This window comes from Cavia porcellus, unplaced genomic scaffold, assembly GCF_034190915.1.
Source record: "Cavia porcellus strain 051 isolate PalLab524CR breed Dunkin Hartley unplaced genomic scaffold, mCavPor4.1 scaffold_11, whole genome shotgun sequence".
NCBI classification, from domain to species: Eukaryota; Metazoa; Chordata; class Mammalia; order Rodentia; family Caviidae; genus Cavia; species Cavia porcellus.
Window position 1 is genome coordinate 81381837 of NW_026947494.1, and position 235052 is coordinate 81616888.

At 40.9% G+C, this 235052-nt stretch overlaps 3 protein-coding genes across 10 annotated transcripts; 2 read left to right on the forward strand and 1 right to left on the reverse strand.

Moving 5' to 3' along the window:
- Positions 1 to 33173: 33173 nt before the first annotated feature.
- Mcm4 (minichromosome maintenance complex component 4) lies at positions 33174 to 49971 on the reverse strand. Of its 3 annotated transcripts, none has more exons than XM_063258535.1 (17): positions 49846 to 49971; positions 49600 to 49681; positions 49068 to 49232; positions 48618 to 48781; positions 48427 to 48531; positions 48113 to 48208; positions 47928 to 48023; positions 46681 to 46819; positions 43927 to 44147; positions 42751 to 42871; positions 39959 to 40218; positions 39037 to 39402; positions 38472 to 38599; positions 37156 to 37363; positions 35466 to 35694; positions 34406 to 34539; positions 33174 to 33840 (listed from the first exon to the last, which is right to left on the reverse strand). In XM_063258535.1, the coding sequence occupies exons 2-17, from the start codon at positions 49667 to 49669 to the stop codon at positions 33748 to 33750; spliced, it is 2595 nt and encodes an 864-aa protein (XP_063114605.1). In that variant the 5' UTR covers positions 49670 to 49681; positions 49846 to 49971; the 3' UTR covers positions 33174 to 33747. The 3 variants fall into 3 exon arrangements, with proteins under 3 accessions (XP_063114605.1, XP_063114606.1, XP_013003943.2); XM_063258536.1 differs by having other exon boundaries at positions 49829 to 49918; XM_013148489.2 differs by lacking the exons at positions 49600 to 49681; positions 49846 to 49971 and adding an exon at positions 49389 to 49524.
- A 121-nt stretch (positions 49972 to 50092) lies between these two features.
- On the forward strand, positions 50093 to 219900 carry Prkdc (protein kinase, DNA-activated, catalytic subunit). Of its 6 annotated transcripts, none has more exons than XM_063258531.1 (87): positions 50678 to 50847; positions 51241 to 51314; positions 52785 to 52861; positions 52960 to 53052; positions 55135 to 55209; positions 55903 to 56011; positions 56694 to 56806; positions 56890 to 56989; positions 57999 to 58054; positions 58135 to 58165; positions 58644 to 58801; positions 63394 to 63540; positions 64953 to 65117; positions 65520 to 65688; positions 66148 to 66197; positions 66900 to 67025; positions 68937 to 69086; positions 70635 to 70744; positions 71112 to 71271; positions 72187 to 72273; positions 73072 to 73191; positions 73745 to 73904; positions 77426 to 77532; positions 79675 to 79765; positions 82053 to 82216; positions 82878 to 83030; positions 84678 to 84785; positions 89482 to 89708; positions 99757 to 99851; positions 101294 to 101393; positions 102772 to 102905; positions 105945 to 106199; positions 108040 to 108263; positions 109368 to 109576; positions 109989 to 110121; positions 110533 to 110691; positions 111692 to 111895; positions 114388 to 114573; positions 114964 to 115068; positions 116398 to 116565; positions 132977 to 133104; positions 141602 to 141809; positions 142603 to 142781; positions 144721 to 144889; positions 145312 to 145377; positions 146120 to 146192; positions 147416 to 147564; positions 148071 to 148208; positions 149443 to 149562; positions 151544 to 151687; positions 153037 to 153188; positions 154322 to 154453; positions 156052 to 156163; positions 157181 to 157305; positions 157402 to 157551; positions 157736 to 157909; positions 158574 to 158672; positions 159753 to 159960; positions 161689 to 161878; positions 162759 to 162980; positions 167884 to 167996; positions 169851 to 169982; positions 172715 to 172894; positions 180786 to 180991; positions 182954 to 183092; positions 183877 to 184065; positions 184586 to 184810; positions 186356 to 186464; positions 187858 to 187969; positions 191812 to 192001; positions 198876 to 199050; positions 200573 to 200769; positions 201380 to 201581; positions 202341 to 202504; positions 204572 to 204783; positions 205877 to 205964; positions 206189 to 206332; positions 209059 to 209263; positions 211635 to 211702; positions 212249 to 212469; positions 212728 to 212820; positions 215013 to 215105; positions 215292 to 215363; positions 215731 to 215932; positions 216668 to 216856; positions 217377 to 217516; positions 219460 to 219900. In XM_063258531.1, exons 4-87 carry the CDS (start codon positions 53029 to 53031, stop codon positions 219662 to 219664), a joined length of 12135 nt encoding a protein of 4044 aa, XP_063114601.1. In that variant the 5' UTR covers positions 50678 to 50847; positions 51241 to 51314; positions 52785 to 52861; positions 52960 to 53028; the 3' UTR covers positions 219665 to 219900. The 6 variants fall into 6 exon arrangements, with proteins under 6 accessions (XP_013003920.2, XP_063114600.1, XP_063114603.1 ...); XM_063258532.1 differs by having other exon boundaries at positions 51241 to 51310; XM_013148466.2 differs by lacking the exon at positions 51241 to 51314 and having other exon boundaries at positions 50093 to 50847.
- A 13701-nt stretch (positions 219901 to 233601) lies between these two features.
- On the forward strand, positions 233602 to 234843 carry Cebpd (CCAAT enhancer binding protein delta). The gene has a single exon (XM_063258545.1). The coding sequence runs from the start codon at positions 233661 to 233663 to the stop codon at positions 234471 to 234473; it is 813 nt and encodes a 270-aa protein (XP_063114615.1). The 5' UTR covers positions 233602 to 233660; the 3' UTR covers positions 234474 to 234843.
- The last annotated feature ends 209 nt before the right edge of the window (positions 234844 to 235052 follow it).

Consider the following 235052-nt stretch of genomic DNA (forward strand, 5'->3'; position numbering starts at 1 on the left):
ATATTCACAGGAATGGTAAATTAGGCTGAATCTAACAAGTGCTCTACAACTGAATTACACTCCAAATATAAATCCCTAGATTTATATTTGACAAATGGTGCTGATGACTGAAGAAAAATAAATGCTAAAGCTAGAGCACAAAGGCCTATTGATCCCTTATATTTGCTTCTATTCTGAGGGTGAAAGCCTGAGAATGGCAATATCTGTACATGTCAATAATAGTTACTAGCGAAGATCAGGGGGGAATAAATAAAAATAAAAAATAATAATAATAATAGTTACTAGCTCTGCATTTAATGCTTCTTGTATCAGACATTCTACCCAATTATTTGCATGGATTTTGCTTAATCCTCACTACAACCCTAGGAAATAATCATAATTATTATTTTTCTATATACAAAACTCTGAAAAGTTAAATAATTACCTGAAATTACATAATTAAGTGGTAAAACAGAGAATAAATGTAGTTGTTAAATTATAATTAGTGGCTCAAACTAAGTGGAATAGGAATCAAAAGATGTAGAATTAATATTCCCTTTATTCCTTCTCTGCATCAATTTTTCAGCAAGATCAAAGAGATCATAACCAACAACTTCTTCAACCTCTGCATTAGATTGCATGAAAAGACACTGAAGTTTCAACTGCCATTTTTGATTTACTTTTCCTCCCTTGGTTTGATTAAAAGGGAAAGATGGGTGGACAGGAAAGAGAGATGAGAAGCACGAGTCTGCGATACTGCTTTGGAATCCACAGTATCAGAATGAACTCATGGATGCTGATGCATCCAGCATGGCTTTCAAATTTCCTGTGATGAGAACTGTGAAGGGTGGTGAGAAGATGAAGAAATAAAAACAAAATACGGAAGGCAGCGCTCAGGTGAAGCTCTCTCTACTTTTGGTGAAGAGAACTCTTCAACAATTTCAGCACATTTATTTACACATGTGGCAGTTTGATGTCCGGTGAAACCACACTGCCTAACAATCAGCTCACCTCCCCCACCCCATGTTCTGTGCCCTCAGGGCATTCCTCTAAAGCAAGGTGCTTTTGGTTCTGCACGTGTGAATGACCAACAGCTCAGCTACATCTGACACCTCCCCCTTTTCTGTTTTGTAGTTGCAATTGATGAGGGTTCAGTTTACCTTTGGAGGACTCTGCAGATGATTTTCTTTCTTGTGGTTATACTTTTCTGCTGGATATTCAAGACAAGGTTAAAGTGAGCCCTGTATTAATTAAAATTAATTTTTGTTAGCTATCAAGGTCAATTAGTCTCTTCGGGATTTACCTTGAAACCATGCATAGAGCCACTGAGTTCTTCTGTTAATGTCGGCCCTCTGGATGAGTCACAGCCATTGCTTGACAAAGTTGCGTTCTGTCAAAGTGTGGGAGACTTTTCTCTCCTTGGCACACTGTACACCATTGATCTCTTTCCTCTATGGCCCCACAGTCACCTCGGGCAGGAGTTTGTATAACTCATCAGAGTTGTAGGATGTCACTGAAAAGTTGCCTTGTATCTTGGGTCTTCATTGATCTTGGAGGGTTGAGACCCAAATATTGGCTGTCTTCCTAGCCCATCTATTTTTCTAAGTTTTGGTCTCCAAACCTCAGTTATTGGCTGTCAAGAAAAGAAGGTTAACAATATTACATTGCAATGGGGGCAACCAGCTTACTATAATAATTTTATCTGAATACCAAGATACAAAGTAGAATTGTTCTTTCCACTTAACTATGGATATCCAGTAGTTGAAGCCCTATAGAATGTTAACAGATAACAGTTACATAATTTTACAATTAGAAAATCTGCTATCAAAACCCATACATAATATTGTGGCATGACAATCATGATATTTAGTAACACCTTAAATTTCCATGTTGACATAAAATAGCCCTTTCATTCAATCATAACTATCTAATATATATAGGAAGTTTCTACCTAACTTTTTGACTTTTAATGAGATATACATAAGTTTTTGTTATTATTACTGACTTGTGATCTCTTGTTGGCTTGCCATGAACCTCCTATCAAAATAGTTGGAGTACAAAAGAAAGGCAGATATCTGAATCTGACAGAAAAAGTCTATTACCATAAACAATCACTATTTTACATTTACATTTAATACTCCATGAGATTAGTAACAATTGATTGTCATAGCCATTTGAAAACTTTTGCTTCATAATTTAGTTTTTCACCAGAGCATCTTTAAATCAAAAGACATTATTGTTCAGAAAATTTAATCTTTGACAATGACCAAATAAACATATCACAATAATATGCTTTTTAAGCGACATTTTTTGGACTATCTCCCATAAGGCTGTGGAGATTATTGGGGCTTCCTATTAATGAAGCAAAGGCTGGGATAATTTTTCCCAGGAAGCTCCTCCTTTATTCAAGCTCCTCCTTATTCAAGCAGGTGGAGTCCTCTCCAATAATTTCTCCCCACCCTAAGGAATTTTTGTTTAGTTACCTTGATAATTTTTGATGACATATGAAAACCAATTATGATATCATCTTGACCAGTTGTCAATCCAGGTAGAAGCATGCTTTTTATTTTTATTTTTTTATTTATCTTTTTGAGACAGGGTCTCTCTGTGCAGTTCAGGCTAGCCTTAGTCTCATTTTGTAGCCCAAGCTGGTCTCAAACTTGCAATGATCAATTTGCCTCAGCCTCCCAAGTGCTGGAATTACAGGAATGTGTAATTACAGGAACCACATCTGGCAGAAGCATGTTTTTTAAGTCTGTAAACCAAGTTAAATTATAAACCAGTGATCCAAAATTGCAAAAGAAAAAAGGAAAGGGGGCTGGGGATTTAGTTCAGCAGCATAAGCACCTGCCTTGCAGGCAGGCGGTCGTGAGTTCGATCCTTGGTACCAATAAAAATGAAAAAGACAAAAAAAAAAAAAAAAAAAAAGAAAGAAAAGAAAAAAGGAAAGAGAAAAAATTGTTGAGCTCAAATCAAAAAAAAAAAAAAGCAATTCACAGATAGGACAAATGGACAAACATACAAATAGATACATGAACCATCTGATAAGCAAACAAACAAGCACAAATGATCTGTACAGATTGGACAAACAGAAAACCCAGGTACTACACCACAGCATGCTCAAATATATTTTTGGACAAATTGAATTATATTAACCTTTTACCATTTTATAAGTCTGTAATTGTAAATAATTAGCTTAAATATCTTATAAGAAGAATTTGGAAGGGACAAAATCTTTTATGTATAATTTGTATATATTTTTGTATTTCATTTTGTATTAAGAATGCTGGCAATTTTTGTGTCCTTTCTTTCCTGTAGCCTTCATCTCAGTTATCTCCATATACACTCTCACCTACTCAGACCTTTGATTCCCATTTTGGGTCAGTTTCTTTCATTGGCCCCAGTCAGGCGTAGCCCCATCCTTATCTACTTGCTGCGGCACCATTTCTGAGACATCACAGTCATAGGACTCAGCATCAGCTATTTAACAGGTGGAACCAACTTCTCCAGACCTGAGGCCATGATGCAGCCAAAAGGCATGCTCTGCCACCCACATAGGCCAGTCAGCATTTTCTGGAAAGACACAAGGGCTGGATCCCTTCCATCGTCTAGTACCAAGATCTTTCCAAAGGACCCTCCTAGTTTCTTTTATTTTACCTGATTGATTTGTCTTTCTGCTGTGATAGTTTCATCCCTAGTAGGATTTTAAAAATTAATTTTATATGTCACATGAAGTCTATTAGAAGGTATGAATTTTGTAGGGAAGGATTCCTCCATTTGTTTTTGAGGTTGAATTTTGAGCATACAGTGAGCATGGTGAGTATGCTCAATTCCTTGATCTTAAGGGTTATAAGGAATTTCCGTTGTAAGGGAAATGCAAAAAATTTTACAAAATATTTGGAAGGCAGAACTTGTACAATCTGGGCCATTGTCAGTCTTATGTACCTGCAGCCAAGGACCACTGGAAGTGTGTGCTATGGGCCTTAACTCCACCAGTGCCCAATAATTGGTGGACTACAGAGTCTTACAGGCGCCGAAGGTAGCTGCAGTGTCAAAGCTGGGTGAGGGCCTCACTCTCCCACGAGTGACCACCCTCCTGCCTGTCTGACCCTTCAACCACTGGCTCAAGATCCTCCAGCTGCCAAGTATGTCATGAGTGCCACGTGTGGGTGGGCCAGCAGTTCAAAAGCTCAGCGGGGGCCCAGTGGAGCTGATGCTGCAATATATGGAAGTGGGGCACGCTGAGCTTTGGTGCCTCTGCCTGCCCATTGTGACCTGTAGCGGTGTGCAAACACCAACTCATGGTACAGGTTAGGATTCACCCTTATTTGCTCAATGATACCCTCATCCACACTTCGTACAGATGCTGGAAGGTTTTGTTGAAAGGACAGATAATGGCTGTGTTGCCCTTACAAGTGCAGTAGAGCAGTCTCAGGCAAAATGTCTCTTGCTTCCACAGCTGAAACAAATAACCTTGGTTTTTTTTTTTTGTTTTTTTGTTTGTTTGTTTGTTTGTTTGTTTGCTTTTCTCTAGGCTGTGGATAAATAACCTGAGTGATAGTTGCTGCCAAGGTAGCTCCTTGTACATGAGGGGCCAGCGTCTGTATAAATGTGAATAATCACAGACAGCATAGCCCACTGTATGTAGGCTCCTACAGCCTCTTCATAACTTTTGTTTGCACTTTTTGTTTGTTTGTTTTGGTACCAGGGACCGAACCTAGAGCCTTGTGCTTGCCAGGCAGGTGCTTATGCCACAGAGCCAAATCCTTGGCCCTTTTGTTTGCATTTTTAAAGGCTGATTATTGAACAATTATTTAAAAGATAAATATTTTATTAAGAGTAGAAATTTTAGCCTGTGACACAGCAAAATTTCTCTGAACTGAAAAGGCTGATTTTGCTGCTTATGGTCAGTTATCCATTTTACCTTGGGTAGCTGTGAAGCTGAAGCCACAGCAAAACACTCCTCTAGTGGGGAAAGGTATTCTTTCTCCCTTGTAGTTCCTTCTTTATCTGATTGAGCAAGGCTAAGGAGTTTAAAATCTACTGGGGATTTGTTGTTGCTGCCTTTTCTTTTTTACCATGTGTGACTTGATTTTAAACTAGGGCTTCAAGCCAAATTGTCTGTGGGTGCTCCACAAGCATGACTGTTAAAATACTCCCTAACCCAGGTCCACAAAAAAAGGTAAATACAGAAATCAATAATACAAGCATTTCTATGTACAGCTATATATATTATATATTATTGCTATATACTGTATATATATCTATATGTATATATATATTATTGCTATATACTGTATATATATCTATATGTGTGTATATATATATATTATTGTTATATACTGTATGCTCAAAATTCAACCTCAAAAACAAATGGGGGAATCCTTCCCTGCAAAAATTCATACCTCCAAATAGACTTTATTTGACATTATATAAAATTAATTTTAAAAATCCTACTAGGGATTAGAACATCTATATATATTATTGCTATATACATGTGATTTGAAAACTTTGCCTCATTTTTACACTTGATATGGGCTCAGTATTGAGGATATTAATAGGCTCAATATTGAGGATATCAATACACTTCTGGGCTCAATACTGATAATATCAATACCTCTCTCTCCCTCTCTTTTTCTCCCTCTCTCATGCACACACTAGAGGTGTCCTTCTAGTTGGCAAAATGATGAATTTCCTCAGGCCCTGGGTTCCTGTTCAGGTGTGAAACTGCCACATCCAGCATGGCTTTCAAACTTTCCAGGATGAGGACTCTGAAGAAGGCGAAGAAATGATAAGATACGGAAGGCTGGGATCAAGTGGAGCTCTCTCTCCTGTTGGCACAAAGAACTGCCCAACAACTGCAGTGCATTTATTTATACACTCAGCAGCTTGACATCGGGTGAAACCATTCTGCCAAATAACAAGCTCACCTCTCACCTCCATGTGCTCAGGGATGCGGCACCTGTCCACCTGGGGTGATCCACGCCCTTGGGGCATTCCTCGGCACTCCATGCTCTCAGTTCTGCACTTGTGAACAATCTCCAACTCAGCTGCCCAAGACAGGACATATAGATGTGAGCTTACATGGATTAGTAGACTACATATGTGCCCTATACTGGTATACTAACGTGACTTAGAAGCAATCCCATTGCAGTAACAGGAAACAAGAGCCCAGATGGCAGTTTCTAGTGTCATTCTCCCATAATAGAAATTGGTGCTAAAAGATGAATTAGACACATGAACATTTTTAAGATTTTATTTGAGCAGACAGCAATTTGTAAATCAGGCATCACTATACCACAAGCAGCTCAAGGCTTCTCTCAGCAAGACACAGAAAGAGAAGAAAGCTGTTATAAAGTATTCACAGAAACAAGGCAAAGAAAACTTGTTTGACTAGTTTAAGTGGAAAGTTTCTAGTTAGAAATCAGTGTATGGCCTCTGATGGGCTGTTTGTTTCATTTTAGTGTTTACATTGTTTTTCAGTTTGTTTATGCAAGGTCTAAAGAAGGAAGTGAGGCTGTCTTAGCCCAATAGCCTCTTACTTACTCTTTTAAAAGTAATTCTCCCCTTTTGGTCAGTCTCTCACTTTTGTTTTTCACCAAAACCTGGGTGTGACATTCTGTCACCCTCATGGTTTGCTTTTGCCTCAGGGTTGGAATTCATTGCTCAGGAGATCAGGCTCATTGAAAAAGTATTCCTTTCTTTCATATGGTTTTGGTCACATTAAACATACTCACATGGCGTACACCAGATGACTGCAAACACATATTTAAGACCTTTGAAAAATTAATTGGTTATAGAGGTTCAAGCCTGTAATCCCAGCCACTAGAGAGGCTGAAGCAAGAGGACCTCAAGTTTAAGACCAGCATAGGCAATTTAGTAAGACCCTGTCTCAAAATTTAAAAAACTAAGTAAAAAGGGCTGGGTTTGTAGCTCAGAGGTAAAACCTTTCCTAACATGTGAGGGACCCTTGGCTTAATAGTACAAAAGGAAGAAAAGAAGGGGAAGGGAAGGAAAAGGAAAGGAATAGAAAAGGAGAGAAGGGGAAGGGAGAGAATAGAAAAGAGAAAAGCAGAGAAGGGGAGGGGAGGGGAGGGGAGGGGAGGGGAGGGAACAGGCTTGAGAGACACCCCAGGGAGGTTATAATGAGGATTATCAGGACAAAAATAAGAGGCTGAAGCACATCACTTAGAAAAGTCCCCAAGAAATAAAGCAACTAATATTTCTGTACAAACAAAAGAAAAGCAAAAGTTAATGGTTATATCAACCTATAAATTCAGTCTCTAAGTTCAGCAAGAAGTTAGCTGAAAAACACTGATGCAAATATTCTTGTTGTGCAATTTGAGTATCTCTGATCATGACATTGGACGTCTCAGTGACCCACAGAGAAGCAAGTGTGAGAGTTTCCTCTGGAATGGATGTCAAGTTGCCCAGCTCCAGCTCCAGCTCGCAGAACTTCAGAAACAGAGGTGCTTATAAGTAGATCCCAAAATTTGGAGGATGATAGACGGGGCTAGAATCTAATAAACAGATACATTATGATTTCCCACTAAGACATAGTTTTTCTCTGTGTGACTTCAGTTTTACCAAAGACAATTGTATTTAGATGAATTTGTTTGCAAAATAAATCAAGTCTTGTTAAACATGGCCTGGTTGTTTACATAAGTACAGTAAAAATAGTGATTAATCACACAAGGGCTTTTAAAATCTGTTTTTCCAGAATTTTTATAAGTTGCTTTAGACCCGCAGGTCCAACATTTCACTGACGTGGAGACTCAGAAGCAATACTTTAGTAGCTAGTGCACCAAATGACTGAACTCTGTTGAGAGAAGTGTATGCAGAAGCTTGCACTGTCAGGCTGAGGCTTGTTTTGCGAACTGCACTGTGTTGTTGATATAATTCATCTTGAACCAATGGAATAATCTCAGAAATCTCAGCCTTTACCTCTTTGGAAAAGGAAGGCAGTTCGAGAAATGAAGATCTATTGATAGGAGATTATAGAAATGATTCTAAGGGAATTGGCTCCCACCTTTTATCACTGTTGAGTCTTCTTATCTAAGAATAAACAAAGGCTAATTTGTCATGTAAGTTGCAAAAGTTGTACATCCGTTTGGTTGTTCTTAATGCTAACCTCATGAAAATAATTGACCAATGAATGGGTAACTATTTTATTCATATTACTGTATGTAGACCTTGCTTTTCTCAAGGTCTTCTTAATTGCTTCCTATAATTTAAATTCCTATAGTTTAAAAAAAACCGGGAATCAAACTCAGACCTTGCACTTACAAGCAGGCACTATGTCACTGAGCTATACTCCAATCCCTGCTTCCTATAATTTTGATAGTGGAATTTCTTTCTATAATTTGATAGTAGAGTCACATAGGCAAAATTCACTTGTGTGAGTTTCTTTTAGATTTTCAAGGAGGTATTTGTGTCAGAAAGGGCAACAATGGAAGAACAACAATTTAGCACTTAACTGTTGGTATCTTAGACAGTGATTGACTTTCAGTCCTCAAAAAACATCTATAGAATATTCATGAGGTGCATTTCAGCCTTTCTGGCAATCTCATTCCCCTGTACCATGATTTACTCATATGTCTATGTTAAAGTATGATCTCAAGTTAGTCCAGGCAACCCAGAAACTTAGAGGATTTAGTTCTAAAGCAAACTAGCCAATGAACATAATCCTCATTACTAGACAGCCCCAGGAAGTTAATTTACGATATGCATCAGGATACGAGAAAGTCCAAAATGTACCTAGAGAAGTTGTGAAGACTTAGGCCAGACAAAAACTAACAGCAGTTTTAGGCAGACATACATTCCTGGTGTTAATCATCAGATTTCTTCAACTTCATTCTTTTGATCATTGAAATTAAAAAAATTCTACAAGATTAAAAAAAAGTATAATATTGCCAGGTATGGTGATGTGCACTTGTAATCCTAGCACTCAGGAGGCTGAGGCAGGAGGATTGCTGTGAGTTTGAGAACAGCTGGGGTTACATAGTGACTTCAAGGCCAGCCTGAGCTAGGTAGTGAGACCCTGTCTCAAAAAAATAAAGGTATAATTTACCAAATGATATAAGTGATAAAGAACTTTAAAAAGAAGAAAGTGTCCTTAAATCTAGAAACTACAGTATTAAGGAATTAGCAATGTTTAAAAGCAAAAGGCCATTTGAAGACCATAATAGCACATTTTTCTTCACCCATTCATCTGTTGAGGGACATATAAACCACTTCCAAGACTTAGTTATTATGAGTTGTGCTGCTACAAACATGGGTATGCACATTGCACTATAATATGATGTCTTTAACTCTTGTAAGAAGATACCTACAAGGGGAATAGCTAGGTCAAATGGAATTTCTAATTTTAGATTTTGAGGAATTTCCATACTAATTTTCATAGTGGTTATACTAATTTATATTCCAACCAACAATGCACAGATTTCTTCTCTCTCTACAGCCTCTCCATTATTTGTTATTATTCAATTTATTGATGACAGCCATTCTTTCTCTTGCAGTGTGAAATCTCAGTGTTGCTTTAATTTGCATTTCTCTAATAGCCAGAGACGTTGAACATTTTTTATGTGCTTATTGGCCATTTTTACTTCTATTCACTTCAGTTGCCAAGTTTTTGACTGGGGTTTTATTTTGGGAAGCCTAACTTTTTTGAGGCCTTTATATATATTCTAGATCCTAGTCCTCCATCTGAGTGTAGTTGGCAAAAGTTTTTCCCATTCAGTGTGAGTTCTATTCACTCTGTTGTTTCCTTTGTTGTACAGAAAGAAACGAAGCTTGTGCCAAAGCCTTTTAATTTGATATGATCTCATTTGTTAATTCTTGATGTTATTTCTTGTGCTGTTGGGGTTCAGCTGAGAAAGCTCTCATTTACATTGATGTCTTCAAGAGCTTTACCTGTTTTATCTTCCAGCAGATTAAACATTTCCGTTTTAATATTTAGGTCTTTGACCTATGCCAAAAATGGGCATCTGAGATGAATTCTCAGATGAAGATATACAAATGACAAATAAATAAGTGAAAAAAGGTTCAGCATCATTGGTGATTAGAGAAATGCAAGTGAAAGCCACACAGAGGTCCCATCTCACTCCAGAAAGAATGGCCAGGATCAAGAAAACCTCCAACAACAGATGCTTGAGAGGTTGCGGGGGGAGGGGGGGAGGAACTCTTCTGCACTGTTGGTGGGAGTGCAGACTGGTGCAACCACTGTGGAGGTCAGTCTGGAGATTCTTCAAAAAGCTGGGATTGGAGGTCCCATTTGACGCAGCTATTCCACTTCTGGGCATATTCCCAGAAGACCTGAAAACATACCACAGTGATATATGTGTACCCATGTTTATAGCAGCACAATTTGTAACAGCCAGATCTTGGAAACAACCTAAGTGTCCATCAACTGAGGAATGGATAAAAAAGATGTGATTTTTTACACAATGGATTACTACTCAGCTATAAAGAATATTGAATGGTCATATTGAGATATTTATAAGTAAATGGATGCAACTCAAGACCATATTCATAAGTGAAATAAATCAAACTCACATGTGTAAATACCATATAGTCTCCCTAGTGTCAGAAATGATAAATACCATATAGTCTCCCTAGTGTCAGAAATGATAAGAGTACATAATATACAAAACCTCAATAAATACAGAGAGAGAATAAGAATCTGCTTAAAGGGAAAAAAATAATATCTCAGGGAAAATGAGGAAAAAGAAAAAGGAAGGGAAAAGAAAAAATATCTAAAATTATATAAACATACTTAAGATAGCTAAGATTATTGTGTTACAAATTCTATAAGTTCTTGAAACCAAAAGTTAACATTCATAGGACTGGCACAATTGTGTATATTATTGTATGGTGATCTGAGGAACTCTTGAAGATCATTATGTAAAATAACAACCCTAGTTATGCTCCTAACACCTTGTTTTGAAAGCCTTAAGTAACAGTGTTTGGGGTTCTTTGCTCTTGTTATTTATTTGTCTTTTTTGTTTCATGTTTTTTCTGGGAATTTTTTTGTTTTGTTTTGTTTTTCTCTCTAATACAGAAAGGATAGGTGTACATGTAGAGACTCAGACATTTGTAGAACTTCTCCTATGCACTTTATGAGAATTGATTATATAATGCATGATGAAGTGAACAGCTGCTTTGCAGAAGAGACATTAGGGTGCCCAGTGCTGATTCCATAGTGTCATGCTGTGAAATCCAGCAATACTATTGTTCTGTGTCCAGAGTGGTTTTAGTCTCTTTTCTATTGTTTAATTTCAACATATATGAAGATATGGACAGCTATTTTGAAGAAAACAAGAGACATTATGGCAGCCATTGTTGTCTTCCCTATTGTCTGGCCTTGAAGACCTAAAATGCCTTCATCATCCTGTTCTGATCAGTTAAATGCTATTTTGCTTTGTATGAATTCATTGGGTGTGAAGATATGGACAACCACTTAGAAGAAAACAAGTGACAAGTGATAGACAGTGAAGATCCCCGGTTGTCTTGCTTTGAAATCTGTGTCTCTTACATTGTTCCCTTTGGATCTGTTTTGTTATGTTAAGTTTTACCATCTTTAAAATAAAATTTTTTTAAACATCTAAAAAAATATTTAGGTCTTTGATCTTAGTTTAGAACATGATGGGGATACAGGTCTAGATTCGGTCCTTTACATGGCCGCATTTCCCAACATCATTTGTGAAAGTGGTTATTCTTCCTCCAGCACGTTTTTGACCTGTGGCTTTGCGGTATAACTTGTGGTTAGGTACTGTGATAGATTCCCCCTCTGTTCTTGGACCCCAGCCTGTGGCAACCATATAAACTGAGCTATAGCCTTGCTCATTTTGGTTGACGGGGAAAGCAAAAAGACCACTGAGTTCCGTGCTGGATGCAGGCAGTGAAGCGGAGCTTCAGGCAGATTGATAGTTTGGTGCTAGCACCTTCAGACCCAGCCCCCTCTGAAAGCCACATACAACCAGCCTGGATTCTCATCTCAGATGGTGGCACTCCTGCCTCCTTCCTGGCCTGAGCCTAAATTTCTCAGGGGGCTCTATCTTTACCCTGCACCATTTCACTACTGTCTCTGATGGGTGTCTTCTACCCAGTCACTGTGGTAGGGTGATACTAGAAACTTTGAAGTATAGTGGTTCCATAGCTGTGTTAAACAATTAACCCCTTCCCAAAATAGCTCCTGATTAAACCTCTCAAATACGGCAAGTGCCGCATACAGGATTTTGCCTCCAAATCTGGTTTGCAATAGGGAAGTGTTATAACTTGGGCCCCGGTATAAAATCCGAGGAGGCAAGAGACCGAAAATTTAGGTGGCAAAGGCTTTATTTCCAGGCCTGGTGACCAGTCTCCGGGAGCCAATTTGGAGACTGTGTCCCAGAGACTGAAGGGAGGACTTTAAAAAGAGGCTGGAGGAAAAGGGGGGGGGGGGACAAAGAAACCTGCAGAGCCATCAAACTTGTTGACCCAAGTCTGGAAACTGTATTGCTGTCCACTTAGCTCTGACAATCTCAGGAGTTCCTGGTGTTTCTCAAATTACTCCCATCCTACAGACTGACATTATCTCTGAGTGGCACATCTGCAGCAATATTTGGAGAAGAAAGTGGGGAAGTTAATTATCCCAGGACAGCTCATTTTCGCTAGTGGGTGTGAAGGGGTCAAGAGTTACAAGAAGCTGAAACTTAAGTTTTACAAAGATCTGATATCTAACTCATTTGATGCATACAGAACAAAAGGAAAGCACCGATTGGGGTTTGGGCCATAGTATTTCCCGATAATTTCTTTGAAGCTAAACAGTTCTTAAAATTGGGGCAGGCTCATCTTATGACAGATCATCACCGGGTCGGGAAGAGGTCACCAGAAACCCAAATTCTTTATGGCCTAGATAGATAGGTGAGGGGAGAGGGAGGCAATAAGGCACCACACAGAACAGAAAACAGCAGTTATGTGTCAAGGTCAGGTACTTTAAACAAGTGTAAATTAATGGGCCATTCTAGTTTTCTTTAGCTCTTTAGCAGAGAATAGAGGCGCCTAACAGTGATTAACAACCCTTGTTAGCTTGTTTTAGCACAACTTCTGTAGTTTGTAGAGGGCAACAATGGTTAACATATCAATTAGGTGAGATTCTTGCAATTCTTTACAGAGGAGAGTATTGCTCAACATATCAATTAGGTCACTTAACATGTTAGTTAGGGAAAAAGGATTAAAAAAAACACATTTAGTAAGCCACATTGCAGGTTTGCTATAATACACATATAACGAAGCTATTTTCTTAGAGTACAACAGGAAGGAGTCACTGTCATAGTGAAAACCCACACTATTTTTGCGATTTTCAACAGTCATGGGCTTTTCTTGGTGCTGGTCTGCCAATCCAGTGCACTGTGTGTCCCTGGAGCTGCCAGCTCTCCGGGTTACTTGTATGGTGGAGAGCGGTCTCCTTCCCCGGACCTGGCGCTGGCCTTCCCACCTCCTTCCTTCTTTTCTCTGTGCCGTGATCCGTTTCTTCAGCTTCTCTGTAGTTTCTAATTTTCCCGCTGGCCCCTCCTGATTCTCAGAGATCTACTTCTTTCCTTCTCTTCACCAGTTGGGTGTTTTCCAGTGTCTCAATGCCAGGTCTCCTGAAGGCTATGGGTTTCTGCTTCACCATTTTCAGTTAAAAGCTGATTACAGTTCATTATAATGAAGTTAACGAGGAAATTTCATTATTTTTATGACATAATATTTTAAGATAATGAAAACCAAGACTGACATCATTACCTTAACTGTGAGAATTTATGACTATCAGATTTCCAGGAATCATATGATGTTGAGATACTGTTAATAAGTATATCCAAGTAAATCATCCAAAGAAGGTAAAACTTCATTTTTGACAATATTTCCTGCATATATTTAATATATCAAATAACTGTAATTAGTTTAATATCTCTCTTTTTATAATGAGGGAAAATAAATTCATTTGAGACAACCTAGGGTCACTCTGGGGTTTACCAAAGTCAGTTGAAAGTCAAAACATCTTCATTTAGAATTTTATTTGGGAAACTGAATGTAGTGGTACATATCTATAATCCCAGAAATCTGGGAGTCTGAGGCAAGAGGATTGCAAGTTTGAGCTCAGCCTAGACAGTCTAGTGACTTTGAGAGTTTCTGTCTCAAAATAAAAAAAGGTTGTGATTATAGCTCATTGCAAAGCCCTAGCATTCAGTCCCTACCATTGAGGGGGAAAAAAGTATAAAACATTTGCTTAAATTAGATAGCACATTAGTGTGAAATACTTATCCTAAGAGAAAATTAAAATTATTTATTTTTGACATAGCACCTTACTGTGAAGTACAGTATAGTCCAGGTGAGCCTTCAACTTGCATGTATCCCAAAGTAGTCTCAAACTTGAAATCCTCCTGCCTCAACCTCCAGAATGCTGGATTATAGAGCCACCATACCCAACTGAATCAAAACACTTTAAAATCAAAGTTGCAACATAGTCTTGCCATAGTCAGCCACTACTATAGGGACAGAGGACAAACAAACTCCTAAATCCTTAATCTTTCGCTCATTAAAAGCAGAATTTATGTTTTCTCCTAACATAGGAACTTAAAAGTTGCTTTCCTGAAAAATGCCCAGTAGGTAACTAAAAGTAGAACATACTTGTCCTATCTTACGTAAAACTTGTTAGTGAAGTCCTTCTCATTTCTGCATTTGGCAAGTTACTTATTTAGGGAGCATCTAGAAACCAGTAAAACAAGTTTTACTCACCCTAAATTTATTTATTTTACCATCCTTTAAGACTGAGAATACTTACCCTCAGAAGTTCCCACTGTCCTGAACCTATGGTCACCTTGGATCCCAGAAGAGACTGAGTCATGCGAATTTCTCTCATGGAATCGAACTGCCCCTCCAGTCTCGAGAATTCAGCCTGGGCCAGGAAACCAGGACTGAGCCCTGACCCACCTCAGCCGGCCCTGCCAAGCTGCCACCTGCCTTCGTGGCTGAGCACCCTGACTGTCCCATCTGACTGTGTCTCCCTAGCTGCTCAAGCTGGAGTCTATTTTACATTTCTATTTTTTTGTTTTGTTTTGTTTTCCCTTTTGTTAGGGACTGAATTAATCACGGCTCCTCAAGATAAAGTCCTTTAACATTTTTCTTTTTTTCTTACTCTTCAGCTAATGATTTTTTTTTGCTGGCAAATTCATTCTTTAGTTTTAATTTCTGTTATCACTAAAAGCAAGAATTTGTGGTAGTTGGTGACAGTTGTATGAGAAAGGCTATCTCTCTCAACAAAGAAGACTCGGTTTCCTTTCTTCCTTCTTTGCCAGTATTGGAGATTGAACCCAGGGCCTACACACTGGGTTACACCCCCAGACATTTTTTATTTTTTTATTTTGAGACCGGGTCTTATCAGTTCGTTAAATCACCAGGCTGGGTCTGAACTTGTGATCCTTTTGCCTTAGCCACTTGTAATGCTATGATTACAGTTGGGTGCCACCATGTCTGGCTTTTGTTTTCCTAAAGATGTGATCCAAAACAGTATCAAGCTGAGAAAGTTATTTTGATGAAATGCAAAATATTTGTTTCTTAGGCAGGTTATAAGAAAGATAAGGAAAAATCTTCCACAATTTTTTATTAAGAGCAGACCAATATTCCAATAAAACCCTTTGCTTGAACAAAAGGACTAAATTCTAGTTATACAGTACTGTATTTTTATGTTAATACTTTTAAATTGTAATTAATTAATTAATTTTGGTTTTTTGAGATTGGGTCTTACTACGTAGTCCAGGCTGGCCTTGATCTCACTATGTAAGCAAGGCTGGTCTTGAAATCACAGCAATTCTGCCTCAGGCTCCTGATTATTGGGATTATGGTGTGTGTCACCATGCCTGGCATTTAATATTTAATTTTTTAAAACATAAATAATTCCCTTCAAACCTAACCTGCTTGATCACCCATAAAATGCTTTTTCCCGAGATTCCTAATCCTTCAAGGGCACATTCCCAATGACTCAGAACCTCTTTCAGGACCCATCTCTTAAAACCCCAATAACACCATGAGCTAAGGACAAAGCTTTGAAAACAAGGACCTTTGGCAAACATTAAAAAACTATATCAGGGAGAGAAAATAATTTTTTTTAGTCCTCATGAATTCTTGGTTAGGACAGTCCTCTGGAAGAAAAGATACATAGAAACAGAAAAAAACAAGTTTATTAATGCATATAGTACACATCATAGAGAAACCTCAATGAAAAATAATTCAATAAAATGACTTATAAGTCTAACTCACATGGCATCTTTAGTGTATGTGGTGACAAAGCTGGCACATACGGTATGTTTAACAAAGAGCAGTAAAGTTGTGAGGAATGACGGAGCAAAAGAAAGTTTCAGATCTCCCAGCGAGGGAGGTAAAGACAGTACATGAGCAGCAACAAATGGAGAAAGCTTCCTTTGCAGATCATTCAGTGCTGGGCTCTGTGCTGAGAAGAGTCTGGAGATGTCTCCAGCCAACGAAAATTGCACTGTGGCCCTCAGTCAGAAAAGGTGTGGTGCACAGAGCACTTTTCCTGCATTTGAAGCCTCGTAGTGGCCTTCAACTAAAAATATATCAAAGAGACCTATTTTAGGGTGATATTCCAGTTTCCTTTTTAGGAAACCTAAAGTCATGGAAACTACTTTTCTCTTGCATAATTGGTCTCAGACTGAATTTGTAGTTTTAGAATTTGTTTCCCAATTCTGAGGATGGAACCCAGGGATGCTCTTCTGATGACCTGTATCCCTGAGCCTTAAATTTTTTTTCTTTGGGGCTAGGGATTTAGCTCAGCGGCATAAACGCCTGCCTTGCAAGCAGGCAGTCGTGAGTTTGATCCCTGGTACCGGTAAAAAGGAAAAAGACAAAAAAAAAATTTTTTTTTACTTTGAGACAGTCTCACTAAGTTGTCCAGGCTGGCCTCAAACTTGCAATCCTTCTGTCTCAGCTTCCTAAGTAGCTGGGATTATAGGGAAGTGCTACCATGCCAGGCTTTATAATCTCAAGCATGTACTTATTTTACTAATAAACCCAGGTGGAATAAAGTTGTTTGTCTTCATTATATTTAATTATGAGAACTCTGAAGGTATGCTTGTTCTATTAAAAATGTAAAGTAGTACAAAAACTGTAAGTGGTTTTTATTTATAGAGAGCCGAAACCATGGGAACTTGAGACTCACAAGTGTCAACTGATCTGACAGTGACTTAGACTATGACTCAAAATTAAAATAAAAAAGGCTGAAGATGTAGTTCGGTAAGAAAACCCTGGGCTCAATTCTCAGTATCAGAAGAAAAAAATTAAGGTAAACATATGTTTCCTCAAACATCATTTCTTTGTGATAAAAACATTCAAAATTCTCTCTTCTAGCTCTTTTGAAAAGTACCGAGCATTATTATTATCTGTGGTTACTCCATGGTACTAGGGAACACAAGAATTTGTTTTCCTTGTCTAGGACATTCAAGTTTATTGACTTTATTTAAACAGATATGACATACATATCGTGACACAGAAATGACATACTTTGAATTTAGAATGTGGGATCACAGGGTTGGCTCTGGACTAGAGAAAGCTGAAGAAAATTGGTTAAGGTAGTCATTTGACTAACAATAGGATCTCAATATTAGTGTCTTGCTTTTGATAATTGTTTAACAGTTAAAATCAAGGTAGAAGAAACTGGAATGGGGATATAGCTCAGGGTAGAAGAGATTCTGGTCAGAGCTTAGGAAACCAGAAGGCCGACAGAAAGCCAGATGGTAAAGACCAGGCTTGGGAGGTTTCTGCTGGGATGAAGGACTGCACTGGTTGTTGGACTCCAGATGATGTGTGTTATGGCTTGGCAGAAAGTTTGTCTGCATTTTGCTCCTGCCCAGAGACTTTGCCTGAGACTGAGACAAAGGGCAATGGACTGATTAATCTTGAAAAAGAAATTAAAAAGCAATCGAACATTGAGGCTGTGGCATGGCTATTGTTGGGGGCTTTCAGCCAGCTTTATGTTTCAAATCAGGAGCAAAGAGCCCAGCAGGATAATGTACAATGCTGTGAGTTTGGCCTGAAGGAAAATTCCAGAAAGGGTGTGGATTGTAAAGACAGAGTTGAGATTTTGATTCCTGAGGAGAAACAGAGAGATAAGAAAGATGGCCCTGGGGCATCCCAGGAAGGGGGTCCCCACCCTGTGCAGCCTCACAGCAAAGGAGGAAAAATTTGCTCAGAGGGAAAAGCTGCAGAGCGCCATGTTCCAGAATGGCGACAGCAGCCACATGAGGTTCCAGAATGGCGGCAACATAGAGAAGCTTTTTCTCACCATCAGGCAAACAGAGCCCTGCAATCCAGGCAACTGACCCCTACAGACAAGAGAGAAGAAAGCCTGGCTACTGCTTCAGCTAGCAGCAAACCTTGGCAGCATCCACAAGGTGTTGATTTTAGGTGCAAGGAAAATGCATGAATTCTGGGGTAAGATGGCTTCCACCTTGATTGCAAAGGGCCTGGCAGGCCAAGCAGTGTGCCCCTGAGAGGGCAATTTGTGAAGATGTAAGGGTAAAGCCAGAGGTGCAGTGGAGACCCCAGAAGTTTGGAAAAGCCAGGAATGTGGATGATCCAAGGAAAGCTGCAAAAAGTGAGCAGAGAGGATTTAAGAGAAAAGCTGCAGGAGTTGAAATTGCCCTAAGTACCCTTGGGGTGGAATCACTCAAGCCTTTTGAACCTTGCAACCAGATTGCTTCAGATTGCTTCAGATGAGTGTGGAACTCTAGGACTTAATGTTTGCCCTGCTGGAGGTTGGACTTGCTTTGTTTCCAATGCTTTGTATTTCCTTGTTTGTAACTTTTAGAATGGTAAAGTTTATTTTGTGCCTTTGCATTTGAGAAATGTTTAACCTTGTTTCATTTATACAGGGACTTAAAGTTAACAGTTTGCGGTAGATTGTGGAAGACACTTGGGACTTGGACAGACTGTTCAGCAATGCTGAAACTTAGGACTTTGGCAACTCTTGGAGGTGGACTAAATGTCTTTTGTATAAAGGATGCACATGAGTTCTGGGAGCCAGGGGTGGAATGTCATGGTTTATGTTTGTGTCCCACAGGCCTCATGAGTTTGAATTGTGCATTTGTTATTTGTTCCTTGTCTAGTGCTTGGATTGATGGTGTCAGTGCTTCACCCACAAAGGGGTGGAGCCAGGATGTGATGTAATGGCAGGAAGAAGGTGTGTCTTGCTCTTTGCCAATTCCTTTTTGCTGTTTGCAGCCACCATGAAAGGCAGCCCGGCCATGCCTGCCTGTCTTAGAGCCAACTGAGTGTGGACTGAAACCTCCAAAAAACTGTAAGAAATAAACCTTTCCTTTCCCAACTTTGGGCTTCAGGTATTTTGTCTCAGCGATGAGTAAAAAGTAACTAAGACACAGACTGAATGAATATTCACCTCACTTCACTCTGCACATCATGAGATGATAACACTCTTGTTTAAATTAATTTGCACAGTCATGAATTCGTTTTCAGGGTGTAAATGATTTACTGTTGCTATAGAAATCATAACCTAAGATGCCAGAAAAAGTTCTATGTATTTTCTTCTTTCATTTGCTATAAAACATTCCCGGCTAATTTTATTATACAAGTAATGTTTTGTGACACAGACAGTGCCTGACTTGCAATGGCATGGCTGAAGATTTTGACTTTAGACTGGTGAGAAAGTGTTACATATGTAGTAGAAACTGGCATGAGAGTGACATGCATTTCATAGAAACTGTACTTTTGGTTTTTAATTTTAGTGTTTCCTGAGGCTAGTAATATGCCTCATCATGGAGGCAGTGTCATTGGACAGAGGTCCCAGTCAGTCCCATGACTGCACAGGGAAACAACTCAGCCTCTGTACTGTACCGTGTTGGCAGCACGTTTTGGACAGGCATTAGAAAAAGTTACATGAGATATTCAACACTTCATTATAAAACTGTGTTTGAGCCATATGGTTTTGCAGAAGTGTAGGCTAATGTAAATGTTCTGGACACATTTGGGGTAAACTAAACTATTTGGCAGGATGGGTATATTAAATGAATTTTTTTTTGGTCTTTTTGAGACAGGGTCCCACTATGCAATTCAGGCTGGCCTTGAGCTCACTTTGTAGCCCAGGCTGCCCTCAGACTTCCAGTGATCCACCTGCCTTTGCCTCCCAAGTGCTGGGATTACAGCATGCACCACCAGCCTGGCTAAATGAATTTTCAACTTATTATGTACTCAATTTGTGTGGACTCAAACTCAGGACCTTGTGCTTGTGCTGTGCCACTGGGCTATATCCCTGGCCCCATATCTTCTAAACTAAAGAGAGACATGAATAATGCTCTTTAGTTAGGGAAGCGAGTTTACCTCATAAGGTTTCAAGATACCTCTGCTGTGGCTGTGATTCATTTCTCAGGCTATACTGCAGAATGTGAGCACACTGTTCTTTTAAGGTACTACTCAGTAAGAGGAAAAAGTCACAATCCAGTCACCCTGCTAGTCTTTTCTTTTCCTTTTCCAGTCAAGCTTCAACTTCTATTTATCACTCTCCACGCCTTCATTCAACCTGCTGACCCAGTGGTGCTCTCCTGCATCACACCAGAACTACTTCTGATAAAATCACCAGGAGGCCCCACTTTGTCCAGACCATTTCACAACTTTTTAAACTGTTCATCAGACTTCTGGGAAGATGGCAGGGTGGTGAGCATTAGTGAAACAGCCTCTCAAACATTTGGTATTCAGACACGGGAATATAGCAATGTGAGGAAGAGAAAAAGAAAGGAAGCCAGTTGCCCGGCCCAAGAAGGATCTGAAGCGAGAACTGAAGGGGACAGCAAAGAGGGAGACTTCAGTGACGGTGAAGGAGGTGGCAGGCAGCGCTTTCTCCCTGAATCCCAACTCACTATGTGGGAGAGGCGGCTCACCTCTACAGACCCAGGGTGACTACTGTCCACCCCAGAGGCCTCCGACAGTTGACCCAGTGGACTATGGTGGTTGGTGAATTGTTCAGGTTCAGACATCCCCCAGGAGAGAAGATGCCAGTAGCCATCTTGGAGAGGAGCCAACTGAGCACAGAACTCAGAACAGCTGCAGCCGGCTCCATCTAGTGGCTCCCCTGTCGGCTCCATCTAGTGGCTCCCAGTGACAGGGACGGGGAGTTCAAATTGGCAGGAGGTCAGGGAGCCAAATTCAGAACAGCAGGAGGCACACAGACTGCTGCACACTAAACCAGTCTGCTTCCAACCTCACAGCCAGAAAGTGGCCTGAATTTCAGTGAAACTAAAAGTGCAGGCTACCTGAGATTATCTACTACCTTGCTACAGTACTGGTTGGCTTGCTGGGATTAATGGATCTAGACTCTGTCTGCCCATGTTATTTATCAGTGACAGCAGAAACATGCCTTAAAGTATATATACTTTTTAAATTATTTTCTTTTCTTTTTGTTTTATCTCGATTGTTTTTATGAGTGTTTTGTTTTTATGTCTTCCTTCTTTTTGCTCTCGTATCCTCTTCACCGGTTTCCCAAAGCTTGTGTGATCTCCCTTTGTCCTCCAATCTTCTTTCTAATCTCTTTCTCTTATTTCTCTATTTTATCCCCTAAATGACTTTAAAATTTTCTCCCCTGAGGATAAAAATCACCGTATTGAGGGCTCATGTACTACGTAACATTTTTTGGTCTGTTTTAGATTTTGTGATGTAATCACAAATCTAGTTCATACAATTAAAGGTGGAAAGTTAACAATTATCTCCGTTGGTCATTTTCCAGGCTGTTTGATTTTATTGTGACATAAATCAGTTGTTTTTCCTGATATACTAAACTTGAGATTGTCTAAGGGTAATAAAAATTACACAGGCCAGAGCCAAGGAACCAGGGGCTGGACCAAGAAAGCAGCAACTTCTCATCCCCCAATTGAAGAGGTAGGATCTTGCAACAGACTCAAAAGCTGGTTATACCTGAAATACACCCTCTAAGAAACTGTTGTTCCATAAGGGTTCTAAATGTCACCAATTATTCATCATAAGTAATTTATAAGCATCAACCCAGGAATTAAACTTAAAAAAATGAAAAGAAAATGAGAAGCTATTTAGATAAGATGTAACCCCAGACACCCAGCTCACCAAAGCCAAACCCAGGGGACAATGAGATGGAAGTCCAAAAGCCACACATCTGTACTCCCTGAAGAGGTAACAGCAGAAGTAACAAAGCAGATGAATGAGGCTCCAGAAAAAAATCAAGTTGGAAATAATTTTTAGGTAACTACAGAGATGCTGAATAAAATGAAAGATATGTTTGGGCCGGGAATGTAACTCAGTGGCACGGTGTCTGCCTGGCAAGCATGAGGTCGTGAGTTCAATTCTTGGTACCTACCCTCCCAAAAAAAGAAAGACATGCTTAATGACTCTAGAGCATATATATATATATATATATATATAGATATAGATATAGATATAGATATAGATATAGATATATACATATATAATGTATATACATACATACACATTATTCTACCACTGCCTCTATACTGTTCCAGGAAAAACACCCTATGTCCAACCCTATATTGACTAATAAAATGCTAGGTAGCTGGAGATTCAGGCCTTTTGTTCCTAGAGAGCAAATGGTGGCCCCAAATTCCTGATATGCACCCCTCTTTCTCTCTTGCTCATTCTTCCCTTTCCTGCAGTGTGCAATAATCTGGGAAGGAGACTGGGGCCCACTGCAAGGGTCTCCAATAACTGGCACTGTAGGAAGGGTTGCTAATACAGCAAGGTATATAATAATTAAGGTTCTAACAAAAGAAAGGAAAAGAAACTGCTCTAAAGGATATAACTGCATATATATTTAAGTGTATAAGATAGATAACCATATTACTGAGTTTTGTTGGATCATTGAACAAAATTGTTTGCAGTCTCACTGTTTGAAAGTTCCCTCTATATGCTTTAATTTTGTAACTATTTCTAAGATGACAATATGTAATTAGTGATTTCCTACTGTTTATTTTTTCTGAAATTCTGTATAACTTGTACCCTTTTTCTGTTTTTTTTTTTTTTCTTTTTTCTCCTTTAAATAAAATTTTAAAAAAAGAAAAGAAAAGAATTAAGGTTCTGGAAATAACACAAAAGCAGAATATTAAAAGCTTTTAGAAAAAAGAAATAGATCATCTATAAAGGAAAGACTATCAGAAGACTTAACACAACCCCTTAAGTCAAGGAGAGCTTAGAGTGAAGTAATCCAAGCTTTAAAGGAAAACAAATTTCAACCCAGATTGATATAACCCACAAAACTATCTTTGAGAAAATTCATGAACATCAAACAAGCATAACAAAATGTTCTGAAGGCCAAAAAAAAAAAAAAAAAAAAAAATGTTCTAAAGGCCGGGGATTTAGCTCAGCAGCATAAGTGCCTGCCTTGCAAACATGTGGTTGTGAGTTCGATCCCTGGTACCCCCCTCCAAAAAAAAAAAGTGCTGAAGGATGTTCTAGAAAGAGATAACAAAGATTACAATCCATGAACCCCAACAGAATAAATCTATCAGGCAAGGCAAACAGACTGGGGAAAAACTGGAATAACATTAGGAAAATAACATTGTTAGAGTTTTTTGGCACAGTAAAGGAACAGAATATAAGAAAAAGTAAGAGTGGCCTTTATTCCAAGAACATGGAGAGGAGCCCATAACCAGCAGTGGTCTGGGTTTTCCTCTGCCTGGATATGGGGGTGTGGGGGTATATAATGTCCTGTAATTTATTCTAGGGCAAAACTCTTTCAAGCATAACAAGAATAAGTCAGCATATGTCAGTTATAACCATCAATGTTAATGGTTTCAGTTTGCCAATCAAAAGAAACAGACTGGCCGAAGATTCAGGACCTTTTGTTCCTGGATCGATAAGCAAGATCCAACAATATGTGGCATCCCAAGACACATTTTAATACAAACAGAAATTCATAGACTGAAAGTCAAAGGTGGAAAACAATACTCTATGCTATAGGAAGCCAGAAAAAAGCAGAGGTAGTTGTTCTATCTGCAGACAAAGTAGATTTCAAGTCAAGATTGATTAAGAAAAACAAAGAAGGTAACTACATTCTTGTAAAGGGAACAATACAAAAGGAAGACAAATATATATACACCAAATACCAATGCTCCCAACTATATAAAACAAATATTAACTTGAAAAATCAATTAAGCACTGATACAATTGTAATGGGGGATCTCAATACACTACTGTCACAAATAGATCAATTAGACAAAAAATTAACAATGAAATATTAGAAATGAACCAAACCTTTAAACAAATGAACTTAGTAGATGTCTACAAAGTGCTCCACCCCACAATATTAGAATATACATTTTTCTCAACTACACACAGGATGTTCTCCAAAATGGACCATATACTAACTCAAAGAACATGCTTAAGTAAATGTTAAGGAATTAAAGTTATTCGATGCATATTATAAGACCATTGTGCAATTAAATTGGAAATCAATGGCAAAAGAAACCACAAGAACTTCATAAACACAGAGAAATTAAATAATACCTTTGTGAACAACGAAAGGGTTACAGAGGAAATTAAAGAAGAAATTAGTTTCTATAATTAAATGATAATGCCAGTACAACATATCAGAAATTATGGGACACAATGAAAGCAGTTCTATAGATTTATAGTGGTGAATGTCCATACCAAGAAAAGAGATCAAATAAATAATTTAATGTTCAACCTCAAACTTCTAGAAAAAGGAGAGCAAGCCAAGCTCAAAGCTCATATAAAGGAGGAAATTATAAAGATCAGAGCAAAAATTAATGCAATAGAGACTAACAATATAAAGAATTGACAAATCAAAGAGTTGGCTCTTTGAAAGATTTAATAAAATTGACAAGCTCTCCACAAACCTTATTTTAAAAAAAGGAAAGAAAATATTCAAATTCACACAATTAGGAATGAGCAGGGTAAAATCACAACAGATTCTGCAGAAATCCAGAAGATCATCAGTATCTATTTTGAGAACCCATATTCTAATAAGATGGAAAACATAGAAGAAATGGGCACATTCCTAGATACATATGAATTACTAAAGCAGAATCAAGAAGATATACAAATTATAAGTAAACCAGTATCAGTCAGTGAAATCAAATATGTAATTAAAAACCCTACCAACAAAGAAAACCCAAGTCCTAATGCATTCACTGCTGAATTCTACAAGATATTTAGAAAAGACCCAATATTGCTACTTTTCAAATCTTTAATGGAATTGAAAGGGAAGCAGTAGTTCCAAAGTCATAATTCAGAGCAAGCATTACCCTAATAGCAAAAGCAGAGAGGGATCCAGCCAAAAAAGAGAGGCCAAACTTCCTAATGAACATGGATGCAAAAATCTCAAGAAGATACCAGCAAAGAGAATACAAGAAATCACCATGAAGATTATACATCATGACCAATTTGGATTCATCCCAGGGATGTAGGGATGGTCCAACATACACAAATCAATAAATGTAATACACCTTTTTAACAGAACCAAGGACAAAACCCACATGGTCATCTCAATAGATGCAGCAAAAACATCTGATAAAGTCCAACACCCATTCATGAAAAAAAAAAATCCTCCAGAAAATTGAAATATATTGCCTTTATCTCAATCTGATGAAATCTATCTCTGCCAAACCCATGGCCAACATCACACTAAATGGACAAAAACTGAAAGCTTTCACTCTTAAAATCAGGAAAAGACACGGAGGTCTAGTCACCACTCTTATTCTATCTAGTTTTGGAAACATTAGCCGTGTGACTAAATAAGAGAAATAAATAAAAGGAACAACAATAGGAAAGGAGGGAGCTAAATTATTATTATGTGAATAATAATATTATTATAATATATATTAATTATAATATATATGTAATATATATAATAATATTATTCACATAATACTCTACATAGAAGACTCCTAAAACTCTACCAAACGACTTCTAGGTTTGACACCCAAATTCAGTAGCAGAGTCAACACAAAGTCAACACTCAAAAGTCAACAGCATTCCGGTACACAAATAACAAACTCACAGAAAGAGAAATTAGGGAAACAACACCTTTTGCAACAGCATCCAAAAAAAAAAAAGAAAAAGAAAGAAAAAGAAAAAGAAAAGAAATACTTAGGAATCAATGTAACAAAGAAAGTAAAAGCTCTCTACATTGAAAACCCCAGTACTCTAAAAAAGGAGATTGCAGATGTTATCAAAAAATGGAAAAATATCCCTTATTCTTGGGTAGGAAGAACCAATATAGTGAAAATGACCATACTGCCAAAACTGTTATATAGACGTAAGGCAATCCTGATAAAAATTCAAACAGCATATCTCACAGAATTAGAAAAAATCCTAAAATTCATTTGGAACCAGAAGAGACCTAGAACCACAAAAGCAATTCTGGACAACAAAGGCATGGCTGGGAGTATTGCAATCCCTGACTTGAAAATGTACTACAAAGCTACTGAGATAAAAATGGCATGGTACTGGCAAAAACCAGACCTGAAGATCAACGGAACAGATTAAAGTATGCAGAAACAACTCCAGACACATTCAACCACTTTATTTATTTATTTTTTATTCTTTTTTTTGTCTTTTTTGGTACCAGGGATCAAACTCACGACTGCCTGCTTGCAAGGCAGGCGCTTATGCTGCTGAGCTGAATCCCCAACCCCTGAACCACTTTATTTTTGACAAAGGAGCCAAACACTTCGCTGGAAGAAAAATAGTGTCTTTAATAAATGGTACTGGAAAAATTGGCTTCCCATACACTAAAGATTAAAACTACACCCATACCTTTCACCATGCATTAAACTAAAATTGAAATGGATCGAAGCCAAGCAAGCACGTCCCCTCCCTGGTAATCGGTGGCAGTGTGGCAGATTGTGGCCCTTCCAGGGGAAGAACCAGCAGCAGCTCCTGAGATCTGCGCATGTTGGAACTTAGGGCGCTGGGAAGCCAAGCAAGCACCTTCCCTCCCTGGTAATCGGTAGCAGTGTGGCGGACACCGGCCCTTCCAAGGGGAGAACCAGCAGCAGCTCCTGAGATCCGCACCATGTTGGAACTTAGGACCCTGGGAAGCCAAGCAAGCACATCCCCTCCCTGGTAAGTGGTGGTGGTCTGGCAGACTACAGCCCCTCCCCGGGGAGAACCAGCAGCAGCTCCTGAGATCTACACCATGTTGGAACTTAGGACGCTGTGAAACCAAACAACCAGCCTGCCTCCCTGCTAAGCAATAGTGAACCTACTGATGCACAGCCTAGAGTCAAATATCCCACTTCCCCTACCCTTCTTTTCTCCTCCCCCTCCACCGCCCATTAGCAAATGGGAATCAGAAATCTGAGCGTCTCCTAGGAGGTTGACCATAGCAAATAAGGGGGACTTCTTTCTACCATCTCTTTAAAGGCAAATATTTTTATTACTGTTTTGTTCTTTTCTGATTAATGGTACTGCTCTATTCAATATTCTGTTGATAAGTTCTATATTTCATCTCAATTTGATATACGTGATGGAGAGAACAACTATTATAAAGATAACAAAATATACTGTGATACCTATTACTGTATCCCGATAACCTGCTGTGAAGTTCTGTACTAATTTCACTGTACCATCTTTGTTGGCTTTATTCTGTCTTGTTCTGTTGTATACTTTCAAAATAAAATTTAAAAAATTGAAATGGATCAAAGATCTAAATATTATAACAGTAACACAAAATCTGCTGGGAGACAGAATAGGCGGAATGCTCGACATTGGTACAGGCACAGACTTTATGAATAGAACCTCAATCACATAGGAACTACCACAAAGAATGAACAACTGGGAACTCAGTAAAAAAACAAAACAAAACTTTTGCACAGCAAGAGCAGCCAATAAAATGAAGAGACAATCCACAGTATTGGAAAAAATTTTTTGCCAACTGTTTCTCAAAGGACTTTTTTTTTTTTGTCTTTTAGAGACAGGGTTTCACTATGCTGTTCAGGCTAGCTTTGAACTGTCAGCAATCCTCCCCCCTTTCAAGAGCTAGGATTACAGGTGGGTGCACCACACCCAGCTCAGAGGACAAATATCTAGACTATATAAAGAACTCAACTGGGCACCTAAAATGAAGTCATTTCTCAGATGAAGATGTAGAAACAGCAAATAAATATATAAAAAAATGTTCAGTATCACTGGTCATTTGAGATACAAATTAAAACAATGTCGAGATTCCATCTCATTCCAGAAAGAACAACTGGTATCAAAAATCAACCAATAACAAAAGCTAGTGGGGCTGTGGGGAGAAAGAAACCCTTCTCTGCTGTTGGTGGGAGTGTAGACTGGAGCAACCACTATGGAAATAAATGTGGAGATTCATCCAAGCCAACACTACAGTGAGCTTCCAGGCATTAACCTGTGACTGGACTCTGGCTTTCCAGTGTGCAGACAGATTCTTCTGCTGCTTTTGATTGTGTAAGCCTACCAAGTCCTCTGGCATAATTCTACATACATTTTCTATTGATTCTGTTCCTCAAGAGAACCCTAACTAATATAATTAGGTACTACATTAAATGTTATATATAATCTCATCAACTAATACTATCATATCATACAATCATTCATAATTGTATTACATGGACACATTAATTTTCATATTTTTAGACTATTTCTCTCACAAACCTTTCCATTAAAAGTTTTGCATGTTTTAGGTAGGCATGGCAGTATAGGCCTGTAATCCCAGCACTTGAGAGGCTGAGGCAGGGGGACTGTCACAAGTTTTAAGTCAAACTTGTTGGGTTTTCTCATCAGCCACTCTGAGTGTACTTTCCTTAAATAAATATATTCCTTTCTTACAAAAAAATAAATAAATAAAAAGGAAGAAAAGGGTAAGGAAGAAGAAACTAGACATTATAATAAATGAAGATAAATGAATTGAAAAACATCATACATATTAAAATAGTTCAGGGGGTTGGGGATTTAGCTCAGCGGCATAAACACCTGCCTTCCAGGCGTGCAGTTGAGTTCGATCCCCGGAACCACCAAAAAAAAAAAAAAAATAGTTCATTATATTTAATATGTATGACGTGACAAATATTTAATTTCCCTAGTATAAGGGTCTCCTGCAAACTGATAAAAAATTATAATATCCTAACTGGAAAGAAGACAAAGGATGTTGATAGTTTACAGGATAGGAAGACAAATAGAAAAGATGCTGTACTCACTTATAACAAACCTAAGTTGTAACTAACCTATAAATAACAATTTCCCAAGATCTAAAAGTTTAATTACTCACTGCTGGAGATTTAGTGAGGAAATATTTTCATATGATGTTGATGAATGTGGATTATTCACAATTCCTAAAGGAAAAGATGGGGCAATGTCCACAGAAAACACAAAGGCAAATGACCCTTATTAGTTCAGCAGTTTTATGGCCAGGAAGTTATAGTAGAGATACAGTCACGTGTGGAGATGTGTGGGAGAAATTACTCGGGGAAACATTGTACTAGAAAAAGATAAACTATAAGTCTTTTGACAGGTGACTGATTAAATTATAGTACATTCTTAAAATGGAGAATACACATCTTAAAAAAGAATCACCTCCTTACTAATATTGACAGATATCAAAGATATATTAAAATAAAAAGGCACTGAAAAGCAAAGACAATAAAATAAGAAATACATATGCTGGATTACATCACCACTTCTGTGTATGAATGGAAAGGTGGCCCATGGAATAGGAGAGAGCATAGTAATCACAAGTCATAGCTAAAAAGGCTGACATCTAGAATAGTTAAAGAATTCTTGCAACTGAACAATTAAATTCAGACCAAGCAACTCAATTAAAAATGAACTAAGAAGTTGGGGATAAGTGGCCTATGTCTGTAAGCCCAGCACTTGGAAGGCTAAGGCAGTGATCACTGTAAGAGGCCAGCCTGGACCACATAGAGTTCAAGGCCAATCTCAACAGGAGTGTGACCCTGCCTCAAAACCCAACCCAACCCAAAAAAACCTGGCCGTGGTGCTGCATTCCTATAATCCTATTCAGGAGGCTGAGGTAGAGTGACCCCCAGTTTGGGACAATTTGGCAAGATGCTGTCTCAAAAAAACCCAAAAACCAAAAAAATGAAGTAAAATGAAAATAATTTTAAAAACTGCATAAGCTGCAGTGTAGTACTCCTGTAAATCTTCCCAGCACTCTGGGAGGATGAAGCATGAAGATAACCAGTTCCATTCTAATCTAGGCAATTTAGTGAGACACTGCTTCAAAAGACCAATCCTAGTATTTAGGGGAGGAGGGCATATATGTGGGGAAAAACTGTAATTTATATTGCAGAAAACTAGCAAGCACTGCTATTGATTGAATATGGTTTGTCCCCACCAAAATTTACACTCAGGCTTAGTCCCCAATGGGCAGTTTGGAGGCAGGGCCTAGTAACAGGTTTTGGGTCATGAGGGGCATGCCCTCATTAGTAGGTGTATGGTGTCTTGCAGGAGTGAGTTTTTACTCTGGCAGAACTGGATCTGTTACTGCAAGAACAGGTATCATAAAGTGAGCTCAGCCTCCATGGCCTGTCCTCGCTTCTCTCCTAGCACGCATCATCAGCTCCACTGTCATCCACACCTCTGCAACATGATGCCATTCTGCCATACCTTAGGAGGCCCTACCACATGTGGCAATGCAATCTTTAACTCCTCTGCTTTCAGAACTCAGCCCAAATCAACCTCTTTTCCATATTAATTACCCATTCTCAGACATTCTATTACAGCAACAGGAAATGGGTTGATACAGGAATTTACCCAAGGGACCTCAAGGTTAAACCCTCCAGCAAAGGGATAAGTCACTAAGGACACAGCATCTCTTCTATTGGATTCTATATCAAAAATGCTATAAACTAGGCATGGTGGCAAACACCTGTAATTCCAGCAATCAGGGGAAGCTGAGGCAGGTGGATTGCCACAAGTAGATGCAAACCTGGGCTACATAGTGAGTTCAGGGGTAGCCTGAACCATACAGCAAGACCCTGTCTGTCACAGAGATGTTAGACAGCCTGAAGTGAAGGGCTATTTTAAGTAAGAATTGGCTTGTATTAGAAAATGTCAAGGTAGCAAGGTTGCTAGTGCATGTCTGTAACTTTGGAAATTGAGGAAGGATGGTAATTCTGTCTCTGGAAAAAAAAAGGCGAAGGTCATAAACAGACTCAGGAATGTTCGAATTTGAAGGGATTTCAAGAAACAGGAAAACTAAATGTAACTTGCAACTCTGAAATGTTTTCACTTTTGTTATAAAGTACATTACTAAGGTAGCCAGTGAAAATTGTATCTCTAAATTAGATAATAGTGTTAAGTTTTTGTTATGAAATTGTTGTGGTCACATAAAATAGTATCATTTGTTTCTACAAAGTACTGAGATGTAAAAAAAAAAAAAATCACATAACTTCAACTTACCCTCAAATTATTACAAAATTATAGAGAATGATAAAAGCAAATTTGATAACATTAACTAGACATATAGAAATTATACTGTTTGTATAAGCAGGGTCAACATCAGAGGGCAAAATACAAATGGAATGATATTATAGTTTAAAGAAATACTCATGGGAATTAAAATACCATCGTACTGATTAAGTACGAATTGTTTAAGAAAAACACGGCAACAGAGCTACTGCTGAGTGCACAGGGCACGCGACTCACTACCCAAGGCACTGCCCACTCCACTTGCTGCCAGTGCAGTCTGAGCTGACCTGGGCAGTTTAATTCCTGCGCTCTTAATCTTTATACCACCGATTGCATTATACAGATGAGAGCTACTCGTTAGCCCAATCCTTTTTGCCTTGACACAGGAGGGGTACAGTGTGCTCGAAGATGAGGCACACCCTCTAAGGGAGCACTATTAAAACTGAAGGGACACAGCAGAAAGTCCAGGGCCTCCTTTTGTTCCTCCACTGCACAGCCTGGGAGATTACAAATTCCAAGAAATATTTCACTCTTACTTCATGGAACAGTTTTTCTCTACAAGTATGTCACAAGCACCCAGCCGCAGGTACTGCTCTGAGTACCCAGCTTTTGAAAGACCTTCAGATAAATGGACAGATTATAGAGGTTAACAGAAATTTACTGAATAAGCTGAGACTCACAGTGAAACCTGCCAGCCGCGGGACACACTTTCATTCAACAAAATTCCATGAAAACAAAATGATGTGGATGACCTGTATACATGCTGTACATACCTTGACCTTGGCATTAAATTATTATTATTACCAATTATTACTATAATTTTTTTGGAGACAGTCTCACTAAGTAGTTCAGGCTGGCAATCTCTCTGCCTCTGCCTCACAAGTGCTGGGATTATAGGCATGTACCACAATACCTAGGTTAAAATGAGAACTTTATGTAATTACAAAAATAGGATCTTTTCTTGGTGACCTTAAATGGTGAACAGTTTGGCTGAAAAGTTTAGAGCTACTTCTTACAGTGACTGTGGTGTTTTCCTATCACCTTCAGATGCTTTTGTCCACAAAGGCTCATATGATGGTGTTGTATGTTATTTAGTTTGTCAGTGTCAAGTGAAAAGGTGGTCTAAAGATAAGGCTATTAGGCATGGTGGTGCATGTCTATAATCCCAGTATTTGGGAGACTGAGGCAAAAATATCACTTTCAAGTTCAAGGTCTGCTTGGGCTGTATAGGGAGCTCAAGGTCAAGGTCAGCCTGAATTGCACAGCAAAACCCTGTCTCAAAAAACCAAGACAAAACAAAAAACAAAGTTGGGGATGCAAAAAGGTCCTGGGTTCAATCCCAAGCACTGCAAAACAGAAACATACAAAACCAACCCCCCAATCATTCAAATGCAAACTTCAATACTGATTAGATCTGCCATTTTCTATGGATACTTTAAGGAGTATTGATTTTAAGTTATTAAAAAAAGGTCTATATTTAGTGAATAAAATTCATTCATTCATTATATTTTTGGTTTTCTTTTGATCTGAAGCACTTATCACTGTGAACTCCCATGAATGCAGTGTTTATCTTTTGTTTTGAGACAGGGTCTTCGTATGCATTCTAGGCTGGCCTCAACCATGTAGCCCAGGCTGCTGCCTCATCCCCCAGTGCTGGGATTACAGGCTTGTGCCACCACACCTGACCATGAATGTCATATTCAGCAAGAGCTTTTTTTCTTAGTGAAATACAACAAGATATCCAAGTATTATTTATTATTCTATCATTTATTTAGGAAAAGGCTTACATATAAAGGTAAAGCAGAAGTTAATCTGCAATCTAATCATTTCCAATACAGTCATGACCTAATAGTAGCCATAAGAAAAAAATCTAAAAAGAAGACACTCAAGGGCAGAGAAACAGGCTCTAGCCCTTTACCATGTCAAACTAGATGGTACAGCCCAGCCACAGCCTGTTATCTCCTATCCCAAATCCCCAAGCACTCACTGATGGCTCTTCATCCGCAAGGCCAGTATAAGCCAGACTGCCCTGTCCAAAGACGACTGACATGCTGTTGCTCTCTGCATACACATACAAATAAAAAGCCCTGCTGCTAGAAACATCCACTTAAATAATCTCTACTGTATATGCTCATAAACTGGCACAGCAGTTTTATGTAAAATGTGAAAAAATGAAAACATACACTAATGAAATTGAACCCAGGTAAAAACTTATTATGGAGCCGGATAACGCCTTACACTGTCCATCCGCAGCAGTGGCCACTGACTGGCCTGTAGGCTGCACACGTACACAAGAGGCACCAGGGGCAGCACAGCTCAGCCTCAGAGCAAGCGGACAGTTTTCCCAGTCACTGTTAAGAAATCGTCATCAGCCAAGGCACGCAGGGCTTCTTCAAACATATCTTTGGTAATTGCCTTTGGGGAAGAGAAGGAAAATAAATACTTCACATGTCACGTTCTCCCTTAACTACTACACACTAATTTGAATGTTAAAGCACCACCCAAAATCTCTCTCTTGTGATTGTACACATTTCTTACACTTTCAATCAGAGGTGGCAAATATTCTCTGAAAGGACCAAGTGATAAATATTGCAATTTGGCACCCATAGGGTCTGTGTCAGCGCTGTCCTCATGGCACCAGTGCAGTCAGGGACAATAAGTGACAAGATGGAAAACAAAAACAGGCAGAGTGCAATTAACCTATGCAGGTCCACTCATGGGAAAATTCAACCATACTTATTTACAAAAGGGAAGCCAAATATTTGATCCCTAAAAAAATGTACACATGTAGAAAAACTGAAAGAATATCACAAAATTCAAGTTTATGTCTGTAATCCCAGCACTCTGGCAGGGCAATATAGCAGGAACTCAAATTCAAACCCAGCCTAGGTAACTCAGTGAGACCTTGTATCAAAATAAAAAAACCTGAAAGCAATATTAAGGGACAGGAGAAAAACTCTATAAACATATAAACACTTACTATGTCAGACTGTCCCCGAATATCTTCAAAAAGTTGCTGGTATTTCAGAGCTGGTGTTTTGCCCTTAGATAAAATAAGTTTCTTCAATGCTCCAGCTAATTCTTCTTTCCGCTTCCGAGAGGTGGCACTCATTCCTGATTTTAAAAGAAATCAGTGAAGATATTTCTGCTGTTAGAAATCAGTAAAAACATTCTGCTGTTAGGAAGTGAACAGTATTCAGCAGTATTGCCAAGACAGGTAAGGGGACAGTTGCTGAATATCAGAGTATACTCCAAAAGCATAATGAGACTTTAGTTCTCTGCTGTTTCAAATCCTCTCTACACCAGTGGCTGCTACTTTCTTTTTTTTTTTTTTTGGTCTTTTTCCTTTTTATCGGTACCGGGGATCGAACTCATGACTACGTGCTTGCAAGGCAGGCGCTTATGCCGCTGAGCTAAATCCCCAGCCCCATACACCAGTGGCTGCTACTTTCAACTGAACGACAGTACATAATCCATGTAACAAGGGCAGTCATTTCTTCTTAAGAAATGAACTGCTAGGTGCGTGTGGTGGTACACTCCTATAATCCCAGCACTTGAGAGGTTGAGGCAGGAGGGACACGGCAAGTTTGAGGCCAACCTGAGATACACAGTGAGTGCAAGGACCAGGTGAACTACTTAGCAAGGCCCTATTTGAAACTCATCAAAAACAAAAAACTTTTTTTAAAGACTAGGTGTTGCAGAGTTACCCAAGTTGGTCTTGAACTCCTAGACTCAGGTGATTCTACCTCAACTCATGTAAAGGGAACTACAGCTGTACCCCACTGTGTCCATCCATCTCTGCTTTCCTGCAGTGGGTTATCAGGTGCCAAGACAGCAAAACTGGAGTCCCTAGCATATTGTACCTGTGTTCTATTGTACATTTTGATTAGAAAATGGGGGGACAATTTCATGAGATTATCATAGGGGCCCTGACCTAAAATGGTAAAGAACCACGATGCAATTGTTGGCTTACAGCTGGAGTATCAACTACTTGGATATTTAAATAATTTCCAAAAGGTTTTTTGTTGAAAGTAACAAACCTGTAGTAAGAATGGAGATGTCCACAATGCCGGTACGGGGGTCAGTTGCAGACTGCTTCAGAGCCTCCCTGTGGAGGCGTTTTGCCTCTTCCACATCAATTGCTTCAACTTTGTTTGAAAATCGTACTTTAGCATGGGCTTCTGCTAAGCGAATTAATGACTCTAGCTGTCGAGGGTACGCAGAAACCATTCCTCGGCTACTGCCAATCTTCCTCATGTCCACATAAGCCTGGTGTGGGTAAAGAAAACAAAATCCTTGCTGACAAAAACCTTGATTGTGCGGCTGAACCTGGACAGTTAGGGTTCTGTTAAATAACCAAGTCCTGCCTGGCTCCCTCATAAAAGAATTGGGGGCAATCACAGGTCAGAGCCAGGCCTTGGTCTTGGAGTGCATCAAGTGGTGGAGAGTGACACACTTGGAGTGTGTGCACACACAGAATATGGGAATCCTAAAGGATTCCACTGTAACAGTTCAGCTATAGTTGGAAATATGCTGACTGGGAGGTATTTATGAGACTTCTTGGAGGTGATGTCTGACATAGCTTTGAATAATATGTGGCAAAGGAAGGGGACATGGCTCGTGGAATAAAGAGAAGGTAGGAATAGAGTGGAAGATGAATTAGGGGTTCATCTGAAAAAGGCACTTGGCACCGAGACTGATGCATACCCTGGCTAGGGATCTGTTTAATGAAACATGTAAAGGATTATGAGGACACTTACAAGGTTAAGCTGCATTACTTTCATATTTAATGACTTAGTTTATTTCCGCATTAACAAGTTTAAAAATGTGATACAAACACAAAATTGTATCAGCTGTATTCATCTGAGCATTTTTGATAACTCAGGATGCAAAGCCCACCAAACACTAGGAACTTTCTTAATATCACAACACCGAAATAACCTAAATGGTGCCACTAATGTACTACCATCCACATACAAGAACACTGAAAAAGGGAGCCTACACTACCTTCCATTCATTGTAATTTTTATGAATAAGCAAATGAAGCTTAGAGAAATCAGATGGCTTGTTCAGTTTTGAAGTTCTCAAGTGAAATCATCTGTATTTGAGCTCCCATCTTCTAATCTTAAATTCATGATACATACATACATATGTATGTATGTTTTTTTTTTGTCTCACCATGCAGTTGAGGCTGGCCCTGAGTTCATTTTGTAGCCCAGGCTGGTCTTGAACTTGCAGCGATCCTCCTGCCTCAGCATCCCAAATGCTGAAATTACAGGTGTGTGCCACCACACCTGGCTTCATGATACTTATATTTAAATAAGTATTTAAATATAGAAATCATGTATACTATCAATGTAATTCTTTCCCCTTTTATAACCCTTGGACAAGTTAATATTGTAACATGGAAGAAAATAGTAGTTGATGGAAAATATGTTATTCTTATCTTTCTGAGACAGAATCTCATTATGTTCAAGCTTGAACTCACTATGTAGTCCAGACTAGCCTTGAACTCATGATATTTCTGTCTCAGCCTCCTGAGTGTTGGGATTACAGGTGTGCATCACCATATTCAGCTGTTTTGTTTTTGTTTTGGTACTGGGGATCGAAATCAAGATGTCACACTTACCAAGTATTTTTAATAAAACACAGTTTAAAGGGGATGAGCAGCTAGGTTCATTAATGCTTTTAGAGACAGGCTCAGCACAACCACTTGTCAGGCCTGGTTACCTCAATGAGGGCCTGGCTGGCCTCCTCGCTGAGCCGGGGCATGATGGTGCTGTGAGCATATGCAATGTAGTCCTTCAGGACGGCCATGTCCAAGAACTCCTCCTCCACCTGCTCCTCACTCTGGTAGTACAGTGAGACCAGATGATGCGCCAGACGCCTGTCATACGCCTCATCCTGAGGGTCTAGCATGAGGAAGATCAGGTCAAACCTGAGAAAACGGAGGAGAAACATGTCTTCATAACTGGGACATCAACATACTTATAGACAAAACCTAAAGGTTGCATGGTCAAGGGCCAGGGGTTTAGTTCAGTGGCGTAAGTGCCTGCTTGGCAATGCAAGTCACGAGTTCAATCCCCTGTACCAAAAAACAAAACAAAACAAAACAAAGGTTGCATGGTCTCTGTAGACCATGGTGAATGTGTTCCTCATGACGGCCATTGAGGGAGAATAGTTTTCAGTCCCTCAAAAGCTTGAAATCAAACTCATCACATGCTGTGCCTGCTCTTATGCCTGCTCAGGCAACAGCTGAGTCAAAGTCAAAGAAGTAAAACTTCCTTCAGAGAAATGTTACTATAATACTGAAGACTGGAAGATCTTAATGTAAATACCATTAACTGTTTTGTGTGTGTGTGTGGGGGGGGGGATCTATTTGATTTATTTATTTATTTATTTATTTATTTATTCTTTTTTTTTTTTTTTTTTTGTCTTTTTCGTTTTTATCGGTACCAGGGATCGAACTCACGACTGCCTGCTTGCAAGGCAGGTGCTTATACCGCTGAGCTATATCCCCAGCCCCTCTATTTGATTTAAAAAGGTCAAATATGATCTTAAATCCCATTTATAAAATACATGTAACTTTTGGATTAGCAGTCTGAGAAAGTATGGATCATCTGATACAGGCTTTAACAGATCCCCTTCTTTACAGCCTTTTCTTTTCTTTTGCTTTTGTTTTGATATAATACTAAGTAATAGCCATCTGAAAAAGATGCCTAAATGGAATGACCCAAAAGCTTCAGAAAGAAAGGAATGCTAAAATGTGACCCAGCAACACAGAATCACTGCCATTAACAACCCTGACAAATCCAATCTGAAACACAATGTTAGAGTGAAGGAATTCTGTTAGCAGCTGCCGAATCTTTTTTTTTTCATTTTTATTGGTACCGGGGATCGAACTCACAACCGCCTGCTTGCAAGGCAGGTGCTTATGCAGCTGAGCTAAATCCCCAGCCCTGCAGCTGCCGAATCTTAAGCTAAATGCTGAATATTCTACACATTAAGCAATTGGAAACATTTGTCTTATAAAAATGTTTTAATACCTTGACAACAATGTGTGAGGTAGCTGGATGTTTTCAATGGTCGTTTTTTTGGGATTCCACTGAGACTCAATAGGATTTGCTGCCGCCAGCACAGAGGTGCGTGCATTAAGCTGACAGATGATCCCAGCCTATAAGAGAAAATTGCAGTCAGAGGCCTCACCATGACACTGCACAGGGAAAACAGTCATCTTTGCCTGATTTACTAAGTTCATTTGCTATCCAAGAGCTTCATGGCTTTTACTGATTTCCATGTGGATATGCTATCTTTTGACTCATGCTAAGAGTGTAGATGAATGTATGCTATAGTCATGTTTTAGAAAGCAAACCACTTGTATGACATAGCACCAAGTTCTATGAATATCAAACTTGTTATAACAGAGCAAAAAAGGTACAAGAGTTTAGCTTGTAGAAGATACTTTGAAAGTGAAATGAAATCTGATGTGTAAAAGTTCTTATCAGTTTCCAGAATTAAAACTGGAACAGTCCACGGGGCTCCTCAAAGGCTTCACCACAAGGACCCACACAGCTAAGTATGTCTGCATTCACAGTGGAGACTGCAACTCACCTTTGCAATGGACAGAGTCTGCTGCTCCATGACTTCGTGGAGCACTGACCTTGTGCTTTCATTCATTTTGTCAAACTCGTCGATACAGCAGATGCCATTGTCACTCAGGACGAGGGCACCTGTCTGTAGGACTAGCTGTCTGGTCTCTGGGTCTTTCATCACATAAGCAGTGAGACCCACCGCACTGGAGCCCTTCCCGGAGGTATACTGGCCTCTGGGGACCAAGTTATACACATACTGCAGCAGCTGAGATTTGCTGGTGCCAGGGTCACCACACAGCAGGATGTTGATCTCAGCACGAAATTTACCCCTTCCTGTGTGACTGAAATCTTTCCTCGTTCCACCAAAGAGCTGAAGCAAGATTCCCTAAAAACAAACACACAAATGCATCTAAGTATTCATTTACTACTGCAGGAACAGATTTAGCTTAAACTTTAGAGGTACCTCTCTAGCTCTAGGAGCTGAAAGTATATTAAAAAACAAAAACATGCATAAGTGATTTATTACTTTCAATTATCACTAGCTGATTAAAATGTACACATCATGCCAGAGTACTGCCCATATAAATCCCTATTCTGATTCTATGTGGCCTTTTACGTTCAGAAACATGAGTTCAGTACAGCGATGAGAAAAAGGACAGTAACACTGTGACTGTTTGCTTTGTTTTTTCGAGACAGGATCTCACCATGTAGTCCAGGCCAGCCTTGGACTTACAGTGATCCTCCCTGCATCAGCCTCCTGAATGCTGAGATTATAGGTGTGTGCCACCATGTACAACACTGTTACTCTTACCCAATGACCAGGATGGGGTGTTTGCTCTTATCTTTTGGGGAATCGCAGCAGCACTGGGGAATAGATGTTTATACTACTTGATCATAAGGAATTACAAATCAAAATCCCAAGTTAAAAAACCTATTGTTACCTTCTTTATATCTTCGTGTTCGTAAATACTGGGAGCCAAAGCTGAAGCAAGTCTCTCATAAATGTCTGGTTTTCTAGAAAGTTCCTTAAGCAACTCCACACGTTTCTCTGAAAAAAGTTTCTGTTCTGCTTCTTCATCAAGGCCATGCAGTCGTTTAGCATCCGTTTTCCGATAATGAATGACATCAATGTGGGTTTTGTAGACAGACTTCACGTTACTCACTATTGGGCTGACTCGAATAGGCAATGCTCGGTAGATGCCTGAGGACACAATCATGAGTTACACTTTGACCTTTGCACTTCTTCCTCCAAGGGGCTCGGTAGTCAGTGCAGACAGCAGGCAGCACCGAGGTGAGATGCTCCACACTGAGCTCCCAGGGGCCTGCAGGCTGAGGCTTGCAGGCTGAGGAGTCAGGCCGTCAGGAAAAGGCCAAGCTGAGAAAGGTCAGAGAACAGCAAAGCCACAGCCATGTCTGCCTATAAATACCTGTTAGCTAGGACCTAGGGCATCTATTTGAGCATAAAGGCATGGTGTCCAACTGTTGTGGGGTGAATGAAAGTGCTGTGCTTCCAGCATAAGACCCAGCTCATGGTCATGTTGAATAAGTATGTTCACTTCTCTAGGCTGAGTTCACAGAATCGGAGTACAATAAAATGGTAAAACTTCCAAAAACTTGGATAGAACTGAAAAACTCTCAAATCTTTTAAAGATTGTGTAGTAAGACATCCTACTGAGTCAAAAGTAAGGAAAAATAATGATAGAAGGTATTTCTAGGTGTTTTCCCAAGAATTTAATTCAGTGAGTGGTGGTGGTATGGCTCAGTGGTACAGTAGTTGCCTAGCATGTACAGGGCCCTTGGTTTAATCCTCAGCACCATAACAGATTCCCCAAATCACAAAAATAGCAGACTATCAAATAATTCAGAAAAAATTTAGGAATAAAAAGATAACAGCACTTTAACCACATCAACTCATATATTCTTCAAAAAGGTTTCCCTTGTGTAGAGTTTCAAACCAGGAGTCTCAAGTTTTAGGTTGATTCTGTTTACTGCTATTCTTTTGAGGATAAAGTCTCATCGTGATGGCATGACCATGATTTTTTGTTTATATAGGGATCAATGTAATTCTCATTTAAAACATAAAAACTAGCTTATGTGTAACATTCTTAGAAAAGGGATGAGTGAATATGTTCATTATGTGGCCCAGTTACCTTCTTAGGGGTTCCGCACATCCCCTAGCCCCAAATACTTACATATGTCGTTCACATACTAACTCCATGTGGCAGGTGGGGAAATCAACATATTGGATTAAATAAATGTTACCAAAGGTTACATACTCATAAGTGAAATAAGTAAACTCACATGTGTAAATACATATTGTCTCCCTGGTGTAAGAAATGGTAAGAGAACGTAAGATACAAAAAACTCAATAAATACAGTAAAAGGATAAGAATCTGCTCAAAGGGGAAAATATAATATCTCAGAGAAAAGAAGGAAAAATATTTTAAAAATTGAATAAAACAATTAGGATAACTAAGATGATTGTGTTACAAATTCTGCAAGTTCTTGAAATAAAACAGTTAACATTCATAGGATTGGAACAATTTTGCATGTTAGTGTCTGGTGATCTGAGGAATTCTTGAAGAGCAGCATTAAGTAAAATAAAAATCCTAGTTATGTTCCTACCACCTTGTTTTGAAGGTCCATATCGTCATTGTTTTGGGCTCTTTGCTATTGTTATTTATTTGTCTTTTTTGTTTTTGTGTTTTTCTAGTAATCTGTTTTATTGTTTTGTCTTGATTTCCCCTCTAAAACAGAAAGGAAAGATATAATGTGGAGGCTTATACATGCCTAGAAGTTCTAAACAGTTTACGAGAATTGATTACATTATGTGATGAAATGAACAGCTAGTTTAAAGAAAAAGGAGACATTATGGTATCCATTGCTGATTCCATATCATCATGCTGTGAAATCCAGTAATGGTTTTATTTTAATATTATTCAGAGTGGTTTTAGTCTGTTTTGTATTGTTTAATTTCAACATACATGAAAGTACGGACAGCTATTTTGAAGAGAACAAAGGACATTATGGCAGCCATTGCTGATTTTCCTATTGTCTGGTTTTGAAGCCCTGTACTGTCTTTATTACTCTGTTCTGATCAGTTTAATACTATTTTGTTTTGTATGAATTCATTGTGTATGAAGATATGGACAACTTTTTAGAACAAGAAACATTATGGTAGCCACTGTAGATCTCCTGTTGTCTTGCTTTGAAATCTGTGTCACATTGTTTTCTTCTGATCTGGTTTGTTCTGCTTAGTTTTACCCTCTTTTTTTTTTTTTTTTTGGTCTTTTTTGTTTTTACCGGTACCAGGGATCGAACTCACGACTGCCTGCTTGCAAGGCAGGCGCTTATGCTGCTAAGCTAAATCCCCAGCCCCAGTTTTACTCTCTTTTAAAAAAAATACTACCAACACCAGCTGTATCTAAAGCTATGCTCTCACAGCACCAGCACTATCAATACAAGACACCTATATCTCTGGGAGATCAACACCAGAAGGCCCAAGTGACCACAAGGATCAAGAGTTCAAAAATCCAAGTCTGGGAAGCACTGAAGGAGTTCACAGTGCTGTGCCATAGTCTTATGTTAAAAAGACAGTGAGTATGGCAGGCACAGTTTCTGAGGCCCTGAAATCCTGTTTCTGCAGGCAGAACCAGCCCCATTCTGGTGAACTCATGAGTGGCACTGCAAGCAGAACATGTTCCGTCTTGTTGGTACCAACCTCCATGCTTACCTGTGACATTCACCCTGTCCCCAGGCTGCACCTTGTCCACTAGATCATTGTGTGCAAAAAGGATGACAGTGTGTGGCGTCTGCCCAGCAGGCATGTCTTCAGGAGACTCTTGAAGCTTGATCTGAAGAAAAAGCAGTAGAGAAAACCTGAGAAACAAATTATTTTTGCATAAATGTTGGCCTACATTTCTAATTTCCTTTTTAGAAGTTTCTCTTACTAGATACCTTGGGTAAAAAGGTCTGTAGAATAGGTATCTGCTGAGCGCCTACCCTATGCAAGATCTGTTTTATGTGTTGGGGACTCAAAAGTGAGCAAAATTCCCTCCCTCAAGCACTGGAGGTGAACAAGACAAATGAGCGTGCAGCAGATGTGACAGTCACAAATGCAGGGGACAGGAAACAGGGCAGAATTGCAGGGACTAGGGGTAGCAGTATCAGAAGAGATGGAAATATCCTAAGCCAGTTTGAGAGTCTGACAGATTTGAGAAGGGCCTCTGCCTTTGCATCTCCAGCTCTGGTCCACACTGGGACAGAAACTGTATAATCAGAGAAAGATTAATCACTCTTTATCCTTGATTATGGTTAGTAAGTGATTTCCTGACTTTCTTCTATTTTTTTCTGTGTATAATTTAAAATTCTTCATGATTGATGAGATAAAAGAGCACATTTCTTAAGACAATAAACATCTGTAACCAAAAACTGGAGAAAAATTCCTTCATATTTTACCAGTATAATACTTGCAAAGTGATGGAATTAATAATAGCTAACCTAAAAATAATTAATAGTTCCGATGTGTGCATCTTTGGTTAAATGTGACTTAATACGAAAACCAAAAAATAGACTAATTTGATCCATTGACTTATAAATAACTGAAGCTCGTAAGGATGTATCGTATTTAGTAATGAACTAGTGCTCACTGGGTCCCACTGTGGAAGCCTTTACATTTTCTGATTCTGGCCCACAACCCACTAGCAAAACTTTATACTGTCCACAGAAGGAATGGAAGCACCTGAAAGCCATTTAAGAAGAAAGGCTGGGAGCCACAGAGCAGATTGAACTTGGGGTCCCGAGGATCCAGCCAGAGGCCTGACAAAGGTGGAAGCCTGTGCCTACGAACACCGCCTCCCATGGAGTGGTTGGTCAAGAATGGACTGGTAAAGAACAAGTGACTACGCACCATCTGCTTGTCTGAGAAGAGGGAGCGGTTGTGGATCAGGGCCATGCTGTGGGTGGTGTGGCAGCGCCCACAGGCACAGGGCTCGGCGATACGGCCGCGGTCTATCTCCACCTGGGTCGTGTGGGCACATACTTGGCACTGGAAGAAGGCCTCCTGCATCTCGGGTATCAGCTGGGATGTCCTGATGACCATGCCGTTGATGGTGATGAGCTGGTCAATGTCTGTGAGGGCACAGAGGTTGGCTTGTCTGCCATCACTCTTTATACAATGTGTAGAGGTGCTGGGGACAGCCGAGGTCAGTGGTAATCATGCCACACTGTGGGAGGGCATAAAGAACTAGCAAGGGACCCTCTGAAGCGGTCTAGGGTCCCCTTCATTTCCAGTCTGCCATCCTCTCACTCAGAGTCACTGGTAAGCACTGCAGTCTTAGGTGAAAGCACAGGTTTAGAGCCAGACTGAGAAAATGCAACTTTGGAGACACTCTTAGCCTCTGTGTGCCTCATCTATAGAAGTGGAGAAGAGTAAAGGAGCTACCTAACTGCTGAGAACTGAATAGTTAATATACACCAGGTCTACTAAGATGGTGCCCAGCAGAGAAAAAGTGCTCTAAGCTTTCGCATTCATTTATCTACTCAGTGGAGCCCCTTCTACGTTCTTGTTTTCATTCTTGCTCCTCTACCTGGACTTTTCCCCCCTGGACACACAACCTGAGTAATTAACACTTCTGTTCCAAGTGAGTTACACTACTCTGGGTAGCCAGCAAACATGGCTGTGGTTAGGATTCACTGCTCTTGAAGATCATCCCATTCTATTAGGAGTTACTGCTGATTTACAGGTCTTTAGGATTTATTTGATCCTATCTTTCTTCCATTTATACTTCCTTGCTTTGGCCAAGCTGACCTTGAACTCACTATGTAGCACAGGCTGGCCTCAGATTCACAGCAATCCTCTTGCCTTAGCTTCCTGAGTGCTGGAATTACAAGCATGTGCTACCATGCCTGGCAGTTGGGCAAAATTTGATTTTTGTTTTTGGTCTTTTTGAGGCAGGGTCTCACTATATGTTCAGGCCTTTGTATCCCAAGATGGTCTTGAACTCACAACAATCCTCATGCCTCAGCCTCCTGAGTACTGAGATTACAGGCATATGCCACCAGCTGCAATTCCTTGATCACTTCTGCTCTTATCTTGGAGTTCTTCATTAATGATGCCCAATGTAAACACATCCCATTTTAGCCCCTTCAACAGCCCCACCATAGTCTCCCTCATGAAGACAATGTCAGGAGCCAATTTCATAAGAGGAGAAAACATTATACTTCTTTACTAAAATAGTGAAGTTAAAATAAAAAAAACCTGCCCATGTTTATTGGCTGTATTATTCTCTTACTGCAGATTTTTGCATCCTTAGCACATTTATCTTTAGAGTTGCTTATTTAAAATGGTACTGTGGATTGAACTCAGGGCCCTTACACTGAGCTATAACCCCAGCTCTCTTTTGGTTTCATACAAGACAAACATATATATATATACCCTATACTTCCCTCCAACGGCCACTGTTGTCAGGACCCATTAATTAAGCTAGTGTGAACCCCTACTGTTTTCCAATATACTTTGCATACAAGAACTTCTGTTAACTCAAAATCTCAGAAAGTATCAATGGCTTCTTAATGACTCTCGAATACAAATCTGTATTTTTAAAATTGATCTTCAAAGCGTTTGAGGACCTTCAGGCCCACTCAAACAGTTTCACAAACTCCTCAGCTTGGCCGCCCATGTCAGTGTCCACACAAAACTCTCGTCTGTTTCCATGTTTCTGCCTGCATCTTCTTTCCATTGTCTAGAACAAGATCGGGTGCTGAAGCTCAGTGGTATAGTGCTTGTCTAACACATGCAAGGTGCTGGGTTTAAGGCTCAGTATTCACTGTCTACTGTCTAGAACAAATTCTCCTGTGTTTGCTCTCTGAATCCTAACTCAAATTCATGTATCTCTTGCATCACATCCATTTCCTCAGAGGCCAGCCCTGTGTTATCTTCAAACTATCGCATGCACTGCTCTTTCTTTATTATGCCTCATCTTTTATTTACTTTCACACTAGATTTCTTTCTTGAACAAAGGTAGGGATCATATTATGTATGTATTTTCCAGTGACTAAGAAACTGTCTGCCTATCGTAATAAAATAAAGGTAGATTTATCAAGTTGGGTAAATTCACTTTCAGGTAGGGGGTTGTAAATTATCACTATTACAGGCCAGGGATATAGCTCAATAGCACAAGTGCCTGCACCTGGCAAGCCCAAGGTCCTGAGTTCAAGTCCCAGTATCCTCTGCCAAGTGATTATTTTGGTTAATAAACTTTTTAATCAGTATGTTTATTTAAACCATGATAAGTATTTTCATTGTGGGGAATTAGTACATATACACATTACATCTTAATCTTTTTTATTTTCCTTTCTTTCCTAACTCCTCAATTAGCAGATTCCTTTCCCGTTTTCATAAACTTTGCCAACACCTTTTATTTCATTCTTTATTTATACTTTTGAGTTTCTCATGTAAGAGACCAAGCAATTTTTGTATCAGAAATTTTACCTAGATCAACGCTTGGTGAATTATTAAGTATGTAAAGTTACTGAATCTGTAATTTTTTTGTTAACTTATAATTTATCACTACCATCTCCACCACAAAGTCTTTTAAAGTTCCATGATGAAATAAGGTTTGTTCGTTTTATGGGTGGCATCTTCCTGCTCTTAAGTACATACCTTCTGGATTTAGGTTTCTCATATTCTTTGTCTTTAATGCATTGAATGGTCTTACTTGGATCTGATGTTCTAAGATGGAGTCAGGGTAACGCTCAAAAAATATCTCATTAACAGCCATGTCAAAGGTTGGGATAACCTCCTGTAAAAACAATAATATAACAGTATCTAGCTATGTGTATATTCTCATCTAGAAGTTAAACATAAGAAGTAAAAGATCTCACATTAATAAAGTACAAAAACAAAAACCATGGCATACCTCCAAAGCATTACCCTATACACATACCATTTTCAAGCCTCAGGTACACTGAACTCTCTCACCTGCACATTCTCGTTTGGAATTTTGGTAATACATGTGAAAGTGCCGTCTCACCATACTAGCATATTTTATGCTTTTGATTGGCAATGGAAAGGATTCTGAACTCTTATTTTCTTCCATGATGAAATGGTATTAAGACAGATTAAATCACATTTCATCCAAGTTTAATACATTGTTCTTTTTGTACAGATGAAGTAATCAGATTTTGGAAAGTTAAGGAACTTTATAGATTTGAATCTAAAAAGTAACAAAGCCTAGATTCAAATACCAAGCCTACGTATCTCCAAAGTCAATACCTAAATCAATACACTTGATGTACTATCAATAAAACCTGGTTTTTAAGCTAAAATAAAGACTACAGTATAGCTAAAATACTCTGGTAAAGACAGAGGATATATGCAACGCATTTATAACATATTTCTACTTAAAACTAAGTGAGGTACACATGCCTATAATTCCAGGAACAAGAGGCTGAGGAAAGAGGATCACAAATCAGAGCCCAGCTTAGGCAACTCAGCAAGACACGGTCTCAAAATGAAAAACAAATCCAGGGTTGGGGATACAGCTCAATGCAAAGACCTTGGATTAAATCCCCAGCAACCCCTTTCCCCAATTCCACTTAGTTCATGAAATCCAAGATACTCTTATTAAAAGATTGTCTTAAGAAACACTACTAACTAAAGTATGATATTGTGCTCACTTTGGCAGCACATATATACTAAAGTATGACATGTCAGTGATAGTAAAACACAGTATATGCCAATTTGAGAAATAACTGTGAAAAAAATATTGATTTCAAAGGAAGCAAAACATGGTTAACTTTAAAGTGCTGGTGCTTTGGAGACCCTTCCTTTTACCAAAAATTCTGCTATCTACAAATGCTTTTTTTCTAGACACTGTTAATTCATCAAGGTAAAAGCTAGATTTTTACCTGTGGGTAGGAGACAAGCTGCCTATACAAATTCTTATCAAATGATCTTATATGGTCACAGTTTACATTTAAAAATGGCTCTCCAATGACATTGATCTGTAAGATAAAAAGAGCAAGTTATACTTTACTGATCTTATTGTTTTAGGCCATGTAACTTTAATTTATATGTAAGGGTACTGTGTTACCTCCCCAAGTCGTTGCATGTACAAAGGTTCAGTAATATCTATGCCAACATTTTCTTCTTCTTTAGCCAAAGGGTCAATGAAATGCTTAAGAAATCTCTTGATGTGAAGAAAAAAACATTAAGTTTAACAAAGTTAGGAATAAGTATTAATATACAGAAAGTTATGAGTGATTGACTATAAGCAGATATGTATACACACACACACACATCTTGAAAAATGTCAACAATTTTGCTCCTACTTACATATAGGCCATGCTTGCTTTCTGTCAACAATCTCAGAGCCCTAGAGCATAAATTTTAACACATATGGCTCACCTGAAAATTTTCTTTGCATGTCGATACATTTACATCTGTTCCCCAGATAACAAGTTTTTGGCCTAGGGACTGTTCGCTTGCTGCCACTGCATCTTCTGCTGCTGCCTGCAGAGAACAATGACAACCATGTCCATGGAATTACCCATTTAGGCTCTAAAAATGATGCTATCAAGAGGCTGCAGGGTACTCACCCCATCAGACTGCAGATCCACCTGCAGACCTTTTCGAGCAGAGCCCAGGTCAGGCCTCTGCCTCACAGGTGTTCCCCTAACCCCACTCCTTGGGGTTCCCTCCACCCGAGAGCTGGGAGTGCCATATGTCAGTGGTGAACTAATATCAAAGTCCAGAGGAACAGCTACAAAAATAAAATGCAAAGTTTACGGTGCAATTCTGATAGTATGTCTGTTCTCTAAATGCAAAAGCAAACGATTCTGAAGATTGTTTTATGTAAAAGGTACAAGAAACGCTTTCTCTATTCTGTATGCCCTCACTTGAACCATCTCTGCTTTAATCTACAGCTCTTTTCATGAAGAAACCTATGCAGGAAGAATGCTTAGGCATAATATCAACTACGTTATCAAAGGAGCCAACATGATCAGCTGTGTAATCAAGCACATGTGATTTAGTCTTCAGAAACCCACCTGACGGACGTATCTGCGGAGGGCTGGAAAACAAGGCATCCTGAGCCGCAGGGCTTCGCAGGTCCACTCCGGGTGAGGTGGGCATCGGCTGCAGCTCTCCAGTGCTAGTGGAATCCTCGGCTCTACGTCTCTGAGAGGGAGATGACCTGGCATCCTCGCTTCGGGCTTGCGTCACACAAAACAAACATTGATGCTCTGATTTAGTCTTTCAGAAGTTATCTCTTAGAATGGCTTAATTCATTACATAACAAATACAAGCTGCATACAATCGAGAGAAATGAGCACCAGCATGGTTAAACTCACTGAAACGAGAAACCATACCGGGCTAGGAGAAGAGCAGCGCCTAACTTTAGCTGCGTGTCAGGACACAGAACTGGCGGTGGACCCCCTGGGCCGGCCACCGGCACTTTGGCAGCACGGGGGCGCTGGGGTTAGAGGCGGAAAAGGCGGAAGGGGCGGAGACAAGACCCGAGGGGAGTTTGTGGCGCCAGCGGCGCCGGGACGCAGCGGCTGAGGGGCAGAGGAGACTCACGCGTCTGGGCGGGGGTGGTCCCTCCGCGCCGGCTGCTGCGGCGGGTCGGAGTCGACACCGGTGACGACATGAGGCTGGGATCCTGAGTGACAAGGACAAGCTCGCGCCACGCTCGTCTGTTCCGCACCCTTCCCGCCCCGCCAGGCTATGCGTCCCCCACCGAGCTCTGCGCTGTGCCCTCCCAGACCGTGCGCGGTCACCCGCAGAAGGCAACCACCTAGGAACTTACGCGGACTCCCGACAGACCTGGAAAGTCTGGCTTCGGAACACCACAAGCAGAGCGAAGGGTTCCCGCCGGCTGCACTGTCGTCACCGCCTCAGGTGGCGTCCGCCAATCGTAGAGGCGCTCTCCGGAGGCTCCGCCTTCGGAAGGTGCCACTGCGCGCTGACAGGGGGAACTGAACGACTTCTTGTGGAAAGCAGACAAAGCCGTCGCTAGGCCCTACCTTCCTGTCAGATGGTCTGGCTTCCGACCTGGGCGCGTTTTCGCGGGAAACCTGGGAAGTACCACAAGACCAATTGTTCGGGGGTAACGCTTTCTGTTGCATAGTCTAAGAAGCTTATACTTTGTCCCTTAGGCATTATGTTTTTTACTTGACAAGACACCCTAGAGACATTTTGCACTCTTTATCGAGGACTAATGTTACCACTCTTGACCAAACCCCTTGTTCGTATCTACCCCCGTTTTTAGTCGAACCCAATATTTAAATATTGTACCCATCTATTTCCGCACGTCAAACCATTGGTTTCCTATTTCTCCTTAAATTTAAGTGCGTACATGCTACGTGGATGTGCTATGCACGCAATTCATACAACTGTATATTAACATCTTGTAAGTATACAATTTAGTGGCATTGAGTAGTTTCATGTTGTGTAACTATCACCATCTATATCCAAAACTTTTTCATCTTCACGAGAAAGGTCTAACAATGCCGTTTCCATCCGAAGGAAACGTCAGCCACAGCTTACAAGGAAGTTTCCCGCGGCCAGGCCGGACTGGGCGCCCACGCCCCGCCCTCGCCCCGCCCACGCCCCGCCGCATTGCTCCTCCCGGGCCAGTGTGCGCTTGCGCGTGGAGCCTGGGGTGTAGCATCATGGCGGACTCCAGAACTGGTGTGCAGGGCTACCTGCTGCAGCTGCAGGAATACCTGTCCACCGCGGACCACTACAGCGCTGCCACGGCCAGTTATCAGCTGATCCGCGGCCTGGGGCAGGAGTGCGTGCTGAGCACCAACCCGGCTGTGCTGGGTGGGTACGGTTCCCGATTGTGTGGGTCCCGTCACTTAGCGGGTTCTATTGGAGTCAATCAGCCCAGCGTTTTTCCCTTGTGGGGTGTACTTAAGAGTAGTTTGAAGTTTCCCGAATTTTCGTGCAAATACATAAAAAGCGATTTGCCACACTGCTTTCCCCCCAGCCTCAGAAGAAAGTACTTTAAAATCGCTTTTAGAAAAGACAGCAGAGTTTGCAATCATTGCTCTCCAAAGTGGGGAAAGAGGACTCGAAGTATTTTCTTGTACTTAATTTCGCCTAAACATCCCCCCATCCTTGCATTTGCTGTTCCTGATTTTGAAAAGAATCACATTAGTACAGCTATAAAGTCGTGACTTTTTGTTATTTGGGTTTTTTTTTTTTTTGACACAGGGTCTCGCGGGGAAGTGCAGGCTGGCCTTGAACTTGCAGTGAGCCTCTTAGCTCAGTCCCTTCCTCCGCGGTCTGTATGAGGACTTTTTTTTTCTATTGTAGTTCTGGAGTGTTTCAAATTTAATTGTGCCATCCATAAAAATTCCTATATTCCCTTTTTAAAAAACAACTGTGTAAACTTCTTTACTACTTTGTAAACTCTTGTCTACATGTAAGGCTAGTTGAGACCTAACAGGCCAATACTAAATACAGCGTAGAAATGTAAACGCTTTAAGATATAGTAACCATATATTTGTCAAGGACCTACTAATAATAGGGAAATGCAAATTTTTTAAAAACCTACATTATATAATTGCTTTCTGTCCTCAGTGTTTTTAGGTTAGAATTCATTTTTGTTACTTGTTTCAAGTTCCAAGTTTATTGGCACTATACAATACTTCAGAGATTATAAGGGTTAGTTTTCTATGGCTGGTGTAGCAATTACGGAAGACTTACTGGTTTAAAACTCACAATTCCTAGCCTTAAAGTTATAATCCAGTCAGAAGCTGGACCTAGGTCTTACCAAGCTAGAACCAAGGTATCAAACAGGCTGGTTTCCTTTGTGAAGCTCCACAAGAGAATCCATTTTCTTACTCATTAATATTGTAGGACTGAGGCTCCTGACTTTTTGCTGGTGTTTCTTGTGTCTAAAATACGCTCACTGTCCTTGGATTGCAGCCACTTTGCCCATTCGCAGAGCCATCAACAGCATGCCAAGTGCCTCAAAGGAGAGATTTGAATCTCTCCTGCTTTCCCATCTTCCCATCTGTTTGACCTAGTCGTCTTCCCTTTTTTCTTTTTTTAAATTTAGTATTCTTTTTACTAGAGCCTGTTAATATCACAAAACAATGAGAATTGTTTTGAGAATTTGAAAGGTGCATTTAAAATATCTTGATAATCTTCCACTTCATATTACCCTCTGGCTCCCTTTTCTCCCTCCTGCTGACCCCTTCCACATCGTTAGAAGGCTACATCCTAGTCCTCTGTCATATGTCAGAAGACTTATTGATTGATTGATGTATTTTTTGGGTTTCTCAACTAAGAGAACATGATATGTTGAAATCTGAGTTTAGCGAATTTCACTTAAAATGATGGTTTCTAGTTCCATCCATTTTCCTGCAAGTGAGTAACCTGTCTTTTAAAGACCCTGTGACTACATTGGGTCTTCTGGATAATCCACATAATCGTGCCATTTTAAAGTGGGCTGGTTAGCAGCCTTAGTTCCATCTGCAACCTTGATTTCCTTTGCCATTTGAAATTAATATCCAGAGTTGTAACATTAGAAATTAGGAGATGAGCTTCTTTGGGGTGGAATGGTTATTTTGCCAGTGTATCCCTGTCAATTATCATCCAAAATTTTTGGCTTTGCTTGTCTCAGTTTTGCAACTTTAGAGCTACTGTTTTATCACTTACAAGTTGAAAAACATGCAGTCTTCGTACAGGTGGTTTGTGAAATGCTTCTTGACAACTCCTTTAACTTCCTCTTTTTTTTTTTTTTGGTCCAGCCTTACAGACTTCCTTAGTTTTTTCCAAAGATTTTGGTTTGCTTGTATTTATTCGGAAATCACTTAGCATTGATGAAGTAAGTGTAAACCTTTCATTTTGTTAGTATATATTCCTTTATGTTGGAGCGGGTCTTACTCTTACTCATACTTACTGTGTTTATTTCTTTTATTATAGTTTCGTGATTGTAGAGAAGAAGCCCTAAAATTTTTATATGTTTTCTTAGAAAAAATTGGCCAGAAGATAATGCCTTATTCGGTTGATATTAAGGTAAGACAGAAAGAAACATAACCTCATTATATTTTAGCTTATGATGTAAGGGACTTAGGTTTTTATTTTATTTATGACTTTCTTGTTGGGAAGTTTACTTATTTCTACATAGTTGTATTAGAAATGAAATGCACATTTCATATTTGTTTTAAATTTAATAAGATCCTTATTAGAGAAACTGATAATTTTTTACAACTATATTGCTAACTTTTTGTACATTAGATAAAATCTTTTATAAACAGTCATAACAAATAGGATTGTTTGAGTTGTGGGAAAATTCCTGGACACTTTAGAAGATAATTTAATTTTATTCTATTTTGGTACCAGGGATCAAACTCACAACTGTGTGCTTGCAAGGCAGGCACTTACGCGACTCAGCTAAATCCCCAGAAGATAATTTTAAAGAACCTTCCCTGACTGTCAGTCTTGTCTTTGATAACAGCCTGAAAGATTGCCTCCATTTTCCAATCTACCCTCACTAGGTTTCCTTCTGGAACTAGCAGTCATAAAATTAGGTTGTTCTTTCTTCACCTGTATTAAGCCCTAGTAAGGGCCACATATCAGGGTAAATTGTATTGGTCCTAAATTTCATCTAGTTCTTATTTGCTAAGAATTAAAGAAGTATGTGTACAGTGTGAGGTCATTTGAAAGAAGACACAGGAGCCCTCCATATTGTAGGTCCATGTTCAAGGATTCAACCACCTGCAGGTTAAAAATATTAAAAGCAGATTACATCTGTCCTAAACACATAAGACTTACTTGTTATTCTGCAAATAATACAGAATGGCTACTATTTATATAGATTTGCATTGTATTAGAGATTACAAGTAATCCGGAGGAGATGAATTGAACTATGTTGTGTAGGTTAGATGCAAATACACTGTTTCATATCAGGGACTTAACTCTTTGCAGATTCTGGTGCCTTACACTAATCCCCCACAGCTGCTGAGAGACAACTATATTAAAATTATAATTAGCTAAAATTACAAAATATTATCTTTAATGATTATCAATCTTTTGAAAAGACGGCTTTTACTTCCTTTGTATTTCTGGTCTGTCTTGCTTATAACATTAATTTTGTTTTGTTTTGCTTTGTTTTTGTTTTTTCTTTTGAGACATGGTCTTGCTGTGTAGTTCAGGCTGGCCTTACACACACTGTAGCCCATGCTAGTCCTTCTGCCTTGGCCTTACGGGCATGTACCACCATGCCCGGGTCTCTTTAATGTTTTAAAAATATTGTTCAATAGGGGCTGGGGATTTAGCTCAGTGGCATAAGTGCCTGCCTTGCAAGCACGTGGTCATGAGTTTGATCCCTGGTACCGATTAAAAAAAAAATGTTCAATAGTAGAAGCAGCTAATATTTGTATAGTGTATCATACTTTACAAATTCTTTACTATACAGTTTGTTTTACTACTTTTTTTTTTTTTTTTTTTTGTCTTTTTCCTTTTTATCGGTACCGGGGATCAAACTCACGACTGCCTGCTTGCAAGGCAGACGCTTATGCCGCTGAGCTAAATCCCCAGCCTCTGTTTTACTACTTTTTATCAATGCTGTGGATTGATCCCAGGGCCTGCTGAAGTTTTTTTATTTTATTTATTTTTTATTCTTAAAAGTTTCTGTTTTTATTACAAAGATAGCATATAGCATCAATATTTTATTTTATTTTTAATTATTTTTAATAATTTTAATTTTATTTTTGTTGTTATTGTTGTTGTTTTATTTTTGGTAATACTGGAAATTGAATTCAAGAGCTCTGGCATGTTAGGCAAGCGTTCTTTTCCTGAACTGCAAGTCTAGTCTTTTTTGTTCCCAGTGAGTTGCTCAAGCTAGCCTCCAATGAGCAGTCCTTCTGCCTCAGCCTCCCAAGTAGCTGGGTTTGCAGGTGTGTGCCCTCATATCTAATTTCTGTAAGTTTTAATCTGTATGCTCATGTGCTGTAATGCTATACTTGTAAGTGCTAAACATGAAACTTTAATATGCTGTAGTTTGATATTGCTCTTCAGTGATATAGTTTTAGCTATTAAGTCTTAGTCCTTGTATTTTTTTTTAATGATTTTGCTATGTCTCCTTTTAAAACCTAGACTACTTGTACCAGTGTTTATACAAAAGACAGAGCTGCTAAATGTAGAATTCCAGCCCTAGATCTTCTCATAAAGGTAATTTTATATTTTTAAGTATTTTATGTTAAATTTATAACTTAAAAAAAAAAAGCAAGTTAGAATTTGTTTTGAGTGAGTTTTCGAAGAAGATAGGGTTGAACCCTGTTACCGGGTTTCCAACCATCACCAAACAATATCCTGATAATGCTGGGTTAGTAAAGGAAGAATTTGGGTCGTGAGGGGAAAGAAGGAGCAAAATACAGAATTTACTCCTCTTCCATTTACCACTCTTACTCCTTGGTGAAAGCTAATGCTGTTAGGAATTACCAAACAATCATCTTGATGTGTCTGGCAGAACTTTTCTCCTGAAGCCTGGCAGTGGTAATGGGTATGTCGTATGTCAGTGGTCCCTGGGACTCACTTATCTGTGTGTCTGTTTCTGTTTTGCATTGCTATTTCAGAATTTCTTTGATCCTCATTGGTCTTTGATCTTGAATTCCTCTGAGGGAATGTTTCTAGTAATGCTATCGGTTTCTGGGGAAAGTAAAGTTAAGCCTAGACCATCCTTCTCTTGTGTTTTCTCACCGCCCACATCAAGCCCTACCCCTCAGTCATCCCAGCAGATGTGAATCCTGAGTGTAAATCCCCTAGTGATGCAGGGTTCTGAGATTTTGCTGTGTATAGATGCACAGAAGTAGAGGAACCCTTTTCTGTGTTGTCCTTACAAAATGCTAACTTGTGCTCTTTCAGTTACTACAAACTCTGAGAAGTTGTAGAGTCATAGATGAATTTAAAGTTGGAGAATTATTTAATAAATTCTATGGAGAACTTGCATTGAAAACCAAAGTACCAGATACAGGTGAGACTGATTCCAGTGTTATTTAAAAATATTCTATTTATTTATTTTGGGTTTTTTGAAAGAAGATCTCGCTGTGTAGTTTAGGCTGGCCTCGAACTCGTGGCAGTCTTTATGCCTCAGCCTTGTGAGTGCTGGAATTACAGATGTGTGCCACCATGCTCAACTTTTAGATATTTTAATAGGTTAACAGATCACAAACTTGATGTTTCCTTTACCAAGGTTTTAAATGTTTTGCAGATGAATCCTTTTTTTTTTGTTGCTGAAAATGAACCAGAAAGGAACAAAAAACATGTGAAGACTTCTGCCTGTAAAAATGTCGATCTTGGGCTGGGGATTTAGCTCAGCGGCATAAGCGCCTGCCCTGCAAGCAGGCAGCCGTGAGTTTAATCCCTGGTTCCAATAAAAACGAAAAAGACAAAAAAAAAAAAGAAGTCGATCTTTACAAAATGATTTCTTTATGCACAAAACATATGATAACTGTGATTTAGTTTATACTAATAGACTAGCATAAAACTTGGGAAAAATTCTAGCAACAAATGTACGTATTTGATATGTTTTACTGGAAAATTGCTTTTGAACGAACTGGCCTTTTCTTATTCTTACATTTTTATTATGTTAATGTTAACCTTCTACAGCCTTTAAATTTTGTTTTGGACTTCATTGTTTAAATTTTATTTTGCAGTTTTAGAAAAAGTATATGAGCTCCTAGGAGTACTAGGTGAAGTTCATCCTAGTGAAATGATAAATTATTCAGAAAATCTGTTCCGTGCATTTCTTGGTGAACTTAAGACACAGGTATGATGAACTTGATATTTTGCTTCCATGGACTCAGTTGCTCTTTTCTCACTGAGTAGTGTCTTCCTAAAACTGTTTTTCAGATGACATCAGCAGTAAGGGAACCTAAGCTCCCTGTGGTGGCTGGATGTCTGAAGGGACTGGCCTCACTTCTCTGCAACTTCACAAAGTCCATGGAAGAAGGTATTGCCGGCCTTCACTTGGTTCTCTTTGTCTATTCAAAAAGTGTGTAAGTCTTAACAAAAGTTGCCTATTTGGGAAGCACAGAGCAGAGAAAAACGTGGGAAGAAGGGGCAAGGAGCCAAATATGGTCCTCAAGGGCATGTCCCCATGACCCAGTGGCACCACCTCCTACCAGAGCATTCACCTGAACCCGTCAGGAGGCGAACACGCTGGTGACAGATTAGTGCTCTCATAAACCAAGAAGTTGTCAAGGAGTTTGCTATTTAATCCAGTAAAGTTGGCAATCAAGGTAAAAGGGCACAGCAATCTCATGTTATAGTTGTGTACCTGTTCTGTCTTCCCTTCAGTCATAAAGTCACTAAGGCCAAAAGTCATATTTTACTCAGGTGCAGAAGTCTTGGATTATCATAATTTGCCATGTTCTATAAATACCTAAAAATATTGGAAGAAAAATAACATGGTTGGCCTTGAGTGAATTATTTCATTCATTCCTCCAAACAGCTCTCAAAGAAGAGATAAACTATCTCTTTTACAGATAAGAAAGCTGAAGCTCTGAGAGAATTAAGCTTAGAAATGAGGCAGTGGAATTTAAACTCCTATTTTTGTTTTTCAGACTGTTTCTACCTGCAGTAATAACCTGCAGTTGTTCACCTGGATCAAATTGTGGAGGAGATTACATACTCCTAAATGCATAGGAAGCTATTAGAGTTAATCAGATGTGAGACTCTAAAATAAACCTTTTGCCTATTGTGATGGCTCATTCCTGTAGTCCCAGCTATTAGGGTGATTGAGGAAGGTGAATTGCAAGTTTGAGGCCAGCCTGATCCTTTCCTCAAAATAAATGAAAAGGGCTGGGGATGTAGCCCCAAAATGAGGCGGCCCTGGGTTCAATCACTTGTGTCACAAGACAATAAAAAAAAAAAAGCCATTATTTGTAAAATCATTGGTCAAGTATGTCAGACAATATTGTTAGAATTTGTAACAAAAGCTTTTTTTGTTATTTCCGTAGATCCCCAGATGTCAAGGGAGATTTTTGGTTTTGCGCTAAAAGCAATTTGCCCTCAGGTAGGATTAATACTGCAATTCATTTACTGTTGAAATTGTGATTTTCAAACACTAATAGTGATTATTTTTTTCTGAAACAGATTGATCTAAAGAGATATGCTGTGCCTTTGGGTAAGACTCTGTCTTTAATAATTTAGATTACTAAATTAAAATCTTAAGTAAGTTTTTGGTTAAGCTACCAATGGAAGCAAATATGGTAACATTTGTGATATTTATATTTTTTATAGGGAGGCTTTTGGGAATTGAGCATTAAGCATACACTTTGGATGAAATGATCATGGTCAGGTCACATAATTTAAAATACATTTTTTAGAGCATCTTTTAGGGGATCTAGACAGATTCTGGCTTTATCCAAATAAATCCTGACCCTCTTTCTGACTCTTAATTGAGGTTCATTGGCCAGGTCATGGGCCTTCTTTGACAGTAGAGTATTCTGTGGGATCTCTGAGTTACCATACTTTAATGTACTAAATCTTCATGAACGTAGTTTTAATTTTGACACATACCTGCGGCTTTGTTAATTCTCTCTTCAGGTTTATTGTATTGTATTGTTGTCTTGTAGTAAGTGTGATGGTCTTTGCTCTTACAGCTGGCCTACGCTTATTTACCCTGCATGCGTCTCAATTTAGCACCTGTCTTCTAGACAACTATGTGTCATTATTTGAAATACTGTCAAAATGGTGCAGCCACACAAACATAGAACTGAAAAAAGGTGCATATTCAGCCCTGGAATCCTTTTTGAAACAGGTATTAAAAATTTAACTTTTACTTAAAATGTTTTACAAAAGAATTTAATTCTAATCTTGGGCCAGCATATTTGAAAAACAAATACCAATTGATCCATTAGCTCTTGTAGAATTTAGAGCGGAATGCTTTGCCTGGGTGGCAGGTAGCCTGAGAGCTAGGAACGTACCAGATTAGATCAGGACACAGAGCCAAGCCAGAGATAAGAATGATAGAATGAGGACAGAAGGTAGAAGTGATTGTGCTCCTGAGCACTGGTCTAGGGGAGGTCCTGAGAATCCAGAGGTGTCTAGAAATCCCTGTAGTCAAGCTAGGCACTAAGGAGCCACGCTCCTAGGTTGGCTCTGATAAAAATACTTACAATAAAAATTGTGTTTAGAGCACTGTTAGAAATGCGTAAGTGGTAATTACAAAATATGATTGAAAAATGTGGTCAATACTTGAATTAAAAAAAGAATTGGCTGGGTGTGGTTACACATCCCTGTAATTCCAGCACTCAGGAGGCTTAGGCTGGAGGATTGCCACAAATTTGAAGCTAGCCTGGGTTATATAAGTGAGTTCAAAGACTGCCTGAACTACATGGTGAGACATTGTCTCAACTGAAAAAGAAAATGTACTAAAAGACACATCATCATCAATTATTAATTAATCATCCTTTGCCACTTTCTAAAACAGTTCTGGAAGTTTTCTTTCATAAGTGTCCTTTGTTGCACTGTTGTGGCTTCTTTGATGTCCCAAATAGATTCAAAATATTTACCTTTCATGGTCATTTTGACTTTGGGGAAGAGCTAAAATTTGCACAGTACCAAATCCGGTAAATAAGGTGGATGAAGACACACTCTAATGTTTTTATGAACCTGGCCTTTCATTCGGTGGCACTAGGCAGTACTCACAGTATTGATGATCATACCTGATAGAGACACTCTGAAAAGAGTATAGGAGCCAGCCTATCAGTTTGTACCTGACTGTGGGGGTGAAAGGGAATTAGGTTAAAATGTGGGGTCCAGATGTTCTTGTCTCCCTTCAAGCAATTAGTGCTACACAGTCTTCTGCCTGCCACCACCCATGGTGCACATCCAGTTGAACAGCTGGATTTTAGCTGTGCTGACTTTTCCCTCGCGCCTGCAAAGTGTCAGTGTCAGCACACTTGCACGCTGCCTTTCTTCTTCATGCTTACAAAAGAGGCCCGTTCTTCCCATATGGTCACCCGCAAAACAGGACTTCCAAAGCTGCCTTAGAAGGTGACCAGAAAAATGGGATAAGAGTATTCAAAGTGAGGGGGAATGATCTGAGGGGAACTAATGGCAATGTATCTTTTACTGTAATACATTTTTCAAAAATTTAAGTACTCACTGTGTGTTTTGATCACCCCTTATAAAGTCCCTGACTAGTCCATCAGAACTAAATCAGCCTGTGATACAGACAGATTAAGTCTGGCCTGAGATTTAGTTTGATGTGTCAAAGGGAGAGAGAGAGTACTTCTGCTGTTTGTCTAGCTGTAGCTTGGCTCCCACAGCACTAGCATAGGTATAATCTGTCTCTGGTCCCCTCACATTTACCTTTGTCTGTTTTCTTCACATTGCCCTCTTCTTAATCTTACCCATCTTGCTTATTTCTCTCATTGACATTAAGGTTGCTGCTTTTCTTCCTGGACCTCCTCATAAAACCTGCTTAATTGACTAGTCTTACTTGCTAAGGAAAATAGAAATTTGTGGAATGTATTTTTAACATTCATACAAATATATTTGGATTTTAGTAAACATTGCTTTCAAGAAATGGAATTTTAAGCTGGACACAGTGGTGCACACCTGTAATCCCAGCCCTCTGGGAGGCTGAGGCAGAAGGATCATGAAGTTGAAGCCCAGCCTGGGCAACTTAGCCAATTAGTGAGTCCCTATCTCAAAATTTAAAAAACAAAAGCCACAGACACAGCTCAATATAAAGGCACCAATACCAGAAGAAAGTACATAGATAAATAAATAAAAATAAAAATGAATGGAATTTTAGTCTCTTAGGTAAGAATGTCCAGAATTTGTGGAGGAAAATAGGGGTTTATATAGTAGAATCTATGTGGTGCCATCCTCGCTCCCAATGAGGCCACCTGTCACAGCAGAGCATGGGTGGGCCAGAGACCTGCAGGGATGACTGCCAGCTTCCTCTGCTCTGCTGATGTCTGTAACGAGCCACACAGAACATTGCTGTTGTAGATCTTTGCCAGAGAATTTTATTCAGACTCCTACTATAAATACTCGAGTTTTGTCATTTATTTTCCCTACTCCTCTGTAATCTGTGAGAAGATAGTTGAGACAACTGAGAAGTTGGGGGAACAGTTCCCTGGTGTTGCCCTTTTGGCTGATTCCCTTTGCAAGTTTAAATGTTTCTAATGCCACCCTCAAATATGGTAATTTGCTAGAAAGACTCAGAAGTCAGAAGACATCCACTAAGACCAGCTGGCCTCAGGGGAAGTTAGTGATTGTATTATTGGGTTGGTAATGGGAGGCAGACATTTTTTTCCCTGTGTTAATAGTTATCTTAGTTTCCCATTTTCATCTTGGACCATTGTTATGCTGAAATTGAGAGTGTTCTTTGGTTCATCTGGGTCCTTGCACTACTTAGGTTGGTAGTGATCTATGCACTCTTCAAAGTTCTTTTCTCTTGCCTCAACTTATCTTTATAGTTTGTAGCTTATTTTTTTAAAAATTGAGATGCCTTGTCTTTGTTACTGGAAGTCCTAATCTCCAGTTGTTGGTGACTTCTGAATTCACTGGCCACTAGGTCTGATAACTGTTACCCTCTGTGTGACATGAGCTTCTAGGACTACTTTTTGCTTCATCAATGTGTCAGTCACCTTTAATGTGATGGGACAGAGTACTCAAGGAGAAGGCTAGGTTGGTAATGGGAGGTGGAAAGTTATTTTGGCTCACAGTTTCAGTTGCTGGGTGGCTCCATTGCTGTTGGCCTGAGGTGAGGCCGAGCATCAATTCCCAAGGGCATGCCTCACTGTTTTCAACTAGGTCCCATCTCCCAAATATGCCATTAAATTGTGAATCCATCAGTGGTTAATCCATTGATGAGGTCAGAGAGTTGATAACCTAAGTTACCTTCTGAAAGCCCAGCTTTAAACAGTGCTGCATTGTGAGTACAAGCCTCGCACATGAGTCTGAGGGACATTCCAGATGCCAACCATAACCATCAGGAAGTCTTAATTTGAAACTCTTTTAAAAAATTTTATTTATTTATTTATTGTCTTTACTGTCTTGCTATGTGGTTCAGGCTGGCCTTGATCTCCCTTTGTAGCCCAGGCTGGTCTTGAACTTGCAACGATCCTACCTCAGCCTCCTAAGTGCTGGGATTACAGGAGTATGCCACGATGCCCAGCTGTAATTTTTATTTTATAGAGAATAAAACCAAGCAAAATAAAACAGAATAAAGCTAATCAAAACAAAACAGCATGACCCAGAATTTCAAAATAAAATAATAGGGAATCATTATACCATAATCATACCATCAACCATAATGCCTCTTGTTGTCTTCAAAATTTCTGCCTGTACCTTCAGAATAGTAAAATCAAGCAAAATAGAAAGGAATAGAACCCATAAAACAACAAAACAATAATGCAATACAGGACTTCAAAACAAGATAATAGTAAATCCAAAGTGTCTACCGTAATATATGTTGTTATCTTTGAAATAGCTGCCCATACACTGGATGTAATAAAATCAAACAGGACAAAACAGTATGAAACCTAACCAAACAATGAAAACATACAGGACTTCAAAACAGGATAATAGGGAATTAACAGTGGCCACCACCTTCAGAAGGAGATCACCCATACATGCTACATTGTGTATTATTATCCTCTGAATAGATGATCAGGCTTTAGGCCTGCAAAGTCAGTGAAATGCTAAATGCTATAAGCACTGAGTTGTATTTTACCTTAATATTATCTCATTAAGCATTAAGTTGTATTTTACCTTAATAGCTATCATCACAGCTGGGGTTTCTCCCAATCTCGCTTATGAGAGTGGGGAGAGTTGGCTTTTCCTAGAGGCTGGCTTCAGATTCTTCTCCCAGCAGCCTGCACATGGTGCCAACTCACAGAAAGGACATGGCTTCAATCTGGCTTTTTTTTCTCCTTCCCCACAGTCTACAAATGGCACCAACTCATAGGAAAGGGCTAGCATCTGATTCTGCTCCCAGCAGCTTGTGCATGCACCAGCTCACAAGAGGACTTGGCTTTTTTGTTTTGTTTTGGTACCAGGGATTGAACTCACAACCTTAAGCTATATCCCTGGCCTGAAACCTATTTTTTCCCCTTTTTTTCTATTATCTTAATTCTTTTCTTTAGAAACTGCATCATGTACTATTACCTTTAGTGCAGCGACTATAGTTCAACCAGTACCACCAAAAACCAAAAAAAGATCTTTTCTGAATCTGATGGAGACTACTTGGAAGGTTTTTATAAGTAACAGTGTTGAGTGTAATTGTGACAATATGTTAATGATATCTAAACAATGGTAACTTTTGCATATTTGCATAGATTCCTTTGTTTTCCTATTAAATTCTGCTAAAGATTAAATATCATGCCATTGCAGGTTTCTTACATGGTGGCAAAAGATGCTGAAGCACACAAGAGTAAGCTGCAGTACTTTATGGAACAATTCTATGGAATCATCAGGAATGTGGATTCAAACAACAAGGAATTATCCATTGCGATTCGTGGATATGGACTGTTTGCAGGAGTATGGCTCATTCTTCTTTATCTTTTTGTCTTCACTTAAATATTTAAAAGAATAATTTATTGCATTTTGAATAGCATCTCACACTTGCGATAATTATTTGTGATAATTTATTGTTACTCGTTTTATTAACAATTAAGAATATCCAATGTCTATGTGTTAGAGTTCTTTATCATAAATGTTATCTCCAACCCTCATAACTCTCCTGCAAACTGAGTAGTACTCTGTAATCCAAGCATCTAGGAGACTGAGGCAGGAGAATTGCAAACTTGAGTTCAGCCTGGGTGACTTGGTGACTTAGTGAGACCCTGTCTCAAAGAGTAAAAGGGCTGGGGATACAGCTTGGTGCAGAAGCCTTGGGTTCAAGTTCCAGGGTCAAATAAAAAAGATTTTTAAAATTCCTTGAAATAAATAATAAGTCCAAGTCTGATGGCTTAGAAGCACTGTGTTTTCCCACTGTGTTATGTTGTGGCTTATCTATAAAGTAAAATTACAGTTTGTTTCACTCAGTTTTAGATAAGGAGGTTCTTGTGACAGAAATTCTTTAAGGATATTGAGAAGAATGCTAATGACTTCTCTTTTAGTGACTCTGTGACTCCTGTGTTAGAGAGAAAGTGAGTTTCTACTTCTCTCCCTGGAGCTGCTTAATGTCTGCTCTTTTATCTCCATTTGTCCCTGTCAGCTGTGTATATTCTTGGGGGAGACAAGAAGCATATAAGAAAGCTCAGGAGTCATAACATGGAGTTCTTACCTAGCAGGATGGGATAATCAACTTCAACTTGCTTGCTGTGGCTGTAGATATTTACAGGGCAGAGAGTGCATGATAGACAAGAGCAAAGGGAGATGACTGAAAGATAAGTTAGTCAGATCCCAAAGGGTAGCTAGCATTTCTCTCTCTCTCTCTCTCTCTCTCTCTCTCTCTCTCTCTCTCTCTCTCTCTCTCTGTGTGTCTCTGTCTCTGTATGTCTCTCTCTCTCTGTTTTTTGAAACAGGACCTTGTTGTATAGTGTAGGCTGGCCTTGAACTCACTACATAGTCCAAAGACCAGACTCCCAGGGATCCTCCTGCTTCAGCCTTCCAAGTGCCAGGATTACAGGTGTGCGCCATCCACCCAACACTAGGATGGCATATTTCAGTTGTGTGTTTGACTTTCTCTCTGGGGTGGCTGACTTCATACGGTCAGTGACAGCATGATACCTGCCTTCTAAACAGTGCTTAGAATGTAGTTATCAAAAACTGTTCTGTGTGTGAGTAAACCCTTAGAGTGTATAAAAATCTTAGTAAGATTTTACTATATTTTACATATACTAAAATGAGAAAGCAGCTAATTTTTAACTATATGGCTTACCACAACATTTTAAGTATCTTTGCTTTGACATCGATAAGTTTGGTGTTCTCTGTTACTTGCCCTAAAGCCCTGCAAAGTTATAAATGCAAAAGACGTTGACTTCATGTATGTGGAGCTCATTCAGCGCTGCAAGCAGGTTTTCCTCACCCAGACGGACACTTTTGATGACCACGTTTATCAGATGCCGAGTTTCCTCCAGTCTATTGCCAGTGTCTTGCTCTACCTTGACACGGTAAGTGAAATAGTTAAACTGAGTTTTGCGTACTTAATTTTTTTCTTCAAATGATTTGATAAGTCACGCGATGGATTTATTGCAGGCCCCATTGTGAGCAACATATTTTAAACGAGTAAACACTCATGTGTCACTTATGTGTCAATAGAAGTATCATCATGAAATTTGAGTTCTTAAAAAATTGAGTATCAACACTTGGAAAGCATTTTACCTTAGGTATCATTTAGATAAGTTTTATTCTGATTTTTGTTTTAAGGCAGTATCAATTGTAGTTAACCTTAGTATGCTAGATTACAAGCCAGGTTTTTCATTTATTGAGCATATGACTAATGCAGTTGTAATTACTTTGGATATTTATTTTATATCTTTCTCTTACTTTGGTTTGTCTCTTGTTTCTGGAAGGTTCCTGAGGTGTACACTCCAGTTCTAGAGCATCTCATGGTGGTGCAGATGGACAGTTTCCCACAGTATAGTCCAAAAATGCAGTCGATGTGTTGTAAAGCCATAGTGAAAGTTTTCTTAGCCTTAGCAGAAAAAGGACCAGTTCTCTGGAATTGCATTAGTACTGTGGGTAAGTTTGCCGGTCCTTTTTTTTGTTTGTTTTTTTAATGATGATTACTGTTATTTGATATAAAAAAAGAAAATTGGTTGCCATATTCTTTTGTGTCTTTAATGCCTTTTAAAGAACTACATTTTGGTCAACCTGAAATCCTTTTCTTAATTTTTAGCTTCTGAATCTTAATAATTCATTTTTTTTGTTTTGTTTTGTTTTTGTCTTTTTGAGACAAGGTCTCGCTATGCAGTTCAGGCTAGCCTTGAGCTCATGTTGTAGCCCAGGCTGGTCTTGAATTTGCAATGATCCTCCTGCCTCAGCCTCCCGAGTGGTGGGATTATAGGCGTGTACCACCATGCCGGGCTAGCCATTCATGTTTTTAAACCAAAAATACTAACAAATTTAGAAAAGAAATTGAGAAGTAAAGTTCTAATGATTATTGTTTTATTGATTAGTTTTACTGTTTCATTTTTTCAGTGCATCAGGGTTTAATCAGAATATGTTCCAAACCAGTGATTCTTCAAAAGGTAAATTCTGAATTTAATTTTAAAAAATTAGTCTTTTATCACAGGAAGTTAGAAATATCATTGAGGTTTTAGTGTGTAAATGTATAAAAGGACCTTTCTTAGTTATTAGCCATGCATTACATCTTGAAGACACGTGTTTTGTTAGGTGTCCACACTTCTCCTAACATATAAAAATATCATAAAGCACAATTTAACTCTTACATATATTTTTATAAAAAAGACAACCGGATGTGGTGATGTACATATTGTGATTCCCACTCTGAAAAAGACAGAAGAAAGAAAGAAAGAAAGAGAAAGACGAGAGAGAGATTGTAAGATTTTCTCTTTTGAGATTCAAGGGTAAAATACCAAGAAAAACTATGGGAAGCATATCTCAGTTACTAAAAGTTATAAAAATAGGATGAGATGAGAAATTGAAACATAAGAAAGAGAATGATTTGTAGCACACCTGGTTCATACTGTGTTGAAATACTTGATTTTATTCACAGAGGAATCATCTCTTTTTTCTGTTTTCATTTTATTATGCTTTATAATATATTGCTATATATGCTTCATAATATAATGTCTTCCTCAGTCGGACTTGTATGGTATCCTGCTAGCTGCTGTTTTAGCTTAGGAAATTCTGAAAGTCGGCAACTTCTGGCAGCATGGCTGATTTTTTGAGTCCATCAGTTAATACTGGCACATTGTCTTCCTGGCCAGGGTGCTGAGTCTGAATCTGAAAACCAGCGAGCTATCGGGGAAGTCAGAGCTGGCAAATGGAAAGTGCCCACGTACAAAGACTACGTGGATCTTTTTAAACAACTCCTGAGCTGTGACCAGATGATGGTAACTTTTATACTTTGAAATCCATAAAAGTACCCACTTACTGTCTTTATTAAGTCTCCATAGTTACAGACCTAAGACTTATTCCGAAGTTATATTTTGCTAACATTCAAAAATCTTTTTAAAAACCACTTCACTAATAAAAAATTAAGTGTGTAAGATAAGAATTAAAGTGAAACTTAAAAAAATACAACAGAAGAACTCTTTTAAAATTAATTACTGTAGCTGAGTCCTCAGTTTAGCTTTATGTAACAAGTTATTATAGCTGATGCTAAGTCAGCTCAGACAGCAATAAGAATAATCACAGTGGATCTTCCCCCAGCCTGCTCAGTACCCCCAGTGCTGAGGACTGAGCTCAGGCCCTGATGTATGCTAAGGAGCCCTCCTTTATTTGTTGAAAATTAAGATACATCCATTTGATTTAAAAGGAATGAAACTGGGCTTTGTAGTCCATGCCTGTAATCCCACTGCTCTAGAGGCTGAGGCAGGAGGGTCCTTATGAGTTTGAGACCAACCTGGGTTACAAAGTGAGTTCAAGACCAGCCTAAGCTGCATAGCAAGATCTTGTCTTAAAAAGACTAAATAAATAAATAAATGGAATGAAAGGGATCAGTAAACAGCAATTATTTGCTTTATATTAGAATAAAATTTATAGTAGAATATTATTAAAATTAGAGTAATGCTTACTGTGTTTTTAGAAGGCATTTCTTTAGTTTTTACTTTAAGCCTAGTAATGATCTATATTTTAATATATATGTTAGTGAAACATTAATTTTTGTTACTAGGCTGATTACTATTTTGTCAAAAATCTAAGATGATTTTAGTTTTAAATAATGTAGCAGAGAGTAAGGTTTGGTTCAGTGGTAGAGTATTTGTCTCCTGTGTGTGTTCCTCAGTTAAAATCTAAGACCACAATTAATTAACAGTAGTTATTAGTAATTTGGGGTTGAAATCCCAGCATTATAATAAATCCATAAATTAATAATTAATAGCAATTGTTAGTAATGTTACCGAAGTATTTCTTTTACATGTGATGTTAAGTATCCCTTATTTTGAGATTAAGTCTAATGGAATTTTTGATTGAGTATAAGCAGAAAAATTGGCCTGTAATTTTGTGATTGTAGAGTAGCTTTACTTTTATCTTTCCTTATCTTTGTGGTGCTATGCATTGGACCTGTGACTTCACAGAAGCTAGGCAAGCACTGTGCATTGACTCACACTCACAGCCCACAGCTTCACTTTTCAAGAAATGCTGGGTTAGATTTTAAATCCATAGGCAGGTGTGGTGGCTCATGCCTGTAATCCCAGCACTTGGGAGGCTGAGGCAGGAGAATCATTGAGAGTTGGAGACCAGCCTGGGCTACAAAATGAGCTCAAGGCCAGCCTGAACTGCATAGCGAGACCCTGTCTCAAAAAGACAAAAAAACAAAAAGATTTTAAATCCATTCTGAAGCTGGACATATATTTACTCATTTGTATGTGCTTGTGTGTGCAAAATATATGCACATATATATGCATGTGTGTACATCTGTGCTTTTATACTTATAAAACAGCATATAGGTATATTATACATTTGTGTATTTATGCATCACGCACAGAAATTGGGATCAGTGCATTTACAGTGCTTGATTAAATCTTTTCAGTCAGTACTATATAAAAAGTGTTTGTTACATGACTAGATAAGTCATCAGACTGAAAAGATACTGCCGTGATAATTTTGGTTGGGGGAATTGTTTTCAGTTTTGAAACTTGAAAGCTTCTAGATAAATCTGCAGTTTACTGTTGGAATGGAAATATTTTTTCTGTAATACATCAGCACAAAAGTACATGTATATGTATGCGTGTATGTTTATAAAATACACTACTTTTTGTGTGCAAGATCTTGATTTTTTTTTTATTGTTCTTTATTTAAAGGATTTTCTTTTAGCAGATGAAACATTTCTCTTTGTGAATTCTTCCCTTCAAAGTCTGAATCGTTTATTGTATGATGAATTTATAAAATCTGTCTTGAAGATTGTGGAGAAATTGGATCTTACTCTACAAAAGCAGGCGGGAGAACAAGAGGTTAGTTTTGTCATTAGTAATTTTGCATCATCTTAATGCTAAATCTTTATGTGTCAATATTCAGGGGACAGTAGCACAACTTTAGGGGAAAGAAAATTAATTTGGGGGATTACTACATGCTACTGCTTTTCTGTTGGATGTAACCTAGTGTGTAGACAATGTTATTAATTGATCATTCAAAATAATGTATATGATTGATGTCTTAAAATAATTTTAAAAAATAATTTATGGATTTGTTTCTCATTCTATAACAATGGTAAATGTTCAAATCTCATTTTATATACAAGTTTACCTTTTACTGTAGGGTTGGGAAGCCTAAGACTACTTGTTTATTGTTAGGGAAACACTGAAGTGTTAAATGTGTTCTTCAGATAGTAGAATACAAATAATAAATATTTTTCTGTATCTAATTTTCTTAGTTGGATGAGAGATATAAGTCATGATTTATAACTGTCAGTTCAGAGCATCCCTGTTTTTGAGGAGGAGAAAAACACTACAGGAATGAGGCTAAGGGAAAAGGCTGGAAGGTTCAGTAGAAAGCATGTAGTTTGTGCTTGAGCACAGAGTTTCGTTTTTGTGTTAGAATGCATGTGTATATGCTTCCACTGGGTCATGAGGTTAGGTAAGAGACGATGGGGAGGCTATGCAAAGGAAGTACAGGAAACGGTATAAGGCTTTGCCACATTGACTTTACTGTACTCGTAATATGCTATTTTTTATGTGAGGTGGTAGGAACACCAGTGTGTGTGCTTTGTGTCTAAAATAATTTCATTTAGGTCGGGAATTTAGCTCAGAGATGTAAGTGCCTGCTTGGCAAGTGCAAGGTTGTGAATTTGGTCCCTGGTACCAAAAAACAAACAAACAAAACAAAAAAATAATAATTTCATTTAAAAGGAAAAAACTCCCTAAAGGAACTTTCTAGAACTCTGTTGACCAACGCACCTGCGCCTTTAGAACATACATTCATGATTGCTGGGCCTCTCTTTCTCTGCTTTTGCTTGCCCTTCTTGCCTCATGCCAGCAGGTCCTCTGCCATCTCTGTTATCCCTGGTCTCCGGACCTCTGTGAGTTCTGTCTCTGTTTTCAACATTAGAATTTACACAAACAGAGCTTTGTAATACAACTTAATGTGTCTAAAACTGAGTGTCATATACTTTCCCCAAAATCATTGTTTTCCATTTGTCTTTCTTGTTATTTTTCATTATATACATTTATTTGTTTTGTAGTTGGAAATCCCCAAGTCATAATCAGTGCTTTACTTTTTGAAATTTTACCTCTTCCAAGGCCTTCCTAGCTTTTTAAAGATAAAATACTGTGTCCCTTTTTATTTTTGTCACCTGCTTTTGTCATCCCTGAGTCCTTTGATTTACTCTCAGTCTCCTCATTCTTCTCGAAGTGTAAGTTCTTAAGGACTTGCCTCTGCTTTTCTCACTTTTGCATTCTTTCCTCCTACCATTATGCATAGTTCTCTAAGTCAAGCGGGAGGTTATTGTTGAGGATTATGTAATTGAATGGTCCAATGTTTGTTTGGTACAATTAATTTTTAAGGATGAAAATGAGGCTGTTTGGGTGATCCCGACTTCAGATCCAGCTGCTAACTTGCATCCTGCTAAACCTAAAGATTTTTCAGCTTTCATTAACCTGGTGGAATTTTGCAGGTATTTTATAAAAGTTTTATTATTTAAGATTGGAAATTATCAGCTATTAGCTATCACAGGACATAAATTGATATGAATGTATGAAATGAAAAAGCAAGACTTTAAAATCACTTTTGTAGACCTTTAAAATATATTTGAATATGCTAGCTTAGAGTTTGCCTTTTCTTGTCTTTTTTTTTTTTTCAAACAAGAGTTAAGTGATCCTCAGATAGGGTAAAAAGAAATTTAGATATACCTAAAATTGTTAGAATACCTAATAATGTTATATAATGGAATTGTAGTTTATAATTTTCTAAATAATCTTAAAGTTGGATAAAAATTAATAGTAGAGAAATTTGTACCTGAAGTATTTAATTTGTTTTTATAGAGAGATTCTTCCTGAGAAACAAGTCAAATTTTTTGAACCATGGGTGTACACATTTGCATATGAGTTAATTTTACAGTCTACACGGTTGCCACTCATCAGTGGTTTCTATAAGTTGCTTTCTATTAGCGTGAGAAATGCCAAAAAAATGAAATATTTCGAGGTAAGTCTTTTTTGGACTTGTTAAGGATACAGAATATTTGTGTGCTTTTTAGGTTATGTGAGTTTATAAAATAAGTTATAAAATATGTGATTATGGCATATTCAGTTATAAGTTACTAATTTTATCATATATTTTTAAAATATGTAAACCTTTGCATGGTTAATTAATTTTTAAGGATGCATTTGTAATCCAAGCTGCTCAGGACGTTGAGGTAGGAGGATCACGAGTTTGAGGGCAGCCTGGACAATTTAGCAAGACTTTGTCTCACAATCAAAGGGCTGGGGATGCAGGTCAGTGGGAGAATGTTCTGGGTTCAGTCCCCAGTATAACACACATACCGCTTAATGTGTATCAGTTGAATCACTAAAAATACAGCCACATTTTCTGCTCAGATTTTTAAGCACCTGGTTAATTACATAAGATTAGCTGGACCTCTCAGAGAGAGGTCCTGAGACCAACAGCATCAGCTTTACCTAGGAAGTTAGACACTCTGGATTTACCTAATCAAAAGCTTTGGGAGCAGGGCTTGGTGATGTGTACTACAAGTCATCCAGGTGATCCTGGTTCGTAGGGAGTTTTAAGGATGACTGGAATAGCGTTCCTGAAGCTTCATTGAGTTCCAGGAGGAGACTACCTGGACAATCACAGGGTGATAGGTCTCCCGGAGTGTAACCATAACTCACAGGAAGATAGAGGAGGAGGGATGGAGTTAGCCTTGCCCAATGGCAGCCTTTGACCAGTCTGTGACCTCCTCTCTTCCTTGCTTGTGCCTGGACCCTAATCTCCCCTTCCAGTCTTCACTAGATTTTGGTAAAGAGAAATGAATTCACCTTTTGGGGAAAATGTTGAGAACTGCCAGATTAGGATATTTGGCTGACTCTTGTTCAGTGTACTAATTTTGCTGTTTTTTGACAGGGAGTTAGTCCAAAGAGTTTGAAACACTCTCCTGAGGACCCAGAAAAGTATTCTTGCTTTGCTTTATTTGCAAAGTTTGGCAAAGAGGTAAATTTCAAGTGATTTATCATAGTATTCATGGACTATTTTTAAATGAATGTATAATGAAAAATACCTAGTGATTTTAAGTGATCTAATTATTTAAAAATTGCTAAATTGAGATTGGAAGTAAGATACTGAAAAACTAATACAGGACATATTGTGCTTCAAAGTCCTTTGAGGGCTGGGGATTTAGCTTGACGGTTCAAACATTTGTGTGGTAAGTGTGAGGTTGAGAGTTCGATCCCCAGTACCAAAAAAAAGAAAGAAAGAAAAAAAAAAAAAAGAAGTCCTTTGAATGTTCTTTAAAATAATTGAGTGGTGACAACTGGAACACATTCTTCTAGGTGTGGTGGCATATGTCTGTAATCTTAGCACTCAGGAGACTGAGGCCAAAGATTGCCATGGTTTCGATGATGGCCTGCACTATACAGTGAATTCAGAGTGAGCGTGAACTGCATAGATTGCATAGCAAGACCTTGGCTTGGAAATTAAAAAAAAAAAAAGGACACGTAAGAAGAATAAAATAATTCTACAAATTAACTTTTTCTGGAAATGAGTGCTAGTTTGTAAGTCAGTGTGGTCATGTCAAAGCTTACATGTTTTTTCATATTTGAAAATAGCATAAACACATTGCAATTGATTTTCTTTTTTTTTTTTTTTGGTGGTACTGGGGATCAAACTCATGACCTCGTGCTTGCCAGGCAGGCGTTTATGCTGCTGAGCTAAATCCCCAGCCCTGCAGTTGATTTTCAAATTGTAGGCTTTATTGAGCTACATGGAACTAACTCCTTCTTTCTTGTTAAGGTATCAGTTAAAATGAAGCAGTACAAAGATGAACTTTTAGCCTCCTGTTTGACCTTTGTCCTATCCCTGCCACATGTCATCATTGAACTTGATATGAAAGCTTACGTCCCTGCTTTGCAGGTAGGTTCATGTTCTTGAGCAGACTCATTTGTCCTCAAAATTATGCTTCCTAAAGAACATTCAAGCCAGGTGGGTGCTGCATGCCTGTAATTGCAACACTGAGGAGGCTAGGTTGGGAGACCGACTCTGAGTTTGAACCATCCTGGGCTCCGTAGTGAGTTCAAGGCCTGTTTAACTACATAGCAAGACCCTGTTTCAGAAATCAGAAAAAAAGCACTCAAGTATCCAGGTCTTGTGCTGGCCGTCAGACCGTACCTGGAGACATCCCTGGCTTAGTCTGTGCTTCTTCCGCTTCCCAGCCCTGGGGCATGGGGTTCCTGGCATGGCCTCTCTGAGTACCCTTTGCAGGTTGATACACAAAGCATTGCATGGGTTGAGAGTTGGCAGTAAACCACAGCCTCATGGACATGCACTGTATCCACTTAATTTCAGCGGTATTTGGGGTCCAGAAATTAAAGGGCATGTGAACTAGAGACCAAGTTAAGTGCTGTTTTTTGGTTAAGTCTTAAATTCCCCATGTTTCAGTTTACTGTCTTTGTATTGGCACATGTAGATGGCTTTCAAGTTGGGCCTGAGCTACACCCCACTGGCAGAAGTAGGTATGAATGCCCTCCAAGAATGGTCCCTTCACATCCGCAAGAGCATAATTCAGCCTTATTACAAAGACATTCTCCCCTGCCTTGATGGATACCTGAAGACTTCTACCTTATCAGGTGAAGCTTAGAAGAATTGGAATTTGTGTTGTGATTAAAATAGCAGTGTGATAATTAAGACTGTGTACAACTTCTCAAAATTTGAAACTGATTTTGAAATATGCTTGGTACTTTTATAATCTCTCCCAGTTCATCTAGATATAGTTGAAGAATTGAAAGAAAGTCATTGTAGAGCACATAGGTTTAGAAAAAAACTATTTGGACAAAATGCTAATTAAGAAAAGTAGTACTCATAGTCAGTGGTAACAAATGTACATAAACCAGAGTGAAAAGAGGTGTCATTACCAGATGCCAGCAAAAGGATTCAGATGGAAGAAAGACTGACGTATTGGCCAGAGTTGTGCTACCCTCATAGTAGAAATAAATTTGTGAAGTTTAACCCATGTGAACCATTATTGAATTATTGAGTATTGGATTAGAAACATTAAGTGAAAGTTGTATGACAGATTTCATTTACTGTATTGTGTGTGTGTGTGTTTGTGTGTGTGTGTGTGACATCCTCAGTGTACATGCAGAACTTATGAAGAAAGAGGTTTTGGGGAGATTTTACATAAACAGTAGCAGTTATAGAGGAAAAAAAATACTAGTTTATCTTGATAATTTACTTAGGCATTTACAATTTGTTTAACTTGTTGCTATTTGAATATATCATGTAAAATTTATAGACTGAGTTTAAAAATGAATATTTGTGGTAACAAAAGTATAGCGCTTTTATTTGCTGGTTTGAATTTTACTCAGTTAATTATCTCGCTAAAAGATTTGTGTTGTAGATTAGTAAGGAAAGTTACTGTAATTCTTTGCAGCAAAGGATCTGTTTGTTAGTAGATGTGTGCTGCAGACACATATCAATGGTAAAATGGAATAAGCAAAATTAAATAACAAAGAAAAACATATCATGTTGTTATTTTTAGTAGCTTTTTATTTGATATGGTATAAAACTTCCAGAACATTTAACAGGAAAAAGGGCTTATGTATACTCTACTCAGTTTCTCTAGTGATTGCAATGTTTTGTATCATTTGCATTATCAATGCACTTTCTTTGTCTTTGTGTAATGTGTGACATGTGTTTGTATTTATACATCAACCACTTCTTGGGATTCTCGCTGAGATCAAGCATATGTTTATACATGACATTTTTTGTAAATCCTTTGCCAGCTATTTATAGTTTCCTTTGTGTGTATATGTGTATGTGTGTACCCTTTATTAAGCTTTACACCTCAGTAATTCATTGTGTATTTCTTTTCTTTTCTTTTTCTTTTTTGTCTTTTTGGATAAGGTCTCACTATGCAGTTCAGGCTGGCCTTGAGCTCACTTTGTAGCCCAGGCTGGTCTCAAACTTGCAACGATCCTTCTGCCTCAGCCTCCCAAGTGCTGGGATTACAGGCGTGAGCCACCATGCCCAGCTATTGTGTATTTCTTAAGAGCAAACACTTCCTTTTATTTGGTACCGGGGATTGAACTCATGTCCTTATGCTTGCCAGGCAGGCACTTATGCTGCTGAGCTAAATCCCCGGCCCCTACACCTTCTTTTATATAATCACTATGCCATTTATCAAACCAGGAAACATACTATAGATGTGTACTCTTCTCATCTGTGCTCTCTGTGCAGATCTTTCAGTTGTCTCGTTAGTGTATTTGTATGCTATGTTTTTCCTGGTCCAGAATCCAGTCTAGGATCATGCATTATATTTACTTATTGTACTCCATTTCTTCAAGTTTTCTTAGCTCTCACTTTGACATTTTGAAGGTTATTGGCAGTTATTTGTGGAATGCTGTTCCTGTGGGTTTGTCTGAGGAGATTCAGGCTGTGACTCTTTGGCAGAGACACTCAAGAGTTGATTCTGTGTCTTCCCCAGGGCACAGGACAGTAGTTGACATGTTGCTGCTCTTGTCCATTCTGACCACTTCAGCAGCATGCGTATGCTCCATGCTTTTGTAGTAGTAAAGTTTCTGTTTTTTGTCCAGTGAATCAGTAATCGGAGATCCCCTCGTCTCATCTTAAGCTTCAGGCCTGGGGCCTTCAGGAGTGGTGCAGAGGAAGGTAGCGTGGCAGAGGATGCTGTGGTCCTCTGGAAGAATGTGAAGAGGGATCACTTAAGGGGCAGCTGGCATTGGGTCACAGCCCCAGCAGGACAGGGTACCCACATTCTCATATAGCTGAGTAGGCTGTGAGATTCAGTCATGGAGAGGAGGAGAACGGGGATGGTTGCTTGATCACAGACAGGGAGTTGAACAAATAAATTTATCGAGGATCGTGGAAGCTAGATTTCCCACTGTTGAAGAAGGGAAGCTGCAAATACAGAAAGACACAAAGCCGGAAGGAAGCCTGTGATGTTGGGTGGCCGTGGGTGAATCTGCGTGAACTCTTCCGCCTTCTCCTGTGCCCGTGCTCTTGCTGTTGCCCTCTTTCTCTCTGTGCCCATTCTGCACAATTATATTTGAGTACATATAAGATATGTGTAAGTAAATATGGAAAGAAATGCAGATATGTGTGTGTGGAGCCCATGCTTCTCTGCATATATTCTACTTCTGCTTACTGGGAGTGGAGACAGCTGAATAGAAATGAGCCAAGGCCAGGCATGGTGGCACACAGGAGGCTGAGGCAGGAGGGTCACCATGAGTTCAAGGTTGCCCTGCACTACATAGTACATTGTACAGGCTAGTCTGGAATACGTTGTAAGACTATCTTTAAAAAAAAAATAGTAGTGGGCCAATCTGGCATCTGGGATCATGGTTTGTCAATGTATTTTTTCATTAAAAGGAACCAGTGTTGCTTGGTTCCACTACTGCTTGGGTCTGGAAAAGTAGCAACATGAGCCTAGAAATTTTTTTCTGGAAAACATCTAGAAAACAAGGAAGTATTCAGAGAGTTAAGGAGGAAATGCCACAGCAAAGTTGTAATTTTGTTGTTGTTGTTTGTTTTTTTGAGACAGTCTTGCTTTGTAGCCCAGGCTAGCCTCGAGCTCACAGTGAAAAGAGAAGTGGACGGGGTGGGGGAGAAGGAGAGGGAGGAGAAAAGGTTGGTCGGTCATTTATTGGAAAGGTACTTTAATACCATAAATATCCTTGTTTTTCATTGAGTTTTCACCCCTCCTTTGACAGTTCTTCCTGCTTTGCTATTACTGTGATAGTGCTGTGATTTCCCACTTTTCTAGTGTTGCCGTCCTGCTTCCTCTTTCCCATCTGTCTGTATCAGGAGGGAGGTGCAGATTTGTACTTCTCAGCAGGTTGACTTTGATGCTGGGCTGTCACAGCTTTGGCAGAGGGTAAGGTATGCGGGCTGGCTCCTGGCACCACAGGATACATCCAGGCTCTTTCCAGGGCAGGTCTGCCCAAGCCAGGAGCTTCCTTCCAGGGGACAGTGGCATTCAAAAACAAGACAGCAGCCACTTTATGGTCTAGAAACTTTAGTTTTTATATAATTCAGATTAATGTTTCTGTTTGGTAATGTATGTTACTCCAAGTTTTAGTCAGGTGAGAATGAATGATGTTGAAAACTGGTTTTTGTTTCCTGCTAACAGGTGAGACCAAAAACATCTGGGAGGTGTCAGCACTTTCTCAGGCTGCACAGAAAGGCTTCAGTAATGCTGTGCTGAAGCATCTGAAAAAGACCAAGAATCTGCCATCAGTAAGAAACCTTACATTTCCTTTACCTTAAATGATGCAGATATTAAATACTAACACTTGTACAAAGTAAAAATCCTCATTGTTCGGTTTCATGTACAAATTAGGGTACAATATAGAAATAATTTTGCTATGTTTTTGGCAATCAAAATATAAACTATGTTGGTGTTTGGTTTATTGTGTTGATCTTGATTGCCTGCTTATTCCTACCATCAGTTGTATTTAGTGAGCTGGACCCGCCTCTGATCCCAGCATTCTGGGAGGCTGAGGCAGGAGGACCACAAGTTTAAACCCATCTTGAGCCTCCTAGTGGTTTAGTGAGACCCCATCTCATGATGGAAAATGAAAAGGGCTTCAGAGACAGCTGAATGTGGTTTAGTTCCCCAGTAGTGACCAAAAAAAAAGAAAGAAAAAAATAAAAGGAAAAAAATATGTATTTAGTGGCTAACGAAAGACAATATGGTTCAAATTCAGTGAGTTGCAAAGTTATCAAGAGTGTATAAGATTGATTCATTCTTTTTTTTTATTCTCCCAAGACAGGGTTTTGCTATATAGTTTAGGCTGGCCTCAAATTCACTACATAGTCCAGTCTGGTACTGAACTCATGGGGATCCTCCTGCCTCAGCCTCCCAAGTGGTGGGGTTGTAGGTTTGTGCCACCACACCTGACCTGATTCATTCTTAAATGCATCTGTTTGTTGAGTTCAGTGTGTGCCGGATGTGTGTGTACATCTTTGACACGCATGAGTGCATGTGTGCATGCATATGCTTCTGGTGATTTCTTGACTGACTTTTTTGAGATGAGGTATATGTTGTTATATGAAAAATGATACAAATAAAGAAAATTAACTTATTTTGGGAGAACTATTTTTGGTATGAAGTAAAAACTAAAATTTGAAATTTAAAATTCTCAATTTTAAACTTCTCAATTTAAAATTGATGCTAAAAATAGAAAGACTTACATAAAACTAGAAATGGCTGTGTAAATTTTGTAGTAATTTTATTATATATAAGCAAAGTGGAACAAATGACTTGAGCATATCTCAGGTCTTGTAAATAAAGTTCCTTTTCAGGTACCTGATGCCTGTTCCTTCAGGACATCATTTTTACTTGAAAGGGCAGTTAACAGACACTGGTGATTCAGGGGCGCATATTTGACAGACACTTTCTCTAAATGAGTGAAGTGAACCTGTCACCTCAAGGAAAACATAAGACACATCTTTGAAATGATCAAAGTCAAGCCTTTAATTTTAAGTAAAAATTAAAATTATGGGAAATGTGTGACTGTCACAGCAAGTTTGATAGCTTCTGAGTTTCCCTTTGAGATCAACAATGATACTAAAAAATACGATTTTTTGCACAAACAGTGAAATATGTCTACATTTGGGTGGTCTACCTGAGCCAGAGAACTGGCAGGTGCAGATGAGCAAGATGTTCATGTTTTGATGTTACCAAATCATGCAAAGGCTAAAAATTGCAAGATAAAACTGATGGATTTTACCATAATAGTTACGTAAAGTTAGGTAACAAAATCGTATGTGAAGTTAAGTGATAAGGATTCACATTCCACATTGTAAATAATGTTTCAGAGAGCAGTAGTTCACCGCTTTGGTGTAGTGTCAGAGAACAAATAGTTATTTTAAAAGACTATTAAAATGCTCTTCCCTCTCCCTGTTGCATCCTCTACCCCATAGCTCACGGGGAGCCAGACTGAAGGGCTCTGCACTGATGTAAAGCAGAGCCACCTCTCTGAGAGTTTTTTAGAATAATTTAATTTTCATAAAAGTATATCATTTGTTAACATGTAATTTGTTGAGTTTAACAATTATGAATAATTTTAAAATTGTAATTTCTAATCCAGTAAATAATGATGAGCACAACTAATACAAACAAAAGCTCTTTAAAGAGTATTTGATAATTAATGAGTGTAAAGGATCTTCTCAAGAGGTTTGGAACCATGACTCTAGGAAATAGATATCCAACTGGGAAAGTTGAAGAGATAATTTCTTTCATAAATTTGCAGTAAAATGAACAGTACTGCTGTGAAGGCAGACATTAACAACAGGGAGGATGGGAAAGTAGTTTTTTATTCCTCTTTTTAATTTTTAACTGAGTTATCACATATATACAATTATACACATTTGCAGAATGAAGCAGTGTCCTTGGAAGAGATAAGAATTAGAGTAGTACAAATGCTCGGATCTCTAGGAGGACATATAAACAAAAACCTTGTAACAGGTAAACCTTTTCTCTTAAACTAATCTCTGTAGCTATAGTTGTATTTTAATTTGAACGTATAAAGATCACAGTATTTTCTGATCCTCATTATTATGGGTAAGTTGCATATTTTCATATGTTATAGAGAGTAAGACATTTTACTTAAAAAATTGCTTGGACTGTAGTTGTGCAGTTGGAATAATTAGTACACTAAGAGAGCAAATGCTTAACCTTGATTCTTGTTAAGCGTGTTTTCCATTTTGAAACACAGCTAATTTGACATTCTTTTCTGTATTAAACTTTGTACCAGGGAATTTAGCTTTCTTACCGATATAAAGGAAAAAGACAAAAAAAAAAAAAAAGCTCAGTATTTTTAGTATGAGAATATTTTGTATTGTTTTTATGATAGTTAACTTTTTTTTTGGTACCAGGGATTGAACTAGACCTCGTGCTTGCCAGGCAGGTGCTTTTGCCGCTGAGCTAAATCCCTGGTGACAATTAACATTTTTTTTTTTTTAATCGGTACCGGGGATCGAACTAACGACTGCCTGCTTGCAAGGCAGGCACTTATGCCACTGAGCTAAATCCCCAGCCCCGACAATTAACATTTTTGATTAGTAAAAACTGATCTGTCTTTGCTTTTGATGTTAAATATACAGTGACTCTTGATTATCTAGGGGAGTAGAAAATAAGAAAACATTTTTAAAAGGAGTGTTTTATTATAAATGTTGTTCTTTTATCACTTTTGCAAAAAAATTGCTTAAATAATTCCCACGGAATTTAAGTATTCCAGAATTAGATTTGATTGAAAAATGTTACATAAGTTAAATTCAGAAATAGTACATCAGTATTAATATTATATGTGTAGCATGTTTAAAAAAGAAATGATCAAGGTGATTTTTTTTGATTAGGTTTATTGATATAATTTAGGTGTATAGTGATCACATTTATCATGGGGAATTTGTATCTGTATATGATATATCTTAGTTCTTTTTTTCTCATTTCCCTCTTCTCTTTTCAACTGCATTCCCCTTTCCCTGTTTACAAAGCTTTGTTTCCACTTTATCTTTTTTTTTCTGATTTAAGAAGATCCATTTTATAAAAGTTGATATTAAAATCTATAAGGGACATTCTAATGTGACTCTTTCTAGCATTATTATCTAAATAAAGTCAAGTAAGGAGTACCAGTGAATTTAGTAACTAATTTAAATGTAACATGTACAAGAATTGAATAAGAACAAAAATGCCCCATGAAAGAAATGTCATAACCTAAAATCCTTCCCATGTTTTAACTTAGATTTATCATTATATTAACCAAACTCTAAGAGACAAGGCAATGATAAACAATGGGCAAAGACAAATCACAAGCAGTTATCACAAGTAATTATAAGTAGTAGACAAAAACAAAGCAAAATGTTGAAGCATAAAAATTTGCTACCTAAACAAATCCCAGTCCAGGGTTTATGAACAAAAACAAACTCTTATCTCCATCCAGTGATCTCAGTGGGACCTCCACATGATACAGAGGATAGAACTCCCAACCTACTGGATGTCCAGTACGAGTTCATGTTCTCTAAAATTAAAGAATGAATTTTAGAAACAACCAGGGTTAAGTACAGAATATATTTATTGAGAGAAAGAAAGCTTCTGTCTGAGAAAGAGATAGAAGGGGTCCCCAGTAGGTTGTCTTTTTGTTTTTTTTCCTCCCCCAAATTCCCCTTTCCCCTCGAACAGTTAGTTCTTATTTCACAATATCTATTATACATTTTGGTTCTTATGTACACTTTCAGTGTCTTACACTACAGATGTAATGCAATATTTACACACATATTCAATTTATTTCACTTAAAGGTATTGTCTCAAAGTCCATTCATTTAACTATGTCTCAAGTTTATCCATCTTTATGGCTGAATAGTACTCCATTGCATTAAAAAAATACGTTTTACCAATTCCTTTATTGATGGGCACTTGGATTCTTTCCAAAATTTAGCTATTACAAATTTTGCTGCTGTAAACATAGGTGCACATATATCACTGCTGTGTGATGATTTTAATTCTTTTGTAAAGATACCAAGAAGAGGAATAGCTGTGTCCATTGAAATCTCTAGTCATAGTTTTTTGAGGCATCTCCACAGTGGTTTTTCAAAGTCGTCGCACCTTGTCTACATTCCCACCAACAGCTGGGATGTGTCCCAAATAAGATACTTTAAAGAGTTTAAAAGCACAGATTTAAGTAATGAGAGGTACAACAGTTGGTACTGGGAAGGTTTTGATGGTGAAATCTCTTTTTCTAACTCTTCTTTGCCAGCTGCATCCTCAGATGAAAAGATGAAGAAGTGTGTGGCATGGGACAGAGAAAAAAGGCTCAGTTTTGCGGTGCCTTTCAGAGAGATGAAGCCAGTCATCTACCTGGATGTGTTCTTGCCTCGAGTCACTGAATTGGCTCTTTCAACTAGTGATAGACAAACTAAAGTACTTTGTTTTTCATTCATTATTTATGTCAATTGTTTTTAAAATAGATAGTATTGGTTAAGACATAGACAATATATGCTAGCCATCCCAATATCAGTAATTTTATATTTTCTGTAACTAGAAAGAAGTAGACACCATTGATAAGGGCAAGTTAAACATAAATTTCCTTAATAAATACTAACCTGGCAAAGTGTTAATGTGCCAGACATGTTTCATAATGAAAAATGAAGTAAAAAGATATTTAAATGTGATAATTGGTTGTTTATTTTCCTTTTAGGCTGAGTGCTTAGAAACAGATAAAATCTCATTTTAATGTGTAAATATTGGAAGGGCTTTAAAAATACATTTAGTAAAACTGTTGCGATCGTGCTTACAAGTGAAGCAGGATTGTACAGTTCTGTAATGTGGTAGCATTGAAATATATTTCTTATGAATAGTCTCAGTATCTAAAGCTTTTACATTTCAATTCTTAACTCCTAGATAGAGATGAAAGTGAACAGAAACCTTAATGTTATTCAAGAAGTTCTTCCAGACAATTTTATATTTGGATTACCTATGGCTATCCTTATAAGTTTTTCTTAAAGGTCTAAATTGAATACCATTTCCAACTCTCTTGTGAACATGATAATTTAAACTCTGTTGAACCCCTGGCCTGTTTTAGGTGGCAGCTTGTGAACTGTTACACAGCCTGGTCATGTTTATGTTGGGAAAAGCCACTCAGATACCTGAAAGTGGGCAGGGTTTGCCGCCTCTGTACCAGCTCTACAAGCACACTTTTCCCGTGCTCCTTCGCCTTGCGTGTGATGTGGATCAGGTAAGTGCCTGATTTTGGATCTGAAACAGTTTCAAAACTTAAAGTGTGGTCTCCTTCAAGGCCAGCAGAGCTTGCTGCATATCGCTGTCATCGAGAGATCTTTAAAAACTAATATTGTTCTTATTTATGCTTTTGGTTTCTCATACAGGAGGAGCAGTGAGATATTTAAATGTATTTGTCAGATTTATTTCACTTCAAAGTATGGTCTCAAGGTGCAGCCATTCCCTATGATGAATGTGACCAATATGTATGATAAATGCATAGTATTAAAAATAAAGTTTAAAAAGATCATTGCCTGGCTGCTATCCTAGATACTCTGATTAACTCAGTTGGGATGCGACGTGGGGATATGAAGTGGAACCACTGTCCTACTTATGGCTACCAAGAGTCTAGGTACCCGTTGGAGGCCTACCTATCACCCTCCTCAGGGGTGGACTCAGTATTTCAGGGAATGGGAAAGACCTCTCCTCTGCTGGGAGGCATGGAAGAAATGGCCATTTCCTGATGATTTCATAGACAAATCCATTACTGCCATGATTCCGTAGACAAATCCTCCATTATTGCCTTGAAGCAGAAAAATAGAGAAATCTTGTCAGTTTATCTTATCAATCAGGGCATGAACATAAAAAAGGAGCACAAAGCTTAATAAATACAGATGGAAAATTCTGCAGAACGTATGTATGAATGAACGCAGTCCAGTTGTGTGTTAAGATGCACCATGTTTAAGTCGGGTTTATAGTTAAAGCTGGACATTTACCGTAAAATGGATTTTTAAAGCATCAGGCCTTTCCAAAGCTTAAAAAGCCTTTGATTGGTGCTGGTAAATAGGAATGATTTCATAGTACCTTGTTTTGTTTTGTTTTGTTTTTTCCTACTGAGGACTGAACTCAGGCCTTCCCGCTGAACTACAGCCTCAGCCTTTTTTAAAATTAGAGATAGTTCTTACTGAGTTACTGAATTACCCATGGAGGGCTTGAATTTGGGATCCTCTCACCTCAGCTTCCCAGAATGCTGGAATTAGGGGGCTGTGCCATCACGTCCAGCTTTAACAGGATGATATATATCCACCTGAACCATGCTCTGTGTGAAGCATTAATGCATTCTGGTACTTTGGATCCCAACACCCGGTAGGTCTATGGCTAGGAGTGGTTCCTTGGTAGTTAAAGCTGCCAACTCCTTTGTGTAAACAGATTAAATCTCTTATTCTGTGTTTCTGCCTGTGCCACAGGCTTTGAGGTCTGTATGTATAGTTTATTGATCTGGCTTTTCTTTTGTCTTGGTGGCTATCCTGGTAAACCATAGAACATTATTTGCTTTGCAAAATGAGTAATTTCTCTTTAATCCAGGATACTTTGTGTGCACACTCAAGATCAAATTAATAAAGATGAATGTTTAAAACAAAACATATCTACCCAAAATTGTTCTTCTAATTAGAGGAATAGTGAGCTTTGGTATACATGTTTTTCTTTGCTGAACTCTTAGAAAGTGGAGACACAGATAGAAGGATTCATCATAAAATAGAACTGGAAAAAAGTAGTAGTGGTAATTTTGTTTCATTTTGTCCCACTGCAAGTGCCATGTAAGTATTTAATTTCCAGTGTTCATTTACCATGAAGGAAATAAAATCCAGTGATACTATTTCTTCAGGTGACCAGGCAATTATATGAGCCACTTGTTATGCAGCTGATTCACTGGTTCACTAACAATAAGAAATTTGAAAGTCAAGATACCGTCGCCCTACTAGAAACCATATTGGTGAGTAATAGATTCTTTTTCTGTGATTCTCATTGGCTTAATGTGTATTTAGATCTTCAGGAAAAGTTACCTGTTAAAATACCAAAATGTAACCTCTAGTAAGATCATTTTGTCTTATTTTTTTATGTTATATTTGTTTTATTATTCCATTTTAATGAATATGATGTCATATTTATTTTGATACTTGAGATATCTGCAACCAAATACTAGTTCTTATGTGTTTTTGTCCCTGCTTGGGGGATGGTACTTACACATTGACAAATGTCAGCATTGAGGATGCGTGCAGGGAGGTGCTGAGACTGTGAGGAGTAAGGATGCTCTACTGAGTTACAGTGATTCACTTTTTAATACTCGTAATAATACTAAAAGGAATTTTTGACTCTATCCAGTGTTCTCCTGCATCAGCACCTAATGGGCCCACCCTAGATGTAGCAGCTTAGCTTTTACATAGGACCCTAATGAGACGACAGAGGCAGAGTCCTTAGGATTTGGTCATTGTTGACTTAGGACAGAGGCAGTGTGGTCAGCTAACCTCTAGTGGGGCATAACACCAACTTTGTGTCAAAGGCACATTATTGTGAGTGTACAGTATCCACATTTATTCTTTAGAACATTTCTATTGATGAATTATTAATTTTAACTTAATGAGTTTTACTACATGAAATAGTACTTAACAGGAAAAAAATCACAAAATAAAGTATTGAATTTTTAATATTTATGGCTTTTTACAAAAACATCAAAGCCTGACACAGTGGTACACTCCTGTAATCCCAGCACTCAGGAAGCTGAGGCAGTAGGATTGCAGTGAGTTCAAGGCCCGCCTCTGCTATGTAGTGAGTTCAAGTCCAGTCTAAACTACATAGCGAGAGCCTGTCCCCCCAAAAAACACACAAAAAAACCTACCAGATTTTCAAAATCAACTGTTTTTTGCTATACAAAGTCTAAAAAACAACAAGCATATGAAAATACCAGTACAATCATACAACAAAATCTTTGTCATACCCAACACAGTCTTCACACATGATAACTACATGTTCCATGCAAACCTCTCACACTGACAGCACGTGCTTAGCTTCCCTTTCCTACATGGCAAACCAATCTTGTCATCTCTCATCTTCCTCTTTGGTTGGGAGCTTTCCACTATAGTTACAACATACACTTAGCAGAAGAATAAGATATCAATAAAATAAAACATCAAATATGTAATAAGTGCTTAGAGTAGACGCCAGCATTTTCATATCAGTCTTTTATTTATAAAACCTAAATGATAACATCAAAAATAAAAACCTACATGAACTACAACGTAAATATAAATAAAGGTCAACCACAGAAATAATCTTTGCCAACACTCACATGTGAAGACTTTCACATGACAGCTGCATGCTCTATGTACAAGTATTGCTTAGACTGATAGCACGTTTCCTTGTGTTTTCCTGTCCTTGTCGTAGGGCACAGTTGACAATCTTTTTGGTTTTCCTGTCTTCGTAATAGGTCTTTGTGATGTTGCACCTGTTTGTTCACCTGTCTGCTCACCGGTGTGCACCATAGTTTTTTTGCCTAGGTTCCTGGGTAAAAACATCTTGTTCGTCCTCTGCTGTAAATAATCTCCTATTAATTCCAGTCCCAATCCTCTAAGAAAATTTCTCCATAATATTTTTCACTTTTGTTATTTTCTTTGTAAACTATCAGATTATTTATGCCATGTGTGTTTAGGATCAAGTAAAACATAACCATTGGCCAATGCTTCGTGTTTTGAGTGATATCTTAGTTGCTGCATAACTCAAGTACATCTGTTCTGCCTTTGGTTTTGTTGTAAAAAGCTACCATCTCAGGCTTCAGTTTTGTTGAGGTTTTAGTATCATTAGAAACAAAGGAGCTGAGTCATTCCCTTTTCTTCCTCTTCCCTACTTTAAACTATAAAAGCCACACTACCCTAATATACTGCCTAATGCTATAGCAACCACCTATATTCAGATGGTGTGTAAATTGCTTGATCTTTTGAAATAAAACTGTCAAACAGTAAGTGGCTAGTAACCAAATTGTCAGTTGTTTTTCTTTCTTGGTTGGTGACTTTGTCAACACACCTCAGGCAATTTTGAAGGACACTGTATCTCCTCAGTGTCGCTGTTACTCTACAGACCTCAAGCCCAGAGCCGTAAGTCTTTTACATTCTTTCCATGAGCAAGCCCTCCTGAGTAAAGCAGACCTATGAATGCTTTCATAGTGAAGTGGCCATAATAAACACATTTTGGAGTATGGCTATTGGTGCATACAGAACAATTTACTTGTATTTCATCATTTGTGTATTTCACATCATCTTGTGGCATTTTGTCTGTGAACAAAATTGAATGATTTTCATACTGGCATTCCATCCAATAGGTTTCACCCCTGCCAAGATCCTCAACTATGTTTCCAGACTAGTTATAAGATTGGACCTTTCTATTTGTTTGTGTGACTATTTTGTACCATTTCAACTAGTCAGATCTGTACTAGCATTGTTGATTTCTTTGTCATCTGAGTCAGGGAGGTCTTCATTCTCTGTGTCTGTGTTGGTCAGTTCTTGCTCCATTTCACTATCATAGGAACTTTGGCTTATATGGCCAAGGTTGTCTGTGTATAAGTAACCTGATGCTTCATTTTTAGCTTCTCCAAAACTTGCAGATCTGGTTTTTCATGTGCCATTGTACTGAATTGGGCTGTTTGTAACAGAAAAATCAAAAGAAAACTTTTAAAAAACAAATCCTAAATGCATACTTGTAGTTACTTTGGAGCTCCTGTGCACATCTTTCCTTTGTCTACCAAGTAGGTGAATGACAAATGGGTTCCTGCTGTCCTCACTCCTAGCTACTGTGGGCCAGCCCACTTTCCATTATGGTAAAGTACATATTTACGTAACAGAATTGGTTGGATGTATTTTACTTCCCTTGATACTCAGACAAACATGCAAAAACTGTTAGATGCAACAGATCAAAACCACTACAATATGTGAATGAAAATCCCAGGTTGGTGCTTTTGCACAGGTGCACACATCTTACCGTTAGACATAACAAGAGTTAACACAAAGATTGCTTCCTGTATCTCCCAGCTGCAGCCACTAAGCCATAAAGCTGGCTATTACTATGTTTGAGTACAAATTTATAGTAGAAAATTATGTGATATGCTTTTTAAACTTAATATCGTATCCTTCAGTGTCTTTTTTTTTTAAAGGGGATAAAACAAAACATAACAAAGCAGATTAGAAGAAAATAATGCAAGTGACAGGATTTCAAAGCCAGACAACAGGAGATTAACATTGGCTATTATAATGTCTCGTTTTCTTTGAAATAATTGTCTGTGTCTTCACACACAATGAATTCAAGCAAAACAAAATAGTTTAAAACCGATCAAAACAGGAGAATGAAAGCATTGTAGGCCTTCAAAACCAGACAGTAGGGAAATCAACAATGACTACCATAAGGTCTCTTGTTGTCTTCAAAAAAGCTGACTATACCTTCATATATATTGAAATGAAATAATACTACACAGACTAAAACCACTCTAAACAAAGAATAATAAGCATTACTGGACTTCACAGCATGACGATAGGGAATTGGCCATGGCTACCATAATCTCTCTTATTTTATTTTGAACTTGTGCAGATAACTTCACATTTGATTTCTTTAAGTATTACCTTATTTGACTTTATCTGTATTTAAACCTGTCATTTTCTTATATGTTCACCTTACAATCAAAAACTTCAGTTAAACACAGTTTATTCAAACATCTAATTCCATGCTTCCAAAGTGCTTTGAGTTTGCATTTGTATTCCATTTTCTATTAAGTTTGAGATGAGCTGCAGACAATGGGAGTTGACCAAAGTATCAGGGAGAATAAATGAAGTTTTCTGGTGTGTAGCCATGGACTTGGTCCTGTTTGAATTTTAATTGTTTGAAGTGAAACTGGTAGAGCATTGGATAGGAAGATAGCCAGGCATGGCAGCACCTGCCTTCGTCTCAGCACTCAGATGCTGAGGCAGGAGGATCGCTGTGAGTTTGAGGTCAGCCTAGATTACAGAGTGAGTCCAAGGCCAGCCTGAACTACACAGTGAGACCATCTCAAAAAAAAAAAAAAAAAAAAAAAAAGAAAAAAAGAAAGAAAGAAAAGGAGATGGAGAATAGGAGGAATAGAGGAAGGGTATTCACTTGCCATTTTATGGTTATAAAAGTAAGATAGATTACAAAGGTAAATGACATTGCCATAAAGAAGGTTAAAACTTTGAGACATTTCTAGCTAAATGGATGCACACTGAGATCATACTTTTAAGTGAAATGAATCAGACACATGTGTAAGTATCACATTGCTTCCATGGTGTGAGAAACTGAAAGTGAAAGGATCAAAATATAGATATTGGGAAACAGGAAGAAGGTGTTCAAATGGAAAGGGGAACTAGGGCGGAGGAGGGAGGAGAGCGAAAGGAAGGAAGGGACAAAAAAACCGAAGGAAAAATAAACAAAGCTTCTGTGAATAAGGAAGGGAAGAGGTTTGAAGGTGGGGTAGGGGAACTGAGGAAAAAGAATCAAGATATATATCATGTGCAAGTACAGATTTTCTAAGATGAAGGTGATTGTTACGTATACCTAAAGTGTATACCAATAATTATTTACCAATAATCTTAATTTTTAAAAAGTTAAATAATATTGTCTTTGTTTTGTTTCAGGATGGAATTGTGGATCCTATAGACAGTACTTTAAGAGACTTTTGTGGTCAGTGTATTCGAGAATTCCTTAAATGGTCTATTAAGCAGACAACACCACAACAGCAGGAAAAAAGTCCAGTAAACACCAAATCTCTTTTCAAGCGACTGTACAGCCTTGCGCTTCACCCCAATGCCTTCAAGAGGCTGGGAGCCTCACTTGCCTTTAATAACATCTACAGAGAATTCAGGTGTGTAAGCCAAGTGCTAGACACAAGTGTGAAAGACACATTTGAAACTTTGAGGGGAGTGTCAGGCATGGTGGGGCATGCTTGTAATCCCAGCACCTTGGGAGGTTGAGACATGAGATTTGCCATAAGTTTAAGGCCAGCCTGGGCTCCAGAGTGAGTTCAGGTCCAGCCTGAACTATGTAGTCAGTCCCTGTCTTGAAAAAAAAAAGAAAGAAAGAAACTTTCAGTGGTGATTTTAAAAAGTAACTTATGTATTTAATTCTATTTATGTATTTCTGTATCAAGCAGTAAGTAATTACATGTTGAATTCTGAGCATAGGATTACACATGATTGAAAATTGAATTTGCCCTCAAGAAGCTGAAAATTAACCAAGGATTTAGCTCAGTGGCATAAGCGCCAACCTGTCAAGTACAAGGTCATGAGTTCAATCCCTGGTACCCCCAAAAAACAAAAAACAAAAAAACAACCAAGAAGCTGAAAATTGCTGAGAACATGGAGGCCTAATATCCCAGAATTTTTGAAAATGTAACAAAAGACACATGTATGGGGTCTTTTTGGAGCATAAAGGAAGAATATTTAGTCTGAAGAAAGACATGGCCCCTCACACAGAGGCATGAAGGATGAGTGAGACTCAGCCGAGGCATTTCAGCCCACAGAGGTGGAGCAGGGTGGCTCCTGAGGTGATGGAAGACGTTTGGTGCTCGCAGACTAAGGGTGTCTGGCTGTGGCTGCTGTGGCCCAGTGAGAGTCACCTCTGGGACAGTGAACATAGAGCTGCACAGTTCGATTTCTTCCTAGCTGCCTACTGGGAGCTATAGGGAGAATAGACCCCAGTGGGACAGGACTGAAGAGTGGGCACCAGAGAAGAGGCTGACTCGGGTCCAGACAGAGACGGTGAGCCAGGACGGTCCTGGTGGCCATTTGCTCGTTCTTCGTTCACTCCGCTTCCCTTGTTTTTATTTTTTATTTTTTATTTTATTTAAAAGGAAAAAGATAAAAACAAAACAAAACAGTGTAAGGGTATAAGAAATACAGAACTACAAAAAAAACAAGTAAGAAATCACCAGTTAATAGATTACACATTATCATCTTAGACATAGTTGCTCAAGTCACATGATCAAAGCATACAAAGTGAACATTTAAACAGTGAGACTACAAACAGTTGTGTTCAATGATCCAATCAAAAACATTAGTATGGTCGTCTGTTTAACACACCTAAACACACTTGCAGTTATATCCTTTAGAGCACTTTTTTTCCTCTCTCTCTTTTTTTTTTTGTCTTTTTCGTTTTTATCGGTACCAAGTATCGAACTCACGACCACACATTTGCAAGGAAGGCGCTTATGCCGCTGAGCTAAATCCCCAGCCCCTCCTCTCTTTTTTACAATAAAATGTACACATTTTGGGTTTTATTATGCCCATAGTTCTTATTACTTTTTTTTCTGGAGGAGAAGAAAATCAAATATGACAAAACAAAGCTGTCAGTCAAAACCATGGATAGACATAGCACATGATGTAAAAACAGAGTATAAGATTATCAACAATGGTTATCAACGTTGTCTCTTGTTTCCTTAAAAAGAATTGTCTATCTCATTAGATATTATAAAGTTGAACAAAACAGTAGAGAACAAGACCAATAAAACCTAAACATTGTAAACATTACAGGACTTGAAAAGAAGATAATAGTCAAACCAGAATGGACATCATAGTGAATCCTATTGCCTTCAAAGTAGTTGCCTATACCCTCAAACTTGATACTATCATACAGAACAGAACAGAGTCTAATCAATTAAAACAAGATAGTGGGAGTATTACAGGACTTCAAATCAAGTTAATAGGAAATCAAAAAATTTACTATAATATATCCTGCTAATTTTTTTGATTTTTTTCCCCTTAATTAAAAAAATAATAAAAAAAACTAAATAATTTTTTAATGAATAAGGGAGAGATTGAGATAAAAGAGGACATAACATAGCAATTCAGGTCAAAGCATGACAGTTTCAGCAACCTAGTGCTTCACCACCAAATAACCCTACTTAATAGTAGTTACCATAGTGTGTTTTTCCTTGAAATATTTGAATATAACTTCGTATACTATAGCATCAAACATATCAAGACAGTGTAAAACCATTCAAGTGGATGAAAGCATTGTAGGGTATTTAGAACGAGCTAACAGAAAACGAACAATGGTTTCTATATCATCTCTTTGACTATAACAATTTTTGTTTATACTATCACATATAATAAAATCCAGCAAGGTACAACATGATAAAACCAATGGAGACAGAAGAGCCATAGTTTGGTGGGGCTTCAAAACAAGATGACATTGAATCAGCACTAGCTATTATGATGACTTGTTTTCTTCAAAATAGCTGTTCATTTCATCACAGGCAATAATATCAAGCAGCCCAGAATAAAGCCATTCCAATTAATAAGTGAAAATTTTATAAGACTTCAAGGCCACATAATGGGGAATCATGATTACCACATACTTTTATATATTTGAATCATTTCTTACACTAGGGAAACTTCGGTATTCACCCATGCGAGTTTGATTTATTTCACTTATGAGTATGGTTTCAAGCTGTGTCCATTTATTGATAAATATCTCAATGTGTTCCTTCTTTATAGCTGAGTAGTACTCCACTGTGTAGAAATACCACAACTTTTTTATCCATTCCTCAGTTGATGGACACTTGGGTTGTTTGCAAGATCTGGCGATTACAAATTGTGCTGCTATAAACATAGGTGCGCATATATCACTGTGGTATGATTCTTTCAGTTCTTCTGGGAGTATGCCTAGAAGTGGAATAGCTGGAACAAATGGGACTTCCAATCTCAGCTTTTTGAGAAGTCTCCAGACTGACCTCCACAAAGGTTGTACCAGTCTACACTCCCACCAACAGTGCAGGAGAGTTCCTTTTTCCCCACAGCCTCTCTAGCATTTGTTGTTGGTTTTCTTGATCCTGGCCATTCTTTCAGGAGTGAGATGGAGTCTCAGTGTGGTTTTAATTTTCATTTCTGTAATGATCAGTGATGATGAACATTTTTTCATGTATTTATTTGCCATTTGTATTTCTTCATCTGAGAAGTGTGTATTCATCTCAGATGCCCATTTTTGGATTGGATCTTTGAATTTTGGGGGTCTGAGTTTAATTCTTTATATGTTTTAATCAAAAGTCCCTTGTCTGAGGGGGAGTTCACTAAGATCTTTTCCCAGTTTGTGGGTTTTCTTTTCACTATGCTGGAGATTTTTTTTGACATGCAGAAACGTTTTAGTAAGAGGTGGTCCCAGTTATTGATTCTGGGAAGTATTTCCCGTGCGGTTTGAGTCCTGTTCATGAATTTTCTGCCTACCCCTATGTCTTCAAGGTTTCTACCCAATTTGTCTTCCAATAGATTTAGTGTTTCTGTTTTAATATTCAGATCTTTGATCCATTTAGATTTTAATTTAGTATATGGTGATAGGCATGGGTCTAGTTTTAGTTTTCGGCAAATAGCCAGTTTTCCCAACACCATTTATTAAAGAAACTGTCATTCTTCCAGTGAACCTGCTTGGCTCTTTTATCAAAGATAAGGTGGTTGAGTGTGTTTGTAGTTGTGGTTGTATCTTCTAATCTATTCCATTGATCTTCGGCTCTGTTTTGATTCTAGTACCACGTTGATTTTACTACTGTTGCTTTGTAGTATAACTTCAAGTCAGGGATTGTGATGCCTCCTGCCTTGCATTTGCTGCTTAGAACTGCCTTTGCTATTTTAGATCTCTTCTGGTTCCAGATGAATTTTAGGAGTGATTTCTCTAGATCTATAAGATACGTTGATGGTATTTTTATTGGGATTGCATTGAACCTGTATAACAGTTTTGGGAGAATGGCCATTTTCACAATGTTTGTTCTTCCTATCCATAAGCAAGGGATGTCTTTCCATTTTCTGAGATCATCTTCAATTTCTTTTTTCAGTGTATTATAATTTTCCCTGTATAGGTCTTTCACTTCTTTCGTAAGAGTAATTCCTAAATATTTCATTTTTTTGCTTGCTAGTGTGAAGAGTGTGGCTTCTCCTATTTCTCTCTCTGTGATTTTGTTGTTAGTGTATAGGAATGCTATTGATTTCTGAGTATTGATTTTGTATCCAGCTACATTACTGAATTTATTTATTATATCTAAGAGTCTTTCAATGTAGTTTAGAGGGTCTTCTATGTAGAGTATCATGTCATCTGCAAACAATGATAATTTAACTTCTTCTTTTCCTATCTTTACCCCTTTTATTTTTCTCTCTTGTCTAATCGCTCTGGCTAGTACTTCCAGTACTATATTAAATAGGAGTGGTGATAAAGGACATCTTTGTCTTGTGCCTGATTTTAAAGTAAAGGCTTTCAGTTTTTGGCCAGTTAGTATGGTACTGGCTGTTGGCTTATTGTAGATGGCCTTTATGATATTGAGGTAAAGACCATCTATTCCAGTTTACTGTAAAGTTCTTGTCATGAATGAATGTTGGACCTTATCGAAGGCTTTTTCTGCATCTATAGAAATGATCATGTGATTCTTACTTTTGGCTTTATTGATAGGTTGGGTTACATTTATTGATTTATGTATGTTGAACCATCCCTGCATGCCTGGAATGAATCCCACTTGGTCATGGTGTATAATTTTCTTGATGATTTGCTGCATCCTATTTGCCAATATTTTATTGAGGATTTTTGCATCTGTGTTCATTAGGGAGATCGGTCTATAGTGCTCTTTTTTAGTTGGGTCTCAGGTTTTGGTACTAGAGTAATATTTGCTTCCAGGAATGACTTAGGAAGGATTACTTCCCTTTTGATTTTATTGAATAGTTTGAGGATTGTCAGCATTAGGTCTTCTTTGTATTTCTTGTAGAATTTTGCAGTGAATCCATCTGGGCCTGGGCTCTTCTTTGTAGGTAAGGACTTAATTACATTTTCAATTTCATTAATAGAGATTGGGTTATTCAGCAGTTTTACATCCTCTTGATCTAACTTTGGTACTTCCTATGTTTCTAAGAATCTGTCTATTTCTTCTGTGTCATCAAACCTTTGAGGTTTTTGAAATAGGTGTTGATGATCTTCTGTATTTCTATAGAGTCTGTAGTGATTTTTACCTTTTTCATTTCTTATTGCATGAATTTGAGCTTTTTCTTCCCTTTTTTAAATAAGGTTGGCTAGGGGCTTATTGATTTTATTTATTCTTTCAAAGAACCAACTCTTTGGTTCGTTGATTCTTTGGATTGTTTTCTTAGTCTCTATTGCGTTGATTTCTGCTCTGATTTTTTTAATTTCTTCTCTTCATTTGGCTTTGGGCTTGACTTGCTCTTCTTTTTCTAGCTGTTTGAGGTGTAGCATCAGGTTATTTATTTGTATTCGTTCTGTTTTCCTGATGTGGGAACTCAGTGCAATAAATTTTCCTCTGAGGATGGCTTTCATTGCATCCCACAGATTCCGGTAAGTTGTATCTGTATTTTTATTTTCTTTTTTTTTTTTGTATTTTTATTTTCTTGTAGGTATTTTTTAATTTCTTCTTTAATTTCCTCTGTGACCCACTGATTACTCAAGAGTATGTTACTCAGTTTCCATGTGTTTGTGGGATTTTTGCTATATCTTTTATTATTAATTTCTAATTTCAAAGTGCTGTGATCTGGTAACATGCAAGGGGTGATTTCAACTCCTTTGCATTTGTTTAAACATGTTCTGGAGCTAATATATGGTGTATTTTAGAGAATGACCCATGTGCTGCTGAGAAGAATGTGTATTCTGATGTTGTTGGGTGGAACATTCTATATATGTCTATCAAGTCCATTTCTTCACAGGTGTGATTCAGTTCTGTTATTTCTTTGTTCATTTTCTGTCTGGTTGATCTGTCCCTTGGTGTCAATGGTGTGTTAAGGTCTCCTGTTACAATTGTGTTACTGATAATGTGATTTTTCATTTCTGTTAATAGTTGTTTTATATAACTGGGTGCTCTGGAATTTGGTGCATATATATTTAATATAGTTATCTCTTCCTCTTGGAATTTTCCCCTAACAAGTATGTAGTGACCTTTTTTGTCCTTTCTGATCATTGTTGGTTTAAAGTTCATGTTGTCTGCAAACAAAATGGCTACTCCTGCTTTTTTTTGTTTTTTTTGATTCCTGTTGCATGAAGTATTGTTTTCCATCCTTTGACTTTCAGTCTGTGAGTATCCTTCTGGGTTAGATGGGTTTCCTGTAAACAGCATATGGTTGGATTTTGTTTCTTGATCCATTCTGCCAGTCTGTTTCTTTTGATTGGTGCATTGAGACCATTTACATTAGTGGTTATAACTGTTATACGCTGGTTTATTGTTGACATGTTATCTTTCTACTGTTGCATCTTTATCTTTCTGTTCTGTTTAATTATCTGCTTTGCTTAGTGGTTTTTTCCTTTGTGTATCTAAACTGTCTCTCAATATTTTTTCCAGGGTTGGCTTGGTGTTCATGAAGTCCTTCAGCTGTTCTTTGTCATGGAAGTATCTTATTTCACCATCGATTTTGAATGATTGTTTTGTAGGGTACATCAGTCTAGGTTGGAAATCATTTTGCTTTAGGATCTGGAATACTTCACACCCTGCTCTTCCTGACTTTATTGTTTGTACTGAGAAGTCTGCTGTGATTCTGATAGGTTTTCCTTTATAAGTGATCTGTCTTTTCTCTCTGACAGCTTTTAATAATCTATTCTTGTGTTGTATTTCTGGGATGGTTTATATGTCTGGGTGTAGTTTTATTTTGGTTATGACTATTTGGAGTTCTATATGCTTCACTGTACCCGATGTCGGTTTCTGATCTCGTGCTTGGGAAATTTTCAGCTATTACTTCTGTAAATATCCTCTTGACGTCCTTTATGTTGTCGCCTTCTTTTTCATTAATCCCTATCAATCTTATGTTGTTTTTCTTTGTGTCATCTTGCAGTTGTTGAACTGTTATTTCCTGATTCCTTGTTTTTTTTAAAAGATCTTTCCTTTCCTGTTCACTAGCTGCAATCCTGTCTTCAAGATCTGAAATTCTATCTTCACTTTCTTTTTTTTTTTTTTTTTTGTCTTTTTCTTTTTTATGCGTACTGGGGATAGAACTCACATTTGCCTGCCTGCAAGGCAGGCACTTATGCTGCTGAGCTAAATCCCCATCCCCTATCTTCACTTTCATTGAGGTGGTTTTTACAGCTTTCAGTGGAGTTTTTGATTTCCTGTATATCTCTGTGCATCTGCTTTATGTATTCTGTTTGTTTCTTGTATTGCTCCTCTAGAGATTCTATCTTTTTGTTTAGTTCCTCCAGTTTTTTAACTGTGTTTTCTTTAGATGTATTTAGCATCTCTTTCATTTCTTTTATCATTTCTTCTTTTACCTGGGAGATTATTTCGAGTTTGAATTCCTTTAAAGCTTCCCAGAGTTGCTTTTCAGTAGCTGTTATGCCCGATATTTGAGGTGTGTGGCATATATTTTCTTCTATATACATCGCTCGTAGGGTTTCTTGAGATGAGCTGGAAGTTTGAGGTTGTAATTTGGTCTTTCGTTTTGTCATTTTCCTATATTTCTGTGTTTCAAGTGTTACTAGAAAGCTTCCTCAGGGTCTTTTGGAAATCCACTTCTATGTTCGCAGCTCCTGGGACTCTGGCATCCAGTTCCCCTAGGCCTCTGGGCCTTTGGAACCTGTGACGCTCGCCTCCCTGCTTAGAACTCTGCAGTCCCAGATAGGCTGGGCTCCGGGGACAGTGTGTGCCCGCCTGCCTGCTTGGAACTCCACAGTTCTCCTCCGCTTCCCTTGTTAAGGACATTAAATGACAGGCTTTGTGCCAGACACTGAAGATGTAGAGATATAATCCTTCAGGATGGTTGCATTTCAGATTGAAAGGCGAGTTATGATTAATAACACAAATAAGTTAAAATTTATGGCTGAAGTTAGTGGTTGTTAAATTAGTGGTACATAATTACCAGATGATCTGATGAAAATCTAACTTTGTTTGATTAAAATAGCTTCTCTGGAAGTGGCACCGGGGTAGAGAAGAGGAGATCAGTATTAAAAATAAGATAGGAGACAGCCAGGGTGTTGCCCATAGGTAGAACAGGTGTGCAGCATGCAGAAGGTTCTATAGGATCTCTGGTGTGTGTGAACTAACTGTAGAGCTTGAAGCCTTATGTTTTTTCTTTTTTATCTTTTTATACCGTGAAACCGGTAAGAGTGTTGTAAATGTGTGTAAAGCCTGTAGAAATATAACAGAGTCCTACGTGCTTACCCTAGTTTGAGAGGCAGGACCTCACCAGTATCGTAAAACTTCTGCTCTCCTTCCCAGATGAATTTATTCTTCTTTCATGTCACTGCCTTCCTCCTTTTCTTTATAGCTTTGTTGTCTATGCATGCATCTCTGAACAATATATTCTTTCACTTTGGCAAGCAGGTAGTAAGCGTAAGCTTGTCTCACAGCGAGACAAGGACAGTCTATTCATGATTAGGTGAAGGCCCCCAGAGGCAGAGAGCTGAAGGAAACCTGGCTCAGCTTCTCTAAGGGTCCACAAGGGCCCCTCGAGGAGGGCGGTTCTGTAGTGTATATGTGCACTCCAGAGAAGGCCATGAGGTGGCCCAGTACCTGATGTCCAGAAAAGTACCTTCTAAAGATGCGGTCACCCTTTCATTTCTTTCAGCTTGTAGTGCCTATGTTGTCTGTGAAGAGCAGTGAAAGCAAAATACTCTGTGAGTAAAAGAGCACTATTGGCTGATCTGGACAGAACAGAGCCAGAGTGGGAACCTCAGTCATGTGGTCATGGTAAACCACGCTCAGAGCCCTTGGGCCTGGGTCACCTGGGTCTTGTGTGCAGGGCGAAGGAACTGCACAGTCATGGCTTGGGTGAGAGAGCTGCTAGCATGTTCCCGCCCATCCGTCTCCATGTTTTTGCCCATCTTGGTTTTGCTTATTGGGAACTTTCTTTATTTTTAGGATGTAAGATGTTAGAGGATACATAGGGCTTGTGGAACTCTGGAAGACCCTTAGATTCAAATTTTAAATAATTGTAATACTCTTGCCAGTGCAAGCACCATTTTCCAGTTCTTGTAATCCCGCCCTGTTCTCTGTTCCTTGTTCTGCTGCTTTTGTTCCTTCAGTCTGTCCTTCCTAGTGGGTGGTGCGGCTTCTGAGTGCCCATTGCAAGGGGAAGGATCTGAAGACTCCACTAGAACTTAGAATTCTTGGTTTTCTGTGGACTCCTGTGAGAGTTAGTGTTTGTGCCCACCGTTATGTATTTAGTCACCTGCTGTCCTGTGTCATTAAGGAGCACATTTCCCAGTGAGACATCTAGCCTCTGCAACCACCCGTGAGCTTTCTGTGTAGTCTCATGTCATTCAGTGACCAGGATACATTTTGAGAAATGCACCTTTCAGTGATTTTGTCATTGTGTGAACATCGTAGAGTACTTCCACAAACCAAGGCAGTGAGAGGGGTGCCATGAGAGGATACAAGCTTATGGGATCTCTGTTGAGTGTGTGTTCTGTTGTTGACTGAAATGTCATTGACCTACATGTGACATTAAGTAGATGGCCCATGTATGATGACTGAACTAATTACTTGAGTGTATCAGGTAAAAGGCTTAAGGATTTACCATTGATGTTGACTTATTTTAGATAGGTTGAAAACTTACATTTCCTATGTTTTCGAAGAATATGGGTATGGTATCAGATGTCTGTCCCCTACACTGAATTTTAATAAAGTGGCCAGAACAGTGGTCCCAAAGTTCTGGGCCAGGACGGCCCCACAATGGGAAAGGAGGAAAGGTGTGGGGCAGGTGAGCATGGAGAAAAGCCCGTGCTGCCTTGAGGGTTACATTGCATGAGGATTTAGTCCACTCTTGAGGAAATAGTGTTCTTCGAGAAGTGCTTTAGTTTGTTTTGTATTTAAAATCTTTGAGCCTTTAAAAGAAAAAAGGCAAAAATATTTAAAAGTTGCATTCTTTAATAATAGTTCCTCTTTCATTTAGTCTTTCTGCCTTATTATTTTCTTAGGTGGGACTTAATATTCTTTATTTTTGCAGGGAGGAAGAATCCCTGGTAGAACAGTTTGTGTTTGAAGCTTTGGTGATCTATATGGAGAGTCTGGCCTTGGCTCACGCAGATGAGAAATCCTTAGGTAGGTGTCTGTTGCTGTCTTTGCGTGTTGATCCTGTTTGCCTGCAGTTCTTAACAGCTCTTCCCCTCGGGAGTTAAACCTCAGCTGATTCTCTTACAATGTTTTCTTCTTTCCACGTTTCCTGTAAGTAAGTTTCGGACACTCTTCCAGTGCCCAGGTTCAGTTTACACGGTTTTTCACGCCCTAGTGCTCTAAGACTCCCACTGCCCCCTAGTGGCTATGGATCCTGACTGCTGGCTGATGACTGATCTGCCCAGGGCAGGTGGCCAGTGCAGCCAGGCAGCGACTATGGTGAAACAAACATCTGTGGTGAATGTTCAGTTCCCCGCAGTAACCACTGAAATGTGGGCAGTGTCTCTGAAGTTACTGATTATTTAAGAAGTAGAAAATAGGTTACAAGATGATGATAAAGCTATCTTAGTCATGATTAAGGAATATTAAAGTATCTAAGAGAATAATAACAATAGTCTTTACAATTAAGTTGTCCAGAAGCTGGTAGGAACTTCATAGAATTTTTGAGCTAAACTTCTCAGAAAACTCTGTTGGTTCCCATACTTGCTGTACTCAGGAAACAGCCCCAGAGTGTCAGCGAGGGATTAGTCTCACAGCCATGGAGGGCAGGCTTTTCTTTCATTTATTGAGACGTTGGGTTTCTGTTTCTTACTTAAAAAGAGAGGCTGAGTTCTGTTATCCTTTATGCTCATACTCTTCCATGAGCAAAATGGCTTAAAATTTTATTCAGTCTTAGCCTAAATCTTACTTTATATCTTAATTACCCATATAGGTGAATTTTCTAAACAAGTGAAACTTTACTCTTTCCCAAATCATTGCATTGGCCAGGCCCCGGAGTCAATCCTCAGCACCATTAAAACAAAAACAAAACCCTTTTTCTTGGTGCATAGGTCACCGCTCATCCTTTCTCCTTCTCTAAATAATCAAGACCTCTGTGAATCATTTACCATCTTAGTTTAGTTCTCCTTTTATGGCGGCTGTACTCTAAAGCTATGGTATAGTTCATCCTACTCTAGAAAGAGAAGTCCATACCCTTTTCAGAATAGCCTGGAATTAAGGAGCCCAGGCTCTGGCCTGGTGTGGGGTTTTTATTGCCTGTCTCCCTCGTCTCTAGTCTGGGCCCTAAGACTGTGTTTTGTCTTCCGACAACACTGGTGCAGGTTCTAGTTGGGTGTGGTGTTGCTCCGTGTGTGTACGGGTCAACAGGCATGTGTCATTCTATCCTACAGTCTGAAGTTTGGGGTTTTTTTTTGTTGTGTTTTGGACATGGAATATATTTAAATTTTATATTCTGAAGGATAAGGTAATATTAAAGCTAAGTAAAATTACACTTTTAAGTAGAAAATCAGGCCAACAAAATTAGGATACTGTTTCATTAGAGGTAATCAGCTATGTATGTTCTTTGGAATCTGTTTGGTTATGAAAAACAGGCACAGTTCAACAGTGTTGCGATGCTATTGATCACCTAAGGCGCATCATTGAAAAGAAGCACACTTCCTTAAACAAAGCAAAAAAAAGACGTTTACCGAGGTAAGTGACACTCTTTCCTTTTGCATTTTTTTCTCAGTATAAAATAAATTCTTAGTTGATGGAGAACAATTGGGGTGGATATGTAGAAGTATAAAGAACACATTTTCTGAACAAAAAAATGGAAATAAGAGAAGTCACTTTTCCAGAGGAAATGAAAAGCTTTATGTTTGTAAATACTTGGCTTAAGGTGTAGGTTATTTGATCTTGGTTGGAATAATACAAATTGAAAATTAGTTTTGAAACAGAGACATTTATTTTACCTATTTTGTGAGGTTTTTTGTTTTGGCTTTTGCAGCTCTGGAAATTAAACCTAGGGCCTTGTACATGCCAGGCAAACATTCTTCCAACGAAGTACACTCCAGCCCTTAACTGTACTGTTTGGGTACAAGTTTGATGTGGAATCATTTGATATAGATTATCAAACTGTTATAGAGTAAATTTTGAATTTTTAGAGCTGGATATCAGAATAGTAGAATGTGACAGGCGTAGTGTTACAGAGTTAAGAAGCAAAGCTGCTCACAGCTAAGGCTGGGCGTCGTCAGTGGTTTCCGGTCCACACTGTTTCCATCCCCACTGTGCCTTATTTTCAAGCAGGGAAGAAAGCCCTGCATCAGCCCTCTGGGTCTCTGCAATACCTGGGGAGCCCTGGTTATCTGTGCTGGCAGCCACAGCCCTGAGCAAACATGGTTTCATGTAGCCTGGATCTTAGTAATTTCTGTTTTATTTTTAATTATTTATTTGTTTGTTTGTTTTCTGCCTTTTTGAAATAGGGTCTCCCTATGCAGGTCAGGCTGGCCTTGAGCTCACTTTGTATCCCAGGCTGATCTCGAACTCCCAGTGATTATCCTGCCTTAGCCTCCCAAGTTCTGGGATTGCCACACCTGGCTAATTTCTTATGAAGGCTCCTTAAATAACTGATTGTCATATTTTAGCTGACGGTCTTATTAAAACATGTGCTACTGGCCTGACTGCAGGCTCAGGATTCCTGTGTCAAGTCTGGGGTAGAAAACTTGCTTTTGTAGTTTGCAGGTGATGCTGGTACAGCTGGAGCAGGGCCCACACCTGAGAAGCACTGCTTTATACTCTAAGCCCTCATGTGTTCTGAGGGACATTCAAATGAAAACAGCTAGTGCTGGTCTGCAAGAAACACTTAAAATTTTTCCTCCAGGGAAAAAAGAAAATGAAGGCTCTCAGCTTTTAGGGCCCATTTAACGTGTGATGCTTCTATTTCATTCTAGTGATAATACTTTAAAATGAGTTTTAATGAGGTTTGAACATGCACCAGTATGACAAAATTGAGTTTTTAATTTCTGGACTCATGCATAGCTAAAAGCGGAATGTTGGAGATTGCATAAATGCCACTGTGCTTTCTCTGCAGAGGATTCCCCCCTTCAGCATCATTGTGTTTATTGGATTTGGTCATGTGGCTTTTAGCTCACTGTGGAAGGCCTCAAACAGAATGTCGACACAAGTCCATCGAACTGTTTTATAAGTTTGTTCCTTTGCTGCCAGGTATGTTGCTTTGTACATCCTTCCTATTATTTAAGTGTCACAGATAATATTTCTGACAAATTTAAAAAATAATGACCAATATCATTTTAGATTTGAGTGACAAGTGACAGATTATGACTGTAAAAAAGTATTATTTTGATGTTGGTCGGATTATACAGAAGAAATAAATTTAGACTTTTCCAGTATCTTTTTTGCAGCACTATTGTTTTGCTTTTTCTATCTCATTTAAAAGAAGAGTTTTCAGAAGCTGACTGTGGTGATGCACTTTTGTAATCCCAGCACTTGGGAGGCTGAAGCAAGAGGATTGTTGCAAGTTCAAGACCTGCTTGGGCTACAGAGTGAGCTCAAGCCAAGCCTGAACTGCATAGCGAGACCCTGTCTCAAAAAGACAAAAAAAAAAATGAATGAATAAAAAAAGAAAAAGAGTTGGTGATTGTCACAGTTAACATAGTATTCAATTAAACTCAAAAATTAATTTATTGGGCTGGGAATATAGCCTAGCGAATAGCAACAGTCTGGCTTTAAAGCCTGGAGATTTAGCTCAGTGGCTCCAGCGCTTACCTGGTAAACACAAGGTTGTGAGTTCCATTCCTTGTACAAAAAAATAGATAAATAAATAAAAATTTAAAAATTAATATATTGAAATAATATTGGGGCTGGGGATTTAGCTCAGCGGCATAAGCACCTGCCTTGCCAAGTGTGTGGTCGTGAGTTGGATCCCTAGTACCGATAAAAAAGAAAAAGACAAAAAAAAAAAAAAAGAGAAATAATACTGTTCTGTTTGAACATGTAGTTAGTGAGAAATTGCCTGAATCCTAAGTCTGAATGATCCCAGGTCCTTGTGAATGTTAAAAGGAAACTATACAGGAATAAAAGTGAACTATACAGGAATTTCTCAACTATCCTTTAGACCGTTCAACTATCCTTTAGACTTAAAATAATTACTGAGTTAGTCAGAAGTAAATGCATTTTATGTTCTGCCCACTAACTCTAAACCAGGGGGAGTAGCTTTAACATGGAGAAGCCGTGTCCGAGGACAGAGCTGGGCCCAAGTGCTTGGAGTCAGGGTGACTAGAAGGATTCTGACTTTTGTGATACTGTCTGATGCATTCTGATGTTTATACTGTGTATTTCATGCACTGTACTTTATGTATGATTACACATGTGTTTTTTTTTTTAGACACTACAGAGACAAAATTACACATGTGTTTTAACTATTCATACTGCACATGCTGTGTAACTATATAATATAAATCTACTGCCCTGTCATTTTATATAAATAAAGGACATGTGTACGCATGTTTAATTTAGAGAACTGCTTAAAAAAAAAAGAGTTACTGGTTTTTTAGATTTGCTTACCCCTTTTAGTTTATGGAAGTTGTTTTTGTGTCGAGTTGCACAGCAGCCCTGTGAAGCCCACTGCACCAGCAGAGGGCACCAGTGTCACTGGCCTTGGCTGCTTCTGTTGCTCCTCTCCTGTTGCCTACAATAAAGAATTTCGTAGTTTTCTTTTTCAATGCTTGAGAACCACTTATTTTTATTTAGTTGACCTTGTGGGAGGTTGGTGCCTGCCTGTATACATCCCAGTTCTTTTTTCATCCTGTGTTTCTACTCTCCCTTCCCCTTTCTTTTCTTGATCATCTTCCTGTTTGAGAACAATCTATCTCTCTACCTCCTATTATCTTTTAAAGAGACACAGTGTGGTAGTATTTAAGCTTGTATGTCTGATTTATTTCACTTAACGTTACGCTGCTCTCACGATGCATCTATTTTCCTACAAATGACTTGAGTTCATCTTTCTTTGTGGCAGAGAGCATTCCACTGTGTGTCCTGGGGCTCTGGGGCACCTGAACTCCTGGATGAGCAGGCTGTGGTCCTTCCCCAGGCTTTTGGGGAGGCATGGCTTCCGGTGCTTTCCTGGTGCTGAGACCCAGAGTGAGCACGAATTGGGGCATAGAAGGCCAGAAACAGATGGCGGAGCGGGAGGAGGCTGAGAGGGAAGGCTGGCGTGTGCTGTCGTGCATCCTGGACCTGTCTGTCTTCTTACTCAGGTTCCCGTACACTGCTCTGTCGATCTGCCTTTCTTCTGATACTTTCTCTTTCACTGTTGCTACCACTTACTGTTTTACACTCAGTGTTTTCTTCAGTTTTTCTTAGTGCAAGTAATAGAATGAGTCCTGCTCTTAAAAGTAGTTTGTTTATTTTTATTTTTTAAAATTTTTTTGTGGTGCTAGGGATTGACCCCATGGCATGGTCTTAGGCATGAGCAAATGCGCTATACCCCAGTCCTATGTTTTCCTCTTAACAGTGAAAATATCAGACTCTTTTTGCATCACTTTTTTGTTGTTTTGGATTTTTCTCTAATTCTTTGGAGGCACAATGATTTAACTTTTTCAGAGCCACTGATTTCAGAGCAATACAAACTGTGTATCTTTGACTTAGAAGAGTTTAATATCAAAAAGACAATATCTTTTAAATGCTATTTCTTGTCATCTCCACTATTTTTGTAATGTTTAAAGAAATTGAGAGGCAGGCCTCATGGTGCATGCCTGTAATGTCAGCTTTAATCCCAGCTGAGGAGACTGAAACAGGGAGATTGTCATGAGCTCAAGGCCATCCTGGGCTATTGGTGAGTTCAAGGCCAGCCTGAGCTACATAGTGACGTCCTGTCTCTAAAATCAAACAGAGACACCAAGGAGAGTCATCTCTCTCTCTGTCTCTCTCTGTCTCCCTCTCCCCCTCCCTCCAAACCTCCCTCTTGTCTCTCTCTCTTTTTTTATTTCTTTTAATTCTTTTGGGGTTTTGAGATCTAGATAGATAGTTCAGGCTGGCCTTGAATTTATTATGTAGTCCAGGTTGGCCTCAAACACAATGGGGAGAATGGTTTTGGTGGTAACTACAGTAAAACAAGTTATGAGTACTGTAGTACAGATTATCCCATGTTATTTTGAACTTTTTATTAGCTATAGCAGTTAAATCAAAGAATTAATTATAAGGAAGTTATTTATAATATATGTTACAATTTTGTTCCTTTTTAAGGTAACAAATCCCCTTCGTTATGGTTGAATGATGTTATTAAGAAAGAAGATATTTCTTTTCTCATAAACACATTTGAGGGGGGAGGCAGCAGCTGTGACCGGCCTTCAGGAATCCTTGCTCAGCCAACCTTGTTCCACTTGCGAGGGCCGTTCAGCCTGCGGGCAGCCCTGCGGTGGCTGGATCTGCTGCTGGCAGCCCTGGAGTGCTACAACACATTCATTGAGGAGAAGACTGTGGAAGCACAGGAGGTCCTGGGTAGGTCAAATTTACCCTTAAGAACCATTGCTTGTTATACTAGGAGTCACACTGGCTGCAGAGTTCACTGTATGTCAGAATAACAGCAAAACCATTGATAACAGACACTGGTTACTTAGTGTTACAGAAAGAGCTTTCCTGGCATTCTCATTTACATCAGTTAGTTTTCTGTTACTGTGACAAAATACCTGAGAGAATCAACATAAAAATACAAAAGGTTTATTTTGGCTCACAATTTTAGAGATTTCAGTTTGTGGTTGGTTGGCCCTGTGGCTCTTGGACACTTGGAGAGGCAGCTCATTGTGGTGAAAACACATAACAGAGTATGCTGCTCACCTTACAACAGCCAAGGAGCAAGGAGAATGAGAGGAAGAAGCTGGGATCTCAGTGTCTCTTTCTAGGTGACACCTCCAGTACCTGATTTTCACCCATTAGAGTAACCTTTGGTAGTACCAAAGGTTGGTGACTAAGACTTTTACACATAGGCCCTTGGAAGACACCTACCCAAACAATAGTGTCATTTAATGGCACAGCAAGGATTGCAACAGGGTGATGAAATGGAGTTTGTACAAACATATGTAAAGCCTTCGTCCCGTCCCCCCCGTCCCCCGCCCCCCCATCCGCCTGTCCCCATCCCCCCACGCTTTTTTTTTTTTTTTCATACTAAGAGTCAAACTTGGGCTCATACCTGCTAGGCAAGCACTCTACCATTGAGCTATATCCCTGGCCTTTTTCCTCCCATTCTAGTTTTTTGTTTATTTGCTTGTTTGTTTTTGGTTGTGCTTGAGATTGAACCCAGGACTTTGAGCATGGTAGGCAAATGCCATGGCAAGAAAATACTGAATTACAATTTGAGCTTGCAAACAACCAAGCAAACCCAGAAATTCTGATATTTAGAAAGATAAGTCATTGAAGCTTCATCCCTGGCCTTAAACAAAAACATTGCTCAGGGGAAGAAAAACTTCACTTCCCACAGGGTGGTAAGAGAAAAACTGCAGCATATTCTTGTGAGTGCAGTTTGCTGCACCCCGAGTGGAAAGAAACCCTGAGTTCACCCATGTGAACATGAACAGGAATGAGAATTCCTCGGGTTACCATCCAGATTTTATGGTCAGGTCCACAAGCTGTTTGATAAACAGCCCCTCCCTCTGTCTCAGAATAATTAGGAAGATGGATTTAAGCAGAACGGTGGGACACCATCCTGAGTACCCCTCTGGCTGTGTAAGTGGCACAGAACAGAAAACAATGATCACAACAGCTGGATCTTAAAATGTGTTCAGTCACAACAACTTCTTTTGAGGGCGGCAGTGGCATCCACATTAACAGCTTGGGCCTTGGAGAATGCTGTGACATAGAAAAGTTAAAGTCATGGCTTTGAGAGGTTCTCCCTACTGCCTTAAATTGATCTCTTTTTATGGCAGGGGATCTAGAGATAAAGGAAAGTGAGGAGGAGAGAGAGGAAAGGGAAATAAGAATCAAGATGTATCACTACACATACCAATTTCCCTTTCCTTAGAGGAGTGGTCAGCTGGTGCTTGCACACAGCTGGGTTTACCCTGAGAAGGCAGTCATAGGAAAGTGGATAAAACTTGAGGCCCTAATGTGGAGTGAAACAAATCTAACACACAAGCATAAATATCACGTGATTTCTCTTATATGGAAATTCATAATACAAATAATTACAGTTTCATTCAGCTTTTATTCAAGTTCTGTTTTCTTTTGAGTTTTGATTGAACGTTGAGTTTTGATTGAAAGTATATCAGAACCTAAATTTAAGGAAGGAAGCTTACATTAGTTTTAGTGGAAACATGTATTAATATTTCACTGTAATTATTTTTAGGTACCAAAGCACCTTCATCACTTTGGAAATCAGTGGCCTTCTTTTTAGAAAACATTGCTATGAGTGATATTACAGCGGCTGAAAAGTGCTTTGGCCCTGGCGCTGCAGGTGCCCAGCCCAGCCCGCACGAGGAGGAAAAGTACAACTACAGTAAATGCACAGTTGTGGTCCGGATCATGGAATTTACCACAACCCTGCTCAACACCTCCCCAAAAGGATGGAAGGTAGGGCCTCTCTTGCTGCTCTGTTAATTTGAGGTTAGTACTTTTTACAAGAAAAATGCTTTGAGAAGTTCCTATCGGAAGAGGCTTTAGTTCTTTGGAAGTTTCCATTGCCAGAAGAGTTATCCTTATTTCAATTGAAAAATAAAAATTGTATATATTTATAGGGTACAAGTGACATTTTGATATATGAATGGATGGTAGAATGACTCTTGGGTAAATTAGCATGCTTATTACTTCATATGTGTACCGTTTTGTGGTGAGAAGAGTTTAAAATCTACTTTCAGCAATTTTTGCACATAGAATACATTGTTATTAGCTGTAGTCTTATGTAATCTGTTCTTTTTTTTTTTTATGTAATCTGTTCTTAAAAATGCATATTGAGCATCCTTAGTCTGTAAACCCAGAATGCGTAAAATCTGAAACTTAGAGTGTCATGTTGCTACTCAAAATGTTTCAGGTTTGGAACATCTTGCATTTCAGATATTTAGATTAGGGTTGCTTAATTGATAGTTTATGAAAGCTGAAATACTTCTAGACCCAAGTATTTTAGATAAAAGATATTCAACTTGTAATAAAACTGCACGCCCTTCATATTTATATTTTATAAATAAAATATAGTCTTATTTTATTGAGTGCTACACTTTATATCATGTTCTGCTCAGGAAGCACTCATTAGCAGATATTTATAAATGTATCTGTGGGGCTTACTGTAAAAACAAGCTCCAGTCATTCCATTCAGGGACTATAGTAATGATCTGGATGCCAGGTCATGTTGTAGGTGCTACAGATAGCAGTGCCGCAGTACAGGGGCTGAAAACCTATGATTTGTAGGCAAAACTCCTACTTACTCTCTGCTCTCATAAATAAAGTTCCACCAGAAAGTGGCTGTGCCCATGTGTCCCTCAGTTTTCCATGTTGCTTTCACATTAGGATGGAGTAAGGAGTTGGCAGCTGAGACCCTATGGCCTACAAAGCCAAATGTGTTTATTGTCCAGTCACTTAGCCCCAGTCAGGTAAAAATTCCCAACCTTTCCAACCCTAGACTGTAGGGAATGTACAGCTGCTGGCTGATGGAAATACTTTTATTCAAACCATCTTTCACAGCTTCTGGAGGAGGATTTGTGCAACACAAACCTTATGAGACTCTTGGTGAAAACTGTGTGTGAGCCTGTAAACATAGGTTTCAACGTTGGTGACGTCCAGGTTATGGACCATCTTCCCAGTGTTTGTGTGAACCTAATGAAAGCACTAAAGAAGTCCCCATACAGAGACATCCTGGAAACTCACCTGAGGGAAAAAGTGACAGCGCAGAGGTGGGTGCTCAAGTCATGCTTCATGTTGTCTTGTGAATTTTAGGTCCTGCAGATCGTAGTGCTCCTACCAGCTGTGCGCATGGCTGCTGTGGTTCCCCGTTCCCTCGATGAAGGGTTATGCCATTGGTAGTGTGGTGCAAAATGCCGTCATCCGCGTCTGGAAATTCTGCATTTAGAAAACGCCTTTCCTGCACCGAGAGTGATGAGCATGTGTGTGACTGGCACTGTGTTTGGTTTCCATAGCTGGGCTGGTGAAGGCGAACTTTGTCTGGTGTTGCCTGTTTGCTTTCCAAGATGGCGTTAATAATGAATTGAGTGCCATACAATCAGTGAATTGATAAATGCACACAGTGCACCCTCGTAATGAGATGCGAACTCACCTGTTTTCTTTCTGTCTTTCATACACGGCCAGTGTTGAGGAGCTCTGTGCCATTGATTTGTATGGCCCTGAGGCCCACCTGGAAAGGACCAAGCTGGCGTCTGTCGTGTCCGCCTGTAAGCAGCTTCACAGAGCTGGTTTCTTACATGTGATATCATCGTCACAGGTAACCAGAGCCAATTTATTTCTACATTTCTTTAAGCTTTATTTTTCTAATTGATCTATATGTTTACATTGTTTGTTAAATATCTTTCATGTGCAGAACATGTTGAAACAGGAATTACATTCATAAGTATTTGTGCTAAACATGTAGATTTTATGTGGAATATAGATTTGAAAGTAAATATAAACTAGGAGTGAAATAAAGGGCACTTGAAAATTTCCAGAACAGCCTTATGAAAAACTTGAGGAATCAATCATGCCTGTAGTGAGCAATATAAATGAAAAATGTAGCATTGAAAGCAAAATTGAATTAAAATTGTTCTGAACTTTGGTGTGCAACTGCTAGATTTAGCTAACGTGGATTTTTTTTAATTCATGAGAGATGTAAAATTGTGTTTTTCTGACTTTGCTTTAGTCTGCAGCACTGCATCACTCTATTGGCATGAGACTTCTCTCCCTGGTTTATGAAGGCATTGCACCAGGAGAAGGAAAGCAGAATCTGTTGTCGCTAGACTCCAGCTGTAAGCGTCTGGCCAGTGGACTTCTGGAGCTGGCCTTTGCATTTGGAGGACTGGTAGGAAAAACAGCTGTGTGCTGTGCTATCTTAAGGTTGCTCTCAGCTGTATTATGTGTCTGGAAACAGTAGACTTTAGTTAGTGAGGTCTTCGTGGACATGTAATTGATTTACATGTGCCGACTTTCTTTGTAGAACACTATTTTCCCTTTCTTGCTTGCTTACTTTTTTGTAGTCCTAGGGATCAAACCCAGGCTTTTCACATAAAGCTATATTCTTGGCCCTTTTCTGTTTAATTTTGCCAAGTCACTGCGTTACCCAGTCTAGACTCAAACTTGCCTCCTGTCTTTAGCCTGCCAGAGTATCGATGTATACCATAGTGCCCAGCAAGACTGTTTTTTAAACCCCTTCCTGTTCTTAATAAAAGCCGTAGAAAATCATTCTTAAGTTGAGGTTTTGTCTTTCCTACTTTATTTCCAAAGGACATTAGGTGGAGAACATTTTGTGACTTTAAAGCTAATCTGTGTTGACATATGGCCTCTGCCTAACCTATCCTTGATGGTTCTTGGGACTGATGGCTTAGGGCGGCCCTGGAGGATAATCCCAGAGGCACCTGAGGAACCACAAGAAAAGTCTTCCAGTTCTTTGAGCTGAACAGTCTGCTGTAGCTGAGATCTGTAGCCATCCCAGTGCATTGCTCCTTTCCATCTTCCCTCGTCCTTTCTCACTGTAAGAAGCTCTCCTTTGTCCCTTTGTCTACTTGATGTGTAGGCAGTTACATTTAAATTGTCTGCAGATACTTGTGCTTACCAGTATCTTCCCAAGCAGCAGCAAGATTTTTGGAAATTGGGATGCAACATTGTTAGGGAAGATTTCTGTCCCCAGAATGAAACCTAGAAAATGAAAGTTGGTTGATGTATGTGAGCACAACTTAAACTTTAGTCCAGTCTTTAGTATCAGGCTCCATGTAGACCAGCTGTGTCCTGTCCAGCTCCCCGCTGTCTTTCTGTAATCTGTAAAGCCAGGCCTCTGCCATGGTCTTCTCTATTCCTCCTCACAGTGTGAGCGCCTGTTGAGTCTGCTCCTGAACGCAGCACTGCTGTCCACACCATCTTTGCGTAGCTCACAGACAAGCCTCATTAGCTTCTCCCACGGAGAGTATTTCTATAGCTTGTTCTCAGAGACAATCAATGCTGAGCTGTTGAAAAATCTAGACCTTGTCGTATCAGAGCTCATGAAATCATCGATGGATAATCCCAAGATGGTAAGGAAATTTTCTAGCTAAAAAATTTCTTAAATAATTTTATAAAAAAATTGCCAAATTGCTGAAATGTTTCCTGAAAACAAAACAAGATTTCTTCCTGGAAGGTTAACAGTTCTTGAAAACAAAATTTACTAAAACAAAACATAGCTTTTAACACCAGTTAGTGAATATTAACGGATGTTGAAACATTGATTATTTTTTTCATGCTATGCTCCCAAAATCTTTAGGCCTGACTTTAAAAGGCACAACCTCATAGGTTGACTTTTGCTAAGAACTCATGTAATTTGTTACCAAGTTGAGGTTTTATTCCTAACAGAGCTTTTATCTTTTGTCAGGGAATATTTTGTGGTAGATTGTACCAGAAATTTGTGTATTTTTTAAGTTAGAAAAGAAACGGTAGTAGACACACTCAGAAGGTTTAATATTTTGAGCTTTTAAATTGTTTAGCTGTGAAAATGATAGATAAAAAAACATGCACATTTACCTCTGTTCCTTCCCCACATCCCTGTAAGATGACAGTCACCTTCTATCAGAGTTGCTTTGCTAGGGAGGCCATAACCAAGAATGTAGAATAGGGATACGAATAGCAATGACAACACAGCCTCAAAGGATACAGAGGAGAAGACTTCCAGAGTGACAGAGCTAGAAAGCAGCAGGAGAAGAGTGGCAGGGGCAGGAAGAGGAGGGGTCCAGTGTGCCAGTCAGGGAGTGAAGTGGAGTAAGCACTGTGAAAACAAATAACCCAGGTGAAAGTCTGTCTAAATCCTAGATCTAGGTGCTTTTAGCCCTCGTCCTCCAGCTGGCGTCAGGAATCCTGTCAACTAGTGTTTATTTCCTCGCAGGATATCAGACTATTTCAACTGGCATAAGAGAAAATAAAGATGTAGATTTCATTGCAAGCCAGATGCGCCCACAGTTAACTCTGACGGCCAGTGAGCCCCAACAGCACCTCCAGTCAATTCTTTTTTTTAAATTTTTTTTGTCGTTTTCTTTTTTTATCGGTACTGGGGATCGAACTCGCGACTGCCTGCTTGCAAGGCAGGCGCTTATGCCGCTGAGCTAAATCCCCAGCCCCTCCAGTCAATTCTTAAATGCAAACTATCAGCCAAGAAGCCCAGGCCTGAGGAAAAGGATTCCAAAAAGGCAAGATGTAGCAGAGGCTCTTTGCTGATGGAAACCTAAAGTGAAGAAATCACAGCAAAATGAGAGAAGATACTGTTTCCATGAAACAAAAATTACCACTGAAAAAGAGCATCAGAGAGCAGAAAAGAACTCCTGAGACTTGAGCAGTAATCAGAAATTAAAAATCAAATAGGTTTGGAAGTAAGATTGAGGAAATTTGACAAAGAGTAGAGTGAAAAAATTAAAAAACAAAACAAAATCAAACCAGGAGAGAAATGAGGGATCTTAGGGCTCGGCAGCAGGACCTCAGCTCCTGAAGCAAGGGCCAGGAGAGGCCCCTGGTGACAGTTTATGAGAACACTTTTTGATTCAGAACCCTATGGTTTCACTGTGAGAAAAGACCCTGAAAAGTTTCCAGCAGAGAAAAACCAGTAAATCTAGAAGGATGTACTGAAAGACATTTATCTTCTCAGCAGACTCATGAATGCTGCAGGATGCAGCAAAATTGCTGCACAGCTTACGAAAGAAATCTCCATTCTGGAGTTCTGAACACAGCCAGGTTATCAATTATGTGCAAGAGTAGAAAGCGTATGTTTCAGATGTGCCAGATCCTAGGCAGATGCGCCTCCAGTACCTCTTGTCAGGGGGCTGCCAGCCAGATGTGAGCCAAGAAATAGAAAGGGGTTCGGTGCAGGGAGTCAGGCTCACTTGGGGTAGTGGCTGGGGCCTAACGGCCTGGTATTGGTGCATTAGGGAGAGAGCAGTGACTTCCTGATGGGCTAACATAGCTTGAGGCCATTCAATTTGAGAGTGTTTGATGATGAATTAAGGAAAGGCTCTTTGAAAACAGCAAAAAGGTCAACAAGGTTTAACGTAAGGGAAAGCAAAGTGTGCAAGAAAGGAAAGGTGTTGGTAGCACCTGTGAAGAATGAAAGACTAACGTTAAAATGACAGGATTAGTAAACGATAATGTAGCCAAAATTTGGATATCACTGTTGGAAGGGCAGAGGTGGGATAGGAACTGGGGAAGTGTGTACACGCGCGTGCAAGGCGTGTCCACATGATGGTGGTGATGACAGAAAGCTCACTGATCTGAGCAGAGTTACACGGAGAAATTGAGAAGGCACCAAACTAAGAGCAGCAGGAGTGGCAGGTGAGGATGGTGACAAGGGGAATGCACCGTCTGCGTTCTGTGGGCACATTTATGCAGCATTGTGCTATTTTCAAATTGAAAGAGTTTCGAAGTAGATAAACATCATTATAGAAATAGTATCTGTATCTTCCAGGAGTAAGTTTGAAGTAAAAGTAAATTTTGTTTTTGTCACTTTCAATATTGAGGATTTTCTTTAATCACTATAAAATTGTTTTAGGTGAGTACCATTCTGAATGGTATGTTAGATCACAGCTTCAGGGATCGAACCACCCAGAAGCATCAAGGACTGAAGCTTGTGACTACAATTCTGCAAAACTGGAGGAAGTGTGACTCGTGGTGGTCCAGTGATTCTACTTCTGAAAGCAAAATGGCAGTACTGGCCTTACTGGCCAAAATTTTACAGGTACTTCAAGAAGCCTAGCAAAATGAGATATTCGGGTTCCCTGTGTTGAACACCAAGTTTTAGTTGTAACTAAAATTTGATGGGAATTGTTTCAAAAGTTCTGGTTTGATAAAAATATTTGGGAGGATAATGGCCTTATATTTTCAACATTGCCCATTGTTTTATATCATTATGCTTATTATGTCTTGTACTTCATCTTTTTATTGTGTCTTTATATGCTTTACCATAGCAGATAGTTAAAATGTTTCAGGACAGAATTGTTGAAAAATGGTTGAAGCAAGCCCAAGAACAAAATTATTTTATTTCTAAAACTTAGAGAAATTTGGCAAATGTTTTAAAAAGGTAGGTCATAATATACTCTGTGTTGTGTTTTTATTTGCCTTCCTTTAGATTGATTCTTCTGTGTCTTTCAATACAAATCACAGCTCATTCCCAGAAGTCTTTGCAGCATACACTAGTCTACTGGTTGATTCAAAGCTGGGTCTACACTTTCAGGTAAGTGGTCTCAAAATATCTTTTATGCATTGTTTCTTTTTATTTTTATGTCTTCATATTTTGTCATTTTTTAGTGGAAAATTTTAAACATGTGTGAGAATAGACTAGCACAATACCTCTATATCTGTGACCCATCTTTTTTTTTTTTTTTGTCTTTTTCCTTTTTATTGGCACCGGGGATCGAACTCACAACTGCCTGCTTCCAAGGCAGGCGATTATGCCGCTAAGCTGAGCCCCTACCTGTGACCCATCTTGATAGCTGTTAGAATGTGGGCAGGGTTTATTTTACCTGTAAAGCTTCCCTCTCGTGGAGGCGACCCTGGGCTTCAGTTACCTGATCAGCGTGTGCCTCGGTATTGCTCTCCAAGAGATCAGAACATTTCTTTTATGATATAACCATGAGATTATTGTACTTAGTTAACATTTGTCTTTGCATATATATGATTTAAGTTGGCTTTTTGGGTTTCCTGTATTATTATTCAATCCTTTTACTATTGAAAATAAATCTTTTTGTGACACTTTTAGGAGAAATCAATATTTTAATTTAAAGTTACTCATTTTAGTGTTATTTATTTTTGAAACAGAGTTTCACTATGTAGTTCAGGCTGGCTTTGAACATACCATGTAACCCAGGCTGGCCTTGAACTCACAGTGATCCTCCTGCCTCAGCCTCCCAAGTGCTGGAATTACAGGTTTGTACCACCACACTGAGCCTAAAGTTGCTAATTTTAAAGCTCTATAATAATTAGATTTTTAGCTATTAAAATATAGTCTTCTTGGTTTTTGTTTTTGTTTTTTTGACACAGGGTCTCACTATGCAGTTTGGGCTGGCCTTGAGCTCACTTTCTAACCCAGCCTGATCTTGAATTTGCAACGATCCTCTTGCCTCAGCCTCTCGAGTGCTGGGTAAAATGTCTTGATGAAAGATCACATATTTTATTGGATAAAGAGGAAAATTCTTGAGAATTTTGTATTCTGTGTAATTAATGATTTAGTTCCCATTTCTCTATGTGGGAGCCTTATAATTACCTACCATTTAAGGGAGATAGAAATTAGCACCTGCTTCCTGTTAAGCTGTGTACGAAGTTCTACAGAGAGACAGTTATAAATCATCTATAGTTATTAAAGGTGTTCTGTCACAAAACTTACTCAGTACATTTCTTCTGAGATATATATACATATATATATATATATTTTTTACTGGGAATCAAACTCACAACTTCACGCTTACCAGGCAAGTGCTTGACTTTATACAGCAGTAATTCTGTTTATTCAGTAGGATCTGTGAGCTACGGGTACTATAATTTTATTCATCTGCATTGACCACAGGGCCAGGCTGTGATTCTTCTTCCCTTCTTCACCAGTCTTACTGGCAGCTATCTGGATGACCTCAAGGGTGTTCTTGAAAAGCTTATTGTCTCTAATTTCCCCATGAAGTCTGATGAATTTCCTCCAGGAACTCTGAGGTATAATAATTATGTGGACTGCATGAAAAAGGTAAGTTTTAGCAGAATAAAAATTAAAACATTGATTTTTGTTATATTTCTTTAGATATAAATTTTTAAAATTTTATTTTAATACATGAAAAAATAAAAATCATATGTATTAATGGGATACCCTGTAATGTTTAAATACGTACACACGTGTACTGTTTAAGCATGCTCATTCCTTAAGTGTTTTATCATATCTTTATGATAAAAACTTTGAAAATTCTTCCTTCTAGCTTTTTGAAATATGCAGTACAGTGGCACTCCAGAGCCTCTTCCTCTGAACCATAACTTCGGACCCCCCAGTCAGCCTTTTCCCATGTCAGTCTCATCCCCCCAGAACTGACCCTATGTTCCCAGGGTCTAAACCACTATGGAATACTCAGCCACCGCTTCTTTTCCTCTTTAAGTCTGAGTCTGGGGTCTGTTGCTGCTGCTGTTGTTCCCTAACTGGGGTTTGGACCCAGGACCTCACATATGCCAGTCAGATGGTCTGCTACGGAGCCTCATCCTCGTTCATTCTACGTTCAGCTTTCATCTTTTTTAGTGATACCATTCAGAATCACCTATGTGTGCCTGACTTACTTTTACTTAACATGCTGACCTCAGGTCTCATCCATGTTACTACAAATGACAGGATTTTGTTATTTTCATAGCCATATAGCCCTCTCTTGTCCATATGTACTGTATTTTCTTTATCCGTATGTCAGTTGACAGACGCGTAGCTTTTTCCTCCCTTCAACTTCCTGACTTGATTTCCTTTGGATGCAATCCCAGTAGTTGGATTGCTTGTTCATATGATATTGCAACTCTATTTTTAATTTTTGAGAGACCTCTAGACTGTTTTCTACTGGTTTTTACTGATTTACATTCCTACCAATGATACAAGGTTTCCTTTTCTCTGCATCCTCATCAGAACTTGTGATCTTTAGTCTTTTTCTTTAAGAGAGTCTCACTATGTAGTTCAGGCTGACCTTTAGTTTTTTTCATAATATCTTAACTGGGATGAGCTGATGTATCTTTGTTGTTTTGATTTGTATTTCCCTAACACAACATCATTGACATCATTAACATAATTAATGATGTCGAACATTTTTTCATGTATCTATTTCATGCCAGCAATTTATGTATCTTCTGAAAAATGTTTCTTTAAATGCATTGCCTTTTTAAAGAAATAGCTTATTTTTAATTAATTTATTTATTTGCTCTTGAGGTTTTGGAATTCTGTACTCTGAAAGTCAACTCATTTTCAATGTATATTCTGCAAATATTCCATTCTCTAAGTTGTCTCTTCACTCTGTTGTTTCCTTTGCTATGCAAAGCTTTGTAATTTGATGTAATTCTGCTTAACGTATTTTTGCTCTTGTTTCTTGAGGTTTTGGATCTTTGGGGCATGCCTGTTATCCTAGCACTCTGGAGGTTGAGGCAGGAGGATCTTCACAAGTCTCAGGCCATCCTGGGCGACATAGTGAGTTTAGGGCCAGCCTGACTACACACCAAGACCCTGTCTCAAGCCCCCGCTACCTCCCCCAAAAAAAGAAAATAGGAAGATGAAACCTTTGCAAATGGGAAAGAAACCAGGTGTGGAAGGAAGGGGAGAGAAAAGAGCAGAAGGGCAAGATAAAAGAATTAAGATATATTATGTACATGTATCAACTCCTCACAGGAATGTAACTATTAAGTACTGCAAACATGTACTAACACAAACTAAAAAAAAAAAAAAAAAGTGGTCCCAGTTTTAGGTCTCACATTTAAGTCTGCCATCCACTTTGATTTTTATGACTGGTGAGGGCTGGGGGTCTATCAGTTCATTCCTTCGGCACATGGATATCTTAAGTTTTCCAGCCCATGTATTGCAACTTGTTAAAATCAATTGGCTACCAATGCATGAGTTTGCACGAGCTTTCTTTCTGCTAGTCTATATCTGTTTTTCATGTCAGTAGCATCTTATTCTTATTTTGGTTACTGCTGCTTTGTAATGTATGTTAAAGTCAGGTACTATAATGCCTCCTGCTTTGCTCCTTTTGTTTTGTTTTTAGCTACTTGAGTTTTTTGGTTTGTTTTTGTGGTTCCATGTTAATTAAGATTGGTTTTTCTAGTTATGTGAAAAATACGATTGGTATTTTGGTAGGGAATTTAAAAAGCTTATTTATCCTTTGTTTTACTCTAAATGAGGAGTTGGGTTTAAAGATTGGTCATGCAGTTCATGTTAACCTAAATCTTGTCAGGCTACTGACTGGATGATCTCAGTCTGGTTATGTAAGTATCCTGTCCCCAACAATCTGTTACCTAGTGGTTTTCCTGTCCAGAAAGATTCCAAGTAGATGTTTAGTACTTTTTAAAAAATAATAACTTCTATTTAAAGGAAGCCACTTCCATGAGAAAGATATAAGCCAGGTGCCCACGTCTAACCCCAGCTACTTTTGTCCCAGCTGTTCAGGAGGCTGAGATAGGAAGACTTGAGCCCAAGAGCTTATAGTTAGCCGAGGCAACAAGGAAAACCTGTGTCTCAAAACAAAATGTTTTGAACTGGGGATATAGCTGAGTGACAAGCTTTTCTAGCATATGTGAGGCCCTAACTTTGGTCACCAGCTATCTTCCCCGACACTCATACATACACGAAAGATACAAGCCAGTGGAAAACAGGAACTCAGAGGGAGCAGGGTCACCAAGCAAGATCAGAACGAAGAATCTGTGCTGAATAGCTTCCAAAATGAAGGGAAGGAATCTTGTCCATGAAATAGGACAAACAGAGTCTCATGGAAATTAAACTCACAAAAGCAAATGTAAATTAAAGCTTTCCGGTTCCATTCTAAAGATAAAATTAAGGGTATCTTTTTTTCTCCAAATCCATTTTATTTCAAGGATAAAAAAAAAAAGGAAAAAACACTACAACAAAATTTCAAAACATGTCAATCAGAGGGCAATAATGGTACATAACATTGCACTTTGTTATCCCCAAATCATTTGCCCACAGCATAAGACATCTTCATTAATTGTCTGAACAATACCAGCACAAATCTTTTTCTTCAGTGAACTTAGAGAAATCAATGCTATAAATGTCTTATTTTTATATACGTATATATACACAAATTCATGTTTTGTCTTTCAGCTTCTCTAATGAAACAATACGATGTTTACATGTGTGTCTTCTTTATTTCACTAGTAACTGTGTTCTCAAGATGCATCCATTTACCTATAAAAGTCTCCAGTTTATTCTTTATGGTTGAGTAGTACTCCACTGTATACAGCATCTTTTTTTCCCATTCTTCCATTGATGGGCATTTAGGGTATTTCCAAGATCTGGCTATTATAAGCTATAAACGTGAGTGCACATATATCACTGTAATGTGATGTTTTTAATTCTTTTTGAAAGATATCCAGAAGGGGAATACCTGGATGAATGGGACCTCCAATCTTAGTTGTTTGAGGAATCTCCACACTGATTTCCACAGTGATTGCACCAGTCTGCATTCCCACTATCAGTGGAGAAGGGTTCCTTTATCCCCACAGCCCCTTCAGCATTTATTATTGCTTGATTTCTTGATAGCTATTCTTCCTGGGGTAAGGTGGGATCTCAGTTTTGTTTTAATTTGGATCTCTCGAATGACCAATAATACTGAACGTTTTTCATATATTTATTTCCTGTTTGTATTTCTTTATCTGAGAAGTGTGTGTTCATTTCAGATGCCCATTTTTGGGTTGTTGGGTCTTTAAATCTGGGAGGACTGATTTTTTTTTTTCTTTATATGTTCTCGATAGTAATCCTTTGTCTGACGAACAGCTGGCAGACATTTTCTCCGACGTTTTCCTCACTCTGTTGGTGGTTTCTTTTGCTATGCAAAAGCTTTTCGTAGGTGGGATCCTGGTTGTTGATTCCTTGTGATAGTTCCTGTGCAATCAGTATTTTGTTAATAAAGTCTTTGCCTACACCAGAGTCTTGAAGGGTTTTACTTATTCTATCTTCCAAAAGATTTAATGTTTCTGTTTAATATTAAGATCTTTGTTCCGTTCTGATTTTAGCTTAGTGCATGGTGCAAGATATAAGCCCATTTTTAATCTTTGGCATGCATAGAGCCAGTTTTTCCAGCATGATTTATTAAAGAAACTACCTTTCTTCCAGTGAATGTGTTGGGCACCTCTGTAAAAGGGAAGGTGGCTTAGTATATCTGGAGGTGTTGCTGCATCTTCTAATCTGTTCCACTGATCTTTGGGTCTGGTGTTTGTTTTGTTTTGTTTTTGTCAATACCACACTGGTTTTATCACAGTAGCTTTATAGTAGAATTTCAAGTCAGGCTCCTTGTGAGGCTCCTTGTCTTATCTTTGTTGCCCAGGATTGCCTTTGCTATTCTAGGTCTCCTCTGCTTCAGATGAATTTTAGGGTGGTTTTCTCTAATTCTATGAGATATACTATTGGAATTTTGATTGGGATTGCATTGAATCTGTGAACAGTTTTGGAAGTATGGCCATTTTCACTCTATTGGTTTTTCCTCTCCAAGAGCATGGAGCATCTCTACATTTTCTACTATATTCTTCAATCTCCTTTTTTAGAGTACTGTAGTTTTCAATGTAGAGTTCTTTTACCTCCTTTGTAAGATTGAATCCTAGATATTTCATTTTATTTGTAAAAGGTATTAGTTCTCTGATTTCTCTCTCATTGAGTTTGTTATGCATGTACAGGAAAGCTATTGATTTTTGAGTGTTAACTTTGTAACAAACTACATTACTGAATTTGCTTATTAAATCTAGAAATCTTTTGGTGGAGTTTTTGAAGTATTTTAAATAGAGGATCACATTAAATAATGATAGTTTAACTCCTTTCCTATCTTTATTACTTTTATTTCTTTCTCTTGTCTAATTGCTTCAGCTAAAGTTTCGAGCACTGTGTTGGGTAAGAGTAGAGAATGGACATCTCTGTCTTGTACCTAATTGTAGAGTGAAAGTTTTCAGTTTTTTGTCCATTTAGTGTGATGTTGGCTGTTGGTTTGTCATAGATGGCTTTTATCAGATTGAGATAAACACCATCTATTCCAATTTTTTGTAGGTTTTTTTTTCTTATCATGAATGGTTGCTGGAGTTTGTCAAAAGCTTTTTCTGCATCTATTGAGATGGTCATATGATTTTTGTCCTTTGATCTGTTAATATTAGGTATGTTACATTTATGGCTTTACATATATTAAGCTATCACTGTGTCCCTGAGATGAGTTCCACTTAATCATGATGTACAGTCTTCTTGACGATTTGCTGCAGTCTTTGCCAGAATCCTACTGCAAATTGTTGCATCAGTGTTCATTAGGGAGATTGGCCTGTAATTCTCTTTCTTAGTTGGGTCCATCTCTGGTTTGGGTATTAGGGTAACGCTTGCTTCCAGGAATGAATTTGGAAGTATTGCTTCCCATTCGGTTTCATTAAAGAGTTTGAGAAGTGGTAGTGTTAGGTCTCCTCTGAATTTCTTGTAGAATCTAGCAGTGGATCTGTCAGGGCCTGGGGTTTTCTTTGTTGATAGGTTTTTAGTTACATCTTCAATTTTATTTATTGATACTGGGTTTTATATCTTCTTGATTCGACTTTGGAAATTCATACATATCTAGGAATCTGTCCATTTATTCTGTGTTTTCCATCTTATTAGGATACAGGTTCTCAGAGTAGGTATTGATGATCTGGGTTTCTGCAGGGTCTGTTGTGATTTTGCCTTTTTCATCCCTAATTGCATGGATTTGAGTCTTTTCCCGTTTTTTGATAAGGTTGGCTAAGGATTTGTCAATTTTACTTAATCTTTCAAAGAACCAACTCTTTGATTCATTGATTATTTGTATTTTTTTTTTTAGTCTCCAGTGTGTTAATTTGGTTTTTTTTTGTTTGTTTGTTTGGTTTTTGTGTTGTTGCTTTTCAGTGTGTTAATCTCTGTTATATGAGCTTTTGGTTTAGCTCGCTCTTCTTTCTAGAAGTTTGAGGTTTGACATTAAGTTGTTTATATTCGCTTGCTCTGTTTTCCTGATGTGGGTATTTGCTGCTATAAATTTCCCTCTTAAAACTGCTTTCATTGTATCCCACAAGTTCCGGTATTTTGTATTATCATTATCATTCAACTATAAAAATTGTCTAATTTTTTCTTTAATTTCATCTGTGACCCATTGGTTGTTCAGTAGGATACTATTTAATTTCCAAGTGTTAATGAAGTTCTTGTTGTTTCCTTTGGCATGGATTTCCAATTTCATTGCACTATAGTTTGATAATGTGCATAATGTGATAATTTCAGTTCCTTTGCGTTACTGAAACATGTTCTGTGAACCAGTATATGGTCTATTTTCGAGAATGTCCTGTGTGCAGCCGAGAAGAATGTGTATTCTGATGTTGTGGGGTGGAACACTCTATAGACATTTATTAGATTCATTTGTTCAAAATTTTGATTTAGTTCTAATACTTTATTATTGATTTTTTGTCTAGTTGATCTGTCTTTTTGTGGCAGTGGAGTAATGAGGTCTCCCAATACAATTGTATTAGGACTTACTTGATTTTTCGTGTCCCTTAGCAATTGGTGTGTGTGTGTGTGTGTGTGTGTGTGTGTGTGTGTGTGTGTGTGTACTAATCATTTTATATAGTTGAGTGCACTGGTATTTGTTGCCTGTATATTTAAACTTGTTATGTCTTCTTCTTGGATTGTTCCCTTTATGAGGATATAATGATCTTCTTTATCTCATGTAATCAGTCTTGGCTTGAAATTCACTTTATCTGCAAATAGAACAGCTTTTTTTCTGGATTCCTGTTGCATGGAGTATTGTTTTCCATCCTTTGACTTTCAGTCTACGAATTAATTTTTGAATTAAATGTCTTTCTTGTGTGCAGCATCTTGTTGAATCTTGTTTCTTGAACCATTCTGTCAGTCTGTCTTTTGATTGGTGAATTGAGACCATTAACATTGATGCTTATAACTGATATGTATTGACTTATTCTTGCCTATTGTTGGCTCCTGCTTTTTTCCCCCTCCGTCTAATTGTTTGCCTTCCCTGGTGGATTCCTTCCATGATGGAACTGTAGTCCTTATTATCTCTTTCTAGAATGTCTCAGAACATTTTGGAGTGCTGGTGTGGTGGTTATAAATTTCCTCAGATGTTCTTTGTCCTAAAAGTATCTTATTTCTTCATCAGTTTTGAAAGATAGTTTTGTGAGATACATCAATCTGGGTTGAAAGTTGTTTTCCTTAGAACTTGCAATACTCCACTTTAAGCTCTCCTTGACTTTAGAGCTTGTGCTGAGAAGTCAGCTGTAATTTTGATGAGCTTCCCTTTATAGGTGATTTGTTTCTTTTCTCTAACAGCTTTTAGGTTCTATATTCTTGTGTTGAATTACTGGAATCTTGACTATGATATGTCCAGTTATAGATTTTCTTTGATCATTGCTAACTAATTGGAGTTCTATATGCCTCACTTATTTGTATGTCAAATTCTGTTTATCTACCAGGAAAGTTTTCTGTCATGATGTCTGAACATTTTTTAACATCATTTGTGGTATCTCCTGTTTGTTCATTGACTCCAACTTAATCTTAAGTTATTCTTCTTTGTCTCATCTAGCAGCTGCTGGATTGATTTCTCATGATTCCTTACTAGTTTTGAGAAATCTTTCTTTTCCTGGTTGCTAACTGCAAGTCTGTCTTCTGTGTCTGAGATCCTGTCCTCACATTGGCTTAATCTGCTTTGAATACTTTCAGTGGAGTTTTTATTCTCCTGGGCATCTGCTTGAATCTGCTTTATGGAATCCATTTCTTTCCAGTCTCTTTCAATTGCTTTGTAGTTTCTACTTTAGAGAGGCCTGGTGGGGGCTTTCAGATGGTCCCACTTCATTGCTCCCTGGATTTGCATTGGGTGAACTGGATGTCAAAGGTTGCGTTTTGCTTAATTAAATGTCTTCTCATTTTATTTTCACTCTCTCTTTTTTTTTTTTAAGTTTAATTCCTGGGGTGATACTTGTAAGTTGCCTATGGTGGGTTGCTTTATTGGTAGTATTTAGGACCCTCAGGTGATGACTACTTCTCTGAGGTATCTTCCAGGTGTAGCTGGTTTTTGGGTTTGAGTCTGTTCAAAGATCCTACCACTTCAGTTTGTTGTTGTTTGTTAGGCCCATTCCCTGCTTCTTTGGCACTGTACCACCGTATTTTTTATGACCCTTAGTTAATCTCAGTCTTGGATGATGAGGACCAACAGTTATTTAGAACAATTATGTCAATTTTGGCTGTAGTGTTACAAATAGTATTAAACACAGCCTAGAAAGCAACAAACTGAGTGAGCCCCTAATTTGCAACTTTTAACTGTATGTGCTAGATTTGTGATTATATAACAAAAGGTAAAACAAACCAGATAACTATAGGCGATGTGTCAGTTTTGCCCTTGGGGTTAAAATTTAAAATGGATTAAGGAGAAAAAGTGAAGTGGAAGAAAAGAAAGAGATTCGAAGTAAGGTTGGAGGACAAAGAGGGATCATGCCATCTTGGGGAAACTGGTAGAGAAGACTGAAGGAAAAGAGAGCTGGAAGAGATAAAAGGAAGAACAGAGCAGAACCACACCCACAAAGAGGTTAGGAACCACTTTCATACTCATATAAACGATGAAGGAGACAGAGAAAACAACAAAACCAAAACAAACAAAAAAATGAAAAAGAAAAACAGTCCACTTCTCGGGTTCTCTCTGGTTTTGCTGGTAGACAACCTGTGGAGACAGAGTCCAGAATTGCACTCATCTGTCCCAGCAAGCCAGCAGCTTCTTCATTGTGGGGAGTGGATAACCTCAGCAGGCTGCCCTGAGACCTGCCCTGAGACCATGGTCTGCACCCAGCCAGGAGCAGCCAGAGGAGACTGGCAGCAGTTCTGGGCTCTGATTGCTCCCTCCGTGCCAGAGGACTAAGTCCTCTGCTCTCAGTGCCAGCCAGTGCAGTCCTCCACATCCGCTTCTCCCTTCCACTGCTGTCTCTCTGCAGAGCCTCCGGAGTTTCCAGCCATCACCATCACTGTGACTGTGTCCCCCATTTTGAACAGCTCCTCTGTGCAGGGAGTCCTGGCTAAGGGCAAAGGTGCCACCAGCTACCACCTTCTTTGTCGATGTCGCTCCCGGCCGGCAGGAAGGACACACGACAAAGCCTGGCAGTGGACAACCTTTTCTTTTATTTTCCTTCTCCGTACAGCCTGCCCTGGGATCGCTCCCAGCCGAAGCCTCCTCTGGTCCGCTCCCCGCGGCTCCTTCTGGGCTTCTACTTCCGGGCTTCTTCTTCCCCCCCAGGGGTGGCACCAGTATATATACGGATACAGTGTCCAATCATGTTAAAGTAAGCAAGGCAAGCTGATTGGCTAACATCATCAGTTGCCAGGCAGACTATATTGTTGAGCGGGTTGCTTACGCGGTAAGCAGGAAACTAACGTGCTCGATGGGAGGGGTAATCTACCTCAGGCTTTACTCTTTACTACAGGCCTCACGTCCGCCAAGTGAGGCGACCGGGCTCGGGGCTGCGGCTCCCAACATCTCCCCCTTTTTTATTTTTTATGAATGTGCGCATCGTAGCCCTTTCTGGACTGGGTGCAGAGGCTTATGCCCTATGCGTAGGCCCACCGTAGGTCCTTGGCTTAGACCCTGGTCGGCCGTCCCATGGTCTGCCAAGGCCCTGAGGCCCTCGTCCTTTTTCTAGGGCCAGGCACAAACTGGACGGAACCTGGATGCACACAAGCTTGCACTCATTTCCTCTCTGTAAAGAAATCCCCTCGGAGAGAAATTTAGACCTGGGCAGCATCTAACAGTCCAGCGGCTTACGTGCAGGATGGGGTAGGGCCTGGCTTAGGTTGAGTCGCACCGGGGGAGTACGCTCTTACCCGTCATTGACTCTCCTACCCAGCTATGTCATAATTTTTTAGAGGAGGAGTGTGGGAAGCTCACCACCCCTAGACTCGGTCGTAGGCTAGGCGAGCGAGCCATGCATATGCCTGAGGATCTTCTTGTCCATTTCGGGCTACCGCTATTTCTATTCATCTTGTTGGTCGGTCTGTGATGGATCTCCGGTAGGGCAGGTCTGGTCTTCAGTCGAGGGCTTTGTCGCCCGTGTCAGTCTCTCCGGTACCCACAGTGGTTCTCGTCCCGATTCCTGTGGGAAAACACAAACCGCGCCTCGGTTCCAGCTGACCACTGGATCCGGGCCCATCCATTGTCCTGTCAGGGCATCTTTCCACTTCACCCACCCTTTATGGTTGGGGGAAGGGTTGCAGTGCTCCACGGCTGGGGAGCAATTATCATTATTTAAATTTAAAAAATTGTGTGTGAATAGTGCCATGGATAATCGCGCCTTTGGGGCCAGGCCTTGGCCTACTCCCCCTTTTTGTTTTTGTAAAATTTCTTTGAGGCTTCTATGAGCCCTCTCAATGATTCCTTGACCTTGGGGATTGTATGGGATACCATGTTTTAATTGAACCTCCATCATTTTGTAGAACTTATTGAAGGCTTTGCCTATATAGGCTGGTCCATTATCAGTTTTTAATATTTTTGGTTTGCCCCATGCGGCCCAAGCCGCCAGGCAATGATTGATCACATTAGACACTTTTTCACCTGTTTCTGCTGTTGCGAATATGACGTGAGAACAGGTGTCTGTGGAAACATGAACATATTTAAGAGTCCCAAACTCCTGTATATGTGTGATGTCCATCTGCCAAACATCACCAGGGATCAAACCTCGAGGGTTTACTCCCATCGGTATGGCAGGTTTGTATGTGGCACAGGAGCCACATAGTCGCACGATATCTCGTGCATCTGCTCTGGAAACATGGAAATGGTTTGCTAGTGTCCTGGCATTGACATGAAACTTATCATGGAAGGCACGGGCTCGCTCGATTGGTGTTAGTAAGGTAAAAATCCATAACGGGCGAGTGGCAGTATCAGCAGCTGCATTCCCCTGTGTCATGGGCCCCGGCAGGGATGTATGTGCTCTTATGTGGGTGGTGAAGACCTTATGGTGTCTGTTCTGAAGCAATGTCTGGATAGACAGGAACAGCCCAGCCACTGTGGAAGTGGATCTAATTAAACCGGCAGTCTCAAGCACTTGCATAGCATTGACCACATACCTAGAATCGGAGACAATATTAATGGCTTCTGAGAACCGTTTAAGAATCATTTTAACGATCTGCAGTTTCACCACCTGAGGCTGATCAGGTTCAAATTGTATGGTAACCGGGGGCTTGCCTAGGATCACATAGGCGCCTATCCCCGTCTTGGAGCCATCTGTGTATATTGTAGTTGTTGGGACTAATGGCTCAGAGGCAGTAACCTTTGGAAAAATTATAGGGTGCTGAGTAACAAATGACAAGATAGGGTCTTTAGGGTATTGATTGTTTATATCCCCATGGAAAACACATCTCAAAATGGCCCAAGTATCTATGCAGGCAGCCAGGGTCTTGATCTGGCTGGCGGTATAGGGTACTCGGATGGCTTGTGGTCCTGAGCCAAAATGTTGGACAGCTCTATCATGCGCCTCAAGGGCCAGTGAAGCGACTGCCTCTGGGTAATGCTCTATGACTTTTGCAGGTGAGACCTTAGGGTGTATCCACAGTAATGGTCCTTTCTGCCAAATCACCGCTGTGGGCTGTAGACTAGTCTGTAGCAAACAGACATCAAAGGGTCGCCCTGGTTCAATTCTGTGTAAGGTAGCCCCACCTAAGGCTTTTTCCACTCTCTGTAAGGCAGCTCTTGCCTCAGGAGTGAGCCTCCTGTGGGAGGCTATATCTGGGTCTCCCTTCAGAAGGTCGAACAGGGGTTTGAGATCTGAATTTGGTATATGTAAATATGGCCTAATCCAATTAATGTCTCCCAATAGCTTTTGCATGTCATTTAGGGTCCTAACGCCATCCGTCCTAATGGTGACCTTTTGCGGAGAGACTAGCATAGGGGAGATTTTTGCGCCTAAGTAGGTCACCATTTCTCCTCCCTGAATCTTGTCGGGGGCAACATGCAGATTAGCTTGTCTCAGGGCCTCGACCAACTGGCCAAGCATATTATTTAGCATGTCTGGGTCCCTGCCGCTGAGCAAAAGGTCGTCCATGTAATGCACACATCTTATCTTGGGAAAGGATTTCCGTAGGGGGGCCAGTAGGGAATCAAGGTAAATCTGACACATAGTGGGACTGTTGGCCATACCTTGGGGCAGCGTTATCCACTCGTATCTGAGATCAGGGCTTTCTTGGTTAATGGTGGGTAAAGTAAAGGCGAACCTATGAGTGTCCTCTGGATGCAGGGGGATTGAGAAGAAACAGTCTCTAAGATCTATAGCATAAACTGGCCAGGACTGAGGGATGGCTGAGAGAGCTGGCAGCCCCCTCTGGACCGCCCCCAGGGACTGCATCTGCGCGTTGACCGCCCTTAGATCATGGAGCAGCCTCCATTTGCCAGACTTTTTCTTAATTATAAAAATGGGGGTGTTCCATGGGGAGGTTGACGGCTTAATGTGTCCTAATCTAAGTTGTGTACTGACTATTTCTGACAAGGCTAATAGCTTCTCCTTAGGCAGGGGCCACTGAGGTACCCAAACCGGATCATTTGACCTCCAGGTGATTTTGATCGAAGTGGGTAGGAGAGCTTCTTCAGCGGCCCCTAAGAAAAACCCAGCCCTTGCCTACCTTTTTTGTTCTCTACTGGTATTGGGGATGTCCGACCCTGTAGGGCATTGCCCAAGCGTTTGCCGGGGGTATATCCCTGGTTCCTGAGTATATTCTTAGCCTGGGGGGAGCAGTTTGACGTAAGCGTGACATCCATCTGAGTGAGGATGTCCCTTCCCCATAGAGACACTGGCAACTGCAACACAAATGGTTGGAAATGGCCCTGATGACCCTCCTCATCGCACCAGAACAGGGTTGAAGCACTAACCTGAGGAGCTGACACCATCCCCAGGCCCTGCAGCGTGTTATCTGCAGTGTTGGTGGGCCAGTTGGAGGGCCAATCCTTTCTAGAGATAATGGAACGGTCAGCTCCTGTGTCTAGGAGCCCTGTTATATTCTTGCCATTGACCTTAAGTGAGAGCATGGGCCTTTTATCAAGTATTATATGGAGTCCCTCGAAGACTTCCCCTGAGGAACCGAAACCTTGACTTTCTCTAATTTTCTGCTTTGAGGGGAATCTCTTGTGGAGACTGGGGAGCAGCAAGAGCTGCGCTATCTTGTATCCTTTATTGATTACCATAGTACCCACAAGAGATTGAACCATAATTTTAATGTGTCCTGTGTAGTCTGAGTCTATGACCCCCGGGACTACTATGAGACCCCGAAGGGCCGTGGAGGATCTCCCGATCACCAGACTCACGGAATTTTCGGGTAACGGTCCCTTAAAGGTGGTTTCAACCACTTGAACACCCATATCAGGCACTAATATAAGTCTGGAGGCGACACTGAGGTCCACACCTGCTGACCCAGGGGTGGCCCTTGTTGAAGGCTGCCATCCTGAGCTGTCCTGTCTCTGGGGCGGGGGCCCGCCTGTGAAGGGGGCCCCCTCTGGCCGTTTTTTGGCCCTCTAGCATCTCGTCCACAAATACGGTTGCCCTGAGCATCAAAGACCGACCTACACTCCTCAGCTTTGTGTTATCCCCTCTTGCATCACCCACAAACATATGGTTCTTCATTCCTAGGGCGAGGCCTAGCATCTGTATTGTTTGGGCAATGACGTTTAATGTGTCCTGGCTCCCCGCAGGCAAAACACCCTTTAGCCTTACATTCCCCTTCTAACCCGCGAGGTCCCCTCTGCTGTACAGCCGCGGCCAGGAGAGCAGCCACTCCCAAGTTGGAGAGCGGCCCCCCTATCTCTCTACATATCCTAATCCAGGCGTTGAGGTCCTTGTTCTTATGAGGAGCTATCGCTGCCTTGCACTCCTTTGTACATTGCTCAAAAATCAGCTGCCTTACCAGCGGTCGAGCCACTCCCGGATCAGAAAATATCTTATCGGCAGCATCTTGCATTCGGGCCACAAAGTCAACAAATGGCTCTGTGGTACCCTGAATTATTTTTGAAAGACACAAGGAGGCTGTTCCGGCACCACTTACCTGCTTCCAGGCGCGGAGCCCTATGGCGTTGATTTGTTCATAGACAGCGCCGGGGAACTGAGTCTGATCATCAGCGTGCCGACCTTCTCCCATAAGCATTTCCTTGTTCCACCCCCGGTTTCCCCGACTGGCGTTTCTCTCAGCCTGCTCTGCAGAGAACTCTGCGTACCAGGCTCGCCAATCCAGGTAACTACCCGAGGGCAGACACGCCTTTGCCAGCTGAATCCAGTCCGCGGGGGTGAGGGGCCCAGAAGACAGGTTCTCCAGCATGGCAATGGTGTAAGGCGCAGTCGGCCCAAAGGTTGTAACTGCATTTTTAAGTTCTCTAATCTGCTTTATCTCAAAAGGCTCCCATGCATTACGTCCCTGGCCCATAGCTACTTGTACAGGAAATATCCCGTAGGGGCCACTATCTATCCCAGGTGGTGGATGTACCTCATGAGACAAACGTCCCCCCTGCCAAAGCCGCCTGTAAAAATACCGACCCGCCGGCGGCGGAGCATAAGACGGCGGCCGTGATTGGGTGGAAAATGGGGGCCCGTGCATCACTTCCTGTTCTGGCGAAGAGGAAGGGAGCTCCCGGGCGGCCGCCTCGTGGCGAGGGATCGCTTCCGGGAACAGCCCCCAAGGTGGGGCGGAAGGCTTCGCCTCCCTCTCGCGCCGGGGAGCGCTCAGGAGCTCTCTACTCCTCCGCAGACCAAGTTGAGCGGAGCGCAATTCACGGCGCAACGCTGGGAAAGAACCCTGCGACTCCTTATCGGGCGGCCTATCCTCTTGGCATCTAGGCTCCTTGGTCTCATCGTTGTCTAAGCCTTCCTCGTTCTCGGAGTCAGACGACTCCGAGGCTAGAGCCCCGTCCTTCTCCTTAGCATCTTTGTTCCCCTTGACGGGCCCCTCTCGGGAGCTCCCCGACTGGGCCTGCTCAAATACCCTGCGTACTTTTGTAAGCTCTTGAGAGCTTTCTCCACAACCACCCTCGCTCTTAGTGTTGCTACCTAGCATGTTTCCCATCTTTTAATATGTTACTCACCGCGTGAGGCCCAAGGAATCCGCCACTTACGCGTGAGCCTGAGGGGAGTCTAAAAGCCCTGTAGGTGCGCGCCACCCGAGCCCAGGCTTATCCCCAACTCACCTGTCTCGCAGCTCTGTACTGGAGCGTTGTCCGCTGTCACGTCTCGGGGGTGATCAGTCCCCGTGCGGGCCTCCAAATGTCGATGTCGCTCCCGGCCGGCAGGAAGGACACACGACAAAGCCTGGCAGTGGACAACCTTTTCTTTTATTTTCCTTCTCCGTACAGCCTGCCCTGGGATCGCTCCCAGCCGAAGCCTCCTTTGGTCCACTCCCCGCGGCTCCTTCTGGGCTTCTACTTCCGGGCTTCTTCTTCCCCCCCAGGGGTGGCACCAGTATATATACGGATACAGTGTCCAATCATGTTAAAGTAAGCAAGGCAAGCTGATTGGCTAACATCATCAGTTGCCAGGCAGACTATATTGTTGAGCGGGTTGCTTACGCGGTAAGCAGGAAACTAACGTGCTCGATGGGAGGGGTAATCTACCTCAGGCTTTACTCTTTACTACAGGCCTCACGTCCGCCAAGTGAGGCGACCGGGCTCGGGGCTGCGGCTCCCAACACTTCTTCAGTTCTCTTTTTACTCTCCCTGTGGGCTTCAGTTCACACTTCACTGGGTCCAGGGGACCCACTCCTTTCCTTCTTGTCTTCCTTACCATGCTACATTCCAGCATCTGGACGGTGACTCTCAGAAATGCTGTTTCTCTGCTGCTTACCACTCCACCATCTTTCCAGAAGTCCTCCAGGATATCTTTTAAAAAGCAGGACAGGGGCTGGGGATTTAGCTCAGTGGCATAAGCGCCTGCCTTGCAAGTCTGTGGTCGTGAGTTTGATCCCTGGTACCAGTAAAAATACAAAAAATAATAATAAAATAAATTAAAAAGCAGAACAAACCAACAGTGGTACAGACAATGGAAGAGTAAAGAGGAGAACAGTAGAATGTGGCCAGGACCCTGCCATACAATGAGAACTCTGAGAAAAGACAGGTTCTTCACAGTAAGAGGGCCAAGGAGGACTGACCTGGTGAAAGGAGGAGATCCCGGTGCAGGCGTGTTGTAGAGTCTCAGAACCTACAGACTAAAAGCAAGAACATCTGCAAAACCTAAAAAGAATCAAAACTTACATATTTAAGGAACGTTAATAAAGCAGGCATTTCATGCTGCAAAAATAACAAAATTATTAGCATTCTAAAGTGTTATTTAGAATTCTGTTGCATTTCCTTCTCAACTTTTAAAATTAGAATTGTTAAAAAGTACAAGCCAACAAAATTTTGTTGCTGCTGATTGTGGATTTGTTTTAGTTTCTAGATGCATTGGAATTATCTCAGAGTCCTATGCTGTTGCAATTGATAACTGAAATTCTTTGTCGAGAACAGCACCATGTTATGGAAGAATTATTTCAGACTACTTTCAAAAGGATTGCCAGAAGGTAAGTCATTTTACTGAAAGCACAGGAGTTGTAACACATTACTTCTGGGTAAAAGTACCTTCCCTGTTCTGCAGAACGTTGAGTGCCAGTCCCTCAACATTTCTTATTTATTTTTTCTTAAAGACAAATTTTTATTTTGAGATTTTTCATGTACACATACCTAGAGCTTAAGAAAAGGTCCATGTGAGGCTGCAAATAATGAACTAATAGCTTCTCAGCTTTATTCCTCCCTTTAGCTTTTCTCTTCCACTGATGTAATTTAAAACAAATATTTGCCTCATTGTTAATTCACCTGAGTTCTTCTGCTTTTATCTCCAAAATGGGATTATCATTTAAACAAAATTACCAGTAAGTTCATATTCTGATGTGTAATCTCAAATGGTCTTATACTCTTGGGTATTTCAGTTTTGATCCAAATGTGATCATTTCACAGTCAGGTCTCCTAAAGGAGACTTCATCTAGAGCAGTCCTTCTCCTTCATTAATTTTTCTGTTGTTATTGAAAAAGTCTAGACACTTACCTGATACAGTGTCTTCTTTATGGATTCATTTGAGTCTTGCCTGGTTCTGTTAACTTGTTGCTCCAGTCTTGGCTTCCGGTCATGGAGAGTTAAGTCTGCGAGTTCAGTTTGACTGATGTTCTGTGTTTCATGTTCAGGTCACTGGGGGACACCTGTTGTCTGGTTGCTTTTCTCCTGAAGATACTAAAGTTGGCAGCCACGTTCTTTATAGAGCATTTTCCTAATGGTTTAGTGTATATTTGTATTAGTTATAATCCCTCAGTTATTTTATTCAGAGTTGCAAATAACCATTTTTATGAATTTTAAATCCACTTTAAATTAAGTAGTTGTAATTATACTATAATGGACTTCAGGGAGAACATGACGGACAGATAGCAGCAGCTACAGAGGCACTCTGAAAGAGCCAGCTTAGAATTCAGGAATGGTGCGGAGTAAGGAATCATAAGCAAGTGGAGATATGCCCTGCTGACCCAAGAACGAACTGGGCTGAGAGAAACCAACTGGGAATGCAATCCTGGTGCTATAACAGGAACAGAAAAACCTCAGTGTGGAAACTGGAGCCCGTGCCATTGGAAGCCGTGATTTGGGTTTCCTGCCACCGCTGCTGTGTCTACATCGGCTCGGCAGGGAGAGAGATGCATGGAAGCTCTGAGAACGGGAAACTGTGAATGGAGTTGAAAGCAGGACGGGCGGGGAGCTGTGCATTGACTTGCGGTGAGTGAGAGAAACTGGGACTCTTCCATGATTTAGGAGACTCCAACAGGACATTCTGGGACCAGGCAGACTTGCGGGAATAGGGCGCTGCAGTGACTTCAGCCACGTATCCCCCTCTCAAGTGGGATTGGTGAGCAGTGCCTAGCCTACGTACGCTGCTGGCTGAGACCCAGTAGGCTAGCACAACCCAGATCCCAGCACCTGAAGGTGACCTGGAGGGGCGGGCCCCGCATAAGCTGCCTGGTCTGCAACTTCCTGGTGCGCTGTGGTGGGCGGGAACACCTACCCGGCGCAATTCAATCAGACTGTAGCTGACAGGGAAGGAGCTGGGCCTCCTATATACACTTGCATATATAAGGAACAAAGAATATGGGAAGAGGCAACAACAAGAAAGGGTCCTCGGCCCCCAATCCTGAGAAAGAGGCAACAGCAGACACAGCACCAATCGATATAAAGCACTATCTCCAGAGCCTCATAGACAAGTTCAGGAATGAAGTTATTAATGACTTAAAGCTACACATAAGCAGAATAGTTAGAGAAATGCTAAGCACCATCCAAGAAAAAACAGATGGTGGAATGGAAGAACAGAAAAAGAGGGGAGAATTGTTTGATGGAGAAAATAGAGAAAGCATAGAATACGTGAAGCAGGTTCAAAGAGATTACCAGGAAACTAAAAAGTCTATCAAAAACTGGCATAACAGCTTGAAAGAAACTAAGGACAGACTATCTGAACTGGAGGGCAGATTTGTAATATGGGAGAATGAAATGAAAAACTTCTTAAGAATAACAAAGAAACAAACAGCAATAATACAAAGACAAGAAGATGATAAGAGGATCCATAACTTAAGGATTAAGAACATAAAAGAAGAAGTAGGGACACAAACAAATGGACTACAAAAGCTACTTGCAGAAATAATCCAGGAGAATTTTCCTAATTTAGCAAAAGGTAAAGATACTCAGTTGTATGAAGCATACAGGACCCCAGCTACCTACAACCCAAACAGAGCAACACCCAGGCATATAATAATTAAAATTCCAGAAATCCAATACAAGAGCAGAATATTAAAAGCTGTCAGAGACAAGAAACAGATCACTTACAAGGGAACACCCATCAGAATTACAGCAGATTTCTCGGCACAAACCATCAAATCACGAAGAGCATGGGGGGAAATAATTCAAGCTTTAAAAGATAATAACCTCCAGCCAAGATTGATATATCCTGCACAACTATCCCTGGAAATTGATGGAAAAACAAGGTGCTTCCAGGATAAAGAGGAACTAGGGGAATATGCAAACACCAGTTCATCTCTACAGAGAATACTGCAGGATATTCTAAAAAAGAAAAATACGAAGAATTCAGAAATAGTGGCAGAGAGGCCACAATGAATGGAGCAGAAAAAAAAATGAAGAAGACAAACTGACAACTAATGACAGAAAAAGAGCTCAACAGAAATGAGGCAGAGAAGATTGGATGATAGGAACAGCTATTTTGGAGAAAATGACGTCTTAATAGGTAATACTGATTTAGTATCATCTTATTTTGAAGTCTCATCAAGCTTTTGTTCTTCTGTCTCCATTGGTCTACACAGGTTGTATCTTATTGGATTTTATTATGTATGATAGTATAAGCAAAAACTTTTATAGACAAGGAGATTATATAGAAACCATTGTTTATTTTCTGTTAGTTGATTCTAAATACCCTGTAATACTGTCATTCTCTTGAATGGTTTTACATTGTTTTGATATATTTGATGCTACAGTATATGAAGTTATACTCAAAGATTTCAAGGAAAGAGACAATATGGTAACTACTTTTATGTCGGGATTATCTTGTGGTGAAACACTATTTTGCTTAAATGGTTATGTTTTGATCTGCACTGTTTTGCTGTTATGCCCTCTTTTATCTCAATCTCCACTCCATTATTTACTTTTTTATTTTTATCCTTTTAATTAAGGGAAAAATAAAAAATAGCAGGATATATTATAGTAACCCACTTTGACTTCCCATTATCTTGATTTAAAGCCCTGTATTGCTCTCACCATCTTGTTTTGACTGATGTCCCTATATTCTGTTTTACTTGATAGTACCAGTTTCGAGAGTTTAGGCAACAGCTGTGAAGATAGTGGGATTCATTATGATGCCCATTCTGGTTGACAATTATCTACTTCTGAAGACCTGTAATGTCTCCAATGTTTTGGTTCTGTCGGTTTTATTCTTTACTGTTTTGTTCAATTTTATTATAACTGATGTTATAGGCAATTCTATTAGAGATAGCATGAGGCATTATGGTAACCATTGTTGATCACCTTGTATTATGCTTTTACATTGTATATTATGTCCACCCTTTTGATTTGACTGACTCTGTTCTGTTATGTCACATTTGGTTCTACTCTCTTCCAAAAAAGTAATAAGAACTGTGGGAGCAACAAAACCCAAAATGTGTAATTGTCATTGTACAAAAGAGAGGAAAAGAAAGTGCTCTAAATGATATAACTGCATGTATATTTAAGTGTATAAGATAGATAATGATATCACTGAGTTCTGTTGGATTATTGAACAGAACTGTTTGCAGTCTCACTGTTGGAATGTCCACTTTATAAGCTTTAATTTTGTAACTTGAACAATTATTTCTAAGATGACAATGTGTAATCCATTAACTAGTGATTTCCTACTGTTTATTTTTTTCTGCAAATCTGAATAACTTGTACCCTTTCTCTGCTTTTTTTCTTTTTCTCCTTAAATAAAATTTAAAAAAAAATTATATTATAATGAAGAAATTGTGCTCATCATTAGGACAATTTGCTTACCTAAAATATAACTTACTATTTTAGAAAAGTAGGATATACTTGATTATTAACTTTAACAGTAAGGGCTTAATAGCAGTAGCTACTTCTGGTTATAAACTTTCAATGAATTTCCAAAATTGGCATTTATTTATATTGAATTTATAAGTATCTATAAACTTATTTTAGAGTTACATTTTAAGTATCATAAAATGAACCATTTTAAGTATATGACTGGGTTTTTTTTAAGAATTTTTCAGAGCAATGCAACCATTACTAATTGGACATTTTTATACTTTAGTAACATCTGCACAATCTTTTATCATTGACTCACACTCAACCCAAGCAACTGTTAATTTTAATTTTTAAAAAATTGAATGTACCTTTCTGTCATAAATCTGCCTTTTCTAAACTATTCATATAAATGGAATCACATGATCTCTTATGTTTGGGTTCTTTATTCAGGCTTCTGTATTGAGGCTCACCATGATAAGAGCATAGCCTCCAAGTGCTAGGATTACAGGCATGTGCCACCGTTCGTGGCCACACACTCCTTTTGAGCACACATGAAACATTCTTCCAAACAGACTACCTTAGTCACTTTCCACATCTCTGAGACATAATACCCAGTACCCAGAATTTATAAGAGGAGAGATGTAGTTTGGTTCACAGTTTATAGAGGTTTCAGTCCTTAATCTGGTGGCTCCAAGGTGGGACAGCATGGCAGAGGAAGAACTGCTATCATCATGGTGTACAGAAAGCAGAGAGATCAAGGGAACCAAGGATACTAGGCCATAAAACAAGTCCTAGTACATTTAAAAAGATGGAGGCAGAGAGAGAGGAAGAGTAGGGAAAATAAAAAAATTAAGATGTGCTATGTACATGTAACAACTTCTCATGACAAATTAATCATTACATATAGTAAGTATACTAATAAAACATTTTAAAATAATAAGATTAATAGCATACAAAGTATATTCTCTGACTGCAGTGATACCTAATTAGAAATCAACATCAGAAGGAAATTGGGGGGCTTCTTAATAACCAACTGATTGATACCACATTTTAAAATAATCTTTGAGTCAAAGAAGAAATTACAAGCAAAGCCAGATAGTATTTTGCTCTGAAAGAAGTAAGAATAAAACATACCCAGATGTATGAGATGCAGCTAAAGCAGTGCTTAGAGGGAGAACTGTTATCTTTTAATGCCTGTTTCAGAAAATAAGATCTCAAATCATATAGCACTTGGGAGGCCAAAGCAGGAGAACCCAGAGTTTGAGGCCAGCCTGGGGCATATGAGTTCAAGGGCAGCTTGGACTCTGGTGGAAGGGGAGGGGGGGACGGCAACAATAAAAACTTAAACAAAAAACCAATAATCTGAATTTTCTACTTTAAAATCTAAAAAAGAGAACTAAACCAAAGGCAAACTGAAAGAAGGGGAAAATAAAGATTAGAATAAAACTTAACATTATAAATAGTAGAAAATGGTAAGAAAAATTAATGAAACTAGAGGTTATTATTTGAAATTGATGAATTGTTAGACCAAAAATAAAGGAAAAATGTCTTATGGAAATCAGGAATGAAAGACTGATTATTACTACTGATCTCTCAGAAGTTAAAAAATTGAAGGGAATTTTACAAGCAACATTATACCAAAAGTTTTGCAAGTAAAGTAAAAGGGGCAGATTCCTAGAAAGTCACCAAAACTGACTCAACATGAAATTTAAAAATCTAAATATTCTTAAGCATTAAAAGTCTTCCCACAGAGGAATACCCAGATACCTTTACTAGTGAATTCTATCAAACATTTAAGAAGAAAAATCAATACTTCATAAATTCCTCAGGAAATAGAGGCTGCTTCCCAACTCCTGTGATGCCAGAGCCAGAAAAAACCATCATCACAAGAAAACTATAGACAAGTGTTCCTTATGAATGTGGATCCAAAAACCCCCAAAATATGTTAGCAGTCTAAATCCAACATTTGAACACATCATATGTCATAACCAAGTGAGGTTTACTGTAGGGCTGCCACACTGTCTTAACACCTAGAAAGTAGTTAGTGTTGGACACCATCACCAATAGAATAAAGGACCAAGGCCAGTTGTCATTTCAGTAGATACAGGAAAATTTGATACCTTCCTTTTTCCTTTTGTATTTAAGCAAATCTATACTTTTTACTGTTCTTTATCATGTAGAAGTATTGTATTTTGAAAAAGCCCTCTACTAATAGACTTTGGATTCCGTCGTTTACTATTAGGAATAATGGCGCAAAAAAAAAAAAAAAAGCCACAGGTAATAGCCATGTGCTTATATGATTTTTATATATGACCAGTAAAGTTTTGAGGCAGATTAAAGCAAAGATTATGCATGTCTTTGTTTGTTTGCTTGTTTTTTTTTTTTTTATTTTAAAGAGATTAAGACAAAACAGGACCTAACAGAGCAGAACAATGTAAGCAAAACAGTATTTCACCAGAAGACAACCCATAATTAACAGTAACTACCACGATGTCTCTTTGTTTGAAATAGTTGAGAATAACTTCATATACAATAGTATCAAACATAACAAAATAGTATAAAAACATTCAAGAGAAATGAGAGTATTATAGGATTTCAGAACCAAATATCAGAAAACAAACAATGGCTACTATATTATCTCATTTTCCAGAGGAAATTTGTTTATACTTTCACATGTAATACAATCCAGTAAGGTACAACATGATAGAGCCAATGGAAACAGAAGAGCAAGAGCATGGCAGGTCTTCAGGCATGTCTTTGTTTGGACTGCTGTAACAAAGTACTACAAACTGGATGACTTAAATTTATTTTTTGCAGTTCGAAAGCTAGTTCAAAATCAGATTCCATTTCTGGCAAAGATCTTGTTGCTGTTTCATAGGTGGTGCCTTCACACGGTAGAATGGAAACGGGGTGCCCTCAGGCCTCTTTTGTAAAGGTACCAATCCCCTGGGACCCCCATAACTTACAAACCCCCAGAGGCCTCTCCTACTAATACCATTACCTTAGGGTGAGGATTTGGGAGGGGCATAACCATGGGGTCCATGGTAGTGCCCAGTGAATATTGAAACGTGTGTGGCATATAGTAGTGTCTTAATCAGGGTGTGACACTTGCCTTAAAATTTTTACTTAAGTACCCTTTGTATATCATATTTTACCCTGGTTAATATCTAAGTTCAGAGCATTAGAATTTTAATGACCATTTCATTCTAACCGTCTTAATAGGTAAGGAAACTTAATTCTACATTTCTTTTTTATAATTTTTTTTATTTTAAAAGCAAAAAACGGAAAAAACGATATAGAATTTTAAAAAAATACAGTTAACACTAGTTAATATATTACATATTGTTATCTTGAAAGTAGTTGTTCAGATTACAAGATTTAAGAATGAAAAAAATGATCCTTTTGGATGAACAGAGATTAATAGTATAGATATCTATCTTGTATATTTTTACATACACACATATATGTCTATGTATACATATGTATGTATGTAATCTTTTCCCTTCTTTTCTCCTTTCCCCTATCCCAGTTGTTCTTTCCTTTTGTTCTTATAACTTTTTTCTTGTTCTTTTCTTTTTTAAAACAAAGGCTCACTGTGTGGTCTAGGCTGGCCTTGAACTTGCTGCCTTCAAGTTGCAGTCAGGAACATACCACAAATGTCCAGCTGTATTCTTTTTTTTTTTTTTTTTTTTTGGTACTGGGAATTGAACTCAGGACGTCACACTTGCCAGGCAGGTGCTATGCTGCTGAGCTATATCCCTGGCCCCAACCATATTCTTAATTTATAGATTTGTAGACAAAATTTTAATGCTGATTATTCAAGTATTTTATTTTTCAAGTGAGGAAGGACCAACTAGAAAGTTGTTTCTGCTTAGGATATAAGCATATTGGTTGATTAGTTGAAATAAACTAGTGTCTTAACTTACGAGTTTCAAATCCTCAAAACATGAACAGCTGTAGGCCTGAGACTCTTCCAAAGCCTTTCCAGTGTTCTTAAGCAAAGTCAAATTTGGGAGCAAATGATAAATTTTTCTTCCTAAAATTTTAAAGTTTTCTGGGGATGTACAAAACAATCCAATCTGTGTGCAAATGATTTTTGTCTTGATAGCTTTCATTTACTTGTTTTGTAATTTATAATAATTGGAGTTATGCTGCTTTTAGGTGAGAGATACTCAAAATATTTATTCTCAGCATGAGTGTTCATGTGATTTATTCTGTGTGTGTGTGTGTGTGTGTGAGAGAGAGAGAGAGAGAGAGAGAGAAGAAGACAGAGAGAGAGACTGGGATGGAACCCACAGCTTTTGCACTGAGACCCATTCCTATCTTTTATACTTTTTATTTTGAGGCAGGTTCTCACAAAGTCCCTGAGTTGCCCAGGCTTGCGGTCCTCCTGCCTCTGCCTTGCAGAGTGTTGGGATTCCGGGTACCTCCGAGCCCAGCACTCATTTTATCTCTTTTTCTTAGGAGTTCGTGTGTCACACAGTCAGGCCTTCTGGAAAGTGTGTACAGAATGTTCACGAGGAATGACCTTCTCCCAAACGTGACTCGCCAGGCGTTTGTAGATCGCTGTCTCCTCACCCTGTTGTGGCACTGCAGCCTGGATGCCCTGCGAGAATTCTTCAGCAAAGTTGTGGTGAATGCCATTGATACGTTGAAATCCAGGTTTACAAAGGTATTGTGCGTCTTGTTAAACTCATTGTTAATAGGAATCGGCAGGTCTCCGTGCCGCGTTACTAGAATCTGCCTTGCGTTCCTTCAGTCAGGTGAGCCCTTGCTCAGAGACCCCTGCATTTGCTAACAGTCTGTGTGTGGTTAAGCTGATCTGCACTAGGTTCCTGTGTCCGCTTTAACACTGTACTGCTAACCTGATGGCTTGGAGCAACACGTTTATTTTCTCGGTCCTAGGGGCCAGAACTCTATAGTCAGTTACACTGGACCAAAATCTTCGTGTTGGCAGGCCACATTCCTGTCTCTTGCATAAGCCTTTCTGGTGTCTTCTATCCTGAAGTGACCGTGGCATTCCTGGATGGTAGTGAGACTGTTCCTATCTCTGCCTCCCTTTTCCTTTTATCTAATCTTCTATCTAAGGTTACACGGGATTTCCTTTCCCGCCTACCTGAACAATCAAAAATAAACTCCCTAGCTCAAGGTCTTTAACTGACATTTTCAGAACCTGAAGGAGATTGTATACACAGGTTCTAGAGAATGCTATGTCTTTTGGAGATGAGGTATCATTTGGCCTCCCACAGAATCCTGTTATTTTTTTTTGTTTCACCCTTATATTTATGATACATCCACATTGGAAGTCCCAGACAACAGGGCTCTCTCTGTTTTGATGTGATTTAGCTGCTTTTTAAAGCTTATTTCCTATGTGAAGAACACTAAGTGTTAAATTTGATGTATTGAGTGGGTTAATTTGCCTGCTTAGTAAGACCAATGATAACTATTTACTCCTTTTTTCTAAGCTAAACGAATCTACCTTTGACACTCAAATCACCAAGAAGATGGGTTATTACAAGATACTAGAAGTGATGTATTCTCGTCTTTCAAAAGATGATGTTCACTCCAAAGAATCTAAAATTAATCAAGTTTTCCATGGTTCCAGTGTTACAGAAGGAAATGAGCTTACAAAGACACTTATTAAGTAAGATTTTGCTTAATTTTATTTTGTTAATAGTTTTAGTGTATACACTTTTATACATTTGTATAATGCGAACATGTTTTACTTAAATACTGAACTTTTGTATTTTTTTCTTATGTACAAACTTCTTAGATAGACTTTTTATCCCATATTCATCTTTTGTAAGCAATAGAACTCTTTCATTTCTTTCACTGTTTTTTGCTACCATTTTTACTCCTGAATAGCTTGATATATTTGTACCAGCATGATTTATAGTAAGGACAAATTTTATTTTTCCTATCATTTGAAATTTTAAAAGCGGTATTTTTAACAGGCATGCTATAAAACACAGATTAATCAAATGCATTTTCTCTTCACCAAGTCTTCTAATGAAATTCTTCCAAGTAAGACAGACTTTGTCGAGGCTTTGGTCTCCAGCTCCCTGTTCCTGTCTTTTATCCAGTCCGTTCTTTACCTGGCCTCAGTGAATGGTGTCGCCTTCCTCTCTGTGTACAAGGCCCTTGGGGATCCCAGGTCATTCTTCCTTCCTGTAGATTTCTCCATCCCCTGCCAACGTCCTGTCAGGTTTTATTCTCTCACTGTTCCTGATGCCAGGTGCTAGTCCCCTTCCTGTGGTGGTTTCTTGGTGAGCCATCGCACCCATGTCCTTCAGATTCTTTTCTCTGCTCCTGTATTTGTCTTTTTCTCCTGCCCCTGCTGCGACCAGAGTGATAATGCAGCTGGAATCCGAGCCTGGTATTTTCACTTCCTTACCGATGGCCTTTCAGTAACACCTGAACTGCAGTAATACCTGAGCACACTTTTTCCGTAAAGGCCAAGTAATTCTGGTTTGTGAGCCATGTAATCTGCCACAGCCACCCCACCATACTGCAGGTGAGCCGTAGCTATCAGCGAGCACAGGTGCGGTGTTCCAGGAAAGCTTGTTTGGGAAGTAGCTGGCCAGTAGGTGTAGTATGTGGGCTCGGTCCCGCAGGGTGACGTCCACGCCCCTGCGCGCGACAGGCAGGCTCCACCAAGAACCTTCCTGTCACCTGCTGCCAGCCACTGGTGCTTCCCCCTCCTCCCAAAATACTGCACAGTTCCTGCTTCGTTCGGAATGATGTTCTTCTCTGTTCATAACATTCCTATCCTGGCAGACTCTATCTCAAACCTTCTCAAGCTGGGCACTGTGGTGTATTCTCTTCTACCTAGGAGGCTGAGGCAGGGGGATCCCCTTCAGCCCAGGAGTTCGAGGCCAGGCCAGAAAACAGGGAGACCTGTTTTTTTAAAGCCAGTGAAACAACTCAGCTCTGACGTTTTCTCTTAAATCTCGTTCGCCCTCAGACTAGGCCACTGTGTCCCCCTTGCTTCCTTCTCTTTACTTGTACTTGATGCTGGGCTTGATGCTGTCCTAAGATGTGTCCTTGTGGCTATTCTGTGAGAGGGTGACAAGCTCATCTTTGTATCCCAGTGCCCTGTGCTGTGCGTGGCATAAAACTGACACTCACGAGAGGCTGAGCTGAATTACATCCTGTCGTCCAGCACGGCGAGGCTCAAGCATCAGTTTCTCTTTTCTCTTCTCTTCTCTTCTCTTCTCTTCTCTTCTCTTCTCTTCTCTTCTCTCTCTTTTCTTCTCTTCTCTTCTCTTCTCTTCTCTTCTCTTCTCTTCTCTTCTCTTCTCTCTCTTTTCTTCTCTTCTCTTCTTCTCTTTTCTTGTTCTTTCTTTTCTTTTCTTTGGAACCGGCGGTTGCACCCAAGGCCTTCACACTACACCACATCCTCAGCCGTTTTTTACTTTGAGATAGGTCTTGTTCAGTGTTCCAGGCTGCCTTGAACTTGTGAGTCTCCTGCTTGAGGCTCCCAGAGCACCACCAGACTTGGCTTAAGCACCGATTTCCATATCGAGTGTACTGCCTAGCTATAGTTCGTTACATCAGTTTGTAATCTTGGTCTGTTCTCCCAGGCTGTGCCACGATGCATTCACAGAGAACATGGCGGGAGAGAACCAGTTACTGGAAAGGAGAAGACTTTATCATTGTGCAGCGTACAACTGTGCCATTTCTGTTATCTGCTGTGTTTTCAATGAATTAAAATTTTACCAAGGTTTTCTGTTTAGTGAAAAACCAGAAAAGGTAGGTCTCTCCAGAGGTGTTCACTACTGCTGTCATTGTAGAATTTAAAAATTTAGATTATATCAATTGAATATAATTTGTACCTTCCTATGAGTTTTTTTTAGTTCTGCACAGATACATTTTAAAGCTAACATGCTTGTATATAAGCTATTGAGTAGAATTAATTTCATAATTAGCATCAGTAAGAAGGATCTAGCAAACCTGTAAGCCCAGCGCTGTGGGAGGCTGAGGCAGGAGGATTGAAAACCCAGTCTGTGCAGTTTAGTGACTTAGTAAGACCTGGTCACAAAATAAAAAATTTTGAAAGAAGTTGGGGATATAGCTTGACATGAAAGCTTTGGGTTCAATCCTGTAGCACAAACATAAACAAACAAACAAAACAAAGATCTCTGCCATTCATATATATTTTTTGTAATTTATAGAACTTGTTTATCTTTGAAAATCTGATAGACCTGAACCGCTGCTATACGTTTCCCATAGAAGTCGAGGTGAGTGCAATTTTTACCTTTGCTTGTTAGTTAACACCAAGTGCTCCTGGAGTAAAACAGGTATTATATTGCATATGTTAAGTATTTGAATCTACTTTCAACTCTAAAAACTGGCAGTTTCATGTTATTCCTAGAAAAATGGCAACTACAGAACCTAGTAGTTTCAGTTACAGTCTTAGGCAGCTACGAAAAAGCTCATCAGAACTGGGTTTCTCCTTCCTGATCTGTGAAGGAAAGAGTGCCAGTACATGAAGCTGCTAGGCATGTCCCGAAGGCGTGTCATAGGCGACATTGAAATGTGTGATGTGAAATGTATTGACAATAATACAAAGTATGTAATATTTGTATTACATATTACATCTAAAATATTTAAATATTTTATAGATATGTAATTTATATTGATGTTAACTCTTAGTGGTACACACACAGCAGACATTCTTGACTTCTTTAAAATTTGATAAAAATTATTTTTAAGATTAGTAGTTTAAGGCCAGGCCTGGTGGCTCAGGCCTGTAATCCCAGCACTCGAGAGGCTGAGGCAGGAGGATTGTTGCAAGTTTGAGACCAGCCTGGGCTACAAAGTGAGCTCAAGGCCAGCCTGAACTGCATAGAGACCCAGTCTCGAAAAAAGACCAAAAAAACAAAGATTAGTAGTTTGGTTTTGCCAGGTTGTTACTAAAATAGGAAAAGTGTGAGCAGGATTCAAACATACTTTAAATGGTGTATTTGCTTTCCAAAATAGGTTCCTATGGAAAGAAGAAAAAAGTACATTGAAATTAGGAAAGAAGCCAGAGGGGCAGCAAACGAGGATTCAGGTAGGATATTTCCCAGATGAGTAGAAAGTTTTTTGTGGTTTTTTTTTTATTGGTACTAGGGATCAAACTCACAACTGCGTGCTTGCAAGGCAGGCGCTTATGCCGCTGAGCTAAATCCCCAGCCCCGATTAGAAAGTTTTTAATAGTATTTGTTTATGTAAATAGAAAAAATGTTAAATATCACAAAACATTGGAGTTGAGTTTTTAAAAGTTTTTATAGTGGCAACTGGAATCACATTTTGAAAGAAATGTAATTAGCTAAATTTTACTGCATAAAGAAGTCTCCAAAGTGGGCGGAGGGGGGAGATTGGTGTGACTTTTTTTGTTATTAAATGAATTACTTTTATTGCTTAGCTGTGTATAAAGGTCTGTGTTAGAAGACAAGTCCTCTCCAGCCGCTTTCTCTTTGCTGGACTTCCGGTGATCCCACTCCCTCAGGACAGCGCTGCCGGCGGCCTCTGGCCTGCCTGCCTGCGTCTCCTGCTGCCCTCCTTCCACCCACACTGTTGAGCAGCACAGCCCCTGAAGCCCTGGGACTCTGGGCTGGCTTTGGGCCCTGGGCATCTGCTAATACTCCGGGCCCAAATACCAGCACGCATTGTGACATTTGGATTCAAATCAACTTGTAGAAGAGATTCTCCCTGGCCTCTCTATTTCAGATGAATTCAATATCTTACAACATGCTCCTAACTTCACTTTTATTGTTTAGTTTTTCTTTCTTTTATTTTATTTTTTTCCCCAGGTACCGGGGATCGAACTTATGACTGCCTGCTTGCCAGGCAGGCACTTATGCCATTGAGCTAAATCCCCAGCCCCTAATTTTTTTTATAGCTTTTGTCACCATGTCTTGATTTGAGAGGGAAAAAAATAGACCAGTTTTCTGCACCTTACATACTTTGTCTTACCACTTTTCAGTTATCATTTTTCTCACATTTTTGTTATGAGCTAAATGTATGCCATCGAAATTTTTAAACCCAACAAAATTCTGTTAAAATTGCATCAAGTTTAACTTCTCTGTCTGTACCATTAGAATGACTGCTAGATAATAACTAAAGCAGAAGGAGGACTTTTCCTCTTTAGCTAGTCTGCCAATAGCCTAAGAATAAGAATCACAGGGTTGAGTAAAGTCTTCGGGGAAAGTATCCTTTAATTTTACTGTGATTTGAGTTTAAAGCAGTGCATCTCTCCCTGATTAAACACATGAGTTTCTCTCTGTATTTCAGATGGTCCTCGTTACATGTCTTCCTTGTCATACTTGGCAGATAGTAGCCTGAGTGAGGAAATGAGTCAGTTTGATTTCTCAACTGGAGTTCAGAGCTATTCCTACAACTCCCAAGACCCCAGATCTGCCACCGGTCATTTTCGGAGACGGGTGATCACATTTCATATATAAAGAATATTGTTGGAATTGGTGAAGAAGGGGACTAGGTCACAGCTATCTTGTATCATAACTAAGCAAGGAAGCCAGTTCATTACCAGTCATGTTTGGAGAGTTAATCCTGAAAGTTTTCCAAGATCTAAGCCTCAGATTTTTATCCTGCTGATTTAGCAGTCAGATTTCCTCCGCACAGGAAGGAAGTCAGGAGGCCAGGGGTCAAGGCAGAGAGATGCTGTGCTTCAAGCGTAACCCCAGGGGGTGACTGCTCAGATGGTCAGTGCAGTAGGAGAATGACCTAAGGTGCTGCCCTAGGAGAGACTGGACAGAGGGATCTGGGAGGGAGGATGTGCCTGGGAATATAAGGAAAATGTGGAGGTCCTGATCACTTCTTAGCTGCTTACTAAGAAAACAGATCCAGGTTATCTAAACATAACCCAAGGTATTGAGCACTTAGTATTCACCAACATAAAAAGTATACTCTGCATGATTCATTTTCACAGGAGCGCCAAGACTCCGAGATCCAGGATGATGTCTTGGAGTTGGAGATGGATGAGCTCAATCAGCATGAATGCATGGCAACCATGACAGCCCTGATTAAGCACATGCAGAGAAATCTGATCTTACCCAAAGGAGGAGAGGTGCATTTTCTACTAAAGTTGTATTGTCCGTGATAATACTATTTATTGATGTTGTATCATGAATTACATTTTCCAGTTGAAGACTACACCACACTATGTGTCAAACATTTTTGTTATGTCCTTATTTGTCATTTTCTTGTATCATAATGTGAGATTCTCACTGTGGAAATCAGTGTGGAGATTCCTCAAAAAACTAAGATTAGATGTCCCATTTGATCCAGCTATTCCCCTTTTAGGTATATTCCCAGAAGAATTAAAAACATCATACCACTGTGATATATGTGCACCCATGTTTATAGCTGCACAATTTTTAATACCCAGATGTTGGAAACAACTCAAATACCTATCAGTTAAGGAAGGGATGAAAAAGATGTGATATTTTTAGGCAGTGCAGTACTACTCGGCCATAAAGAAGGATAAACTTGAGACTTTTATAGGTAAATGGATACAACTTAAGATCATACCTGAAGTGAGTTCATAAACAATATAGGAGTCCAAGCAGCCAAACTGATAAATTTGGAATTTAGTTAGCTAAGCTCAGCGACCACTAGCGTGGACCCATTTCAGAATCTCACTAACTGGCCACCAAGTGGAAAATTACAAAGTTTTTAAACAGAGAACCACAAAAGACATCCTGTGACACCTATATCCTGCTTCTTTTATTGAGCAGGTTAATTTTTCTCCTGTAGGTACAGTTTATTCTGCTTTTCTCATGGGACTTATACCCTGAGTAATTTTCCATTTTCTTGGGTCAAATACAGCACACCTGTTATGCAGGGCTCAAGATGGCATCAACTATGCCAAGCTACAACAATACTCCTAAGTGAAATAAATCAGACTTGTGTAAACATCGCATTATGGTATGAGAAACTGAAAGAGTAAACAAGTTCTAAAATGTATAGTAGATACCGTGAAATGGGATGAAATTGTTCAAAAGGAAAAAGGAACCAGGATGGGTGAAAGGGAAAAGGAAAAATGCAAGTCACACTGTTAGTTTCTCTTAGTTCATTAAAAAGGAGAGTTTGTGCTGATATCAATTGGAAAAAATTTTATGCTCGAAATGTGTACCCTGAATGACTATTTTAAAGATAATAACATGTAATATGTTAACTACTATTATTCTTCTGTTTTTGTTTTGAAATTTTGTTTTACTTTTTTTCCATAAAATAAAATTTTTTAAAAATGTGAGATTCTTTCATTCCACTTTTTAAGGTAGTTTTGTGTTTTATTTCAGAGTTCAGTGCCAAAAGATCTTCCTCCTTGGATGAAGTTTCTGCATGACAAACTAGGAAATCTGTCAGTACCAATAAATATTCGTCTTTTCTTAGCCAAGCTTATTATTAATACAGAAGAGGTAAATAAATTATTATTTCTTTAATAATTCATCGTAGCTCTATGCATCTGCTTTAAAAAATATCAAATAAAATGAGTTGTAAAGGGAAAGAGTGTAACATCTTGCCCTATCAATAAATTAGCAAACTATATTTATCTACTTGTTCAACGTTCTTTACTTGAACACGTAAATTCACCTCTGTGGAGTTAGAAGTGAACTTTGCGTAAAGTGTGTGTGGCATCCTTTTAATGATTAAGGCTTTCTTAATGTGTCTCTGTTTATAACAGCATAAAAGTGGGTGAAGATATTTCTGTTAACTCTCTATAAAAAATAGCTGATTTTCTCCCAGATACCAAGTTTTTTGAAAATAAGACCTCGCTGGAAAATAATTAGCCTTGAACACTAGAGGTCAAACCTGCCTTAGAGAGTAGCCGCCGAGCAAGAGAACAGAGGTGGCAGGCAGGACAAGCAAAGGCTGATTGGGGCTGGTGTTTTCATCTCAGCTTTCAAGCTCAGTTATTCTCTGGCTAAGTTTGATTTTCAGGGAAACAAGGTAGGTGCTGAGTGGATTAGTTTACACATAGCACTCGTCAGGGGGGAGTTAGGTGCATTTTGGAGAGGCCCCTTGAGCTAAGTGTGCTTACGGAGTGGGAGTTGTGGTCTGTAGAGGTAGTTGCGTGAGCAGTAAGACCCCTGAGAGGGTGAATGTGTCTGCACCATCACACACACTAGCAGGCATGGTCCAGAGGAGGGGCGTGCGAAGGACTGGTCAGCTGGGCCAGGCCACCCGGGGCCTCGCAGTGAGTCTGGCTCATTTGTGGAGTAGCAGGGAGCCACTGAAGCACTCGAGGCAGAGAGGTGACATGGACTTCATCCAGTAGAGTCTTTTTAGGTGGTTTGCGGATGTCAACACAGAGGCTACTGAGGACTACGGCAGGGACTGCTTCCTTGGGTTCTTGCTAAAGGTCAAGTTCCTGGGGTTGCTGTCACACGGAACAGCAGGGCTTCTGCAGTGGTTCTGAATGCCAGAGGTCTGAGATCCAAGTGTCATCAGCACTGGTTGCCTATGAGTGCTATTAGGGTATATGTGATCCTGGCTTCTCTCCAATTCTGGTACGGTACCAAAAATTCAATTCAATTCAATTCAATTCATTTCTATTCCCAGTACCAAAAAGAAAAAAAAGAAAGGGCGGAAAGGTTTAAAAGGAAGAAAGTTTGGGTTATAATATTTAGTCTTGCCTTCCAAGCTTGCTCTAAAAACAAAAAACTAACATGCATTCTCATGCAGTTTCTGAAGTAAATTCAGTGGAACTTAGTATATGGTTACATCTTACTTAGATTTCAGAGATCTTAAGCATGTGAAGTATAAAAGTCAAATATGGAAGAACCATTCTGAATAACTAAAATATGAATACAGAAATACATCTCCTATCAGCTAAAATTTTATGACTTGCCCTAAATTCAAACTAGATCCAGCCAGGCAGTGCCACATGCCTGTAATCCCAGTGCTTGGGAGGCTGAGGCAGGAGGATCCTGCAAGTTCAAGACAAGCCTGAGCTACCAAGTGAAATGAAGAAATTTAAGCTAATGTGGCTATTTGATTTTTATAGTCTTATTTTTCAGATTTCTTACGCATTTGCATAAAGTAAAATGAATTTTCCATAGTCACATATTACTCAGGTGAGATAGAGAGGGCTTTTGTAGAATAGTTTGAATTTTTTTCTTTTCTTTTTTTTGTCTTTTGGAAACAGGGTTTCACTCTGCACGTCAGGCTGGCCTTGAACTCACTTTGTAGTCCAGGCTGATCTTGAACTGACAGCAGTTCTCCTGCTTCTACTTCCCGAGAACTAGAATTAGGCACATGCAGCACCACACCTGGCTGGATCTATTTTTAATTTAGAGCAAGTCATAAAATTTTGGCTGATAGAGGATGTATTTCTGTATTCATACGTTAGCTGTTCAGAATAATTCTTCCATATTTGACGTTTAAATTCTGTTTTAGATCTTTCGTCCATATGCGAAGCACTGGCTGAGCCCCTTGCTGCAGCTGGCAGTTTCTGAAAACAGTGGAGGAGAAGGAATTCACTACATGGTGGTTGAGATAGTGGCTACTGTTCTTTCGTGGACAGGTGTGGCTACCCCTACAGTAAGTAGTGACGCATCTACTATGTATTAATAGGTGATTCCCTTGCTGATATCCTCAACAGCATATGACAGGTGAGTCCCACGTCTAAGTGATGGAACCAGTTTGGCAGTGGTCCTTACATGGCTCCACTGCTCCTCCACTCCATGGCTCACACTGCTCGCTTTTGTTTTCTTTTGCCTGTTTTCCATAATTCCTGTAACCTTGCTTGTCATGTGTGTGCTTTGTTTTGTTTGTTGCCATTATTTGTAGAAGTCTGGGTTTCTGACATTTCTTTAACAGTCTCTTTACTCTCGGAGAAGTGGCTGTCATCTGTGATGTTAGCAATTGCAAAGTGACTGCCATATGACTGCCACGTGTGCAGAGTAGCAGGCCATCTCCCCAAATAGAACTGTGTGTGGGGGAGCCTTACCTGTTCACTCAACACCATGAGCTCTGACAATGTGCAGAAATTTTCACAGAGGGACATTATGTGCCCGGTCCATATTAAACGTGATACAAATACATGTAACTTTTTATGTGTTTGTGTCTGGATATGTCTATCTCCTTTATCTCACAGTAAATCGAATCTGTATTTCTTAGGCCTTTTTTTCTACTTCTTTCTTTATTAGTGCATCAATTATGCAGATTAATGGCTTTCACTTTGGCAGATTAGTAAATGTACATAGCATACATCAGTCATTTCCCTCCCAACCCTTTACCCTGCCCTCACTGCAGGAGGGGGAGGTTCAGTGTGTATAATGTAATTTTTTTTTTTGTTATTGTTCTTTTTGAGATGATCTGGTCTCAAATTCATGATCCTTTGCCCAAAGTCCCCCAAATGCTGGTGATTTGGGCATGCCCCACTGATTTCTTAGTCTTCATGTAATTTATAGTCTAATAACATGAAATTTATGTAAGTTATATATAAGTATATAAGTAATTTATAGTCTAATAACATGAAAAAATAAGAAAACTAAATCCTGCGTTTTGATGGGAACTCAGGTCTTCCTGAAGTTTTTTTTTTTTTTGCCCCTTGAAGGCCTCAGCAAAGACCCTTAAAGGAGCCTCAGATAAAGGAACCTAAGAATAGAGGCTCTGGGCGAGGAGGCAGATAGGCAAAAAATGCACTGGCCAAGGTGAGAGCTCCTGCAGCTGCCTCCAAGATGGTAGTGCTCCAACCTGGGTGTGGCGTCAGCATCCCTTGTAGTGTGCCAGGGAAGGTCAGTGGTTGACCCTGAAAAATCATGTAGGATTTAACTAGGAGCTGGGCTCCTCAGCAGTGTCAGGTTTCTTTTAGACGTAAACTTCTGGGTTAAAAGATGCTGCAGTAGAATACTGAATATTAATGCAGAATTTCTGTACCTTTTCAGGGGGTCCCTAAAGATGAAGTGTTAGCAAATCGATTGCTTCATTTCCTAATGAAACATGTCTTCCACCCCAAGAGAGCTGTGTTTAGACACAACCTTGAACTTATAAAAACCCTTGTTGAATGCTGGAAGGATTGCCTCTCCATCCCATACAGGTATACATTGGCTACTTTTTGCAGTATAGTATTGTTTAGAACTTTTGGTTACAATGAAGCATGTTGTAAACGATGGTTGCAACAAAAGGTAATTATATGAAATGATGGAATAAGAAGCATTACTTGAAACCGAGTTCATTTATAAGGGTCCAAAGCCACAGTCTTGCTTCTTCATGAAGTTGCCGTTAGGGGCAGTGTGGTGGTGGTGTGGTCTTGTCTGATTCCACTGCAGTGTTCAGGGGCCAGGGCCAGAAAGTACAGAAGGTGATGGTGCAGCCATCAGCTTCATCTCCAGATGCTTGCAGAACAGATCCTAGACTTGGTATGGCTGTATGACCAGGTAACTGTGGATAGAGAGCTATATTATTGGTTTTGATGAGTACGTGAACCTTGTTGGAGAAATTCATTCTAAAACAAAGTCAAGAAAACAACCGGGTTGGACATGCTGAAAGGAGATATTACTCTGCTGCAGAGTCTCCATCTAGAAATGATCAATGAAATAAGACAGCAGTGAAGTGAGACGATTGCCATTATGAGAATATGTAAAAAGGGCAGCCAGTTAAGGAGTTCGCCTTGGGAACAATTGTTCACATTGTTTTGACGACTTTTATGTTTTTACTGGAGGCCAATAAATGGAGGGTTGTTTTTATTTTAAAAAAAATAAAATAAAACCACAGTCTTCAGAGTTAGATGCCAGAAATGGATCTGAGTGAGTGGTGCCAGTGTGTCCCTCAGCTCACCTCCCGCTGTGGCTGCACTCTGCTGGGTAGCTGGGGTGTGCGCTTCCCTGCATGGCCCTGGCTCAGAAGTGGCCTGTAAGATCTATTGTCTGATTCATTTTAGCATAGCCTGAAGAAAGCTAAAACTTAATGTTCAAAAAAAGTGTCACTGTCAACTAACAAAGGATTTGGGCAGATATTTAACCCATAAAAAATATAAAACTGCCTGTATTACAACACTACAGTGACCCAGATGTGAACAAGAGGAAGTTAGCGAGAGCTTCCAGTTATGGAAGAAGAAAGTGTTCGTAACTTTCTAACTGAAAGTCAGCTCAGGAAACGCTGGGTTTGCCTTCCTGCTTCTCATTTCACTGTAGGACAGTCTCTGCCTTCTCTTTTGTTCTTATGTTTCAGGTTAATATTTGAAAAGTTTTCCAGTCGAGATCCTAATTCTAAAGACAATTCTGTAGGGATTCAACTATTAGGAATTGTCATGGCCAATAACTTGCCTCCCTATGACCTGAAATGTGGCATAGAGAGTACCAAGTAAGTATCGTTAGTTTTTGCTTCGAATTTTTTTTAGGCTAAATGTCTGCCTTGTTGGATTGGCAGAGTAGAGCATGGTTCAGTGTTAATACATTTAAGGACAGAAGAAAACATGTTAGAAATATTTTGTCTTTTCTTTTTTCTTTTTTGGTTTGTTTTTGTTTTGTTTGGATTTGTTCATGGTGTTGAGGACTGAACCCAAGGAGCAGTGAGTTACTTCCCCAGTGCTCCCTTCTCTTTCCCTTTTCCTTCCTTCCTTCCTCCCTTTTCTGTCCATCTGTCTGTATCTCTCGCTCACTTCACATTCACCCTTCCTCCATTCTGTCCATCCCTGCCTTCTCTGTTTCTGTCTCTCTGTCTGTCTGTCTCTGTCTCTCTTCTCTCTCTCTTGTCTCTCCGTGGTGTTGCTTAAGTTGCCCAGGTTGATTTTGATCCTGGTGGTCCTCCTTCTTCTGCCTCCTAAATAGCTAGGATTACAGCTGTATACTACCACTCTTGATTTAAAATTATGTCTACCTTAGCCGGGTGTGGTGGTGCACACCTGCAATCCCAGCACTCGGCAGGCAGAGGCAGGAGAATTGTTGCGAGTCTGAGCTAGCCTGGGCTGCATAATGAGTTCAAGATCAACCTGAACTACAGAGGAAGATCCTGTATATATATATATATTTATATATATATATATAAAATTAGAAGGCTGTTCAGAGTCAAGAGAAGGAATACATCTACAGTGGATAAGCAATGTATGTTTTTTAAATTAGCATTGTTTTCATGTATGTGTTAGCAGGTAAGAAGTATTAGACTCCAGTGTGCGCTATTTCAGCCCCACTCTGTCCTGTCCTGAGCCGTGACACTCAGTTCCTGGGAGAGAGCCTGGACGTATCTATGAAGACAAGGAGCTTTGCTGAGATAGTTTTAGAGCAGCCCCGTATTTCCTCCCACTACAGCAGTATTTAGAATATTGACAGTTGGCCCTCACACCATGTTTGCGGCAGGGGCTTTAGCCTTGCCCTTCCTGTGAGGCTGTGGCAGTCACTGGGGTTGCTCCTGTTGGCCTGTTAAAACCAGTCCCTCCAGCTGCTGGTGCAGCGTGCAGCCCGAGGACTGGCCGCTCAGCACAGCAGGGGAACTGGCTCCCTGGTAGATACACTTGTTACCTCCTTGAGCTCTCAGTCTTCCAGTCTCTGAAGGCCAACTGTGACTGTCAGAGCCGAGGAGCCTCTGACAGGCTGAGCCTTCTCTTTCGGTCATCATCCTGTCCTCGTCTTGTTATGGTGACTTTTGGGAGGAAGTCGGTGCCTTGCTTGCATGCTTGGATAGTAGCTGTGTCCTTGTGGTGTTCTCTGGTGCCCAGCAGAGGGTCTTACTCTGTCCACAGCAGCCCCCTGAGGTCAGAGAGTGACTTCTTTGCTGTTCTGGTCATGATGTCAGGGCCCTTAGAGACATAGTCATACACATATTCATATGAACACCTTGTGTCTCTTTTATGCACATATTTTCTGGTTTTGCTATAAACTTGATAGGAAGAGGACTGTTATATTTTTATGTTAAATGTCAGAATGGTTTATTTTATGCATATTTGTTTTTGGTATTTGTCATAGATACTTTCAAGCTTTGGTCAATAATATGTCCTTTGTAAAATATAAAGAGGTTTATGCAGCAGCAGCAGAAGTTTTAGGACTTATTCTTCAGTATATTACTAAGGAAAAAAATGTAAGTATCTTGTATAATTTTAAATTCTTCTTTTTTTTTTCTTTTTTTTTTTTTTTTGACATAGGGTCTCACCATGAAGTTCAGGCTGGCCTTGAGCTCACTTTTGTAGCTCAGGCTGGTCTCAAACTCAGAGTGATCCTCCTGCCTCAGCCTCCCCAGTGCTAGGATAACAGGCATGTGCCACTATACCCGGCTTTTTCTTGATATTTGCATGTATTTCCAATGTGCTATTTCAACCCAATTTGGCATCTATTTATATATTATATTAATAAACTACTCATTAAATTTTTGTTGCCTTTCCTATTATATACCAGATCCAATGCTCAGGTTTTTTTAGAAAGAACATAATACTTTTCAAACACCAGAAATCTTGGCAAACATTTAAAAATTGGTATTGAGTGTGTGCGTGCGTGTGTGTGTGTGTGTGTGTGTTTGTTTGTGTGGGTGTGTGTGTGTGAGTGCTAAGGATTGAAATGGAACTTACCTCTGAGCTATATCCCCAAGTTGTTTTTTTTGGTTTTTTTCTTTTTAAACAGAATCTCAGTTGCCCAGTCTGGCCTTGAACTTGTAATCCTCCTGCTTCAGCCTCCCAATAGCTAGATTACTAACTGTATATCACAGTACCTACTTAGCAGCTATGTTTGTGTCTTAAACTGTATCTGAGTCATGTTAAAACCAAACTGATTGTAGTTCAGCTTCTTAAACGACTTGTGTGCCGTGTTTCTGGGTCTGGAGGAAGCACAGGACAGCAGCTCACAGCCTGTCTCCTGTGATGTGACCCTGTCTGCTAACCCTCATCGGATCTCAGGGACATCCAGCCTCAGAGCTGTTCGGTGGTTGAAGCAAACTGGTGGCCAGTCCCCAACACTTCAGGTTTCATCATTTGCCTGTGAACCTTGGCATAGGAGACACCATTGCATACCTTCCTCGAGTTCTCTTAAATAGTCAAGATGAACCTTTTTAATATTAATTCAGGTTTCCACTTTCGTGTATTTGAAAAGAAACTCAATTTTTCAGGCCCTGGAGGAGTCAGTGTGTGAACTGGTAATGAAACAATTGAGGCAGCATCAGAATACAATGCAGGACAAATTCATCGTGTGCTTGAACAAAGCAGTGAAGGGCTTTCCTCCCCTGGCGGACAGGTAGGCAGCGTGGACAGTAGGTGGTGCGGCCGGGTGGCTCTGGCAGGAGGGGACACCCAGGCTGTTTAGTTTTCTCATCACGGTCCCACCACTTAGGTTCTTGAATGCAGTGTTCTTTCTGCTGCCAAAATTTCATGGAGTGATGAAGACCCTTTGTCTGGAGGTGATACTCTGTCGTGCGGAGGAAATACCAGACCTGTACTTGCAGTTAAAGAGCAAGGACTTTGTTCAAGTTATGAGACACAGGTGAGTGACCACCATGCCAGTGCCATGAGAAGAAAGGTGTCACCTTTATATGTGTAGTGTTGCATTTTATAACAAAATTTGAAACTACAGAACAGCAGAAAGAAGAAAAGCTTGCGTATCATACTTTGAATATATACAATAGACATTATTAAATTTGTATTTTCAAAAATCTTTTTTATTGCAGAGATGATGAAAGACAAAAAGTGTGTTTGGACATAATTTATAAGATGATGGCAAAATTAAAACCTGTAGAACTCCAAGAACTTCTGAACCCCCTTGTTGAATTCATTTCCCATCCTTCGCCAATGTGTAGGGAACAAATGTATAACATTCTCATGTGGATTTATGATAATTACAGGTAAGCTATAAGTGGACATTTCATATTATATATTTTAGGGATTATTTGGGTACCTTGCACAGTCTGGAACATAATGAAACATTTCTTACTGTGTGATTAGTAACGGACACAGTTTACTTCAGTGTGTTGAATGATAGTTTAAGTCATGTGGCATGTAGGAAGTATTCAGAAAGTATAGTTATTGGTTGAGTTAGAAGCCTGTGTCACTGGGCATGGTGATGAATGCCTGCAATCCTAGCACTGAGGAGGCTGAGGCAAGAGGATTCCTGTGAGTCTGAGGCCAGCCTGGGCTTCATAGTAAGACACTGTCTCAGAAAAACCAAAATCAAGCAAAAAGAAGGAGTATATGAATGTCCTCTTATAAAACTTGTTTTTCTTGTTGCTTTTAAGATCTGACAAGATTAAGAAGTGAACTCTCACAGGAGTGTCATCCCTTGGGAATGCCCTGCCATTACCAGCCGCTCTCCCAGCAGACCAAGGGACCCCAAAAAGGGAGGGCTAAGCTGTAGGCAAACACTCCAGGGGCCTGTAGTGCTCGTGGGAGTCCCAGTCCACAGGAAAAGCTGGCCTTTGTGCTTGAATTCTAGTCAGTGTTAATCAAGGTTGGACAGAGAGGCTGGGGCAGAGTATTAATGTTTTGTTATTTTGTTATTTTTTCAAACAGAGATCCAGAAAGTCAAAAGGATGGTGACTCTCAGGAAATATTTGAACTGACAAAAGACGTGCTGATTCAAGGATTGATTGATGAGAACCCTGGGCTTCAGTATGTGGTCCTCTCAGAATAACTGGGCCAACCCAATTAAGTTTTTAGCTTCCTAGAATAGTTTCGGGTATTTTTCAGTAGTTTTGCAAATGTCTTTGTGGTACTAGCATTTTCTCTGCCTCCTGCATTTCACATTTAGTAAAAATATCCCTAAAATCATGGTCAACATTATGAAGGGCATTGGACTTAAAAATCCTTGCATTAGCTGCTTTACTAGGGGTTAGCGGTGTATAGTGAATAGAAAATCTGCAGTGATGCTGGTGCTGTCTTCCGTGAATAATCGTGGAGGTTACACTGTTTGTTGACATCAGATGAAGTGTTTAAACCATCAGAGTTAGAAAATCATAACGCACCTATATATGGAGGTATGAGTGATGGTTGTTCTCTAACCTGCTTATCCTAATTCCACTGTATCAGTTTCTTATCAGGTAAGATAAGGTATAAATTTCCTACATAGTTTGATATAATTTATTTTTTTCATTTCTATAGTTTTAAATTCACTGAGCTTTTAAAGTGTGTTTTTGGATTTCATACATTTATAAAGTCTAAAACTATTTTTAACTAATTTTGGCTTTAAATATTTTTAGAAGTAAATTTTGGAATGAATTATTTTAGCAAGGCAGTGAAATATTATATGTGGTTTTTTTTTTTTTTTTTTTAGTTTCAAAATTACTATATTTGCCAGGCGTGTAGCATAACCTGTGACCTCAGCATGTAGGAGACAGAGGCAGGAGGCTCGCAGTGAATTCAAGGCCAGCCTTGGCTGTGTAGTGAGACCATGTCTCAAAAAACAAACAAACAAAAAAATTACTATACTCATTGAAAACTTAAGGAGATGAGACAAAAAAATCATCTGGCTCCTTACATGTTGTTAAATGTGCTGCACTTGGGGGCTGTTCCCCTCCTTTAATGTTACTTCTCTGCTGCAAGCGTACTCTTTACGTGGTCTCAGATGTGGTTTCCCTCGCGGTGAGGCTTCCTACGGGTGGGAAGCTGTGCCTTCCCCCCAGGATCTCGTGTGCAGCTCTCTCTTCCATGTGCCAGGATGTAAACACATGCTTTCTCCTTCTCTGCTTTCAGATTAATTATTCGGAATTTCTGGAGCCATGAAACCAGGTTACCTTCAAATATCCTGGACCGGCTGTTGGCACTAAACTCCTTGTATTCTCCTAAGATAGAAGGCCACTTTCTAAGTTTAGCAACAAATTTCCTGCTTGAAATGACCAGCATGAGCCCAGATTACCCCAACCCCATGTTTGAGCACCCTCTGTCAGAGTGTGAATTTCGGGTGAGGCACCTGTCTGTCTGTCATGATGAATCTTACTATTCGCTTTCTGTGTTTGTTGATGAACATCTTCTACTAGCATTAAACTTCAGTCTTAATTTTCTTCGGATGTACACACATTCCTTTCTAAGACACTTGAGGCTTATGCTGCTTGTCTTCTCAGATGGCATCTAGATTTCTTTCCCGCTCATTACTTCTCCTACCCTGGATGTGCAAACTTTATGCTTTTTGCAGCTGCTATAATGGTCACAAAGGTCTGCACCTTGACAGATGGCTCCTTATGGTGTAGGCTGATGGTTTCCACTTTATACTGACATTCCTGCTACTAGTCAGGGATCCTTTATCCAAAACATTTGGGACTAGAAGTGGTTTGGATTTCAGATCTTTTTGAGTGTTGAAATATTTGCATATACATTGTTGTACTTCCCCAAAAAGTCCCCCCAAGATGAAAAATGGGGCAAGATGACATCGTTTTTAAAAGAAGCACTTTTATTTTAGCTGGCCCAACGACAAATTGCAGATGGAATTTGCAAAGCTGTGCAACTGCGTTAGAATTTTGACTGATTTTTTTAGGTCATTTGTGATTAGCTCATAAGTACATAGTGATGAGAAACAGAAACAAGGTGGGCCTTTGTTCCCCTTTGCTTGAGGTCAGAGGCATTTCACAGTGGGTGGTTAGCCAATTCATAGCCCTTGGTCTGCCAATTCCAGGAACATTTGTCTCTCACAAAGGGAACAATGGTTGGTACAACATCATTTGTCTCTTACAAGGGGAACAAAAGTTGACACAGCAAACAGGTTATTGGGGTGGGGGTAACCGACGCATACAGAACAGCATGACCGTCGCGGTCAGTTAATCTGTAACTGTGTGGTTGGTGCTTGGTTACTAGGGTAACGAGCTAAGCACAGAATGACAATACTGCTAATAATTATCATTTTAATTAACTTTTTTGTTAATGACTATCTTTTAATTAACTATTTTGATTTTTCAGCATCTTAGTATAACAAACACAAGGAAATATCTCAGGGAGGAGGCTTAGTTGTAAACACAAAATTTATTTTTTATATAACTTCTTTTTTTTTTGAGACTGAGTGTCACTATATATTTCAGGCTGGCCTTGAACTCACTATGTAGCCCAGGCTGGCCTTTAATTCACAGTGACCCTCCTGCCTCAGCCTCCTGAGTGCTGAGATTACAGGCTTGCACCTCTACAATGCATATACACTTCATACACATACCTGGACATAAATTTATGCAGTATTTTTCATACACTCTTTATACACATAGCCTGGATGTGACTTTACACAATTATTTTTAGTGGGTTTGTATTTTAACTGCAACCTGTCACAGGGGACATCAAGTCGTTGCTTCAGAAACTTCAGGTTTGTAGCATTCTGGATTTTGGATCTTCAGGTTAGGATGCTCCACCTGGGCTGTCATGTGCTTGGCTTCTCTTGCAGGAGAGCCTCATAGTGTGACCTATAGCAGGTATGATACAGTCCTGTTCCATTCCTGAGTATGCTTTCACCTTCTAATGCAAAATATCAAAGGTGAGAGAATAGTTTTGCTTGAATTGCTGAAACTTCGTTGGAAAAGACCCTCTGGTTGTATCTCACAGAAAATGTGAAATGATAGTACACAGCTGCGCATGACACCGTGGGATTCTGAATGGAAATATGTCAGCCTCGCTCTAGAGGAGCACTGTGTCCTTTCAACTTGCTTGCCTGCAGGAGTACACCATTGATCCTGACTGGCGTTTCCGAAGTACGGTGCTCACACCGATGTTCATTGAGACCCAGGCCTCGCCGAGCACTCTGCAGTCCCGCACCCAGGAAGACTCCCTGCCAGCTCAGGGGCCAAAGGCTGGGCAAGTAAGGGCCACTCAGCAGCAGTATGACTTCACCCCCACACAAACTGCAGGTAACCAGCAAATACATGCCCTGACTTTTGCAGACATCTGTTACAGCAAGACCTTTGACCTTTTGTGAGAGAAGTAAAGTGATAATAGCGAAAAGTTTTAAGAATCAAAGAAAGATGTCTTGATCCAAGGGAAAAAGATTGCGGTTCCCAGAACACTCAAATCCTGTAGAGGAGAGAGGATATGGGGAGCTCAGATCTCTGGAGGAGCAGGGAGTGGGCACAGAGCCTCAGGCCTGTGAGAGGAAGGGGTCCTGGAGATGGGAATGCTGCCACTGAACCATAGGCTCCAGCGGTTTCAATGCAAAATGTTATGTGTATCTTACTACCTACCGTTGTTTAAGAAGAAAATTTTTGACTGGAAAACCATCGATGGTTTTAATTTATGTAGTTTTTAGGTTAAGTTTCATCCAGAAAATAGTGCATCAGATTTAAAGCATCATATTTTTAAAGCAGAGTAAAACTAGATCAAACTCATTTATGATTATAGTATACTGCTTTTTCTTGAATGCCTCAATCCCTTGGTACTAAGTGTAGAGTAAAATATCCTAATCATTTTATACACCCATAAACACTTAATACTTTTTGTATTTCTCATATTTTGTTATTTCTAGAAGTAGGAGCAATTTGAAAAATTGAATGGAATTTCTGTAGCACTGGTATTAGGAATGATGGGATCTGAGCACTTAGAAGAGATATAAACTTATAATTCATTTGATAATCACAGAGGCCAGAGGGAGCAGGACACCGAGGCTCAGGCACCTGGTCTGGGGCACTCAGCGGGAGGCCCGCAGAGCTGCAGGTGGTCAGGGGATGTCTCTGCCCTTGCAGTGGGGCTGTGTGGGGCTGCTCATGCTCACTGCTCCTGTCCTATCTGTTGCAGACGGAAGAAGCTCTTTTAATTGGCTGACTGGAAGCAGTATTGACCCACTGGTAGATTACACGGTCTCCTCCTCCTCATCTGAGTCCTTGTCTTCTTCCTTGCTGTTTGCCCACAAGAGAAGTGAAAAGTTCCAGCGAGAACCCTGGAAGTCAGTGGGACCTGACTTTGGGCAAAAAAGGCTGAGCCTTCCCGGGGATGAGGTGGATAACAAAGTAAAAGGTGGTAAGTAATGTGCTGAAACACATTTAAAATAACCTACTGTCCGATTAAGACCATTAAACTTTAATTCGGTAAATGTCTGGGCACCTACTGTGTTAAGCACTTTTTTTTAGGTCTTTCAGAAAAAACTATTAAGTTGAAAAAAATTTTGCTTAGTGACTTTATGGAGTATTAGAGTAGATAAGACAGTAAATTTGTGATCATCGGGGCAGGGGATTTAGCTCAGCGGCATAAGCACCTGCCTTACAAGCAGGCAGTCGTGAGTTCAATCCCCGGTACCGATAAAAAACAAAAAGACAAAAAAAAAAAAATTTGTGATCATCATAGGGTGAAATTAGCATGCCAAGTCCCACAGGTAACATCAAGTAACTCTTAGTGAGGAAAGCAGAAAGTGCAGAAAGCCTGAGTGGAGGAGGGGCCGCTGCGAGACACCTGGGAGCCTGTGATAGAGAAGGGAGAGACCGAAAAGCACTAAGATGAAGTGTGCGGTCTATGTGGAGGCGGGAGGGCCTCAGCAGTTGGCGAGTGTTTCCGGAGCGCTCTCCGCAAGACCCTGCATTGGCCGGTGAAGGGCGTTCAGAACACACTGGGCGTCATCATGAAGGTGCAGAGGTGGAGGACAGGCCTGTGGGAGGTGGGCGCGCTTTAGGAAGGAGCCGCAGGTGAACAGTCAGGGGCAGGTGCAAGGTATGTTTCTGAGCACGCCGGGTGGAGAGAGGAGGGCGGGCAGGCGCTGTGACCGGGGATAGTCACATTGTGAGTGTGGGGAGGGTGAACCCCAGTCAGCGTGATGGGATGCCAAAGGGGTGGAGGAAAAAGTCTCATAAGACTTGTTCAGGCTCACAGGCCCACAGGCCAGGGGAAGAATTCAGTTTTGTTTTGTTTTGTTTGGGGAGGGGTGTTAACCTGGAACTCAGGACCTTGCTCTTGCCAGGCAAGTGCTGTGCCACTAAGCTGTATCCCTGACCCAAAAAGTTCACTCAAAGTGAGCTCTGGTAGTGAATGAAACATTAAAACAAAAACAACAGAAAGAACCTAAGGAAGTGTAGTATATACATTTAAATTTATAGAAGCAGGAATAGAAACAAGAATAACTCCTCTTTTTGAATCTAAGAACTAAAAGAGACTTCACTCCTAACTATTCTTTTTCATAGTTTTCGTCACAAATCTGGCTTCTCCATACTTTTCTAACCTTACCTTTAGAGAGGGGAAATACAGTTGTCCTTTTGCTGCAGACTGAGTTTACAGGTGTGCCCCTCAATTGTTTCTCCATCCTTTCCTCCTCGCCAGCCAATCCTCTCCTTTGCATCAGGCCTGTGGTCTGCACTAGCGTGTAGCCATTGGTCCTGCCGTAAGCTTGGACGGTCCAATTTAAAACCCTAGCGTCCTTCTCACCCTCCATTGCCTCTCAGTTACCCTCCCCACTGCTGGTCTCACATCCAGGGCAGACACCGCTTCTGTGACTGAGACTTCCTTTTTCCACGTCGCCAAAGGGTGGTATGCGAACGTCTGCCATCCAGTTAGTGATGATGGGGACACTGACTCTGGCCAGTTTCTTTCCTGAATGGAAATGAAGCTCAGGATCAAATGCAAATCACTGAGGACAGCAGCAGTTGTTCAGGGCTCATACCACTCCCCAGGGTTTTCCTGTCTACAATTTTAGTGCTGTGGTGAAGACAGAATACATGCAGAATTTAAGGAGAGCAAAAGGTAAAATCTACTTGGAACCTTTTTCCTTGAGTTTTATGAATGGCTTTAGAAAACCTCATAGAACTAAGTAGGTAAAATGCCAGAAGCTATGTCTCTTTTTGTGTATGTGCAGTTTTTATTTTAAAGAGAATAAAACCAAGCAAAATAAAACAGTGAAGCCAATCAAAACAAAACAATGTGATATACAGAACTTAAAAACAAGATAATAGGGAATCAACGATTACCATAATACCTCTTGTTGTCTTCTAAATAGCTTCCCATAACTTCAGACACAGTAAAAAAATTAAACAAAACAGAACAGAATAGAACTAGTAAAAACAAAACAATGAATGCAATACAGGGCTTCAAAACAAGATAGTAAATCCAAAGTGGCTACCATAATATACCTTGTTATCTTTGAAATAGCTGCTGGTACCATCAGATATAATAAAATGAAACAAGACAAAACAGAATATAACCCAACCAAACAAAACAATGAAAATGATACAGGACTTTAAAACAAGATAATAGGGAATTTACGATGGCTACCACCCTCAGGGGAGATTCCTTCATAGATGCTATATTGCATAATGTTGTCCTCTGAATAGATGGTCAGACTATCGGCTTTAGACCTGCAAAGCCAGTGAAACACTAAACATTATAAGCATTAAGTTGTGCTTTACCTCAATAGTTGTCCTCTCAGCCTGTGTTTCTCAGCATCAGCCAGTTGTTTACAGGATGGGGTGGGGTGGGGGTGTTGACTCTGGTCCCCCAGCCCATGTGCCAGAAGGGGCTAGTGTCTGGTTCTCCCCCCAGAGTCCCGTACATGGCACCGACTCATAGGGAGGGCTTGCCTTCTTGTTGACTTCTTCTCCTCTACAGTCTGCAAATGGTGCCGACTCATGGGAAAAATCCATGTCTATTTTAATTTAATAAATCACTCATGTATGTTTATGAATTTTAAATATTTCACATGCTGTCTTATTTGGGGTATGTACATGTTCTTGTGTAAATAAGAATACTTGACATTTCTCAAAGTATAATAAATTAACACTATATCCTTTCCTATTGAAAAAAAAATACAATTTAAAATTGAAGTTCTGCATTCACTGGGTGTGGTGCCTGTAATTCCAGGTACTTGGGAGCCTGAGTCAGAAGACTAAAAACTTAAACCTCACCTGCGCAATTTAGTGAACCTCTGTCTCAAAGGGTAAAGAAAAGAAAAAAGAAAGAAATTTAAAAGAATGGGGCTGTAGTCCCAATCTTCCGTATCAACTTCCCAATCCTGGGGGTACCCTCTTGCATCACGTAGCTGAGTTTTGGCATTACTTTTATATCTCCAAATAGTGGTATTTGTAAATTGCTTTTTCTTTGCACGACAGACAGACGTTGGAGATCTGGCTGGTCTTCCTCACTGGCTCACCACACACACACTGAGTCGTTCTGCCTCTGTCCTCACCCCCAGCTTTGTTATGTTAGTCTTCATTTCATCTATATTCAGTGATCCTGTTTTTTTGTAGTTTTTGGTTTTTTTATCGGACATTGATGTTATTTTTGTCACATTTATCACCAAATTTTCTCAAGTCAAATATTTGTCCTTTATTGTGTCTCTGAATGTGGATATTTCATCTTCTTAGGAACTTCCTCCTGGAATCTTCCAGCCTGTGTGCCCCTGGCTGCCTTAGCTGGTTCTGCCTTCTAGGTGGAGCACCTCTGCAGTAGCATGCTGAGGAGAGGGCTCTAAGCGGGGGCTCTTCTTGGGATTCTGATGCTACCACACTGCTCTCAAGGGCAGAAGCACCTGGACTCAGGCAAGCTGAGATTTCCAGGTTGGGAACCATCAGGTGCAAGCAGAGCCCTGCTCCTCCTTGCCGGTCTTTGTCTCAGCCTTTCCTCTTAGGGTCTGGTCTTTGTAGGTGCTTTTCTGAAAATTTACAAAAGTGTCCTTCACTGCAGCTCTATTTTAATCTGTTTTTCTGGGCATAAGACGCTTCTTTTCAAACTGCTAATTCCCAATGCCAGTTTCGGGGTGTCATCGTGGGTGATTTTGTTGATTTCCTCACCTCGGTTTTCTTTGTTTTTCTCTTTTTGTAATGCTGGTGCTCAGAGCTTCTAGACTATTCTTTCTTTCCTTCTTTCTTTCTTTCTTCTTTTTTTCTGTTTTCTAGAAACATCTTCACTCTTCTTTCACACCTTGTTTCCTGAGTTATGTCCGCGTGTTATTGATTTCCATGAACTGTTTCTGTTCTCCCAACATTTCTCCAGTCCTTGATTCATGACCATGGTATCTGTTCTAATCTGTCTCATAAATGATAATTTTCTGAGTTATTTCTTTCATGATTTGCTTTAACATTCATTCTTAACTATGACTTATTCGAGTTTCTGTGTTTAACATTTGAAGCTTTCTTCAAATGTGTGGTGACATTTGGTTTCTGTCTTGTGTTTCCAGGTGACTCCATTAGGAACTCGTAATACAGCTAATGAGTTGCTGCCCTGCTGGACATAACCCTCAGACTCCTGGTTTCTTGGTTCTATTTTGGTTGATTTTACAGAGGCAGAATCCCTATATTCATGTCTATAGCTAATGGCCTTTTTCTAAAAGTGCTTTTTAAAATATTAGCACTTTTAAACCATATTCACATTTCTCTTAGGGTTTTAGCTGCATATACTTAATATATTTTAACTGTTTTTATTCCCTTTTCCCTCCCTTCTCTCCCCACTCTCTGTCTCTGGAGAAACCCTTCCCATATGCAAAAGATCTATCTCCCTGTTTCCTAGTGTCTATGTTTGTTTAAAAAATTATTTATACTTTAGGTTTCTCATAAGAGAAGTTACACTGGGGACCGCCCGTTTGCAGTGCCACAGGTTTCAGATCTACTTTGGGGCACTGCAGCCACTGAGCTGACCTTACACCCTGGGCTGCTGCCCCCCCACCATTCCCAAGCCTGTCCAGCCCCCCACCATCCTCAAAGCATCCCTCTTCTCCCCACTGCTGAGCTAGGAGTCTCTGAGGTAGTTACAGCTCTGCTGTTCTTCTCCTTCCAGAATTGCTGTCTCCTCTGCTATTGCCTGTGCGTTTATCTTTAGGAAAACACTAAAGAAGCACTGAAAAGTGGAGATGAGCCCGTGCTTTCCTGTTAGAGGTCCATAAGGAGTTGAGTCAGTTACCCATGTTTAATTGGACTGTCAGTAACCAACCCTGTTTCATGATCTTCAGGTACAGACAACCGGGCAGAAATACTAAGATTACGCAGACAATTTTTAAAGGACCAAGAAAAACTCAGTTTGATTTATGCCAAAAAGGGCATTGTGGAACAAAAACGAGCGAAGGTTTGTATCTTGATTATAAATTTGACTGGTCAGAAACATGCATTTTATATCGTAGGGTATATACAATGTTAGTTCTATATTGGTGTATAAACCGTAATTGCAGAAGCAGCATTGTGTGAATTAAGCCTGGTTATGAATCAGAGCATCCTCTGACCACTCTGGATGTCAGCGATGTCCATGATCCCAGTGTGCAGCTTTGTCCTTCTGACCCTGTGGTCTGCCTGGCTCCTGGACTGCCAGGGCCACGCTGTGCCTCTTCGCTCTGCTGCCCACTGCAGTTCAGCTCCTCTGTAGAGATCAGCTTTCTCCATGGTGAAAATGCTGTCACCAGTGTTCCCTGAATTTACATTGTACAGCTCGGAAAGAATTGACCTCTCTATCTTAAGAGCAGAGCCTCGGGGAGGAAGTCACAACTCACGTGGATGTGTGACCCATGGCTGTTGGGCTGTTGTGAAAGGGTCAGCCCACAGGACAGCAAGGGGATAGCAGCCCGAGGGAGGGGTACACAGGGCTACCAGACAGTCCAGGCTCATCAGCTGAAAGCTATGGAGACATGAGTATGGCATGAACTAATAGGTTTACATTTCTCAAAATGTGAAAATAAAGAATTTCTTAGCTACAGCTTCAGATTTGCTTATAAATGAGAAACTGGCAAAATTTCCAAGAACATTGACACAGACTATGAACTAAAACCCTATCATCTTTTCAGTCCATTGTAAATCTTCAACCATTTGATTAACTTTCAAATCCGAATAGAAAGTGATTGAATAGTTTCTCTCTTTTTGAGGGACAAAGTGTACTTTTCAACTTGCTCTTGTCTCTGTAATTACGATTATTCTTTTAAAGACTAGAGTCCAAAATTAAAGCATGTTCAAAACCATCCCTGCTCTATGGCTTCCTCAGAGAAGTAGCTTTGGGCTCCTGATTAAATCTAAAACCCAGCAAATATGGCCTTAAGGAAATAGTATTTGGTCAGCAGAAGGGAGAGAAACCAGGATTACTGAGCACAAGTCACAGACAGAGATTTTGGCTTGATGTGAAGAAGGTCTTTGTAACAGTTAATCAGCCTGGAGTAGCCAACAGTGTGCACTCCGCCCGACACAGGCATCGAGTGTGAGACTAACAGAAATAGTACAGTCAGACATCGAAGGCCCTGGGGGTGCTCATGTACTCATCGGTCACGTGTATCTGAGTACTTCACTCAGGTGCTGTGCTAGGTAGGTGCTAGCAGTGTGCAGGGTAGTGGAATAAACCTCATGGAGCCTGGTCTACCGCACAAAAGATGAGCTGACACCGTAACATGGACTTTCAGAAATAAACCAAGTGATGACTCATTCAGGAAACACCTGAGTTAGGAGAGTAGCAGTGGAGAGCCTCTCTGGAGAGAGAATACAAAGATGGGAACCAAGTGATGGGGACAAGCTGATGACAGGCATTCTAGACCGGGGTTGGCAGGTGCCCTTTGCTCTGCCTGGTGGGGTATCTGGACACAGAAGGGCACAAATGGGTATAGTGGGCACCACTCAACCTTGGAGGTGAGGCTTACTCTTAGGGGAATTAAAAAGGTGCTACAGCCCTCTTGTTTTCAAAAAGTTTCAAATCAAATTTTCTTATTTTGTGAAAATTCAAAATACTTTGTAATGGGTATTTTTAAATGGTGCTTACCTTCCATCATAATTTTATTATGGGTTTATCATTTACGGTAGACTTAAAAGGCACAGTGAACTGACCGGTTAATAAAAGTTGCCTCCACTTCACCTTTATGTTCAAGGTAGATCCTGACAGTTTCCTGTCTTACGCAGTCTGATTTTCTTAAGACCTCTAATGCTTCATTGTTGGTTCTGGTGATTATAGGAGATCAAGAGTGAACTGAAAATGAAGCGAGATGCGCAGATTGTTCTGTACAGAAGTTACCGTCATGGAGACCTGCCAGACATCCAGATCAAGTACAGCAGCCTGATCACCCCCTTGCAGGCCGTGGCCCAGGTCCTCTCTCATTGCTCTGTTTTCTTTTCAAAGGTTAAAAGCTACGTTCGCAGCTTTAGAGGTCTACTGTTCCTCAGGAAAGATGGCTGAGGCCACACTCACACATAAAATCCTAAATAGTAGACTTGTTTTAATCACTGTTCCAAATCCATCTCTGCCACTTTTTGGATCCTGATTACAGCCCTAAAGTTGAAATGTCCATATCAGGGCAGTTAACGTGCTGAATGACAGTCTCCATCTAAAAATGGAGCTAAAACCTATTTTTCATATTCAGTAATGTCAGAATGAAATAATGCATAAGACAATCATTATAAACGTTAAAATACCAATAAGCGATTTAAATCATTGTTTATATACAGTGGATTTTTTGAGAGTATCAGAGAAGGAACTGTGTATCAATGAATTCAGTATTCTTTTATGATTTGCTTAGTAATAGAGGACTGGAGAAAACAGAGCCTTAGGAAAGAACGCAATTTTCTAGCTGAGTTCTTACACTTAAAGGCGTGATTAAGACTCTAACTTCTATTGAAGTAATTTTCAGAAACAAGTTATATAAATATACATTATATATATAATCTCATTATGCTATCCACCAGTAAAATCCCTTATATTATACTTGTTTCCATTTGTAATACTGATTTTAATCACATTACATGTGTTTAGCCTTTTATTGTCTTTAAGTCTTATGTTTTCTCTCATTAGAGATTGACAAGAATTTGTAAAAATAGTATGTAGTACATGAACCCGTCATCAGCTGACCCCACTGGACACATCAAAGACCTAGGCTTTGATTGGTGTTGGTGCAGCAGTGTTACCTCAGTGCAGACTCATTGTTTTATTCCCTGCAGTCCTGTGGGTGTGCATGTGTGCCTCGTCTCATGTACAGATTGTTGTAACTCATAGGGTACCCTTTTTATTGTCATAAAGTGCCTTCTCTTCCTTACTTTAGATCCTCCCAAAATCTTGCAACATTAAGGCAGTGATTAGATCCATTCTAGACAAAGGTTAAAGATTATCAAAATTGGACTACATGGCAAAATTCAGTTCTCACTGAGTGTGGAGTTCGCTCTCTCTTTTCTTTCTGTTTTTGATTTTGGGCTTATGGTATTGGGGATTGAACCCAGGGCTTTGTGTGTGCTGGGCAAGCACTCAACTCCCGAGTCACCCGTGCCCTTTAAAAATTTTTTCTGTGACAAAACCTCACTAAGTGCCCTAGACAAGCCTCAAACTTGCAGCCCTTTTGCCTTAGCATCCCTGGTAACTGGGGTTACAAGTGTGCACCACCATCCCTGGCCAGTTGCTGTCCAGTGAGCCCTATCCACACTGGGGGGACAATCGTGTATCACGATGGGGGCAAGTTAGCGAATGTATGGCTGCAGGAGACCTGTACGCAAGCTACTATCTCATTTGTGCTTGGAAAAAATGAAGGTGGTACATGTTTTGAAAAAGCAAGACTATCTTTTTTTCTGTTCTTTAAGAAAGGAGTCTGCCCGATAGTTCTAATGCCAGTAATCTATTTATTTGACAAATAGTCATTGTGGGGTTCCCCCTGTGTACCAGTGGCTGGTGTCTGCAAGAGTACAGCAGTGGGCAAGACAGACAAGGCCTTCTTGCCTTCCTGGGCTGCCTTTCTTCACTGCAAGCCTTGCCTGTGTGGAGGAAAGAGGACCATGTAAACCACCGTCACAGTACGTGGCCAGCAACAGCTGCCGCACTGAGGATGACACTTAATCACCCCTGTAGCTATCCTCCCAGTGAGCATTTGGGACACTGAAAAAGGAAGTAATTTGTATATAGCATTCAGGCAGTACCTATACACCTGGGAACCTGCCGACCATGTGTTTAATCAGACAACCAATGCCAAATAAAAGAATGTGCTGGTCAGTCAGTGGAAGGCCAACCAAACGGTGGCAGTGATTATCTTTGTGTAGTTTAGTTATGAATGATACTTACTTTTATTTATTTGGTTTCTTAGGATATTTTGTTATTGATTGGTTTGGCTTGCAGTGTCGGTGATTACACTCAAAGCCTTTATAGTGGGATACCTCTTTGGCCTTTCTTTTAATTTTTATTTTGAGTCAGGGTCTCACTATGTCACTAGGCCATATTCTGTAAAATTGTATATACTTTAGTAACTGTAACAACATAGCAGGAAAATGCATTACTTAAATTAATAAACAGTAAAGAATAAATCAGATTTGTATGTCTTATTTATGGTTTTTGTTCATGGTTTTGTTTTGGTTTTTATTCATGTATACTTGTCTTCATTAAACTAAATATAGTAGTGTATACAGGAACTGTTCTTGGTGCCAGTGTTTTAAACACAAATAAAAGCTAGTGTTCTTGAGGTCGTGGAGAGTTAAAGCCATAAACAGGCAACATGCTATTAGATAGAACTGAAACACTGAGTTTAATAGGTTTAACAGTTAAATGGTTGCCCTGGGACTTAAAATTCTTAAATTGGCATTTTATTTAAGGTCATAACTATGTACTGATTAGCTCTCTTTGTTGAAGGTCTGTGCTTTCGTAGCATATATTAAGCTAGTACATGTGGTTAAATTCCAAATATTCCCTTTGTGAAATACCTCGTAAAACTCTCTAAGCAGAATTTAAATGTGTAGTGGATATGTTTGCAACAGTTTATATTTTCAAGTAAAGCTCTGATAGAAATGGTAAGTTAGAGCCTTTTTATTTCAGATGCTAATTTGTCTTTGTTTTGAATTTTTTTGCAGAGAGACTCATTACTTGCAAAACAGCTCTTCAGCAGCTTGTTTTCTGGGATACTCAAAGAGATGGATAGATTCAAGTCGGTGTCTGAAAGCAAGAGCATCACTCAGAAGTTGCTCCAAGACTTCAATCATTTTCTTAACAACACTTTTTTGTTCTTCCCACCTTTTGTGTCTTGCATCCAGGTAAGAGTCTGCACACTATGTTCTCCGAAACACACACTGTCTGCTTTTGGCACCAAATGCTTAATGGCATCACCATTTGTTTCTGAGCTGGCACTTGATCGATGCCAGGTGTTTAACAGAGTGGATGCATTGTTTGGGTTCCCTCTTCTCAGATGGGCACATGGAATTTATTTGGCTTTTTTTTGCAAAACAAACTGCAACTTACATACAACAAAAAAATCCAAATTTGAACGTATTAGAAGTGCTTATTTTGTAAGCAGTCAGTGCCTTTAGTGTTTTGATTGCACCCTGCATTTCGTTTGGTTATTTTTCCACATAAAGATCTCACGAATTCTTTCCTGCCTCCTGAGGGGTTGATATAGAGTGTTAGAGCCATAATTATGAAGATATAAAATCTCTTTCCTCTCAGAACCTGCATCCTCCCAGCTATACACAGTTCACAGTTCACAGCTATACACAGAAGGGATGCTCTATAGGAGCAGGCCATGGTACCTGAGTAACACAGAAGCATTAAAGTAGTGTAGAGTACTAATGAAGTGAGGAAGTAAATGATCTCTTATCAGGATAGGCTTGTGCTCCGGTAGCTGATACCTGTCCAGATAAATTGTCCTTTTTTTCGGTACCAGGGATCGAACTCAGAATCTTGCACTTGCCCAATAGGCACTTATGCCACTGTACTATATCCCCAGCCCCTGTCTAGATAAAATAATGAATTTCTTCTAAAATCAGATTATCTCACCAGATTATAGCCAACCAATTTGAAGAAATAGGCAAATGCATTGAAAAAGATTTGGAAAGTAAAGCTACTCGTTTCAAATTTTATGGTTTAGCAGTAGATAATATTTATGGTTCAACTTTCTATTTTTATTGGAAGTAATAGTAATAAATACAATGTCACTGAAGAAATGGCTTCTTTGTGTCATTTAAAAATACAACCATATCTCTTGATTTGTATGACACAGCAGAAAGCAGGTTAAAATGGTTTTTTTTTAACCTTTACCAACCTGTGTGATGTAGCTGCTGGTGCCGTGCCCCAGTGATGGTTGGACTCACAAAAGTAAAAGGAGTCAGTGCATTTATTGCTGACAGCTCACATTGGATGAAATACCACAGCATCATGCATTAAAAAATTTATACATGAAAGCTTTAACAAATAATATGCAAATTATCATCAAAACTGAATTTCACTAGATGGTAGGAATTGAATTGTCACTCGTACCAGGAGTTCCTTAACGACAGAGATGCTAAGAAGGTGTGGTGCACACACCTTAATTCAAGCACTCTGGGAGACTAAAGCAGGAGAATTGCAGTCTGTGTAGTTTAGTGACAATGAGACAATGTCTCAAAAAAAAAAAAATTCTCAGGAAGTAGTTCAGTGCAGAGGCCCTGAGTTCAAGCCCAAGTCCCACACTCCACCAAGAAAAGGTATAGATACTAATTATGGGAACATCACTTACTCTTCTGAAGTAATGTGCTTAAAGGTAAAATGCTGAAAATATTTTATTTATGAAATGAAATCAAATTAATTATGGAGTCAAAAGGAAAAGTTATGCCAGAGCTTCAAGATGAAAAATGCTTCAAATTGAGTACTTTTGGTGAGTTTAACTAATTTAAATGAATTAAACATGTGTCTTCAAGATGCAAATCAGAAAACCACGCTTTCCCATGTGTCAGGGACAGCTGCTCTGGGGAAGAGAATCAGGAAGAGAATCAAGAAGCCAAACCACGCCTTCCCATGAGCTAGGGGCAGCTGCCATGGGGAGTGTGAAGAGAATTAAGAAACTAAACCACAAAATCCCATCACTTGGGATGCTGAGGCAGAAGGCTTGCTGCAAGTTTGAGGCCAGCCTGGGCTACAGAGCAAGTTCAAGTTTAGTCTGAAGTATATAGCGAGACCCTGTCGCAAAAAATAAATACCAAAACAAAACAAAGGAAGCCAAAGCACACCTTCTCATGAGTCGGGCAGCCACCATGGAGAATGGGAAGAGAATCAAGAAGCCAAACCACGCCTTCCCATGCACGGGCCAAAGTGCAGGCTGGGAGATAAGAGCATCCCCACCCACTGTGAGCAGTGGGCTGATTTGGAGGAAGTCAGGCTGAGATGATAGTAACAGAAGTAAAAAATATATATAATAACTTAATAGTTGAACTGTTTGATAGTTGAATTGTTTGATTGAGTTTGCAGGCCTAAGGCTGGTGGTCTATTTGGAGGATAACAATATGTACTGTAGCAACTATGGAGGAGTTCCCGCTGTCCTATATTTGAAATCCAGTGTTTTGTTCCATTTTCCTGTTTTGTTTTATTCCTGTATCTGATGCAACTATCTTGAAGATAAAAATATGCAGTATTACAATCATTGTTAAATTCCTATCATCTTGTTTTAAAAAACAAAAACAAAAAACAGATGAAAATCAACTTAACCTGTGATATGTTTCAAGCTATAACAATCTTCAAAATAAAACTTAAATTATGACAAGCTCAAGCTATGACAGATAATTTTATGCATTTTGGTACATTGGCTGCACAGTCCTGTGAACAGTGAAAATAAACATTTTTGCTTTTCATCCTGATATGAGAATTTGAGAATAAGTTTCAAGGTTTCCCTCAAAAAAATTTTTGGGGTTGTATATTTGCAATTCTCTTCTTAGTCAACATAAGTGTATCATGTGCAAATTATCAAATATGTATAGAGTAGCATTTGTTCAACTCAAAGAAAAATTTGATCATCACTGTTGGACTTCTATATGACCTGTCTTCCCAGGCACAAATATTGCTTGCTTCACAAAAATGCCTTACTTATATCATCTTTTTTGGCAGTATGCACATTTGTGCATGGAGCACATGAAGAATAAAATTATGTCACATATCTGATGACCATTTTGAGAACTCACTAAGAATTGCAAACAAATCCATCAAACCAGACATTGATGCATCAGTTTCACAAAACTATCCCTTTTATTTTATGTTTATGTTGCCTTCCTTTCTCAAATATGATACCAAAAATATTTTTTAAAAAGACCCCTGTTGGCCACATAGGATGAATGAATCTTTTTTAAAATTTTATTTAGAGAGAAAAAAAAACCAAAACAGACAAAGGGTACAAGTAATACAGAATTTCAAAAAAAAATAAGAAATCACTAGTCAATAGATTACACATTGTCATCTTAGAAATAGTTGTTCAGGTTACAAAATTAAAGTGTACGAAGTGGACATTCAAACAGTGAGACTGCAAACAGTTCTGTTCAATGATCCAACAAAAACTTAGTAATATGGTTATCTTAAGTGTATCTTATACACTTAAATATACATGCAGTTGTATCCTTTAGAGCACTTTCTTTTCCTCTTTTTTTTTTTTTTTTACAATAACAATTACACATTTTGGGTTTTATTACTCAAGATGAATGAATCTTAAATTTCATGCCATGATGGATAACACTGCTTGCTAGGGTACCTGAAGCCTAGAACATATATAAATAAATAATTATAAATTGAGAATTACTTAAAAATTAGGACTACATTCACACAGATGTTTTGAGCGAGGTAGTGATGCAAAACTGCAGTTCCAGGTTCTGAGAGACCAAGGCAGAAAGACTGCAACTTCAAACCTAGCCTGGGAAACTTAGTGGCTTACAGAGACTTTGACTCAAGATAAAAAGTAAATAAATATGAAGAGGGCTGGGGTGTATGTAGCTCAGTGTGAAGGCCCTTGGTTCAAAAAATAATAATAATAAAACATATTTTATGTTTTCTTGTGGGTTTCCGTCTCCAAATTGGGTTTGTCTCAAAGTCTGACATTTTAGCTAAGAAAAAAAGCCTTTCCTATATCATTGGTTGAAACAGTTTTATAAATTTTCTGTCTTTGTAAGGGTGACAGACATTTTTGTCTGATTGCTTTCAAGAGTTAGTGAATCGGATTTCCGGGAGAACATGGTGGACAGATAACAGATACTACGGAGGCTCTCTGAAAGGCTTGGTTCAGAAGTCAGGAAGGGTGCGGAGTAAGGAGACATAAGCAGGTGGAGATATGCTCTGCTGACTCAGGAACGAACTGGGCTGAGAGAAACCAACTTAGAATGTAGTCCTGGTGCTAAAACAGGAACAGAAAAGCCTCAATGTGGAGGCTGGAGACCACACCATTGGAAGCTGCGATTTGGGTTTCCCGCTGCGCGGCGGCTGGCTGCCTGCCTCTACAGCGGCTCGGCACGGAGAGAGACGCGCAGAAGCTCAGGGAACGGGAATCTGCGAACGGAGTCGAAAACAGGACGGGCAGGGAGACGTGCACTGACTTGTGGTGAGGTGAGTGAGAGAAACTGACACTCTACCACAGTTTGACTCCAGCGGAAGACTTTCTGGGCCCGGGCAGTCCTGCGGGAGCAGGGTGTGGTGGCGACTCCAGCCACACATCCCCCTCTCAGGCAGGATTGGTGAAAAGTGCCTGGCCTGCGTGACGCTGCTGGTGGACCCGGTAGGCTGGCCCAACCCAGATCCCAGAGCCTGACGGTGGCCGGGAAGGGCGGGCCCCTTGTAGGCTGCCTGGTCCGTAACTCCCTGGTGCGCTGCAGTGGGCGGGAACACCTAAGCGACGCAATTCGATCAGGCTGTGGCTGACAGGGAGAGAAGCTGGGTCTCCTATATAAGCTTGCATATATAAGGAACAGAGAATATGGGAAGAGGCAGCAACAAGAAAGGCTCCTCGGCCCCCAATTCTGAGAAACAGGCAATAGCAGACACCGCACCAATAGACATAAAGCGCTATCTCCAGAGCCTCATAGATCAATTCAGGAATGAAGTTATCAATGACCTGAAGCTAGAAGTATGCAGAATAGTTAGAGAAATGCTAAGCACCACCCAAGAAAAAACAGATGGTGGAATGGAAGAACAGAAAAAGAGGGGAGAATTGTTTGATGGAGAAAATAGAGAAAGCATAGAGTACTTGAAGCAGGTTCAAAGGGACTACCAAGAAACTAAGAAGTCTATCGAAGACTGGCATAACAGCTTGAAAGAAACTAAGGACAGACTATCTGAACTGGAGGGCAGACTTGTAATATGGGAGAATGAAATGAAAAACTTCTTAAAAATAACAAATAAACAAAGAGCAATAATACAAAGACAAGAAGATGATAAGAGGATCCATAACTTAAGGATTAAGAACATAAAAGAAGAAGTAGGGATACAAACAAGTGAACTACAAAAGCTACTCACAGAAATAATCCAGGAGAATTTTCCTAATTTAGCAAAAGGAAAAGATACTCAGATGTATGAGGCATACAGGACCCCAGCTACCTACAACCCAAACAGAGCAACACCCAGGCATATAATAATAAAAATTCCAGAAATTCAATACAAGAACAGAATATTAAAAGCTGTCAGAGACAAGAAACAGACCACTTACAAGGGAGCACCCATCAGAATTACAGCAGATTTCTCTGCACAAACCATCAAATCATGAAGAGCATGGGGGGAAATAATTCAAGCTTTGAAAGATAATAATCTCCAGCCAAGATTGAGATATCCTGCACAACTGTCCCTGGAAATTGATGGAAAAACAAGGTGCTTCCAGGATAAAGAGGAACTGGGGGAATTTGCAACCACCAATTCAACTCTACAGAGAGTATTGCAGGATATTCTAAAAAAAGAAAAATACAAAGAATCCAGAAACAGTGGCGGGGAGGCCACAAGGAATGGAGCAGAGAACAAAATGAAGAAGACAAACTGACAGCTACTGACAGAAAAAGAGCCCAACAGAAATGAGGCAGAGAAGATTGGATGATAGGAACAGCTATTTTGGAGAAAATGACATCTTAATAGGTAATACTGATTTAGTATCATCTTGTTTTGAAGTCTCATCTAGCTTTTGTTCTTCTGTCTCCAATGGTCTAAATAGGTTGTATCTTATTGGATTTTATTATGTACGATAGTATAAGCAAAAACCTTTTAAAGACAAGGAGATTATACAGAAACCATTGTTCGTTTTCTGTTAGTCGATTCTAAATACTCTGTAATGCTGTCATTCTCTTAAATGGTTTTACATTGTTTTGATATGCTTAATGCTACAGTATACGAAGTTGTACTCAAGGATTTCAAGGAAAGAGACAATATGGTAACTACTTTTAGGTCAGAATTATCTGGTGGTGAAACACTATTCTGCTTAAATGGTTATGTTTTGATTTTGCTGTTATTTTGCAGCTATTTTGCTGTTATGCCCTCTTTTATCTCAGTCTCCACTCCATTATTTACTTTTTTATTTTTATCCTTTTAATTAAAGGAAAAAATAGCAGGATATATTATAGTAACCCACTTTGACTTTCCATTATCTCGATTTAAAGCCCTGTATTACTCTCACCATCTTGTTTTTGACTGATGTTCCCCTATTCTGTTTTGCTGGATAGTATCAGGTTCGAAAGTTTAGGCATCAGCTGTGAAGATAATGAGATTCATTATAACGCCCATTCTCATTGACTTTTATCTACTTTTGAAGACCTACAATGTCTCCAGTGGTTTGGTTTTGTCGGTTTTATTCTTTACTGTTTTGTTCAATTGTATTATAACTAATGATATAGGCAATTCTATTAGAGATAGCGGGAGACATTATGGTATCCATTGTTGATCACCTTGTATTATGTTTTTACATTATCTATTATGTCCACCCTTTTGACTTGACCGATTCTGTTCTGTTATGTCACATTTGGTTTTACTCTCTTCCAAAAAAGTAATAAGAACCGTGGGATCAACGAAACCCAAAATGTGTAATAGTCATTGTACAAAAGAGGAAAAGAAAGTGCTCTAAACTATATAACTGCATGTATATTTAAGTGTATAAGATAGAAAATGATATCACAGAGTTTTATTGGATCATTGAACAGAACTGTTTGCAGTATCATTGTTGGAATGTCCACTTTACAAGCTTTAATTTTGTGACTTGAACAATTATTTCTAAGATAACAATATGTAATCCATTAACTAGTGATTTCCTACTATTTTTTTTCTGTAAATCTGTATAACTTGTACCCTTTCTCTGCTTTTTTTTTTTTCTTTTCTCCTTAAATAAAATTAAAAAAAAAAAAAAAAGAGTTAGTGAATCGGTTTGGGGACCATCTGGTCACAGCTGGTGTGTGGCACAGCTGTGAGGGGAGCAGGTGGCCTGGGGCAGGTGTGCCCCGGCTGTCCTTCCAGGTCTGTGTGCACATGCAGGCTGTTTCAGCTAAAGCAATGTCACGCTGCTCATGTTCTTTGATGCTTGTAGTACTCTCAAGTGGAGAGTTACAAAGTGAAAGTCATTATAATGATTCCTGAGTCCTCTGTTCAGTCAGTAGTAATAGGTTAGCCCCAGGATGGAAGAAAGGAGGTGGTGCAGACTTAAGAAGGAGATGAATGCGCCCCCTTTTGGGAAATTGGATATGAAATCTTTGTATTTCATCTGCTGTTTTTAGCAAGTCTGACTTAACTCTTCTTGGAAATTGCAATTATTATTTAGATATAGAGGATGAGTGTATCTGTATGTATGTATACATACACACCACACACATCTTCAGTCCTCATATTTTGCCATTGTTATTCTAGCGTTATTTCCTGGGTTAGAAATGTAAAAATAAAAAGACATTTCCTCCTCTGAGCAAATTGAATGTTAAAGGGAAATTCGTTAATAGAATTATTCTGACAGGGCTGGGGATTTAGCTCAGTGGCTTAAGCACCTACCTGGAAGTGTGAGATCATGAGTTTGATCTCCAGTACCAAAAAAAATAAAGAATTATACAGACAAAGAAGCCTTTGGTGATATCACTATGTACGTCAAAACTCCCTTTCATGTTTGGTAGAAACAAGTTAATCACTTGTGAGGATGTAGCCCAAGTACCACATGCTGAACAGCTACATGTGTTTGTGGTTGTACAGGAGATCAGTTGCCAGCACGCAGACTTGCTGAGCCTCCACCCGCCCGCTGTCCGAACGTGCAGCCTGGCCAGTCTACAGCAGCCTGGGGGAATCCACCTGCTGGAGGAGGCCCTGCTCCACCTGGCACCGGCAGAGCCACCCAGCAAGCGCATCCGGGGCAGGACCCACCTCCCTCCAGACACCCTCCGCTGGATGGAACTGGCTAAGTATGGTCATGAGGGGCCGCTCCAGAGAACACTGAAATCCACCCGAGCAACCCAAAACACTGAGCTTCTTTGGCAGGAAATGAACCAATGAAGTTGATAGCAACACTTCTGTAACATTTTTAAAAATTATTTAGACTGAGTCAAGAATTGTTACCATAGGAGGAGCATGTTGTTCAAGAAAAAAAAAAAAAATTAAGCCTGTTCTTTCTTACCAGGGGTCGAACTCACTACCTAGCCTCGCAGGGCAGGTGCTTACACGCTGAGCTAACTCCCTAGCCCAACCTGTTCATTCCTTTCAGAATAAAGCTGTTTGAGCTCAGAATTTTCCCCCAAGTTCAGCTTCCTACAGTGTGGCTATAAATTATAGTTCCCAGTATTTTATGTTTTTTCCAGTTTTGCTAAACTGAAGAAGATGATTTATTATTTCCAACAGGACCCAAAATTTTAGAAATAGTTTAATCTAGTATTTTATTTGGGGAAGACAAATTCCATTTTGTAGTCTGCCATTGTGGATTATGTCTGATTTGTCTCTTACTGTGGTTTAACCATGTAAAAGCCCATGCATCATTCTGAGATGTTAGGTCAGGTTGAAATTTAATTTGAGAAATTTTAAGATGATTTTTACATTTTTGAGGTTCTATGTAAAAATACAATAAAACAAAGAGGAAGGGGGTCCTTACCCTTTTAACTGAGTAGTCAATTCCCATCTTGCCTTGAGTAGCATGATTGTGCCAGATAGAGAGGAGACTGGAAGGTGATTTAAACATTGATCCAAGTCACAAAATTTAGAAAAGCTGCTTTGGGCACTTTTATACCCAGTTACCCAAAATGTAAAGTAAGACGAGGTGGTACCAAGGAGGATGATGTAAGCGAGTGTAATTCAGAGAGTGCCTCATAGCCAACTGGATTTTACCCAGGAGCCATTTTATCTCACTGCTCCTGGGGTACAGATGAACAGAAGCACCTTCTTCTGGGTTTAGTTTTTTCAGGGAATGAGAAACCCCTGTCATTACTGTGTGCTCGGCAGATGGTCACCAGGTAAGATCTTAAGCTTTGGGTTTGAGACATGGTTCAGGCTGGCCTAGAACTCACTGTGTAGCTCAGGCTGGCCTCAACTTTGCAGCCACCCTGCTTCTGCCTTCCAAGTATTGGGTTACAGCTATGTGATACTGTTCCCAGCTTCGCAGGGCTTGGTCCATCTCTCACCTCCCCGTGGTGCCTCTGGTTTGTCATTTTTGACTCTTGGAGCAGGGCAATAGCGGAGCCATATCTATTAGATTTGGTCTAAATTTGGAATCCACGGGCTCACAAATTCTGCAGAGCCCTTTTAATGGGACTATAGGAGATTTAGAAAAGGACACAAAGGGCTAGGAGAACAAGGACGAAGTCGTCCTTGTCTGGCTCATCAAGAAGCTGCAGTTTTAGGAAGAGATGACATTTTGGTTAAAAGATGGTAAGGAATTTTCTGCAAGGAAGAAAACAAAACTTATTAAACCAACTTTATTTTTTAGTAAGAGGGTGCTTATTTAACAAAGGAAAGATAGATTTTTATTAAGGTGAAGAAATAGGTGTATGTTCTAGCAAATATGGCCACAGAGAAGTTACTTGTCTTTGAAATCGATATGGAACTTGGATTCAAGGAGGTGTCTTGCAATGAGAGCTGTTTACTTTCTTCTAAGTTTTTTAGCATTAGGCAAGAATTTCACTGGGTCATCTTCAGAAGCAGTTTGTACAGTATGATCTAATATTTTCATATTCATTTTAAATGTACATCAGTTTCTTCTGTATGAAGAAAGAGCAAAGCCTACAGATAATTTTTAAATTTTATATTTTAGCAAAATAAACACTTTATATGTCTTTAGTTAATATAAGGTGTGGCATCTTTACTGGCCATTTCATTAGGGTAAGTACTTTCACAATATTGAGTATGCACTGACTGGACCTATTTTGGTTCTTTTACAGATTGTATAGATCAATTGGAGAATACGATGTCCTCCGTGGTATTTTTAGCAGCGAGATAGGAACAAAGCAAGCCACTTGGGATGCTTTATTAGCAGAAGCCAGAAGTGATTATTCTGAAGCTGCTAAGCGGTATAATGAGGTAAAATCAGTCTCTAGCAAATATGTCGCAAACCTTTGGTTCTTTGCATGAACCAAGTGTTTCTTAGGTGTTACACAAAGATTAATAATAGCCATATATGGCTTTGAAATAACCAAATGTGAAATAATTATTCCTCACTTTTTTAAAGAAAACACTGAATAAAAGAAAGCATTTCATAAATTACCAAGTACTCTTAAACTGTACCATGTTATTTCTATGTCTGCTGTGATTTTATAATTTCTATTTGAGGATTATTTTCGTTCAGTAAGTGAAAAATTTATGAAGAAGTAACAAAGAATTTGAGATGATGACTGTAAATTTGATTCTCTACATTTTGTGTTTTGAGTTGCCAGTGGTCGTCCAAGTATGGGGGTTGAACTTCAGGGTCTGTGCCCTTGACACTCTTTAATAAGCAATCCCAGCTTTAAATCCTCTCCAGTTTCTTTAGCTATCCTGTATTTTAGTTTTTATTGTAAAAACTTATTAAATAGCTAATAACCCAGTCTTAAATCAGATTATGAAACATTAAGCCTTTTGTCTCATTAATTGGCTTCACTGGTAAATTTCTCCAAGGAATGGCTTTCTGTTGGTTTAGGCTTTTTACATTTATTTGTTATTGTAACATTTCATTTGTTGTTTTATTTATTGTCACTTTAAGTATTCTCCCTTTTCTCTTGCCCTGAAAGTGACTGTCCTCACTAGGGCTGTTTTTCTGTATTCCCTTTGGAAAACATTTTCATTTGTATTCTTTCCACTTACATTCCTGCTAACTTTTCTCTGGCAGGCTCTTAATAAACAAGAGTGGGCAGACGGCGAGCCTACAGAAGCTGAGAAGGACTTCTGGGAACTGGCGTCTCTTGACTGCTACAACCACCTCTGCGAGTGGAAGTCACTGGAGTACTGTTCCACAGCCAGTGTGGACAGTGAGAACCCCCCAGACTTAAGTAAAATGTGGAGCGACCCATTTTATCAGGTGGGTAGAACTATTTAGATCACTAAAATAGATGTTTAGATTCAGGTGTTTTCTACTTAGTAAAATCACTTGATTTCCCCCCCAGCAAAGGTAGCAGTTGTGAAGCTCTAGGATATTTCTATGGCCTGACTCCCCCAGCAAGCTCCACAGTGCTATTAAATCTTGTATTCCTTATAGTTGACCCTTCGGAACTAAATGGCATGTATTTTCAAATGAGTGTTATAACATTCCGGCTGTGACCACAGAGAAGACTATTTCCTGTTGTCTCCTGTGCTGTAAGAGTTCGCTCTGCATCACCGGCCACGTATGGGAGGCCGCGTTTCCGTCCCACGCCACCGCTGCCTTCGCGTGCCTTAGTCCTGAATCTGTGTGCAGCGTCACAGCCACCTTGCGCTCAACACGGACCCCATTTCCTTCAGAGCGGCTTCCCCGTATTTTGTGGTTCTGAGATGGCGCGTAACATCCCAAGATAGACACTCGGATGGACACTGAAATTACAAGCAGGTCTGTGTTTCCGCAGGAGACGTTCCTACCATACATGATCCGGAGCAAGCTGAAGCTGCTCCTGCGAGGCGAGGGCGAACAGTCCCTGCTGACTTTCGTGGACGAGGCGATGCGCGGGGAGCTGCAGCAGGCGCTGATGGAGCTGCAGTACAGCCAGGAGCTGAGTCTCCTCTACATCCTGCAGGACGACATTGACAGGGCCAAGTACTACGCGGAGCAGGGCATTCAGATCTTTATGCAGGTGATGTTAGTAGACCGGAGTTCGTTGCGGTGCTGTGGGCCCTACCCAGGCTTTGCACACACTGAGCAAGTGCTCGGCCGCTGGACTGCAACCCCAGCTGGGCATCTGACAGTTTTAAAAATCAATAAATAAACGAAAACAGTCACCAAGCAGAATTTTATTATTGTATACTACCCATTTCTTTCCTTCTGTTCTCCCAGTTCCTCATGTTGTTATTTATCTTTTTTGTTATTTTGACTCAGCTATGATGTTGCTATGTGGTTCAGGCTGGCCTCTAACTTGGAGCAATCCTCCTGCCTCAGTCTCCAGGTGCTAGGACTGTGTCCAGCTTCCATTTCTTTTTTTTCTTTTTTTTTTTTTTTTTTTTCATTTCTTTTTTATTTTAAAAAGGTCCTGTTTTTGAAGTTTTTAAATTTTGTATTTCTTCGTCTTTTTTCTTCTTTTTTCTTTCTTTTTCTTCTTCTGATATTGGAGAATGAACTGAAGGCTTTCCCTGAACTAAATTCCTGCCCTTTCTTAAAACCTTTATTTTAAGACAGGGTCTCACCAAGTTACCTAAGCTATGCTTGAATTTGTAATCCTCCTGCCTCAGTCTCCTATCGTACTGGGATTGCAAGGCATACACCACATCCAGTTCTGGTTTTTAGTTTCCTCTCACGCTGTTGCAGAATTCTTGAGAACAGGTTTTTCCATGCGGAATACCAATATAGAAGTTCGGTTGCTTGGTGAGGAACATGGATTGCTCCCCCTCGTTAGTTTTTTGCCATTTCTCTTTTATTGCTTTCCTGAGAGTCTTCTTTTTTTTTTTTTTTTTTTTTTCATCTTTTCCCTTTTTATCGGTACCGGGGATTGAACTCACAACTGCTTGCTTGCAAGGCAGGCGCTTATGCCGCTGAGCTAAATCCCCAGCCCCAAGAGTCTTCTACTCACAGTTGTGAGTTTGTGTTTTGTGTAAGTCCACTATTGTTGGTCATCGGCATGGTGTTAATCGTGGGAGCTTATAAATTAATTTTCATTTTAATTCTGCTGTTTGAGTTGGTTAGTACACACAAAATGAAGTCTGTCAAAAGGGAAAGAATTAGCTTCTATGGTTGGTATTCTACATTATAGGATGTTGTGATTTTTTTTTTTTTTAACTAGTACAGACTGGGCATGTAGGATATTTGTAGAGCACTTGCTTAGCGGATAGAAAAGGAAAGTTGTAAAACCAGTAATAATTACATAACTTGAGGGTAAGGCTCAGTGCTAGAGTGTGTGCTTAGCATGCATTAGGCCCTGCGTTCAATCCCCAGTGCCTCTTCCAGAAAAAAAATAGAGACAATGATAGTTTGAGTATATCAATTTCATTTAATCAAAGTATAATTGAAACCCTAAATTAAAAAAAATCTAAACCACTTGTTTCTGTGACCTAATTTTTAACTTCTCTGAACACACTGTGTAATGTATTTGTAGGACTATTAGTGTATTTCACATTTTAGAGATCTATATTAAAAATTTCAAGTAGTAAATTTGATTTACAACAATGCTGCATGCCTTTTTTTCTAGAATTATTCAAGTATTGATGTCCTGTTGCATAGAAGTAGACTCACCAAATTACAGTCTTTACAAGCTTTAACAGAAATTCAGGAATTCCTCAGCTTTATAAGTAAACAAGGTAATGTTTTTCACATGTCTTTTTTTTTTTTTTTTAACTGTGGAAGAGTTTTAGCATTTGATTTTTTGCTTTAGTGGAAATACCTGCCTTCTCATATATGGGTTGGAAACTGCCTTGAATTTGTTCTATACATACCATATTCTGAAGCCACCAGAATAAATGTGTAAGGTGGTCAGGCACCGTTAACAACTGGGACTGCAGAGCCAAAATGCATTACTCAGAAGAGTCCAGAGTAGGGTGACCTCACATGGTAGGAAAGTGAGGATCGAAGGCTATGAACCTAGGGCGTGGGTCTGGGACTGCCCTGAGGGGACGGGGGACCCTGAGGGGGTGCCCACATAGAGGACAGGAGAGAGGCATCACAGAGCTGCGCCCATAGGAAGGCAGCAGTGTCTGGGAGCCAGTCTGCCAGAGGCCTCTGGGAGGAGCCTGTGGGGAGCAGGACGGGTAGAGGGCCGTGTCCCCATCAGGAAGGCCTAGGAGCCACTTACCCTGGGTTTGTCCCCGTGCCCATAGGGCCATCCAAGAGACAGAGTCAGAAAGAGAAGCATTTTTCCAAAGCTGAAATATCCTAGTTATAAACTTGTTTCAACTTTTGTCCTACATAACTGAAAATAATTATGAAAATTTTGAGAAATATTTTGCAAGTTGTCTATTTTCTTATCACATATTATTATCATTTCACTAAGTGCTTTCTATTTCAAGAGCTAGTTTGAATCTCTTTATAACAGCCTTAGCTTTTTCCTGGTCATACTTTGGGGGCCTGGAGAGATTAAATGATTTAGGTAATAAGTGAAAGCTAAGAATGTAGGGCTTTCTGAACTCACCTCCTGTGCTGACCACCACTTTTCAGCATCAGACAGAAAAACTCAGAATATTAGCCATGTGAAATTAGCAATTGCATGAGAATTATTTTAAATATCTTTCCTGGACTCTTGAGTTCTCACTGTTTCAAATATTAAAAATGCATCTACAGTTGGGACATTATTCCCTGGTTTAACTCAAGTGAGGCTTTCAGTAGAGCTTGTGAGTACTCACATTGGTGGCATAAACAAAGACTATAGATCATCCTTTGCTGATTCAGATCAGATTTTTTTCTCAAGAAAATTATCTTCTCAATTTTCAGTGCTTTTAAGATTTTGAAATTGCAGATGAAGAATTGTAGACCTGTAGTGAATCCAAAAAGATGAGTGTGTTTACTTTCCCCTATTTTTTTTTTTGTGTCCTAAAGTGATTCAGTTTAAATATATTGTATTTAGTATGGTGACTTACGTGCCTTTTGTGAAAGAAAAAAATTTTTAACTTTGAGAAATTTTAATTACATTTCTGTTTACTAATAATTTCTTGTCATTGGGCTGTAGATATAATTAATCATCCTCTAATACATTTTTAGGTAATTTATCATCTCCAGCTGCCCTTAAGCGGCTCCTAAAAACCTGGACAAACAGATATCCAGATGCTAACGTGGACCCGATGAGCATCTGGGATGACGTCATCACAAACCGGTGAGAGGCGGTTCTTTTCCGTCAGATGCGAGTTCTTGTGCAAAGCTGTCGGACTATACTTAGAACAGCGTGGGGTTTGAGCCTGTGTACCTCTCATCATGCTGATTGCCCAAGTGTGCTGTTCTAGCAGAACTCCGCAGGACGACGTGTGTTCTTGTACCCCCACTCACCATCTGGGGAGAGGGGGTGCTGCCCACTCATTTCGGGAGGCTGGGGTGCCGTGCTGGTGGAGACATGATCTGGCTGGGAAACAGGACGGGGGCAGCCCGACATCTGCTGCCTCATGACTGACTTTTAGATGGTGGATGGCAGCAAAGAAGAGGCTGCATAAGGGTGTTTTTATTGCTGTTACTAAAACTCCCACCCCTCACTGACTCCCGCACACTGCTGCGCTTGCGTCCTCATGCTGCCTCCCCTGTGAACCCTGGGGGACACAGTACTTCCTGTGCCTGCGGGGAAGGGTTAACACGCAGAGCGGTCGTCTGTTGTGTGTGCAGACATCCGTAGGAAGCAGGGTTCAAGAGCCCGGACCCAGCCGTTGCATTCTTCTGTTATTTGCTCTACAACTGCTTTTTAAAAAAAATTGTGCTTTTTATTTTGAGGTAAGCTCTTGTAGAAAAGTTGTAAGAAAAGTAGACTTGTCTTGTATACTTTAATTCCTAGATAGAACAATTTTTAAAAACATTTTTGACCTTTGCCACTCCTCACCAAAGTACTCTGTGGCTTTTCTCAGGATGTCACCGTTACCATCTGCCTTCTGCTGGTGAGTCATTGTGACTGCCTGGTTAGAACGTCCGCTTGTCACTCCATTGTCCAGCGCTGTTGTTTTCTTTGCAACCAGTAAGAGAGTGGAGTGAGGAGAAGCTTTGAGATGCGCAGGCGTCCTTGTTCTCCTGAGACTCAGCCCTGGGCTTTTGGCTCCTCCAGTTTCGGCAGCAATGATTGCAAAATAACAATTTCTGAGTTTCCCACTTATTCCATGGTTATCAAGCCATATTTTCTTCTAAGGAAGAATCCTTTCATCTACCTGTTTGTTTACTTCTATAAAAAACTATCCATAAAGAATTACGGGTTCCAGTTTACTTAGTGGGCTATAACCCACTGGTGTCCTCATACAGTTTATTTTGTATGAGCCGAGTTTTGGCCAGGGGGAGCCACTGCAGGTGGATAATCAGCCTCATCTTACAGAGTTTTCCTCCCGTTTTCTTCTAGAAATGTTGTAGTTGTAGTTCTTGCATCTGTAGATCTTGCATTAAAATTGTAGTTCTGGATCCACTGGAAGGTAATCTTTGTAGAAAGTGTGAAGTAGGAAGAGATGTTAATTTTTCCTTATCAGTATGTGGTGGTCTACCCTCATGTTCAAAAGTCCATCTTTGCATACTTGAAAAAAGGTGTATATTTTTATTTATCTTTCTGTCTAGTTCATCAGCTGCTGGGATAGGGGTATCAGAATCTTGTGCAACTATTAAATTGTCTTTTTCTCTATTTTTACTTACTGTATTTTTACTTCTGTTATTAAGCACATACACATTGATAGATGCTATTTCTTTCTGGTGAAGTGTATCATTAGATACACTGATTTGTGTATATTACTTCAAATGAAGTTATACATAATGAAAATACCAGCAGAATTATATTTTTGTCATACTATAAAGACCCCTTCCCCTTTCATTATTTGAGACAGCATCTTGCTTATGTTCCAGGTTAGCCTTAAACTCAAGATCCTCCTGCCTCAGCCTCCCAGTGTTCTGGGATCACAGGCAGGGACTACCATGCCCAGCTTTTATGTAACATTCATCATTTGTTCTTAAAGATGCAAGCTTTCCCCCGGTATCATTTTCATTGTGTATTGGCAGTTTGATTATGATCTTTCTAGATGTGCTTTTCTTTGATTTTTTTTTTAATACTGTTTAGTTTTCTGGGCAGGTTGAGTCTTTACCTTACTTTATGTCCCCAAATTTGAGGATATTTGTCATTGTTTCCTGAGCTGTTTTGCCCATTTCTTTCTCTCCTTGTGGGACTTGGCCTACACACAGACCAGCCCTGTTTATGCTGTCCCATAGTCCCTGGGATCTCTGTTCACTGGTGCTCCATTATTTTTCTCTGCTCTACTCAGAGCATTGCTGCTGATCTGTTTGCAGGTGCTCTGCCACCTTCCTCAGTCGTCCTCATTCCTCCGCTAAGTGTCTGCTCTCCGTATTTCATTCCAGGTATTTTGTTTTTCAATTGTAAAATATCTACTTGGTTATTTTATGTTTTCTCTTTCTCCTGAGATACGTCTTCGTTAATTCATGTGTATTTTCATTACTTCTAAAGCAACAAATTTCAAGTAGCTGCTCTAAGGTCCTCATGAGATCCTTCCTCCCTGTGGGTTATCCTGGAGTCGGCATCTGTTGACTGTCTTTTCTGCTGAGAAGTGATGGACTTTTCCTTTTTCTTTTGGATTGTGTCTTGGAAATTGTGAATCTTCACTTGTGTAAACATAACTTCTTATATAATCCTCTGGAAGGCGGTCAGCCCAGTTGCATGTGGATAACAGGCCCTGGCCTGCTCTTCTGGCACAGATCTCAGGTCCATCTTCAAGTCTCTTCTACTTTGTTTTGAGTCTGGCCTGTGCATGTGGGCCTCAGGGTGTACTGGACTTTGGTGGCTCATGCCCAGAGCTGGCGGGTCCTTCTCTGGCTCTATCCACTCCAGGGCCAGCTGGGAAGAATGCGCAGTTTCCTTTAATATGTGTTCATCTGTCATTTCTTCAAATGTTTACCAAGTGCCACTTTTTACTTGTTTGTTCTTGTGATTAACAAGGAAGGAAGAAAGAAATGGAGAGAGTAAGAGGCAAAATAGATGTGAGGCATGCTGTACTGTTTCTAAGAAAATTAGAAGAGGGGCTGGGGTTTTAGCTCAGTGGCATAAGCGCCTGCCTTGCAAGCAGGTAGTTGTGAGTTCAATCCCCGGTACCAATAAAAAGGAAAAAGACAAAAAAAAAAAAGAAAGAAAGAAAGAAAATTAGAAGCAATCTTAGAATGAACGACAGAAAATTTTGGTGTGGGGGGGGGGTTGTAGTGGGGACTGAACTTAGGGCCTTCATGCTAAGTTATATCCTTAGCCTTATTTATTTTTATTTTAAAGCAGAGTCTCACAAAGTCTCCCAGGCTAGACTTACGGTCATAGTCCTCCTTCCTCAACCTCCTAGAGGCTTAGGATTGTAGGTGGACACCGTCACTCTTATCTGGGTTACTTGATTATTGATCAGAGACAAACTTTATATGCTAAATACCTTTGTCAGTATTACTGATGCAAAATCATATGAAATTATAAATGCAAAATGTATATACTTAGGTAAATTATATTATTTATATGTAAATAAACATATTTATGCTAACCCACACATAACATTTAAAGTTCTCAGTGATTGTAACCTGTTTTTTGTTGCTTTATTTTGTTTTATTTTATTTTTTGCCTTTAAGTATACGACATTAGATTGAGGTGACTATAGAGAGAAAAATGACTTTTGATTCAACAGGGTTTGTTACTTGTTCGTTCAGAGAGAAAATTTTAAAAAGAGAGAGAATTGTGAGTTGGAATGCTTTATTTTGTGGATGAGAGGCTCTAAATGACCTCTAGAAAACTCTGTTGAAATGCCCTTTGTGATCTGTCCAGAGTTGGTCCATTGAGGTGGGGTGGACAGCCGGTGCCCAGCACATACACTGGCAGTTTCCATGTGAGCAGAGCCTTAATGACCATACGGTATTTGTGTGTACTATGAATGAGTAGCCTTCTGAATGTCAAAAGATTCTGTCATGAGACTGGCATTGTGTCTCACTGTGCTTTGCTTTGTATAGATGCTTCTTTCTCAGCAAAATAGAGGAGAAACTGGCTCCTCTCTTTGAGGACAGCATGAGTGCAGATGACGAGGAAGAAGACCACAGCGGCGGGCAGGGTGGAGCTGAGCCGGAGGAGGGCGTGGCCTCCCTGATCCGGAGCTGCAGGTTCTCCATGAAGATGCAGATGGCCGCAAGTGCGCGCCAGCAGGTGGGCCCTGCGCCTGGCTGCTCTGTGGGATGGAGGGATCCCCAAATTAGCTCTTCTCTTCATTTAGCTTTGCTTTTGGATTTTGTTTTAGTGGCAGCAAGATTTGAACCCAGGGTATCCAGACTGAGCTACATCCCCCACTCCTTTTAGCTTTGCTTTAAAATCTGAAGCTTCAGGATAACTGAATAGGTAGTAAACTTTTCTCATCATCACAAAGTAGATGTATGGGCTGGGGCTGTAACTCGGTGGTGCAGCTCCTGCCTGTGATAGGTAGGACTCTCTGAAACTCTTAGAATTATCCAGAAAGCCTCTACCATTTATTACATGCCTGTTAACCGTTTCACAATGTTTATTATCTGTTATCTGAAAAACAAACCTAGTACTCTGTTAGCAAAATAAATCCTTGACACCTAGTTACAAGTTACTTTTAGGTTTAAGTGGTGACAGTCTATTATTTAATAAGAGCCTTTCTTACTATCAAGTATAAAAAGTTCCTTGTAATCTATTACAGCATATGAAACCACAGTTGACTACACTAGTGGGGCTTGCTACTTTAATGACCCTGCGTGGATTGCAGACACATCTCTCTTGTTTTTCTATTAGAAATACTGTAATTAATACTGTGTTTATTGTAGGCTTAAATGCTCACCTGTAGATTTTTGAGATTTGTGTTTTATCTTAGAAGTTGTTATACCGTAAATAACAGAAAGTGCAACTCAGAGCAGCTGAAGACACTAATGGAAATCTGTCACCTTCCAAAAGTGAGGTGACTTCTGAGAAGAGCTAGTTCTGAACTAGGCACATCTCAAATACCGTCTGCAAGGGCAGGCTTTATCTTCTTCCACTCTCTCCTACCGTGTTTTCGTTCTCTACAGTGACACTGGCAACTCCAAGCTCACCCCTTGTCCTTGGAAGTAGCTGGGAGTAGATTACATCATACTTTCTCACACAGGCCTCTTCCTCTAGAGACCATTTCTCTTCGACTGCCTTCTACAGAAAAAATGTTTCCTGCCTGCAAACCATGAACTGCTACCGCCCCCATGCCTTGTAGCCTGATTGCAGCAGGATGGCCATCGAACCTCTGAGGAGGCTGCTGTGGCTCAGAAAGAAGTCAGGGTGCCCAACCCCAACAGGCAGGGCATGCTTTCACTGCCAGACATTTCACCCAGACGTTTCCAAGTGGGGGAAGGACATGAGAGGAGAGCGGGTGGGAGGAAATAAACTATGCGTACAGGATTGAGAAATCCTGTGAAAACCACTAAGGCCGCTGAAATTCTCTGCTGTGGTACATTAATTTTTTCAGCATTTTTCAGTAATATATTTCCATGTAAGTGTGGGCTAAATGAAGTTAGCTACCAACACAAGTAATATTGGGGTAGAGAAATAATTATGGGAAATCTTCACTGTATTTCAGATTACCTGCCCATTCTCTTTAAGACTCTTGAGAAGTGGATTTGCGATTTGAGATTTGCCTTTTTGTTGCCATGCCCTTCAGTAGGTTCTAGAGATGCTTTATTGTCGATGTCGCTCCCGGCCGGCAGGAAGGACACACGACAAAGTCTGGCAGTGGACAACCTTTTCTTTTATTTTCCTTCTCCGTACAGCCTGCCCTGGGATCGCTCCCAGCCGAAGCCTCCTTTGGTCCGCTCCCCGCGGCTCCTTCTGGGCTTCTACTTCCGGGCTTCTTCTTCCCCCCCAGGGGTGGCACCAGTATATATACGGATACAGTGTCCAATCATGTTAAAGTAAGCAAGGCAAGCTGATTGCCTAACATCATCAGTTGCCAGGCAGACTATATTATTGAGCGGGTTGCTTACGCGGTAAGCAGGAAACTAACGTGCTCGATGGGAGGGGTAATCTACCTCAGGCTTTACTCTTTACTACAGGCCTCACGTCCGCCAAGTGAGGCGACCGGGCTCGGGGCTGCGGCTCCCAACACTTTATGAAACAAGTAGACAAACAATTATGATATGATGTTTGTAATAAGTAGTGAAGAATAGTGACATGGGGAGGATAGCTCAACTGCACAGTGTAAACAGAAAAGGCCTCTTAGAAGAGAAGGTAATGTCATGTTGAGAACTGAAAGGTGAGCGAGGGCAGAGGGAATAACATGATACCCAGGAATGACCCAGAGCACTTGGTGTCCTGAGAGGAGTCACAGCTGAGTTTCAGATTCTGCTGACCTGCTAAGCACCATTGTGCAGGAAAGCCCAGGGAACCAGGTGGTCAGATACGCAGCTTCCAGACGGCGCTGTGGTTATAGTGAGGAGTGGGTAGGAGAGAGACAGTCACCTGCTCGGTGGACCAGGAGAGATGGGGGGGCTGTGCCTAGGTTAGAGTCAGGGAGAGGGCTGGGGGTCAGATAGTGCACAGTGACCAGATTGTCTGAAGGGAGGATGACAGGGGTACCATTTTGAAGGCTGGGTGGATGAGAATACAGGAAGAGAATAGTTTGTGGGGAAGGTGATTCTGCTGAAGTTGTGAGGCCTTTAGATAGTTTGCCCGTCAGTGCAAAGCTCTAAGGAAATAGAATTCAGCTGGTGATAGGTGTGAATGCGGTCTGCATGTTGCAGTGTTGAAATTCAGAGCATATACAGTGACAGGGACCAAACCCTGACCAAGACCAGCAGTTGTAGATGAGCAAGGACGAGGTATGTGCAAAGAAGCTGCATAGATGGCGGGAAAACTCAGTGACAACCAAGGGACCGTGAGCAGCTTGGCCACTATCATGTCAGGTACGTCTTCCGAAAAGAGGACATATGAAGGGTTGAGAAGGGTCCTTGCCTGTGAAAGAACTTTGGTGCAGACCATTTCCTGGAAGCAGAAAGAGTTGGGTTGCAGTGGGACAAGGGAAGAAGGGAGGGTCTGTGGGGTGCAGCCGGGTATTTTACAGAAGCGTGACAGAGAGGAACAGAAGGAACAGATACTTCCGGAGAGCTGGGGTGCAGAGGGAGGGATAACCGCTGAAATAGTGTCTGTGTGGAGGTTGTTGGCACAGTGTGAGGGCCCAGGGAATCCTCTTCATTTTGCCTGCAGAGAAGGAGAAAACGAGGGGAGAGATTGTAGAGATTCATATGTTTTCTGAGAAGTGAGCCAGGTAGTTCTTTGCTGAAGGTAACTGGGGTGGAAGGAAAGGCGAGCCGAGGGAAGGGGAGAGGATGGGAAATGACAGCTGCAGAGAGAGGCAGAGGAAGCCAATGGGCACGGTTTGAAGGATGCGCCTGAGTTACCTTGGGGGATCTGGGAAGGTGCTGGGCCAGGTGCAGGGGCAGAGTTGCTGTTCGCCTTGGTCAGCCCAGCCTGGTTTCGTAGGTGATTAACAGAGAGAGGTGGCTGGGCTGAAGACAGGAGAATGTGGAGTGGCAGAATTATTTACTCACAGAAGCAAACAAAAGCAAAAAGAAGGCAGACAGAGTAGCTGAGGTGAATTATAAAGCAAGTGCTACAGGAAGGTGGTCTGCAGATGATTTGAATTTAAGAACTTGAGGTGAGGGTGTCTGGCTTAGGTAAGCATCACTGTATCTTGCTTAACTTTTCTCTCCTTGTTGAGACAGAATACCTGACACCTAAAATAAAAGAAGAAAGTTTTATTTAGCTCAAAGTTTTTAGAGGCTTCAGTCCATATTCGGCTGGCTACGAGGCAGGGTGGTGTGGATGAGGGGCAGCCATTTATGGCAGCCACAAACAAGAGCAAAAAGAGCAAAGCAGGGACAGGCACACCTCTTTACCTCCCTTATATCGTGTGCTGGCTCCCCATCCCAGGTGGGTGCAGCACTCACATCGCCAATCCCAGCACTGGACAACAGATCAATCACAAAAGCTAGATTCAGCCGCCACCATGATTGCATGACACTTTGGGGAGATGTTTAGACAAGCCATAACATTCCACCCCTGGCCCCTAAAGACTCATGTACATCTTTTATGCAAAAGATGTTTAGTCTATCTCTAAGAGTTGCCAAAGTCTTAACAGTTTCAGCATTGCTGAAAAGTTCAAGTCACCTCTGAGATCTAAGGCACACTCATAGCTATATCCCTCTGTTCAAATAAAAACAAAGTTAAACACTTCCAGCATATAGTGATACAAGATAAAATTACCATTTTAAAAGGTACAAACAGGGGGCTGGGGATTTAGCTCAGCAGCATAAGCATCTGCCTTGCAAGCAGGCAGTCGTGAGTCCGATCCCCGGTACCGGTATTAAAAAAAAAAAGGTACAAACAGAGATACAAAGCATTGGAACCAAAACAAGTCCAAAATCCAGCAGGGCAAATATGAAGTCCTGCAGTTCCGTGCTCAGTATCTGAAGCAAATTTGATTGTGAGCTACGAAGGGCTTGAGTGGCACCACCCCCACAGCATCCCGGTGGTTATGGGTCCCAGGGCTTCTCCCTAGGCCCGCTTTGCTCTCCCCTTGCAGCGTGCCTTAGATGACCCATGCTCCTGACTTTCTCAGACTCTGGGTTCTCCATTGCACCTTTGGCTCTACACTCACAGCTTCACACACTGTCCCCAGGCCTTCTGAATTCGGCGTGGAAGCCTCTTTAACCTCAGAATTCGTGCATTCTCATTGTGCCTCTAACTTTCTGCCAAGCTGTAACACATTGTCTGGAGTCCAGCAACCAGTGCAGTCCTTCTTCCCAGCAGAAACTCCCAAGCCTGGTCTTTACTGGCAGGCTGTGTACCAGCCTTCTGGTCACCTGAGCTCCAACCAGCATCCCCCATGCAGAACAGTTCTTTGAGGTGACTTCTCTGAACCTTTCCAGACTCTCCCACAAGCCATTCCCAAAGGCTCTTAACCATGTGGTCAGGTGTAGACATAACAGCAACCCCACTCCTCTGATACTCAATTGTGTCTTGGTTACTTTTCTCTCATTGTTGAGACCAAATACTTGACACCTACCATGGAGGGAGGGAGGAGCCTGCTTTTCCCCTTTGCTGCCCGTTTTGCTCTTGGCACTTGCAGCTGTCAGGAACGGCTGCCCCTCAGCCAGGCCACCCTGCTTTGGAGCCAGCTGAGTATGGACTGAAACCTCCAAAACTTATAAGCAAATTAAAGCTTTCCTTCCTTCATCTTGGGCATCAGGTATTTTGTCTCAACAACCAGAGAAAAGTAACCAAGACACAGTGTCTGACGCTTTAGAGGAGAGACTGTCCCCCCATCCCAGGATGTGTACTGAGGGAACAGGGCCACACAGAATGGGAACAGCAAGGCAGGTGAGGAAGGAAGATGTCCCAGTCCTGGGAGGGCACAGTCAGACAAGATTGGGGTATGGACACCAGCAGAAGGGGTGTTTGGATTGCAGAGCGCTCTGGAGCCCCTCGGCAGGCCTGGGGGTAGACAACCTCCCACTCAACTGTGTGTGGAGAATGAAGACCGAAGCCTGTGAGGATTAGGAAATTGATTGGCTGACTGATGGAAATGCTCTGGAATTACATGGTGGTAGTTGCCTAACTTCGTAAAGTGGTAAAAAGAAATACTTGAAATCTAATCTTTAAATGTGAAAGGGTACAGAGAGGAAGGAAGGGAAGCAAGTAGATGAATTGTTATGTAAAATAATAGATAAATTATACTTTGTCAAAATTAAAAATTTGTGCCTCAAAACATGTACTTAAAGCTGGGTATGATGCATGCCTGTAATCCTAGCACTGTGGGAAGCTGCGAGCAAGAGGAGCCCAAGTTAGAGCCCAGCCTGGGCAATGCAGATGGCTGGGTGGGGGTGGATGGAGAGAGGAGGGAGGAGGAAGGGGACAGGCTGGAGAGCAGGCAGGTTGGCGGGCAGGCAGTAGATGTAGCTCAGTGCGGAGACCCTGGGCTCAGGCCCCAGCACCCCACCCCAAAATCCCTCAAGCAAAAAGACTGTGCATATATTGGGAAAAAATATTTGCAGATCGTACATCTGATAAAGTTCTAGTAATTAGAATATAAAGAATGCTTTACAGCTGAGCACTAAGTCAACCCAATTTAGAAACATGCACAAGATCTAACTAGACATTTCACTGAGGCAGGTATGCAAATTATCAAAAAGTACATGGAAAGAGGCCCAGTTCTTGGGTCTGTGCAAATCAAAACTATAGCAAGATACCACTTCACACCCACTAGGATGGCTCCCATCAGAAGGACAAGTAGGTGCCAGAGAGGTGTGGAGAAACGGCTACTCTGCTTTGCTGGCGAGAAGGCAGAATGCTGTGGAAAGCAGTCTGACAGCTCCACACCTAGGCACATACACCAGAGGACTGGAAGCAGCATTCACACAGGTGTGTGCAGTTTTGCACAGCATCCTTACTCAGAGCAGCTGGAAAGGTAGAAGCAATCCCAATGTCCCGGCAGTAGATGAGTAGGTAACTAAAACACGGTACACCCATCCTTGCAATGTGACATTATTTAGTCATAAGGGGGAATAAGTGATGACGTGCGTTATAACATGGCGAAACAGGAAAACATGCCAATTAAAAGAAGCCAGACACAAGAATCACCACCTGTTTTCCAGTGGCATTTTAGGAAATACTTTTAGAACAGGCAGCCGTAGTGATAGAAAGTAGATTAGTGGTTGCTGATAGCTGGAGAGAAGGAGGAAAGTCTGCTAATGGGCAAAGGTTCTGTGTTTAGGCTGAAGAAAATGTTTCAGAATTAGATGGTGGTGGTTGCCTAGCTCTGTAAACATGTTTGAAAAAACATACTTGAAACCTAATCTTTAAATCTGCATTATACCAGTGATGAAAAAAATGTATCCACAACTAAAGAAGTGGGCCAGCTTTCCCATGCAAGCTGTGTCGTGCAGAAAGGGACACAGGCCAGTTAACTGCTTTGTAAGATAGTGTGGTTTCCAGACTATCCCCTGTGTATCACTGCACCGCTCTCTTTCTTCTGTTCACCCAGGACAATTTCTCTCTTGCCATGAAACTGCTGAAGGAGCTGCATAAGGAGTCAAAGACGCGGGCCGACTGGCAGGTGAAGTGGGTGCAGAGCTACTGCCGGCTGAGCCACTGCCGTAGCCGAGCCCAGAGCCCCACTGAGCGGATCCTCACGGTGCTCAAGACCATCTCTCTGCTGGGTAATGAGGCTGCCCAGTCCCCTGATGTCTTAGGGTACACGTGCATGCTATATCTCAGGTGTCTTCAGAACTGTTCTTTGCTTCAAGAGTTAAATCAAGGTGGTAACTTTAGTGCTGAGGATGCCAGAGAATGGTGTCATTTTCTTGGGACCAGAGCAAAAGACCAGAAACAGGAAATTAAGTGTGTCAGTGGTGTCCTGTAGGATGCTGGGAGCCTTTCTTTCTTTATAAAATAAAACAGAAATGAAAGTTTTTCTCTTCAGTACTTAACCAAATGGTAGGTCCCATAGCTTCATTATTTTGTAAATTTTAAATTGACGTGTAAGGTATACAATTTAGACATAGAGGACGTTTTTCCTCCTTGGTTCTCTTTTTGAGATTTAAACCTTTGAGCCTGGGGGGAAGATGCTTCCTGGGTTGGGTTGGGTCTGATGCTCCTGCCCTGCAGCTGTGCACCCAGAGGTGTGTGGTATGCTACCAGGACCGCAGGGGACAGCACTGCTGGGTCCGCAGGTCTGTGGAAGTGCCAAGAGCACGCTGTCCATGTGACCCCAGAAAGTCATCCTGCAGGTGCCTAAGTCACTGCAGGGGATTTTAGTTGGGGGAAGAGAAATGCAATGAGGAAGAGGGTGTAACCCAGGGGTCCTTGGTACCTCAAAATAACAAGAGTAACCATGAGTAGTGGCTGTAGTAACAGTAGTTCTGCGATTGGAACTTGGTTGTAGTTTACAGCACTCATCAGAGCTGAACAGCTGGGGAGCAGGATCAGCCTGAGCAAGCCGCTGTCTTCTGCTGGGCACCCCTGCTGAATGCATGAGCTTCTTGCCCAGCACCACAGGATGAGAAGTGAAACTAGAATTATGTTGTCTTTTTGAGACAGAGTCTTGCTTTGCAATTCAGGTTGGCCTTGAGCTCACTTTGTAGCCGAGACTGGTCTCGAACTTGCAGCAATCCTCTGTCCCAGCCTCCTGAGTGCTGGGATTACAGGCGTGAGCCACCACGCCTGGCTTAGAGGATTTTGTTTGTTTAAGGTACTGGAAATCAAACTCAGGACTTAGTGCTTGCCAAGCAAGCACTTGTGTCGCTGAGTATATCTCTGGTCTGAAAGTAGAATTTTAAACACAGTCGTGGCTGTTTCTTTATCAGCCAATAGTATCCATTTTAAAATCTACACTGGATCACTGGTATATATGTACAAATGCCTTAAAAAGTCATTTTCTGTTCTTTTGTAACAGAATTAGATACTTCGTCAAAATGTGGAAAGATGATAGGTAGATAAAAACTTAATTCTCAGTTAATTGTTTAGCCTTTGTGGTTTTTGATACAGTTCTAACGGAGAACCTATCTCATTAGTATGCTCTACAGTGCTTTAACCAGTCCTGGAAGCTAGTTTCTTATATTTCCAAGATTTATTTTACTTTCTTAACAGAAAACAGCTTTTGTACACTGTGAATTTTCTCTTTTTTTATGATATTTGTTTACTTCAGAAAATATTCTGGTTCTTTTTTTTTTTTCAATCCAGCAGATGAGAACACCACATCAGATCACTTAAACCAAAATACTCTGTCTTCCTGTGATCAGAACATTCTCTTGGGTACAACTTTCAGGATCATGGCTGACACCCTCAGCACGGATCCGGCCTGCCTGGCTGCCATGGAGGGCCCCAAGGCTAGACTGGTCGTGGAACTCTCTGGATCCAGCACAGAGAGCACGGAGAGGGTAATGAAACCTGCAAGCAGGAGTGCTTCATGTTTGTGTGTGTGTCTTTCACAGGCAGCTTCGTGCTCTGGGAAAAGAAAAAAGAGAGTGTCACTCTGTACTTTTTTTTAATTTCCTTGACAGTTCCGCACAGCCAAGTTTCTTATGTGGAAAACTGACGTGCTGCATGTGTTTCCTGTTTATTTGAATAGTACATTTTTAAAAATTTAATAATGAGCAATTTTTATTGGATTGATGTGGCTAGTTCTTCCATGGATTTGTTAATGAAATTTCACCACAGTTGCCATTCAAACATTCCCAGCAGCTCGTGAGACAAAAAGCCCTCTCCACTTCCTTGTCTAGCGCCTATTCTTCTTAGATGTTTTTCAGATTATTTTTCATTTTCTGTAGTTAGCCAGCCTTCTCCTCATAGCTTTTGGTGTTACTTTGTTTGTTTGTTTGTTTGTTTTGAGACCTTTCTCACTGTGTTACCCAGGCTGTCCTCAAACTCACAGGATCAGGTGACTCTCCTGCCTCAGCCTCCTGAGTGTTAGGACTACAGGAGTGCGCCCCTGCACCTAGATTTTCAGTCTTACGCTGGCAGGGCAGTTAACCATCATGTGGATTGCAGGTAACTGCGGGCCTGTACCAGAGAGCATTCCTGCACCTCTCCAGAGCCGTGCAGACTGCTGAGGACGCCCAGCCTCCCTGCCAGGGCCCTGGGCCTGCAGCCAGTATGATCGATGCTTACATGACGCTAGTGGATTTCTGTGACCAACAACTCCGCAAAGCAGAAGAGTACGCATCGGGTGAATCACAAAAGAAAAAAACAAGTTAGTGTTCTGTTACATCAGCATAAAGTCTTAGGACTCCCATGAACACTCATGGCTTTTTGTTTGCTTGTTTGTTTTTGGATGTAAATATTTTGAGAGAAGTCTGATTTCTTCTAGAGAAACAGTGACATCTCCAACCAACACAAGTTGAATTGAAATGGAGTCAGGCTGCCTTACATATTCCCGCTTGCTTTATTTATGTCCTCAGGTTTTGCTTGCAGTTCAGCACTGGGTCATGTTGCCTGAGTCTTGGTTCAGGAGTAATGTATTTGCCAGCTGCTGCCCTTTATGTTCTCAGGCCCAAATGCAAATTGTTCTGTGCAGAGTGTACATACATTCTCATAAAAGCATAATACTTTAGGATATAAGCTCAAACAGTGTGTTTGGTGTTGGTCTATAGTGGTTGTTCAAAAGCCAGGCTTGGTGGTGCATACTTGTAATACCAGTATCTGGAAGACTGAGACCGGAGGACCACAAGCTTGAGCCCAATCTAGGCAACCTAGCGGATAAACAAGACTGTGTTTCAAAATATAAAATTAAATAATGGGCTGGGAAAGTGGCTCAGTGCAGAGGGCCTGAGTTCAGTCATCGGTACCTACCTGTTCACATTGTAAAGAAGTGGTCATTCAAAAGAGAACAGTGACACACTAAAAAAATACAAGCCAAAAAGGGACAACATAACCACTTGTGACATTTATAGTTTATGTATACATAGATGTATTGACCGCTGTTTTCCTTTTTTTTTTTTTTTCCTTGTAGTTACTACTGATTCTGTAGAACTGCAGGTATATCCAGCACTTGTGGTAGAGAAAATGTTGAAAGCTTTAAAATTGAATTCCACTGATGCCAGGCTGAGGTTCCCTAGACTACTTCAGATTATAGAACAGTATCCAGAGGAGACCTTGAGCCTAATGACAAAAGAGGTTGGTATCTTTGTTTCAGTGAGTAGAACATCATGGGACTAAAAGACACACTCACGTATACCAACGGTGTCAATGTGTGCAGTGCGCTTATTATAACTTCTTCCACCCAGCCTGAATTCTGCCACATGAAAGAGTCCCCTTTACTCATTTTCCTCTCTGGTTGGTGATAAGGACACTGGTTCTACATGAGGACCCAAAGCAGTTGAGGAGAGGTGTGTCTGAGACACACATGGGGACCGGGTGTAGAGGTTTACAGCCCACACAAATGAAGCTGCTGCCTGTGGCCTGTGTCCATGCCTTCTGCTCAGCTGTTGCCTTGCCAGAGAGAACCACTAAGTTTCAGCTTACATCATCCATCCTGGTGAACCTGGTACCTGCTGGCAGCGCTGTGTCTAGTGAGGCCTGAAGGCATGCAGTTGGCAGTGAAGGGTTGTGTGTGGGCACGGAGCAACCTGTACCTTGGCTTGGCCTGGCCTGGCCTGCCCTGTGCTCCTCAGCCCATGCCCATTGGCCATGCTACTGTCCTGTGGGTTCTGTCTGTGTGCAAGGAACACTCCTGTAGAAGTGCAAGGTCATCTGATGATTCCTTAAGATTTTATACATGTCTAACTAGAAGGCGGGGCCAAGCTTCGATTTGAGAATGTATGAAAGGTTACAAGGAACTCTATTAGCTTTACAAACTGAGTCTTTATAAACAGTAGTGGTCTCTGAGCTGAGGGAGCCAGTATGATTGTCTCAATCTAGCTGTACCCTCTTCTTGCTATGGATTCTTCAAGTAGGTTTGAGATGGGAGATTAAAATAAATTCAGAAATGTAGCATGTGTGTGTTTTTAAAGATAAGTGAACTAATAGTTACATAACTAATATGATTTCAGTTTTTCGCAAAATAATATTTATGTAAAATAAAAAGAGCAATTTGAGATTGTAAAGAAATAGATGGATGTCAGTCAGTGTTGCTATGACACTTGGCAGACACTTGCAGAGGAGCAGCCAAGCATCTGAGCTGCATGAGCAGCTGCTGCTACCCTCACACTTGCCGCCCCGTTCTCCGTTCACAGATGAAGCTAGGAAGCTCGCCCAACTCCTCCTGATGCCAATAATTTAAGTGCTTTAGATTTACTTTGAAAATAACACCTGAAAAACATTAGAAGAAAACATGAACACATTTTTTAAAAATGATCTCAGAGTATAGAGACCAAAACCAGAAGCCAAAAGGAAATAATTTGACAGTTCCATACACAAAAATAAAAAAACCCACCAAAGCCATATGCAAAGTTTAAAAAAAGAAAAAACCTGGAAGAAAAATACTTGCAACACATGGGATAGAGAGCTGACAGCGCCAGTCTCTGAAGTAAATAAGTGATCACAACAGACGTGCAGAAAATGGTCAGAGGCACTGCATGCGTGATTAGAATATATATATAAGGCAAATAAACCTGAAAATGTAAGTTAAATATTGTTTACTTCTCAGATTAACAGTGTTTTGTTTCATCAAGTCCAGTGTTAGTAAGGATTTTGGAAAATATTTAGTGTAATACTTTCAGAAATTAAAATTTCAGAATTCTTTGTGGATTTTCTAGCCATGCATCTGACAGTGGGTAATATCACTCTTAATTTTACTCCTGGAAATTAGTTCTACAAGTGTACAATGCAAGCACAAAGACATATGTATATAAGACTCTCCATTGTAATGTCTGTAGTAGTACAATCATTGTGATATCAGAAAATTGGAAGTCACCCTAAGTGTTCTTTATAAAATGGGATGCTACTACACAGCTGTTAAAAGCAATGAGGTAAATCTTTCTTAAATTAAAAAAAAAAATCTCAATATGTTTAGTACGAATCTGTTCTTATGAACAAAAAGGATGTGTTCCCAAGCCCAGGAAGTGTCTAGAAGAATGCAGCTGCTGAGTTTCAAGGAGTAAACTCTATGATGTTTTGTTTACCGGGTTTTCTTTTCTTGGTTGTGTTTTGTCTGTTTGTTTTTGTATTAGCAATGCATTGCCTTTATGCTGAGATGGCGTTACTGTATCCCTCATTGTTAAGACACAGCCCTCTGTGTTTTAGATTTCTTCCATTCCTTGCTGGCAGTTCATCGGCTGGATCAGCCACATGGTGGCTTTGCTGGACAAGGAGGAAGCCGCAGCCGTGCAGCCCACTGTGGAGGAGATTGCTGAGAACTACCCGCAGGCCGCCGTCTACCCTTTTATCATAAGCAGCGAGAGCTACTCCTTCAAAGACACTCCTGCCGGTCGCAAGAATAAGGAGTTTGTGGCAAGGTGATGTGACAGGGAGACTGGGGTGATGAAATTTTACAGAGTCCCAGAAAACATATGTGCAAAAGCAGGTACAGGAAGCATCCGTTGGTCATCAGTTAGCTTCAAGCTGTCCTCGAAGCATAGAAAATCTTAGGCATCTGTTTAAATGTGTCTTCTCTAGGTATGACACTCCCTGAATTTCTTCTTTTTTAAAAGTATGTTGATTGGTACATTTTAGATATACACAATGATCACATTCATCATAGGGAATTTGTATCTGTATGTGGTATTTTTTGGTTCCTCTTTTTCCCCAGTCTCTTCTCCTCCCTTCAGTCCCTTCAATCCCTTTGTTTCCATTTGATCCTTTTAGCTCTTGCCTTTATGCTCATAATAATGTTGGCTGAGACAGACTGGATGAGGTGCTTTTGGTAATCAGTCCTTGAAACCATCCTTTAACTTAAAATACACAAGAAGCCCCTTTGAGCAGGGACCCATGCCCCTTCACTTCATCAGCTGATTCTGAGTAGGAGCTGTTGACATAACGGGCAATGGTGTGACTTTTGCAAGAACGCTTTGCAAAATGCCTGGTGTTCTCCACATACTCCCCTTTAAGAAACGAGTTTCATCATGGGCTGATTTGCCTCATTATTTTGGGTGCTTTGCTTTGGAGGGAATGTGGAATGAAGCTTAGCAAGGCCTGGTGTGTCAGTTTCTACACACCTGCCTGACGTGACACTCTGTCTGAACAGAGTCTACTGTGATAGGATTGTTTTTTTTTTAAATGGAGACAAAAACATGTGAAACAAATATGTCAAGTAAGTAATTTTTCTTTGGTAACTTCAGAAAATGTGTATTTCAAATCATATACCTCAAAATGTCTACATCTGTAGCAAGATCTCCTTTCACCTCTTGAGAGATTTTCTACTTCATCTCATGTTGGGTGGAATTCTGAAATTGCTCCTTCCTTAGACTGTGTAGTTGGTATTACGTACATATATCTATATGCTTTTCTGTACTATATACATTGTGTGTGTGTGGGTGGGTGTGTGTGTGTAACAGACCTTGATCTTTGGAAGATGTTTGGTTACTTAAATCTGGTAAATATTTTTTATAGGATCAAAAGTAAGTTGGATCAAGGAGGAGTAATTCAAGATTTTATTAATGCCCTGGATCAGCTCTCTAATCCTGATCTGCTCTTTAAGGTAACAGAACAGCTTTTGACACGTAAAACAATTTGTACCAGTTATAGGTAGTACATGCTTGTAATCCCAGCACTCAGAGGGCTGAAGCAGGAGGATTGCCATGAGTTTGAGGCCAACCTTCATTACAAAGCAAGACCCTGTCTCAAAATACTTATACAAGCAAACTTGGACATAATTCTTATTTCTTTCTTTCTTTTATTTATTTACTTATTTATTTTGTACAGGACTGGGTTGCTGATGTAAGAGATGAACTAGGAAGAAACCCTGTCAATAAAAGAAATATTGAAAACTTGTATAGAAAGATGCATGCAGCCTTGGGCAACCCACAGGCCCCAGGCCTGGGCCCCTTCAGGAGGAGGTTTATTGAGGTATGGACAGTTGCCCTGCCTTTGTGGTAGCAGAAGCACGGGAAGATCATTATGTGCATTCAAGGCCTGCTAATGGTTCTGATGTTAAAATGTCTGTTGAATCTGTAAGTGAGGTAGAGAAGACCTGTTTAGGTCAGATAGTAGTAGCTAGGTCGGTGGGTAAAACCTCTAGGCTTTCTTTGTTACATTGTTCATGTTCACATTCTGAGATCTGAAGGTTATGTATGGCTTAGTATTTTTAATTCTCAGAATGACTTGAATATTGGCTTGAGAAAATACATCAATTTTAGAGGGTTTTTATCACCGCCAGAAGTAACCCCATGCCCATTCACAGCTCCTCACTCTTACCACCTCCGGCTCCTGCCAGCCATGAAACTACTTTCTGTCTCGTAAGGATTGGCCTTTGGAGACTTTTTGTATGAAAGAAATTGTACAGTGTGTACCTGGCTGGTTTTATTTAGTGTAATGTGTTCAGAGTTCAGCCACATTGTCGCCTGACTTAACACTCTGTTCCTTTTGATTGCTAAATATTGTCCCACTCTGGACATACCATATTTTAATTATTATTTCCACTTTTTAGCTCTTGAGAGTAATGCCACACATGCTGCGTGTAGGGAGATACATTTTCAGTTCTTGTGTGGAATAGAAAACCACGTTGGTCTTTATCTCCTGACTTACATTTACAGCGGGGATTTTATTTGTGCCTTGTATTTAATAATTATTATGCTGGTTACTATGAAATAAGCGTCTTTAATGAGGTAAGTAATTTTGGTATGTCAGGATTGCTCTTAGTGGGTTACTCCTACCTGCAGCAGGTTGGGTTCCCAAAGGTGTGACTGTAGGGAGATCTAGGACCACCTGCCGCCCGAGTGTGACTGGGAATAGTGCTGAGAGCGAAGATAAGTGATGAGCTGCTGTTTGGCTGGTAGACATATACTGGGCTTCACATCATACTATATGTGTGCTGCTGGCTCTTGATTATGCAAGGGTCTCCGGACAGAAACTGATTAAATGGAGGAGTTAATTGTGCTTAGAACTGATGGGTTCGCATTTATTGTTACAGAATACCGACTCTGGAAAAGTATCGTTTTTCTGTTTTTGATAAACCCATGACCTAGGTGCTTTGTAGACAGGGCCAGCAGTTCAGCTTTGCAGGCCATGCCCACCTCTGGTCACCAGCACTCGCTCATGCTGTCATCGTGCAAGGGCAGCTCCAGATAGGCCTGGGTGGCCGCATCCAGCAAAACACTGTTTATAAAAGCAGGCCACGGGCTGGAGGTGGCTCACAGGCCAGAGAAGCCAGAGTGAAAAGTAAGCGACTTGCCCAGGAACATTGGAGCAAGAGAGGATCCCATGGCTCCACACAAGGACCAGAGTCCCCTTGTGGAGAGCTTTCGTCCCCGCACTCCCTGTGTCCTGCAGCCTCCCTGCCCTGCCCTGCTCTGCCCTGCCCTGCCCTCCCCTCCGATGCCTGGTCTCTTGGCCAGACTGAGCAAGTCCTCACTTGGAAAACTTCGTGCAGCCCCCAGGGAAGACTGCGCCTTATTCCTTGAGTTTATGGCCACTGTCTCTGCGTGCCCTAAAATATGTCAGCACGGACGGTGTTCTTCCCAGCTGCCGCTGAGCATAGCTGCACTGGACCCTTGCTCAGGGACAGCAGTGTGGTGCAGAGATGTTCCATGGTTCCTGTCAGGCAGAGCATGGGACGTTTTGGAGATTAACTTTTGTACTTTGAAAAAAATTTATCCAGAACTTTTGCATCAGACCAAACCAACTAATAATTCTCATTAAATTAAACAGTAACCAACCAAAATTGCCTCACTTCAGAGGGTGCTTAAGGACATGGTGCCTTTCAAATGTGGTACTGCTAATTACGTTTGGAATAGCTAAATATTCCATGTACATTAAAGAACCAGTTGTTCATATACTTTTAATTCATTTAGAGATCGAGGAAGAAATCTGTTTTTGTCAATTTTCTTATACTGAATTGTCTTAAAATAGAGCAGACAGTTCTTGTATACAAGATTTGTATTATGGAATTAGCTCCAAAATGAGTGACACGATCTGGGAAATCTTGACAGCTGTTAAGTTACTGATAGTCATACTCTTAGATTTGTTTTATTTTTATTTATAGCAGGATTAGCATTTAAGTCAATATTTAAGACTAATGCAAAGAAAAAAATTATGTATCCCAAGGTAAAGTACTTCTAACAATAATTGTTTTTAGAATATAAATTAACTAAATAATGTTTATTCTGAATTTTGATCCAACATAATGTCTTAGCACATTATTGAGAAAGTAGCATTCATATATTTTTCTCTTGAACTCAAATGAATTATGGGCTATTCAAGTTTATTGAGCTATTTACTTTGTTTTAAACTTTGTTCGTAATGATTCATGTTATCATAATGATGTAAATTTAGAACTAGACAATGGACAGAATGAAATCAACCTTGCCAAATTCTGGAAATCCTTATTAGAACTTACAGCATAAATTCTTATAAAATCATTCTAACCACGAGCTTCCGAAGGAGCACACGCCACAGACAGAAGGCTGGCCCAGGCGGTCCAGAGTGCTGAAGTCCTCCAGGGAAGTGAAAGTGTCAGTCCTAAAAGCACAGAAGAAACCTGTGTAGTTGGGCACTTATTTGTTAAGAAAATGCACAAGCTGAGAGCCTTTCCAAAGTTCTAACCCCTCTGTATAGTAACTTATTATTAATTTCAGGCCTTTGGCAAGGAATTTGATAAGCACTTCGGGAAGGCAGGTTCTGAGCTGCTTAAAATGAAGCTTAGAGACTTTAACGCCATCGTGGACACACTGCTTTTTAAAATGAAGAAAGACGCGAAGCCTCCAGGGAACCTGAAGGAGTTCTCGCCCTGGATGAGTGAGTTCAAGGTGGAGTTCCTGAGAGATGAGCTGGAGGTCCCTGGTGAGTAACCCCAGCCAGCTCGGGCGAAGCAGTGTGAGTGGGACCAGCACAGCAGCGAGGGCTGTGGTTTGCTGAGACGGTGATGCCGCTTCCGGACCGCTGTCTTTTTTTCTTTTCTCAGAATTTTAAACTCCACTATTTATTTTTAATCACAAGGAAAATCCATAATTACTAAGAATTAATACACTTTTCTAAATGGCTAATGAGATAGTAGTTTTTAAATATTTCTGATTATGACAAGTGTTCAGATTTTCATTTGTTATTTATGATAAGCAGCAATCATAGATTTCCTCTGAGCACACTCATACTTTGCTCCCGAGTATGTTTTCTTTAAAAATATAATACCATTTCCTGGTGTGTATGTGTTGGTCCCTTTTAAAGGGACCAATTAATGGAAGTGACTGACCTACAGAGAAGAAGGGATTTGTGGAATTAAGGATTGAGAGATGTACCAAGTTGACCAGACGTTAAAAAAAAAAAAGCATAATATGTCCATTCTTTTTGTTCTTCTTTATTCTGTTTTGGTTTTGTTTTGCTTCTATTTTTTGAGACAAGATTTTGCTGTGTGGTTTAGGCTGGCCTCACATTAACTGTGTAGCTCAGCCTGGCCTCAGACTTGGGGCACTGATCCTGACCCAAGTCCTGGGATTACAGGCTTACACCAGCAGACCTGGCATACAGGCACAATTCTTCACAGGAAACCTAGGCTAATTCTCTGTTCTTCACCCTGGAATTTGCCAGAAGGAAAAAAAATTAATCTGTTTATTCATGTTCTCATTCCAGTGAATATATGAAAAAGTGTGTTTGGGCATCACTTTTCTTCACTACTGTGCAGCTGTGGCTGTGCAGCTGCTTTCAGTCAGGTTCACGGAAAGTATTTAAGTCTAATTGTGCCTGCCTTAGAATAATGCAGTGTTCCAGGTCATTGCATTATTTTTTCTGTTTGGAGCTTGTCTTTTCTTTTACTTTATTTTTTGGAGCTTGTCTTTTAAATTAGGATGCTGACTTCCATTAATTGGACAAATTGAAAACTACTGTACTAACTAGCATCTTTGGAACGTTTTTTTTGAGTCAGGGTCTCACCATGTGACCCTGCCTGGCTTGGAACCCCTGGGGTCAAGCCATTCTCCTCCTTGGCTGTCCAGGTTGCTGGGGCAGCAGGCATACCTCTGGGTGCCAGCCAAGGCCCTTTATTTTTATTTTTTAAATTTTATTTTGAAAGTAGTAAAATACAACAGAACAAGACAGAATAAAGCCAACTAAGATCGTACAGTGAAATTGGTACAGAACTTCACAGCAGGTTACTGAGATAACAGTAATAGGTATCACAGTATATTTCGTTATCTTTACAATAGTTGTTCTTTCAATCATGTATATCAAAATAAAATGAAATACAGAACACTATAGAACTTACCAAAACAGAATATTGAATAGAGCAGTACCATTAATCAGAATAGAGCAAAACAGTAATAAAAATACTTACCTTCAAAAAGATGGTAGAAGGAAATCCTCCTTATTTGCTATGGTCAGCCTCCCAAGAGATGCTCAGATTTCTGGTTCCCATTTGCTAATGAGCAGACAGGAGAAGGAGGGTTGGGGAAGTGGGATGTTTGACTCTAGGCTGTGTTCCAGAAGATTCACTATTGCTTAGCAGGGAGGCAGGCTGGTTGCTTGGTTTCCCAGCTTCATAAGTTCCAACATGGTGTGGATCTCAGAAGACACTGGTGGTTCTCCCCCTGGAAGGGCCGCAGCCTGCCACACCACAGCCACTTACCAGGGAGGTGAGCTGCTTGCTTGGTTTCCCAGCATCCTAAGTTCCAACATGGCGTGGATCTCAGGAGACACTGGTGGTTCTCCCCCTGGAAGGGCTGCAGTCTGCCATACCGAAGCCATTTACCAGGGAGGTGAGCTTCTTGTTTGATTTCCCAGGGTCCTAAGTTCCAACATGGCGCAGATCTCAGGAGCTGCCGGTGGTTCTCCCCCTGGAAGGGCTGCTGTCTGCCACACCGCAGCCACTTACCAGGGAGGTGAGCTGCTTGCTTGGCTTCCCAGCATCCTAAGTTCCAACATCAAGCGGATTTTAGGAGCCGCTGGTGGTTCTCTCCCGGCCTTTTATTTTTAAAACAACAATTTTTGGTAACATTTTTGCATATAGATGAGAGTTTTTTAAATTAGATCAACATATGTTTTAATTTGATTTGTTTTTGAGATAGGGTCTTGCCGTGTAGTTTAGATTGGCCTTGAACTCATGGCCATAGCCTCCCAAGCACTGGGATTACAGGTATGCGCCACCATGCTCAGCAACAGATACATTTTAAAATACACAGGTCCTGTCATAGCTGTACCTAATAAACTTTGTGGTTTACTTTAGGTCAGTATCACGGCAGGGGAAAGCCTTTGCCTGAATACCACGCACGGATCTCCGGGTTTGATGAGCGGGTAGGTGTGAGATTCTATGACCCACTCCCATTCTCATGGTGAGGACTGTTGGTGTATTGTGTGTCGCTCTTCAGGCTTGAAAATGTATTTATCTCTACTAAGGCAGGGATAATTAACTTCTTAAATTGTATGGAGTTTTCCAGTTTTTCAATTGACTGAATTTTTTAATATAATGGCTCCAGTGTTTAACACTTTTTAAGGATATGATAAAGAATAAACTATTGTCTAATATAAAATATGTAAGAGTTAACCTATTACAGAATGTCTTCATTTGAGATATTGCTTATTGCTAAGGATATGCACTTTGTAAGCAGTTATTTAGAACCAGGAAGGTTATATTTCCATGGGCACACATCTGGGCATGAACAGGTAGCAGAAATGTTTTGCTGGCTTTAAACTCTGCTGGCCCGGGTTCTCTGTGTTCTGCACCTGGCTGTGTCTGCAGAGTCCACTCTGAGGAATGCATGCAACCAGGCTTACTTTCCCCTTTTGACAGTGATAATGAACTAGTTGACCATACTTAAAATATTTTCTTACTTTATGAAGGTAAAAGTAATGACTTCTATCCGAAGACCGAAGCGCATTGTCATCCGAGGCCACGATGAGAAGGAGTACCCTTTCCTCGTGAAGGGCGGCGAGGACCTTCGGCAGGACCAGCGCATCGAGCAGCTCTTTGAGGTCATGAACGTCATCCTCTCCCGTGATGCAGCCTGCAGTCAGAGAAGCATGGGGCTGAAGACGTACCGCGTGGTGCCCATGACCTCCAGGTGCAGCATGAACAGATGTGTGTGGGGACCGAGCCCTGGGGTGGGGGAGGGGGGCCCTGGTGTGACTGTCCCCGGTGAGGTTGGGAGGCGCTGCCTGTGTCAGTGCCTAGACCCCACAAGCGGAGTACTCACCTGGACTCACAAAAGACCTCTGCGGGGAAGCAAGAGCTCAGCAACCGAACAAATCTCAGAGCACTTTTTTCTAATAAAGAGCAACTGGAGTTTGCATGTATTCATGAACTTTATGTTCCTTTTCAGATTGGGACTAATTGAATGGATTGAAAATACTTTTACCTTGAAGGAATTTCTTTTGAACAACATGTCCCAGGAGGAAAAGGAAGCTTACACAAGGTAGTGTGAAGCCGAGTGCTGCTTCCCGGGTGCCAGCCACCCCCAGCCTGCTCCTGTCTGAATCACCCACCCGCCTCGATCAGGCATCCGTTTGGGCGCTCTCTCCTCTACTCCCCACTCCTGTGCTACGGCGGGGCCCGGGAACTGGTGCTCTGAAATCTTTACCCTGACCGAGCCTTTAATCCGCATCTGGCTGGATAACTAAACTAAACGGCGTATAGGCACTAATCAGAGGTTGCACATTTTACAATTTTTTATTCAAGAGTTAACTTTGGAGAAAAAGTCTTGAAGGAAAGAAAAATAAATAGATAATAGATCTGCAACTCTTTTCCCTGTGCACGGCATTCTTCTAGTTCTTAATGTATATGAACTGCTTCTTACAGCAACCTCCAAGGTAAGTATTATCATTTCTGCACAGAGAAGCAGCTGAGGTCGAGAGAGATGAGAATTTCATCGTGTGTCACCCAGCCATAGATGGTGTAGCTAGATTATTACTGACAAATTTGAAGTCATGCTTCATACTTTTCTTTGTCCTTTTCTCTGTTTTGTACTTTTTCTGTGATGAATGTGTGTTTTTTTTTTATCAGATTTTGTAATTTGTTTTTGTGAACAAAAATTTTTTAAATTTGCTTCTCTAAACAAAAATAAGGACAATGTGATAAAAGACATGTTGGAGGCAGAGTTGATAGGTTTTGGTGACAGACGTAGGGTGAAAGAAGGGGAACTGGTGCTATCCTTCTGTCCTGGAGGTATTTAAGTAGGAGCAGTATTTTCATCAGTAAGGATCAGTTTCCATAAAATTAAGCATATTATCATGAAACCCACGTTCCCCGGTTACAGTGAACAGGAGAGTTTGCCACCTTTCTTTTCTGTTTTTAAGCCGTGTTGCCAGGGATCAAAGCCTGTCCACTTCTACTTCTAGATGTTTGAGCGCTGAGCCACTCACTTCCCTAAAAGCCAGAAAGCTGGCAAGCACAGCTTCCTGGCATCACAGTCCCAGATCTCACCCGGTGCTGTGGGTTCCGTCTCCCGAAGGGTGTCCTGGCCTAGGCCCTAGCCTCCTGTGAGGAGGCGACCTGCAAATCAAGAGAGGTGAACATAGGGACGGTGGGTACAGCATGGTCCCTATGTGGAGAGAGAGTAGGTACTGCCGGCTCCTGCTCCTTCTTAAAACAAGGCACTTTAAGCTCATCTTACTGAAGAGACTGCTACTTTTTCCTTAACTTAACGCGTTGCAGTTTCACAGCTAGGAGTTTTGACCCTGTTAAAATGTGGAGGAGAGAGCCTGGTGCCCTGGGTTCCACCTGCGGTCCAACCTCGGGGGCTATCGCTCAGCCCAGGCCACATAGCAAGATCACCTCGGGGAAATTTAGAGGAGAGAATTCAGATGAAAGTACTTTACTCTGTTTGTGAATTTAACTTAGTAATAATTCAGGGAAACAATTAGTTTAAATGAGTGACTTCTAAGTTGCATTTTTTAAAAAAAATTATTGTCTTTAGTTTTGGGGTTGTTTGTTATAAGGAAAACTTGTTTAGGCTTTTGTCACTAAGCCACAAGTGGCCAAAAGTTACAAAAACCACATTTGGCCAGATACTGCCTTGATCCAGAAACCATCATTAGACCCAGTTTCACAGGTTTCAAGTTAAGCATCCATTGTCTTTTAAGAAAATGCTTCGTGCTGGATTGCATGTGTGTCTACATACTAAACCATCAAAGAAGGAGCCAGCTGTGCTCTACATACGCATACAAAGAGGCTTTATCCGTCTCCAGCAGGAGACACACAGGCTTTCCCTTTGCCACTGCTCAGTGTAGTCCTATGCAGTCCAGTCACCTGGGAAGCATTTCTGGATCAGTTTTAGAGTCACACCTGGGTCACTGATGCTTATGTTTAGCTCATTTTATGCTTCTGTGTAAAGCAGGAAATTTATTGTATGTGATTGTTTTGTGCCTGAATTTTTGCATAGAAAATTGCCTGGGTTTCTTTTGGAATAATGAAGAATGAATCATGGCACATTGAAACTCTAGATCCGAAGAACCATGGGTTTGATGTTAACACTGACCATGAATTAAAGTTGTGTGTATTTTTCTCTGTCTCTTTTATTTCTCAATGAACTCTTGGTGGTCTTTGCCTCTAAAATTATGTAAGGCTGACTGCCTCCCTAATTCTGGGTCCCTTTTTTCTTCTTATTAGTAACTCTACCAAAGCACCAATGATGGACTATAAAGAATGGCTGGCCAAAATGCCAGGAAAGCATGACGAAGGGAGATACGTGCCAATGTATAAGTAAGTTTTGGTTTCCCTTGGATCAGTTATTCTTCTCAGTACTTCTGGTTCTTAGGAAATTTTGCCTTGAAGAGCACATCAAGACCTAGTTATGTCATACTCAAACTTCAGTATAAATAAGAGTTAGAATTTTTATTTAATGTTGTAAGAAATTTGTTCTGAGATGTTTTTATCATTAAATCACAGCAATGCTAACCGCACAGAAACAGTCATGGCTTTTAGAAAAAGAGAAAGCAAAGTGCCTGCTGATCTCCTAAAGTAAGTATGCTTGCAACTTCACAGATATCTCCAGAGTGTGGTGAAGACCACACAGGGCATCTTAGTTACTTTCTTACCACTGGGCCAAAACCCCTGACACCCCAGCTTGCAGGAGCAGCGGTTTGTTTTGGCTCATGCTTTCGGGCTCCAGGGCAGCAGCAGCATGGTAGAAGGCCAGCGGGGAGGAAAATCGTTCACCTCCCGACAAGCAGGGAGCAGAGGGAGGAACCAGCGGGGAGAGGTACCTCCAGGTGGGCCCAGTGATCTGACTCCAGCCAAATCACCCGGTGCCTCTGATCCAGTCCCTGCATGGGACGCCGGGGCTCGTTCCAGAGCCCAGCCCTGACACGCGGCCTCTCTCTCCCAGACGGGCCTTCGTGAAGATGAGCACTGGCCCAGAGGCCTTTCTGGCTCTCCGCTCCCACTTCTCTACCTCGCACGCACTGCTGTGTGTCAGCCACTGGCTCCTTGGCATCGGAGACAGGCACTTGAGCAATTTCATGGTGTCCATGGAGACCGGCGGTGTGATCGGGATTGATTTTGGGCATGCATTCGGATCGGCCACCCAGGTGGGTTTGCTTACTCCTCTTGGCTAGTGTAGGATCATCACACAGCTTTGCAACACTTTGTTCTTTGTTTTCTGGACTTCTTTGGGCGGGGAGGGGAGAATCAAAAATTGAACCCAGGACCTTGTACTTGCCAGGCAGGCACTTGTGCTCCTGGGCTACATCCCCAGCTTGTTTTTTGGATTTTTGAGACAGTCTTACTATGTAGTTGAGCCTGGCCTTGAACTCACTATGTAAGCCCGGCTGACCTTGAATTTGAAGCACTCTTCCTGCCTCAGCCTCCTAAGTGCTGGGATTATAAGCATGCGTTATCCCTCCTCCTTCCCCCATCCCTGTTTATATAGCACCTTCTAAAAATGAATAGTTTTTAAAAAAGAAATGATTTATTAGGTTGATTTTTGTTATGGTCCTTAAATCTGACAAAAAAAAGCTCAGCCTCATCTTAGGCTTGTTTAGGCAGCTCATGCGAGGTGCAGTGATATCTTGTGTAATCGTCAGGAATAAAATGCATTTCCATATAAACAGAGGCCTTGACAGAGTTTATGAACCCTGTAATTAAGATATCTCGCGGCAGACTTGAGACCAGGCTTTTCTGTGCCATTCACTCCTGCGTGTTTCCTAGGCACATCTTCATCCGCAGGTTTGTGGCTCCACACAAGCTGGGGTTGGCACAGGTGCGTGCCGACCTGACTGCCCTAACGTAGCTCCTTCTGGGACGCATTCTTTTCTCTGGTTTAGTTCTTGCAGATCCCTGAGTTGATGCCTTTTCGTCTAACCCGCCAATTTATCAATCTGATGTTACCAATGAAAGAAACGGGCCTTATGTACAGCATCATGGTGCACGCGCTGAGGGCCTTCCGCTCAGACGCCGACCTGCTCACCAACACCATGGATGTCTTCGTGCGGGAGCCGTCCTTCGACTGGAAGGTAGGTTTTCCTGTGCATCGTTTTTATTGAGGTGCTCCAGAGTTTGATTCCGTGTTTCTAGTTACATAGTAAAAATGTGTCAGGTTGCATTCACTGAATATTTGCATCATTTTGTACCGGATTCCTCAAAATTAACATTTGGGATCCCTTAGCCTGAAAACTTGGTAAGAGACAAAGACTCTGTTTGGGGAAAGCTGAGACTTCATGCGGTCTGTTTCTAACTGCAAGTGGGAATGTGGACCTGCTAGTGATTGGTGGGTCGCTTCTCTCTCTGACACACTTTGGGTTTAAACCTACTCCACATGCACTCTTTCTTGCTGATAAAGACAGTGCCCTTGGAAGTCTGAAGGGCGCCCAGCATGCAGCCCAAGAGCTCTGCAGCCCACAAGCCTGTGGTGCTGGGGTGCAGGCAACAGGGCCGATCCCAGCGCAGATGGTTTAGGATCGTTACTTGATTTAATGTATTTGAATGTGATTGTATATATTGTTGCAATAAATAAAGTCATGTTCTTTTCTTTAGAATTTCGAACAGAAAATGCTGAAAAAAGGAGGATCATGGATTCAAAAAGTAAACGTAACTGAAAAAAATTGGTATCCCCTACAGAAAATATGTTACAGCAAAAGAAAGTTAGCAGGTGCCAACCCCGCTGTGATTACTTGGTAAGATTATTTGTAGAAAAAGCAAACAGCGCCAGGATGCTGTTTCATGAAGAACTGATACACTGCATGTACCCAGTGAGCGCTTTGGGCCTGTGGCAGTGGTGTGACTGTCCTGGCTGCCTAGGACTGAGGCAGGGTCTCACTGTGCAGTGCAGGCTGATCTGGAACTCACTGTGTAGCTCAGGGTGGCCTCACACTCACAGCAATCTTCCTGCCTCAGCCTCCTGAGCACTGGGCTCACAGGTTTGCACCACCACACTTAGCCTGTCCTCACTTAGAGGCCAGCTTCTCCATGGCCGGGTAAAGCCTGTGCCTCAGAGCTGTGCCTGCCCGTGCCGTGCACAGGTCCCAGGACAGGCTGCACCAACAGAAAGACAGCATGGTTCCATAATGTTGTTACCTATGTGAGGAGACTTGGGCTTTAAGTTGGCTTTTGTCCTTTTTAAGGCACTGACCCTAGGGGCACAGCACAAAAGTATGGCAAACTTGGGCTGACCTTTACATTTTCTTTTAGAATATTTTAAAATGTAGGAAAAAACCATAGGGGTGCTGGATATTGTGGCACATACCTATTATCCCTGTACTCTTGGAGGCTGAGGCAAGAGGATTGCAAATTCAAGCCCAGCCTGGGCAACTTAGTGATTTAACAAGACCTTAGTGCCAACGTCCTGGGTTCAGTCCCCAGTACTGGGGGAAGAAAGAACAGGGCTTTTGTGCTTCACAGGACACTTTCGTGCCTTGATAGGATCAAACAAGCAAGCAGCCTGTGAGTAGAGATTTGGGAAATCAGTTGTGTGGTGCATGCAAGGACATGGGTCCTGTCCCAAGCCCTGCCAAAAAAAAAAAAAGCAAAAGAAAGTTAAAGACAACCCACCAAATGGGAGAAAATACTTGCAAGTAATATCCAAAATAATATAAAAGCTCTTACAACTCAATAAGAAGAAGACATATAACTCAGTTTCAAAATGGCCAAAGGAATCAGACTGACATTCCTTTAAATAAATTACACACATGGCCGATAAGCACCTGAAAAGCTCAGCATCACTGGTCATCAGGGAAACGCAAATCAGGCTGCCCTTCACCCCACTGGGTGCTGTGACTGCCATCGGCAGGGGTGAGCGTGGAGACCCTGGAATCGCATGCCCTGCTCATGGGATCAGGAAACGGCACAGTTAGCTGGATATGGCGGCACACACCTGTAGAAGCTGAGGCAGGAGGATCCCTATGGGTTCCAGGCCAGCCTGAGCCAACCTGAGTTCAAGGCCAGTGATGAGCTATAAAGCCGAGACCCTGTGTCTAAAAACCAAAATAAAAAGAAAATGGGGCAATTGCATAGGAAATAGCCTGATAGTTTTTCAAAATGTTAAACCTAGAGTTGTTCCTTACTCAGCAGGTGTGTACCCTGGATGTACATCCAGGAGAAATGAATACACACATCTCCCTGGTGTATACCCTATGTGTATACCCAGGAGAACATCTCCCCAGCATATACCCTAGATGTACACCCAGGAGAAATGAACACACACATCTACCCAGTGTATACTCTAGATGTACACTGAGGAGAAATGAATGCACACATCTCCCCAGTGTATACTTAGGTGTATACCCAGGAGAAATGAATGCACACATTTCCCCTTGAGTTGTTCCTTACTCGGCAGATGTGTACCCTAGGTGTACACCCAGGAGAAATGAACGCACACATCTCCCTGAAACTTGAGAATGGATGTTAATAGCACCACTGTTCGTGCTTTATTTTACTTAAAACCTAATCTTTGACTTTAAGACTATGATCTGCAGATGTTTCATAAATGATGAGAGAGAGTAGCTAGGAATGCAGGCAGCAAAGGAAAAATAATTTGTGTGTTTTCATATTTGTTCAACTTTTGTGACTTTGTTTTTTATTACCTATTTATTTAGTTAGTAGAATGTCTTTCTTTTTCCAGTGATGAATTATTTCTGGGCCATGAGCAGTCATCCGCCTTTAAGAGTTACATAGCTGTCACTCGGGGAAGTAGAGATCACAATGTCCGTGCCCGAGAGCCAGAGAGTGGACTTTCAGTAGAGACTCAAGTGAGGTGCTTGCTGGACCAGGCGACGGACCCCAACATCCTTGGCAGAACTTGGGAGGGCTGGGAGCCCTGGATGTGAGGGAGCGGCATATAGAGCAGACTCCCACCTTCAGCTGACAGCATCAACGATCTGACTTTGCTGAGCCCTGTGAAGAAGAAGTCTGTTTAGTGATGGAATTTTGTAATGTATTTTAATCAAGATCGTGAGGAGTAATGAATTTTGACGTGAATCAAAAAGTGGGTTACTTGTAATAGAAAAATATCTGTGTCAGCTTATCAAAATAATGAGTCAGGAATAAAGAGGTAAAACCATAACCACGGCACACTTCCCAGTGACGTCCTTGGATGCTTTCTAGGTTTTTCTTTCCTTGCTCTTTTAGTCTTGACGTATTAGGATCAATGTGCTCTGGAAGGAGTCTCCGTGTAGGAGAGTGAAAGCCTGCACCTTGACTTTCACTGTGCTCCTCTCCCCCCCTCCAGAAGGTCGCTGAAAGGGTTTTGTTTCCAGGCCGGCAGGGGCTCAGGAGTCCTCATGAGGACAGGAAGGAAGTCAGGGGCTCGAGCTGGGCCAGGAGACGAGCCGGGAAGGAGCCCCGGGCAGCTCAGGGGCAGCTCGGGTTTCTCACCGCCATTTGTAGCAGCACCAAGGGTGTTGAGTTTGGGGTCACAAATACATCTTAGCCAGGAGATAAATTTTTGCAAACATCGAATCTGAGTAAAGAGGATCAGCTCTGGTTCATGGAAAAAACCACCCTGGACCTCACAACTGGCATTTAGCTTTGGGTGTCCGGTGTTTGTGTTGGCAGTCAGAGAAAGCGAGACGGCTGTCATCATTTTTGTCACCACGCCTGTCCTGAGTGAGCATTCAATTTAATGGACACTTTGAGAAGCTCATCCTGCAAGAGGCTATAACATGGGGGAGGAACTCACAGCGCAAAATCACTGACAGCTCCCTGATTGACGTGCTTTGAAATTTTGTTTTTGTTTTTTTTCTTCTTTTTTCTCTTTGAAATGAAATGAATTTGAAAAATAATAAATAAATCACTGACACTCGATTACAAGCAGGCTACATGGACAAAAAGGGGTCTCTTGCTGCACGAGAGACTGGGGCCAGTGATTTTACAGGAAATGGGGTCTCAAGAAATTCAAGCCAGAATTTGGGGTTTACAGAGTTCCGCTGATGTCCCAGGAGATGACTTGACTATATTTGAATAAATTTAGATTTTTGTACATTTAAAAAAAAAAAAAAATCCCTTTGGGGCCGGGGATTTAGCTCAGTGGCTCAAGCACTTGCCTGGTAAGTGCAAAGTCACGGGTTTGATCCCTGGTACAAAAAAAAAAAAAAAACTGAAAATAAACCCTATTGCATCTTTTTGGAACAAAAGTTAAGACCTGATTTTATTTTCAGGAAAATATGATACCATGTTTGTATTCTCTGTTGAGGCAAATGAGGAAAAACTAACTGGCCCAATTAATAGAAAATGAAAACTATTATACAGAAAAATCTCAGGAGACCACAGCAAACTAAAGGAGTAAATGCCCAAGATGCCCCTTAGTTACAAGCAAAGTCAGAGGTAGTAGAGGAGTTCATGAGGAAGAACCATGAGCTTCAGAGGTTTTGCAAATCAAGTAGGACCTAGTAACTGCTGGGCCTGTTGGGCTGGCCACAGTACACTGTCTGTGGCCACCCCGCCCCAGGGCCCCTCCCCCACCTGTGCTTTGTCCCGCCTTTTGCTTGCCAGGCCACCTGGGCAGTGAAGCTTTGCAGAAGAGAGCCAGCGAGCTCGCGGTTCGCTGCCAGGAACCTCAGCCGAAGCCTCCCTCGGGCCCCTGCGTCTGCTCCAGTGGCCTCCGCCAGATCTCCCACTGAGGGCACTGGCCTTGACTCCAGACACAGCCCTGCTGCTGGCACTGGTCTCAGGGCTGTGAAGCCCCAGGACGCACCCTCCCTTGTTCAGGAAAACACCCCAAAGTCCAGTGTTTGGAAAGTAGAAACCGTATTCGGATGTTGTTTCTCCACTGACCTCTGCAGTTGACATGGTGATCAAGTCTCCTTCATCTCTGAAATCCATGACAGTTTCCTAGACTGTCCTTGTTTCTTGTGACCTGAACTGTTTTGAGAAGGACTGACTTGGCCATCTATTAGGGAAGTTCCTGAGTTGTGTGCCCGTGGTTAGACGATGCCAAGTGTGATTGCACCTTCTCTTCCAGGACCTCAAGGCCCTGGTATCACCAGCTTCTCTCTGATGACAGCCATCCAGTCACTCAGTAGAGGGTGCCCTGACTTCCATCAGAGGCACCTTGATCCCCGTTTCAGTCTACATGTGCAAAGGGAGGAATCCCAGAACCCAGTGCTTCAGTCCTGGGGCCTTCGGCCGGGTTCCAGGGGAGCCCCGGGAGACACTCATGTGTGCCATCAAGAAATGGGTTGCAAAACACTGGCTGGTGAGTCAGGGGTCTGGTCCGGCCACTATGAAACGGCACAGGTGAGGAGGTGCAGCTGATAATTATGCAGGCTGAGGTCCACCTTCTCCAGGTGGGGCTCCCTCCTCACCAGCCTTTGAGCCCTGCTGTCCTGTGGCATCAGGTCAGCCCTGATGTGCACCTAGGTGTCTCCTTAAGAATCCCTGTGGTAGATGGTCATTGCGTTAGGCAGGTGGCCCATGCTTGCAATTCTAGCAGGAAGGCAGGGCATGAGGATCTGTGTTCAAGTCTCACCTAGGAACCTTAAAGCCTATCTCAAAATTTTAAAAGACAGGCTGGGACATAGCCCGGTGATGCAGAAGCTTGGGTTCCAACCCAGTATCACACACTACCCAGCGTCCCCATGGCAGCTCTAGCCGGATTGCCACACAGGGCTCACAGTCACCTTCTGAAAGGACCCGTCCCTTCCGCCTCGTTTCTTTGTCTAAAGACTGATTTGTGTATATCACTCATCATATGGGTCTCAGACTTTAGGTTATGCTCTAATACTATTGATAGCAAATTATTAATACTAATGTTATTCTTCCTGCTGCTCGGATTCAGTTTTTACTGTCACCGCAGGACATTCCAGCCTCCAGTATTTTCTTATGCCTGAGCCCCAAACTCAGCCCTAAATCCAAAATGCCTTGGTTTCTTTAACTGAAAAATGGTATTTAAAAAGCAAATCTGAAGCTACTCAGGAGGCTGCGGCAGGAAGGTCGAGCCTAGCCTGGGCAACTTAGTTCTTGAGAGCCTATCCTTAAAAAAAAAAAAAAAAAAGTAACCCAAAGTTTTCATATTTCAAATTAGACTTGTGTTCTCCATTGCTACATTAGTGTGTATATGTTAAGGCTTGTGTACATTTGTGTGTATTTACTTTATCAAGATAAAGTGCTCCATTTCAGCAATTTCATTTTTCATTTTAACCATTTTAAAGTATGTAATTCTGTGTCATCTAGTACTTTCATAATGTTGTGCAAACGTCATACCTATTTCTACTTTTTCCACACCCGAAGCAAAGCCCCCTACTAGGTTTCCCTGCTGCCCCTGCCAGGCCTTGGCTGGCCGCCTCCAAATTCATCTCCGTAGGTGTTTCACATAAATGGAATCGTATGACACACGAGGTCAGCTTTGTCACTTCACATGTCGAGGGTTTTTCCCTGCTGTAACATAGTGGGTACTTTATTCCATGTTGGTGACAGACCATTTTGCTAAGTCATCCCTCTACCGATTGCCGGTGCTGTCACAAGGGTGGTTTCCACCTCACTGTGAATAATGCACACCCATAAATGCCAGTTTTTGAGTGAATTCCTGTTTTCTGTTCTTTGGGAGTATAAACTGTAATAGACTTTGTGGGTCAAATATTAATTCTGTGTTTAGCTTTTTGAGGCACTCCCAGACATGCCGCAGCTGTGCCGTTTCACATTCCTACCAACAAGACGTGCCATGTCCTGGAAAATATTTTTTACTGTCCTTGTTTTTTTAAATAGCTGTTTAGAAGATTTAAAGTGACATTTCCTTGTGATTTTCCATTTCTCTAGTGGCTAATGGTTGTTAAGCACCATCTTGACCATTTGTGTGTGTACATGTGTGTGTGTGTATATGTATATGTATTTTTTTTTAAGAAATATATTCAAGTCTTTTCCCTATTTTGTAATCAGGTAATCAGGTCATTTGACTTTTTGTGGAATCCTAGGAGTTTTTAAAATATATTCGTGATACTACATCTTTATTAGAATATGATTTGAAAATAGTTTCTCCCCAACCTGGGATATGCTCAGCGGCACAGTGCCTGCCTGGCAAATGTAAGGTCCTGAGTTTGATCCCCGGTACCCAAAAAAAAAAAAAAAAAGGAAGAAAGAACATAGTTTCTCTCATTTATCATCTTCATTTTTAGTGGCCTGATGGTGTCCTCTTAAGACGGGAGGTAGGTGGGAGCTGTTAGCTGCAAGATCCTGGACACATGCACCGATCAGTGCCCAAACTCCATGCATGGACTTTTTGCAAGACCTCAAGCAGGTCTTCGGTGGGGTGGCCTAGACCTGACACCAGCCTGAGGCCTGGGATCCAGCGCCCTGTCTAGACCCGTACGATGAAGTGCTCGGTTTCCTCCAGCTCTGGACAGCCTAGAGAAAGGCAGCGAAGTGCTGTGCTGGCATCCCTGGAGGCCCGTGCTCTTGGCTTTGTTCTCTCCTTTTTCCCTTTACCTGGGCTCGCTCTACAGAGCCAGCTTCTCCCCCACACTTCACTTCTGCTGTCTTGAATAAACTTTGCCACTGCTTTTTTATAATTTGGTTCAAGACAAGAAGGATGTGGACTCTAACTCCAGAAGGAGAAGTGAGAACCCCAGAGCCCAGTGGCATTTACTTGGGAGCAGGCTACCCGGTAATGTTCTGATACACGAAAGTTTTAATTTTGATGACGTCAAAGTTATTTATTTTTTTTTTTGCATATGCTTTTGGGTTCATATTCAAGAATCTTTGACACACAGGAGCGTTGCTGATTACTGGAGAGGTTAATGCAAATAAAGTCAGCTGCTTTGCTTGAGGACAACAGGAAATGATACCTTGAAGGCATCTCGGAAGAGTCAGACCCCACTCGCTGCAGGCTGAAGGGTATAAAAGACTAAATTCCTTTGCAAGATACTGCTTTGAAAAGAGCCCCATGGTGCCCTGCTCACTCACAGCCTCCGTTCAGAAGCTGCTTCACCGTGGCCCGAGTGTGCCGGGTACCGTGCGGACTGGTGGTAGAAGCCAGCATCATCCACGCGGTGCTAGTTCTTCAGACACACAGACTGCAAGAGCCGTGGGCCAGGGAGGCTTCTACCCAGACTTCAGGAGGCAGCAAACATGTAGGACCAGGCCAGAGTCTGCCAGGAGGCGCTGAGAGCTGTAAGAGGGCAGCCAAAGGCAAAGTGAAGACTCAGGAAGCTGGAAATGCCAGGAATGTGGAATATCCGCCGAGAAAGAATGCAGGTAGTAAGGCCAGGGCCACGGAGAGGCCACGTGGGCGGCCACCAGCAAGGCCACAGCCGCAAGACCGCACAAGCCCTTTGGGACTCCTCACACCGCCGGCCCAGCTGCTGGACGTGGAGCTCCGCAGGTTAACGTTTGTCCTGCAGGGTTTCCGTCTTGTTCTGTTCAAGCCCTTTCTATTCACCGCCCCTCCATTTGGGGATGGGGACTTTTTACCCTCTTGTTTGTACCTAGTTGTCACACATACTGACATCTGTCACATTTAACACAGGCAATAATATATCTAAGTCTTCTTTTACATAATACAGCTTAACTCTTCTTTTTCCTCCACTCCCCTCTCCTTCCACACAGTGTCATTTCCATTGTTTCTTCCATCCTCTTTGGTCCCTTCTTTTCCGCCCCCGCCCCGCCCTGCACTGTCCCCTTCCCTTGTGAGCTCTCCTCCTCAGGCCTCTTACGTACACTTCAGCCTCTCTTTTCAGTGTTCTGTGTATAGATCTTTCACTTCCTTTGTTTGCTTCAATATTTGGGGATTTTTTCCTTTGTTATTTTTTGTTTTTGTTGTTTGCTTTTTCATACAGGGTCTCACTATGTAGTTCAGGCTGGCCTTGAGCTCACAGTGATTCTCCTGCTTCAGCTTCCCAAGTGCTGGGATTACAGGAGTTTGCCATCTTGCCAGGCTTTGTTAGAATGATTTTTAAGCATTTCATTTGTCGTGATGCTGTTGTGAAAGTTGTGGTTTCCCTAACGTCTCTCAGTGGGTTTGTTAGTTGTATACAGGAATGCTACTGATCTTTGAATGTTGACTTTGAATCTTGTTATACTGCTGAATTTAGTTATTCTAAGAGTTTTTAGTCTTTTGGGGGTTTTTTATGTAGAATATCGTGTCATCTGTGTACAATAATAATTTAACTTTCTCCTTTCCTATCCATATTTTATTTCTGTTTCTTGTCTAATTGCTCTGGCTAATGTTTCCAGAACTACACTGAGCAGAGGTGGTGAGTCGGCATCCTTGTCTCCTTCCTGATCTTCAAATGAAAGTGTTCAGTTTTTGAACATTTAATATGTTGGCTATTGCTTTGTCACAGATGGCTTTTATCAGATTGAGGTAAAAGACCTATTCCTATTTTCTGTAGGGTTTTTATTGTGAATGGGGAAAGAGTCAAGTGGTTTTCTGACCTGTTGGGATGATCGTGTGGGTTTGTCTTTGGTTTTGCTAATGTAGTGTATTGAATTTAGTGATTTGCATGTGTTGAACCATCCCTGCGTCTCTGGGATGAATCCTGCTTGGTCATGGTGTACAGTCTTCTGGGTGATTTGCTGCATTCTGCTTTCCAGTATCTTCTTGAGAATTTTTGCATCTATGTTCATTGAGGAGATTGGCTCTAGTTCTCTTTTTTGGTTAGATTAATCTCTGGTTTTGGTATCAGGGTAATGCTTGTTTCCAGGAATGACTTTGGGACTGGTGCCTCCCTTTCAATTTCATTAAAGAGTTTGAAGAGTAGTGAGGAGGAGCAGGATTACACCGTAACCCGAGCACTCTGGACGCTGGGGCAGTAATAATGCAAGTACCAGTTAGCCTGGTAACTGAGTGACTCAGTGGGACCCTGTCTCAAAATTAAAATATGGCCAGGCATGGTAGCAATCCCGGCACTTAGGAGGCTGAGGCAGGAGAATTGCTATGAGTGCCACATAGTGAGTTCTAGGCCACGCTGGTCTACAAAGCCAGACTCCTCCAATAAACAAATACATAAATAAAATATGTATGTTAAAAATGGTCAGGGAATGTAGTTCAGAGTGAAGGCCTGGCTTCAATCCTCAGTACATACACATATACACAGAGTCTGAGAGGAGCCGTCATGACTCCGGAGCTCTTGCCTCGTGCATGATCAGCAACCAGCATGCGACCGAGGACAGCAGCACAGCCGCAGTCAGGGCCTCAGACCGTCACTGCAGTGGCTGCCGAGAGGCTGAGCACTGGAGGGACAATCCAGGGACTCAGTCTCCCAAGTGACTCCTCAGGTAGGGGTCCAGGGCCACCTTCTCAGACTGAAGGGTCACACTTTGCACCTTCAGGCTAAAATGGATGGGGTCTTGCTGATTTCTCCTTGTCCTAGTTCAGAGTACTTGGTGACATTTTAATGGTGCTTATCTCTTCAGCAACCACTCTCCGTTTGGCCTGAACCTTAGATGTGCAGCTTCTCTGGTGGAAAACCTGAAGGTTTTTGTATCTTTATGCTCTGCTTTTTGTTCCTGATCCTTATATATTTGGCTAAAAGGACGTAGCAGTTGAACACTGGGCCGCCTTGTAATTTCCTCCATCAGGTTAATTAGTCTGCTGCCCTTAAACTCAGCCTCATAAAGTCCTAGAACATGGACAAAAGGTACACAAGCTGCTTGCCAGAGGCAGGGAAGTCCATGATGGCCAGGTGCATGCCGGAGACCTGGAGGATCCAGTAGCTGTGCATTCAAGCCCTGGCAACCTTGGATCACGCCCCCGGACAAGAAGGATCAAAGAGGCAGCACTGGTTTCAGACTGAAGATCTTGAGGCTCCCTGGAGATGTGCTAGCGTGAGTCTGCGTTACAAGACAGTAAGTGAAGTCTGACGTTCACAGATGAAAGCACTAGAGAGAGCTACTTCCTCCAGCAAAGCAGAGCTTTGCAGAGCCAGGCTCATTGCCTTTCTTCCCTTTCCATCTGGGGTGCAGGTCTGTTGGATGGCGCCGCCCTTAGTCAGGGTGGGCCTCCCACTTCCGCATATGCTGGCTGCCCGCAGTCACTCCTGGACACGTCCCCCTCCCCACACACACTACAAGTCCTCTCACTTCGTTCTTGTGCCAGGGATCTTTCAATCCAGGCAGCCTGAAAATCAGGCTTAGCTGTCACAAGTCCCTTTACAATTATACCTGAATTTGTGGGTCCGCTCTTCTGTTCTGCAGAAAGGGCTTCAGGATTTCGAGGAGACTTGTGCTGGATCTGTAGATTGCTCCGGGGCAGTGCTGTGTAATGTTTTTGATTCCAGGGATGGAACTCAAGACCTTATGCATCCTAAGCATGTACTCTGCGCATCCCTTGGATTCATCTTTCTTTAAAAATTTCCTTCATCTCTTGTAATCAATTTTGTTGATATTGTATAACCTACTCCTATTCACACGGTTACTATTTGTATAATAGCTGATTAGGAAGCAATTTCTGACATTTTCCTGAGTTTTCCTCCGGAAGTGTCATATCTTTTTCTATTCCTGACATCACCCCATACTGCCATCTTTTTAAAAATGTTTTTCTAGCACCCTATTTTTTCCCCATATAGAGTCTTCTTTGGGGGAATGGTAGGGACAGAAGCCAGCGCCTCCTCTGAGCCACATCCCCAGCCTGTTAGTTTTTTATTTTGAAGGAGGGTTTCACAGCCTTGCAGGCTGGGCTCGAATTTCAAATCCTCCTGCCTCAGCCTCTCAGAGTGCTGAGATTTCAGGCATGTACTGCAAGGCCTGGCTTATAGTCCTTATTTTTTAATCCAAAAAAAGCAAAGGCAAAGAAAAGTAAAATGATTTGCCTAAGATCACACAAAATTTTCACCAGTTCAGAAAATCTTATTGAATGCAAAATGTATGCCTAAAAGATTTAGAACTGCTAAAATATATATATACTGTTGTGGCTCTTAACAGTGTTTGCATTTTACTAGGGTAAACAGCTTTTCTCTTCCTCCTCTTCTTCCTCCCCCTCCTCCTCTTCCTGTTTGGTTTCTTTTTACTGCAGATGGAAACCAGAGCCTCTTGCATGCCAGGCCAGCACCCTACCCTGGTACAGCTCGGTGCCCAAGTGTCCTCCCATATTTAAATCTCACACTGTCAGAATACCTTTGCTGCCTTCCCTTTTAAATAAAGCTTCAGTTTTTAAGTTTTTTCTTTCCCAGTAAGGGCCTTTGGCATGCTGCGGAGGGCTTTCTCACGCTCCGTCTTCAGGTACATCTCCATCCTAGAGCAGTTTTAAATTCACAGGGGAAAAAGTAAATGGAAAGTACAGAGTTCGTGGATGCCCCAGTATGCACGGCACGGCCTCCCCCACGAGCAACTCTGATGCTCCGAATTTGTTCAAGGTGATGAACTCGCCATAACATACATTATCAAAGTCTAAAACTTTACGTGCACAATATGCGTTCTATGAATTTCAATGTACAGTGCCACGTTACACCATCATAGTGCCTCGTGGAAGCTTTCCCTGCCCTCAAACCCCTGTGCCCCACCCAGTCATCCCTGCTCTCTTCCCCTGGAGCCCCTCAAATCTGCACCCCCTTTCGGGTGTTCTTTCTGCCCCTTGTCCTCTTGCCTCGTCTCCCTTTTTCCGCTCCGTCTGGCAGTCTCATTATGTACACGTGGGTCGACCTGGAAGGGTCCACACATTTTTCTTCCGTTTGGTTTTCCTGACTGAATGGCTTCAATAGTTTTATATTCGAGTTTGCTGACATTTTTCCTTTTTTTGTTTTTGTTGTTATTGTTTTATTTTTTTTGTTTTTTGAGACAGGATCTCAGTCTGGCCTTGAACTATGTGGCCCCGGCTGGCCCAACTTGTTATGATCCTCCTGCCTCAGTTTCCCAAGTACTAGAATTACAGGTGTGCACCACTACGCCCAGGTTTTTCTTCTCTTTTCTTTCTTTTTTTATTTTTTATTTTGCTGGCCTGTTAAATTTTTCACAAATGCCAGGCATATAAGTACTGGAATGCAGTAACCTAATCAGGTCCCACACCTGTACTCAGGAGTTTGCTGCGGTGGTTATCAGAGGCTGCTGTTTTTTTGGTGGCCTTTAGAAGCTACTTTTGCAGAGTTTGTATTATTTGTATGTGTGGCCACCAAAGGCTGTCTCACTGGCTCGTGGTCAGCTGGTGTTTTCACAGAGTTTCTTTAAATGCCTAAACCCATCCCCCGCATGCCGTGAAAAGGAAAGAGGAAAGCAAAGGCTCTCCCAGGCTTTACAAATTGCCTGTGGGTTAGGGACCCTTTCAACACTTAGGTTGCTTATAATCCGGCTTTAGCTCTCTCTTCCTGAAGGCTTGCAGCCAAAGTTCAGCTACAGGTGAAGGTTTAGGGTCTCGTGGGCTTTTATGAGCATGTAGCCTGCCATAGGTATGCAGACAGCCTGCTTGATTCTCTGGTAAATGCAGGAAATTTTTAAAAAAATAATAAAACATCTCATTTCATCTTTTTTTTTTTTTCCAGTGCTAGGGATTGTGCCTCAGGTCCTGGGGATTCTTCATGCTAGATAAGCGATCTATCCTCAAACACATCCCCGGCCCAGGAGCTTTTTCAAATCCCTTACTCCCCATATTTCCTTTCCTAAATTCTTCCTTCCAGGAATGTTTGATCTTTCTATGGCTTGTCAGACTGCTGCAGCAATACTCGAGCTCTCCCTTGCTTTCCATAAAAGTGAAAGCTCAGATGGCCTGTGCTCTGCTTCCTTAGGGAGTCCGCAAGTCCAAGTAGGAGCCAGTGGGTCTTCGGGGACAAACCTGCGAGGTTCCCTCTGGCACTAGTGACTTGCACTGAGTTCACCCTGCCAGCCTAAAAGCCACCAGTGAGCTAGACGATGGCATGTGGAGAATGGCACAGCCCTCAGTGCCACAGTAGTTACCTTTTCTTTTTTTTCTGCCTCAGGGTTTTGCTGTAGTTCAGATTAGTTTTGAACTCAAAACTGTGGTGCCCAGGCTGCCCGCAAACTTGCAGTGATTCTTCTGCCGCAGCCTTCCAGTCCTGGGATTACAGGTGTGTGCTGCGTGCCTGATTTTGAGCGGTGCCTTTCATTATGCCTTGGAATGGTTGTTGCAGGGTCGTGGCCCGATTCTAGAGTTCCACAAGACGCCTGTGCCAGCTTTTTGCCAGTTACTTATGCGGAGGATGAAGCCCTGAATCTCTCTGCCAATTTTGTTGATGTTCCTCTTAAATTCTTTACATTTCTGTTTTTCATTTTTACTTTCTTTGAGTATATTTATAACGTTCATCTTAATCTCTTTCAGGCATTGTTTTTAAGAATCTATCAGCCTCATTCATGCACGTGTTAAAAAGATACAAGCAAGCCTCAGCCTCCCGAGTGCTGGGACTACAGGCCCATGCCCCCGCACCCGGATTGCACATTTTTGGAAATAAATGTGTAGTGTACGTGTATGCTATCATGACACAAAGCACAAAAATAAGGCACGGGTGAAACGCCTAAGGACGAAGGGAAACGATCCAGTCTGACAGCTGAGAACCGTGACCGTAAGAGGGCGCTAAAGTGAGCCCAGTTTATCCTTTCCGGAAACTTCTGTTCTTATGTAAATTCAGTCAGAGCTCCGCAGGTTTGCAACGTTCAATTTAGAGCAGACTGAGGCGTGCCACGGGCTCCCAAAACACTGCGCCCTGGCGACTCCGCCTGGACGCCGACTGGCCTTCCCGCGCCCAGAGCGCGCAGCGCGGTGAACGGCCCCGGCGCGCCCGGCCTCGGGCCTCCTGCACCCTGAGGGTGACCACCGGGCCACGGCGGCAGCGCAGGGGACGCGAGGCTCCGCGAGTGCTTCCTGACTCGCGGCACTCCTGGCGGGTCCCGAGACCTCCGGAGCGCCCAGCATCTCCGCGGCGCCCGGCCAGCTGGCCTGTCCGCGGCGTTTCGGTGTCGGTTTTAATAAACAGACATATTACTATAACTGAGCTCTGTTATCAGAAACAGTGATCCTCTCATTGCAGATAGCCTCACACTTGTCTTCATGAGGACATGGTCAACTCCATAAAAGCCATTTCATGGCCCTAACTGGTTAGAGACAGCCTTAATAGTGTTTCTGTGGCTTTCTAAACAGTCTGAAACCCCCGAACTACGCGGGGGAGGCTAAGGATCAAGTCCTGCCTGGGCAGTTTATGGAGACCTTGTTTAAAAAGGAGGGGGTGGGGCGGGGTAACTTGTGAGGCCCCCGGTTTCAGCTTCCAGGAGCACACACACACACACACACACACACACACACACACACACACACGCTCGTGCGCGTGCAGGAATCAATGTCCTAGGCCCTTTCTCTGAATAAGGCCCCAGATGCATTCCCGGCTTTTATGCTTAGTAGGTGGGTAGCGAAGTGTAGCATCAACACCAGCACTGACAATCCCACAGCGCGTTAGGAATCACCTGTGGATGTGACCGCAGAACCTGCTGCAGCGTGGGGAGTGCCTGATGTTCAAACCCGAAAAGCTAAGTGAAGACCTGCGAGATGGCGGCCAGGTCGAACCGGGGCAGATTTAAAACATGGACTTGACCACACCGAGGCCTGCCCCAATTTACAGGAAGCCTGACCAACAACGTCTGCCCTTGCGCAGCTTTGTTTTGTTCTGTTTTGACAGTCTTGCTGTGTTGCACAGGCGGTGGCCTTGATCCGGGCTCGGGGTGGAGACTTCTTGCCTTGGCCTGGGAGCAGCTGGGATTTAAAGTTCAAGCCACTGCACCTGGCTTTTATATCTTTTCATATAATCATTTTACATTTGCATTTACATTTACTGCCCTATTTTAGCTACTGGTGTAAATTTTATCTTTCTTCTGAAAAAGAACCGATTACTTCCAAATGAACGGCACCTCTTTGTAGAATATTAAACAGGAAAAAAAGGGCAGGAACTAGAAAGCTGGCTCAAGGGCAACACCACCACCAGGTGGCACTGCTTTCTTCAGTGGGTCTGGAAGGACCGCCAGCGCCTGGCGAGCCTCGCTGGGAGCGTGCAGGGCTGGTGGCTCTCGTGAAAGGAGGCTGCGTCCCTGCGCGCTAGGGTGGGCCGCGTCTAGGGTGACTGCCGGTGTAGACGTAGTATAGTGACCACCACTGCCCCCACCGGGTCCGGTCTTAGCTAGCAGGTCTGCCTACTATCTTAGCCGGACGCATCAGCTGCGTTGCCAAGCCTCAACCTCCCCCAGGCCACCTGGGCCCCGGGACCCTCGAGACGAGGAGCTATAGTCGGGCGCGCTCAGGACCGACGTGTGGGTTGCGAGGCGCTCGCCGCCGCGCCATCGCTGCCGACAAGAGCTGCGGAAAGCAGTGCCAGGACGCGGCTGTGGCTGCAGGTCATTCCTGCGACCGGACCCTCGGACCGCTTCGGCATCTGGGCCCGCGGCGGAGGCTCCCGGCTGGGGTCGCGAGGCCCGGGGAGCCCCGCCCTCCCGAGTTCTCGCTCCTCTTTGGCACCCGGAGGCGCCCGGGACGCCAAGTCCTGGTTTTGATTTCACTCCCGGCACGGAGGAACCAGGACGCTCCAAAGCCACAAACAGGAAGGAGGGAAGGCCCCCGAGAGCGGGCAAAGGGAGGGTCATTCCCAGCAGCACGGGCCGGGCCGGGGGCGGGCAGGTCGCGCGCGCCCTCCCCTCCCGCGCCGGCGGAGGGTGGTCCCGGGCCGCGGGGGGCTCGCGGGAAGGCCCGGCGAGCGGTGCGCCCGGGAAGGGGCGGGCGGGGGCCGGCTCCGGGACGGGGCGGAGGCTCCCGGGGCGCTGCGGTCCCCCGCCCCCCAGCCCCGGGGCGCCCCCGCGGTGCCGGAGCCGGGGCGGGGCGTGCGCGTCAGCCCAGGCTAGAAAAGGCGGCGGGGCCCGGCCCGGCCCCGCGAGGTGACAGCGCACTTGGACGGAGTCGGGCCCTACGCCATGAGCGCCGCGCTCTTCAGCCTGGACGGCCCCGCGCGCGGCGCGCCCTGGCCTGCGGAGCCCGCGCCCTTCTACGAGCTAGGCCGGGCGGGCAAGCCGGGCCGGGGAGCCGAGCCGGGAAGCCTGGGGGAGCCGGGCGCCCCCGCCCCTGCCATGTACGACGACGAGAGCGCCATTGACTTCAGCGCGTACATCGACTCCATCGCCGCTGTGCCCACTCTGGAGCTGTGCCACGACGAGCTCTTCGCCGACCTCTTCAACAGCAACCACAAGGCGGGCGGCGCGGGCAGTGCGGGCGGCCTGGAGCTGCTCCCCGGCGGCCCCGCGCGACACCCCGGCCCCGCCGCCCAGCGCCCGCTCAAGCGCGAGCCAGACTGGGGCGACAGCGACGCGCCCGGCTCGCTGCTTCCCGCGCAGGTGGCCGCGTGCGCGCAGACCGTGGTGAGCCTGGCGGCCGCCTCTCAACCCACACCACCCACGTCTCCGGAGCCACCGCGGAGCAGCCCGGGGCCGAGTCCCGCGCCCAGCACCGCGCGGGAGAAGGGCTCCGGCAAGAGGGGCCCGGACCGCGGCAGCCCGGAGTACCGGCAGCGGCGCGAGCGCAACAACATCGCCGTGCGCAAAAGTCGCGACAAGGCCAAGCGGCGCAACCAGGAGATGCAGCAGAAGCTGGTGGAGCTGTCGGCCGAGAACGAAAAGCTGCACCAGCGCGTGGAGCAGCTCACGCGGGACCTGGCCGGCCTCCGGCAGTTCTTTAAGCAGCTGCCCAGCCAGCCCTTCCTGCCCTCCGCCGGTGCCGCCGACTGCCGGTAACCGCGGCCCGGGCCGGGAGAGACTCTCACCAACGACCGATACCTCAGCCCGACGGCCCGGAGCGCGAGAGCCGCCCGGCGCCGGCTGCAATTTCTTTGGGACGAGTGAGCGCAAGGAAGCTACAACCTGGACTTAACGCCACTGAACCGCGAGAGAAGCTATACGTGTTTATTTTCCCTTAAATTATTTTTATAATGGTAGCTTTTTCTACATTTTACTCCTGTGGTGCAGCTAAGGTACATTTGTTTAAAAAAGAAAGACTTTCCAGACAAACTCTTTGTATTGCAGATAGGTTTTTAAAAGACTGAGCATGCTCACGTTTTTATATTAATTTTTACAGTATTTGTAAGAATAAAGCATTTAAACTCGCCCCTGCTTCCTGTATTCGCAGTGACTCGTACACCGGCGCCAGGACCTCGCCTGAGACGGGCGTGTGCCAGCACCTTGTGGGCGGTGCGCACCTGGAGCCGCCGGACCAGGTGTGTGCCCCGGTGGGTACCGGCCTCTAGGAGGTCTAAAGCGCGCCAGTGGCCACCTCCACAGATTTGGCTTGGCGAAGGTTGCTGAAGCCTGTCTGGG

What these genes read in the sequence shown, in the direction of transcription:
- Mcm4 (XM_063258535.1), bottom strand. Translation starts at nt 49,669, where the DNA reads ATGTCGTCACCGGTGTCGACTCCGACCCGCCGCAGCAGCCGGCGCGGA. An exon ending in AGACTCTGTCCATTGCAAAG is followed by an intron (nt 38,600 to 39,036) that starts GTGAGTTGCAGT and finishes TTTCTCTTATAG; the next exon opens with GCTGGGATCATCTGTCAGCT. An exon ending in CATCTCCATTCTTACTACAG is followed by an intron (nt 34,540 to 35,465) that starts GTTTGTTACTTT and finishes TTTTAAAATCAG; the next exon opens with GAATGAGTGCCACCTCTCGG.
- Prkdc (XM_013148466.2), top strand. Translation starts at nt 50,466, where the DNA reads ATGTTGTGTAACTATCACCATCTATATCCAAAACTTTTTCATCTTCAC. An exon ending in TAAAAGCAATTTGCCCTCAG is followed by an intron (nt 58,055 to 58,134) that starts GTAGGATTAATA and finishes TTTCTGAAACAG; the next exon opens with ATTGATCTAAAGAGATATGC. An exon ending in TTGCAAAGTTTGGCAAAGAG is followed by an intron (nt 72,274 to 73,071) that starts GTAAATTTCAAG and finishes TTTCTTGTTAAG; the next exon opens with GTATCAGTTAAAATGAAGCA.
- Cebpd (XM_063258545.1), top strand. Translation starts at nt 233,661, where the DNA reads ATGAGCGCCGCGCTCTTCAGCCTGGACGGCCCCGCGCGCGGCGCGCCC.